The 260797-nt window shown below is 42.9% G+C and overlaps 1 protein-coding gene, 1 long non-coding RNA gene and 1 pseudogene across 2 annotated transcripts; 1 reads left to right on the plus strand and 2 right to left on the minus strand.

Annotated features, from left to right (window-relative positions):
* The first annotated feature begins 734 nt into the window (after positions 1-734).
* Positions 735-154196, plus strand: MIB1 (MIB E3 ubiquitin protein ligase 1). Its single transcript, XM_062201449.1, has 21 exons — positions 735-1022; positions 22577-22748; positions 26761-26890; positions 53611-53715; positions 58834-58900; positions 62537-62741; positions 68960-69143; positions 76550-76694; positions 78694-78827; positions 86045-86152; positions 93508-93705; positions 96582-96733; positions 124653-124785; positions 127890-127976; positions 132337-132498; positions 134242-134423; positions 137204-137396; positions 139747-139825; positions 145461-145574; positions 147533-147633; positions 150147-154196. The coding sequence occupies exons 1-21, from the start codon at positions 794-796 to the stop codon at positions 150285-150287; spliced, it is 3021 nt and encodes a 1006-aa protein (XP_062057433.1). The 5' UTR covers positions 735-793; the 3' UTR covers positions 150288-154196.
* LOC133766569 (uncharacterized) lies at positions 108879-110927 on the minus strand. Its single transcript, XR_009866725.1, has 3 exons — positions 110855-110927; positions 110216-110385; positions 108879-109108 (listed from the first exon to the last, which is right to left on the minus strand). It is a non-coding gene; the product is annotated as an uncharacterized LOC133766569 (long non-coding RNA).
* A 103331-nt stretch (positions 154197-257527) lies between the features above and the next one.
* Positions 257528-257794, minus strand: LOC133766570 (U6 snRNA-associated Sm-like protein LSm5; annotated as a pseudogene).
* Positions 257795-260797: the final 3003 nt, after the last annotated feature.

A 260797-nucleotide genomic window follows, 5' to 3' on the forward strand; every position in this document is an offset into this window, starting at 1 on the left:
GCCCTGGAAAGACGCTTAGGAATCGGTTTTCGTCTCCTTTCTTTCCCAGATCGCACGACTCTCCGAAACCCTTCCCACCTTATTATTGCTGAGGATCCCCCACCTCCCCACAGTCACTCAGAGAAGGTGCTGCTCCGGCCTTGGCTGCGGCAGTACCCGGATGTGGAGCCGCTCTCGCCCGGCGGGGACTCTGTGGCGGGGCGGAGCGCGGCGGCGTGCGCGGGGGCAGAGAGAAGGAGGCCCCTGGGCCCGGGCGCTGGCCGGACGCCGGGAGGTACCACCGCTGCCCACGGGGGAGGAGTCGGCGCCGGCGCTCGGGCGCCCACCCCGGAGCGAGGGGCCGGGGGAGGATAGAGGCCGGCAGTTCGGCTTGCTCCCCGCTGTCCTCGCCGTCCCCCCTGGGCCAGCCTCCCCCGGCCCTCTGCGCTCCCCGCGCTCCCGGCCGGGGGAGAGCGAGGTTTCTTGGCGGCCGTCGCTGTAGCCCGGCCGGGGAGCCCGGAGGAAGCGAGGGAGTCCCCGCCCACGGCCCCCTCCTCACTGCCCCTTAGCCGCCGCCGCCGCCCGTGAGCCGCCGCGGGCGGGCCTCCAGTCCGAGCGGGGGGCGCGGCGGCGGCGGCTGGGTGGCGGCTGTGTGCTCCGCCGGGACCGCGCCGCCGCCCCCGTGAGTTACCCCCACGTCCCCCGGGGCTCGCTGCCGCCCCCGCCGGCGCCGAGAGCCCGGCCTGGGCCCAACTCCCTCACGGGCCCCCCGGCGGCGGCAGCGGCAGCGGCGGAGCCCACCGCCCGGGCCCCGATGAGTAACTCCCGGAACAACCGGGTGATGGTGGAAGGCGTCGGGGCCCGGGTAGTGCGCGGCCCGGACTGGAAGTGGGGGAAGCAGGACGGCGGCGAGGGCCATGTGGGCACCGTCCGGAGCTTCGAGAGCCCGGAGGAGGTGGTGGTGGTGTGGGACAACGGCACCGCCGCCAACTATCGCTGCTCCGGGGCCTACGACCTGCGCATCCTGGACAGCGCGCCCACCGGTAAGCCGCGGCCGCCTGGCCTGGGCCTGCGCGCGCCGGGAAAGGGGCGAGGCTGCGGTGGGCTCGGGGCCTCCTGGGACCGGCCGGTGGTGGGACGCTTCACCGGCAGAGCCTTGCTGGAGTGAGCGAGAGGGCAAGGGCCAAAGGGGGATGTTAGCTTTCGTACTGGCGAACAGAAACTCAGAAAAAGGAGCCCCCTGTCCCCAAGGGAGATGACTGAAGCACCAGCACCAGGATGCTTTCAAGCCTGGGAGACACAAAGCGCCTGGGAGGACAACAGATTCAGTCCCTCTCCCTCTCCTCTAGGGGAGGGGTCCTGTCTAAAAAGCCATTGAAATTAATCAGCCACCAAGTGATAACTGTCCAAACGGACGCTTGCCTTGCCATATGGTGCTTAGCTACCCAGAGGCCCTAGTACCTTGGATCTGTAGAGATACTTGTATTTTTTTTTTTTCCTTTGCTGCCTGTGGTACAGAATGACTTGGAAATCAATAACTGAATGCTACTTAACATTCTGTGCAATGATTCTAATTCTGAATTGTTTATTTTTATATATTTAATATCAGTAGAGAAGTCTGAGTTCTTGAGCCATTTCTTTGTGTGACTTCTTCCAAGTGGAAGACAAGCATAGAGGCCACCTGGTACTCTTTTTGTTAACATCTCCTCTCAGTATAATGTCAGAGTCTTGTCCACTCAGCCAGGAATGAATCAGGGTTCTTGATTTAAGATTCACTGAGGGTCTGTTTGTCATTTACTAGGGAATTTTTTTAATGTAGACTAAAGGCTTATTTTAAGAAGGAGGGAGGGAGGGAAGGGGGAGAGAGAGAGAGAGAAAATCTCCCGAGAGAGAGAGAGAGAGAGAGAGAGAGAGAGAGAGAGAGAGAGAGAGAATGAGAATGAATCTATCTGCTGGTTCATTCCCTGAATGCTGGCAATAGCCAAGGATGAGGCAGCCTGGAATTCAGTCCAAACTGGGTCTCCTCCGTGTGTGGCAGGGACCTCAACCACCTGAGCCATCACCAGCTGCCTCCCAGCATGCACATTAGCAGGAAGCTGGAATCTGGAACTGAGTCGGGTGGGATTCAAACCCAGGCACTCTATTTTGCACTGGGCATCCCAAGTGATGTTTGACTGCTATTCCATGTGCTTGCCCCTCTAATTTGACCATTTTTACATAGATTCATCCTTGAAATTGTGTTTAGTAGAAAATGGTTCAAATTCTGGATACTTCTCAGAATTCCTAAATGAGCTGCTTCTGAGACATGATTCTTGAAAACTTTTTATTTCTTTATATGAAAAGCAGAGTGACAGAATATGACAGAGTGAGTTCTTTGATCTCTCCTTAAAAATCCCTTTAAGAGCTGGTACTGGGCCAAGCTGAAGGTGGGAGCCAGGAACACCATCTGGGTCTCTATGTGGGTGGCAGGGGTGTAAGTGCTTGAGCCATGATGTGCTGCCTCCCTGGGTGTGCATTTAGCAGGAGGCTTGATGGGAAGTGGAGGAGTTGGGACTTGAACCTGCCCTTCTGTATGAGATGCTGGTGTCCCAAGTGGCAACTTAACCCAGTGTGCTGTAACACCTGCCCCAGACATTATGATTGAGTCTGACAAAGCATAACAAATTTTGAAATGAGCTCACAGTTATTGTTAACAACAATAAAAAGGAAGTTAGCATAAGCCAACTCAGTTTTTTCAGCAGGTAGTTAATAAAATTATATATATTAGCTAGCTTTTTTTTTTTTTAATATTTTTTGACAGGCAGAGTGGACAATGAGAGAGAGAGACAGAGAGAAAGGTCTTCCTTTGCCGTTGGTTCACCCTCCAATGGCCGCTCACCCTCCAATGGCCGCCGCGGCCGGCTCACCGTGCTGATCCGAAGCCAGGAGCCAGGTGCTTCTCCTGGTCTCACATGGGGTGCAGGACCCAAGCACTTGGGCCATCCTCCACTGCACTCTCCCTGGCCACAGCAGAGAGCTGGCCTGGAAGAGGGGCAACCGGGACAGAATCCGGTGCCCCGACTGGGACTAGAACTTGGTGTGTCGGTGCCGCAAGGCGGAGGATTAGCCTATTGAGCCATGGCGCCGGCCAACTTTTTTTTTTTTTTTTTTTTTTTAATATTTATTTATTTACTTGAAAGTCAGAGAGAGAAGGAGAGAGAGATCTTCCATCTGCTGGTTCACTCCCCAAATGGCTGCAATGGCTGGAGCTGGGCGGATCCGAAGCAAGGAGCCAGGAGCTTCCTCTAGTCTCGCACACAGGTGCAGGGGCCCAAGGACTTGGGCTATCTTCTACTGCTTTTCCAGGCTACAGCAGAGAGCTGGATTGAAAGTGGAGGAGCCAGGACTTGAACCGGCTCCCATATGGAATGCTGGCACTGCAGGTGGCGGCCTTACCCACTAAGCCACAGCGCTGGCCCCATTAGCTAGCTTTTTAAACATTGAAGATGTTTGTGCATGGCCAAAAGAATATAAAGTTTCAGCAGTACAAAAAGAGACCACCATTGTTAACAATTTCTTGTGTATTCTGAGAGAATACTCTATACATTACCAGCACATAAATGAATGTACTGAAAATATAAATCCATCCTTCTTAAATATAAATGTTTATAAGCCATATTCATCTGCACTTTTCTTTCATTTAATAATTGTTCCACACATGGATTTTTACCTTATTCTTAAATAGTATTGCAGAGACGCAATGCAGTAATTTATTTAGCTAGTACTTTGTTGATGGGCATTTATATTGTTTCAGATGTTTTTATTTACAAAGATGCTGTGAATACATTCTTGTAGGTATATCCTTGTGTATATATACTGAGTACTTCTGAAGTAGGATTGCTTAATGGAAGTGTGTAGATTTATAGTGTTTTGATAGATATTGGCTCATTGCTCTTTTAAGACATTTTACCAACTTAACACTCCTAACAGCAGTGTATAAGGCATATGCCTACTTCTGCACACTCTTTAAAAATGTTTTATTATCATGTTTGCTTATGTTAAAGTCTGACCACAACTCAGTAATTAGGGGGAATTCTTTAATCAGTGATTGTAGGTTATGGGAAAATTTAAATACCTTCCTAGGGTAGTGGTAAAGTGTGATGGATCCTGTACTACAGTGATTTTTGAGGGGATTATTAATGTTGTCTGCATGTTCTGTAGTATGAAGTGTAACTGTCACATTAACAGTTTTATTATCTTAATATAAAAGCAGTGTTTTTCAGGGGCAGCTGTCTTAGAATCTTTGGTTAGTTTATAAGATAACTTAATATGTTAACCTATGTGTAATAGTTCCTTTTGTTCATCAGATTGTTTTAGTGAACTTTATTTTAAAAGTTTATTTATTTGAAAATCAATGAAGGAAAGAGGGGGTTAAAGCAACCACTTGCATCTGCTTGTTGGTTTGGTCCCTAAATGCCTGCCATAGTCAGGAATGGGCAAGAACCTGGAACTCCATTCGGGTCTCCCACAGAGATGGCAGAGACTCAGTAGTTGATCTAACATCTGCTGCCTCCTAGGATGTGCATTAGTGGGAAGCTGGATTGAAGGAAAGTAGCCAGGACATCAATCAGGCACTCTGATTTGGGATACAGGATGCAGGAATCCTAAGCAGTGATGTAATGTGCTGTGCCACACACCTTACCTAGCAAACATTTCACAAGGACTTTTAGAATAGCCAGCCCTCATAGGAGGTGTTTGTTGAAATTTATTTTAATTTCTAAGGTTTAATTTGTTGCAGTTTTTAGATTTTTTTTGGTATGGGATTGAATAACAAAAACAAACTCTTGGCTTTTTTGTCATGGCCCCAGGAGTATACTACTGCCAGTGGGTTTTTTTTTTAAACATTTAATCATTAGTGTCCATTGACATTTTATTACATTTTGCAAGACTTCAATATTTATTGTAGTTAGTACATATTTATTTTCATAATAGTTAAAATTTAAAAATTTAACTTTTCATTTTGAAATAATAAAAATGCAAAACTAGAAGAGCTCCCTTTTGCTCTTCATCAGTCTTCTTCACATGTTGATATCCTATACTGATCAAAATCAGAAGTCAGAAAATTAACACTAGTACTATGGCGTTAACTGCAGTTCTTACTAAAATTTCATCAACTTGCTCATTGATGTCCAGTCTGGGCTTGTGCCTTGGTCATTGTCTTACATGACTTTGACACTGACCAATAGTCTTGTAGACTGGTCCTCAGATTTGGTTTGTCTGATGTTTTCTCATGATTAAAGTCATGTTACATGTTTTGGGCAAAAGTACCATAGGAATGGTCATTTGCACTTATTGACTCATGTTGGGAAGTACATAAGACATACCCATATGTCTTACTAATAATGATATTTATTTGGCTACATCACTAGCAGTTTTGCCCTCTATTGCTTGTGTACAGTCAGTGCAATGCCAACATGAAAAGGGTGAATGATATTTTATGTCTTATTATGAAAATATTTTTGACTATATTGAGGCACATAAAAGGGTTTTGAGAACTTTCCTGAGAGTTTAAGTGCCACACTTTAAAAATCACTTCCATTGAGAGAATTTCTCATTGAACACAGAGAAGCTTGTATAATAATGTTTGCAGCAGTATTATATATAAAAGAAAATTGGAAAAAAAGCTTCATCAACAGGAGAATGGATATGTGAACTGTGTGAATTTGTACTGTGGAGTATTGTACAGAGGAGAAAGTTTTAAATTTTTTTTTATTTGAAAGGCAGCGATACACACACACACACACACACACCCAAAACATCTACTACCTGGTTCATTCTCCAAATGCCTATATCACCCAGAACAGAAGCCAGGAGCCAAGAGCTCAATCCAGGTCTCCCATGTGGGTGTCAGGGACCTAGCTAGAGACATCACCTGTTGCCTCCCAGGATGCATGTTGGCAGAAAGCTAGCATTGGGAGAGGGGCTGGTACTCGAATGCAGGCACATCTCAAGTGGTGTCTGTACCACTATGCCAAATGCCTGACCCGAAAGAGAAAAGTAATGTTAAGTACATAAAGTAGTTGTAAAATATACAAATAGTACTATTTATTATTCAGGGTAGGGTTTTTCAACCATGGCATTTTTGACAATTTAAATAGGATGGGATAATTCTTTATTGTAGGGGATGTCCTGTACATTGTAGGCCAGCATTCTGGGCCTCTACCTGTTAGAAGTAGTAGTACCCCAACCCCTTGTGATAGCCTACAGTATCTGTAGACATTGCTTAATGTCCCCTGGAGGGAGGGCAGAATTATGACTGCTTTAGACTCGTTGCTTTAGGGATATATACTATGTGGCAAAAGTATGCCAGAAAGGTAATGATACATACCAAGTTCAAGAGTTTGGGTATCTTTATTGTGAACAGTAGAGTGCGGTTGGTAAAAGTATACCAGGGGCTTTAACTATTTTTGTAATTTAAAAATATTTATTTATTTGAGAGGCAGAGTGAGCGAGTGAGCATACTCATCTGTTGGTTCACTCCCCAAATGTCTGTAGTGTCCACGGCTGTAACTCAGTCCGGGTCTCTGTATGAATAGTGGGTTACTAAATTACGTGAACCATCACCTGCCTCCCAAGGTGGAGTTAGAAGCTGAAGTCAGAAACTTGAGCTGGGAATGGAAACGAAGCAACACTGATGTGGAATCTGGGTCTTAACTGCTAGGGTCAGTGACCTTTTCTTATTTTGATAATGTTTTATGTCTTAAACTGAGCTGTGAATGCTTAGGTATTTGTTACAGTTCTTTGCATGTTTGATCTATTTTTTGGTTATTAAAAACAAAAAAGGCAGCCTTATGGTGTTTACCATGAAAACTGAGGTTGACTGTGTTTATATTCATTCTTTGTTTCCTGTTTATAGTATGTGGGCAGAACATTTATTGCAGTATGTTTGGGAATTAACATAAAATTCTTTGAAACTTTTCTTAGGGTTAAGGATTCTGAGAGTTAAGGTTGGATCATTTTGAATCTTTCTGATATGCTTTTATCATGTATAGGAGATTTTGCCTGGTAGTATATGTCTGCAATGTTTTGGCATATAAACTTTATTTTTTTTTTAAAGATTTATTTATTTATTTGAAAGAGTTACACAGAGAGAGGAGAGGTGCAGAGAGAGAGGTCTTCCATTTGCTGGCTTACTCCCCAGTTGGCTGCAACGGCCGGAATTGTGCCTATCTGAAGCTAGGAGCCAGGAGCCTCCTCTGGGTCTTCCCACGTGGGTGCAAGGGCCCAAGGACTCTGGTCATCCTCCACTGCTTTCCAAGGCCGTAGCAGAGAGCTGGATCAGAAATGGAGCAGCCGGGACTCGAACCGGTGCCCAAATGGGATGCCGCACTCCAGGTGGTGGCCTCACTTGCTATGCCACAGTGCCAGCTCCCTAAACTTTATTTATTTATTTATTTTTTCCATTCAAGAAAATTCATGATGTGTTTGAATTTATGGTCTAGGATAGTCAAAAATTACCAAGAGTAGCAGTGGGTATTTATTTGAATGATAAACTTTCTATATTGTATCCAGATATATTTGGGTGGTATGTAGTGAGTAAGAAGATTGTAGAAATATATGTTATTTAATTCATTTAGAGATAATTTTGTGAGGTCTAACTAAGTATGTATATGTAGTTGGCTTTGTGCCACTTAGGTACTGATTTTATAACGTTTGGGGGAGAAATATGTTTTCATTTGTGGTCACTTGACTATAGTGTTGTCCAAAGAATGAAGAATAGAGAAAATGAATTTGGATTTCCTATTAAAGCTACTTTTATTGTTCTCTGGATAACAAAGGTTAGAGGCATAGAAAAATCAGGCATACTTAAAACTGGCTTTTGATCATAGTTGGTCCAATATGTTTTGAGGACAGTTCCTTGTCCTTTTCTTCTATCCAGAGCGAATAATGTTGCTTGGGTTACATGTGGAAAAACTCTTTAGATGTTTTTATTCATTTGAAGGTTGAAAAGTGCTAGTTCTGAATTAGAAAAGAAAGAAAATGGATTAGTAATCCTGAGCTTTACCTTTTCTGAGGGCCCCCAATCTCTTCTTATCTCTTTCTAGAACAATAGAAAAGGGGATTGTCAGGAGGCATATATTGCCTATTTTATTTTAAAAATTTCTTGGGGCCAGCACTGTGGAGTAGCAGGTAAAGCAGCTGCCTACAGTGCCTGCATCCTATATGGACACCGATTTGTGTCTTAGCTGCTTCACTTGTGATCCAGCTCTCTGCTATGACTTGGGGAAGCAGTAGAAGATGGCCCAAATCCTTGGGCCCCTACACCTGCGTTGGGGACCCAGAAGAAGCTCCTGGCTTTGGATCAGTACATCTATGGCTGTTGTGGCCATCTGGAGAGTGAACCAGCAGATGGAAGACCTCTCTCTATGTCTCTCCTTCTTTCTCTGTGTAACTCTGACTTTCAAATAAATAAATAAAAAAAATTATTTTTAAAACTTCTGTAAAATTATCTTCCTTTTTTTCTCCATCTGCTAAAACTTTTTTTTTTTTTTTTTTTAAGAGTCAAGAGGGAGAGCAATGGGGAGAGTGAACATCTATTCTCTTGTTCTCTCCTCAAGTGTCTACAATAGCAGGCTGCAAGCTGGAAGCCAGGAAGGACCCAACTAATTGAGCCATCATCTTCTGCCTTCCAAGACGCACATTAGCAGGAAGCTGCAGTCAGGAGCAGAGCCCAGACATGAGCACTCCAGTGTAGGATGTGAATGTCCCAATAGGCAGCTTAACTACTGGGCCAGATGCTTGCCTTAAAACAGTGTTTTCAATGATGAAGAGTCTCTCCAGTTCTTAATATTGTAGATTGCAGCTTAGTTGAATTGAGAACCTCAAGAAATCAACTAGTAGACCCAGACCCTGTGTCAGTACTTCTCAGACTTTTAAAAGCATACACATCACTAGGGGATCTTTATTTTTTTATTTGAAAGGCAGGGTTACAGAGAAAGAGGAGAGACAGAGATCTTCCATTCGCTGGTTCACTCCCTAAATGGCTGTAACTGCTAGGGCTGAGACCAGGAACCTGGAACTCCATCTGGATCTCCCACTTGGATGCAGGGGCCCAAGCACTTGGGTCATCTTCCACTGCTTTCCCAGGCATATTTAGCAGGGAGTTAGATTGACAGTGGAGCAGCTGAGACTTGAGTTGCACCCATTTGGGATGCAGGTGTTGCAGGCAGTGACTTAACCCACTGCTCCACAGTGTTACCCCCCCCCCCCAGCCTTTTAAGATTTATTTATTTATTTGAAAGGCAGAGTTAGTGAGAGGAAGAAACCTGAGGATCTTTTAAAATGCAGATTTTGATTCAATAGGGCTGAGATTCTGCAAGAGTTTAAGCTTCCAGGTGATGGAGATTGAAGGTGTTATTATTGGCTCATGGACATACTTTGAGTAGCAGGGTAGTAAGTGACTATACTTGAGGTGCCCAGGCTCTTTGTTTTCTCCTTTCTTTTAGTAGATTCCAAGCATTGAACGTGTGTTAGTAATTCATGTCTGTGAAGTGGGACTGGCATTAGTTTTAAGGGTGTATATGAATGAAATAAAGGAGCGTGAAACTGCTTTCTAATATTTATATACATATATTTGCAGGTCTGATATCATCTTAATATATTTGTGGGGCTCTACACTTTACAGCCTTTCCCCTCTCCAGGAGCCAGGCACTTCTGCATTTCCCACGTGGGTCAGGGGCTCAAGGACCTGGGCCATCTGCTGCTGCTTTCCCAGGCCATAGCAGGGAGCTGGATCAGAAGTGGAGCAGTCAGGACTTGAACTGGTGTCCATATGGGATGCTGGCACTGCAGGCGGCGGCTTTACCCGGTACGCCACAGTGCCAGCCCCATAGTTTTTATTTTAAGTTATAGAAATTTCTCTTGTAAATAATATTACTAAATATCTCCACTGATTTTGAGAATCTTTGGTTTTTAGTAGAGTTTAACTTGTTCATATTTATGAGATAACATATGTTCTTACTGCTGTCCTAATATTCATGTGTATTTTTTTCCTCAGTGAGTTGGAAACTTTATCACCTTTTTTTCTGTTCTGCTAGAGGTTGCCTTTTAATATTTAATTAAGTGATTGAAAAATTGTGTAGAAAATCAAATGCCTTTTTTTTCTTTTCCCACATTTCTTACTTTTTTGGCTTTATAGAAATTATCAGGAAAATTTGTTCCAAGTTATTGTTTATGTTGTCCCCTTCCCCCAAAAAAATGATCTTTTTGTTTTAGGATTTGCCCTTAAAATTTCATTAAACTTCGCAGTATTAACAATTACTTGGATTTAAAGTTTTAGTGCTTTCTTATTATTATTTCTTAGCTTTAGTCTTTCCCTTCTGTTTGCATTTTTTTTGGGAGAAATCCTTCTTTTTAAAGAGAATAGATAATTTGAATTTTTGCAAGCCTAAAAATTGCTTTATTTTACTACACTTTCCCTTAAATACCCAAACCTGACTCATAATTAGGTTATGTGTTCATTTCTAGATTCAAAATCCCTTTCTGACAAAACTAGCTTTCTGTTCCATTAACTTCTACTATATTATATATATATATTTTTTAAAGATTTATTTATTTATTTGAAAGGCAGAGTTATAGAGAGGCAGAGGCAGAGAGAGAGAGGTCGTTCATCATCTACTGGTTCACTCCCCAGATGGCCGCAATGGCTGGAGCTGCATCCATCTGAAGCCAGGAGCTTTCTTGGGGTCTCCCACACAGGTACAGGGGCCCAGAGACTTGGACCATCTTTTACTGCTTTCCCAGGCCATAGCAGAGAGCTTGATTGGAAGTGGAGCAATTGGGACTCCAACCGGCGCCCATATGGGATGCTGGCACTGCAGGTGGCAGCTTTACCTGCTACGCCACAGCGCTGGCCCCATTCACTATATAATATTGAAGATCAGAAATGTTAATGCTTGGGGACCAGCACTGTGGTATAGCAGGTAAACCTGCTGCGTTAGCATCCAATATGGTGCTGGTTAAGAGTCCCAGCTGCTCCACTACTGATCCAGCTCCCTGCTAATGTACCTGGCAAAGCAGTGAAAGATGGCCCAAGTGTTTGGGCCCCTGTACCCATGTGGAAGACCCAAAAGAGGCTCCTGGCTCCTGGCCCTTGCTCCTGGCCCATGGCTTTGGATCAGCCTGACTCTGGCGTTTGCAGCCATTTGAGCCAGCCGATGGAATATCTTTTTCTCTGTTTCTTCCTCTCTATAACTCTGCCTTTCAAATAAATAAATCTTTAAAAGAAATGTTAATGCTGGTATATAGTATGACTTTTGATTGACCTAAAGTAACACTGTTGTTAGACATTAATGATATTCTGTGTGTGTGGATACAATATGTAACAGGTAGTTTAGCATATATAGCTATGTTTAGCTTCCTGTAAGAAAATAGATCAGTACTGTGAGAGAGTTTTTGCTTTTAAAGCAAATAATTTGAATTACATATGAGACTGTCAGATCCTCTAGCTTGTGTTGGTCAGCCTTTCCTGTCCAGGTAGTGTTGAGTCCTTGGTCTTATATTTTCTGTGTTCTAAACACATTCACTTAGAGTCCCAGTCATCTTTTTTTTTTCACTAGAGGGACTTTTAGAAAAGGTATTATTTACTTTTATGTATTTGAAAGAGAAAACATGAACTCTTCATCTGATGTTTCACTTTATAAATGTCCACAAGAGCCAGGAGCCAGGAGCCAGGAATTCCATCATAGTTTCCCATGTGAGTGGCTGGGACTCAAGTACTTGAGCCATCATCTGCTGCCTCCCAAGGTGCACATTAGCAGGAAACTGGATCTGAAGTGGAGGGGACTTCATTCCAGGCACTCCAGTAAGATATGCAGGCGTTCCAAGCTGTGGCTTAACCCACTGTACCACAATGCCTACCCCCATCCTACATTTTTTATTTTTTAAGGAAAATTTTATTAGAGAAAAATAGAAGGAGAGCTCCCATCCACTAGCTCAGGTCCAAGATTTCTGCAAAGCGATGAAGGGACTATACTGAGAATGGGCTGAAGTCAGGAACTCAGTTCAGGTTGTACTACATGAATGGCAGGATCCAACTACTTGAGCCATCACTGCTGCCTCCCACGGTCTGTCTGCATTTAGCAGGAAACATAAGGAGCTGGAGTCAGACATCAAACCCAGGCACTCTGATAAAGGATATGGGCATTGGGCATCGTAACGGATATCTTCCCTGCTAGGCTAAATGCCTGCCCATGCCAACCTCCATTTTTGACAAAGGATGTAACATTGTTATATTTATTCAGTTATCAGATGGTACTTTACTTTCAAATTAGTGAAATCTCACCTCATGTATGAAACTTTTTGTTTTATAAGGAAAAATGGCCCATTAATATTATGTTTGCATATGTGTGGTAAGGAACAATATAGTTTTTGGGATTTGGAACCTGTGGATACAGAGGGCTGACTTTTTAAATCTCATTTACTAGTTAAGTAAAAATATCAGGCTGGTGCTGTGGTGCAGCGGGTTAAAGCCTTGGCCTGAAGCACTGGCATCCCATGTGGGCACTGGTTCTAGTCCTGGATGTTCTCTTTCGATCCAACTCTCTGCTATGGGAAAGCAGTAGAGGATGGCTCAGGTCCTTGGGCCCCTGCACCCACGTGGGAGACCCGGAGGAGGCTCCTGGCTCTTGGCTTCGGATCCACACAGCTCCAGCTGTTGCGGCCATATGAGGAGTGAACCAGCAGATGAAGACCTCTCTCTGTCTTTGCCTCTCTAACTCTTTCAAATAAATAAAATAAATCTTTAAAAAAAAATCAATTGAAATTTAGCTGGTAATTTTCTTTTATGGTGCTAACAGTTCTTACAAGTTGAAAGATATTTTACTTTTGTATTGTGAACAAATGAATGAAAATCCATTGCTTTTAAAATTAAATAGATTTCTCTCTGTCTCTCTCACTATCCACTCTGCCTGTCAAAAAAAAATTAAATAGATATTATTTTAAGGATATGCATATGGAAGTTTATTGATAATACCCATCATTTGCATCATCAGAAACTATAAAATAATGGGAACATCTCCAGACATCCCACGTGAGTGGTAGGGATCCATGTAGTTGGGCCATCCTCTGCTGCTTTTTACCAGGTCATTAGCAGGGAGCTGGATTGGAAGTGAAGTAGCTAGGACTAGAACTGGTACCCATATGGGGTGCCAGTATTACAGGTGGCCCCTGAATTTGAGCCTTCCACCTACTAAATGTGTGACAATTTCTTCGTCTACAAAATAGGGGTAATACCTACTTTTTTTTCGTTGTTGAGAAGGTTTAAGAGACATAAAGCATAGAGTGTGGTAATAATAACTTATGGCAAATATTATTTTTCAGTAATCCTCTTTTCATTAATTTAGTATTTCTCAAGGGTAAGGAATGTGCACTATACCAGCTAGCTGGCAGGTCTCAAAGACCTTGTCTTCAATAGGAGTTTTGTTATAGTTGAGACAATTTCTAAACCAATTAGGTAGTTTGATGGTTCCTGGAGAATAGATAACTGTAGTTGGTTTGTGTTCTTTAATCTCTGTAATACTTTTTGTCACATTAGATTTGGGACTAAAGTTGATTGACTCAATAAATCAAAATTGAATTTCTTGGTTGAGTGACATCAATAGTTATGCCAGTATAAGGAATTATTTTTGAATAATGGCTAATGATTTGTAAATTCTTGTCAATGTTAGGTGAAGTCTTTTAATTTGGGCTAAAATTTGGAGGATTAGCTAGGCATCACACTAGTCTCTTAAGGTGTTTATTTTAAAAACATTAATGTATATAGCTTTAATATTTACTAATATTTAATATATCAAAGTAGATAAATCAGTAATACAGCAAATATCTACAAACCTATGTAGAAGCAAAAGATTACTGATATATTTGAACACCCTGAGTATTTTTTTTTTTTTAATTAATTTATTTGAAAGAGAGAGCGAGAGAGAGCGAGCGAGCTTCCCTCTACTGGTTCACTGCCCAGATGGCTGCAATAGCCAGGGCTGGGCCAGGCCAAAATCAGGAGCCAGGAGCTTTATCCAGGTCTCCCAAATGGATACAGAGGCCCTAAAACCTGGGCCATCTTTTGCTGTTTTCCCAGGTGTATTAACAGGGAGCTGGATGGGAAGTGGAATAGCTGGGACTTGAACTTGCGCCCATATAGGATGCTGGTGCTGCAGACAGCGATTTAACCCACTCTGCAGCACCAGCCCTACCCTGTGTACTTCTGCTTGCATTCTTTCCTTCTCTTAAGGTACCTATCAGAAATTAGTTTCTATCATTACCATGAATTTCTTTATATTAATGGATATTTTTCTGTGTCTGTGAGCAGCATTTAGTAGTTTGTTTGCAGTACTTTTAATTCTCCTGTAATTTTCTTTTAAAGATTTATTTATTTGAAAGACAAGAGTTAGAGAGAGAGAGAGGTCTTCCATCCAGTGGTTCACTCCTCAAATGACCATTTGGTGGGAGCTAAGCCGATTCAAAGCCAAGAGCCAGGAGATGCTTCCTGGTCTCCCACGTGGGTGCAGGGACCCAAGGACTTGGGCCATGCTCTGCTGCTTTCCCAGGCACATTAGTAGGGAGCTGGATCAGAAGTGGAGCAGCTGGGACTTGAACTGGTGCCCATATGGGATGCTGGGGTTTCAGGCTAGGAGTTTAACCCACTGTCTCATGGTGCCAGCCCCTATTGTTTACTTTTTAGTTTTGCTATTATAACAAAGTGCTAATATATATATATATATATAATTTATATCTTGTTCCATGTTGAGGTACTTCATATACTGAACTGCTTATAGTAAAAATTCTGATTCTCTAAGTTAGCTGCTTTCTACCTAGAAATGTAACATTTCACTTAAATCAGGATTTTGTAAATTTGAACTTTTTTTATTGTATTTTTTTTTTTTTTTAAGATTTTACTGATTTGAGTGGTAAAGTTATAGACACAGAGAGGGAGAGACAGAGAGACAGCTCTTCCATCTGCTGGTTCACTTCCCAAATGAATGTAATGGCCGAAGCTGGGCCAATCCCAAGACAGGAACCGGAAGCTTCTTCTGGGTCTCCCATGCAGGTACAGGGGCCCAAGCAAACACTTGGGCCATCTTCCACTGCTTTCCCAGGCCATAGCACAGAGCTGTATGGGAAGTGGAGCAGCTGGAACTCGAACCGGCATCAATATGGGATGCTGGCGCGACAGGCAGAGGCTTAGCTCACTACCCCATAGCGCTGGTCTCTGTTGTTTCTCTTAAGAGTTTGTGGTTGTTTATCTTGAGTAGCATGTTTTATAATTTTCATAAACTTTTCCAACAAAGGCTTCAGCTATGTGAATTCTGTAACTTACTGAACTTAGACAAAATGGCATTAACACATAGAGGAGATGGTCATTGGAGTATTAGGAGAATGAGTCAAAAGCTGTCATCCGGTGGTTCATTTAACAGTGGCAGATGTCTTCATAAAGCTTAGTGATAGAAAAGAACATTAGCTCTCTAGGCTAGCATGGTATTCCATAGGAAAGAAAAAAATAGTTATGGGTTTAGTTAGGGAATTAAATTTTATGAAATGAAAAATTTAAGTAATAACTCTTGCCAGGGCCAGTGGTTTTTTAATGCGAATGAATTGGGTGGATGTAATAATGGGAAACAAAAAAACCTGCCATAGAAAGGGATCAGTAGAATGCTTGCCTTGTTTTCATAATGCCTTTTCTCCTGAATTATGTTTTCTTTAAGTATCAGCTTTTGTTTTAAAGTCAATCACATTTTCATTAAAAATCTTTCACGCTCTTTTTGGTAGTGGAATGGGTTGCTTTGTTTACTTCTTCCAGTGTTAGTCCGTTTCACAGCTGTTCAGTAGCTTTCCTGGCATTTGAACTTGGGACTAAGAAAGGATTTGGATGTGCTCTTGTGTGCATTAATGGTCTTCCTGAAGTAGTCTTTAAAACCATGAATTACAGAAGTATTTTTTTTCTACCAGTTGTCATTGTATGTTTAGATGGGTTCTTTCAAAGAAAGGCTGTATATGCATTGTGAAGTCATGAATGTTATCATTGTACTTTGTGGAAAGTGAACTTAAATATAAGAAAATATATAAGTACAGCAATAGTTAAAACTGAGCTTTTTCTTTTTTGAGGGGGGGTTGAGATACATCTTCCTTACACCTTTCGTTAGCTCACTCTCATTTGAAAAGTCACACAGTTCAGGACAAACCTCTAAGTGTGAAGTGCATACTGATTTGTTTAGTGGATTCTACTTTTTTGTAGTAACAAACTGAAACTAGAGATTTATGGAACTTAACCATGTGTGGTCAGTTACTATCACTGGCGTTTGACATTAATTATATTTTTGGTCAGCTTTTCTGGTAAGACAGATGTGGGTATTAGCCTCTAACTTCAAGTATATATACTTAGGTAGGGTACATGTTTTCATAAGCATGATATAACTCAGTGTAGAGGTTAAAAGACGTAAACATTTTTGAGTAGCAATTAAATACTCTTACTAGTCAGATATCTAAGGTAATTTGAAAGTTGACTTCTGTACATATTTGTTTAGGGTCCTTCGTGTTTTTGTCTTTAATTTTAAGTGGCATATATGGCATATATAAAATTTCTGATGCTTTGTACATGGGATGCTGGTGCTGCAAGAGTTGGCTTAACATGCTATGCCACAGAACCAGCCCCTAGTTTAAATAGGCTGGCATTGTGTTGTAGTGGGTAAACCACTGCCTGTGATGCTGGCATCCCATATGGGCACCAGTTCAAGACCTGGCTACTCTGCTTCTGATCCTGCTCCCTGCTAATGCACCTGGGAAAGCAGTGGAAGATGGCCCAAGTGCTTGGGCCCCTGTACCCACATGGGAGACTTGAAAGAAGCTCCTGGCTGCTGGCTTTGGACTGGCCCAGCTCTGGCCATTGCAACCATTTGGGGAGTGAACCAGTGGATGGAAAATCTCTGTTTCTCCCTCTCTTTCTCTAAATTCTGCCTTTCAAATAAATAAATCTTCAAATTTTTTTTTTTTGTATTTACTGTTTACACACAACTGAGTATCTTTGGGTTTATCTTTTAAAATATTTGAAGGCCAGGGTCAAAATCTTTTAAAGCATTTAAAACCTTTTGCAAGTGTCTTTTATAGAGGTTGTGTCAGTTTATATTTTCCTCTCAGTGGTACCTTATTCTTTGTTGACACATCTTCAGTGTGCACTGAGATTATATTTTTAGGCCATGCAATTTTAGAAGATAAAATTGATTTTTATTTTTCACTTTCTGCTTATTAAAAACATTTTTCATTTATTAGAGAGTTAGAAAAGGAGAAGAGAAAAAGAGAAATCTCATCTGCTGGTTCACTCCTCAAATGCCTGAAATAGCTGGGATTGGGCTAGGAGGAAGCCAGAAGCCAAGAACTTGTTCTGTGTCTCCCATGTGAGTGGCAGGAACCCAGGTACCTGCTGCTTTTCAGAGTGTGTGTTAACAGAAAGCAGGAGTTGGGAACAGAAATAGAACTCAAACCTACGTGTTCTGACTTGGGATGTAGGGCCTTAACTGCTAGGTCAAACTTGTGCCCATTTATTTTCTAAGTTAATGGCATGTTTATAATAAAACTTTAAACACTTAAAACGCATGTAGAACAAAATGTGAAAGTGTTCCTCTCACCTGTGTTTCCCCAGTTGTTGTCTGCTGTTTAGTGTGGGTTTTCAGTTGATGCTATAGTTACACTCTGTACCTGTGTGCCTCACATGAGCATACATGTGACTTCGGAGGGTTGCTAATGCTTAGAAAGATGTCTCCCAAGGGGTTGCAGGGGTCCAAGCACTTGGGCCATCTTCCACGTCTTTCCCAGGTGCATTAGCAGAGTGCTAGATCAGAAGTGGAGCAGCAGGGAAAGGAACTGGCACCCATATGGGATGCCAGCACTGCATGGCTTTACTTGCTGTGCCATAGCACTGGCCCTTGTTTTTAATGTTAGTTTACATTCTATTTAAACCAGAATATAACGTCTTTTTGGGTCTCTAGTCAATAAGTTTGATGATTAATGCAATCAGGCTTAATTAGCCACATGTCAGCATCATTTCAAATAGGTGAAAACTGTGGCAGGTCACCTAGTGGTGTGTAGTGCTATTTCACGTGGCTGTTGTGTCTCAACTGATGCTGTTCTGCAGTGAAAAATAATTGAACTGAAAAGATAGATCCAGCCCCTGGGAAGCCATAAGCTTTGGGGACAAAAGCTGAGAATGGTGATGGAGAAGTAGGCAATTTGCTAAAATGGTAGTAACTCACACATGAATAATTGAATGTTCCCTAGGTGAAGTCTGAGAAATTGAGAACTTTTAGTTCTTTGGTTTTTGTATAAATATTGCAGAATTTACCTGTGATATGAGATGATTTTGACCACTAAGTTGTTTAAATAGATAACTAGTATATTTAAATTAAGTGCAGCATAATTCTGAATGTTTACAGTTTGCTTTTGAAGCCTTTTAGAATGTGTTTACCTATATATCACTTTAACCGCATGATGATGATTTCCGTAGGAATGGAAATGTTTTCTGAGTTTATAGATGAGAATAGTGGTTCTAGAGCAGTTTAGGTTGATTTTGAATGTTGTATAGCTGATGAGTTATAGAACTAGGTTCTTAAATCACATACCCTTGTGTTTATCATTTAAATATAGAAGTTTAAATATACAGTTCAGAAATCATGTCTGAACTTGCCATTTCCCGTCCTGACTAATTGATCTCTAAATCTCTAATTATATTTCATGTTCCTACTTAGTAAAGTTGCTCTTGGTTCATTGAACACATTCTGCTTTTCTGTTGTTTTTTTCTTAAAGTCTTTGAAAGGTCTGCTTGTCCATCATTTATTTATTTCTCTTTCTTTCTTTCTTAAAGATTTATTTATTTATTTGAAAGGTAGAATTATAGAGAGAGAGAAGGAGAGACAGAGAGAGATCTTCCATCCACTGGTTCACTCCTCAAGTGAACATAATGGCTAGAGCTGTGCCAGGCCGAAGCAGGAAGCAGGCAGACCTTCATCCAGGTCTTCCACATGGGTGCAGGGGTCCAGGGAGTTGGGCCATCTTCTGCTGCTTTCCCAGGTGCTTTAACAGGGAGCTGGATCAGAAGTGAAGCAGCTGGGACTTGAACTGGTACCCATGTATAATGGCAGCACTGTAGGCTGGGGCTTAACCTTCTAGGCCATGGTGCTGGCCCCCGTGTCCATCATTTCTGTGAAACTTTTCCTTGTTTTTTTTTTTTCTGATTTAGTTTCTTTTTTAAAATTTATTTAAGGGGGCTGGAGCTGTGGCGTACCAAGTAAAGCCGTGGCCTATAGGTGCCAGTTTGAAACCTGGCTATTCTACTTCCTAAGCAGCTCTCTACTATGTCCTAGAAAAGCAGTGGAAGATGGTTCAAGTCCTTGGGCCTCTGTACCCACGTGGGAGACTCAAAAAGAATCTTTTGGCTCCTGGCTTTGGATTGGCCCAGATTCAGTCATTGTGACCATTTGGGGAGTGAACCAGTGAATGGAGAACCTCTCTGTCTTTGCCTCTGCCTCTGTAAGTCTGCCTTTCAAATCTTTAACTCTTAGACCTATCAATGTGATCAGTTGTGAACTGAAATTGATCACTTGGACTAGTGAGATGGCATTGGTACATGTCACCTTTTTTTTTTTTTTTTTTGACAGGCAGAGTGGACAGCGAGAGAGAGAGAGAGAGAGAGATAAAGGTCTTCCTTTGCCTTTGGTTCACCCTCCAATGGCCGCTGCGGCTGGCACACCACGCTGATCCAATGGCAGGAGCCAGGTGCTTCTCCTGGTCTCCCATGGGGTGCAGGGCCCAAGCACTTGGGCCATTCTCCACTGCACTCCCGGGCCATAGCAGAGAGCTGGCCTGGAAGAAGGACAGCCAGGACAGAACCGGCGCCCCGACCGGGACTAGAACCCGGTGTGCCGGCGCCGCAAGGCGGAGGATTAGCCTGTTGAGCCACGGCGCCGGCCCCTTTACTCTATTTCTGTAATTTACGTCTACTGTTACCACCCTGATTTAAACTACCTTTATCTTACTTGGAGTGACATAGGCTTCTTATAACTTGACTCCCTTCTCTAGCCACTTCTGCTTTCTTCCTGTTTTCCACACTACAGCAAGAGTGATACTTGAAGGCAGCAGAGGGCATGCCCACAGTAAAAGTGTAGTTCTGAATTAATCAGTGTGCAGTGATGTCCACTATGGTCAAGCATTTGTATGGCAGGAGACTGCACATAAAACATGTTGGTGTTGAAGGATCATTCTCTTTTCTAGTCCACTGAGGATCCCAACTTTTCTCTCGTGATGTTCTTTCCTTTCTGCCTTGCCTCCTTTCTTTTTTTCCCATTAACCTTCTCACCTCAAATGGAGGCTTATGTTCAAGTTTGGCTCTTTGTTTAAAATCTGGTTACCTGAACCTGGAAAATGAATAATACAGGTCTTCTCTCTTCTGGTCAGGAAATAGCAATGATGGTATATTAGTTCTTAAAGAACTTGGTAGTATCTCTACTTATATACCCTAGTTCTTGCTTATATAGTGTATTCCTATTTGATTTTTAGAATGTCTTGCCTAACCTAAAGAACAGATTGCCTTTTTTTTTTTTTTTCCTTTTAAGATCTATTTTATTTAGGCAGAGTTACAGAGAGAGAGAGGGAGAGATAGAAAGGTCTTCCATCTGCTGGTTCACTCCCCAAATGGCCTCAACAGCCAGGGCTTGGCCAGGCTGAAACCATGAGCTTCTTCTGGGTCTCCCATAAGGGTACAGGGACCCAAATACTTGGGCCATTTATGCTACTTTCCCAGGTGCATTATCAGAGAGCTAGATGGGAAGTGGAGCAGGTGGGACACAAACCAGTGCCTATGTGGGATGCCAGCATTGCAGGTGGTGATGATTTAACCTGCTGTGCTACAGTGCCGGCTCCACATACTGCCTTTTCCAAAGTGGACTGAGATTCAAAAGAGGGAAAAGGGTTCCTTGCTTTTAAAATTAATTTATTTTAATGTTTTTTATATTTGTAGTATTATATATCTAAGTACTTAAATTAACATGACTTTAAAAAAAAAAGACTTTATTTTATTTATTTGAAAGGTAAAGAGACAGAGAGAGAGGTCTTCCATCTACTGGTTCACTTCCCAAATGGCCACACCGACTGGGGCTGGCCCAGGCTGAAGCCAGGAGCCAGGAGCTTCTAAGTCTCCCACATGGATGCAGGGCCCAAACACTTGGGCCATCCTCTACTGCTTTACCAGGCTCATTAGCAGGGAGCTGGATTGGAAGTGGAGCAGTCAGGACTTGAACTCGTGCCCAAATGGGATGCCGTCACTCCAGGCTGTCTTTAACCCACTGCACCACCACGCTGGCCCCTAAAATGACCTTTTCAAGGGCACAAATCATAATCATAACAGAATCATGATGGAATCATTTGAGTCCAGGGGAATGTCACTCTTGTATGTATAATATAGCTCTTGTTTGTATGTTAGCATTCAGCTTGACCATCCAGGATATGTTTACAAAGCAGTGACACTGATATTCATAAGCCACGCGTTATTTTAAAATATCTTAGCTTTAATATATGTAACAAGTTATATGAATATGACACAATAGTGAAGGAGCATTACCATCAATCCTATTACCTTAAAACAAAAGTTATTTTCATACTGTATAGTGGTATTTTTATAGTTCTAACATCTGTCTCATCCATGTTTGTAAGTGTTTTTATTTTATTTATTTTTAAAGATTTATTTATTTGAAAGTCAGAGTTACACAGAAAGAGAGGAGAGGCAGAGAGAGAGAGAGAGAGAGAGGTCTTCCATCCGATGGTTCACTCCCCAGTTGGTTGCAATGGACGGAGCTGTGCCGATCAGAGGCCAGGGGCTAGGAGCTTCTTATGGGTCTCCCACATGGGTGCAGGGGCCCAAGGACTTGGGCCATCTTCTACTGTGTAAGCATTTTTAAAAGAGGTCATCTTACCAAGTGTTTATTCTCAATTTTATTATTACTCAATTTTATTATTACTTAGTCTGTAAGGGGGAAAACCCACATCATAGTGTATTATTTTTCTTTCGGAAAATGTGCTTGCTAATCATTTTCTAACGTTTATTGTTTATGGGAAACTTTGTCAATATCTAGGGGTAAATGCTTAAGTTAATGTTGCCTGAGGCCATGAGGATAAAATTGACTTTTATTTTAAAGTTATTGTTTACCTGGAAAATAGATTGAAATTCTTCCAAAGATTCCTGAGTTTTTGCAGTCTGAATCAGCTACGTGGCGGTAAAGGTGTCTTCTTTCTGTGCGTTGAACCTAAATTTCAGTTTGTGGGTGAGAGCAAATAGAGTACTACTGAGCTGTATTCTTACTAATGAAAAAAGAGGGGAGAGAAAAGGTTGAGTTTATAATTTTGATTAATATGTTTCAGATCTGTTATTTTGAAACATTATGTGGTATATTTGAAATGTTTTTCCCTCTTTATTAAAATTTTTACAAAATGTTTTGTTCTTATTCCTTATCCCCACTCCCAGAGTAATATTCAAATAAATAATATATGTAATTAATGTAAGCACATATCTGTATTTTAATAGGCATCAAGCATGATGGAACCATGTGTGATACCTGCCGCCAGCAACCAATCATTGGCATTAGATGGAAATGTGCAGAATGTACAAATTATGATTTGTGCACAGTTTGTTATCATGGAGATAAACATCATTTAAGGCATCGCTTTTATAGAATTACTACACCAGGAAGTGAGCGGTAGGTGAAACAAATTTCTCTTCTGTGTTTGTGCTCAAGTTTTATACTACTTAGCCATAAAAATAGGATTAGGAAATTACCTATGACACGTGGTTTAGTATTAGGAAGTAGCTGATAATAGGCTAGAAATGGACTGAGCCTCTAGTAGAGTGAGATAAGAGCTGTGTGAAGATGGAACTGTATGAATTTTCCGAGATAATATGATCTGTTCTTTCTCTGGCTTAGATACTTGACATTGTGAAATGTTAGGGCAGCCCAAGAGAGGCTGATTGTTTTCTTTTCACTGTGCTTTCTGTTCTGTGAATTGCTACAAGTTGAACATGAGAGCCCATTGATTGAGGCAGTAGGTGTTTATTAAGACTACAGGACAGCTGCGATATTCGTGGAGATTTGAAGATAAATAGACGTGCAGTATTCTTTTTTTTTAAAAGATTTATTTATTTATTTGCAAGTCAGAGTTACACAGAGAGAGGAGAGGCAGAGAGAGAGAGAGAGAGAAAAAGAGAGAGGTCTTCCATCCAGTGGTTCACTCCCTAATTGGCCGCAACGGCTGGAGCTGCACTGATCCGAAGCCAGGAGCCAGGAGCTTCTTCCAGGTCTTCCACATGGGTGCAACGGCCCAAGGACTGGGCTTTCTTTTGCTGCTTTCCCAGGCCATAGCAGAGAGCTGGATTGGAAGTGGAGCAGCCAGGACTAGAACCAGCGCCCATATGGGATGCCGGCGCTTCAGGCCAGGGCTTTAATCCACTGCGCCACAGTGCAGGCCCCGACATGCAGTATTCTTAAGGTGTCCACAAGTAAAAGCAAATAATGGTCAATATGATATTTTATGCTATGGAAGTGCTAGGTATTAACTGTCGTAGGAACAATGAGAGAGGAGTATTGTAAAAGAGGTACAAAGTTTTAGGTGATGGCATCCTCTCATGTCAATATGTATAGGTGCAAGAATGCCACCTCTTAGGGAGATAGCTAGAAGTAGGAATAAATAGATTTTGAAGTCAGATTGTTCAATGCGAATCATGGTCCTGCCATTTATTAACTATATTATTTTAAGCAAGTTATTTATTTTAAAATGTTTATTTTCATCTACTTAAAGGCAGAGTGACAGAGGAGGGAGAGAGAGAGACAGAGAGAGAAACCTTCCATCCTTTGGTTCATTTTGTAAATGCCTACAACAGCCAGGGCTGGGCCAAGCTGAAACCAGGAGTCTGGAACTCCATCTGATCTCTCATGTGGATTGTAGTGGCCCAAGTACTTGACCCATCACCTGCTTTAGCAGGAAGCTGGATCAGAAGCACAGTAGGTGGGACTCAAATCAGCATTTAGTGTGGGATTTGGGTGTCCTGAGCAGCAGCATAATCCTCTGTGCCACAATGGTAAGCTCAAGTTACTTGATTTTTTTCCTTTGCTTATTGTAAAGTTAAGGAATATTAAAGGCATTTTAAAAATGAATAGAGGATAGAAGATGTCTCTCTCTCTCTCTCTCTTTCTCTTTCTCTCTCTCTCTCTCTAACTCTGCCTTTCAAATAATATATAAAGTTTTAAGAAAGCTAATATGGGACTGGCACTATGGCGTAGCAGGTGGAGCAGCTGCCTGCAGTGCTGGCATCCCATATGGGTGCCGGTTTAAGTCCTGGCTGCTTCACTTCCAATCCAGCTCTCTGCTATGGCCTGGGAAAGCAGTGGAAGATGGCCCAAGTCCTTGGGCCCCTGCACTTATGTGGGAGAACTGGAAAAAGCCTCTGGCTCCTGGCTTTGGATCAGTTCAGGTGCAGCCATTGGGGCCATCTGGGGAGTGAACCAGCTGGTAGAAGACCTCTCTTTCTCTCTCATATCTCTCTCTGCCTCTGCCTCTCTGTAACTCTGCCTTTCAAGTAAAAAATCTTTAAAAAAAAAAAAAAAAAAGAAAATTAATAGAACAATGAGATAAAGTTAGAAAACCCCAAAAACCCCAAACCTCTATTTAAAAAAAATTTATTGGGGCCAGTACTGTGGTGTAGTGGGTGGGGCTGCTGCCTGCAGTGCCAACATCCCATATGGGCTCTGGTTCAAGTCCCGGCTGCTCCACTTTGGTCTGGCTCTCTGCTATGCCTGAGAGTACTTGGGCTTCTGCACCCATGTAGGAAATCTGGAAGAAACTTCTGGCTCATGGCATTGGATCAGCCCAGCTCTGGCCATTGTGCCCATTTTGGGAGTGGACCAGCAGGTAGAGGACCTTATTTTCTCCCTTTGCCTCTCTGAAATTCTGCCTTTCAAATAGATAAATATTTAAAGAAAAATATATAGGAAAAATTAAAAAATATTTTGGTTGAAAGGCAGAGAGTTTTCCAGTTTGCTCAAATGCCCACCAAAGCCAGGAACCAAGTATCCCATTTGGATCTCCCATGTGGGTGGCAGGGACCCAAGTACTCAAGCTATCACTTGCTGCCTCCTAAGGTGCATATTATTAGGATCTATTTAGTGGACTCAAACCTTGCAGTCTGTTATAGGTGATGGTGTTCCAAGTGGCTGTTTAACTGCTGTGCCACATCCCTGTGATCCCCCCACCTCAACTCACCCTGAAACCTTTCTGAGTATGTGAATGAGGAGGGCGTACAACAGTGGTGGGAAATGTGTCTGGCCCACAGGCCATTTAAGGCCTGTGAAATCATTTGGTCTGCCCCTGCCCAGGTGGGACTTGAAGTTTAATAAATCTGTTGCAGGCTAATTTTTAAGTTGATAATTTTGTATGACTTGTGAATGATACTGTAAATATCCAAATGGCCCTTGGCAGTAAAAAGGTTCCCTGCTCTTGTCTTATACAAGTAAGAGGTAGATGGCTGAAATAGTTGAAATCTTTTTCAAGATCTGTAATCTGTACTTTGGAGAAACTGTAATATAGGTCAATTTCATGCCATACAAACAGACTTTACTGGCTTATATATAGTACTCTAAATTTTTTTAAAAGTTTATTTTATTTTTTATTTTTTTTTTTATTTGAAAGGTGGAGTTAGAGAGAGAGGGAGAGACAGAGTTCTTCCATCTAGTGGTCACAATGGCCAGGGTTGGGCCAGGCTGAAACTAGGAGCCAGGAGCTTCTTCCCGGTCTCCTACGAGGGTGCAGGGGCCCAAACACTTGGGCTGACCCCTGCTGCTTTCTCAGGCACATTAACAAGGAGCTGTATTGGAAGTGGAGCAGCTGGGACTCAAACTGGCATCCAGTTGGGATGCAGGTGCTGCCAGTGGCAGCTTTTCCACCTATATCACAATGCTGACCCCCTCTAAATTTTTGAATAATTGTTAGCTCACGGACCCCTTTTTTGCTAACCCTTTAGCAATCAGGTAATTCTACATACACAAAAAAGTTCATAGATTTTGAAAATGCATATACACTTAGAAGATTCCCAATGCTGGGCTTAATTTTTCTTGGAGGCAGTTGACTGAAGCAGAAAAACACTTGGCAATCTCTGAACAGAATATGCTGTTGAGTTGACTAAAATCCCTTCTGCTACCTCTTGTCGCCTAAACCTGAGGACAAGTGCTATTGGCTATTTGTCTTTGTAGGGCTGTCTTCCATAGGCCCTGATTGATATTACTTGACTGGCAGCTGCAAGGATTTGAGTTTGCCACCTCTAAAATAGTGAAGAGAATTGTTATGTGAAGAGGTTAGATTTGGTTTATGTAATGATTTCATTACTTTTTGACTTCTGTGACTTTGGGCAAATTACTTAACTTGTTTGAGACTCAGTCTCCTCCTTTGTACCTTTTTATTCAAGAGTGTTGCACATGCTACAACTGTGTAAGTGCTTTTACATATAATAAAAGCTCAAAGATTATTGTCATCATTATTACAATTGCTATTATCATCATCTTTGCCTGTGGAAAGTAAAAGGTGTTCCTGTATTGTGCTATTTTGGTATTAACTAGAACAAAGAAGAATCTTTTCTACTTTGGAAACAATCTTTTTATGATTTGTTTTTAAGGATAAATTAGTTTCCATTTTGATATAAATTTGAAATAATTTTACTTTTAGGGTTTTGTTAGAGTCTCGTAGAAAATCTAAGAAGATTACAGCAAGAGGAATCTTTGCAGGTGCCAGAGTGGTACGAGGAGTGGACTGGCAGTGGGAAGATCAAGATGGAGGAAATGGACGAAGGGGAAAGGTATAGCATTCTTCATTCCTTACGTTTTCTAGAATATTGTATGAGTGTGTTCAGGAGATTTTTATTGCTCTTGTAAATCATTTTCTTAACCCATTATTTTCCTATTTCAGTAACAGTTTTTGAAATCTTTGTTTTTTCCTTTTTTTTTTCCCCTGGGGCAAAAAGATTGCTCCTGTTCTTTTGTAAGCTTTGCTGTTCCTTGAGAGGGTTGGTTGTTGGCTCTACCTCTTTACCCTCTGGGTTGATCCAGGACATTGCCATTTTGTTGCCCAGAACGCCTTTCTGAACATTTTGCCAGTCCTCCCTAAATGGTTTCTTGTGCTCTGGCCTTTCCTGCTGTTAAAATTCATTTGAATTGACTTTTGTGTTTCATTTCCTCAAAGGTTGTTTTCAGGGTAGGCAGCTACTTGCTTGTCCACTTGCCTCCTGTTACCCCTCTTGGATTGCGTGGAAGGCTGTTGAGGGGTCATTTATAGCAGTTCGAAGGCTGTTGAGGGGTCATTTATAGCAGTTATTCTTATTTATGTATCTTTTCTTTTTGTTTGAGGCAAAGAAATGGGGAGAAAGAGGAGTGAAAGAGAGAAAGGCAAAGGGAAAAAGAAGCAGAGCTAGACATCCATAACAGCAGGGACAGGCCAAAGCCAGAAGACTGGAAGTCAGTCTGGGTCTCCTCATGGGTGGTAGGGTCCAAGGTACTAAAGCTGTCATTGGCTGACTCCTGTATGCCTTAGCAGGAAACCGGAATTGGAAGTGGGCCCAGGACTCCAACCGAGGCACTCTGATAGGAGATGTGGGTGTCTTAACTGCTGTACCAAATGCTTGCCCCCTGTTTTTAGTTTTTTGAGGAATCTCCATACTGTTTTCCACAGTGGCTGTACTAATTTATATTCACGTAGATAAATTTTCACCAGCACTTTTCACCATTTGTCTTTTTGATGATAGTCTGTCTAACTGGAGTGAAATTAGATTTTTGTATTGATGAGATTGTATTGATGAATGCATTGATTTGCATTTCCCTAATGATTAGTGATGCTGAGCATTTTTTCATGTACTTGTTGACCATTTGTGTGTCCTCCTGTGAGAAATGTCTGTTTAGGTCTACTGACCGTTTTTAAATTAGCTTTTTTTGTTTTTTTTGCTGTTGAATTCCTTATATATTCTGGATATTGTGTCAGATATATAGAGCTTACAAATATTTTCTCCCGTTCTGTAAGTTGTCTCTTTACTCTGCTGAGTGTTTCCTTGGCTGTGCAGAAGCTCTTTAGTTTGAAGCAATCCCATTTGTCTGTTTTTGCTTTTGGGTTCTGGTTGGGGAAAAAAAAAAAAAAAAGCTGCCCATTCTGGTGTCCTGAAGTGTGTCTCCATTGTTTTCGTTTAATAGTTTAAAAGTTTTGGGTCTTACATTTAGGTCATTAACCCATTTTGAGATGATTTTTGTACATGGGGAGAGATACAGTTCTAGTTTCATTCTTCTGCATGTAGATACCCAATTATCCAAGTACCATTTATTGAAAAGATTACCTTTCCTAATACATATTCTTAGCATCTTTGTCAAAGATCACTAGGCTACAGTTGTGGGTCTGTTTCCAGGATCTCTATTCTGTTACATCAGTCTGTGGATTTGTTTTTATGCTGATACCATACTGTTTTAATTATGGTACTTTTATAATGTATTTCAAAGTCAGGTATTCTTTTTGCTCAAGATTGTTTTGGCTATTTGGGAGTCTTTTGTGGTTTCATAAAATTTTAATAGTATTTTTTAAAAAGATTTATTTATTTATTTGAGAGAGTTACAGAGGGAGAGACAGAAAGAAAGGTCTTCCACCCAGTGGTTCACTTCCCAATTGGCTGCAACAGAAGGAGCTGTGCTGATCTGAAGCCAGGAGCCAGGAGCTTCTTCCAGGTTTCTCACATGGGTGCAGGGACCCAAGCCCTTGGGACATCTACTGCTTTCTCAGGACATAAGCAGAGTGCTGGATCAGAAGAAGAGCAGCTGGAATACGAACTGGCACCCATACGGGATGCTGGTGCTGCAGACAGAGGCTTAGCCTACTGTGCCACAATGCCGGCCCCTTTAATAATATTTTTTTTTTCTGATTCTGTGAAAAATGCCATTGGTATTTCTGATATGTTTGCATTGAGTCTCTAAATCAGTTTGGGTAGTAGGCACGGTTTAACATATTGATTGTTCCATTTCATGAGCATGGGATGTCTTTCCATTCATTTCTTTGTGTCTGTTCCATTTCTTTATGTCCTCTTCAGATTCAGTTTATTCCTGGGTGTTTTATTTACTCTTTTGGTAATGGTCAATAAAGGAGTTGTTTTCTTGATTTCTTTTTTAGATGATTTGCTATGGTGTATAATAACACTACTGATTTTTGTATGTTAACTTTATCTTGCAACTTTATTGGACTTGTTTATTCTAACAGCCTTTTGATGTGTTCTTGGAGGTTTTCTTTTTTTTCTTTCTTTCTTTTTTTATTTATTTATTTTTTATTTTTTTGACAGGCAGAGTGGATAGTGAGAGAGAGAGACAGAAAGGAAGGTCTTCCTTTTTGCCGTTGGTTCACCCTCCAATGGCCACTGTGGCCGGCGCATCGTGCTGATCCGAAGCCAGGAGCCAGGTGCTTCTCCTGGTCTCCCATGTGGGTGCAGGGCCCAAGGACTTGGGCCATCCTCCACTGCCTTCCAGGGCCATAGCAGAGAGCTGGCCTGGAAGAGGGGCAACTGGGATAGAATCCGGCGCCCCAACCGGGATTAGAACCCGGTGTGCCGGCGCCGCAAGGCGGAGGATTAGCCTGTTAAGCCACGGCGCCGGCTTTTTTTTTTTTTTTTTTTAAGATTTATTTATTTATTTGAAAGTTAGAGTTACACAGAGAGAGGAGAGGCGCAGAGAGAGAGAGCGAGAGAGAGGTCTTCCATCCAATGGTTCTCGCCAATTGGCCACAATGGCCAGAGCTGTGCCAATCTGAAGCCAGGAGCCAGGAGCTTCTTCTGGGTCTCCCACACGGGTGCAGGGGCCCAAGGACTTGGGCCATCTTCTGCTGCTTTCCCAGGCCATAGTAGAGAGCTGGATGGAAAGTGGAGCAAACGGGTCTTGAACTGGCACCCATATGGGATGCCGGCACTTCTGGCCAGAGCATTAACCCACTGTACCACAGCGCTGGCCCCTTTTTTCTTTTTTAAGATTTATTTATTTTAAGGTCGGAGTTTGTGAACTCAAGAGGCTTCCATAGCCTTGGCAGCTCATGACAAGAGCCTCGGGTGATTACTGACGTCATAAATAAGAGTGTCAGTTGTTAATTCAGCAACAGCAGTCACTGTGCACTTGCTCCCCATGTAGGATCTCTGTCCTTAATGTGTTGTACTATGAGAATTAACGGTAAAACTAGTCTTCAAACAGTACTTTACATTTTGTGTTTCTGTGTGGGTGCAAACTGTTGAAATCTTTACTTAACATATACTAAATTGACCGTCTGTATATAAAGATAATTGAAAATGAATCTTGATGTGAATGGGATGGGAGAGGGAGTAGGAGATGGGATGGTTTGTGGGTGGGAGGGTGGTTATGGGAAAAGAATGGCTAAAATCCAAAAGTTCTACTTTCTAAATTTATATTTATTAAATAAAAATTTCCTATAAAAAAAGATATATTTATTTTACTTGAAAGTTACAGTTACACACAGAGAGAGAAGGAAAGCCAGAGAGAGAGAGAGAGAGAGAGAGAGGTCTTCCATCCTCTGGTTCATTCTTCATATGGCTGCAACGGCTGGAGGTGTGCTGTTCCAGAGCCAGGAGCCTCTTCCAGGTCTCCCACGCGTGTGCAGGGGCCTAAGGCTTTGGGCCATCTTCTACTGCTTTCCCAGGCCATGGCAGAGAGCTGGATTGGAAATGGAGCAGCCAGGTCTTGAACCGGTGCCCATGTGGGATGCGGGCACTGCAGGCGGTGGCTTTACCCACTATGCCACAGCGCCGGCCCTGGAGGTTTTTTATACATAGGGTCATGTCATCAGCAAACAGCAACAGTTTGACGTCTCCTTTCTGATTTTGATGCCTTTTGTTTCTTATTTATTTATTTATTTGGAAAGAGTTACACAGAGAGGGATAAAGACAGACGGGGTTGGGGGTGGGGAGAGAGAGAGAGATCTTCCATCTGCTGGTTCACTCCCCAGATGGCTGGAGCAAGGAGCCAGGAGCTTCTTTACAGGTCTTCCACATGGGTGGCATGGGCCCAAGTACTCTGGCTGTCTTTCACTGCTTTGTCCAGGCCATTATCAGGGAACTGGATCTGAAATGGAGGAGCCAGGACACGAACTGTCACCCATGTAGAATACCGGTATCGCAGGCGGTGGCTTACCCTCTATGCTACAACACTGGCCTTGCCCTTTGCCTCTTTTTTGCCTAATTATTCTGGCTAGGACTACAATACTGTGATGAATAAAGATGGTGACAATGGGCATCTTTTTCTTGTTCCAAGTCTTAGAAAGCCTTCAGCTTTCCCTATCCAATATGATATTAAAAGTTGACTTATTATATATGGCCTTTATTGTGTTGGGAGGTGTTCCTTTCACATCTAGTTTGTTCAGAATTTTTAATCAGGAAAAACTGTTGAATTTTATATATATTTTTGTATTTATTGAGATAGTCATATGATTTTTATCCTTCATTTGGTATGTGGTCTATCATGTTTATTGATTTGTGTATATTGAACCATCCTTGCATCCCTGGATGGGTTCTACTTGATCATGGTGAATAATCTGAAAGATCATGCTGTTGGAGTTGATGCTACTATTTTGCTAAGGATTTTTGCATCTGAGTTTATCAAGGATATTTGACCTGTAGCTAGCTTGTTTGCTTCCTTCCTTCCTTCTTTGTTTCTTGTTTGGTCCTTGCCTAGTTTTATCAAGGTAATGGGGACCTCATAGAATAAATCACTTGTACAAGTGACTGAACAAGATGGCAAAATAGGGAGGGAACCTACTGCTGTAATCTATGGAAAGAGTTAAAAAAAACGTGGAGAGAGTACAATCTCAGGGAAGAGTTAGGGAGAAATCGGCAGAGGAAACTCCACACAAATTGAAAGGACACTGTGGATCTACAGGAAGGGTGTGGAGACGTGCAGCTCAGGACCCCAGCAGCCTCAGCACCAGCTTTGGAGAGTGAGGTGAGACCAGACTGCAGCAGCCCAAGCCACTGGCAATAAAGCTGAGAAAAGAATCTGGTGTGAATCTGGCTTGGAGCCCTGTGCCACCCTAGGGGAAAAAAAGGGAGACACATTTCTCTCTCCCCAGCCATCTGGTGTCAGCATCTCGTGGCTAGCCGAGAGGGGACAGGCACAATTTTGGACATAACGCAACAGCTGCGCCAGCTCGTGTCTGTGCACCCAGCAACCAGTGGAGAGGAGATGCCTGAGTCTGGCTGGGAGAATTGACAGGGGGCTGGGTGCTCGTGACTGTGGGAGCCTTGTGTGCTGGGACTGTGAAAACACTGCAGCAGCATGAGAGGGTGCAGGGTGTGGCTGGGTCTTTGGGTGGTCACTTTGGGTGGCTCCACACACTTTGATTACCTGGTGAGGTTCTGTGTTCACATCAAGGACTGCATGGGATCCTTTGTGTGGTTATTGTGGCAGAATGGATGAAAATTGTATCCACTGGGGCTAGTGCCCAGGCATTGGTCTCCTTTGAGGAGAGGAGGTAAGTGAAACTATGCCAACAGAGCAGATTAGTAATAGAGGACTTCAAAACCCCATTTTCAGCAATGGACAGATCAATCAGACAGAAAATCAGCAAGGAAACAATAGTTATTCGACACTATAGACCAAATGGACCTAACAGTTATCTACAGAACTTTTCATCCTGCAGTTGCAGAAAACACATTCTCACCAGTGCATGGAACTTTCTCTGGAGTAGACCACAGACCAGGCCATAAAGCAAGTCTCAGCAAATTAAAAAATCTCAGCAAATTAAAAAAAATCAAAATCATACCATACATCTCTGACCACAATGGAATGAAGCTGGAAATTAACAACTCAAGAATCTCTAGAACATACGCAAACACATGGAGATGTAACAACATGCTCATGTATGAACTGTGGGTCATAGAAGAAATCAAACGAGAAATAAAAAAACTATTGAGGAATAGTTTTCTTTTCTTTTCTCTTTTCTTTTCTCTTCTCTTTTCTTTTCTTTTCTTTAAATTTCTTTTTTGACAAGTAGAGTGGATAGTGAGAGAGAGAGACAGAGAGAAAGGTCTTCCTTTGCCGTTGGTTCACCCTCCAATGGCACCGCGGCCGGCGCGCTGCGGCTGGCGCACCACGCTGATCCGATGGCAGGAGCCAGGTGCTTCTCCTGGTCTCCCATGCGGGTGCAGGGCCCAAGCACTTGGGCCATCCTCCACTGCACTCCCTGACCACAGCAGAGAGCTGGCCTGGAAGAGGGGCAACTGGGACAGAATCCGGCGCCCTGACTGGGACTAGAACCCAGTGTGCTGGCGCCGCAAGGCGGAGGATTAGCCTATTGAAATAGTTTCTTTTCATACTATTTGTTGAACTCTTAGTATACAGTTAATCTTCTGTGTATAAAGTTAATTGAAAATAGATTTTTGGTAAAAAATAAGAATGGGAATAGGAGAAAGAGGAGAAAGCAACATGGGAGGGTATGGTGGGGAGAATCATTGTGTTCCTAAAGTTGTAGTTATGAAATGCATGAAGTTTGTATACCTTAAATAAAAGATTTCTGGGGAAAAACAAAACGAATGAGTTTGGAAGAATTTCTTTCCCTTCTATTTTTAAAAATTAGTTGGGGAATACTGGTATTAATTCCTTTGTAAATGTTTGATAGAATTTAATAGTGAAGTCGTCTGGTCCTGGGCTTTGATTCAAGACTTTTTAGTCCTAATTCAATCTTACTGCTTGTCAATAGTTTGCTTAAGCATTCTGTTTTTTTTATGATTCAGTCTGGTAAATTGTATATATGCAGAAATTTGCCCATTTCCTCTACATTATCAAATTTGTTGCCATATTATTGTTCATAGTGAGCTCTAACAGTCCTTTGTATTTCTGCGATGTCAGTTATAATGTCTCTGTTTTTTTCATGTTTGATTTTATGTTTGAATCTGTTTTTATTCTAGCTAGGGGTTTGTCAGTTTTGTTTGTCTTTTCAAAGAATTCTTTGATTCACTGATTTTTTTTTGTTCTCTTTTGTGTTCAAGTTTTATTTATTTATTTGTGTTAAAGATTTTTATTTATTTGAGAGATAGAGTTACAGAGAGAGAGAGAGAGAGACAGAGACGGAGAGACAGAGAGAAAGGTCTTTCATCTGCTGGTTCATTCCCTAAATGGTTGCAATGGCTGGGGCTGGGCTGATCTGAAGTCAGGAGCCAGGAGCTTCTTCTAGGTTTCCCACGCAAGTGCAGGGGCCCAAGAGCTTTGGCCATCTTCTGCCGTTTTCCCAGGCCATAAGCAGAGAGCTGGATCAGAAGAGGAGCAGCTAGGACATGAACTGGCATCCATATGGGAAGCTGGCTCTGCAGGCAGAGGCTTAGACTACTTCACTGGCCCCCGAGTTTTATTCTTCTACTAAATTTTGGGTTTATATGTTCTTGTTTTTCTGGTTCCTTGAGGTGCAGTGATAAGTTATTTATTTGAGATCTGATTTTTTTTATGCAGTCATTGATTGCTATAAACTTCTCTTAGTATACTGCTTTTCCTGTATCCCATAAATTTTGGTGTGTTGCATTTCCATCTTCATTCATTCCAGTAATTAAAAAAAATTCCTTAATTTCTTTCTTGATCCATTATTTGTTCAGCAGTAGGTTGCTTAAGTACCATATATGTTTTTGTAGTTTCCAGGGTTTTTGTTATTATTGATTTCTAGTTTCGTATTGTAGTCAGAAAAGGTATTCTGTATGGTTTCTATTTTAAAGATTTATTATATTTATTTGAAAGACCAAGACAGAGATGTCTTCCATTCACTGGTTCACTCCCCAAGTGGTGCAACAGCTGGAGCTGAGCCGATCTGAAGCCAGGAGCCAGGAGCTTCTTTTGAGTTTCTCCTGTGGGTGCAGGGGCCCAAGTACTTGGGCCATCTTCCACTGCCTTCCCAGTTGCATCAGCAGGGAGCTGGATTGGAAGTGGAGCAGCTGGGACTCGAACCAGCGCCCATATGGGATGGTGGTGCTACAGGCCAGAGCTTTAACCTGCTGTGCCACAACACTGGCCCCGATTTCTATTTTAAAAAGTTTGCTGGGACTGGCGCTGTGGCGCAGCGGGTTAAAGCCCTGGCCTGAAGTGCTGGCATCCCATATGGGGACCGGTTCGAGACCATGTTGCTCCACTTCCCATCCAGCTCTCTACTATGGCCTGGGAAAGCAGTAGAGGATGGCCCCTGCACCCACATGGGAGGCCTGGAAGAAGCTCCTGGCTCCTGGCTTCGGATCAGTGCAGCTCTGGCCATTGCGGCCAATTGGGGAGTGAACCATTGGATGGAAGACCTCTCTCTCTCTGCCTCTCCTCTCTCTGTGTAACTCTGACTTTCAAATAAATAAATCTGTCTTTAAAAAAAAAAAAGTTTGCTGAGAATTGATTTGTAACTTTATGTATGATATATCTTGGAGTAAAATATATTTTTTATTTATTTGCGAGGGAGAATGAGAGGGAGAAAAAGGGAGACTGACAGAGCTCCCATCTGCTTTACTCCCCCAGTTGCTCAAAGTGATGAGGGTTAGGCTGGGGCAGAAGTTAGAAGCTGGTAACTCAATCAAGACTCTATGTGGGTGGCAGAAATACAACCACCTGAGCCATCATTATCACTACTGCCTCCTAGAGTCTGTACCAGTAGGAATCTGGAATGAAGGAGCAGAGAATGGATTCCAGGCACTCCTGTGTGGGAAATAGGCACCCTAATAGGTGTCACAGTCTTTAGGCCACCTTGCCTTGATCCAGTTTTTAAAAGCATAAAGAACTCAAGTTTTAAAAAAGATTTATTTATTTATTTCAATGGTGGAATTACAGAGGCAGAGAGAAAGAGAGAGAGAGAGAGAGAGAGAGAGAGAGTTCTTCCATCTGATAGTTCACTCCCCAAATGGCTGCATCCAAAGTCAGGAACTAGGAGCTTCTTCTGGCTCTCCCATGTGAGTGCAGGGGCTCAAGGACTTGGGCCATCTTTCACTGCTTTCCCAGGCCATAGCAGAGAGCCAGATTGGAAGTGGAGCAACTGGAACTCTAAGCCGCGCCCATATGGCATGCTGGCACTGCAGGCAGTATCTTTACCTGCTTTGCTACAGTACCAGCCCCTTACCTTTATATTTAAAAAAATTTATTCTTTATCTATTTGAGAGACAGAGACAAACAGTGCCCGTCTGCTGGTTTACTCCTCAAATGCCCACAGCCAGGGCGGAGCCTAGGCCAGATCTGGGGATACAGTGCAGGTCTCCCCAATGGGTGGCAGGAGCCTCATTACTTGAAACAATTACTGCATCAAATGCCAACCCCCTGTATTCTAATTAGGGGAGAAAGTGAAACAAAACTATAAGTTCTTGTGAATGTGGTGTGGTCTGTGGACCAGCCACATTGTTGTCACTGACAGAAATATTAGACATGTGATAGGTAATCTTTCTCACAGCTTTTCTAAATCAGGATCTTCCTTTTAATAAGATCCATAGGCATGTGTTTTCACGTAAAAGCTTGAGAAGCACTGCTTTAAAAAGAAAGAACGGTGTCAGTTTGCACAACTTGCCATAGCTGGATGGATAGGTCACTAAAGGGACATACTTGGCAACCCAATGACAGTGAAAAGGTACCCCTTCGGGGGTGGGAGCCAAAACAACCTTATCTGCTAGCATAAATGTTCTGGCAAATGGCCTTGGGCTGGTGATAGCCCCTACTATCCTTCTCAGAGAGGTATTTTGTACAGCGAAAAGCCTCTACAACCATTTGTAGTAGTCCTGCATCACATATACAGACAGATGTACAAAATAAATGTGAAAGTTTAAAGAACGATAGTAGAACTGATGCTGTGGCACGGTAGGTTAAGCCTCCACCTGCAGTGCCAGCATCCTATATGGTTTCTGGTTCACATCCCGGCTGCCCCTCTTCTGATCCAGCCCTCTGCTTATGGCTTGGGAAAGCTGTAGATTGGCCCAGCTCTGGCTATTGCTGCCATTTGGGGAGTGAACCAGCAAATCGAAGACCTTTCTCTCTGCCTCTCCATCTTTCTGTAACTCTGCCTCTCAAATAAAGAAATAAATCTTGAAGAATAATAAAATGAATGCTTTTGTTCCAACTATACAGATGAAGAAATAGAATATCATGAGTATTTTTTAAAAAAAAAAACATTGAAATACAGTATACATACCAAGAAATACACCCAAGTGTATAAATAAATAAGTTTTTGGTCCTCTGATAACTCAAAATCAGCATTCAAATGAAGACCAGCACATTACTAGTACTCCAAGAGTACTCACTATTTTCCTTTCCTTTCCTTTCCCTTTCCCTTGCCCTTGCCCTTGCCCTTGCCCTTGCCCTGCCCGTGGGAAAGAAGGGTATATGTTATTTATATATTATGATTCAGTGAAGCAATATTTATAACTATACTGAATGGTATACCATACACACAATTTTTATATTCTCTGTTTATTGCCACAAATAAGAGAAAATGGTGCTGTTTGTCTTTTTGGGTCTGGCTTATTTCACTTTGCATATTCTCCAGTTGTATCCATTTTGTTCTAAATGTCATTCTTTTTTATGGCTGAATAGTATTACATTATGTATATATACCACCTTTTCTTTACCAGTCATAAATTGATTGACATCTAGGTTGATTCCAGATCTTAGTTGTTGTGAATTGAGCTGCTATAATAGATGTGGAAGTGCAGGTAATTCTTTCATGTGCTGATTTCATTTCCTTTGGTAATAGTCCAAAGAGTGGGATACCTGGGTCACAGTTTTCTGAGGAATCTTTGTACTGTTTTCCATATTGGTTGTCCAGTTTGCATTCTCACCAACAGTGTATTAGGCTCCCTTTGTGTTCACATGCTTGCCAGCATTTGTTATTTTTTAATTTTTGAATAATGGCCATTCTAGGGCCAGCATTGTGGCTCACTTGGTTAATCTTCCGCCTGCGATGCTGGCATCCCATATGGGCGCAGGTTGCCCTTCTTCCACTCCAGCTCTCTGCTGTGGCCTGGGAAGGCAGTGGAGGATGGCCCAAGTGCTTGGGTCCCTGCACCCACATGGGAGACCAGGAGGAAGCACCTGGCTCCTGGCCTCAGATCAGTGCAGCGCCAGCGGTAGCGGCCATTTGGGGAGTGAACCAACAGAAGGAAGACCTTTCTCTCTGTCTCTCTCTCTCAGTGTCTGTAATTCTACCTGTCAAATAAATAAATAAAAATCTAAAACAAACAAACAAAAAGAATAATAGCCATTCTAACTGGGGTGAGGTGATACCTTGTGGTGGTTTTTATTTGCTTTTCCCTGATGGCTAGTGATCCTGAGCATTTTCTCCTGTGTCTATTGGTCATTTGTATTTCATCCCTTGAAAGATGCCTGTTCATATCCTTTGGTTATTTCCTAATTGTATGTTTTACTGTTGTTGAGCTTCTTGAGCTCCTTATATAATCTGTTTATTCATTTATATTTTATCTGGTTATTCGTCTATTGGATGCATAGTTTGCAGATATTTTCTCCCATTTTGTCATTTGCTTCTTCACCTTCTTAATTATTTCCTTTGCTGTGTAGAAGCTTCTTAACTTGGTATAATTCTGTTTGTTCATTTTTGCTGTTATTGTTTGTTCTTCTGGGGCATTATCCAAGATAACTGTCCTTCCCTCAGGGGATGATTTTAGCTTATTTGTTAAAGATTAGTGTTTTGTAGATGCATGGGTTAATTTCTAGAGTTTCTATTCTGTTTCATTAGTCTACATGTCTGTTTTTATGCCATTCTAACCCTGTGGTACATATTGAAATTTGGTATTGTGATGCTTCTGGCTTTGTTTTTATTGTTTAAGATTGTGTTGCCTATTCTGGGTCTTTTGTCTAAGATTGTGTCTCTATATGAGTTTTAGAATTTTCTTCTAGGTCTGTGAAGAATGCTGTTGGTATTTTGATTGAGATTGCATTGAATCTGTAAATTGTTTTGGGTACTATTGACATTTTGGTGATGTTAACTCTTCTAAACAATGAATATGGAAGATATTTCCTTTTTTTATGTTTTCTGTTTTTAATAATGTTTCCTAATTTTCATTGTAGATTTTTTACTTCCTTGCTTAACTTTATCCCAATTTTTAAAATTTTTTTGTAGCTATTGTGAATGTGACTGATCTTGTAAGTTCTTTCTCAGCCAGAGTATTGTGAGTGTATAAGAATGCTATTGATTTTTTAGAAAAGATTTATTTATCTGAAAGGCAGAGTCACAGAGAGAGAAAAAAAGACCTCTTCCCAGTGATTCGCTTCCCAAGTGGCCACAATTGCTTGTGCTGGGCCAGTCAGAAGACAGGAGCCAGGTACCTCCTACAGATCTCCCCTGTGGGTGCAGGGACCCAAACATTTGGACCATCCTCCCCTGTCCTCCTAGGTCCACTAGCAGGTAATTGGATCAGAAGTGGAGCAGCTGGGACTTGAGCTGGTACCCATCCAGGATGTTTGCACTGCAGGTGGCAGCTTGACTTGCTACATCATAGTGCCAGCCCCAAGAATGCTATTGATTTTTGTGTGTTGATTGTATATCCTGACACTTTACCTAATTTTCTTATGACTTATATGATAGTCTCAGATGGAGTTATTTATGAATAAAGGATCATGTCATCTACAAACAAGGGTAATTTGACTTCCTCCTGTTCATTTCATATCCTTTCGATTTCTTTTTCTTGCCTAATAACTCTTGTTAAAACTTCCAGAACTATACTGAATAATAATGGTGAGAAAGGACATCCTTGTCTGGTTCCAGAGCATAGTGGAAATGCTTCCAGCCTTCCCCATTCAATATCATGCAGACTGTGGGTTTGTCATGTATTGCCTTAATTGTGTTGAGGTATGTTCCTTCTATATTCACATTTTTAAGGTTTCTTTAATCGTGAAAGGATATTGTATTAGATCAGATGCATTCTCTGCATCTATTGAAATAATCACATGGCTTTTATTCTTCATTTTGTTGATGTGATTTATTGTATTTATAGTTTTGTGTATGTTGAGCCATCTCTGTATACCTGTGGTAAATCCCAGTTTGTCTGGCTGGGTGATCTTTTTGATGTGTTGTTGGATTCGATTTGCTAGTGTCTTGTTGAGGATTTTTACATGTATGTTCATTAGGAACATTGGTTTATAGTTACCTTTTTTGGTTGTACCTTTCTCTGGTTTTGGAATTAGAGTAATGCTGGTCTTACAGAAAGAATTTGGAACGATTCTCTTTCTTTCAGTTGTTTTGAATAGTAAGAATTATTAGTTCTTAAATGTTTGGTAGAATCCTAGGCTGTAGACCCTGCCGCCATTACTGGAAGCCAGGTAGCCACATGGCCCAACCCTCGTTGTCAGCCCCATCCCCATCCTAATGGGATTCGCTGCTACTACTTCCCTGCCTGCCCCAGGCAAAATTTTAAAAGTACCTGTTCCTGAACACGTGGCTCTCTCTTTTTTCCCGTCTCCTGGTCTCTCTCTCTCCCCCTCTCCCTTTCTCTCCCTCTCTCCCTCTCTCCCTCTCTCTCAATCTTTGTTTTATACTCTCCTTCTCCCTCTTTTCCTTCTTCGCCCCTTCCCTCCGGTCCTTCGAGTTTTCCCCAATAAACTCTTTCCCTTAAAAAAAAAAAAAGAAAATTTGGTAGAATTCAACACTGAAACCACCAGTCCTGGTCTTGTCTTTGTTGGGAGGTTCTTTACTTATTCAGTCTCAGTCTTGATTATTGGGCTGGGTATTCAGGTTTCCTATGTCTTTAAGCCTCAATTTTGGTAAATTATTTGCGTCTAGTATCCAGGTCCATGCATCCATCCATTTCTTATAGATTTTTCAATTTGTTGGCATTTAGCTGTTCTTAATAGTTCTTAATGATTCTGCATTTCTGTGGTGTCAGTTGTAACATCTCCTTTTTTGTTTTTAATTTTATTAATTTGGGTGTTCCTCCTTTTTTTGTTTTGTTGAGTCAATTGTTTATCATTTTTGTTTATTTTTTTCAAAAAAACTGGCCCATTTCATTTGCACAGTTTTTTAATTTCTATTTTGTCTATTCTCTAATTTTTTTATTTTTATTTTTTATTTTTATTTATTTGACAGGTAGCATTATAGACAATGAGAGAGAGAGACAGAGAAAAGCCTTCCTTCCGTTGGCTCACTCCCCAAATGGCCGCCACGGCAGACGCCATGCTGATCCAAAGCCAGGAGCCAGGTGCTTCCTCCTGGTCTCCCATGTGGGTGCAGGGGCCCAAGCACCTGGGCCATCCTCCACTGCCCTCCCAGGCCATAGCAGAGAGCTGGACTGGAAGAGGAGCAACCAGGACTAGAACCCAGCGCCCATATGGTATGCCGGCACTGCAGGCAGAGGATTAACCAAGTGAGCCACGGTGCCGGCCCCTAATTTTTATTATTTCTTCTACTCATTTTGAATTTGGTTTATTCTTGTTTTTCTAGGTCCTGAGATACATTGTTGAATCATTTATTTGATAACTTTCCAATTTTTTCATAGGTACTTACTGCTGTAAACTTTCCTCTTAACACTACTTTTTTTTTTTTTTTTTTGACAGGCAGGGTGGATAGTGAGAGAGAGAGACAGAGAGAAAGGTCTTCCTTTTGCCGTTGGTTCACCCTCCAATGGCCGCCGCAGTAGGCGCTGCGACCTGCGCATCCCGCTGATCCGATGGCAGGAGCCAGGTGCTTCTCCTGGTCTCCCATGGGGTGCAGGGCCCAAGGACTTGGGCCATCCTCCACTGCACTCCCTGGCCACAGCAGAGAGCTGGCCTGGAAGAGGGGCAACCGGAACAGGATCGGTGCCCGACCGGGACTAGAACCTGGTGTGCCGGCGCCGCAAGGCGGAGGATTAGCCTAGTGAGCCGCGGCGCCGGCTTAACACTACTTTTGCTGCAACTCATCATTTTCATTCATTTCAAGGAATTTTTTTATTTCCGTTTTGATTTTTTTCTGTGACCCACTGTTCATTCAGGAACATGTTGTTCAGTTTTCATGTATTTGTATGTTTTCTGGAGGTTTCTTTTGTTGTTAATTTCTAGCTTCATTCCATTGTGATTAGAAAAGATACATGTTATTTCACTGTTTTTTAATTTGTTGATACTTGATTTTTTTAAAGAAGTTTTTAAGAGAGAGGGAGGGAGAAAGAGAGAGACAGAGATATTCCAACCACTGGTTCACTCTCCAAATGGCTGCAATGACCAGGGCTGAGCCAGCCTGAAGCCATGGGCCCAGAACTCCATACAGGTCTCCCATGTGGGTTGCAGAGGCCTAAGTACTTGGACATGTTCTGCTGCACTCTCAGGCACATGAGCAGAGAACTGAATGGGAAGTGGAGTAGCTGGGACTCAAACCAGCGCGCATATGCAATGCCAGTGTCACAGGCATCAGATTAACCTGTAGTACCACAACACCAACGCTGAGACTTTATGACCTAATATGTGGTCTATGCTAGAGAATGTTCTATGTATTGATGAAAAGAAAGTGTATTCTGTAGCTGTAGCCATTTGGGTTGTAGTGTAGATCAGCTCTGTTTCTTTTTTCTTTTTTTTTTTTAGATTTATTTATTTATTTATTCAAAAGTCAGAGTTAGAGAGAGAGAGAGAGAGAGGTCTTCCATCCTATGGATCACTCCTCAGTTGGCAGCAAACGCTAGAGCTGCGCTGATCCAAAGCCAGGAGCCAGGAGCTTCCTCCGGGTCTCCTACATGGGTGCGGGGCCAAGGACTTGGGCCATCTTCCACTGCTTTCCCAGGCCATAGCAGAGAGCTGGATTGGAAGTGGAGCAACCAGGACTTGAATCGGCGCCCAGGTGCCCATATGGGATGCCAGTGCTTCAGGCTAGGGCGTTAACCCACTGGGCCACAGCGCTGGCCCCAGCTCTGTTTTTTTGTTGATTTTTTGTTTGATCTGTCCATTGATGAAAGTGAGGCGTTGAAGTACTCCATTATTATTGTATGGAACTTATGTCTCTTTTTAGACCTATTAACATTTGTTTTATACATCTGGGTACCCTTATTTTGGGTACATATACATTTGCTGTATTCACATCTTGTTGAATTGATCTGTTAATCATTGCATAGTGACCTTCTTTTTGTCTATTAACAGTCTTTGTCTTAAAGTGTATTTTGTTTGATATGAGTATAGCAACTCCTGATCACTTTTGATTTCTATTTTCTTGGAATATTTTTTTCTGTTCTTTCACTTTAATCTGTGTAGCTTTATTGGTGAAGTGTATATCTTATATGCAGCATATAGACGGGACTTTTTTAAAAAAAATCTGTTCAGCTAGTCTGTATCTTTTAGTCCATTTACATTCAAGGTTATCATTGATAAGTAATGACTTGATCCTGCCATTTTTCCATAAATATACCTATTGTTTGTTTTGAACATCCTTTTTATTTTACTAGGAAGCTTTCTTCTGCCTTCATACCTTCACATTCTTTCATGGCATGGATTATCTCTTTTTGTGTATAGTACATTCTTAAGTATCATTTTTTAAAAAGACTTATTTATTTTTATTTGAAGGAGTTACACAGAGAGAGAAGGAGAGGCAAAAAGAGAGAGGTCTTCCATCTGCTGGTTCACTCCCCAGTTGGCCATGGTGGCCGGAGCTGCACCAATCCAAAGCCAGGAACCATGAGCTTCTTCCAGGTCTCCCACATGGGTGCAGGAGCCCAAGGAACTTGGGCCATCTTCTACTGCTTTCTCAGGCCATAGCAGAGAGAGGGATTGGAAGTGGAGCAGCCAGGACTTGAACTGGTGCCCATATGGGATACCAGCACTGCAGGTGGTGGCTTTACCTACTACACCGAAGCAGCAGCCCCAGCCTTAAGTATCATTTGTAAGGCTGGCTGGGTGGTGACAATTTTTTTTGACTTTTTGCTTGTCTTGGAAAGCCTTTATTTCACCTTCATTTCTAAATAAGAGCTTCACTGGGTAAAGTATTCTGGGTTGGCAGTTTTTTTCTTTTAGGACTTGGACTATGTTTCTCTGTTCTTTCTGGAGGGAAGGGACGAAGAGGGAAAAGGAGAGTAAGAGAGAAAGAGGAGAGAGGAGAAGAGGGGGGAGTGAGAGAGGAGAGAAGGCTAGAGAGAGTGGGCAGGAGAAAATAGAGGAGCCAAGAGAGCCACGTGTTCAGGAACAGGTCCTTTTTTTTTTTTTTTTTTTTTTGACAGGCAGAGTGGACAGTGAGAGAGAGAGAGACAGAGAGAAAGGTCTTCCTTCGCCGTTGGTTCACCTTCCAATGGCTGCCGCGGCCGGTGCGCTGCGGCCGGCGCACCGCGCTGATCCGATGGCAGGAGCCAGGTGCTTCTCCTGGTCTCCCATGGGGTGCAGGGCCCAAGCACTTGGGCCATCCTCCACTGCACTCCCTGGCCACAGCAGAGAGCTGGCCTGGAAGAGGAGCAACTGGGACAGAATCCAGCGCCCTGACCGGGACTAGAACCTGGTGTGCCGGCGCCGAAGGCGGAGGATTAGCCTAGTGAGCCGTGGCTCCAGCCTAGGAACAGGTCCTTTTAAAACTTTGCCCGAGGGCGGGCAGGGAAGCAGGAGCAGCAAATCCCATTAGGATGGGGGTGGAGCTTGACAACGCTGGTTGGGCCATGTGGCTACCTGGCTTTCAGCAATGGCGACAGGAGGTAGGGCCTAGGATGTAAATCAGGGTGTAGATCGCGCCATAGATAAAACTGCACCAGTTTCCTAACATTCCCTCCTTTTGTTTTTATAAAGCAGGAATTACATGGTATTACATTAGTCCTAAAAGTCCAGGAGGGGTAGAGAGACGATGATCTGTCTTTAGAGCTACTTCTTGCTGACATGGGGTACCGAGGTACTCTTCGCTGGCATGGGGCAATGTCTCAAGCCACTGTCTCCTGGGTGGGGAGTCAAGGATATCCCTCTAGCAGCATTTAGTTGACAGCCGGGTTGCTGGAGGCCTTCGTTCGTTCCATTATCACCTGCTGTAAACACTTAAACAGACACTGTAGTATAAAAGTCAGGGTGAGAACCATAGTAACCAATGATCTTAAGAGTAGCATTAACCAGGTAATGAGAGGATTTCATAGAGGAGAGGAAATGGAGGGGTGTCTCTGGACCCTTGTGAGGACAGTTTGATGGACATGGTTTAAAGCTGATCCCAGCCAAGACTGGGAGAAAGGCCACTCAACTTTTGTGAGTAGAGGGGTTTGTCTGTAGAGAAATGCTGGATAATCATACAACATTAAGTGTGGGAGAGGACCATCAGTACACACATGTTGGGAGTAGAGCCATTGATGTTAGAATAGAGGTTATGATTACAAAGGAATGAGGCCCAGGAGTGGGCTAAACAGGGTCTAGAACAAAGGATGGAGTCATTATTAGAGGAGCTAAGAATAGCACTAAGCTACAGATAAGTTTTTTGATTGAGAGGCAAATAGAACCTGACAGAAGGGGCTTCATAATAATCTGGTGGGTTTTGAGGCCTTGTGAATTATGAGGCTCAGACTTATTTATCTCTTCACATAGGGTACACCCAGAGGGAGGTGTGAACTTCCTTGGCAAGGCACCCTGTTGACTTCCATTATCTAGCTGGCCTGGGAGGAGAGCTGGCTAGGTAAAGGCAGGTGGCATCTTTAACAGGAAATTTACAGTTCTGCCTGGCATGTTACTGACCCTATTTGGCCGTCTCCTCTCAGCAGCAGTGGTCACCTTGGAAGCTGGGCTGAGTGAAGAGCTTTTCAGCTTAGAGCCAGTAAGATCTGTGGTTCTGACCTGGGCGTCCTTCGACTCCAGGGCAGGTCCATTTCCAGTGATCCAACTCTTGGCAGAGCTACCAGGGCTCTTCACAAGCTGACTTATGCTGAAGCCCAGGCTTACCACATTGAAAGCCACTGCAGTGGACTGGCCTGTTGGGTCTCCTTGAGGGCAGATCACTGTACAGAGCTACATTTAATAGGCCTGCCACCTATCTTTACATTGCTTCTGATGCCTAGCTTTTTCCTCCTGGTTTTTGTTAAAGCAGACCAGAGGATGCAAGTCAAGGGGGTGCTCAAGTCCCATCTCTAATTTTCGGTGGCCTAAACTAGAAGTCTATAGTTACAGGCATGTTATATAGTGGTTTATGTTGAGGCAAGCAGTGCCTGTCAGGAAAGCTATGTCCTTACTTTAAAACTTTCTTTCCCTTTGTTTGGTCTGAAAGGGAGGTTTTCCCTGTTTACTGTTTACTTTGCTGATGGCGAAGTAAATCTAGGTATGAAATTATAATTTAAGCTCTTATTTTGGCTATGCTATTACAGAAAATGTTAGCCATCCCTTTTATAAGATCTAAAGATTAAATGTGCATCTTTCTCCATTCTTTCTTGACCTGTTTCTATTGAGAAATCTGTCAGTCCGATGGGAATTCCTTTAAAGGTGAACTGCTGTTTTGTAAATTTTAGAATATTCTTTTTTTTTTTTTAAAGAGATTTATTTATTTGTAAGTCAGAGTTACAGAGAAGGAAAGAGAGAGAGAGAGAGAGAGAATCGATTTTTTGTCTGTTGGTTTACTCCCCAGATGGCTTCGATAGCTGGTACCAGGCAGGTCAAAGCCAGATGCCAGGAGCTTCTTCCAGGTGTCTCACTTGGGTAACAGGGGTTCAAGCACACTTGGGCCATCTTCTGCTGCATTTCCCAGGATATTAGCAGGGAGCTGGATTGGAAGTGGAGCTGTTGGGACATGAACTGTTGCCCAAATGGGATGCTGGCACTGCATACCACAACACTGGCCCCTTATGTTTTACTTTTGAAAGATTGACGTTAAGTAAATCTTTTTTTTTTTTTTTTTTTTTTTTTTTTTTTTTTTTTGACAGGCAGAGTTAGAGAGAGAAAGGTCTTCCTTTTTCTGTTGGTTGGAGAATGGCCGCTATGGCTGGTGGTTGTGGCCGGCGCGCTGTGCCGATCCAAAGCCAAGAGCCAGGTGCTTCTCCTGGTTTCCCATACGGGTGCAGGGCCCAAGCACCTGGGCCATCCTCCACTGCACTCACGGGCCACAGCAGAGAGCTGGACTGGAAGAGGAGCAACTGGGACAGAATCCGGCACCCCAACCGGGACTAGAACCCGGGGTGCGGGCGCCGCTGGTGGAGAATTAGCCTAGTGAGCCGTGGCGCCAGCCACAATAAATAAATCTTTAAAAAAACAAAACAACAACAACAAAAAAAACTCCCACAGTCACAAGATGCAGGGGGGTGCATGATCCATTCTGCTAGCTTCCCCATTCTTGGCCCCAGCAGCCTCTGGCATCTGGAGAACTCCTTGCTGTTCCTGACTCAGGATGGTGTTCAGCTCCATCTCCACCACAGCAAGTTGAGTATGGTGCTTTGAAAGCGGGGAGAAGAAGGAGGTAACATGACTTCCTTTTCCAGAGCAAAGTTTCCCAGAACCCTGCCAGCTGCTCATGGACTCAAATCCTGAGGACACCGCAGAATTCTATCTCTGTCAAAGCCACCATTCACAGGGGCCTAGAAGTCTCCTGTCAGGTTATCCTGACAGGATAGCGCTTTTCAGCTGGCAGCTGGCCATGTAGATTCAGGAGTGGCTAGCAGTCTAGCGGGTAGGGTATGTCTGTCCTCTCTCCTCCCTGCCCCATAGAGTCTCTGTTTTGTCTGTTCTCCACAGGAAATTTCTTTCAACATGTCCCCTAGGAACATGGGACTTCCTTTGTTTTTCTGATATCTCTGGCTGAGGTCCGTGTAGCTTTTTGCTGTTTAGCCATCTTGGATCCCTGTTATGAATATCCTTTTTTAAAGATTTATTTTTATTTATTTGAAAGAGTTACAGAGAAAGAGGTCTTCGATCTGCTGGTTCACTCTTCAGATGGCCACAATGACCGGAGCTGCGCCGATCTAAAGCCAGGAGCCAGGAGCTTCCTCTGGGTCTCCCACGTGGGTGCAGGGGCCCAAGGACTTGGGCCATCTTCTGCTGCTTTCCCAGGCTATAGCAGAGAGCTGCATTGGAAGAAGAGCAGCCGGGACTAGAATGGCGCCCATATGGGATACTGGCACTTCAGGCCAGGGCTTTAACCTGCTGCGCCACAGCCCCTCTTAGGAATATCTTTAAAATCCTTCTGTATGTACCCTGCCCCAGTTGCAAACTCCCTAATTAATAGCCATGCTGATTTTTATATTATTGTTCCCTTTTCTTTCTTCTTTTAAAAAAGATTTATTTTATTTATTTGAAAGGCAGAGTTACAAAGAGAGGGAAAGGGAGAGAGAGAGAGATAGATCTTCCATCTGCTAGTTCACTCCCCAAATGGCTACAGTGGCCAAGTCTGGGCTGGGCCAAAGCCAGGAGGTTTGTCTGGGCCTTCCATGTGGGTAGAGGGGCCAAAGGACTTCAGCCATCTTCTGCAGCTTTCCCAGGTGCACTAGCAGGAAGCTGGATCGGAAGTGGAGTGTGGGACAGGACTCAAACTGGTGCCCATATGGGATGCTGGTGTTACAGGTGGTGGCTTAACCTGCTATGCCACAATGCCAGTTTCTCTTCTTTTTAAGAAATACTTTATTTTAGTGAGTGAGTGAGTGTGCAAGAAAACTGCTCCTCTTCTGGTTCTTTCCCCAAATGCCTGTAATAACTGGGTCCAGGCCAAAGCTGGGGGCGTAGAATAATATCCAGGTCTCACATGTGGCTGCCAGGAAATCAGTTATTTCAGCATAAGTAATCATTGCTTTGTCCTAGGGTCTGCATTCAGAGGAAGTTCTTATCAAGAGTTGGAGGTGGGTTTATGTGTCTTTTTTAGGCAGTCCAGTGCACAAACCTGTTTTTGAGATCTGGGAACACAGAGCTCAACACAGGTCATCTGGCCACCAGAGGTAGGGCCAGGTGCTAGGTGTTGGGCAAGAATATGGTTCAAGGGGATGGGTTACTATGCGTTTTTTGATTCTGAGGTTACCATTGCCCACATGGGATTTTAGGGATTTTTTTGGATAGGAGACCTCAACTGATGAGATATTAGGTTGAGTAGGAATGCCATCACCATATAGTTCAGGTAAACCAAGTATCCTTGAGAATGTGGGTCAGGCTCTCTAGGGCAGTACATCCTTGGGTCAGTAAACATGGTATATTGTCAGTGGGGGGTCTTGGTGATAAGAGCTTATGTGGCCAGTGAAATCACGTGGTTACAGTCTGGATGGATCACCCTTCATGCCAGAACTTGTTGTTTGTTGATTTCTGTATGAAAACCATTCTAACAGGGGGTGAGGTAAAACCTCATTGTGGTTTTGATTTGCATTTCTCTGACATCTGGTGATCCTGAGCATTTTTTTCATGTGTCTGGCCATTTGGATTTCCTCTTTTGAAAAATATCTGTTTAAGTCCTTAGCCCGTTTCTTCACTGGGTTGTTTGTTTTGTTGCTGTTGAGTTTCTTGATCTCTTTATATATTCTGATTATTAATCCTTTATCATCAGCTGCATAGTTTGCAAATACTTTCTCCCATTCTGTCGGTTGCCTTTTCACTTTGCTGAGTGTTTCTTTTGCAGTGCTGAAGCTTCTCAATTTGATGTAATCCCATTTTTCAGTTTTGGCTTTGATTGCCTGTGCCTCTGAGGTCTTTTCCAAGAACTCTTTGTCTATGTCAATGTCTTGCAGTGTTTCCCGAATGTTCTCTAATAATTTGGTGGTATCAGGTCATAGATTTAGGTCTTTAACCTATTTTGAGTGGATTTTTGTGTAAGGTGTAGCTTCATACTTCTGCAGGTGGAGATTCAGTTTTCCTAGCACCATTTGTTGAAGAGACTGTCCTTGCTCCAGGGATTGATTTTAGCTCCTTTATCAAAGATAAGTTGCTTGTAGATGCATAGATTGATTTCTGATCTATTCTGTCTCACTGATTTATCTATCTGTTTTTGTACCAGTACCAAGCTGTTTTGATTACATACTACAATTGTTGTGTAGTATGTCTTAAAATCTGGTATTGTGATGCCTCTGGCTATGTTTTTATTGTATAAGATTGCTTTTTGCTATTTGACTTTCTTGTGTTTCCATATGAATTTCAGCATCATTTTTTCTATATCTGAGAAGAATGTCCTTGGTGTTTTGATTGGTACCTTAAGTATTTCTTAAGAACTTCTACCTGTGTTAGCTTTTTGTTTTGTTTTGTTTTACAGTTGCTTTTGAATATGTTAATCAAGTGTTCTGTATCCTATTTCTTTATTTAAAAAAACTTTATAGAAAATTTTAAAACATAACCAGAATAGAAAGAAAAGCATAAGAAAATGCCTTGCAGTCTTCACCCAACTTCAGCAATTATTAATTTTTTATTTTATTTTATTTTTATTTATTTTTATTTATTTTAATTTTTGACAGGCAGAGTGGACAGTGAGAGAGACAGAGAGAAAGGTCTTCCTTTTGCCGTTGGTTCACCCTCCAATGGCCGCCGCGGTAGCGCACTGCAGCCGGTGCACCGCGCTGATCCGATGGCAGGAGCCAGGTGCTTCTCCTGGTCTCCCATGGGGTGCAGGCCCCAAGCACTTGGGCCATCCTCCACTGCACTCCCTGGCCACAGCAGAGAGCTGGCCTGGAAGAGGGGCAACCGGGACAGGATCGGTGCCCCGACCGGGACTAGAACCTGGTGTGCCGGCGCCGCAAGGCGGAGGATTAGCCTAGTGAGCCGTGGCGCCGGCCGCAATTATTAATATTTTTTAAAAGATTTATTTATTATTTGAAAGCAGAGTGACAGAGAGACAGGGAGAGACACGCACACACACATGCACACACACACACACACTGGGGGGTGGGGAGGAGTAGGGGAGGGGAAGAGATCAATCTTCCCTTTGCTCATTCACTCCCCAAATACCCACAATAACCAGGCCTGAGCCAGGCCAAAGTCAGGAGCCAAGAATCCTATCTTGGTCTCCTACTTGGGTAGGAGGAACTGAAGACCTTGGGCCATCATTTCCTGCCTCTCAGGCACATTAGCAGGAAGTTGGATTGGAAATACACAGCAACTGAGACTTTAACTGTTTTGCTGGTATGGGAGACAGGTGTCTCAAATGGTGACTTAACCACCTATTTCCACCTATGAATGCCATAGCGCTTTCCTGACTCATTTGTTCTTTGAAATTGGCTGATTGATTCTTTATTATTCTTTTATTCGATCTTCTAATCCTTGAATTTCCTATGAACTATTTTCTAGATGTAGAGGATTGATTAGATTCATATTCAATTATATTTTGGCAAGTGTGCCTTGTAAGTGATGCTGTATATCTTCAGTTACATCCTATCAGGAGGCACATAAATTTTGATTATCTTATTACTGGTGATGTTAAGATTGATGAATGAGTTCAGGTAGTGTCATCAGACTGATCCTTTAGAGTTTCTCGCAACTTTTACCCAGTGATTTTGGCAGACATTCTATACCTACTACTTTTTCAGCATTAAAAATGTCAAATTACTGTAGCTATTTTTCTTAAGCCTTCCACTTCGTTTTTCCATCAATCATATATAACATCACATTAAAAGTAAAGGAATTTTGTTTAATGATTCAGAGCTTGACTAATAAACTTGCTTGTATCCTAAATTTATGTGGTTATAAAAATATTTTGAAATTTGGCTGGCGCCGCGACTCACTTGGCTAATTCTCCGCCTGCGGCACTGGCACCCCGGGTTCTAGTCCCAGTTGGGGTGCCAGATTCTGTCCCGGTTGCTCCTCTTCCAGTCCAGCTCTCTGCTGTGGCCTGTGAGTGCAGTGGAGGATGGCCCAAGTGCTTGGGCCCTGCACCCGCAGGGGAGACTAGGAGGAAGCACCTGGCTCCTGGCTTCTGATCGGCCAGCTGTAGCGGCCATTTGGAGGGTGAACCAATGGAAGGAAGACCTTTCTCTCTGTCTCTCTCTCTCACACTATCTAAATCTGCCTGTCAAAAAAAAAAAATCCTTTTGGAATCTATGCAGTTTTTTCAGAATACATGTTTTCCATGAACTTTTTGAAGATCTTGTATGTGTGTGTGTGTGTGTGTGTTAATCAAATGAGTTTAAGAGTCAGTCTGGCTGGGGCCAGCGCTATGGTATAGCAGGTAAAGCCACCGCCTGTGACATTGGCATCCCGTGAGTGCTGGTTTGAGTCCTGGCTGCTCTACTTCTGATCCATCTCCCTGCTAATATGCCTGGGAAAGCAGCGGAAGATGGCCCAAGTATTTGGGCCCTGCCACCATGTGGGAGACCCAGTGGGAGACCAGAAGAAGCTCCTGGCTTCAGCCTGGCCCAGCCCAGCCCTGGCCATTTTGGCTATTTGAGGAGTAAATCAGTGATTGGAAGACTTTCTCTCTCTCTCTCTTTCTCTTTGTAGCTCTTTTAAATAAATTACAATAAATCTTAAAAAATAAAAGGAAAAAAAAAGCATCAATCTGGATCAGGGACCTAAAAATCATGTCCCTGTTTCCTGTGTAGTGGTGCTAGTTTAGCTTCAGGGCTCTGCTTTTTGGGGAGCAACCAAGGGATACTGCTGAAGAAACAATGCAATTCAAATTTGCTGTGAACGTTGCTTCTGAGGCTCTTTAAGAACTTTCTGTTTGTCAGTTTTTAGCTCTTCAGAAGACTATTGTGAATCATTTTGAGTATTTGGTCAAACGTTATAAAGTTTGTTTTGAGTAATGAGCTTAAAAGAATATGCAGTTCTTAACTTTTTAGGAACACACATAGTACTGAAACAGTACTTTACACTTTGTGTTTCTGTGTGGGTGCAAACTGTTGAAATCTTCACTTAATATACACTAAATTGATCTTCTGTATATAAAGATAATTGAAAATGAATCTTGATGTGAATGGAATGGGAGGGCGAGCGGGAGATGGGAGGGAAGTTATGGGGGGAAAAAAGCCACTGTAATCCAGAAGCTGTACTTTGGAAATTTATATTTATTAAATAAATTTTTTTTTTTTTAAATTTTTGACAGGCAGAGTGGACAGTGAGAGAGAGACAGAGAGAAAGGTCTTCCTTTTGCCGTTGGTTCACCCTCCAATGGCCGCCGCGGTAGGCGCGCTGCGGCCGGCGCACCGCGCTGTTCCGATGGCAGGAGCCAGGTGCTTCTCCTGGTCTCCCATGGGGTGCAGGGCCCAAGGACTTGGGCCATCCTCCACTGCACTCCCTGGCCACAGCAGAGAGCTGGCCTGGAAGAGGGGCAACCGGGACAGGATCGGTGCCCCGACCAGGACTAGAACCCGGTGTGCCGGCGCCGCAAGGCGGAGGATTAGCCTGTTGAGCCACGGCGCCGGCCAAATAAAATTTTTTTAAAAAAGGAATACAGAAATTAAACATTTTGCATCAAGTTATTTCTTGATAATCTATTTGTACAATTTCTAAGTCTCTTGATTTAAGAATTTTACAGTGGGTTTAGAAATTACCTTATATTTCTCAAATAGTATGCCTTCAGTGATAATTTAATTATGTTAGAAATTATGTTAGGAGGGGCATGCATTTGGTGAATAAGTTTTTTTTTATGATCTTGTTTAACAAGCTAATAGGTGAAATAATTTTTAAGATTTAAACATAATTAAAAGAACTTCTTTCCTCCCCTTTAAACAAAATTCTTTTCTCAAAAATTTGTTAGGTAACAGAAATCCAAGACTGGAGTGCATCAAGCCCACACAGTGCAGCCTATGTTCTCTGGGATAATGGTGCTAAGAACCTTTATAGAGTTGGCTTTGAGGGCATGGTAAGTAGTGAAGACCCACAACAGATGAAAATATTGGATGGGTAATGAAAGGAAATAATAGCCCTATTGCGCTTTTTTAATGATTTCCTTTTGTCAAAATGCAGTCATCTGAATTACAATTGTATGATAGGAAGGAAATTTGTAAAGTGGGAATTTAATAAACTTGCAAGTTATTTTTTTTATTACGGTTTAAACTATTTAATAGTGAATATGATTTTACCCTCAGTTAATTTTTTGAGTACCTTACTATATACTGACTGTGTAGAGCTGATCTCTTATCATTGTAAATCTGAGGGATTTATTTACTGAAATCTACCAAAAAGACTATGCCTTGGAGCAAGTATGTGGAACAGTGTTTAAGTCACTGTAATACTTACATCCCAGATTGTAGTACCTGGTTAGAGTCCTAGCTACTCTGCTTCTGATCCAGCTTCCCAATAATATATACCCTGGGAGGCAGGAGATCATGGATCAAGTATTTGGGACTCTGCTACCCATGTGGGATACTCAGATGGAGTTTCTGGCTGGCCCATTCCTGCTAATTGTAGGCATTTGAGTAGTGAACTAGTAGATGGAAGATCTTTGTCTGTTTCTCTGCTTTTCAACTGAAAAATGAAAAAGAAAAAGACAACTCTTGTCATAGACCTGAAGAAGAGTATTACAATGAGATTTTATCACATATTTCTGTTCTGTGCTCTGAGAGCTTATAAAAATTACAGTAGGTATTAAAATTGTTTTTAAGGATATTTTGTTTTTTAAAGAATGTTTTAAAATTTATTTATTTGAAAGGCAGAGAGATGGAGAGAGAGATTTCCTTTTGTCAGAATGCAATCATCTGAATTATGATTCTGCTGGTTCATCTTCCTTCTGCTGGTTTACTCTCCATGTGACCACAGTAATTGGAGCAGGACCAGGCCAAAGCTACTGAGGAGCCCAGAACTCAATCTGGATCTCTCATGTAGGAGGGATACAAATACTTCAGCCATCACCTGCTTCCTCCCAGGTACACATTAGCAGGAAGCTGGAATTGGGAGCATACTTGGGACTCAAAACCAGACACTCTGATATGGGATGTAGGTGTCCCATTTGGTGGCTTAACCACTACACCAAATGCCTGCCCTGTGTTTTTTAAAATATAGTGTAGATAACTGAAAATGATTGGCCTAGCAACATCTATAATTACTTGAGTGTTTATAAGAATAATAGAGATTTATTCAATGGGTTACCTTATATTTCAGCTTTTCACGAATTATTACTTGAATATTGGCCTTGTTCTTTATTTATTTTAATTTTTTTAAAGATTTATTTTATTTATTTAAAAGACAGAGTTACAGAGAGAGGTAGAGACAGAGAGAGTGGTCTTCCATCCGCTGGTTCACTCCCCAGATGGCCCCGCAATGGCCGGAGCTGCGCCGATCTGAAGCCAGGAGCCAGGAGCTTCTTCCGGGTCTCCCACGTGGGTGCAGGGGCTCAAGGACTTGGGCCATCTTCTGCTGCTTTCCCAGGCCATAGCAGAGAGCTGGATCGGAATAGGAGAGCCGGGACTAGAACCGGTGCCCATATGGGATGCTGGCGCTTCAGGCTGGGGCTTTAACCTGCTGCACCACAGCACTGACCCCTCCCTGTTTTATTCATAGTGCTTAATTAATGCCAAAATATTAATTTCTCTCATATCCATTCAATCTTGAACACAATCCACATTAAAATAATTCTTTTTTTTTTAAAAAAGGTTCATTTATTTGAAAGGCAGAGTTATAGAAAGGCAGAGGCAGAGAGAGACATAGAGGTTTTCCATCTGCTGGTTCGCTCCCCAAATGAACATATGGCCAAAGCTGGGCCAATCCAAAGCCAGGAACCCAGGAGCAAGACCAGGTCTCCCACGTCAGTGCAGGGGCCCAAAGACTTGGGCTGTTTTCTGCTGCTTTCCCAGGCCATAGCAGAGAGCTGGTTCGAAAGTGGAGCAGCCAGGACTCGAACTCGTGCCCATATGGGATGCTGGCACTGCAGGCAGCAGCTTTACCCCCTGTGCCACAGTGCCAGCCTCACAAAGAATTCTTTAAATTTCATTTTTTATCACTTGTGTCCTCCATTAGGAAATGAGCAAATATCCCACTGTCACCATAATTCCATTTATATATTCAACTCAGCCATGTGAGTTTAAGCAAATACTTTCCTTGCCAATTTTTATCATTGTATTTAACACCAATCGTCAGTTTTTCATTATCTTCATGCCTGTGCCTGTTTTTCAAAAATGTTATTTATTTATTTGAGAGGCAGAGAGAGAGAGAGAGAGAGACAAAGACAGACAGATCTTCTATCTGCCTGTTCATTTCCCAAGTGCTTAAAATAGCCCGTGCTGGAACAAAGCCAAGAACTCAATTGCGGTCTCCGGTGTGGGAAACAGGAACCCAAATATTTGAGCTGTCACTGCTGCCTCCCAGGATCTGTATTAGGACGAAGCTGTAAACAGGCCATGGAGCTGGGACTCCAACCCAGGTACTCCATTGTGGGTCACGGACATCTTAACTGATGACTTAACTGCTAGGTTAAACACCTGATGCCCTGCCTGTTTTGTTTTGTTTTCTTACAGATTTACTTATTTCTTTTGAAAAGCAGAGTTAGAGAGAGGGAGAGTGGGAGAGATCTTCCATTTGATGTTTCACTCCCCAAAAGCCACAATGGCTAGGGCTGGATGGATCCAATGGCTGGAGCCAGGAGCTTCTTCTGGGTTGCCTGTGTGGCTGTAGTGGCCCAAGTACTTGTGCCATCTTCTGCTGCTTTTCTCAAGCACATTAGCAGGAAGCTGGATTAGAAGTAGAGCAGCCAGGACTCGAACTGGCCCTGTTTTTAAATTGTGAATTTTTGTAGCATCTGCTTCACATTCAAAGGCTTATGTGCTGTATATACTCTGATACTTAATGAGTAGTATATGTAGATTGATAGTTGAGTAATACTCTTTTATAGAGTTATGGTGTTATTTATTTAATAAGATTTCTGTTGATGGATGTTGGAGTTCCGCCATCCCCCTGCTTCCCCTGTGCTCCTGCTTCCTGCAGTGTTTTGTAAGCATCTTTGTGTAAATTTTGTCTTTGCACATTATGGCTATATTTTCATAGGACAGTTTCCTAGAGTAGAACTCCTGGGTTAAAATATCACATTAAAATGATTTGACCCCTCTGTGTTCTTGGTCAGAATTGAGTAACATTTGATGTTCTGATGGCAAAAGTAGCTATAAAAGAGTATGTATAGAAGCCTTTAGAGTTCGCTGACTTTGATCTTATTCCGATAGGGTCATAGTCAAAGTGGAGGTTCTCTCCTCCCTTCGGAGAAGGGTACCTCCTTCTTTGATGGCCCCGTTCTTAGCCCTGGCAACTCATGACTAGAGCCTAGGGAGATTACTGACGCCATGAACAGGAGTGTCAAATTGTTAAGTCAGCAACAGGAGTCACTGTGTACTTACACCCCATGTGGGATCTGTCCCTAATGTGTCGTCTAAAGCCAAGTGATGCTATGACTGGTACTGAAACAGTATTTTTATACTTTGCGTTTCTGTGTGGGCGCAGACTGATGAGGTCTTTGCTAATTATATACTGAAGTGATCTTCTGTATATAAAGAGAATTGGAAATGAAAAAAAAAAAAACAACCTGGTGTTAAAATGGAAATGGCATAGAAAATTAATTAATTTGAAAAAAAAATTATGTAGGATCTCTGTCTTTAATGTGCTGTACATTGCTATTTAATGCTATAATTAGTAATCCAATGGTAGTTTTTTCACTTTATGTTGCTATATGGGCAAAATGTTGAAATCTTTACCTAATATATACTAAACTGATCTTCTGTATACAAAGAGAATTGAAAATGAATCTTTACATGAATGGAAGGGGAAAGGGAGCGGGAAAGGGGAGGGTTGCGGGCGGGAGGGAAGTTATGGGAGGGGGGAAGCCATTGTAACCCATAAGCTATACTTTGGAAATTTATATTCATTAAATAAAAGTTTAATAAAAAAAAAAGAGTATGTATAAAGGAGCTCATTTCCCTAATTGATTAAGATATAGTGACCTCCTACTATAAATACCAGGTACCTTTAGGTAAATCTACCTTTAAATGTTCATAGTAACACCCAAAATTGTTGTTCTTAGTCCGTGTATTTTAGGTACTTTTTATTATATCACAAATACTTCTCCGTTCAGATAATTTGTTTTCTTAAAAAAGATAAGTTGAAAGGAATGTCAGTTAACCAATTTAGGGTAAAATAAGGCCTAAGTTTGATATAAATAGGAAAATTAACAAGGAATCAGAAGACTGGATTTGGTTCAATCCTTTTCACTTTGGACTTTTTTTTTTTTTTTTTCTTTTTTAAGGTTTATTTGTTTATTTGAAAGGCAGGGTTACAGAGAGGGAGTGCAGAGAGAGAGAAAGAAGTCTTCCACCTGCTGGTTGACTCCCCAAATGGCTTCAGTGGCTGGAGCTGGGCTGATCTGAAGCCAGGAGCCAGGAGCATCTGTGTGTCCCACATTCATACAGGGGCCCAAGCATTTGAACCATCTCCCACTGCTTTCCCAGGCCATAGCAGAGAGCTGTATAGGAAGTAGAGCAGCTGGGACTTGAACCAACGCCCATATGGGATGCTGGCACCACAGGTGGTGGCAGCCCCTACTTTGGACTATTGAGTTTTGGATTATTTCCTTTCCTTGTCTTCATTTTCCTTTTATACAAAATAAATTTGTATTTGCTTTATACTTATATATCTCATAAAGTCTATTTAAGAGATAAAATGAGTTGTTTTGTTTGTTTTTGGTAAAAGTGTCTGAAATGGAAGTATTATATACATTTTAAATGCTAGGTATTTACTGTAGTTCTTTTTAAAAGCATGTGTAAAGATTCATGTACATAATCCTGAACTTTAAAGCAAGCTAATGGTACCTAAAATACATCCTGTGTATCTAGAGTCAGGTTTATAGTTTTTGACTGGTGCTTTTGAAAGCCATGCTTATTGTGATTGGTAACCCAGATGACTGAAGTTGTGGGTATGTTCTGAATGAACATTTTGCCTGTTTCAGGTAATGCCCTGTATTTGAAGTTTTCATGGGTAATTTTTCTGGTTCTTTTCTTCTTAGTCTGATCTGAAGTGTGTCCAGGATGCCAAAGGAGGTTCTTTCTACAGAGATCACTGCCCTGTGCTTGGTGAGTTAGAAGATTAAAGAAAATTTCTGATTAATGGTGAAGTGTCAGTATAATGTTTAAATTGGATTAAAAATTAATTACCATTAAACTTACTTAGAGAAATATTTCTTTGGTTTTAAGCTGTTTGTTCCTTTTTTTGATTTATTTAGCATCAGAAGGGGTCTTAAACTCTTTAGAATTGATATACCATTTAGGTCTTAGTATATAATTGAAACCTTAGTTTTTTAACCATAAACTTACATCATTGAAAAATTTTGAATTGCAATACATCAATGTTGTATTCATCCACTTTTGAGAATAGAATTTGACAATTTAGTGATTATATAAATTCTTAGAATTTCTGTAAAATTACTTTCTTAATACAAGAACAGCTTCAAGTTAAGGTGACAATATAATTTCATGTATCATTAAAATAAAAATAGATCAATACTAAGTTCATTTTAAAATTTTTGTTGTTGGAATGAACATTTCTCAATATTTTCTGATTATATCTTTAGTTTTTGAACGCTTTATTTGCTAATGAGCCTTGTGTTTTCCACTTTCCAAGTCATTTTCCTTGTCTTTTTGGTAAAAACTACAATATTCTTGCAGCATACTTTAAATTTTTTTTTTTTTGACAGGCAGAGTGGACAGTGAGAGAGAGAGAGACAAAGAGAAAGGTCTTCCTTTAGCCGTTGGTTCACCTTCCAATGGCCCCCGTGGCCGGCGCACCACGCTGATCCGAAGCCAGGAGCCAGGTGCTTCTCCTGGTTTCCCATGCTGGTGCAGGGCCCAAGCACTTGGGCCATCCTCCACTGCACTCCCGGGCCACAGCAGAGAGCTGGCCTGGAAGAGGGGCAACCGGGACAGAATCCGGTGCCCCGACTGGGACTAGAACCCCGTGTGCTGGCGCTGCTAGGTCGAGGATTAGCCTGTTGAGCTACGGCGCCGGCCGCATACTTTAAATTTTTAAAAAATATTTATTTATTTTTTGTTTGAAAGGCAGAGTTACAGAGAGAGGGAGGGAGGGAGGGAAGAAGAGAGAGAGAGAGAGAATCTTCCATCCATCAGTTCACACCCCAAATGGCTGCAACAGCTGGAACTGAGCCAGTCTGAAACCAGGAGCCAGGAGCTTCTTCTGCGTCTCCCCTGTGGATGCAGAGGCCCAAGCACTTGGGCCATTTTCCACTGCTTTCCCAGGTGCATTAGCAGGGAACTGGATTGGAAGTGGAGCAGATGGGACTTGAACCTGTGCCCGAATGGGATGCCGGTGCTGCAGGTGGCAGCTTAACCTGTTATGCCACAGCACTGGCCCTGTTTTATTCTTTTTTCAAAGAACTATTTTATTTTACTGTTTTTATTATTATTATTAATTTATTTGACAGGTAGAGTTATAGACAGAGAGAGTGACAGAGAGAAAGGTCTTCCTTCCCTTGGTTTACCCCTCAAATGGCTGCTATGGTTGGAACTGCACTGATCTGAAGCCAGGAACCAGGTGCTTCTTCCTGGTCTCCCATGTGGGTGCAGGGGCCCAAGCACGTGGGCCATCCTCTACTGCCCTCCCGGTGAGCTGGACTGGAAGAGGAGCAACCGGAACTACAACCCGTCGCCCATATGGGATGCCGGTGCCGCAGGTGGAGGATTAACCGAGTGAGCCACGGCGCCGGCCCCTGGCCCTGTTTTATTAAGAAAAGTAGAATGTAGGAAAAAATACTCATTTTTCTGATGAGGTCATCCATTTCTCTTGTTTTCAGAAACTTTCTTGTTTTATGTCTTGCATTCATTAGAAAAATGTGGGATCAACATGCATTTTTTGGATCCTTCAGCCTAGTATTTGATGATCATGAATCATTTAACTCGGAACTAGTTTCTGAAAGTAATCTATGGAGTAGACTTTGGAATAGTTACAAATGGGGCTGGTGACGCTGAGGTCCCATGCTGATACAGGTTCGAAGCCTGGCTGCTACACTTCTTCTTTTTTTTTTTTTTATTTGACAGGCAGAGTCAGATAGTGAGAGAGACAGAGAGAAAGGTCTTCCCTCCACTGGTTCACCCCCCAAATGATCGCCATGGCCGGTGCACTGCGCCAGTCCGAAGCCAGGAGCCAGGTGCCTCTTCCTGGTCTCCCATGTGGGTGCAGGGGCTCAAGCACTTGGGCCATCCTCCACTGCCCTCCCAGGCCACAGCAGAGAGCTGGACCGGAAGAGGAGCAACTGGGACTAGAACCCGGCACCCATATGGTATGCCGGCACTGCAGGCGGAGGATTAACCAAGTGAGCCACGGCACCGGCCCCGCTGCTACACTTCTTATCCAGCTCTCTGCTAATGCATCTGGGAAAGGAGTGAAAGATGACCCAAGTGCTTGGGCCCCAGCACCCACATGAGAAACCAGAAAAGGCTCCGCCCTCCTGGCTTCAGCTTTAGCTTGGCCTAGCCCTGGCCACTGTGGCCATTTGGGGAATGAACCAGTGGAGGGAAGATCTCTGTCTCTCCCTCCGTCTCTCTCTCTCTCTCTCTCTCTAACTCTACCTTTCAAATACATAAAAAAAAAAAAAAAAAAAAAAAAAAAAAAAAAAAAAACTGAAATAAAATAGTTAAAGTACTCGTTAGGCAAAATTAATAATAAACATTTGGGGCTGGTGCTGTGGCATAGCAGTAAAGCCACCACCTAAAGGGCTGGGTACTGGTTCAAGTCCCGGCTGCTCCACTTATGATTCAGCTCTCCGTTATGGCCTGGGAAAGCAGTGGAAGATGGCTCAAGGCCTTGGGCCCCTGCATCCATGTTGGAGAACTGGAAGAAGTTTCTGGTTCCTGGCTTTGGATCAGTGTAGCTCTAGCCATTATAGCCATATGGGGTGTGAACCAGTGGATGGAAGACCCCCCACCCCTGCCTCTCTGTAACTCTGCCTTTCAAATGAAATAAATAAATCTTTCAAAATAAAGTAAACACTTATTAATAAATATTTGTGCTTTGGAGAAAAAATAACTGAAGGGTTTTTAAAAAAATTTTATTGACTTGAGCAGAATGATAGAAAGGAAAAGATGGGGGAGGGAGAGATGTTCCATCTTCTGGTTCACTCCCCAGATGACCCCAGTGGCTAGGGTTGGCCCAGGCCAACGCCAGGAACTTGGAACTTCATCTAGGTCTCCCACATGAGTGGCAGGAATTCACTTGAGTGACAGGATAGCACTTGGGCTATCATCTGCTGGTGCATCATCAGGTGCATTATCAGGAAGCTAGATCAAAAGCAGAGTAGCTGGGTCTTGAACTGGCACTTGAGTATTGGATATGGATGTCCTAGGCAATGGCTTAACCTGCTATACCATATCATCTGCTCTGTCCAGGTTAGTTATCGTGATTCTTGTGTAGTGTTGGTTAACAAGTCATTCAGGTAGAGAAATAAATATTTTCAATATCCAGAACTTTGTATTTTTACAGAGTTCAGTAGGCTTTTGATTCTTCTTAGTCTTTGTATAAAATCATTGTGTTATTTCAGTTGTCAAGTCTGATTTTTTTTAACTGTCAGTTCTACAGTTTGATATATAGTAAATTCTTAAAAGATTTTATGATTATACAATACCTAAATATTTAGAGAATATTCTTCTAAAAAATAATGCAGTTTCATGTTATTTCTTTTCTTTCCCTTGAAAATACAGGTGAGCAGAATGGCAACAGGAATCCTGGTGGATTGCAGATTGGTGACCTGGTGAATATAGATCTTGACCTAGAAATTGTACAGTCTTTGCAGCATGGTCATGGAGGATGGACTGATGGAATGTTTGAGACTTTAACTACAACTGGAACTGTTTGCGGCATTGATGAAGATCATGACATTGTAGTACAATATCCAAGTGGCAATAGGTTGGTGATATTTCTCAACTTCTGATAATTGTAAATAAAGTTAGTATATAGAGAAGAGAGTCTTAAATCTATGGTACTGTAACCATAGATTCATTAAAGGTAGCTCTTAAGACGGTAGAAACCTAGAGTACTTTGATAAGGTGGAAGGGAACAGATGGTAGGAATTTTGTGCATTATGTGTATATGTGAATTTATCTGGGTGTAGTTATGATACAATATTCTATACCCATTTTATTTTCCCTTCAGAAGTAGAATATGTTATGTGATTATTAAGTTTATGAATATCTAAGAATTTCTGTGTTCATAAAGGGCTATATGAATCTATCCTAAATGAGAGAAAGTGAAATTTCCTCTGGCCACTGTCTCCAGGGTGATCTCTTGATAACACAGCTCTCCTTTGCACTAAACGTGTACACATAAACTGTTATAAGTGATATAGAATTGTATGTGTTTTCTCACTGCAATAAAATGTTGGATGTAATATGATAGGTAGGTAAAGCAGAGTATTCTGAGAGAAAGAGCAGTCATTAAAATTTTTTTGTATTTAAAAAATTTAAAATAAAAATAAAAATTGTGCATATTTTTGGAGTATTTTCTGTGTGATGTTTTATTACAAATTGTATAACGCCCAATCAGGGTAAATATATTTATTCTTTCAAGTACTTAACATTTCCTTTTTTTAAAAAGATTTGTTTATTTATTTGAAAGGCAGAGTTACAGAAGACAGAGGCAGAGAGAGGGGGGGGGGAGAGAGAGCGGGAGAGAGGGGTCGGTCTTCCATCCACTGGTTCACTCCCCAAATGTCCTCAATGGCTGGAGCTGAGCCAATCTGAAGCTAGGAGCCAGGAGCTTCTTCCGGGTCTCCCAAGCAGATGCAGTGGCCCAAGGACTTGGGCCATCTTCCACTGCTTTCCCAGATCATAGTAGAGAGCTGGATTGGAAGTGGAGCAGCTGGGACTGGAACCGGTGCCCATATGAGATGCTAGCACTGCAGGCCACAGCAGTGGCCTATACCACAGCACCAGCCCCTAACATTTCTTTATAGTAAAAACATCCAGGGCTGGCATTGTGGCACAGCGGGTTAAAGCCCTGGCCTGAAGCGCCGGCATCCCATATGGGTGCCAGTTCTAGTCCCGGCTGCTCCACTTCTGATCTAGCTCTCTGCAGGAAAGCAGTGGAAGCTGGCCCAAGTCCTTGGGCTCCTGCACCTGTATGGGAGACCTGGAGGAAGCTCCTGGCTCCTGGCTTCAGATTGGCTCAGCTCTGGCCTTTGTGGCCATCTGGGGAGTGAACCAGCGGATAGAAGACCTCTCTCTGTCTCTACCTCTCTGTAAGTCTGTCTTTCAAATAAATAGAATAAATCTTAAAAAAAAAAAAAAATCCAAGATCTGTCTACTAGCCTTTTTTTTTGAGTAATCATCTCTAATGGGCCAATCAGAGAAAAACTTCAGAGAGAAAATTAATACTTGGAGTAGGTTTAGAAGGTGAGCTAGGTTTTTCCAGGACAGGGAAATAGTCAAGGCAGAGAAAGCAGCTTGAGTCAGTATTGCTGTGTTCAGGCACCAAAGTAAGTCTGGTGAATTTTGCAGTATTGACAGTGAGAAAGAGTACTGAGAATGGTTGATAAGGCTGAAAAGAAAACTTGTATATCTGATGTTTATTCTTAACTTCAGAGACACTACTCTATTTTTAGGGTTACTTGGTTACAGGAACTTAGTAAATATGTTTTCATATGGTGTGACCTCTCAGAGTTGTTTTTAATATGCTATTACCCATGTGAATTAAGAGGGTATAACATGCTAGTACAGTAGAAACTTAGCTGACAAAAGAACCCACCCTTTTTTTGATTTCTGGAGTTCAATTTGGTATTGGGGGAAGTGTGTTATATTGAGGCATCTGTTTGGTAGAGGATTAAGTAATCATTAAAATGACAGTTTGAAGATAGGAGAAGCATGGAAAAATACCTTTGTATAGTAAAGAAATCAGAATTCAGATTTGTTTTGATACAGTGGTTACAAATGTAAAATATTCATTCATAGCAAATTAAAACTAGATACTATTTTTAATCCATGAAATTGGCAATAGTAAGATGAAATGGTACTTTTTTTTGTAGAGTAGTTGACTCTGATTTATAAACAAATACTTTTTAAAAAGATTTATTTATTTATTTGGAAGGTAGAGTGCAGAGACAAAGGGAGAGAGAGAGAGAAAGAGAGAGAGAGAGAGAGAGAGATCTTCTATTCACTGGTTCATTGCCAAAATGGCTGCAATGTCCAGGGCTGGGTCAGGAGTCTGCAACTCCATCTGGATCTCCCACATGGGTGCAGGGGCCCAAGCACTTGGGCCATCTTTGGCTGCTTTCCAAGGAACATTAGCAGGAGCTTGCTTGGAAGTGGAGTAGCCGGGAATTGAACCAGTGCCCATATGGAATACAGGTGGTAAATTTGTTGTGCCCCAATGCCCCAGCAAATACATCTTTGATCAGGTAGTTCTAAGAATTTATAGTGAGGGCCAGCGCCGTGGCTCACTAGGCTAATCTTCCGCCTGTGGCGCCAGCACCCCTCGTTCTAGTCCCGGTTGGGGCACCGGGTACTAGTCCCAGTTGCTCCTCTTCCAGTCCAGCTCTTTGCTGTGGCCTGGGAGGGCAGTGGAGGATGGCCCAAGTGCTTGGGTCCCTGTACCCACATGGGAGACCGGGAGGAAGCAACCGGCTCCTGGCTTTGGATCGGCGTGCAGCGCCTGCCATGGCAGCCATTAGGGGGAGTGAACCAATGGAAGGAAGACCTTTCTCTCTCTCTCTCTCTCTCTCTCTCTCTCACTGTCTAACTCTGCCTGTCAAAAAATTAAAAAAAAAAAAAAGAATTTATAGTGAAATACTGATTCTGTGTGCACAATGATTCATATGTAGAAATGTTGTGTATAATACTATACATACTAGTGAAAAGTTGGAAGGACTTTAAATGCTAGTTCATAGGAGAATGGTTAAGTACATTAGTATATCTCCAGGCTATGGGCTGGGGTACTTTGTGGTTGTTAAATTTAAATACGTAGATCTATAGCTGTGACATTGAAAATTAAGTCTTCCACCATGCATTCTTTGAAAAAACAAGTCACATATTTTATAGAGAAAATAAATATTCTTTAATTCTGTCAATGTACTGAATGATATACATTGTATAACTCAGCATATTGATGGACGATCTGTAATGATACACAATAGAGCATTAATAGTGATTTCCAGTGGAGTAGTAAGGGTGATCCAGCTGTATCTGTGTGAAATTAGGATTCTCACTTTCACTTTCATTTTTCTGAAATGATTGAATTTTTAATAATGATTGTATATTATTTTTACAGCAGTTTTTTTTTTTTTAACTTTTATTTAATAAATACAAATTTCCAAAGTATAGCTTTTGGATTACAGTGGCTTTTTCCCTCCCATAACTTCCCTCCCACCTGCACCCCTACCATCTCCCGCTCCCTCCCCATTCCATTCACATCAAGATTCATTTTCAATTCTCTTTATATACAGAAGATTAATTTAATATATATTAAGTAAAGATTTCAACAGTTTGCACCCACACAGAAACACAAAGTGTAAAGTACTGTTTCAGTACTAGTTATAGCATTAATTCACATTGTACAACACATTAAGGACAGAGATCCTACATGGGGAGTAAGTGCACAGTGACTCCTGTTGTTGACTTAACAAATTGACACTCTTGTTTATGGCGTCAGTAATCTCCCTAGGCTCTAGTCATGAGCTGCCAAGGCTATGGAAGCCTTTTGAGTTCGCCAACTCTGATGTTATTTAGACAAGGTCATACTCAAAGTGGAAGTTCTCTCTTCCCTTCAGAGAAAGGTACCTCCATCTTTGATGGCCCGTTCTTTCCACTGGGATCTCACTCGCAGAGATCTTTCATTTAGGGTTTTTTGTTTTGTTTTGTTTTGTTTTGTTTTGCCAGAGTGTCTTGGCCTTCTATGCCTAAAATACTCTCATGGGCTCTTCAGCCAGATCCAAATGCCTTGAGGGCTGATTCTGAGGCCAGAGTGCTGTTTAGGACAACTGCTAATCTGTGAGTTTGGACAACAGTTTTTAAAAACATGCAATGGATAATATATCTAGACAAAACATAATAAAATATTAATGCTTGCATTAGGTTGCTGTGATTGTATCTGATTCTTCTCTCAAAATTGTATAATACAGTTATAAAAAAGAAATACAAATTGTTCAGAGAGTAATTGCAAGAGATTGCAATGTGTATGTTTTTTGTCCTTGCAGTGTTTAAGAATGTTGTGTAATGGGCTCTTGAGTCAGAGCCGAATGCCTTAAGGGCTGATTCTGAGGCCAGAGTGTTGTTTAGGACATCTGCCATTCTATGAGTCTGCTGTGTATCCCACTTCCCATGTTGGATCTTTCTCTCCCTTTTTGATTCTATCAGTTAGTATTAGCAGACACTAGTCTTGTTTGTGTGATCCATTTGACTCTTAGACCTATCAGAGTCATCAATTGTGAACTGAAATTGATCACTTGGACTAGTGAGATGACATTGGTACATGCCACCTTGATGGGATTGTATTGGAATCCCCTGGCACATTTCTAACTTTCTAACTCCACCATTTGGGGCAAGTCCGATTGAGCATGTCCCAAATTGTACATCTTCTCCCTCTCTTTTTCCCACTCTTATATTTAACAGGGATCACTTTTCAGTTAAAATTTAAACACCTAAGAATAATTGTGTGTTAATTACAGAGTTCAACCACTAGTACTAGAACAATAACAACAACAAAAAATACTAAAAAGGATAAAGTATTACATTGTACATCAAGACCCAGGACAAGAGCTGATCAGGTCCTTGTTTCTTATAGTGTCCATTTCACTTCAACAGGTTTCCCCTTTGGTGCTCAGTTAGTTGTCACCAATCAGGGAAACCAAATGATATGCCCTTAAGGCATTCGGACCTGGCTCAAGAGCCCATGAGAGTATTGTAGCATGGAAAGCCAAGACACCATGGAAAAGAAAAAAAAGAAGAAAGACCTAAATGAAAGATCTCTGTGAGTGAGATCCCAGTGGGAAGAACGGGGCCATCAAAGATGGAGGTACCTTTCTCCGAAGGGAGGAGAGAACTTCCACGTTGACTATGACCCTATCGGAATAAGATCAAAGTTGGCGAACTCTAAAGGCTTCCATAGCCTTGGCAACTCATGACTAGAGCCTAGGGAGATTACTGACGCCATAAACAAGAGTGTCAAATTGTTAAATCAGCAACAGGAGTCACTGTGTACTTACGTCTCATGTGGGATCTGTCCTTAATGTGTTGTCTAATGTGAATTGATGCTATAACTAGTACTGAAACAGTATTTTACACTTTGTGTTTCTGTGTGAGTGCAAACTGATGAAATCTTTACTAAGTATATACAGAATCGATCTTCTGTATATAAAGATAATTGGAAATGAAAAAAAAAACAACCTAGTGTTAAATCGGAAATGGCATAGAAAATTAATTAATTTTTTTTTTTTATACAGAAGATCAGTTTAGTATATATTAGGTAAAGATTTCAACATTTTGCCCATATAGCACCATAAAGTGAAAAAACTACCATTGGGTTACTAATTATAGCATTAAATAGCAATGTACAGCACATTAAAGACAGAGATCCTACATAGTTTTTTTTCAAATTAATTAATTTTCTATGCCATTTCCATTTTAACACCAGGTTGTTTTTTTTTCATTTCCAATTCTCTTTATATACAGAAGATCACTTCAGTATATAATTAGAAAATTAATTAATTTTTAAAAAATATCATGTAGAATCTCTGTCTTTAATGTGCTGTACACTGTTATTTAATGCTATAACTAGTACTCCAATAGTATTTTTTCACTTTTTGTTGCTATGTGGGGGCAAACTGTTGAAATCTTTGCTTAATATATATTAAACTGATCTTCTGTATATAAGGAGAATTGAAAATGAATCTTGATGTGAATGGAAGGGGAGAGGGAGCGGGAAAGGGGAGGGTTGCGGGTGGGAGGGAAGTTATGGGAGGGGGGAAGCCATTGTAATCCATAAGCTGTACTTTGGAAATTTGTATTCATTAAATGAAAGTTTAAAAAAAAAAAAAAGAATGTTGTGTAATGAGAAATGAAAACAGAGAAAGAAATAGAGTGTTGTATTAAAATTTAGTAAGCTTACCCATTTTGAGTTTTGCTTTGCTCTTATAGGTGGACATTTAATCCTGCAGTTCTCACTAAAGCAAACATTGTCCGAAGTGGAGATGCTGCTCAAGGTGCAGAAGGGGGTACCTCGCAGTTTCAAGTGGGTGACCTTGTACAAGTTTGTTATGATCTGGAAAGAATTAAACTTCTACAGAGAGGACATGGTGAATGGGCCGAAGCAATGCTTCCAGTAAGTATGTATAAAATAGTTTGACCAGGAATTATATTGTGCTTATGTAGTTTTTAAAAGTGAATTAATTTTAGAAGCTAAATTGGCATGAACCTTCTTAGAATTGTACTCTCAGAGGACAGCTAAGTATACTTGTGCCTTTTGTTTAGATAGAGAAAATTCATAAAGGGCTGTAGTTAATATTTTTTTTCATTTGAAAGGTTTATTTATTTATTTGAAAGTCAGAATTACACAGAGAGAGGAGAGGCAGAGAGAGGAAGAGAAGTCTTCCATCTGATGGTTCACTCCCCAACTGGCTGCAATGGCCGGAGCTGCACTAATCCGAAGCCAGGAACCAGGAGCCAGGAGCTTCTTCCGGGTCTCCCACATGGGCTCAGGGGCCCAAGGACTTGGGCCATCTTCTACTGCCTTCTGAGGCCACAGCAGAGAGCTGGATTGGAAGTGGAGCAGCATGTCTTGAACTGGCGCCCATATGGGATGCCGGTGCTTCAGGCCAGGGCGTTAACCCGCTGTGCCACAGCGCTGGCCCTGTAGTTAATATTTTTTGATAGAGTTGTTAGTGGGGAATGTGATAATGGTATATGGCAACAAAGGCTCTCCTGATGCTTAACCTCAGAATGAGATAGAATGTGCTTATCCAGTTTCCAGCGCTGCTGGATGACTATGACTTCCTGCTTTGGGGACCTGCAGATCAATATGTGCACCTTGTGAGGATGCTTTGTTCCCAGAGAGCTGTAGTTTCACTTTGTGTTTATTCGTCCAATGCAGTTTTTCATCATATGGTTAATAACAGATAATTTCGTGTATTCTTCCCTCTCTTCATCCATTCTACTCTTTGTCACTTCTGTACTGCCCTGTTTCCTCCTGCTACCCTGCATGCTGTCTTGTCCTGTGCCCTGAAAAGTCTTCCTTTTTGCCCCTTTTCCCTCTTGTCTCATCAAGTCCCAGCTCCCATCCTATTTGTCCCTCCATTTGTACCATTTAATGCTTCTGTTCTATGCTGTGTACTTCCACTCCTGTCCCTTTAGTATCCAATTAACCCTACTCTGCTGTGTTGGCTAATCCCTCTCTCCTGTCCAGTTTCACCTTTTCTTTCTACGCTGCCCCAGTTCCTGCCCTAGCTACTCCCTTCTCATCTTGTTCTGTCTCTGCTCCCTGTCCTTCTTGTCCACTTCCCCCATTAGTCCATCGTGTGTCTGTTGGGCTTCAGGGATCCAGTAGTGAACAAAATATAAAAGAAGAAATCCTTTGTGGTAGTGCTTTCATTCAAAGACACTTTGTAATTTGTTCAGCATTCATGTATGCAAATGTACACAGATACAAGTGTTGTGTTAGCAATATTGTAAGTAGGTGGTGGTATGGCATCCTTAATTTAAAGATGAGAAAATCAGAGCTGAACTGGTGGTCTGGTTACTAGCATCTGGCGCTGCTGTTGCTATAACCTGAGTTTGGCTCCTGATAAGACTTGAAGTAAAACTCTGCACTGGAATTTTGAACCCAAATCTGTTTGACTTTAGAGCCTAAGTACTATTTCTGCTGTATAAAACTGCTATAAAACTAAAACTTCTAGATAATTTCTAGAAGGGAATTCTGATATTCCGGTAGGTAGTATAGATTTTGAATCTTCTCAGATCCTCTTGATAAAACAAACTACTAGGTTAGTATATCCCCTTCCCTGCAACGAAGTCATAAATGTCTATAACAAAGCTAGAGAGAGTAGTCTGTTGAGCCTTAAAAATGTGAATGAGTTGAGATAAACCACTAACAGCTTCTGGGTCTACATCTGTCTGTGTGGCAGCAGAATGAATTAATGGTGCACTTCATAGACTTGAGAACAGGAGGACTCACTCCAAAATAGCCAACAAGTATTCCTGGACTAGTGTAGTTTAGTAATACTGTGACAGCTGAACCCAAGAGGAATATTGTGGAGTCCAGTTTGGGATGAAAGAAAATAGGTCCGTGTTAAAGTCTGTAGGGGACATAAGATTAAACTGGTGGCTGGATGCCTGAGCCTGATTTTGATGTATTTCATCTTCAGCTCCTGATTCCAATTTCCTGTTAATGTGAACTCAGGTAGGTAACATTGATGGCTCAAATAATTGCGAGACCTGGATTAAGTGCCTGTCTCCCAGCTTTGGCCCCAGGGCCCCTGATGACATTTGGGGAGTGAACCAGTGAGGGAGCTCTCTCTATGTGTCTTTGTCTCTCTGACCCTCAAATTAAAAAAAAAAAATAATGATAGAGGTAGAGGTTAAAGGTACATATGAATTGGACATATAAGGGAAATGAGACGATGTATTTTAAAAATTTTTAAAAATTATTTGAAACACAGGAAAAGAGGGAGGGAGAACACTCCTATCCACTAGTGTACTGCCCAAATGTATACAGTGGCTGGGGCTGGGCCATGGCTGTAGTGAGGAACCAGGAGCCAGGAACACAGTTCAGGTCTCACAAATAGATGGTAGGAACCTAATGATGTCAGCTGTCAATGTTGCCTCCTAGGGTTTTCATTACTAGGAAGCTGAGTCAGGAGTCAGAGCCAGGAATGGAACGCGGGTACTCCAGTATGACTTGCCAGGTATAAATGTATATACTCATATACGTTTATATGTAAAAATATCAGAGTAAACCTAACTATTAGGACAATACAGACTTTATATTTTAAAAAGCAAATGATGGAAGGATAGACTGAAATTAAAGAAAATGTTAGCTGTATAAAAAGAGAATAAGGATATAGGAAACAAAGGTACAGGAAAGATATCTTTAAATGTCTTGTTTTATAAGTTTGATTTGGAACTACACAAAAATTTTATATGATTGTAAAAAAAAAATCTAGAAGGGAACTCCTCCAAAAGAAGAAAGTAAAATGAAACAAAAGAAATTAAACTTTTTTTTTAAAAAGATTTATTTATTTGAAAGGCAGAGTTGCAGAGAGATAGAGAGAGAAAGAGATCTTCCATCTGCTAGTTCATTCTTTAAATGGCTGCAACCCCTGGCCAAAGCCAGGAGCCAGGAGCTCTATCCATGTCTCTGAGCAGGGGCCCAAATCTTCCCTGCTGCTCTCTCAGGCACTTTAGCAGGGAGCTCTATTAGAAGTGAAGCAGCGGGCACATGAACTGGTGTTTATTTGGGATGTCAGTGTCACAGGCAGCAGCTTAACCCTCCATGCCATAGCACTGACTCCCTAAATGTGTTTCTTATGGACATAACCATACAAGTAGAGAGAGGTAATTTTTAAACTCAGATATTTGTCTTTACAGTTAACTCCTTCTCCCCCTTATCTGTAGCTTCACTTTCTGCTGTTTCAGTTATCTGAAGTTAACTGTAGTCTGAAAATATTACTGCTGTGCAATGCGAAATTAAGATATTTTGAGATAGAGAAAGACCACACTCATTTGATTTTTATTATGGTATACTGTTGTTACCCATTTATTTTTCTTTCTTTCTTTTTTTTTTTTTTTTTTTTACAGGCAGAGTGGACAGTGAGAAAGAGACAGAGAGAAAGGTCTTCCTTTTGCCGTTGGTTCACCCTCTAATGGCCGCCGTGGTAGGCGCTGTGGCCTGCGCACCATGCTGATCCGATGGCAGGAGCCAGGTGCTTCTCCTGGTCTCCCATGGGGTGCAGGGCCCAAGCACTTGGGCCATCCTCCACTGCACTCCCTAGCCACAGCAGAGAGCTGGCCTGGAAGAGGGGCAACCGGGACAGGATCGGTGCCCCGACCGGGACTAGAACCCGGTGTGCCGGCGCCGCAAGGCGGAGGATTAGCCTAGTGAGCCGCGGCGCCGGCTTTTATTTCTTTTTTTTTTAAGATTTATTTATTTATTTATTTGAAAGTCAGAGTTACACAGAGAGAGGAGAGGCAGAGAGAGAGAGAGAAGTCTTCCCTCCACTGGTTCATTCCCCAAATGGCCACAGTGGCCGGAGCTGTGCTGATCCGAAGCCAGTAGACAGGAGCTTCTTCTGGGTCTCCCATGTGGGTGCAGGGGCCCAAGGACTTGGGCCATCTTCTACTGCTTTCCCAGGCCATAGCAGAGAGCTGGATGGGAAGAGGAGCAGCCGGGAGTCAAACCAGCACCCATATGTGATGCTGGCATTGCAGGCGGTGGCTTTACCTGCTAGTCCACGGTGCTGGCCCCTTGGACCATTTTACACTGCTTTTTCAGGTCCGTTAGCAGAGAACTGGATCAGAAATGGAGCAGTCAGAACTTGTACCAGCACACATATGGGATGCCGGCATTGCAGGTGGCAGCTTAACTCACTAAGCCACAGTGCTAGCCCTTACTGTATATCCTCTAAATGTATAACATTTAGAGGAATGTTCTCTAAAGAAATATGTGGAAAAGGGGTATTTGGTGATATTTCAGAATCTTAATGTATGTGATAATGTTGATACCATTTTGAGATTCTTGATTGTGGCAAAAAAGCAATTGTATGTTTTATTCTAATTACATTACCCCAGCAGCCTCAGAACCAAAATTGCCAGTGGGAAAAGGAGCTAGAGTTTTAATATAGAAGAGGTGAAGCAAAAACTCTGTACTCTTCATGTTGAATTGGAAGAATGAACTCATGATTTATTTTTATCTTTAAAAATATAGTAAGACAAAAATAATCAAACCCAAAAACTCTTATTTTCTACTTCTATCCATGGAACACTCTAGAAGTGGTCACCATTCTAATAACAGTAACAAACTTTAGTGCCCAGATTTATGGCTTTGAAATAGACTTTCCCTAAGTAGAAAACAGTCTCTTTGGAGAACTGGCTTATTTTATCTGTTTTGCAGGAAGTGAACCTCATCCCAGATAGCAGGGAAGCTATCAAATGCTTCCAGGCTTACGTTAAGCAGACTGGCAGCCATTTTGAAGGGTTTCTTACTTAACCAAATACAGAGGGCAGGTGAACCTATCAAGCTACGCCAATTAGAAAAATTCAGTACAGGCCGGCGCCGTGGCGTAACAGGCTAATCCTCCGCCTTGCGGCGCCGGCACACCGGGTTCTAGTCCCAGTCGGGGTGCCGGATTCTATCCCGGTTGCCCCTCTTCCAGGCCAGCTCTCTACTATGACCCGGGAAGGCAGTGGAGGATGGCCCAAGTCCTTGGGCCCTGCACCCGCATGGGAGACCAGGAGAAGCACCTGGCTCCTGGCTTCGGATCAGTGAGATGCACTGGCCGCAGCGGCCATTGGAGGGTGAACCAATGGCAAAAAGGAAGACCTTTCTCTCTGTCTCTCTCTCTCTCACTATCCACTCTGCCTGTCAAAAAAGAAAAATTCAGTACAAATAACACTGTTTCTTCAGTGAATAATTTGCAAAGGAAAAAATTGTATGGACTTTATTTAGATTTTGATTTAAACAAACTGAAAAGGTGGATTGTTTACAAGGCAGTTGAACATTTGAACACTGATATTTTATTATCTAGAATTGTTGATAACTTTGGGTGAGCTGATAATAAGTAGTATTATGGAAATGGTAAAGGGTTGTTTTGAGGTACATACTGAAATAATAATAATGGGGATGGAAAGTGGGTGCGGGATAGTTGAAACGAGCTTGGCTCAGTGACAGTTGAACTGGTAGCTGTTATAACTATTTGATGGGTACATGAGGATTCAATATACTCTTGTCTATTTTTGTGTACTTTTTATAAAGCATTTAGGAGGGAAAAACAAATCATGTACTCTAATAGAATTTGAGATGATAGTGGGAGATTCCACGTGAAAATGCCTAATGAGACATTAAAATCAACTGATACAGAGGTGAGGAAAAGGGATGAACAGGCTAGAGAAGTATGTTGTTTTGGAATTAAAAAGTGATAATTGTCTTAGTGGATAGGGTTTTTGAGAAAGAAGACTGAAAATTAAGGAATAAAATTTGGCGAAAATAAACAGATTAGGAATCAGAGAAAGAAAAAGACACCAGTCAGTGGAGAAAAGGGAAGTAATTGGCAGACAGGTGAGATTGTCATCCAGAAATCAAGGGAATAGTTTCAAGAAGTTGAGTTCAAGTGCTGTGTTAGGAAGTAGTCGGGTATTACTATTCTCACCAGTTTTCCAGTATTGTTATTTGCTCTTCTGTTGTACTTAAGAGAATGAGTGTGGATCTGTGTTTCAAATGGGGCTACTAGTACTTTTATTTCAGGATTCTGTTTTAGGTGAGTCAATATATATTGCTCTTGGAGCAATGTCTGCCACATGGTAAAAGCTGATGCTGCTGATTGTGCTCTGCACCTGGCTGCCCTTCTTATTCCATGCATTAATATGCATCATACAGGCTGGCACTGTGGTGTAGCAGGTAAAGCTGCTGCCTGCAATGCTGGTTCGAATCCCAGCTGCTGCACTTCCAATCCAGCTCTCTTTTCCTGTGGCCTGGGAGGGCAGTAGAAGATGGCTTAAGCCCTTGGGCCCCTATACCCACATGGGAGACTCGGAAGAAGCTCCTGGCTCCTGGCTTCGGATGGGTGCAGCTCCGGCTGTTGCAGCCAACTGGGGAGTGAACCAATGGATGGAAGACCACCCTCCCCTCCCGGCCCCCGCCTCTGCCTCTACTTCTCTCTCTGTGTAACTCTGACTTTCAAATAAATAAATAAATCTTTAAAACAAACAAACAAACAAAAAATCAGAGGCTGGCACTGTGACATAGTGGGTAATAATGCTGCCTGCAGTGCTGGCATCTCATATCGGCGCCAGTTCAAGTCCCAGCTGCTCCACTTCCTATCCAGCTCTCTGCTATGGCCTGGGAAAGCATAGAAGATGACCCAGATCCTTGGGCCCCTGCACTCACATGAGAGACCTGGAAGAAGCTCCTGTCTCCTCGCGGCGCAGCTCTGGCCATTGTGGCCATCTAGGGAGTGAACCAATGGATGGAAGACCTCTCTCTCTCTCTCTCGCTCTCTCTCTCTCTGCCTCTGCTTCTCTAACTCCCCCTTTCAAATAAATAAACCTTTTAAAAAAATCAGATTTTCTTTTTTTAGGCTATATTGATGATGGATGTAGGACTATTTGAGTTGTTTTCAAGATGTATCTTATAGGGTTAAAAAGTTGGGTTAAGTAGCAAAATATTTTAATAAATTTTTATGAAAAATTCTTATATGAAATAAATTCTCTTATGAAATAAATTTTATGAAATAAATTTTTTTATGAAATAAGTAGATAAATTCTCTTTTATGAAAAAGAGTTTTCCGTGAGTTATCTTTTGTATTTTTCCGGATGTATAGTGGTATTTATTTAAATATTTTAAAAGGATATTCTTTAAAATTTGTAACTAATAAATAACTCATTTGAATATGATTATCCTGTAAAAGTTTCTTCATTAGGAAAAAGTTAAATTAGTACTTCAAACATACGAAAATTGGAATTGATTTTATGGCATGTATTTTAGATTTGAAAATAAAAGTTTTTTTTTCCTATTTCAAGACTTTAGGCAAAGTTGGCCGAGTACAACAAATCTATTCAGACAGTGATTTAAAGGTGGAAGTTTGTGGAACATCTTGGACATATAATCCGGCAGCAGTTTCCAAGGTGGCATCTGCAGGATCAGCCATTAGCAATGCATCTGGTGGTATGTTTTGTATTGTATTAAAAGTGCTATGGTTTATATGAGAAACTTTGCAATAATTCTCCAGTTCTCTTATTTGGATAATGTTGACTTTCTCCTGGATATAGCGCCAGTTAAATTTTGAAAATCTTTATGAAAGGTTTTTCTTTCTTTCTTTCTTTCTTTCTTTCTTTCTTTCTTTCTTTCTTTCTTTCTTTCTTTCTTTCTTTCTTTCTTTCTTTCTTTTTCTTTCTTTCTTTCCTTCTTTCTTTCTTTCCTTCTTTCTTCCTTTCTTCCTTTCTTTTCTTTCTTTCTTTCTTTTTCTTTCCTCTCTTTCCTTCCTCTCTTTCCTTCCTCTCTTTCTTTCCTCTCTTTCTTTCCTCTCTTTCTTTCTTTCTTTCTTCCTTTCTTCCTTCCTTCCTTTCTTTCTTTCCTTCCTTCCTTCCTTCCTTCCTTCCTTCCTTCCTTCCTTCCTTCCTTCCTTCCTCTCTTTCCTCTCTTTCCTTTCCTTCCTCTCTTTCTTTCCTCTCTTTCTTTCCTCTCTTTCTTGCCAGACAATCTTCATTCTGGCTGAAGGACTCTCTGGAAAAGTTCCATAAGTATATCCTTTTTCTTGGATGCGTCAGAGGCTTCTCTATATTAAATCTGACATGCTTAAAATTGAACATTCTGCTCTTTAGTTACAACTTTTGTTTTCTGCCAAAGATCCATCACTTTCTAAATTTTTTTTTTTTTATTTCTGGAATTGTTGCTAGATAAGGGTTTTCTTCCTGAATATTTTTTACATATCAGCTATGTTTTTACCATTTAGTAAGAACTGCTATACATGCCATGGTTAGTGGAAAACCAGGTTAAAATGTGAATGTGCTGGGTACTTGGGTTGACTTATTCTCAAGATCTGTCTGTGCTCTAAGCTCAAATTTACATACTCAGTTCGTTTTATAGCATATTGCCAATCACTTTGTGTTCATTGTTGCCATCCAGGAAAGAAGACAGAACTGTAAGTGACAAGAAACAAAAGGAAAACATTAATGTGACCTTCAGTTTAATTTTTGTTCTGCTTTGTTTCCTCTGCTTATGTCTCTTCTTTCCTCCTGTAATTTGCTAGTGTGCTTCAAGTTTAAATCATGTAGTATTTATTTTTACCTTGAAGTTAGGTGATATCATAATAGGCTAGGTAAAAGTAAGACTAAAGAATGGTTAATATCCTACTTTCAAATAATGTAGACTTGGCCCACTTTGTGACCTCTCTTCTTTCTAGTTAAGTAGGAATTAAGGAGTAGAATGTGGTAACTTCCATATTGATAATATTTAGAAAAAAAATTTCATATATGGATTTGTGTATTCATCTCAGACTTGCTCTTGTTTTTTCCATACTGATTGGCAATTAACTGAAGTGCATTATTAGCATTTAGATGTTAATTTCCAACTTGAATTTGATAATTTCTCTAAAATATATCCCCAAATGTTACAGAGATTGTATTACTTTTGAATCATGATCATTGGTCTGTAGTATTGAGCTCCAGGAGTCACTGTTGTATGATTAAAGCATAAAAGGAATTGTTTTGTGGTAAAAAGTTATTTCCGAACAGTTCAAGGAAAATACATATTATGAATAACCTGTCTGGATTTCAAAACTTTTTTGTACAAAATAAGCTTATCCTTTTCCATGAATGTTTTTCAGTTCCCTTGTGCTCCCTTTGTATTGTGTTCATTCATAATCTTTAGTATAACTTGTAAATCTTAGATTATTAGTTTGCCATTCTCTACTTTTTCTGAAATTAAAACTTTGAATCATGAATTGGAGAAAACTTAGAATACTTACAAGATTGCATTTGATGCAGCTTGGTATAATAATGATATAGCTTGTTTGGGTAGTTATTTGAAGCATAGCTAATATAAAAATAGCAATGATGGAAATAATAAAGTAGGATAAGATTGTAGGAATATGGGTAATAATTGTCTTTTAGTAGTTAATGTTTGAAATCCTCCTATATTAGCCGCTTTATTTTATACTTTACAGAAAGACTGTCACAACTCCTGAAGAAATTATTTGAAACTCAAGAATCTGGTGACCTCAATGAAGAATTAGTTAAGGCAGCTGCTAATGGAGATGTTGCTAAAGTGGAAGATTTGCTAAAAAGACCAGATGTGGATGTGAGCATTTAAAAAATTATTTTGAAGCATACACAAAAATAGAATAGTGAAATGAACACTAGACTCAGCAGTTACTAAGATTTTTACCATATTTGTTTCCTTTATTCCTTTTTATTTGTTTTTCTGGAATATTTTAAAGTAGATACCAGATATTATCTCTAAAAAATAAATGATATTTACTTGTTTTATGCCATGACCTTTTAAATTTTGTGATTTACATAACTTAGGTTTGTAAGTGATTAGTGTCCTGTTGGGAAACTCAGTGAATTTTTTCCGTGTAAATTTGTTTGGTGATGTCTTATTTATTTAAATGTTTCAGTAAATTTATAAGTGATTTTTCTATATCTGTGTTCAGAGCATTTAAACTTTCCCCCCTTGTACCTATAAAAGTTGAGTATTTCACAGTTTAGAAGGCAGGTGAATTAGAAGTCATTTATTTTATAGCTTCTTATAGGTTGTACTGTAGTTTTGCCATTCACATAAGCCATACTTTAAATGGGCTGTTTTGTTTCTAGCTAAACTACTGTGCTTTGACTCTGCCTTGGGTACTTTGCTGGCACCAGTATTATGTCTGGTGCTCGCCCGAGATTATAGTTTAATTGGCAGTTTGAATCATTCTCACTGTGTTGTAAGGACTTCTGTTGCTACACCTTTTCATGTTTTAAGTATTCTAAGGAGTTCGAGAAAGACCAGACTGTAAGTGTAAGTTGTCTTATTCCTCTTATAAGCTCATGTGACATTTTTGCCTTATTGGAGAGCAGTCAGTTGCAGCACACAATAGTGATTTCTGTATTGGTTGTCAGATAAATCACAAATAATTTGTTTCAGATATTAATGTATCAAATGAAAACACCCTGCTGCCTTTATATTCAGCCAAGTTGATGCATATTTTATTTTTTTGATACACATTATATTATACTTAATTTTTTCATCTAATTACTAATGTAAAGTTATTTTAACACTGTCTTACTTGCTGAATATTTAAAGGGAAAAATGATTCTATGAGATTTTTTATGACAGCATCTGTTCCTTCTCATTTTCCCATTCTTTTTCTTCTCTCTCTCTCTCTTTTTTTTTTGACAGGCAGAGTTAGAGAGAGAGACAGAAAGAAAGGTCTTCTTTTTTTCTGTTGGTTCACCCCCAAAATGGCCGCTATGGCAGGCATGCTGTGGCCGGGCGCTGCACTGATCCAAAGCCAGGAGTCAAGTGCTTCCTCCTGGTCTCCCGTGTGGGTGCAGGGGCCCAAGCACTTAAGCCATCCTTCACTGCCTTCCTAGGCCACAGCAGAGAGCTGGACCGGAAGAGGAGCAACCGGGACTAGAACCTGGTGCCCAAATGGGATGCCGGCTCCGCAGGCGGAAGATTAACCAAGTGAGCCATGGCTCTGGCCCCTATTTTCCCATTTTTAAGACGCAACTAGTTTTAGCTGTGTTGGCTGTTGTTCTTTATGTTTACTTCCATATCTTCTGTTGTCATTTAATCCCCCCTTTATGCTTTTGTTTCAGGAGTTACCTTTTAAAAATTTATTTGAGAGAGGGAGAGCAGTTGAGAGAAGAGAGAGAGAGAGAGAGAGAGACTGACCAACAGAGGGAGCTTCCTTCACTCCCCAAATTTCTGCAGTGGCCCAGGCTGGACCACACTGAAGCCAAAACCTGGGAACTCCATGTGGATTCCCACGTAGGTGGCAAGGACCCACTACTTGAGCAGTCCTAAATTTGCTGCCTCCACGGGTGAGCATTAGCATGAAGCTGGAATTAGGAGCAGAGCTGGGAATTGGATTCTAATGGGGATGTGGGCCTCTTAACTGCTAGGCCCAATGCCAGCCCTCAGGATCACTTTTTGCTACCTCTCTGTGGAACGTGAAGACTTAGCTTTCTGTCACCACCTCTGGTCCACCCACACCAGAAACACATAACACTCTTTCCAGCTTCTTCATGTGGTTATATTGTGTTGTAATTTTGTTTTTGTGAGAATTCATTGTGTGTGTTGCTTAAATGACATTTGCATGTGCACTGGGGAGTATACTAGATGTAGTTTCCTATACAACGTTGTTTTTGCTGTAGTTCATAATTATCCTTTTAAAAAATTAGTATATAATTTCCATACAATGAAATACATGCGTCATGTTGACAGATGTCTACATACATAATCCACATCCCTACTATGTGTAACATTTCCTTCATTCCTAGAAGTTCATTTGTGGTCTTTGCAGTTTCTCGTATGCCCACAAATAATTTTTAAGTTTTTTCATTTGTTAGTAATCTATATTCTTAGAATTATTTCTTCTCAAACTGCTCTCTGTCTAATCTCCCAAGGCATTGGAGCATATCAGATGTGTATTCATTTTATCTTCTGGGAGTAATTTCCCTTTGTGCTTCCTGACATGCTTTATCTGGACAGTGCTCCCTCTACACTTGACAGCGTTTGAAAAGACTCCTCACTAATCACCCTGAGGGTTCTGTTTCTCTCTATTGTGTTGGATTTCTGGTTTTCTGTACCTCTATTTTTCATCATATTCTCTCTCTTTGGTGAAGTACAGTTTTTAGTAGCATAGTAAATAGACCTTTCTCAGTTAAGTTTTAGATAGGAATAGAATTCTAGATTAGTAGTGATTTTTTTTCATAAGCATAATTTCAGAATTGCTGTTGAGGAGACTTAATTCTCTCTGATTCTATGTGGAAGCTGTTTTCTTTTTCTTTTTCTTTTTTTTTGACAGGCAGAGTGGATAGTGAGAGAGAGAGAGACAGAGAGAAAGGTCTTCCTTTTTGCCATTGGTTCACCCTCCAATGGCCGCTGCGGCCAGTGCATCTCACTGATCCGAAGCCAGGAGCCAGGTGCTTCTCCTGGTCTCCCATGCGGGTGCAGGGCCCAAGGACTTGGGCCATCCTCCACTGCCTTCCGGGGCCATAGCAGAGAGCTGGCCTGGAAGAGGGACAACTGGGATAGAATCTGGCACCCCAACCGGGACTAGAACCCGGTGTGCCGGCGCCGCAAGGCGGAGGATTAGCCTGTTAAGCCATGGCGCTGGCCGTGGAAGCTGTTTTCTTCTGTTGAGCATGAGGATCTCTTGTTTTAATCAGTACTGTGAACTTGCAAAATGATGTGCCTTGATGTGGATCTGTTAGCTGTTTGATCTTTAGCATCTGGAAATATATCCTTCATTGGTGATTTCTTTTCGTCCATTTTCTCTGACCCTGGAATGGTTTTTGCTTTTGAAATTGTCATTATTCCATTACTTTTGAATTTCAAGGAGGGTTTTTTTTGTGTGTGTGTGTTTCTATGCACATTCTTTTTAGTGGTGTCATGTTGGTATTTAAAGGATTCAATATCAGCTCTTTTCCTTACTGTGTATATTAATGGTAAGGTTTTTTTTTTTTTTTGAAAAAAAAAGGCATTTCCTTACCCTGCTTAATTTTTGGCTCCTCTGATTTACTCTTTTCTGTTTGTCTTTGCTTTTCTTTTTCATGTCAGAAACCATTTATCAGATATCTGGTGATCCTTAGTTATCTATTTATCTATAAGAGTGGGCAGTAAACAGATAACACTCCAGCTTCTTCGTGTGGTTATATTGTGTTGTAATTTTTTTTTTTTGTGAGAATTAATTGTATGTGTTGATTAAATGACATTTGCACTTGAGCTGGGAGTATACTAGATGTAGTTTCCTATACAACTTTGTTTTTGCTGTAGTTCATAATTGTCCTTTTAAAAAAAATTAGTATATTAGTTTCTTCTATTCCACTTGGAATGGAAGCTTGTGTGTCTGTGAATGGGTTTGACAACTCTAGACTCTGCTTTTTGGTCATCTGGTTGGTTATTTCCTTGGGCTACTCCTGGCATCAGTCTTTAGGTCTTTTCTGATCTAGGGAGATCTCTTGATGCTATAAGATCTCTTATAGCATTGAGGCTATAAACTTGGTTGCCAGCCTTATGAATACTGATTAAGGGCAGAGGGCTTGGTGTCTCAGCATTCATCGTATAAATACACAACTTCAGTTTTTGGTCTTATACCCTGCCCTTAGTAATACCTGGTCTCTATAGCTTTTTAGAAAATAAATTTCAGCTTTCTTGTACTCCAACGGTAGAGCAGTAGTGTAGAGAAATCGAGGAATCTAAGTGCTTTATATTTTATTTTTTTAATGATGCATTTATTTATTTGAAGGAGTTACAGAGAGGGTTGGAGATGGAGAGAAAGAGAATGAGAGAATGGGAATCTTCTGCTGCCTAGTTCCCTCCCCAGATGGCTGCAGTGGCCAAGGCTGGGCCAGGCTGAAGCCAGGAGTTTCTGCTGGGTCTCCCACATGAGTGGCAGGGGCTCAAGCACTTGAGCCATCTTCCACTGCTTTTCCCAGGCTATTAGCAGGGAGCTGGATTGGAAGTGGAGCCACCAGGACACAAGTAGGTGGCAGCTTTATCTGCTATACCACAATGCCAGCCCCCTCTAAATGCTTTTTAAATAGACTTCCAACCAGTGCTTTCGTGTTGAGCACCTACCATCTCATTTATTTCCATATTCAGAAGTGTGCATTCATCTATTCTGAGCATTTTGAGGGTTTGTTGGTGAAAGGATTGCTGCTGGGTTTTTCTTGTGGCAGACTTAGGTCTACTTTCTGGGTCTGCGAAGTGGGTTGTACTTGTTCAACTGCTTCCCAGCTTCTAGTGTATATGAGTGTATATATGTCTGTGTGTTTGTATGAGCTTGTTATTGTGTATGTGTGTTCTGTTTTCTTTATAATTCTAATTATGCTTGAGGATTGAGGTTTAAAAGAAAGAAATCTTTTTTTTTATCTTTTATTTAATGAATATAAATTTCCAAAGTACAGCTTATGGATTACAATGGTTTCCCCCCACCCCATAACTTCCCTCCCTCCCACAACCCTCCCCTTTCCCGCTCCCTCTCCCCTTCCATTCTCATCAAGATTCATTTTCAATTCTCTTTATATATAGAAAATCAGTTTAGTATATATAAAGATTTCAACAGTTTGCCCTCACATAGCAACACAAAGTGAAAAAATACTGATGGAGTACTAGTTATAGCATTAAATAACAGTATGCAGCACATTAATGACAGAGATCCTGCATGATATTTTTTTAAAAAAAATTAATTTTCTATGTAATTTCCAATTTAACACCAAGGTTTTGTTTTGTTTTTTCATTTTCAATTATCTTTATATACAGGAGATCGATTCAGTATATACTAAGTAAAGATAAAAGAAAGAAATCTTTAATAAGATTTCAGGAGATAATGGAAATAAATGGTGTCTATCTTTTAATTAAATCAGGGTAGGGAATGTCCAGCCCACAGGCCATATAAGTCCTGCAGAATCATTTGGTCTGGCCTTTGCCAAAGCAGCTGCACGTGGGACTTGAAATTCAGTAAATCCATCACAGACTAATTTTTTAAAAAAGATTTATTGTATTTATTAGAAAGGCAGGGTTACAGAGAGGGAGAGGGAGAAATGGAGCTCTTCCATCTGCTGCTTCACTCCCCAAATGGCTGCAACTGCCAGGGCTGGGCAAGGCTGAAGCCAGGAGCCAGGAGCTTCTTTTGTCTCCCACATGGATGGCCAGGCATCCAAGGACTTAGACTATCTTCTGCTATTTTCCTAGGCACATTAGCAGGGAGCTGGATTGTGGCGTGAAGCAGCAAATGGAAGATTTCTCTCTCTGTCTTTTGCTCTCTCTCTTTCTTCTTTTCTTTCAAGTAAAGTAAATAAATAAACAAATCTTTTTAAAAAATGATGATTGGTAGCTCCCTTTACCTGAAGAGGACTTAATTAATTGACTTTGCATTATGGTGGTTGGATGTATGGAGCTTTTGGGGTGTTTCTGAATGCCATCATTTAAGAGTCTGTTCCTTATGGCTATTCAGTCGTTCAGGGCAAGAAGCTTCCTTTTTCCTTTGAGAGACAGAGTCCAGGTAGTTAATACCTTGTCTTTGAGCTCCTGGAGTACACCTTGAGTGTCAGCCCTCTGATATGCTTATATGTGTAGGCTTTGTGTCTGCTGGAGTTCCTAGGCTCTGTGGACAGTGACTTCTTCTTTTTCTATAGTCAATTATTACTTCTCTGTCTGTTTTCTTTCTTTCATAGATACGTAGCTTTTTCCTTTCCTCTGGGATTACTATTCCCTTTCTCTTTGTCTTTATGGGCTTTTTTCTTTTTTCTTTTCTTTTTTTTTTTTTTTTTACATTTTAGTTTATTTTACAGTTATTTTAATGTAGTATCAGGAGGCATAGGATATAAATATATGGCCATGCTGTCATCTTTAACCTCCTTTTGTGGTTTTATGGATGGGATAAATGGGGAAGAATTAAGGAATTGCACTTGGTTTTAGGTATGTCTATATGCATGCACATAACACCTGAAGTAAAGCAAAGGAGGGAAATTACTACTTTCTTGTATGTGGCCACCTTGCTAACTCATTTATGTTTTCTTCATGGTAGTTTGCCTGTAGCTGGTATTGAATATATATGTTGAATTAAATTTATTTATATGTAGTGACTAGTATCTTTATTCTAAAAATTTTCTATTCACCTTTCTGCTTTTTTCATTGAACCATGTTTTGTGAGATTTAATACTCCAAAAAGAAATATATAAAATTAACTTTCTTGGCTGGTGCCATGGCTCACTTGGCTAATCCTCTGCCTGCGGTGCCAGCACCCCGGGTTCTAGTCCTGGTTGGGGTGCCAGATTCTGTCCTGGTTGCTCCTTTTCCAGTCCAGCTCTCTGCTGTGGCCTGGGAGTGCAGTGGAGGATGGCCCAGGTCCTTGGGCTCTGCACCCGCCTGGGAGACCAGGAGGAAGCTCGTGTCTTCTGGCTTCGGATCGGCGCAGTGCGCCGGCCACAACACACCAGCCGTATCAGCCACTTGGGGGGTGAACCAACAGAAGGAAGACCTTTCTCTCTGTCTCTCTCTTTCTCACTATCTAACTCTGCCTGTCAAAAAAAAAAAAAAATTAACTTTCTTTCTTCTTTCAACTTTATAGATGGGATAAATTCTATCATAGGTCTTTGAATAATGAATTTTTTTTCTCAAAAAATGTGTTTGCCTTTTTTCTATAAATTAAAGAGCTATGGTATATGGAAAATCGACTTAAATTAGTCTCATAAATTGAAAAACTGACACAGAATATCATTTTCATAGAATCATTTGGTATACTAGTATATATTGATTCTTTCTGAATTGTGACATTTGTTCATCTTTTCTTTTTTATTCAGGTAAATGGGCAGTGTGCTGGCCATACAGCTATGCAAGCTGCTAGTCAAAATGGACATGTTGACATTTTGAAGTTGCTTTTGAAGCAAAATGTGGATGTAGAAGCTGAGGTAACTAAACTAAGCTTGAAAAATATTTTAAGTTAAATTTAATGTCCTGAAATATTTCTGTGTGAGATGCATTTTCATTTTTGAAAGTTAATGTTTACCTAATGTTTTTCTGATTGAAAATAAAATTTGACAGAAGATAGTGTGCCTCAATAGCCTAGGCAGGGCTCCTGGTTAAGATATGAGTTCAGTTTCCTGCTACTATGGTAGAACCACTCTGCTATTGGAAGCCCAGTTGGGTTCATCCAAGAATTATACTAAGGTAGTTGAGGAAAAGGGAATATGAAACTCCTGGGTCAAGGTGTTTCCTGATCCCTGTGTTTTTCTTCATTTTTGTTTTTGAATTAGCATTTGTTTACTCTTACTTATTCAACTTAGTGTGGGTCTTTGAAGAGTTTAGAGTGCACTTAACACTGTATGTGTATATATGTTATTAATACAGAGTATATTTTCAGAAGAGAAATTAATATTGAGAGACTCATTGAAGTCTCTTGGGAATCTATACATGTGGTGGAAATGATGGCTTACTTTGTCTTAGTTAACTGTCATCTCATTATTAAAAATAGTATCACTTTTGTGTTACTCTAGTATAACATTAGATAGCAGATTATTTAGATAGATAGCAAATGTAGATTATGCAGAGTGTTGCTGTTTTGTTTAAATGACACTGTCTTCTATGAGAGCTTAATAAAGACAGATTACTGAGTGTTAAATTCATGGCTCAGTCTATTTACTAATTTAAGAAATTTTAAAGATACTTGAAAAGGAAAGTCTTTTCTAGTTTTATGTTATTTTTACTTTTTTTCTCTAACTGTATTTTGAATTGTTGGATAGCTACTAAAAAGCCTGTGTTGGAATAAATAAGTCATCTTTGATGTTGAAATTTTCTGTTGGCCAGAAAGAATTTGAATTTTAAAAACATCTGAATTATATTTTATTACTTTGATGTTTTATGAATGATATGGTGTAGTTTGGTTTTGCTTTTACAGTAGTAATATTTTCAGTTTTATTTATTTATATATCTGAAAGGCAGAGTGAAAGAGAGAGAGAGATCATCCATCTGTTGGTTCCCTCACCAAATGACTACAATGGCCAGGGCTGAGCTGCTTCTGGGTCTCCCATGTGGGTCTAGGGGCCCAAGTACTTGGCAGGGAGCTTGATCAGAAGTGGAGCAGGCAGATATGAACCGTATCACAGGCAGAGGCTTAACTTCCTATGCCACAATGCTGACCCCAGTGTAGTATTTTACTTTTAAGTTACATTCTTTTTTTTTTTTTTCCTTTTTTCTTTTTTTTTGACAGGCAGAGTTAGACAGTGCGAGAGAGAGACAGAGAGAAAGGTCTTCCTTCTGTTGGTTCACCCCCCAAGTGGCTGCTATGGCCGGCACGCTGTGCCGATCTAAAGCCAGGAGCCAGGTGCTTCCTCCTGGTCTCCCATGAGGGTGCAGGGCCCAAGCACTTGGGCCATCCTCCACTGCCTTCCCAGGCCACAGCAGAGAGCTGAACTGGAAGAGGAGCAACCGGGACAGAATCCGGCGCCCTGACTGGGACTAGAACCCGGTGTGCCGGCGCTGCAGGCGGAGGATTAGCCTAGTTTACTGCGGTGCCGGCCTAACTTACATTCTTTTTTAAAAAAGATTTTATTTATTTGAAAGGTAGAGTTACAGTGGGGAGGGGGGTGTCTTTCATCTGCTGGTTTACTCTCCAAATGACTGGAATGGCTAGAGCTGTGTTGATCTGTAGCCAGGAGCCAGGAGCTTCCTCTGGGTCTCCGATGTGGGTGCAGGGGCCCAAGGACTTGGGCTATCTTCTACTACTTTCCAAGGCCTTAGCAGAGAGCTGGATTGGAAGTGGAGCAGCCAGGACTGGAACTTGCACCTATTATGGGATGCTGGCACTGCAGGCGGTAGCTTTATCTGCGATGCCAGAGAGCCAGCCTCTAAGTTACATTCTTATGGGTTGTGAATGTAGGGAGTAACTTTGTATTGTAAGGGGTTTTGTTTGTTTATTTTGATAATGAAATAAACACAACTAAATTTTAGTGTTTTGTAAGTGAAAGCAGTTACTTTATTTTGTTACTGTTTTAGTTTGATTTGAGGGAATGAAGTAAAATTCACTAAGTTGGATAGCTCTCATTTTTTATTTAGTGAATCCAGAAACTACAATAGCAGCAACTGCTAAAAAAAAAAAAAAAACAACAACTCAACATCCTTCTGTTTAAGCTAATAAGGGAAGACCACTGAAAAGCTACAGTTTTCCACCTCATTTATTAAAAAAAGGCTTCAGTTCTGATCAGAACTCAGTCACTCAGTATGGCCATATGGGACTGCATGTGTGTGTATCTAAAGATCTTCATTCACATAAGAGGCTCTGTAGGATGGTGGTGCAGATATAGAGTTGGGAATAAAATGGACACTGCTTTTCTTTTCTTTTTCCCTAAATTGAGCTAAAAATATAAGATAAATTATTAGCTGATTCTATAAACATTGTAAGATTGGGGATGGAATGAGGCTGAGTGAGTACTAGTGTCACAAATACTTGGGCCATCTTCTCCGGCTTTCCCAGGTGCATTAGCAGGGAGCTGAATCAAAAGCAGAGAAGCCAGGACTACTGTGTTAAAAATTACTAGTCTAAAAATCAGTAGTAACACTGCTTTGCAACTCTACATTTGTCATCTCTGTAATTTAACAGACTAATGCATTAAAAAATTGCTGCTTTATGGTTTTGGATAAAAAATGCACAAAGATATGATTTTGTGACATCAGTAAGTTAAAGATTTGGGAATGGAGATGTAAATAAGGTTTTTTTATGTTGAAGTTTAGCTGGTATAAATTCATAATAGAGTATTATCTAATTAGGAGCTTAAATGTAATCCTTTTGATAACATCAAATAAAATACTCAAGAATATACACAAAAGATTATGAGAAGGGAATTTAAATATTTCATTGTAGGACATCAGCTAAATATAAGAGACAGCAGTACAGGAAATGAGGGACAAAAAAGCTATAAAGCATATAGAAAACAAATAGGAAAATGACAGGAGTAAATCCCTTTTTACCATTAGTTACTTTAAATGTAAATAAATGGGTTAAACTACAGTTCAAAGACAGAGAATGGCAGAATGGATTAGAAAACATTATCGAGCTGTATGCCATCTTAGGAAACTTGCTTTAGAGTCAATGAAAACAAATACATTGAAACTGGAAGGATGGAAAAAGATTTGTCATGGAAATAGTAGCCAAAGGAGAACAGGGGTGACTTTTATAATTTCAGACTAAAAAATATACTTTAAATTAGAAGCTTACAAGATACAAAGAATGATGTTGCACTTATATTAGCAAAAGGTTCAGTACAGCAAAAAACAATTATGGGCTGGCGCCATGGCTCACTTGGCTAACCCTCCGCCTATGGCGCCGGCACCCTGGGTTCTAGTCCCGGTCGGGGCACCGGATTCTGTCCCGGTTGCTCCTCTTCCAGTTCAGCTCTCTGCTGTGGCCTGGGAAGGCAGTGGAGGATGGCCCAAGTGCTTGGGCCCTGCACCCTCATGGGAGACCAGGAAGAAGCACCTGGCTCCTGGCTTCAGATCGGCACAGCGCGCCGGCTGTAGCAACCATTTGGGGGGGTGAACCAACAGAAGGAAGACCTTTCTCTCTGTCTCTCTCTTACTGTCTAACTCTGCCTGTCCAAAAAAAAAAAAAAAAAAAAAAAAAAAAAAAAAAAAAATAAAATAAAAAAAAAACCCTACAATTATAAACCTTCATGCAATGTAAAAATTGTCAGAGTTGAATGGAGAAATAGACATTTCTGCACAAGTAGTTGAAGATTTCAGTACTCCACTGAATGAGTAGAGCAACTAGACAAAAAAACAAAGAAATAGAGGACCTGAACAACACAATAAGCCAACTACATCTAACAAACACATTAAAGAACACTCTGCAACAGCAGAATATACATTCTTCTCAAGTGCAGATAAAGTATTCTTTAAGATAGACTATATATTTGGCTGCAAATACTGGAGGCAGGGTACTTTATAAGGAAAAGAGCTAATTTAGCTCTTAGTTCCTTTTTTTAAAATTTATTTGAAAGACAGAGTTACAGAGAGAGATAGAGACAGAGAGACAGACAGAGAGAAAGAGAGAGAGAGAGAGAGTCTTCAATCTGCTGCTTCGCTCCCCAGTGGCCGCAATGGCTAGAGCTGTTCCAATCTGAAGCCAGGAGCCAGGAGCTTCTTCTGGGTCTCCCACATGGGTGCAGGGACCCAAAGATTTGGGCCGTCCTCCACTGCTTTCCTAGCCCATTAGCTCATTGTTCTTAATGCCCAACAGTATGACCTTGGCTTCTGGTGAGGGCCTTTCAGTGATCAGCATTATGTGGCAGGTGTGTATGTATGGCAGGGGAATAGAGGGACAAGTTAAGGAAGGGGTCTGGGTTTGGGGTTGTCATGATGACAGAGGGGAGACAAGGCTTACTGTTTTATAATAACCTGCTCTGGAACTAATTCAATACTGTGAGACCTCCATGAATCCCTTCATGAGAGCAGTGTCTCCATGACTTAATTTCTTTTCTTTTTCTTTTCTTTTCTTTTTTTTTTTTTTTTTTAAGATTTATTTATTTATTTGAAAGGGAGAGTTACAGAGAAGCAGAGGCAGAGGCAGAAAGAGAGGTCTTCCATTTGCTGGTTCACTCCCCAGATGGCTGCAACGGCTGGAGCTGCGCTGATCTGAAGCCAAGAGCCAGGAGCTTCTTCCTGGTCCCATGCGGGTATAGGGGCCCAAGGACCTGTGCCGTCTTCTACTGCTTTCCCAGTCCGTAGCAGAGACCTGGATTGGAAGTGGAGCAGCTAAGACTCTAACCAGAGCCCATATGAGATGCTGGCTCTGCAAGCGGCAGCTTTACCTGCTACACCGCAGCGCTGGCCCCAACAATTATTTTCTACCAGCCACCCCCCCCCTTTTTTTTTTAAAGATTTATTTATTTATTTGAAAGTCAGAGTTATACAGAGCAAGAGAGAGAGAGAGGTCTTTCATCCATTGGTTCACTCCCCAATTGGCTGCAGTGACCGGAGCTGCGCCGAGTCAGGAGCTTCTTCAGGGTCTCCCACGCGGGTGCAGGAGCCCAAGGACTTGGGCCATCTTTTGCTGCTTTCCCAGGCCATAGCAGCGAGCTGGATCGGAAGTGGAGCCGCAGGGACTAGAACCGGCGCCCTTATGGGATGCCAGCACTGCAGGCGGTGGCTTTATGTCACAGTCCAGGCCCCACCACTTTTTTTTAGTTAAAAATTTTTTTATTTATATAAAGTGTCCAAATTTCATGTATTTCATATCTATATCTATGTCTATAGATATATATGGATAGAGAGTAATGATAGTTCCCACCCTCTCTCCTCCTTTTCTTATTTTTTCTTTTAATTTTTACAATGACACACTTTCACTTTATTTTATAATCACAAGCTTAATCCTCCTCCAAATAAAGGATTCAAGAAGTAGCAAGTAGAAAAGCCACTATTCGTCAAGATTATAGACAAGGGCTATAAACTATAACCAAGTCTCAAAATGCAATTTTGCTCATATACATTATTTTTTGTGTGCTGTGTATATTAATTACCACATATCAGAGAAAACATGGTATTGTCTTTTTGGGACTGGCTTATTTCACTAAGCAAAATGGTTTCCTGTTGCATCTGTATTGTTGCAAAAGACAGGATTTCATTCTTTATTTATTTATTTATTTATTTATTTTTTATAGCTATCACCTCTTAAAGATCCACCTCCTCCGTGTGCTTTTATGTTGGGGCGTAAGCTTCCAGCACAAGAAACTTTGGGTGATAAACCACAGTAATCACAAATGCAGTCTCAATAAATTTAAAAACATAAATATACAAAGCATCTTCTCCAAACATTGTGGAATGAAGTTAGAAATCAGTAATGGTGGAGGGCCAGTGCTGTGGCATAGTAGGTAAAGCCACTGCCTGCTACTCAGGCATCTCATATGAGCACCGCTTTGAGTCCTGGCTGCTCCACTTTCGATCCAGCTTCCTGATAATGCACTGGGAAAGCAACAGAAGACAGCCCGAGTGCTTGGGCCCCTGCGCCCATGTGGGAGACCTAGCAGAAGCTCCTGGTTCCTGGCTTTGGTCTGGCCTAGCCCTGGCTGTTGCAGCTGTTTGGGGAGTGAACCAGCAGATGGAAGATATCTCTCTCTCTGTCTCCTCTGTTTCTCTCTCACTCTCCCTCTCTCTGTCTCTGTAACTCTGCTTTCAAATCAATTTAAAAAAAAAAAAAAATCAGTAACCAAAGCAAAAACAGAGGCAGACCTAGACAGAGATTTTTTTTTTTAAATGTAGTAGAGAGACATCAGAGAGAATTCTGTCTTTGGTGTGAGGAATAGATAGATTTGGGTAACAATAAAGTAGAGACAAAAGGGGCTAGTTTAGGCGAGTGAGTATGAAGGCCTGAACTAGTGGTATAGTTGGAGAATATAGAACAGATTGGAGCATAATTAAGGAATAAGGTTAGAATTTTGGAAGGGCATTTAGTACAGCTGTTAGGACACGCTTGGGATGCTTGCATCTGTATTAGAGTGTGTGGTTTGAGTCCTTGCTCCTTCACTTGGGAGGCAGCAAATGATGGCTCAAGTACTTGTATCCCTGCCACCCACAGGAGACCAGCATTGAGTTCTGGGTCCCTGCCTTCAGCCTGGGCCAGCTGTGGCTGTTAGGGGAATTTGGGGAATGAAGATGTTTCCTTTGTCTCTGTGTGACTGCCTTTCAAATAAAAGTGAAAATAAATAAATAAAATTTAAAAAAAAAAAAAGCTGTAGAATTTGGTGACTGTGTAACAGAGGACTCAAAAAGAGTTAGTAGATGAGTATGAGTTAGGGATAATGATGTTGTTGACCATATCACCTGTGGTTCCATCAGCTAAGAGGGAATATTGGAACAAGATCAGATTTTGGAGAATTGGGAGGAAGAATAGGGGAGAGAAAAATAGAGTCAAGATCAGTGTTAGCTTTAGTATGAGTCCCTTTAAAATTCTTTGAGATAACCTTGTGAAGGTCTTCTGTAACCTTGTCCCTTAAAATTCTCATTTGTTATCTGTAACAAATTCAGGGGGCCAGAGTAATGATTTAACTACATGTAGTTTATATGATATAACTATTAGTCTAGTAAATATAGCTATTGGTCTGATAATATATTGGTCTAGGCTTATCATTTATCTTTGGAGTTAATCACTGTTCTGGTTACTTTGTTGGCTCTACTTTGTTTATTTTTCAAATTAATCTTATTCTTGGTATATTACTATAGTTTTGTTTTTTCTTCTAAAATATTCACTAATTCAAATTTAAATACTAATGTTTAGGATAAAGATGGAGATAGAGCAGTTCACCATGCAGCCTTTGGAGATGAAGGTGCTGTTATAGAAGTACTACACCGAGGCAGTGCTGATTTGAATGCCCGCAACAAGCGCCGACAGACACCACTTCATATTGCTGTTAATAAAGGTCATCTTCAAGTAGTGAAGACTTTATTGGACTTTGGTTGTCATCCCAGTCTCCAGGTAAAATCTTTATGTATATTTTGCAAGTATTGCTAGGTTCCCATTAAAGGGGAGCACTAAGTTCTATCCTAAGCACACCAAAGATAAAGAATGTTACAAAATTGGCACCTATTTCTTCTTAGAAAACCTTCTTTTTTCTAGAAAGTGTCAGTAGATTTGGTCCAGAGTAGGGGGTGGAGTGGCATGGAAGTGGGGTTTCCTATCAAAAATACTAGTTTATAAATGCATTTGATTTAACCCTATTGATCATGACAGTGAGTTTTGGCAGCTTAAAGAAGTATAACAGACTGTATTTCATAAAAGTTACTTCATAGCTATCTAAATTATTTTAATTATAGCTTAATGTATCTTTGGGTCTTGGTCTAGTCATCAGTCTTGGTAGTTTTTCTGGTTTGGCAAATATATAGGGTTTTAGAATGATTTACAATAGGACATAATTTTTGAAACAAAGATCATCACATAAGAATTCTCATAGTCTTCTTAGCCACAGTGTTAGCCACCAGATGAGTTAAGCCATTTATTTAAGGGTAGTGTAATCTGTGTCCATCATTTATAGTTTGCTTACTAAACAGCTTGTCTTTTGTCTACCTGTCAAAATTCAAAATTGGTATGGATATGTAAAGATTTCATAGCAAAATAAAATAGCACAAGAACATAGTTTGCTAACTTTCAGGTCCTATTTTTAGACTGTTATCTATTATGATCATCTTTAACAGAATAGGCTTGAAATAGCATGTTATTTTTAAATAAAGACATTACCTGAAACACTGTTCGAATACTTAAAAAAAAAATTGTATTAAAGAGAAAGCTAATGATTAAAACAAAAAGTGGATTAGAACTTTAAGCAGTCTGTAGTTTGGATAATTCATAGTAACCAGGAATTGGATTGGATAGATCTCAGAGATAAAACAAAAAAATAACAAGATAATAAGAGTGAGGGTTTGAGAAGAACTGTAAGAATAGATTTTGCTAAGCTGGATAATTATTAGGAACCAGTGTTTCTCACGTATAACCATTTTGGAACTGACAGGGTCTAGTGTGTGACATTATTATTGAGTGTCATGCTTGGAGAATGGGAGAATTGGGGTATTAATCTGTCAGTGGAGAGGGAATTTATACCTTTTGATCTTTTTGTCTAAAATGAGAGTCAAGGTTATGTGTTGAGAGTGTAGAATGATTGAGAAGAATGAGAAAGGTTTGGAATAACTACTTTGAGGACCCGAGGCACAACAGACCAGGAACCTGTAGAAGGGTATTCCAGTAATGTCAAGAGCCCCTTTCAAGGTGAACATACACTTCTTTTGGTTATTTTGTTTTAAAAACATATTTATTTATTTGAAAGGCATAATTGTAGAGAGAAAGGGAGAAATAGATCTTAACATCCCCTGGTTCACTCCCCGAGTGGCCACAAAGGCTAGAGTTGGGCTAGACTGAAGCCAGAAGTCTGGAGCTTCTTCTAGTTCTCCCACATGGATGGCATGGGCCCACGCACTTTGGCCATCTTCTGCTTTTCCAGGTTCATTAGCAGGGAGCTGGATTTGTAGTGGCACAGCCAGAACTCATGTGGGATACTGGAGCCACAGGTGGTAACTTAACCTATTATGCCACAACACCAGCCCCAAAGATAAAAGTCTTTAATGCTATCAGATTAACAGGAATTTGAAAGGTGGATGATTGGGTTGACCTGAGGTTAGGAATTCCTTCTGTTGGTGAATGGATATATACCTATGATTGGCATACATTTTCTGTAACAAGACAATATTATAAATTTTCATATATCACAGCTGTCCAGCTCTGCCTTTATAGAGTGAACCAGCCATAGATAGTACATAAATGAATGGTGTGTCTGTGTTCCACTGAAAACTTAATTTACAAAAACAGGTGGCAGACTGATTTGGCAAGTGTGCAATATGCCTCAGGACAGGTTATCTCAGACTTTACTGACAGTAACATCTATGAAACTATGAATTCAGTGAAGTCTACATTACTCATTTATGCAAATGGCTGGTGAGTAGGAACTTACTGCTCAATCGTTAATGTAAAAAATAGCTTCAAAAAAAGTAGTCCGAAAATACTAAATTTTCACTTCAATTTGTTTTTACTTTGATCTAATTAGCCACTTTTCTGCCCTTTGAAAACATATAGGTTGATGGTTCTCTAACTTTGTAATATATTCATCTGGGGAGCTCTGAGATACTATTGGTACTTGGCTCTCACCTCTAGAAATTTAGTCGATCTGGAGAACAGCCTGAGCATAAGGACTTTTAAGAGCTCCCCAGTGGAGTCTAATGTACAGCTAAGTTGAAAATCACTTTTAATTTATTGTTGTTATGAGGCCTGAGCCTGGTGTAGGTTTGGATGGAATTTCAGTGTACAATCATTAGTGGTAGAAATAAGGTGTAGCAAGCCATTTAAAATTCATTACATCTTTTTGGCAGCTTTTTCACCTTATTAATTTTTTTATTAGGTGAATTATATTTCAAGTTAACATTTATTTTCTTATTTGGAAAACTACAACATGTTTATTGTGTTTTCCATCTAGATTTGAATATGCCTGTTTAATGTGGCTAGTGTGTCTTACCTGCATTTTCTTAGGAAGGGTTTTAACAACTTTATGGAAAGCATATTATGAAAAAGCCATGCATGGATTTCAGAATTCTTTGTGCCCAAATAAACTTAAGTTTTAGTTCCTTTTTTCTGTGAACTTTTTGAATTATGCTCCTATTTAATCCAGAGCAAGATCTTTTGTTAATTATTGTTGGATTTGGCCTCTGTTTATTTTTTTCTGTTGAGTAATTCAGTTTTGCTATGAGATGTGGTGATTACTTTAAGAAGAACTAATGAATGTCTCTTTAAACTTAACAACAACAAAAAAGGATTCTGAAGGTGATACCCCTCTTCATGATGCAATAAGTAAGAAACGTGATGATATTCTGGCAGTTCTTTTGGAAGCTGGAGCAGATGTTACCATTACAAACAATAATGGATTTAATGCTCTACACCATGCTGCTCTAAGAGGAAATCCCAGGTAAAAAGGTCATCTTTTGCTATTTTTTGTGTACTTTAAAAATATTTTCCTATTACTGGCTCTCTTTTTTGCTGAAACAGGTGAGGAAGTGATTTTAGTTTATTTTAATATTTTAAGCCATTTTAAACGTTTGTGGACATTATACCTTCATTTAGTGGATTAGTTTTATATGAGAGTTTTGGGAGTTGTTAAAGTAATACAAGTATTATAAAATGATTACTTAAATGTTAAATGTAGATACAAATCTTTAAAGGTTTAATTAGAATGTTTTCCGTTTAGAGATTTATGTTTCTTCAGGCTCATTCTCAAGATGTCCTCCTATGTTATACATCTTCATGGTAATTGCTTTTAAAACTTATTACTAAATAAATACTGTTACCTAGTTCATTATTAATTCTGTAATTAGTTATGTAAACTCCTAGTGTAGATGTCCTCCAATCATTGTTAAAATAATAGGTGTTCCACTGAAAAATGTGTTTGCTGCTTAAAGTTTGAGAACTTTTAGAGAGTCACATTATATTCATAGATGGTCTCCAGAGGCCCACAAAAAAAGGAAAATGCTTAGCTTTGCTTAACCTTGAGATTTCTGTGTACCCATTTTTTTTGGAACAAATATTCAATCACACTTACATATCTGAAGAAAATGTTTACTTTGATGTTTGTTTATTTTTTAAAGATTTATTTATGAGAAAAGCAGAACGACAGAAGAGACAGGGAAAGAGAGCTCTTACTTCTCATTCAGCAATAAATGGCTGCAACAGCAGGGGTTGGGCCAGGCTGAACCATGAGGTGGGAACTCCATCTGGTCTCCTATATGGGTGACAGAGGCCCAAGAATGCTGGCCCCATTTTTGATGTTTGTTTTGATAGTTGTATCTATCCTATCTATCCTGATCTCTTATTACTTGCATTGTTTCCTTTTTTTTTTTTTTTGGTGTCAGAATCACCACTAGAGGGCAATCAGAGAAAAACAAAAGATGTTATCACTGTTGCTTGTTAGTACCCATAGCAGTGGGTATATAAAATAGAATACAATATATGGCCTTGTTTAAGATCATGTCTTGATTTTTTCAAGTTAAAAATATTTGAATATTTCATACTTTTATATTGTGAAGGAGATGGAATAGTATTACATGTTCCATGCCTTTCAAACAGTGATAAGGTTAGCCCATACCACATGCCATGCCTCTGCTTAGTGTTTTCTGCATGCATTACCTCACTCACTCCCTGCAGCAGTTCTATGAGGCAAGTGTTAATATACTCATTTCATAGATGAAGAATATGAGGCTTATAGTAATGAATTTATTTGTTCAAGACCACATATTTGATTAGTGGAGCAGCCAGAATTTTAAAAAGGGCTGTATGACTTTAGAATCATAACTGTCAAACCACTTTATACTACTTTTTTCTGTGTGGTCTCTATATGAGCTAAGTCATGTATGTGGACAGAGAGTGATTTAATCAAGAGTGATTATTAGTGCATCATTCCCCTTGCTGCTTCATTGGTAGAGCTATCTTTGACTGCTCTCTCACTAGTTCTCAGCTTGCAGTTAGTTCAAAGATTCTATTCTACCAATTTTTCTAGTTTACTCCATTATCCCTACTCCCAGTGTTACTGACCAAACTGACTACCCACCACTTTTGCCTAGACTATTATAGTTTTTTTTTTTTTTTTAAGATTTATTTATTTATTTGAAAGAGTTACAGAAAGAGGAAAAGGGAGAAAGAGAGAGAGATCTTCCATCTGATGGTTCATTCTGCAAATGGCAGCAATGCCCAGGGCTGGGCCAGGCCGAAGCTAAGAGCCAGGAGCTTCTTCCGGGTCTGCCATGTGGATGCAGGGGCCCAGCTACTTGAGTCATCTTGTGCTGCTTTTCCATGCACGTTAGCAGGGAACTGGATCGAAAGTGGAGCAGCCAGGACTCGAATTGGTGCCTATATGGAATGCCAGTGTTGCAGGCATTGGTTTAACCCACTGTGCCAAAATGCCAGCCCCTAAGTTATACTTTTAAATCATGATGTTTAAGATAAACTAGAAATTGAGGTATTTTGGTACAGTTATCTTTAATGTTTTGGATTGTTGCATTTTTACTGGGAGTAGACATGGTATATTCAATAATTTTAAGGCTACTCAAGGAGGAGAAAAATTGCTTCTTCTGTTTCTTTTATTCTTTATAAATCTTGAGGAAGCTTCTGAAAATCTCAGAGCAAATGGGATTTATTCCTGGTGTGCAGGGATGGTTCAACATATGCAAGTCAATAAATGATTCATCACATTAATAAAGTGAAGAATAAAAACCATATGATTATCTCAATAGATGCAGAGAAAGCATTTGATAAAATATAACATCTTTTCATGATAAAAACCTTGAGCTAATTTGGTATAGAAGAAACATACCTCAACACAGTCAAGGCAATATATGACAAATCCACAGTCAGTATCATATTGAATGGGTAAAAACTGAAAGCATTTGCACTAAGATCCAGAACAGGACAAGGATGCTCACTCTCATCATTACAGTTCAGTATAGTTCTGGAAGTTTTAGCCAGAGCCATTAGAGAAGAAAAAGAACTAAAAAGGATACAAGTGGGAAAGGAGAAGCCATATTATTCTGTATGCAGATGACATGATCCTGTACATAGGGCAACTAAAGGGTACACTAAGGAATTATTACAACTTATAAGGGAGTTTGGCAAAGTTGCAGGATATAAAATCAACACTCAAAAATCAGTAACCTTTGTATACACAAACAATGCCGTGGCTGAGAAAGAACTTCTGAGATCAGTCCCATTCATAGTAACTACAAAAAAAATTGAATACCTTGGGATTAATTTAATGAAGGATATGAAAGATCTCTACAGTGAAAATTACAAAATGTTAAGGGAAAAAAAAAGAAGACACCAAAAAATGAAAAATCTTCCATATTCTTGGATTGGAAGAATTAATATCAAAATGTTCATACTACCGAAAGCAATTTACAGATTCAGTGCAATCCCAATCAAAATACCAAAGACTTTCTTCTCAGATCTGGAAAAAATGACCCTAAAATTCATCTGGAATCACAAGAGACCCTGCATAGCTAAAGCAATCCAAAACAATAAAAATAAAGCTGGAAACATCAGAATACCTGATTTCAACACATATTACAGGGAGTTGGAGCTGTGGTCTAGTAAGTTAAACCTCTGCCTGTAGCGCCAGCATCCCATATGGGCACCAGTTGTGTCCTAGCTGCTGCTCTTCCGATCCAGCTCTCTACTAATGGCCTGGGAAGGCAGTGGATGATGGCCCAAATGCCTGGGCCCCTGCACTTACGTGGGAGACCCAGAAGAGGCTTCTGGCTCCTGGCTTCAGACTGGCCCAGCTCTGGCTGTTGTGGCCATTTGGGATTGAACCAGTGAATGGAAGACCTCTCTCTCCCTCTGTCTCTCCTTCTCTCTGTATCTCTGTCTCTCAAATAAATAAATAAATAAATAAATCTTAACAAAATATTACAGGGAAGTTATAATCAAAACAGCTTGGTACTGGCACAAGAATTGACTCAATGACCATTGTAGCAGACTAGAGATCCCAGAAATCAATCCATGTATCTGCAACCAACTAATATTTCACCCCTAGGCCATAATCAGTCTCTGCAGAAAGAACAGTCTCTTCAACAAATGGTGTTGAGAAAATTGGATCTCTGCATACAAAAGTATTAAACAAGATCCCTACCTTAAACCCTGTACAAAAACCAAGTCACAATGGAGCAGGGATCTAAATCTGAGACCTGAAGCCATCAAACTACTAGAGGGAAACACTGCAAGACATTTGCATAGGGAGAGATTTCTTGAATAAGACCCTAGCAGCACAGGCAATTAAAACAAAAATAGACAAATAGGATTACATCAAGCTAAGAAGCTTCTTCACAGCAAAGGAAACACTCAGCAAAGTAAAGAGGCAGTCTACAGGATGAGAGAAAATATTTGCAAACTATACAGCTGTAAAAAGATTAATATCCAGAATGTATAAGGAGCTCAAGAAACTCAGTAACAGCAAAACAAGCAGTCAAGTTAAGAAATGGGCAAAGGATATGGTCAGGAATTTTTCAAAGTATGAAATATGGGCTGGCGCTTCGGCACTCCGGGTTCTAGTCCCAGTTGGGGCGTCGGGGTCTGTCCTGGTTGCTCCTCTTCCAGTCCAGTTCTCTGCTGTGGCCCAGGAAGGCAGTGGAGGATGGCCCAAGTGCTTGGGCCCTGCACCTGCATGGAAGACCAGGAAGAAGCATCTGGCTCCTGTCTTCGCATCGGCGCAGCACGCGGGCCGTAGCAGCTATTTGGGGGATGAACCAACGGAAGGGAGACCTTTCTCTCTCTCCCTCTCTCCTTCTCTCTCACTATTTAACTCTGCCTGTCAAAAAAAAAAAAAAAAAGTGGCCAACAGACACATGGAAAGATGCTCAGCATCACTAGACATCAAGGAAATACAGATAAAAACCACAATGAGATTTCACCTCTCACCAGTTAGAATGCCTGTCATCCAGAAATCAAAAAATAATAAATCTTGGCAAGGATATGGGGAAAAAGGTACCCTAATACACAGTTGGTGTGAATGTAAACTAGTACAACTATTATGGAAGACAGTATGGAGATTCCTAAGAAATCTGAATGTAGACCTACCATATGATCCAGCCATTCCACTCTTGGGAATTTACCCAAAGGAAATGAAATCAGCACATGAAAGAGTTTTCTGTACCCCCCACATTTATAGCAGCTTTAATTCATAATGGCTAAGATGTGAAACCAACCCAGATGTTCATCAGCTGATGACTTGATACGGTATATATACATGATGGAGTACTTACTACTCAGCCATAAAAAGGAATGAAATTTTCCTTTCAACAAAATAGACACAACTGGAGACCATTACGCTTAGTGAAATAAGCCAGTCCCCAAAAGACAGATATCATATATTTCCCCTATTTGTAGTAACTAATACATAAAGTGCAAAAAAAGGTAATGGATTTGAGCAAAATTGACATTTTGAAATTTGGTCATTGTTTATAGCCCTTGTCTATACTCTTGATGACCAGTGATTTTTGTGCTATTACTTGTTGAATTCATTATTTATTGGGGGGTTAAACTTGTGATTATAAAGAAAATTGAAAGGTCATTGTAAAAATTAAAAGAAAAATAAGAAGGGGAGAAAGTAGGAATAAGAGAGGGAGGGTAGGGATGGAAGTATCCTTATACACTTAAATACATGAAATTTATTCCCTTTTTATTACTAAAAATAAATAAGACTTTTTAAAACTCTTGAAATAAGAAAGAAAATCTATAACAGTGACTCCTCCAACCAGATAATTGGTATTACCTGACATTAGTAAAAAAGGGAAAAATGCCTGTATTCTACAACAAAGTAGTATATCATTTAAGCTACATGAGTTCTTTTTTTTTTTTTTTTTTTTTTTTTTTTTGGACAGGCAGAGTGGACAGTGAGAGAGAGAGGGAGACAGAGAGAAAGGTCTTCCTTTGCCGTTGGTTCACCCTCCAATGGCTGCCGCGGCCGGCGCACTGCGGCTGGTGCACCGCGCTGATCTGAAGGCAGGAGCCAGGTACTTATCCTGGTCTCCCATGGGGTGCAGGGCCCAAACACTTGGGCCATCCTCCACTGCCTTCCCGGGCCATAGCAGAGAGCTGGCCTGGAAGGGGGGCAACCGGGACAGAATCCGGTACCCCGACCGGGACTAGAACCCTGTGTGCTGGTGCCGCTAGGCGGAGGACTAGCCTGTTGAGCCATGGTGCCGGCCGACATGAGTTCTTTATACCTAATACCTTAAAATATATTAGGTAGTTGGGATTAAAGATTGGTAGATTGTGTGATTTTCATTGGGAGGCTATTAGAAGAGGATACAATTTCTTTTATCAATTATAATTGAAAGTTGGGGTGCTTTGAGTTCTTTTTTCCTTCCACATCTTTCATTCTTAGAGTTCACTTTCCTTTACTGACCAGTGATGTCAAAAGATAGGAGTAGACATTTTTAGTGCCCCTGGAATTAGAAAAACAGTAAATCACTTCAGCCTTCATACTTACTTAAAAAAAAAACAGACATAAGGAAATAATTATTTCCAGAACCTGATGAGCTTACCATTTTTGGATAAAATATAAAATATGATTAACAGATGTAACAGTTTTTTCCCATTTCTCAGTTTATATATTTTAATAACTCCTTTACCTTAAATTGTAACATTTCAGCTTCTTCTTGTGATCTGTGTTTTATGCCCCAGTTATCCTTGTTTAGTATAATTACTCTAACTGTTGGGCTTCATGTATAGGCAATTTTAATTTAAATTGATTGTACTTTAATTAATGTAATTCTTACCTACTTTTGAAGTTACTTCTTTTATTAGAATGTATATATATATTTCTGTAATAAATTATTGGGAATATATTCTAATGCCATCACAAATATTTATTTAAAATTATTTCCATGTATTTTATTTAAAAATATGGAAAAGTTTCCAAAATTTGTATGTACATGTTATAAATGTAGAAATTTAAGTACCATCGTAGACCCTGACCTTGCTTTTAGTTAGCAATAATAGTTTTTTAGCAATAGATCAATAACACAGTAGAATTAATAATTATTGAATGTGTTCTGCTAAAAGAAAAAATTATTTTTTTCCAGTCTTCAAAATATGTCTTGATGGCCTATATTTTTTAGGAATGTACTTTGAAATCTCAATTTCAAATGTCCAGATCAGCACAGATTCTGGATTTCAAAGCTGATCTTGACGTTTCCTCATAGTATGACAGTAATTGAGACAAAGAGAAAAAGAGTTACAAAGCTGTTTGCTTTATTGTAGAATATAAGATTTCATGATGAGGTCCTGGCTTCATAAAGTTCTTAGTATTACAAAATAGCAGTTACTACATGCTTCAATGTATAGTTCTTTTGTTTTTAAGACATTTTAACTAGGAATGGTATTGTTTATATATTCTTATGTTTGATATTTATTGGCATGTTTTCCTCTGTTGTCTAGCCTTATCATCTTCATTTTTTGTATGTAGGTAAAGTTTCAGGTTTATTTCAAGAGGAGAGATTATTTCGTCTGATAAAAATGAAAGCAAATTTTTTTTGGATTAGCATTAATCAGCATGTTACTTATGTACTATCTCTGTGAGGACCCTGTATTTTACCTGCCTTTAAGTTTTTAGAGTTTCCTCACAGGCATGAAAATAATTCACTCAGCAGTTCTCTGCAGAGCCAGCAAATTCAATTGGTAGGTTTTTTGAGGGTACTGATTGCCACATTATAAAGTTACTTTATATAGCATTACTTATGCATTTTTATTTAATACAAACTGAATATGAGGAGTGACAGTAAAATATAAGTGAACCCTGTGATGTGATGTAGTTGTTCTGTTTTTAGGTTATTAGATAACTTCATAGGCATTTCTATTATTTATTTATTCTTAGAAAGACACATGGTAACCTCAAGGAATATGTAAGTAACTGATAGTTTTCCCTCAAGAATATTATGATACCTTCAGCTTTTTAAATTCTGAAATTTTCATATGGTCTGGTAAATGAGACTGTGTTGGATACAGGAATATTTGATCATCTGGACTATATCTTGTTTAATGTTTTTCTTTCTCCATAACTCTGAACATGCTGAATCGATATACACAAAAAATAGCTGAGAGTCTATTAAATGGTAGGGGATTTATAATATGTCCATTTTCTCTAAAATGTGCTTATACATCTACTGTCAAATATTATGTGCCTTGTAACACGTAAGTGTATTTAATGTGACCGACTGAGGTGTAATTAAGAAGTACAAAGACTGGTTTTTGAGTGAAGTGATAAGATTTATTTACACATGGTACCTCCTTTTGCTCACAGTCTTTAAGTGGGTGATTTCATTTTGAAATAGAGCAATGGTCAGGAGTTGAGAATTGCCTTCAGTAACCCTTCATTAATTGCTGAAATATTTGCCTCTATTTAAAAAAGGACATTAAATCATTTATAATTTTATTGCAGTCATTATGAAGGTTAGATGGATATTAGATCACTTGTCATTTTCCCCTTGCTTGAGTTTGTCTCCACTGAGAGGGAGAAGGAGAGGGAAAGAGTGAGAGTGAGAGAGAATTTTATGTATATGTATTTGTAAAGGACAAAGAAGACAAGAGTGAAGAGATTGATTAGAATGTAAATATTAGAGGAGATCTTCATTTTACAGCTGAGCAAACAGAATGGAGTGGTGAAGTAGCTTCATGAGAAAAGAGAGTAAAAATGCTTATAGCATTTTTTTCTTCCTTTTGTGAGGATTAAATGCTTTGGGTTCTAGGTCAGAGGATTAAGTAATTACTACACAATACATTCGATATTATCTTCTTTTTCTCCTTACCTGATAACATTAATGTAAATAGCGGTAAAATTAAGGACTAATTATATGAGAGATGGTGATGTGACATTCCTAGAGTATTGTTTTATGTAATGCTACAGCTTTCTAAAACCTGAAGTATGTGTGTGTCCATGTGACTCTCACAGTGTCATTCTCAAAATGTTTTCAAGTGGGTTTTAGGTGGAATTTGCAGTTTATTTTCTTCTTTTGAAGGAAGGTTATTTATTAATTTATTATGATGAAGTGCAGCCTACATTATTATCATTTTATTTCTGAAAGATAAGAAATTTAATACCAAGAGACAATAAATCAGCAAAATTATTTTATTTGAAACCCTTAAGTCTTACACACGGTTCATAAAGCTTTTTGTAAACAACTTTAACCCCTAGAACTCTTCTAAGTAGAACTAATAATAACAAATTATTTTATGTTAATCGCATTCTGAATAATTTAAGTAAGTTGAAATTAGTTGATATGTGATTGACATTCATGAATGAAAATGTTGGCTGTCCTGTAGTAATCAATGCATAGCTACAGCTGGTTGAAGGGGACCAAATCCATTGAAGAGGCGATTTGGTTCCATTTTACCAGCTCTAGCAAAGCATTGTAGTGCTGTTAGTTTGGAATCCAAAATAGTTAAATGCTTTTCATTTGTGAAATTATAGTTCTGGACCTTAAATAAGCATTAGAAATTCTTGCTACCAGTGCTTCAGTCAATGAATGTGAAATTTCTGTTTTGAAGGCACTTTTCCTGTGATTTCCTATTCTTAGGGTTCAGAAGTCTTCCTTTTAAGATGTTGTTAAAGCATTAAGGAATTATCATTGTACATCTTTATTTTCAACATCTTTGCTTATTCTTAAGTGTAGACAATAACTTTTTGCAAAACCAACAGTATTTAGAAGAACAAATAGACCTTATGTATTTCAGAGTAATGTTTTCTATTACTAGGCAGTAAACCAGATGACTTCAGTGCTTAAGCTAATGGGTTGATGAAGAGTACTGCTAATAACACATTTCTACCACCATGCTTTTTTTTTTTTTTTAGTGTTATAGTTGAGGGTGAATAGCAAGTTGTTGACATGGAGGAATATAAGTGGCCTTAAGAAAGTACCACTGCCCTTTGCTTTATAAATAGATCACATGTGTATTCAGTGAATCGCTTGGACTTGTGTTGAAATGAACTGTGCATGCCTTGTTATTTTTCTTTGTTTTTGCTTATGTAAGGCTATTGGTCTTTGGTCTGTTAAGACCTTCTAAAGGTCTGTTTCTTTGACTAAATCCTCTGTAGTTTTGGGTGCAGTTTCTCTAGTTATTTTTTCATTAACAATTTAATAAAACTGATTTGTGATGGTTACTTATAATCCATAAATCTGAATATTAAAATCTACCATATGACTAATACTTTAAAAATATGTACAGATTTTCCTGATCTGTATCTATTGATTTCAGTATCCGGGAAGGGATGTCTTCTGAAATACTTCTATAAAAAGTTTGTTTGTCTTAAGGTGTGTCCTTACAGTATAATATAAAGAGTATCTATGAAATATGCTTTGTACTTACTATTTGGAATTAAACTGGGCCAACACTAATTCAGGCAATATGGAAACTCTTCTTAATTCAGTACATTCTGCATCTGTTGGTTAGTAAGTATCATGCTCTTGGTAAAATTAATGTAACTGCAATTCTTTCTGTCATTTATTCTAATAGAAGTGAAACAGGTGTTAAATGGCCTGAACTTAAGTACTGAAGATAGCAACAACACTGGCTTCTATTTTTAATAGTTATATGGGAGCTGTTTAGCAGATCCAGTTGCTCAAGTGTGCTTTTGGATGGCAGTTCAGTTTCATTTACTGGCCATATCAGGGCAAGGAGAGGCCATGGTGAAAAAAATAGTACAGCATTTGATAATGTCAGCATCTGTTATCCTGTCAGGGAGACAGTTGAAATGTTTGAGTTACACCAGTGTCAGCAGATGCCCAGAGTTTAACATGTACTCAGTTAAAAATGAACAGCTGATCTAAGTGATAGATGTGACATTTTAGAGTGATTGAAAATGCTCTTAGATACGTTAAGTTACACTTGTAAGCATGAGACTCACTGTGTAATTTTACTTTTTAAATGAATAGCCTGACATTTTATTTTGTTAGGATTATATACTCTTAATATAACAAGAAGATTCTTAATCATGCACTTTTTGTACTTTCCAGTAAACATGCAGTGACATACATCTATCCTTGTAATCTGCTGATAAAATAAAATAAACATCTTTCTATAACTGTCTTATTAAACAAAAAATTATAGTTAAACTAAGTCGCCTATATTTCAATTTCTAACATAAGAAATTTAAAATATTATGTTTTCTTTATGTGTATAAATATTCCAGTTGAAATAACTTTTAGTAAGAAAAGGTTACTATGTATGAATTTTTTCCTTTGTTTCTCTAACTTTGTCATGTTTTAATTGCTTAAAAGCAGTATCACTTATTGCTATGAGTTTAATTATTTGTGATTTTAATAAATATGCAAAGTAAACCACATAAAATAGAAAACATATTTTGGAATCTTTAACAAGCTGTATATAGTGATCTGTTATGTTTATTAAAAATGAATTATTGCATAGTACCAATAAAAATGGTTACTCTATCTGTATAAATTAGTTCTTTACTACAGTGTTTTGATCTTACTTGATCCGTTTGGAAAAAGAAAATTCAAAGATAATATAGATAATAAGCTAACTCTTTCTAAATATTTGACAGTTTTTTACCAATATACCCTATTGACTTATAACCATGTTCCAGAATTTTGTCATTTTTCATGTTTAAATGTTTTAATTTTAAGTATTAATAGCATTTAAAGCAAAGATTGGATTAAGAATCTGATAAACCTGAGAACAAGGGCCACTTTTATTTTTTATGTAAAATTACTTAAAAGATAGTCTTTTTGGATGATGAATATGCCTGTAGGTGTCCAGTTACAAAACCTAAAACACCAGAAGTTTTGCTTTAGGAAATTCTCTAATATCAATAGATTACAAATTTATAAAAATCTGAAAAATATTTGTTAAAATGTGAATGAAGTCAGCTTTTGTTGTATCTTAATTTTCATAACAAATCAGTCAGCCCTCTGAATGTGATAAATTAAGATCAAATTTTGGAGACAGAAAATAGGTCATGTGTTTTCCCTTATTCTGTTGTACTAGTAATACTGGTTTCCTTTTGTAGTCAGACGTTGTCATGTAAGTGTTTAATTTAAAAATCTAAAATGAAGAATGTTTTGAAGTTAAGTGTTTTGAGAGGAGTTCCATGAGAATTTGAAATCTACCAAAATAAAATTTTTCCTTCACAAAATATTAACTCTTAGGTATAGCTAGTTTCCATCTCTCAGTAGTAGGTACATTTATTTTTGGTGTTAGTATTGCCAAAGGTCATTTATTTGATAGTAGGTTAATTTACCATATGAAGGTCATTCATGTAGAAAGAAGCAGTGACTTCTTTTAGCTGCAGTTTAGTTCTCTCTTGATGCTTTATTACCTACCAAAAATACATACTTCTTTACATTCCATAGCATTGTATGTTCATATGGGTACATAAAGAAGTATGTACTCTGAGTAGGTATTACTAAGTTGTTAGCTGTAAGAACAAAGTATTTTATTTTCTCATTTGTTAGTAAAACATTCAGCTTACTGATGTAGATCACTGGTAGATCATTTGTAGAGATCAATTTATCAAAGACTAAACTTTATAAAAAATTTACCTGGTCATGGCATTGATACCATTTATGGTTCCTTGTTCTCGGTGACATAGACATTCTTAAACATTTGACCAGTTATCTGTTGAACTTTGTCCTGATTTGGTTCTTTTTGCAAGAGATTCATAGAATTAGTGGAGTTTTTCAGAAATTGCTAAGATCAGCGTGGTATTTCTTCATAGTCTTCAGAACAAGTTTCTTCTTTTCTTTTGGGGGAGGGGTAGGGGAGAGTTTGCTTCTAGGGCCTACAAGTAGATAGTAATTAATTCAGTTCAGATTCTTTTTATAAACTATGTATCTTATTCAAAACTTAACTAATTATAACCAACATATACCTCTGGTATTGACTGTAACATTGAAATAATGAGGTTAAAAAAATCTTTTCAGAGTATAGAGGAGTGAATTTTTAGAGATGGTGATTTTTTGCTAGGTTTTAAAAAAAGTCATAAATGAGAAATCATGATCATTTGAAAACTTCTTTTTTGTACCCTTGTCTTTATTAGTTACCTGAATTTTGGTGGTTCTGCTTGTGTTGAATACAAATTTTAAAAGATGCTTAAATACCTAATTTTGATTAGTTATTTTGATTTTTCAAGAAGTTTAATATAAACGATAACTTACCAGAACAGCCAACTTTTCCAAAGTCTCAAAAGAACTGACAGATTTTAGCCTCGGAGCACCTAGGTTTTAGCTTGATTATTTAGCATGAGAAGAAATTATACTTGGTGATGATATTAAAAGGATAGTTTAAAAGAAAACCTCAAGAATTTTTCAGATTTGACCAAGGAGATTTAAAAAGGGCAAGGGTAGTAGAATTTCTGCAGCCTGTGACAAAAGGCTGGTGCAGCTTGTAGAGAACAAATCAAAAGGTAGCAGTAGATAGCCCAGTACTCTAACAGTTTCAGCAATGCAGCATTAGAATTACACTTTGCACATTCTGATTTTTTTGTGTGACCAATTAATAGTAAGCATTAAAAATGATCTACCAACTTTTTTGGTTGACTAAACCTTGAAATAGACAGTTAATCATTTTTAAAAGGTAGTCTATTTTGGAAGCAGGATGTGATTTACCCGGATTGCAAATTATCATTTAATCTGAAACAGTAAAAACTAAACCTTTAATAATGTCAGTGATAGTAATGGATTTGCACATTTTTTACATCGAGTTATCTGCCATGATATTTGGACATTTCTTTTTACACTACCTAAGCTCTTAACTTGAACTGTGAAATTAGGCTATGCCCAGATAGAATTTAGTTTAATGATAAGAACATGTATCAAGTCAGTAATAAGTAAGCATGCAGAAAGTCATAAGCGTCCTTAAAAGTATAGGCCTTGTGATGCTCTGTTACCTGTAAGCCTAGTGTTGTGCAGCATTTGCAGCAGGAAGAGAGGCAATGACCTACAGAGTCACAGCAGCCGCAGCCATCTCATCTTGTTCCTCACTCGATTCGCTGATTCAGCACTTCTTTTCATGAGCCCGGTGAACTTAAGGAGATGTATCGTGAATACAGAGCCTCACCTTTTAAGATAAATTTGAAAAACAAACGAGGAAGCCTAATTTTTCCTTTCCCTCACCTTCCCATTAAAAAACAACCAGCTCCTGTACTGTTGAATCAGCATAGGCCATTTGATTTGGAATGTCATTTACCAGTATTGCACAGAAATGTAGAGAAAGTTAAGCAACCAAGAAAGGTTGCTACAATGACCAAGAAAATAAATCTAGCTTATTTGTCAGATGAAATGCTTCAGAATAGGGGAAAAAGTTGCAGAGGAAGTTAATTTCACAGTCTTCAAAAAAGACAACAAAACACCTCCCCCATCCCCCTCAAGTTACTGTAAACATTCCCCCTGTTTTCGTTTGCCCACCAGAATACATTTGGGTTCTTCTCACTTCTCAGGAAATATTCTGCATCTTTTCTTGCTTTGAGATTTTTTGTTTGTTTGTTTTTAGTTTCCAGGATTAAATGGTAGAACAGTAGTGAAGCTACCTTGTCATGTCCAGAGGTCAAGTCTGCAAGCGAGGTCAGGACTTCCACATGGTCACTACAGAGACCAACTTATATTCTTCCCTCAGTGACCACAGGCTAAACTGTTACAGCTTTATAGGCAGCTAAGCATTTGAAACATGCACTCCCAGGCAAACAGGCTCTCTTGTGCCTCTCTCTTCCCTGACCATATTTAGTCAACCATAGCAAAAAATAGTCTCTCAGCTGTCGATTGTCGATCTAAAAGCTGAGGAAGCTTCTATCTTGCTTTCTGCCTATTGATTGTTCATCCTGCAGTCCAAACACTGCTTTGCCATTTGTCCTGCCTTTTTTTTTTTTTTTTTTTTTTTTTTTTTTTTTTTTTTTTGAGGACTGCCAAATAAAGCGGTCTCTCATGTTTCCACTTACATTTCCCAGATTTTCACTGGGCTTGCGCTGAGACGAGGAAAGCCTGATGCAGCTGTCACTATACTTAGAAGCACTGCAGAGAAAAAAGGAAAGAGAGTGAAAATTGTCCTGGCTAGTAACAAGACAATCTTTAGATAGATATGGAACAAGTAAAAATCCCCTGCTGCCAAAATACATTTTAGAACCTGATTTTTGGTTGGTAAGAAGTGTTATGGAATGTGATACGTAACATAGCTGAAGGCCTGAGGGATTTTTATAGGGTGCTGTTACAGCTAGTTATTGTTGTAAATGCTTTTTAAATTTATTGAATAGTATTTGAATGGAAAATATGTAGAAATGGTATGTTACCTGTATATTGATGGTGGAGAGGGATCACCAAGGAAGAAGAAAGTAGTGTGTAAATGTAATCTTGGAAATGCTACTTAAAACAATTTGATGTCAGTTTTGGTTAATTTTTTGTAGTGCATAGGTGAAAAACAGGGTTCAGAATATTTTTGAGTAGTTGAATGCCTTTTTTACTGAAGCTAATTATATGTTGTGTAGAAATATTAAGATACATTTTATTATGAATTCTATTTTATGTTCAAATGTGAAGAAATTTATTGTTTCCTTTCAGCATTGCCATGGCTCTCTGATTTTCTGAAGTGGCATTCAAAAGTGGTTATTGCATTCTTTGCCACAGACTAGAAGAATCACTAACCTTTCTATAACTTTGATAAGTAGTGTATGTCTCAAAGGGAAAATATTCTTATTCTAAATTTTAATAGCATATTCACAACAACTTTTAATATGAAAATTTTTTTAACCATAGAGAAAAGAATACTAAAAATTAAAAAAATCTATGGAGGTATAATTTAAGATCTCACAAACCTAAAAATGCCCACGAGAAATCAACTAAAGCTTGATCTTAATTCAAATATATTATTTCATCTATTCATGAAGTTAAGAAACAAACAAAGAAAACCATTATCAGTTTCCTGAGCTCATTCTCCTATAGGAAAAAATTGTCCTTGACTTTTTTTAATGTTTAATGCTCTACCAGTTTAATTATTTTGGATAGCTTGTTTAAAACAGTGACTTTAGGAATGCTTCTGTAGATATTTGGCAATTTTAAAGAGCCATCTTTCCTAAATATTGAAAAATATTTACACACATTTCGAGAAATTGACACGTTTCAGGATGTAAAATAGGTTAATTTTCAGGTTTCTAAATTATCCTATTTTTGTTAACCATTTTGTTAACAGTGAGGGTTTTTTGTTTGCTTGTGGTTTTTAGCAAGCACTCATACGATGTATTACATACCAGGTACTTTATCCTATTTTTGTTAACCATTTTGTTAACAGTGAGGTTTTTTTTGTTAGCTTGTGGTTTTTAGCAAACACTCATATAATGTATTACGTACCAGGCACTCTTGTAAGCCCTTTAAATATTAATGTCACTTAATTTTTACTCACCCCCATGTGAGGAAGGGAACTGAGGCATAGAAGTTAAGTACCTACTCAAGTCACTGGTCATTTTGGCTAGGGTCAAAATTTGAGCTCAGGTAGTTTGTGCCATGTTGCTGCTCTGATTTGCAATAATGAAATGAAGTAGGGAGTTACTACTCCTGGAGACTCAGCCAGACACAACAAGTAGAATATGTTGCTGTTCTTGCCTTAGTGTATTCTGAAAGATGATTGTTCATTCCTTCTATTCAACAAAAGATTCATTCCTTCTATTTAACAAAACTTTGAACTCTTTATGCCAGCTGGCAAAGTATAATTTTTTATACAAAATGTGTTCACCTTGTGTAATAACCTGCTTTTAGCATACCCCAGAGAACTTCTCTTGCTATTGGTGAACTTTCCTCATAATGACCTTTATGGATTCTGGGCCAACCTGCTTTACCAATTGGAAGGGGGGAATTGTTCATTAATTTAGCCAACATTTATTGAATGTCTAGTATGTGTTACAGTGTTCTGTTTTTTATTTTTTAAGCATTAAATAATACTAATAAGTAAGGCCTCTACAGTGTAGCTCCTGTGATTTGTTTGGAAAAAATTGCCTGTCTCTGAAGAAAGATTCCAAAGCACAGCAGGCCCTAAATATTGATCCAGTGCCATTTGAGTACTGCATACCAACGTGGACAGCTGCTTGTCCCCTCTACTTCTTAGAATTCATTTGTTCATCATTCAGCAAACGTTTGAGTAGTACCATGTGCCAGGGATTATGCTAGGCACCACTATTAGTTGTTCCAGAACTTAATGCTTCTTTGGCACGATTCACAAATGCCTGCTTAACTGGTAGTAAGACCTTATCTTTGAAACATCCATGTCCTTAGCCTCTTGAAAAACAACTAGATTGAGGAGTAAAGAGAATTATTTGAGCATTAGGGGAAAAGTTACCACATCTCTTATACTATGCTCCACAGGTGAGAACATGTTGGCTTAAAATTACTTATTTATTGAGCTAGAAACACCCTTTTCCCAGTAACTCTGTGGACCTCCAGTCCTACAGCATGACAAGTCTTCTCTGAATTAACCACAGTGCTGTATGAGACAGCGTGTAGCCAGCCTTCGAGCTAATAGTGTATGTTCCTAAGATTGCCTATGCCAAGGAAAGGAAGGAGATAGGCTCCTGGGAACTGCTGTCATTGACCATAGGGTAAGGGGATCTTTTGCTTAAGTTTCCATTAGTCCCCCTTGTTGGCTGGGCCCAGCGATGGGCAGGCTCTCTGTTTGTGGCCCTGTTCTACTTGTTTTTGTATGTTTTTTGAGGGGTTGGCAATTTCTTTTCTTATTTTTATTTTGTGGCCAATTGGGGAGTGAACCATCAGATGGAAGACCTCTCTCTCTCTCTCTCTCTCTCTGCCTCTCCTCTCTTTCTGTATAACTCTGACTTTCAAATAAATAAATAAATCTTTAAAATAAAAAGATTTACTTATTATTTAAAGGCAGAGTTCCAGAGAGCTGGTTGACTCCTCAAATGGTCTCAACAGCCAGGGCTGGGCCAGTAGTCTGGATCTCCATTTGGGTTTCCTATGTGGGTGGCAGGGGTCCAAGTACCTGGGCCATCTTCTGCTGCTTTTCCAGGCCCATTAGTAGGGAGTGGGATTGGAAATGAAGCAATTGAGTCATAAAGGACTCAACTAGTGCTCATACAAAGATGCCAGTGTTGCAGCCAGCTGCTTAACCTGTTTTGCCACAATGTCTGTTTTGGCAATTTCTAATTAATATAGCAAGCTATAGATCTTTTTTTTTAAACTTTTATTTAATGAATATAAATTTCCAAAGTACAGCTTATGGATTACAATGGCTCCCCCCCCCCATAACTTCCCTCCCACCCGCAATCCTCCCCTTTCCTGCTCCCTCTCCCCTTCCATTCACATCAAGATTCATTTTCAATTCTCCTTATATACAGAAGATCAGTTTAGTATATATTAAGTAAATATTTCAACATTTTGCACCCACATAGCAATACAAAGTGAAAAATACTGTTGAAGTACTAGTTATAGCATCAAATCACAATGTACAGCACATTAAGGACAGAGATCTTACATGATATTTTTAAAAAATTGATTAATTTTCTATGCAATGTCCAATTTAAAACCAAGTTTTTTTTTTTCATTTTCAATTATCTTTATATACCGAAGATCAATTCAGTATATACTGAGTAAAGATTTCGGCCGTGGCTTAACAGGCTAATCCTCCGCCTTGCGGCGCCGGCACACCGGGTTCTAGTCCCGGTTGGGGTGCCGCATTCTATCCCAGTTGCCCCTCTTCAAGGCCAGCTCTCTGCTATGGCCCGGGAGTGCAGTGGAGGATGGCCCAAGTGCTTGGGCCCTGCACCCGCATGGGAGACCAGGAGAAGCACCTGGCTTCTGGCTTCAGATCAGCACGATGCACCAGCCGCAGTGGCCATTGGAGGGTGGACCAATGGCAAAAAGGAAGACCTTTCTCTCTCTCTCTCTCTCTTATTATCCACTCTGCCTGTCCAAAAAAAAAAAAAAAAAAAAAAAAAAAAAAAGATTTCATCAGTTTGCACCCAAGCTATAGATCTTAAAAATTAATCTACCTCGAATCGCCATTGAAGAATTCCAAATTATTGTGTTGAAACTCTATCCTCAGAGAGGAGTATTTTTTTACTCCTTAAGTCTGGGCTGTGCAAAATGACTTCCAGAGAGCCTAGTACAGAGAAGAGGGCTGGGGAGTAACTTGACAGTGCAGCAGCCTGAAAGCCACCACTGCCTCAGCCAAGAGTTAGAAGCCATGCGATGGTCTGTGCCCTTGTATGATGTGTTGAGATGACGCTTTAATCTGTGGGTTTCCTCTCACAAACCATACCCTCTGTGAAATCATGAGGAAGACATGAGACAGATTCCAACCTGGAATAGTCTACCAAAGATTCAATTAGTACTTCTCAAAAGTGTCAGTTATCAAAAACGGGGAAGTCCGGAGCCTAAGGAGGCATGATAATGACATGTAATGTATTCAGAGAAAGAACGCTACATAAAACTAAGGAAATCTCAGAGGGTGGACTTTAGTTAATAACAACCTATCATTGTTAGCTCCTTAGTTGTAACTGATGTACACTGTTAATAGGTATGTGAGGTATATGGGAATGCTGTCCTATCATTGCAATTTTTTGTTAATCTAAAATTGTTCCAAAATAAAAAGTTTATTTTAAAACAACAGGATCTGGTGTTGGGGCTTAGCAGGTTAAGCTGCTGCCAATGTTGCCAGCATCCCATATGGGCACCAGTTCCAGTCCTGGCTGCTGTTACTTCCTATGCAGCTCCCTGCTAATGTGCCTGGGAAAGCAGTGCAAGATGACCCAACTATTTAGGCCTCTACTACCCACGTGGGAGACCTGGAAGAAGCTCCTGGCTCCCAGCTTTGGTCTGGTCCAACCCTGGCCATTTTGGCCAATTGGAAGATTCTTTCTTTCTTTGTCTCTCTCTCCCCCTCTCTCCCCCCCTCCCCCTCTCTCTCCCTCTCCCTTCCTCTCTCTCCCTCTCTCTCCCTCTTTCTCTGTAACTATAACTTTCAAATAAACAAAATTTTTTTTTTTTGACAGGCAGAGTGGACAGTGAGAGAGAGAGAGACAAAGAGAAAGGTCTTCCTTTTTGCCGTTGGTTCACCCTCCAATGGCCGCCGCGGTTGGCGCGCTGCGGCCAGCGCACCGCGCTGATCCGATGGCAGGAGCCAGGTGCTTCTCCTGGTCTCCCATGTGGGTGCAGGGTCCAAGCACTTGGGCCATCCTCCACTGCACTCCCAGGCCATAGCAGAGAGCTGGCCTGGAAGGGGGGCAACCGGGACAGAATCCGGCGCCCCGACCGGGACTAGAACCCAGTGTGCCGGTGCCGCAAGGCAGAGGATTAGCCTAGTGAGCCGCGGCGCTGGCCTCAAATAAACAAAATTTTAAAAAAGCAACACAAAATTGAATCCAACCCTTCCTGACAGTTGACAGTTGAACTTGCCATTTTTAAATTTTTAAAAATTTTTTTAGAGAACTCCAATCCACTGGTTTACTTTGCAAATGCCCACCATATCCTTTCCCTTTGCACTGGCCAAAACTAGCTAGGAGACAGGAACTCAGTCCAGGTCTTTCACATGGTTGGCAGGGACCCAACAACTGGAGCCATCACCTGCTGCCTCGCAGGGCCTGCATTGGCAGGATGTGGGAGTCAGGACAGGTGCTCTAGTGTGGGATTTGGGTGTCCTAACCACTAGGTCAGACACTTGCCTCATTAATTTTGACATGCATTAATTCTGATTTGAGACTGTGTGTGATATTCTCCACAGTTTAGAGTTATTTTGCTATAATTGATTTCAAGAAAATATTAAGTATATTTTAATAGTATATTTTAAAGCAAGACATAGTTTAGAATAATTTTTTTCAACATCAGTCTTATTTAAAGATTTACTTTAAAAAAGGCATTTCTTGAATGTTGGTAATTTTGAATCTGTGAAAATTGTGCAGTAGTCAGATTTGTGTAACGTAGAGGATGGATTTAGAAGGGGAGCTGTTAAAAAGGTACAGAGGAAGGAAGGCCTTTCCAAAGAGTGTTGGCAGCCTTGGGTAGGGGAGGGTTTTAGTTTTAAAAGGGAACGTCAACACAACAAATGGAACGTGAGAGGAAGAAGAGGGAGTCTAGAATGATGCCTCCATGTCTGACTAGGATGGCTGATTAAGTGGTAAACAGGGGTAACAGAGATTAAGAGGACCCTAGGAAGAGCGGAAGGGGAGAGGGATTTGGACTATGTAGGTAATAGGTCAGTAATCTAGAGAGTATTTATAATACTATTATATTGAAAAGTTTCAGACTCTGTACTAATACGTTTCTGCTTAGAGTATCTCCTTTAATTCTTACAATAACCTTATGGCATTTTATAGATATTTTGATGTAAATTTTGGTGCCACTTATGATTTATGACCATTTGTTGCAGTTAGAGATACAAGGCAGGGATATTATGGGTGAGAATATATAGTTAAGGTTTCATAAGCCTAGGATTTTAGCCTCAGCTTAGTAAGTCCAGAAGTAATTGGACTTGAGATGACTAACAGTAATTAAACTTACAAGAAGTTGATATATGTCAGAATGCTAAATTCCTGTTACAGAAAGAAATGTCATTGCTAAAGTGAATTGTAGAACTCATAGTACCTGATAAGATTTTTTTTCCCTGCTAGGAGAACAAACAAATCTGTAAGAAGCAAAATTAAGATTGGAAATTGACTTATGAGCAAGACAATTTGAATGATATTAATGGATAGTGTCATCAACCTGTGGTAGTTCTACATGATGATGTACTGTAATGGAGATAACATTCCATTGTGGGGAAACTTAGGGTATCAGGATTGCCTGTCTGGAGACTCTCTGCTGACAATTCTGAGGGTACACCGTCAAATTCTTGTTCTTATTCTTTCTCTAGGCTTCACATAAACCATTTTCTCTTTTTCATAACCAATTATTATTTTCCAGACAAACATAACTTTCATCTTTTTAAAATTATAATTCTATCCTGGTAATTTAACTTTTAGCCCAATTGGACTTCTGGATATCTGCTACAAATTGGTTTTCCTAGTTATTACCTATGTTTTGTATATTTAATTGACTGTTAGCTGATGTGTGCATTATCACTTGTCAGTGTAACACTTTCAGTAAGAAATCAGAAAATACTATACCTATTTAAAATACCTTGTTAATATTGTAATAATTTAGTTATCAGTATGAGACACTTGCGTTAAATAATGCCACATATCTTTCATTTTTTTAAGTATTTATTTTTATTTGAAAGGCACACTTAGAGGGAGAGAGAGAGAGAGAGAGAGAGACCTTCCATATTCTGGTTCGCTCCCCAATGATTGTAACAGCCAGGGCTGAGCCAGGCCAAAGCCAGGAGCCAGGAGCTTCTTCTGGGTCTCCCACATGGGTGCAGCGGCCCAAGCACTTGAACCATCTTCCGCTGCTTCTTAGGCACATAAGCAGGGAGCTGGATTGGAAGTGGAGCAGCAGGGACTTGAACTGGTGCCCATTTAGGATGCTGGTGTTGTAGGGAGCAACTTTATCCACTTCGCCACAATGCTGGCCCCTCAATTTTTATTTTATAATATATAATATAATATATATTTTATAATATATTCTTATTTGCTCAGTATTGTGGGAGGAACAAAGATGATGCATTCATTCCTTGGTACCGTGGAGAATTGGTTCAAGACTTCCCATGAATACCAAAATCAGCACATGCTCAAGTCCTTTACATAAAATGATGTGGTATTTGCATATGTCCTACAAAAATCCTTCCAAATACTTTAAATCATCCGATTGAAATGTAAATAATTGTTAGGGTCCTTTGTATAGGAAGTGATGAGGAGGGAAAAAAATCCCATACATGGGGCCAGGTGTTTTGCCTTGCATTTAAGATGCCATTTGGGATAGCTGCATCTCATAATGGAGTGCCTGTGTTCAAGTCCCAGCCCTGGTTTCAGACTCCAGCTTCCTGATAATGCACACTCTCCGATGCAGCAGGTGATGGCTCAAGTAGTTGTATTCCTGCCACCCATGTGGGAGACCCAGATTCAGCTGTAGGCTCCTGGCTTTGGCCTGGCTCAGCCCAGCTGTTTTAAGCAGATGGGAGATCTCTGTCTCTTTGCCTTTGAAATAAATGTTATTTTTAAAAAGTTAGTACATGTTCAGTATGATGCAATTCTGTTTTTAATATTTTTGATCTGTGCTTGAGTGAATCCACAGAGGTAGAATCCAAAGATATGGCCTGCTGACTACATTTTAATTGTGGTTATATTTAAGTGTAGTTAGCAATGTTTGTGTAAGTGGGATTAATTAACAGATTTGTTTTGAAATGAAAACTTTCTTCCTGAAACACTGAGCTCCGCATCTTAATTTTAGGCTTTGCTTTATTTGGTAGAATATGATCTTGAAGGGACTCTGTAGTCATGAGTTGCTGTCTTTTTCTTGTTCTGACAGTTCAGTTACAAATATTCTAAGAGAAGGAAAAGTAAAAAATCTCCAAGTTGAAAGCAGAGGCAACAGACTTCCAAGAGTACATATCTATTACTGGTTCAGTATGTTAGTAGTTTTCTGTGCCATTGACTCAGGTACTCCAGCTTCTCCTGACTTGTTCACTTAGGAAATGCGAGACCAGAACAGCGAACTATGGCTCCATCTCCACAGCATATGCTCAGATGCTCAGGATAGGAATTGTTCCCCTTGCCTTTTCCTTCCTATGTACTGGTGGTGCACAATGCAAGAATGTTCTTTTGAAACTAGAAAGAGAGGGAATACCTGAATCCACAAGCCAATTTCTAAGGCATTTCTATTCAATAAAATGTTTTAAATTAAACTAATAATTGTATATAGTTAAGTGAAATACTGCTACAAAGCTTGTAATGAAAGATCACTGGCTTCTGCTTGTTCCCACTTTCCCCCTTTGTCCTTCCCACCAATAACTGGCAGCTTACCCTGTGCTTTCTTACTTACCAATTATAAACATTATCTGGTGGCATCATGTTTTAGTAAATAAAGATTTAAAACTATTAACACCCTCTGTTACTGCTATTCCTCTCAACATAGTTATCTCACAGCTTTTGTTTAAATCAGTAACAGGTGTTTGCATTTTAAATGATTACCTTCCATTTTTAATAAAATTTGGCCCACATGATTTAATATTTATATCTAATAAACTTTCTTTTTTAATAGAAAACTTTTATTTAATAAATATAAATTTCAAAAGTATAACTTTTGGATTTTAGCGGTTCTTCCCCCACATAACCACCCTCCCATCCGCAAACCATCCCATCTCTTACTCCCTCTTCCATACTATTCTTCATTAAGATTGATTTTTAATTATCTTTATATACAGAAGATCAACTGTATACTAAGTAAAGATTTCAAGAGTTTGCACCCACACAGGCACACAAAGTACTGTTTGAAGACTAGTTTTACCGTTAATTCTGATAATACAGCACATTAAAGACAGAGGTCCTACATGGGAAGCAAGTGCACAGTGACTGCTGTTGTTGATTTAACAATTGACACTCGCCGGCGCCGCGGCTCACTAGGCTAATCCTCCACCTTGCGGCGCCGGCACACCGGGTTCTAGTCCCGGTCGGGGCGCCGGTTCTGTCCCGGCTGTCCTTCTTCCAGGCCAGCTCTCTGCTGTGGCCAGGGAGTGCAGTGGAGGATGGCCCAAGTGCTTGGGCCCTGCACCCCATGGGAGACCAGGAGAAGCACCTGGCTCCTGGCTTTGGATCAGCGCGGTGCGCCGGCCGCAGCATGCCTACTGCGGCGGCCATTGGAGGGTGAACCAATGGCAAAAGGAAGACCTTTCTATCTGTCTCTCTCTCACTGTCCACTCTGCCTGTAAAAAAAAAAAAAACAAAACAAAAAAACAATTGACACTCTTATTTATGATGTCAGTAATCACTCGAGGCTCTTGTCATGAGCTGCCAAGGCTATGGAAGCTTCTGGAGTTCACAGACTCCGACCTTATTTAGACAAGGCCATAGTCAAAGTGGAAGTTCTCTCCTCCCTTCAGAGAAAGGTACCTCCTTCTTTGATGACCTCTTCTTTCCACCGGGATCTCACTCACAGAGATCTTTCATGTAGGTCATTTTTTGTCACAGTGCATGAGATACTCTCATGGGCTTTTTAGCCAGATCTGAATGGCTTAAGGGCTGATTCTGAGGCCAGGGTGTCTAATAAACTTTCTAAAAGAAGTATGAAGCCCCTATAATTCTGTTTCTCACATGGTCAAATGTGTAGGGTAATAGATAATGTATGACATTAGCATCGTGATTAGCTAAACATTTAGTAATAATGTGGTACCAGTACTTTCTCCCCATTAAGAGCCTGAGTCAAAATCTACATATTCTCCGGCATTCTATTTTTTAATGATTTTATTTATTTATTTATTTATTTGAGAGAGTTAGAGAGGAAGAGAGAAAAGTATTTCCTCAGCTGGTTCACTCTTCAGATGGCCTCAACGGCTGGAGCTAAGCCAATCCGAAGTCAGGAGCCAGGAGCTTCTTCTGGGCTCCCACATGGGTGTAGGAGCCCAAACATTTGGGCCATTTTCCATTGCTTTTCCAGGCCACACCAGAGAAATGGATTGGAAGAGGAGCAGCTGGGATTCGAACTGCACCATATGGTATTCTGGCACCACAGGTGGAGGCTTAGCCCACTATGCCATAGTGCCAGCCAGTATTTTATTTTAATCCACTGAGTAAGGAGAATTAGAATCCGTAATAATTACTGAGGGGCCGGTGCCCACAGATCACTAGGCTAATCCTCTGCCTGTGGCGCCGGCACCCTGGGTTCTAGTCCTGGTCGGGGTGCCGGATTCTGTCCTGGTTGCTCCTCTTCCATTCCAGCTCTCTACTGTGGCCCAGGAGTGCAGTGGAGGATGACCCAGGTCCTTGGGCCCTGTACCCGCATGGGAGACCAGGAGGAAGCACCTGGCTCCTGGATTCAGATTGGCGCAGCACGCTGGCCGTAGCGGCCACTTTGGGGGTGAACCAACGGAAAAAGGAAGACTTCTCTCTGTCTCTCTCTGTCTCACTGTCTAACGCTGCCTGTCCAAAGGAAAAAAAAAAAATTACTGAGAAACTAAAGCAAGAAAGCTGTGTGAGGTCCATGAATGGGAATTAGGGGTTTGTAGACTTACTGAAAGTTGTAAGTCAAGGTTTTGATGTGCATTTCTCTTGAGGAATCTATAGCTTTCAGTAGATTTCCAAAGAAGTTTATCACTTCCCAGACAGAGATTGGAACTCAGTAAAAGCCACTGATTAAAAAGGAGCAGGGGGCCGGTGCCATGGCTCACTTGGTTAATCCTCTGTCTGCGGCACTGGCATCCCATATGAGTACCGGGTTCTAGTCCTGGTTGCTCCTCTTCCGGTCCAGCTCTCTGCTGTGGCCTCAGAGGACAGTGGAGGATGGCCCAAGTGCTTGGGCCCCTGCACCCACATGGGATACCTGGAAGAAGCTCCTAGCTCCTGACTTCTGATCAGCCCAGCTCTAGCCGTTGCAGCCATTTGGGGAGTGAACTAGCAGATAGAAGACCTTTCTGTGTGTGTGTGTCTCCCTCTGTAACTCTGCCTCTCAAATAAATTAAATCTTAAAAAAAAAAAAAAAAGCTTGAAGTTGTGGCTATCTTTTTTTAATTTCAGTTTTTTAAACACATAAATATTGTACATATTTTGGGGATACCAGGTGATGTTTCAAAACCGTTTACATTGTATACTGTCCAGATAAGGTAAACTTAACTATCTGCTAAGAGTTTAACAGGGTTTTTTTTTTTTTTTTAATTTGTGAAAACATTTAAAATCCTTTCTTCCAGTTTTTAAATAGTACATTATCAATATATATATAGTCATGCTACTGTGCAATGAATTCCAGAAGTTTTCCTATTTAAGTACCCATTAACCTTTCCCCATCTCTTTCTCTCCCTCATATAATACTTTAAAAAAAAAGATTTTTTTTTATTTATTTGAAAGGCAGAATTACAGAGAGGCAGAGGCAGAGAGAGAGAAAGAGAGGTCTCATTTGCTGGTTCATTCTCCAGATGGCCGCAACAGCTAGAGCTGGGCTGATCCGAAGTCAGGAGCCAGGATCTACTTCTGGGTCTCCCACCTGGGTGCAGGGGCCCAAGGACTTGAGAGCTGGGCTGATCCGAAGCCAAGAGCCTGGAGCTGCTTCTGGGTCTCCCACGTGGGTGCAGGAAGCCTAAGGACTTGGGCCATCCTCCACTGCTTTCCCAGGCCATAGCAGAGAGCTGCATCAGAAGTAAAGCAGCCCTCACTTACCTGTACGTTTCTCTCATTGAATAAAATCCTTAAAAACTTAGCAACAATAACAAAAAGTTTGTGTGTGTGTGTGTGTGTGTATAACAGTGGTCATTGTTTAGACTCATGCATCACATTAGTGCTCTGTGTGCCAAGTCCAGTAATACTCTGAACAGTTACTTTAAGTCTCAGTCTTTCAGAATATTAGTAGATGAATATATTAAGAAAGTTTTTTCAAAATTGCATTTTTTTTTTTTTGACAGGCAGAGTGGACAGTGAGAGAGAGAGACAGAGAAAGGTCTTCCTTTTTTCCATTGGTTCACCCTCCAATGGCTGCTGCGGCCGGCGCACCGCGCTAATCTGAAGCCAGGAGCCAGGTGCTTCTCCTGGTCTCCCATGGGGTGCAGGGCCCAAGCACTTGGGCCATCCTCCACTACACTCCCAGGCCACAGCAGAGAGCTGGCCTGGAAGAGGGGCAACCGGGACAGAATCGGGCACCCCGACCAGGACTAGAACCCGGTGTGCCGGCGCCGAAGGTGGAGGATTAGCCTATTGAGCCGCAGCACCGGCCTCAAAATTGCATTGCTTTCTACATAAAATTTTTCAGATGAGCAAACTTACTGTTGTATTATAGTTTTTTTCAAGATGTGCTTATTTATTTCAAAGGCAGAGTTAATGGAAAGAGAAGGAGAGACACTGAGAGAAAGAGATTTTCCATAAGCTGGTTCACTCCCCAAATGCCCACAACAGGCTGAGGTTAGGCCATGCTGAAGCCGAGAGCACAGAACTCCATCTGGGTTTCCCAAATGGGTGGCAGGGACCCACACACTCAGGCCATCATCCGCTGCTTTCCCAGGCACATTAGCAAAGAGTTGGATCAGAAGTGGAGCAGCTGAACTGGAACTAGCACCCATAAGGGAGGCTGGCACTGCATGTCAAAGCTCAACCCACTGTGCTATAGCATATGCCACAGGACATGATTTTCTTTAAAAAGGAATGTCTTCTTTTGATTTCAGAAGGTTTTTTTTTGAATATTTTTTTCTAAAGATAATGAATGTCTAATTATATAGATATAATTTGATATTATAATTAACAATGTGAATTTCACTTTCAGTGCAATGCGTGTTTTGCTCTCTAAATTACCCAGACCATGGATCGTGGATGAGAAGAAAGATGATGGTTATACTGCCTTGCATCTGGCTGCTCTGAACAATCATGTAGAAGTGGCTGAACTGTTGGTACACCAGGTAGGAAAAGCAGTTTGCTCGTTTGTTTTTTAAACACAGTTTTGAGCTATTGCTATTTGTTTATCATTTCATCAGCTGCCTGTTAGTTGATCACAATAAAACTTTATGATGATGAAAAATCAGATATAATGCATATTCAGTCTTTTGCCTAACACTGATTCTTGAACATACAGTTCAGGAGTGTGTGTCTGTGTGTGTGTATATAAATAGTAAATTGTAGATCTGATTACCAGATTGTAATGTATACATGTCAAAAACAACAGAACTTTAAAGAAATAGTTCAGAAGTTGATACTTTCCCCCCTGCCATTTTAAGTCTGCTATTAAAATTGCTGCTGTTTTTGTTAATTACAATTTTTTTTTTCAAATCTAAATGACTTACGTTACATCAATATTATATTGCCTTGGTTCTTATTAGTGCTGTATTGTAAGTCTTGAAATCAGGTAGAGTAAACCTCCCAACTTCGTTCTGTTTTCTCAAAATTACTTTAAAATCTAGGTCTTTGGCATTTCTAACTAAGTTAATTTCCATTGAATCAGCTTAGTTTCGATTAGAGAGTCTATTAGGAGTTTGCTCTTATACATATTAAACTTGTTTTTAAATAGCTTTTTTGAGATGATATTGTAAATTGTTTTGTTCTTACACTTTCTCAGTTTCCAATTGAATATTGTTAGTGTATATAAATACAGTTATTTTTCATGTATCTTGTCACTTTGCTTAAACTGACTTATCAGCCTAACAACATCTTTGTAGGGTCCCTTAGTATTTTCTACATAGGTGATAGTACAGATCAAATGAATATAGAGAATGCAGAAGGATAGTCACACATATGTGGGGAATTGATTTTTATATTGTCTTGCCAAAGTCATTTAGTGGGGAAAGGAATAGTTTCTCATAAGTAGTGTTGAAACAAGTGGATTACCAGATGCCAAAAAGCAAGCAAAAGCACCAGAACCCGAGAAACTTGAACTTTTACCTAACACATTATACAGAAATGAAATTGGTTGTACACTTGAACATAAAAGCCTGAAGTATCAAACGTTCAGGGAAAATAGGAGTAGATCTTCTGCATTGGAGATATACAAAAGCTTTTATAGTCATAAAAGAAAAAATTACTAAGGCTTGTGAAAAATTAAACTTCTGTTTATCAAAAGATATTGGTAAGAAAATGAACAGGAAAGCCGAACTAAACAAAGGATATATATTTAAGAAAGGACTGGTATCCAAAACATGTAAAGAGCCTCCACTTAATAGTAAAAGGACAAATTACTATCTAAAAAGAGGCAAAAGTATCAACATCCACTTTGCCAAAGGAAGCACACAGTTAGCAAATAAACAAATGAAAATATCACTGGTTATTAAGGAAACATAATTATAAGCAGAGTAAGATATGATCACCCACAAGAACGGCCAAAATTAAAAAGACCAATACAACCAAGTGTTGATTAGGATGTGGAACAATTGGAATTCACATAACGTTGCTGGTGTTTTAAAAGCAGCCACTTTGCAAAACAATGGGGCGGTTCAAAGTTAAACATGTATTCACTGTATAATCCAGCAGTCCCACTTCTGGGGATGTACCCAGAACTGAAGGCACACTTCCACACAAGTACTTGTACTAAATGGTTATAATAGCTTTCTTTATAATATCCTCACAATAGAAGCAAATCTAAACGGTGGAGAAACTAGGAAAATTAAAGAAAATCCTCTGCTCTTCACTGTTATATGAGAACACACTCATCAGAAAATAAGGTGAAATCAAGTACCACAGGGCGATGCTCAAAGAAATATAAATATTGTAATGAAAACAAATCTGAAACTCCTGTCTTCTGGACTATGCATAGCATTCCTGAATTTTCATTTCTACCTCCCAAACAAGGGCACAGGAGGACATCAGAGTTGTAATCAGATGGCAAAAATGGTTCTAAGAGTAAACAAAATGATGGAAGTTTATCCTTTGAATCTTTAGCTCTTCACTTAATTCCATTTTTAGAAATTATGCCAGTCATTGTGCTAGAACTTTGGCGTGTTACATTAAGCCCATCCCATAGGTTTATTGTCAACGTTTTGGAGATGATGGAATAGGCATGAGATGGTATAATGCTTGCTTAAATTCTTGTAACTTATAAATGATAGGGCTTAGGCCAAGTCCCCTGACTTTAAGTTCAGTTGTTTTGCTTCTCAGTCCCTTTCTCTTTCAGCTCTTTGGCTGTCCTAGGAACCTGGGCAGGACTTCCTGTTCTCCCTTTAATGATCTTTTTATGTACTAATTAAGTGTTACCTTCTCATCTCAAGCAAAGTGTTTTCAGGAATGAGGAAGAGTTCAGTGATGTAGCAAGAGGAAGTGAATTTATCAGGTCTTTAAAGTTAATCTGAATCCATTATGAAAACTTAATAAGGGACTGGTGCTGTGGTGTAAGGGTAAAGCCACCACCTGCAGTGCCGGCATTCCCGTATGCTGGTTCGAGACTTGGCTGCTCCACTTCCAATCCAGCTCTCTCTGCTATGGCCTGGGAAAGCAGAAGATTTTTGCCCAAGTCCTTGGGCCCCTGCACCCGCGTGGGATACCTGGAAGAGGCTCCTGGCTTTGGATCGGCACAGTTGCGGCCAATTGGGGAGTGAACCAGCGGATGAAAGACCAATCTCTCTCTCTCTCTCTCTCTCTCTCTCTCTGCCTCTCCTTCTCTCTCTGTATAACTTTGACTTTCAAATAAATAAATAAATCTTAAAAAAAAAAAAAGAAAACTTAATAAAACAGCTACGTATTTGTAGTTCAGGAAGTTAATTATCTTCATTATTTTATGGTGGAGATGGAAAGAGACACGTTTGAGTTTGGTACTGTATTTTGTCTTTCAACTGTAGTTCAATAGAATCACTGTAATAAAAATAATTTTTAAAAACTTGCTGTTTTGCTGTTCTATTTTAGAAGAATTTATTGCTCTTTTTTTCTATATTAACAACAACTATTAACATATGAAAATAATGTTATAACAGCTGGATGAAAGAGAGTGGTCAACAGTGTTCTTTAGTCTTTATAAATAGTTACAGTTTTAGTGTTCATTGTTATCAAATTTCACCATTTAAAATGTATTCTTCTTGTTCAGGGTAACGCGAACTTGGATATCCAGAATGTGAACCAGCAGACTGCCCTCCACCTTGCTGTTGAACGACAACACACCCAAATTGTTAGGGTAAAGTACTTAGTAACATACATTGAGCTTACTCTTTTATTTTAACCAGACAGTTTTTGAACTTCTTGAAAATTGAAATGAAACAATGTGAGATTTCTCAAAAGGTTTAGTTAGATTATATATATAATTTTAGGCTAATATTTTACATCACTTGGGCAAAGAGTTTTGATTTCAATAGCAAAATTCTTTTTATAAAAAAGATTTATTTATTTATTTATTTATTTGAGAGGTAGAGTTACAGACAGTGAGAGGGGGAGACAGAGAGAAAGGTCTTCCTTCCGTTGGTTTACTCCCCAAATGGCTGCAACGGCCTTAGCTGCGCTGATAAAAAGCCAGGAGCCAGGTGCTTCTTCCCAGTCTCCCATGTGGATGCAGGGGCCCAAGCACTTGGGCCATCTTCTACTGCTTTCCCAGGCCATAGCAGAGAGCTAGACTGGAAGAGGAGCAGCAGGACTAGAACTGGTGCCCATTTGGGATGCTGGTGCCGCAGGTGGAGGATTAACCTACTGTGCCACGGCGCCAGCTCCTAATAGCAAAATTCTTTTTTTTTTTTTTTTTAACTTTTATTTAATGAATATAAATTTCCGGTGTACAGCTTATGGATTACAGTGGCTCCCCCCCCCCCCCCCCCGCAACCCTCCCCTCTCCCGCTCCCTCTCCCCTTCCATTCACATCAAGATTCATTTTCAATTCTCTTTATATGCAGAAGATCAATTTAGTATATATTAAGTAAAGATTTCAACAGTTTGTACCCACATAGAAACACAAAGTGAAACATACTGTTTGAGTACTAGTTATAGCATTAAATCACAATGTATAGCACATTAAGGACAGAGATCCCACATGAAGAGCAAGTGCACAGTGACTCCTGTTGTTGACCCAACAAATTGACACTCTAGTTTATGGTGCCAGTAACCACCCTAGGCTATGAAATTATAATTTAAGCTCTTATTTTGGCTATGCTATTACAGAAAAATGTTAGCCACCTCTTTTATAAGGTCTAAAGATTAAATTGTGCGTCCTACAGATTCCTTCATAATAGAATTAGTTTCCTGCCTTGAAGAGAATAGAGAAATGAAAGAACAAGTTGGGCTTAGAATAGAGAAATGAGGGAGCAAGTCCTAGATCGCTTGCTGACAATAGCAGTATCACATGTATACTTAGCAAACAGTTTCAGCCATTCGATAACAACTTAAGAAAACATTTACCAGAAGGTCCAATGCCTTCTGTAAATTTTAAGAATCATGTATTTGGAAACACCTCTTAAATATCTAACATGGTGTAGTTTGTTTAACCAGTAAACTTAAGCACAACCATCTAAAATGTTTTTAGTTTCTTTCTACCAACAAGTGTAAAACATATGATACAGAGATTCAGGTCACATGAATTAAAACGTATCTTTGATTAATTTTAGCAGCTTAAATTTATGGACAATCTTATCGATAAGCCAATTAAAATAAAACTCTTAATAAAATTTCCCCATGTGGACATACAATATGTACACACATATAACATAACATAATAGACCAATATAGCAATTTTAATAATAGCTTTTAAATTATTTAACTCTTTTTTGTAGATTGCCAATTGATTTGAATTGCTTTTTGTTTTTAGTAACCTCAGTTAACCATACTTTCTCTCAGTTGGTACTTTTAATACATTATTGGCTTCATCTGTTTACAGAGCCATCCCAAAGTACTGAATACAATAGAAGTGGCTGGAAAAAGTCCATAGGAACCTATAGGAGGACAGCTAAACACAGAATCAACAACGCCTAATAGCAAAATTCTTAAAAGTCTGATATTTAAAGTCTTTTTTTTTTTTTGACAGGCAGAGTGGACAGTGAGAGAGAGAGAGACAAAGAGAAAGGTCTTCCTTTTGCCGTTGGTTCACCCTCCAATGGCCGCCGCGGTAGCGCGCTGCGGCCGGCGCACCGCGCTGTTCTGATGGCAGGAGCCAGGAACTTATCCTGGTCTCCCATGGGGTGCAGAGCCCAAACACTTGGGCCATCCTCCACTGCACTCCCTGGCCACAGCAGAGAGCTGGCCTGGAAGAGGGGCAACCGGGACAGGATCGGTGCCCCGACCGGGACTAGAACCCGGTGTGCCGGCGCCGCAAGGCGGAGGATTAGCCTGTTGAGCCACGGCGCCGGCCCTATTTAAAGTCTTTATAGCTTTGTTGTCAGATTTGTAAATTTGCAGAATGTTAAATGAGAAAATTTCAAAATAACATAAAAATTAGTTTTAAAAATTATATTCCCTTTTGATTTGTAAATTGATAATAAACTACAAATTAAAAGCTTTGGCTGGGATGGGTGTTTGGCATAGCAGTTAAGTTGCCACTTGGGACACCCTCATTCTATCAGGAGTTCCTAGGTTTCAGTCCCAGCTCTGCTTCTGGGAAGCAAGAAGTGATGGCTTCAACTACGTAGATCCCTGCCACCTACATAGGAGACCTGAATTCAGTTCCTGGCTCCTTGCTTTTGCCTGATCCAGTTCTGGCTATTGTGGGCATTTAGGGAATGAACTAGTAGATGAGAGCTCTCTGTCTCTCTGCCTTTCAAGTAAATAAAAGTAAAATAAAATCTTTGGCTGGACATTTGCTGCTGCAAATTCAAAAAATGCTGAAATACGTATTTTACTAACCTGGTGTTTCAAAAAAAAATATTTGAAAGAATACTGGTTTAAATATTTTTGTAGAGTAACAGTTCCTAAAGTTTGGAGGCTGAACCACCATCATCAGCATCACCTGGGAACTTGGCAGAAAAGTTAAGGCTTATGTCCCACCTCAGACCAACTGTATCAGAACCTCAAGGGGTGGGAACCAGCAATCCCTGGGGTAACAAGCCCTCCAAGTAGTTCTGCTGCTTGTTCAAATTTGAGAAATACTGCCCTAAGGTGACTTTTTCTGTAATCTTTTTGGAATGGAGGGGGAAAAAATGTAATTTGCCAAGACAGGTAAGATTTTATGCTTGAGATTGATTTCATAGATAGTGGTTTGCAAGAGCTCTTTGATAGTATTTGGAGAAAGGATTAGGAAAATTGCTAAAGCTCCAAAAGTAAAGTCTTAAATAAACTTCCATCTACTGCTTAAGTTATCTGTTGAAATATGTCAGTTATGCATTTTATCTAAGAAGTTGTGGTTTAGTAAATGCTGTTCACATTTGTTATTTGAAATTCCTCTTAACCAAATATTCTTTTCTTTTTTTTAGATTTATTTATTTGAAAGTTAGAGTTACACAGAGAGAGGAGAGGCAGAGAGAGAGTCAGAGAGGTCTTCCATCCACTGGTTTACTCCCCAGTTGGCTGCAACAGCCAGAGCTGTGCCGATTCGAAGCCAGGAGCCAGGAGCTTCTTCCAGGTCTCCCACATGGGTGCGGGGGCCCAAGGACTTGGGCCATCCTCTGCTGCTTTCCCAGGCCATAGCAGAGAGCTGGATGGGAAGTGGAGCAGCTGTCTCTCCACCAGTGCCCATATGGGCTGCTGGCACTTCAGGCCAGGGCGTTAACCCACTACGCCATAGCACTGGCTCCCCAAATGTTCTTAATTTATCCTCTGTGCTATTTGGGCTTTCTTTTTCTTTTTCTTTCTTTCTTTCTTTTCTTTTTTTTTTTTTTTTGACAGGCAGAGTTAGACAGAGAGAGAGAGACAGAGAGAAAGGTCTTGCTTTTTCCGTTGGTTCAACCCCCAAGTGTCTGCTGTGGCCAGCGTGCTTCGCTGATCTGAAGCCAGGAGCCAGGTGTTTCCTCCTGGTCTCCCATGCGGGTGCAGGGCCCAAGGACCTGGGCCATCCTCCACTGCACTCCCGGGCCACAGCAGAGAGCTGGACTGGAAGAGGAGCAACTGGGACAGAACTGGCACCCCAACCGGGTCTAGAACCTGGGGTGCCAACACCGCAGGTGGAGGATTATCCTAGTGAGCCACGGCGCCGGCCATGGGCTTTCTTTATGACCATAAATTTGGAAAAAAAAAAAAAAAAAAAAGAAAGAGAAGGAATCAATAGTAACTTTTGCTTGTTTATTTAAATAGAAGAATTTTGAACATTATGATCTGGTCCTCATAGAAGTACTTAACTATATCAACTCACATACCTAAAATTTTCATCAAGGAAATGGATTAAGCAGCATATTGACTCTCATTTCCTTTTTTTTCCCCTAATTCAAAACATTTGAATAACCAGAAACACTTTCCTCTTTGTAAGGAGCCACAGAGTGTAAAATAGAAAACAAAGTTGTAAAAACCTGTAGTTTTAATGACAATTTCTTTAGAAAGTCAAGGACTCTCCCATGGATACTTTACATATGTTGTAATTTCTTATAAGTGTGGACACTTTAACAAAATGAGACGTCTTTCTCTTTTAGCTTTTGGTGCGTGCAGGTGCCAAGCTAGACATTCAGGATAAGGATGGGGACACTCCTTTGCATGAAGCTCTGAGGCATCACACTTTGTCTCAGCTACGTCAGCTTCAAGATATGCAAGATGTAGGGAAGGTGGATGCTGCCTGGGAACCATCGAAAAATACAGTGAGTAAAGATAATGTCTCATCCAGTAAGAGTAGAAGTATCTTTTAATCCAGGACCTTATTCTGTTAATACAATCTATATCAGATAAAATATTTTATCAGAGCTACATACTTAGAAATTTAGTCAATGAACTAAATACTAGCCAATACTTAATGATATTGCTCCACATTCTTACAAAACTTGTTCAGTCTTTTTTTTTTTTAATTCACCCATTCAAATAGGTATGTAGTGGTATTTTTCTTGGGGTTTGAATTTGCATTTCTCTAGTTAACTATTAATATTGAGCATCTTTTCATTTGCTTTCCTTTCGTTACATATATATGATAAAGTATCTGCTCAGATCTTTTGTTCATTATTTTGTTGAGCTGTTTGTTTTCTTACTGAGCTTGGAGAATTGTTTCTATAATCTGAATACAAATTCTTTATCAGCTATGTGATACACATGTTTTTCTCCCAGCCTGTGGCTTGTCTTTTCATTATTTCAACAGTGTTTTTGGAATAACAGAAGTTCTTAATTTTGATGAAGGCTAATGTATTAGTTTTTTTCTTTGAGCTTTTGTGGTTTTTTGTGTCCTATCTCAGAGATCCTTGCCAGACTCAAGGTTGTCTATAAGGTTTTTTCCTTACAGTTTATATTTGAAGTTCATAAAGTTTTAGCTCTTATAGTTAAGTCTGTGATTCATTTTCAGTTGATTTTATGACATAGGTATCAAAGTTCATTTTCTTGTTTGTGGATATCCAGTTGTTCCACAACCATGTGTTAAAGAGAGTCTTTCACTGAGTTACTTGGAGTGCCTTTATCCAGAATCAGTTAACTGTATATGTAAAGGTCTTTTTCTGGATCTTTTATTTTATTCTGTTCTGTGTTTGTAACTATGTGATGCCAGCAGCATTGTCTTGATTACTGTAGCTTTATAATAAATGCTGGAATGAGGTTATATAAATCCTCCAATCTTCTTTTATTTTCAAATTATTTGTTCTAAGTCCTTCACATTTTCTCTTGAATTTTAGAATCATTTTTCTAGTGTAAAGAGTTTCTGAGACCAAAATGTTTGAGAATACTGCCTTATTTTATGACTACAGGTAAATTCTCTTGACCCCTGTATTCTTCCCTTTTTCTCATTTTAAAATGGCAAAAAAAAAAAAAAAAAAAAGGATATTTATCTCCATAGATTGATATACATAGAGTGAAAGTGCTTAAAAAATACTTGGCCCATTATAAGTGCTCAACAGATATTAGCAGTTATTGTGACTACTGTTTGAGCCATTAGGTCAGATGATATTATCGGAACCTAATTTGTCCTATTCTCTATTTCTTGGTTCATTTCACAGGTATTGGCTTTTTCCTCAGTTGTTTCTCCCCTTATTGTTTCAAGTTGATTACTAGCTAATCCAGGGCTAAATGGAGAAAAAGTTGTTTTTAAAATATCTCTATTAGGAATTCTACTCTTGAATTTTATTGTCCTTAATTGACCTTGGGTTATATGTTCATTCCTGAACTAGTTACATAAGTAAGGTAGGTATCTGACTTGTTTGAGTCACCTTTGATCAACCCCTAGAACTTGAGAATGGGTCAGTTCTTATATTGAATGACTAAAAAATTAGGGGTGTTGTTACTGTAAGGGAGAATTGTTATTATAACTGAAACTCATTAATGTCTGCCACATGGACACACACACACGGTGGTAAGAATTGATTGCAGATTCCTAAAGGGAAAATCATAACTTTTTCATTTGATTTCAGTTAATAATGGGACTTGGTACTCAAGGCGCAGAGAAGAAGAGTGCAGCATCTATTGCCTGTTTCTTGGCAGCCAATGGCGCTGATCTCAGTATTCGAAATAAGAAGGGTCAGTCCCCCCTTGATCTCTGTCCTGATCCAAGTCTTTGCAAAGCACTGGCAAAGTGTCATAAGGAAAAAGTCAGGTTTGTATTTTTTTTAATCAAAAACCTTAATTTTCTATATGTAAGATATCATGTGGATTCATAATGGAGGACTTGCCTACTTGAAAATGTCTTCTTTTGTTCTTTTTTTTTTTAAAGATTTATTTATTTATTTGAAAGTCAGAGTTAAACAGAGAGGAGACGCAGAGAGAGAAAGAGAGAGAGAGAGAGGTCTTCCATCTGCTGGTTCACTCCCCAGTTGGCTGCAACGGCCGGAGCTGCGCCAATCTGAAGCCAGGAACCAGGAGCTTCCTCCAGGTCTCCCATGCGGGTGCAGGGGCCCAAGAACTTGGGCCATCTTCTGCTGCTTTCCCAGGCCATAGCAGAGAGCTGGATCAGAAGTGGAGCAGCCAGGACTCGAACTTGTGCCCATATGGGATGCCGGCGCTTCAGGCCAGGGCATTAACCCGCTGTGCCACAGCGCCAGCCCCTGTTCTTCCTTATCTTTATGTTGACCAGTTTTCCCTTGAAAATTTTCTTATGTGCACGCTGTCTTCTTATTTCAGTTGTGTTCCCCATATTATTTTCTAATCCAATCTATTCTAGTTGTATTCCTATGTCTTAGAGGAATTTATTAGTAGGAAAATCTTACTGATAGAATTGCTGTGGTTATTATTGTATATGTTTAAATGTTAATAGACTGTTCCTAAGAGAGAAAGTTTACTAACCATGAACAGCATATACCTCACACAAATGCTGTTGTGATTCTGGCACCCTGCACTCCAGCACATGACAGACACTCGATAAGTTTCAGTGAAGGATTGAGAAAATGAACAATGAGTGAGTCAACTTCTGGTGGAGTTTTCTCTGAAGATGATCATTTTAGCTTTGTCTATTTTTTCTGAAAGTAAAATATGTCAAAGATTTTATGTATTATTTATGATATAATTAATTTACTTAGAAGATTTTATAGTCATAGAAAAAGATATATATTTTATTAACTTTCATCCAAACAATATTGTGCAACTATTACTGTACTTCTGCCTGGTTCTTGTCACTGAATATTTTGGTAACTGTCTCTTGACTTTTATGTTTGCTTGCCTCTTTTACAATTTATGTGTAGGGATAAAATGGCAGCTCTTTAGAAACTATATAGACAGTTGTGTTGTAAGCAAAATTAATATAATGATGTATATAGATTTCCTTAAGTATATCCTTAAGGAACATAAAATCCTATTAGGGTGCTGGCCTTGTGGTGTTATTGGGTTAGTCTGCCACCTGTGATGCTGGCATCCCATATAGGTGGCAGCTTGAGTCCTGGCTGCTCCATTTCCAATCCAGCTCCTTGCTAATGTGCCTTGGGAAGCAGCAGAAGATGGCCCAAGCACTTGGGCCCCTGCACTCATGTGGCAGACCTGGAAGAAATTCCTGCCTCTTGGCTTCAGCTTGGCTCAGCCCTGGCTATTGCAGCCACTTGGAGAGTGAACCAGTGGATGGAAGACGTCTGTTTGTGTGTCTTCCCATATCTCTCTCTAATTCTGACTTCTAAATAAATAATCTTTTCAAAATTACAAAAAAGACAGAATGCATGTATAAATACATAGATTTTAGGCACTATGATTACTACAGTAATAACCTTTAACAATGGAGTCTAAGAACTTTGTGTGTGTGTATGTATGTGTGTTCGTGAGTCTCTAAAGATTGGTAGAAATGGTGCCCTTTTCTGTAGCAGTAATTGCTCATACAAATGTTTTTCTGTGTCTTATATCTCTATATCTTTATCTTGATATAGATAATTATTAAGATTTATTTATTTGAAAAGTGGTGTGACAGAGAAGAGAAAGATCTTCCATGTGCTTGTTTACTCCCAAATGGCCACAACAGTTGGGCCAAAGCCAGTACTTTGAAACTCCACTCCCGGTCTCCCACTTGGATGCCAAGGATTTAAGTACTTGAACCATCATCTGCTGCTTCCCAGACATATTAGCAGAAGACTGGATCAGAATCAGAGTAGTCGGGACCTGAACTGGCATTCTAATAGAAGATGTGGGTATTGCAAATCATGGCTTAACCCACTGTGGCATAATGCTTGCTGCTCATGTATCTATATATAGATGGCATTCTGTCATTCTGTAATAGAATTTTGTTATGGACCCATGTAAACGGAGATCAGAAAAGACCTGATGGGGCTGGCACTGTGGTGTATGTAGTAGGTTAAGCACCCGCCTGCAGTGCTGGCATCCCATATGGGTGCCAGGTCAAGTCCCAGCTGCTCCACTTCCAGTCCAGCTCCCTGCTGATGGCTTGGGAAAGTAGTAAAAGATGGCCCAAATGCTTGGGCCACAGCACTCTCGTGGGAGACCCAGAAGAAACTCCTGGCTCCTGGCTTCAGATGGGCCCAGCTCTGTCTGTTGTGGCCATTTAGCGAATGAACCAGTGGATGGAAGACCTTTCTGTCTGTCTCTCCCTCTCTCTGTAACTATGCCTCTCAAGTAAATAAATAAATCGTTAAAAAAAAAAGTCCTGATGTGACATTTTCCAAAGAATCCTATTTGTTACAGACTCTGATGCTTCATTCTTTGTTTACTTAGGATAAATAGCCTGGTTGCTACTTAGAACTTTTCTTCTATTTCTAGGTCACCTGCTGCTGGGTCTATACAGATAGAACAAGTTAAATTTTGTCTATATTATTTTTTACTAGTGTCTTGGTTTCTTTATTAGAATATTTGCCCTTCCATTGGGTGAGACTTTGTCCAGCTGATAAATGAATTTGTAATAAAAATATTCTGATTGGTTTGATTTGGAATATTTTCTCTTATTAGCGGTCAAGTGGGTTCTCGGAGTCCTTCTATGATTAGTAATGATTCTGAAACCTTAGAAGAATGTATGGTATGTTCAGATATGAAGAGAGATACTCTTTTTGGCCCATGTGGGCATATTGCAACCTGTTCTTTATGTTCTCCACGAGTCAAAAAATGCCTCATCTGTAAAGAACAAGTTCAATCCAGGACAAAGGTAATATATTTTAATAAAATATTTTATCATTTTGTCCTTTGACACTATAGTTAATGATAAATAAGATTATGTGATTTTCTTATGTCTTGTTCATCCAATGATTTAGACACAGATATCTATAAATTTTATAAATATATATATAAATGTATGTATACATTTATCAGGAAATCAATTTAGAATTTCTGAATTTAATGCTGACTCACAGTCTTGTCTTAGTGTGTTATTTTGCCAAATTCATTATTATATGATTTTAACTGTACTGGTTTTATTCTCTGAAATTTTGTTTAGCCCCTATGTGTGTCATTTATGTCTAAGCTGTAGGGGTTAAAAATAAAAAGTATTTAGTGTTTTGTTTTTAGAGCACCCTGTAACTTAGAGATATATTTAATTCTACTTTGTGTTGTGTACTGTGAAATTTTCAATCCTGTAGAAAGTACAACAATGAACATATCCACCTAACATCTGTCAGGGGCTTGCAGAGCCTTTGACTATGAAGAAATAGTGACCCCAAGTGGTCAAAGGATAATGAACATCTTCACAGAAGAAAAACAAATTCGAGTGTTTGGAGGGAAGGATAATAATGGGTTGCTTATCAATTGGAGAAATGGAGTTAGCATAAACTATTGCTTTTGAGCTATCAAAAATAAGTTTAAAGAGAGTGATAACAAAGAAAGTAGGAAATGGCCATTCTCTAAACGCTACACGAGAAGCATGGAGGCCATGCTGACTATATGTACAAGCCCATACTTTAACAGTGTGCTTTCATTTGGGAAAAGTTACGGTTACAGAGGGTTTTTGTTTTGTTTTGTTTTTAGTAACAGGGAAAGGTGGCGTAAGGTAAGTAAGTGTTATTAGATGATCATGGCTATATTATTTTAAACTCTTTAATAACAATTCAGATGCACAAACATAAATACCTTGAAATTATTTTGAAAATCAGCACAATTGTATAGAGAAGAGAATTATGTATTGGGCACTGATTATATGTTACACATTGAATTAGACACTTTTACACATATGATTTGCATTTTTTTTTTTTTTAAAAAAAGTTTGTCTGGAAGACAGTGATAGGAGATTTTTGTATCCACTGATTCACTCCCCAAATGGCCACAACAGCAGGGGTTGGGACAGCAAGAAGACAGCAGCCAGCAACTCCACCCACATCTTCCACGTGGGCAGCAGGAACTCAAGTACTTGGGCCATCTCTGCTGTTTTCCCAGGTGCATGAGCAGGGAGCTAGATCAGAAGCAGAGTAGCTGGGACTCAAACTGGCACTCTAATACAGGATACTGGCATCACAGGTGGCTTCAACCACTGCACCATGTCACTGGCCCCTATGATTTACTGTTTATTCCCCTGTGAAGAAGGAGTGTTATTTATGGTTCATATTTAGAAAGAAGAAAACAGACAAACAAAGAAGGTTGTGACTCAGTATTTTTAGGTACTGTGTTAGTGTTAGAGGGAGATTTTGAATCCAGGAGTCTGTGGGTCACAACCAATCATATTTTACTGCAACCACTCTGACTGCAGAGTTGAGAAAGTTGATGAAGAGAAAGCAGGCAATGTTTGGTTGTTAGGGTAATGTTTAAGTGAGTGGTGGTTATCATTTTTGAACAGGAATATTGAATGACACTGGAGATAGCTAAATGTGACCATGTGTTAGAAAGGAGAAGAAGAGGTGGCAGTTGGATGAGAAGCCAGTGGTGGAGGGGTGGGGTAAAGGAAGCCAAAGCCAAGTTTGAACAGTTACATGCTCAGAACTCGGTTGAAGGAGAAATGAAGAAGAGATCAAACTGAGGGCAATTAAGAATAGATTGTGGAAGACTTAGGGCTCTAGCCACAGGGAGAAGGAATAGCTTAAAGGTGTGGGCCTCAGCCAGAATGGGATTGGCTACATCTTAGAAAATAGCTTTTAGGAAGGATTTCTTGAGTGTGGGTCAACAGTGAAATCCTTCTTATAGTTTAGCAACTCAACTCGATTTTTATTCAGATTAGAAAATTATCTTCTCATTTATTTTTATGTTTCTTTATTTGTCTATTGCCCTTTTCATTCCCTCTCAAAAGTAGTTTTTGATAGAGGGCAGGGAGAGAATATTGGAGTCTATCCCAGTCTTGCTGGCCTCAGGGGAAATGGCTTTTTTCTGTATGATTCTTTAGGACAGGAGATGAATGTGGAACTAGTGCCTGTTAAACAAGAATATATAATGATGTGAATGTGGAGAGCCAGAAAAGAGGGGAGGACAGAGATGTGTGAGTTAAAGCTCAGTGCCTAGAGGGTGTCCTTAGAGAGGAAGTCTGGTTTGTTGGATCTCTCTGTGTATACTCACTGTGCTGTGACCTCTTTCTGCAGATCGAAGAATGTGTGGTGTGCTCTGACAAGAAAGCAGCTGTGCTTTTCCAACCTTGTGGACACATGTGTGCTTGTGAAAGTGAGTAGCCTCTACAGATTTCCTCAGTGTTGTTACAAAAACAAAAAGCGAAACAGAATTAGTATGTTTGAAGTTGTTGTTGTTGTTGTTTTTGTTTTTTGGGTAATTAAGGAACAGAAATTGGATAGTCCTCTAGGAGCTTCCATTTTTTATCTCTATAGCTAGTTGTCAGCCATTTCTCTCTGAGCTTCTGAGCACTCATGAGGATGGAATATACAATGTTCTACCAGCTTGGATTTTTATTTCTTTTGTATTAGCACAAAGTGAATTATCTTCACACATTATAGAAATTTATTTCCACAAATTAATATTGAGGCTTTTTTTTCTTTTACATACAAGATTGGCATACCTGCATTTGTCTTCACATTAATATTGCTTTTGTACACTTTCCTCACTCCTGAAGAGCTCACAGCAGCCATGTGGGGCTATAATTTTTGGCCTTCCTTAACCTTTATGTCAAGAGAGCTTATGGAAATATTTTCTTTCTTTCTTTTTTTAAAAATTTATTTTATATATTTTGAAAGGCAGAGTTACAGCCCTGCACTGTGGCTCGCTTGGCTAATCCTCCACCTGTGGCACCAGTACCCCTGGTTCTAGTCCCATATGGGCGCCGGATTCTGTCCTGGTTGCTCTTCTTCCAGCCCAATTCTGCTGTGGCCCGGGAAGGCAGTGGAGGATGGCCCAAGTGCTTGGGCCCTGCACCCGCATGGGAGACCAGGAGGAAGCACCTGGCTCCTGGCTTTGGATTGGTGCAACATGCCAGCTGTAGCAGCCATTTGTGGGGTGAACCAACGGAAGGAAGACCTTTCTCTCTCTCTCTCTCTCTCTCTCTCTCTCTCACTCACTGTCTAACTCAGCTTGTCAAAAAAAAAAAGGCAGAGTTACAGCATGGGCGGGGGAGGAGGAAGATTTATATTTATTTATTTGAGAGTTACAGATAGAGGGAGAGACAGAGAGGTCTTCCATCCTCTGGTTCACTATCCTGGCATTGCTAGGATAGACCAAAGCCAGGAGCCAGGAGCTTCATCCAGGTCTCCCATGTGGGTGCAGGGGTCCAAGCACTTGGACCATCCTCTGCTGCTTTCCCAGGTCATTAACAGGGAGCTGGATTGGAAGTGGAGCAACTGGGACTCGAACTAGTGCCCACATAGGATGCCAGCACTTCAGGTAGAGGCTTAACCTAACATACTACGCCACAGTGCCGGCTCAACACTGAATTTTTTTTTTTTTTTAAATTGTATTTATTTATTTGAAAGGCAAAGTTACAGGAAGAGAAAGGGAGAAACAGGGAAAGGTCTTCCATCCGCTGGTTCACTCCCCAAATGGCCTCAACGGCTGGAGCTGGGCGAATCCTAAGCCAGGAGCTTCTTCTGGGTCTCCCACACAGGTGCAGGAGCCCAAGCACTTGGGCCATTTTCCACTGCTTTCCCAGGCACATAAGCAGGAAGGTGGAGCTGGAAGAGCAGCAGCCCAGATATGAACCAGCACCCATATGGGATGCCCATTTTCCCAGTATGCCACAGTGCCGGCCCCAATATGAAGTTTTAATAGTTAAAAAATTTTATAAAGTTGTGGTTATATCAGCTACCTGCTGATGCACCTGGGAGGCTGTGGAGGATCACCCAAGTACTTGAGTCCCAACCTCCCACATGGGAAGCCGGCTGTTGAAAGCAGATAGAAGATCCCTCTCTATCTTTCTCTCTCTCTCTCTCTCCCTCCCTTCTCTCTGTCACTCTACCTTTTAAATAAATAGTAAATAAATATTTTAAATAGTTGTGGTTGTATGTTGAGATAATTAAATCAGTTCTTTAAACGTAAGAGAAAAGTCAGCCTTAAATTGAAGACAAATCCCATGGCACTGTGGCATATAGCTGGTAAAGCCATCGCCTGCAGTGCCGGCATCCCATATGGGCACCGGTTCGAGGCCCGGCTGCACCACTTCTGATCCAGCTCTCTGCCATGGCCTGGGAAAGCAGTGGAAGATGGCCCACGACCTTGGGCCCCTGCACCCACGTGGGAGACCCAGAAGCTGCTCCTGGCTCCTGGCTTGTCCAGCCATTGCGGCCGTCTGGGGAGTGAACCAGCGGATGGAAGACTTCTCTCTCTGCCTCTCTATAATTCTGTCTTTCAAATAGGTAAATGAATCTTAAAAAAAAAAAAAAAAAAAAAGAAGATGACGACAAATCCCAGACCAAATTTCTACTAGCATTGTCTCTTATCTAGTGCATTTTGCATGAGCAGGTTTCAGACTCATTTATGTTTAGGCTTTGGTATGAGATCAGCCTTTGTAATGATTTTCCATCCAAGACTGTAGTATCAGTGGTTTGGTGCTTTGTTAAAGTTTAGTGTTTTGACATAAGTTATCCCTGGATAGCTTACTGTGGATTTTGTTATTTTTCCTGTTTTTGAAGTGAACAACAAAGCGAAAGACATTACATAAATAGAGATGTAGAGCATACTGTCAGAAAAAATGCTTATGAGAAAGATTATGTTGAATTACTCTGTGTGAGTGTATAATTCAAAGTTTAGATGTAAGATGATAATAACAGCTCAAAACATACAGTTGTATATAGATATTTCTTCTTGGAATGGTAAAGCATTCTACTAAAAATATAGCTTATCGGCCGGCGCCGTGGCTCAACAGGCTAATCCTCCGCCTTGCGGCGCCGGCACACCGGGTTCTAGTCCCGGTCGGGGCGCTGGATTCCGTCCCGGTTGCCCCTCTTCCAGGCCAGCTCTCTGCTGTGGTCAGGGAGAGTGCAGTGGAGGATGGCCCAAGTGCTTGGGCCCTGCACCCCATGGGAGACCAGGAGAAGCACCTGGCTCCTGGCTTTGGATCAGCGCGGTGCGCTGGTCTCAGTGCGCCGCCGCGGCGGCCATTGGAGGGTGAACCAACGGCAAAAAGGAAGACCTTTCTGTCTGTCTCTCTCTCTCTCACTGTCCACTCTGCCTGTCCAAAAAAAAAAAAAAAAAAAAAAAAAAATATATATATATATATATATATAGAGAGAGAGAGAGAGAGAGAGTATCGCTTTTCCAATTTAACTATTACAAAGTCTTTATGAACATTTTTTTATTTTCCTGAATGCTACATTAAAAAAAAAAAACACTAGATAATTTACCTGTTACATTTCCTGAGTTTGATAAAATAAAGAAGAGAATTTTCCAGCATTTTTAAGGAAGTTTAGAAATAAGCCATTTGCAGTAGAAACTATTATTAGAAGATAACGTAGGCAAACTTGTAATTCTAGTATCAGTTAAATTTGTTGAGGGTATTTATTATTCTCAAGCTATAAGATCTTAAAAAACTTACTGTGCTACTTATTTTTAAAAATCAATTCATGGGCGGCCGGCGCCACGGCTCACTAGGCTAATCCTCCGCCTGCAGCGCTGGCACCCCGGGTTCTAGTCCCGGTTGGGGTGCCAGATTCTGACCCAGTTGCTCCTCTTCCAGTCCAGCTCTCTGCTGTGGCCTGGGGAAGGTAGTGGAGGATGGCCCAAGTGCTTGGACCCTGCACCCGCATGGGAGACCAGGAAGAAGCACCTGGCTCCTGGCTTCGGATCGGCGCAACACACTGGCCGTAGCAGCCATTTGTGGGGTGAACCAACGGAAGGAAGACCTTTCTCTCTGTCTCTCTCTCTCTCTCACTGTCTAACTCTGCCTGTCAAAAAAAATAAAAAAATTAAAAAAAAATCAATTCATGGGTTTGGTGCTGTGGTGTAGCAAATGAAGCTGCCTCCTGCAGTGCTGGCATTCCATATGGGCACCATTTCGAGTCCCGGCTGCTCCACTTCCGATCCAGCTCTCTGCTATGGCCTGGGAAAGCAGTAGAAGATGGCCCAAGTCCTTGGGGCCCTGAACTCACATGGGAGACCCGGGGGAAGCTCCTGGCTTCTGGCTTCGGATTGCTGCAGCTACAGCAATTGTGGCCAATTGGGGAATGAACCAGTGGATGAAGACCCCTCTCTCTCTCTCTCTCTCTCTCTCTCTCTCTCTCTCTCTCTCTGCCTCTCTGCCTCTCTGCCTCTCCTCTCTTTCTGTATAACTCTGACTTTCAAATAGATAAATTAAAAAAAAAAGTAAGCAAATGAAATTCCGGGCATCTTCCATTAAAAAAAATCAATTCACAATTTATTCAATTGTATTAGAAAGTATCATTGTTGGGCCGGCACCGTGGCTTAACAGGCTAATCCTTCGCCTTGCGGCGCCGGCACACCGGGTTCTAGTCCCGGTTGGGGCACTGGATTCTATCCTGGTTGCCCCTCTTCCAGACCAGCTCTCTGCTATGGCCTGGGAAGGCAGTGGAGGATGGCCCAAGTCCTTGGGCCCCTGCACCCGCATGGGAGACCAGGAGAAGCACCTGGCTCCTGGCTTCGGATCAGCACGATGCGCCGGCCACAGTGGCCATTGGAGGGTGAACCAACGGCAAAAAGGAAGACCTTTTTCTCTGTCTCTCTCTCTCACTATCCACTCTGCCTGTCAAAAAAAAAAAAGTATCAGGCCGGCGCCGTGGCTCAACAGGCTAATCCTCCGCCTTGCGGCGCTGGCACACCGGGTTCTAGTCCCGGTCGGGGCACCGATCCTGTCCCGGTTGCCCCTCTTCCAGGCCAGCTCTCTGCTGTGGCCAGGGAGAGCAGTGGAGGATGGTCCAAGTGTTTGGGCTCTGCACCCCATGGGAGACCAGGATAAGCACCTGGCTCCTGCCATCGGAACAGCGCGGTGTGCCGGCCGCAGCGCGCTACCGCGGCGGCCATTGGAGGGTGAACCAACGGCAAAAGGAAGACCTTTCTCTCTGTCTCTCTCTCACTGTCCACTCTGCCTGTCAAAAATTAAAAAAAAAAAAAAAAAGTATCATTGTTTTCATTATGACAGGACCTTTATTCTAGAAGCTATCAATGGAGAGTAACTGTTTATTAGGTTGATAACATTTTTTTTAACTTTTATTTAGTAAATATAAATTTCCAAAGTACAGTTTATGGATTACAATGGCTTTTCCCCCCATAACTTCCCTCCCACTCACACCCCTCCCATCTCCCACTCCCTCTCCCATTCCATTCATATCAAGATTCATTTTCAATTATCTTTATATACAGAAGATCAAATTAGTATATATTAAGTAAAGATTTCAACAGTTTGCACCCACACGGAAACACAAGTGTAAAATACTGTTTCAGTACTAGTTATAGCATTAGCTCACATTGGACAACACATTAAGGACAGATCCCACATGAGGAGTAAGTACACAGTGACTCCTGTTGTTGACTTAACAATTTGACACTCTTGTTTATGGCGTCAGTAATCTCCCTAGGCTCTTGTCATGAGTTGCCAAGGCTATGGAAGCCTTTTGAGTTCACCAACTTCGATCTTATTCATACAGGGTCTTAAATCAAAGTGGAAGTTCTCTCCTCCCTTCAGAGAAAGTTACCTCCTTCTTTGATGGCCCCATTCTTTCCACTGGGATCTCACTCGCAGAGATCTTTCATTTACATCTTCTTTTTTTTTTTTTGGGGGGGGGGTGTTGATAACATTTTAAGGAGATTGAATTGTGTACTGATAAAGCTCATTTAAGATTTCTTTCAGAGTGACGTTTAAGTCCTAGAAATTAGCAGAGTTTTCTGTGGTTCTGTTTTCCAGACTGTGCTAGCCTGATGAAAAAGTGTGTGCAGTGCCGCGCAGTAGTGGAGCGAAGAGTGCCTTTCATCATGTGCTGTGGAGGGAAGAGTGCGGAAGATGCTAATGATGACATCTGTGAGTGGACTTTCTGAAGCATTTTCTAGTTTGCTTTCTTATTAGGATGTGCACAGACATCTCTTATTTATATTGTACTATTGCCTTGTAAAACATAAGACATATGAGTTGGATCAAAGGAGTAGGTATAGTTTTCTGGTGTCTTTGTTAAATTTTAAAAATCCTGAAATTATATTTCTCTGGTTTATTGGTATGAATGTACAACTTTAAACCCTAGTGCTTTAAAAAATGTTTAATTTTCTTTATTTGAAAGGCAGAGAGAGAAAGAAAGAGACAGAACCAGACAAGGTCTTCCATCTTCTGGTTCACCTCCCATATGCTGGCAACAGCCAGCCCTGGGCCAGGCTAAAGCCAAGAGTCCAGAGCTCAGTCTGTGTCTTCATATGGGTGGTAGGACTCAATTGCTTGAGCCATCACCTGCGGTCTCCCAAGGTATGCATTAGCAGGAAGCTGGAATCGAAAGTGGAGCTAGGAATCCAACCCAGGCACTCAGACATGGGAGTGTGTTAGCTTCTGTGCCAAACGCCTGCCCTTAACCATTGGTCTTTTGAGAAAAATCTATACATGGTATAAAGAATAGTGTTGTATTCTTGCTGAAAGAAAATTAGCTCTTTATTTATTTATTTATTTTTTTAAGATTTACATGTTTATTTGAAAGAGTTAGAGAGGGAGAGACAGAGAGAGAGAGAGAGATGTTCCATCCATTGATTCACTCCCCAATGTCCCCATTAGCTGGAGCAGGCCAGGCTGAAGCCAGGAGCCAGGAGCTTCTTCCAGGTCTCACACGTGGGTGCAGGAGCCCAAGCGCTTGAGCCACCTTCCACTGCTTTCCCAGGCCATTAGCAGGGAGCTGGATCAGAAGTGAGGCAGTTGTGACTCAGTTGAGCCCATATGGAATGCTGGCTCTGCAGGGAGACGCTTAACCTAGTATGCCACAGTACTGGCCCCTGGATGGTTTATTTTAATTTCTTTGTTCTGTGAAGTGTTTTGTGAACAGATGAGGAAGAACAACATTGTGGCCACTTTTTTTTTAAATTTCTTTTTTTCTTTGAAAGACAAAGTAACAAGAGAAAGAGGGAGAGAAAAGGGAAATCTTCTGTCTACTGGTTCACTCCCCAAATGGCTGCAACAGCCAGGTCTGGGCCAGGCAAAAGCCAGGAGCCAGGAACTCCACTGAAGTCTCCCATCTAGGTGCCAGGGGTACCAGTAGATGAGGCACCTTCTGCTGCCTTCCCAGGCACAGTAAGAAGCTGGATTGGAAGTGGAATAGCTGGGACTCAGCCTACTCCCCGATATGGGATGCAGGTGGTGACTTAACTCATTGCACCATGAGGACGTCTTCATTGTAGTAAGTTTTACCCAAGGCTTTTGTTTTTATCACAAGAAGACCAGAAGAAAAATCCCAGGGACAGATTGACTGGAATGAAAGACCAACAATCTGGCAGCAGGAAAAGGAAAATCGAAGGTTTCCCTGTGTGTTGGCAGACTACTTACTGATCATGGCCTTTCTTGAGTTCCTCATCTCGGATCAGTAACATTTAGTTCCTAAAGAAACGAAGCTATGTTTTTGTGTGTCCTCATAAAAATAATCTTCAGAAACTTTTAAAGATAATTATTGTTGCCAGAATTTACCAAAACCCTGTGTTGGTTCATATGATAGGGGAACAGGAAAAAATAAAAAGGATAAAACATATTTGTGAACTTGGTAAAGGAAACCCAGAAGTTTGTGTGTGGATTGTTGTTGGGCTGAGTTAAACACTTGTATAAGTAGAATTAATGTGCAAACCTGTTTTCTTTTGGGAGGTTATAAATGAAAGAATATAACATGAATGTTACTGTTTATCTGTTCAAGTGTGAAAAAATTTTAGGCTTAACGCTTTTAGTAAACAAAACAGTAATAGTTTTAGAAATATTATGTCAAAACAATGATAACTGGAAAGTTGTTATTTCTGTTCCAGCAAGTGGGAATATTCCAGTGTTACAGAAGGACAAGGACAATACCAACGTCAATGCAGATGTGCAGAAGTTGCAGCAGCAATTACAGGACATCAAGGAGCAGGTAGTAATTTCTTCATGTTAAACAGTTTTCGGGATGGCAGTTAATATTTTTGTATAAAACTAGTGTTAAAAAAAACCAAACTAGTGTTTTCTGTTGTGGCATGGTTTATATTTTTGTATCCCTGTGTTATTTGAATTTTTGGAGTAATATCTGAGTAGACAGTTTAATGATAGTTTTGTCCAAAACAAAAGTACAAATAACTAATTATATAAAAAATGCTCCACATGTATTAATGTTCAGGAAATGAAAAATTAAGTCCATAATTAGGTGATTTTTCACACCTACTGGACTGAAGAAATGTTAGAGAGTTGTCAGTATCAAGTGTTAGGCAGAATATGTAGCAGTTGTTAAGTTGTACATTTCTAACAAATCTAAATTAGCAAAAGCACTTAGGAGAAAAATTTTTTGTTGTCTCATGAAACTAAATAGGATATAATTGAGAAATAAAAACCTGTGAGAAATCACACAGATGTTAAAAGTCAAGGGTAATGGTTTTCTTGGCTGGGGAAGTCTGGGAAGGGGCAGAGGGAAGTTTCTGTAGTACTGTTGCTCCACTTCCTGGTCCGAGTACTACCAATTACAAGAGTTTGATCGATTTGTGAACTTCTACTAAACTTTATATGATCATGCATATTTCCATAGAAATATGATCTATTAAAAAGGAAAAGTGTATTTGTACATACACACCCTATAAAAAAAGAATAACAGAAAGATAAAAATAAATTCAGAAGAGTGGTTATCAGTGAGGAGTGGAAGAGAAGCCTGGGAGGATTTTAATATTCTGAAGCTGTGATTATTCTGATTATCTCTGTCCTTGTCCTATAAGACAGGTAGAAAGATAAAGCTGATTTTTGAAACACATCTGTGATAAACATTTTAGCTCCTAATTGTGAATTAAAATTGTTCTTAAATAACAAAATTTAGTGAGCCCTGTTATAGATCTTAAAAGAGTAATTCTGCTCTAATTTTATCCAAAGTTTAGCAGTCTAGAGAAGCTTATCCTTCCTTAAATAATCATTAACCCATATGTAATCATTACAGTTTCTAAGTAGTTGTAATAAAACTCCTTTTCGGGGGTGGGATTTTAGCACAGAGGTTAAAACACTGCTTGAAATGCCCACATCCTATATTGGAGTGCCTGGTTAGAGTCCTGGCTCCACTTCTGATTACAGCTTTCTGCTAATGAGCACCATGGGAGACAGCAGGTGATGCCTCAAGTGCATGGTTTCCTGTCACCCAAGTAGACCTGGATTGAGTTCTACGCTCCTAACTTCAGCTTGGTTCAGCCCTGTGTCTTGCAGGCATTTGGGGAGTGAATCAACAGATGACAGATATATTTCCCTGTCTCTTGGTCTTTCAAATAAAATGGGGAAAAAATACTACATTTTCTGAAGAATAATGGGATATCTTATAGGGACCTCTTTCTTCAAGATTATAAAGAAAACATCTTGACACAGACTGCACAGATATGTTTACTTTTGGAAATGAGAATTAGGCCGGCGCCGTGGCTCAATAGGCTAATCCTCCACCTGCGGCGCCAGCACACCGGGTTCTAGTCCTGGTCGGGGTGCCAGATTCTGTCCCAGTTGCCCCTCTTCCAGTCCAGCTCTCTGCTGTGGCCCAGGAGTGCAGTGGAGGATGGCCCAGGTCCTTGGGCCCTGCACTCGCATGGGAGACCAGCAGAAGCACCTGGCTCCTGGCTTCGGATTATCGCGGTGCGCCAGCCACAGCGCGCCAGCCGCAGCGGCCATTAGAGGGTGAACCAATGGAAAAAGGAAGACTTTTCTTTCTCTCTCTCTCTCTTTCTCACTGTCCACTCTACCAGTCAAAAATAAAAAATTGGAAATGAGAATTAAATGGACCACTCAAAAATTTAATGGAAAGAAACAAAGCATTTATTTATTTAGTTAGTTACCTGTGAGACAGAGAGGATGAGACAGAAAGAGAACCAGCTCCCATGTGCTGCTTAAGCCTGGTGCTGAATGGCCATGGATGGGTATCCTAACTGGTGGCTTAACTGCTAGGTCAAATGCCTAAAGACACTGAAAAGGTGGTTTGGCTCTTTAAAGAGCAAGAACTCTGGGAACTTGTGACCCAAGTTCATTTTACATCATGCCTTGAGGAAAGCTGTAAATTCTACTAAGCCTCAGTCTCCTCATTTCTAAAGTGGGAGTGACAATAAGACTGAGATTGTATAGCCTTAGCGTAGTGCCTGGCAAGAGTTCTTAGCTACATCTCTGCCCTGCTCTGGCTGCCCAGATGTGTCCAATACATTGTGTTCTTTTCATGCAAGAGCTGTCAGGGACTGTTGGGGAATCTGATTCAGGCTGAATAGGACTGTTTTCTTAACAAAGATGATATTTTAAATTGTTTTTTAAAAAAGCAACAAGAGATTGACTAGAACAAAAGAAAATTGATGTTACAGAATTGCCACATGTTATACTTTTGGAATATAAAATGTCTTAGCATTTTTTACATTATTTTTATTTTTTATTTGTTACCTCACATTACAGACAATGTGCCCTGTGTGTTTGGATCGTCTGAAGAATATGATTTTCCTCTGTGGCCATGGAACATGCCAGCTCTGTGGAGACCGCATGAGTGAATGTCCCATATGTCGCAAGGCTATTGAACGAAGGATTCTTTTATACTAACTGAGAAACACAGCGTGTTTTGTTAACTAAGAAGTATCTGGTCATGAGATCTCAGTAAGCTAGTTGGAAGTTGTAATGAATTAATTTCTGGTATCATAGTTTCTTTACTAGAGTGTAATTAGACTGCAAATATATGAACAAAACTACAAAGCAGTATTTTGAAAGGGTGTGGGGTTTTTTTTGTTTTTGCTTTTGTTTTCCTTTTAAATTTGAAACATCTAATCCATGTAATTCATAGGTAATTTGCTTTTGACTTCTAAGGGGAAAATCCTTTAAGGATATCCTGGGGTGTTTTTTATTGTATTTTCTCTTATAGTTTATAAATTTGTTAAGACCTCAAAAGACATAATTCCTTGTGATCAGTCAGCTATTAGTATATCATGATTTTACTCAGTGAATTGATACAGATAACTCTAAAAAGTCATTCATGAAATGAAAGGGGCAAGTCAAATTATTATGTAAAATATGTGAAGTGCTAAAATTGTGGGACAAGTTCCAGATAGTTAAAGGGATGTTGAAGGGAAATTCTTTTTTTAATATAATAGGAAAATATCCAAATGTTTGTTTCTGAATTCTTAGAGTAAATGGAAGCATAGAATAATAAGAAAATAATGACTTTGTATTTGGTTTATTTTGTAGATTTAAAAGGAAAATAGTTTAACTTGAATTAAATTACTAGTTTCAAAATGACTATTAGACATGTTAAAAGGAAAAATAAGCAATCATAGTGGAGAATTGAAGGAGAAAAAATAAAAGAGTACTTGTTAACTGTCCATTATTAGTTGCATTTCTCATATTAATTTAGATACTGTTTGCTTCAGCCAGCCTTTTAAAAAAAAACACCTGTGAAAAGTGTAGTCCAGTTTTCCCCGTGATTGCTTATCTGGCCTTGACTGACCAATAAGATGATGTTGCCCTGTTTGGGCCTCTGAGATTCTGATTAGCTTGGTGATATATTGTCCAGAGACAGCAATCTATCTGTATCTGTATCTATTAATTCTGACAGTGTTACAGATTTTACCTTTGTCAAAAAGCCTTATTTCCATTCTTTCTCAGATAGGAAGTCTGACTATACCTGCAGATGAAGACATTATACTGCCAACAATATCCAAGACATAGTAGACAAACTAATAATAAATACTTATTTAGAAAGAGTGCCAGGGTATCTGCAAAAAATATGTCTGATTATCTGTGGATTTTTTATTTTACACAGTTTGACTCTGTAGCATCTCATCTTTTTTTTTTTTTTCTTTTCTGAATGAATTATCTTATCGTATCTGGGGTAACTGTACACATAAATGTTTTTGGATTCCTTGCTGCTAGATTATAAAAATATCCGCTGTTTACAATAGTGTCTAGTGTATATTGTTCATTAGCTTATTTCCCATGTGCACTTATTTCGTATATTTTTTGTGGCTTTCCCCCTGGCTAGCAATTTCAGCTTTTCTACAACAACTCAGTTAAAAGTACAAAGTGTCTGGCATTCATAGCTCTGTCTTTCTGGCTGTTGAACTACTGCTGTCTTCCCAGTCCTGGTGAAAGCAGTGGTGAGCTTGGCCAGCTGGTTTTGTGGTCTCGGCTTCCTATCTATGTTTAGCTGAGTAATTGTTATCATCATTTAGAACAGTAACCTCTTCAGAAATTTCGGATTTGAAACTACTTTTTGACTCCGTTATCTAATAAGGGGCCACTGAGGCTTTTTAAAAACTGTATTTTGAACTTATAAAAAGATAGAACATATGAGTAATGTTATTCACATAAAGAGACAAACCCACTATCTTCTTGCAGATTTGAAAAAAAAAAGGTGTCAAGATTTTCCTTTTTTTCCCATGCCATTGGCCACCCCATCTGCTTTTCAGGACATTGGCTGGTATGGAGGGCACCTGGCTGACTGATGCAGATCTTTGGCCAATCAGTGAACTGTGAGGCCCACAGCTTATCAGAGTAGGCCATTTTCAAATTCTTCTGAGCTGTAGTGTTAGAACTTATGTTCCTAAAAGGTAATATCATCTTCTAGACTAGTTTAAACATTTTCTCTGTATGGAAAATGTAATAACTTTATACTATAGAAGTCATAAAGTCACTATCACTTTAGTGCTAAGTAATTGTGGATTTTCTATTTTTTATCATTTTCAAATGTATTTTATGAATAGGAAATGTTTATCTATTCATGTTTTCAAGCACCTAAAATTATTTTAAGTTTATTAGGGCTTATGAGAGAGAATTTGATTATATCTGATCTTAGCTAAAAGTCCAAGAAGCAATGAGAGAATAAGATCAAGACCTCATTAAAGTGGTTTTCCTCCAACTCTCTGAAATTGCTACCTCTTATTCTATATCTTGTCAGTACTTTGACAGGTGTGTTTTCTCCTCATTAACTAAATCGCTTTATCCCGTGCCTCAAAAAGATCTTTACTTTTCCTGAAATTATTAAATAAATAAACAAATAAATGCAACCAACCAACCTTCTTTCAAAAAAGTATTCATTGGGCTTCAGGAGCTAGGTGTACAGCGCTGAAAATGGCCAGCATCTCAGCACACTCAGGATCTATTGGGCGGTGGTTGCGTATTTGGGATATTGTATAGTCAGAAGGAAAGCTCCGAAGGTACTAATAGGATTTCTTCCCAATGTTTCTGAAGAGTTGTCATTGTCAATGAGTCGAATTTGGATTCCTTTTCTGTACCCCCTCACCCTACCATGTTTTCTCCCTTATATTCTAAGAATGTCAGTTTTATTACTCAAAACACACACACACAACTTACCAGATGGTGCTATTCCAATTATGTTTGCTCACATAATTTGACATTCTTATTGCTCATTTTATATATATACATACATATATATATATAGTTAATTTTGTTGGGAGCAAGAAGGTTTTTCAAGAGAAGATAATTTTGTATTAGTGTAGGAATATTATATTAGACGTGTAGTTTAGCTGGCTGATTATGCTTAAGATATTTGTAATTTTAAATATTGCAGGTTGACTAGCTACTGAGGCATAAAATTAGTAGATAATGTTGGAAATCACTTTCTTAAATTTATATTTTTGATGATTTTAGTCTGTAAGATTTTCATGTATTGAACTGCATGCTGCTTAAGATTTGTCCAGTTCAGATTTCCAAGCTTGCTAGTTGATTTTCTGTGGTAGAAACATGCTATCCAGCAGTGTATTGCTGAGTTGTTGTTCTTTGTTCTGAATTATGGACTCTTTTTGGACTAGGAATTATTCAAATTTATGGACTAAGAGAATTAGGGATAGGGAAAGGTTGGGTCAGGACAGTGGGATTGTTCCGACAAGTAAGAAGGAGAAAAGTCAGTGTTTGAATATGGAGATAGAAGAGGATCATGTGGATTTCTTCTGAGCATCAGTGGAGAGGGTAAATTTAAACCACATAATAAAAAGGGTCTTTCAACCTATCAGTTTGTAGTTTAAATGACAGTTGCTCTGTAATTTATAGACTTTATTATAGCTTGCTTTTTTTTTTTTAATCCAAAAAGGAAAAGCACTTATCCTCTTAGGATGTCTAAGATGTTTTATAGTAATACTTTGTGTAAAAAATTGCATTTTGAAATATGGGTTGTTTTGCATTATTTTGTTGTGGTAAAGTCATATAAAAGTTACCATCTGAACTATTCCTAAGTGTCTAGTTTGGTAGTGGTAAGTACATTTATATGGTGTGAAGCATCTCCAGAACTTTATCTTGTGAAACTGAAACTCCATACCCATTTATAACTACACTCCCCCATTATCCTCAGTAGGATAGAATTTGAGCTAAATGTAAATCAAGAAACAGCCAAATCACTTAGCAGTTTGTTTATGTTTGCAAGATCCAAAGTCATGGCAAACAGCAGGTTCCTAAAATTTGGGGGAAAGACAGCATTTCTTACCCTCTGCTCATAATGATAACTGAATAGGTTTTAAATGTCCTTAGTTGGAGAGGTTAGTTATTTCACTTTGAGCCAGAGGGGAAAAACACATTTTAAGTACCGGAATTAGGTTAGCTTTGAATTTGTACTAAATTGGGATGGCAATAGATTTTCACAAAGTAAGTGTGCCTTGCTGTTGAAAATGTCAATTGTCTTAAGTCTCCTTATAAAAGTTTCAAAATGTCTTTCTTTCAAAAAAGCAAACTAATTTCACTTACTGAAATATTATGATAGGAATGCTTACTGATATTACTTGATAATCATATATATCCTTGGAACTTTAACATATATATAAACCTATAGCAGTATTAATAATTACAGTTGTACTTCTTTAAAACATTAAATTTGAGGAAACTGTTTAATGCTGTCTCATGTGTACATTGCTTTACTCTAGTGAGGGGGAAGTCTTTCAGATTGAGCCTCAGTTTACTGACAGCTGGTCAGTAGTGGGTAAAACTACAGTATAAAAAATAGGAACTAGACCATGGAGCTGATGAATTAAAATTGTAAGTTGCTACATTGGCATTTTCTACCTCCTTCTTGGTCAGAGTGTTACTTTTTCCAGTACTTATTCTTATTTGTGAGTAAAGAGGAGATTGGATCCAGAGATTGAAATTGAGAATTTTGTTTTGTTGAGAATTTAAGCAGTAGGTACAAGAGAAGTGACTTGTCATATTAATTTGGTGCCTAAATCCATAACTACAAGTTAAATTGACATGTACTAAATGCCTGAGGAAGATAATATTGGTGAATATTTTACTTTCCCTGTATAGTCTACTAGGTTTTGTTTCATAAACACAACTTCTTTCCTCCAAAAAGCAAAATGGTCTTGTAATTTTTTTATAAAATAAACAAATATGTGCCATTTTGTCTGAGATATATAATTTCAGGAAGCTATTGAAAGTTCTGACTCAGGGCTTTTTAACAGTTCAAGCAATTGTTAATTATATTTTAGAAATTCCATCCACTTAATTCTTCAGTGCCTTGAAAGAATTATTAACTTGGCAACACTATTAAAACTTCACAGAAGGCGGTCAGTAGTGCACGTGTGTTATAACGATGTACACTTTCATAAGTCATATTGCTCAGCTGTGTAAGAGTGAAACTGCGTGTGTACTGGGTTTGGGTAATTCTTTAAAGGAAATCTCCTAGATTTGCACTTGATACTCATTTTAAAGAATTGATTATTTATGGCCATGACACTGTTACCAGAAAAGTAATTCTATGTTAAGCCATTATGCAGAGTCATCTATAAGTAGCATCTGGGAAGAGAAGATGGAGCTTACAGTTTGCTATTTTAGAATGAAAGGATCTGTTTGGGAAACACAGATTGTCTTCCCCTCAAAGGAAAAATAAAAGACTTCTATTCAGCTCATTCCGTTTTTTAAAAAAAAATATTTTTAAAGGAAACCATGAATTGCATGTTATTCTTAATGCTGGTCTTGTAGACTAAATGTGGAAAATTGTTTTTCTCTTAGTTCAGTATGCTTGTGTTATTCTAAATGCATTGTATTCAGTGGAAGAGAGCAGTTAATAATTGGACCCTTAGCAGTGTTTTCCTTTGCATTTTTCCCAGTTTTTTAGCTTTCAATGTTGTATTAAATTTAAAGTCTTATTTGTGAATATAGTTTCTATATGGCAAATGATTCTTAATAGTTTTTGTTAAAAAATGTTTAGTAGGAGCTAAGTTTTTAAAAATAAATGCAAACCTGTACCATTAATAAAATCGAAAGTATTATATCATACGATGCTTTTCTCTGATCTTTTGAAAACTGTTCTTTATAGTAGTATACTTGGGTTTTGATTCTTAAGGCATTTGAGAACAAATTGTAGCACATCAAAAAATCTGTTTGTGTTGGAAAGGAAATTACTGTGTCTTTGAGAAACAAGGACATCTATCTCCAACTCAATGTCAGACCTAAATATTCCCATCCAGAAGGCTGTCCTGGCAGTTGTTTACATTTAGGTCCCTCTATCCAAAGGGCCAAAGAAGGTTTTTGTATTTTAACACCTCACACTCTTTGAAGATTAAGATGTATTGTGAAATTACCAAAAGTCTGAATGGGATAGATTTGATAGTAAATCAACCAGTCAGGAAGACTCAACTTTTTCTGTGAAAACTTTCTTTCCTTTCACAACACAGATCTAGATTTCAATTTCAAGAGGCAACCACTTCAAGGCAATGATTTATTTTACTTTTAAAGTGTTTTGTGGCTGTCTGAGTAACTGACCTGGGGACTATTTCATTTTTCAAGCACTTATTTGTGAAGTTATTAAGGCTGTCTATTCCAGTTCAGAAGATTAGGTCTCTTTTGGATGTTTAAGAGAAAAACCATCTGAAATAAAATCTTTTGTTTATTTGAAAAAAGCATATGTACTCCAACTTTAAAATTGTGAATTTATTTTGGATAACCTCCAAATAACTGTATTTTTAAATTTCTGTTGCTGTATAATTAGATATTCCATGGCAGTATTTTTTATTAAATTGGAACTGTATAGGTTTTTAAAATAAAGACATTTTAGAAAGTCTGCTTTATACTTTTTTTAACCATTGACAGATATTCACCCTTCACAGAGGATGAAATTCTTTGATATTCTTAGAGTGCAGCATTTCCCAAACTCAGGGACATGAAACCTCTTACATGGTGCATTGCAGAGCAGTGATCGTTTATAAGATACAATGAACACATGGATCAAAATAGAACACTCAGAACTCTCTCAGATGAATTAATTTCTGAAGAATGATAATTTGGCCAGTGGTTTCTCCATTTATAGCAAAACTAGTTGATAAACTTATTTTTATTTTGTTGAAAAGAAAAAGTTAAACATGGGCTGGCATTGTGGTGTAGTGTGTTAAGCCCCTACCTGCAATGCCGGCATCCCATTTGGGCACCGGTTTGTGTTCCAGCTGCTCCACTTCTGATCTAGTTCTTGCTGATGTGCCTGGGAAAGCAGTGGAGAATGGCACAAGTGCTTGGGCCCCTGCAGCCATATGGGAGACCCAGATGAGGCTCCTGGTTCCTGGCTTTGGCCAGGCCCAGCACTGGCCATAACAGCCATCTGTGGTTTGAACCAGCAAATGGAAGATATTTCTCTCTCTGTGTCAATCTTTCTAAATATATAAATAAATCTTAAAAAAAAAAAAAAGCAATATCTTGATCAGAACATTGACAGTTTGGGAAGTGCTTTTAAAGGAGAGATTAACCCTAATTTAATAGGGAACTAGAGAAACAACCAGAGAGCCTTTGCCTGTTGACTGTGGTCATAGGGTCAACCACTGCTCCAGAAATTGTAGACACTGGCAAGCAGATACAGAGAATCCTAGTGAAGACCAGAGGAAAACTCCTGAATGCTTCTGGCAAGGGGAGGAGAATAAAGAGCAGTATTTCAACACAAACTGAGCGAATTAGACAGCTAGCCTTTACACTTCTTATCCTTTCTTTGTGTTTGGAGCTTACCAGCTAGCTCCTGTTTTTCCATGCTTTTCTCTCTCTCTTTATTTTTAAGATTTATTTGAAAGGCAGAGTGACAGATTGAGATCTTCTATCTGCTGGATCTCTCCCCAAATGGCTGCAATGGCCGGACCTGGTCTAGGCTGAAGCCAAGAGCCCAGAACTCCCATCTGGGTTTCCCACGTGGATAGCAGCAGCCCAGGCACCTGAACCATCAGTTGCTTTTCCAGGTGCATTGGCAGGGAGCTGGATCAAAAGAGGAGTAGCTGGGACTTGGACCAACACTGTAATGTGGGATGCCCATGTCATAAGCAGCAGCTTAACCCGCTATTGACAATGCCAGCTTCTCTCTTTATTTTTAATTAGTTTTATTAGAGAGAGAGAGAGAGATCTTCCATCTGCTGATTCATACCACAAATGCCTGCAATAGCCAGGATGGGGAGCCAGAACTCAGAATAATCTGAGTCTCCCACAGGGATAGCAGGTGCTCAGATACTTGATCCATCACTGCTGCCTCACAGGTCATGCATTAGCAGAAAGTTCGATCAGAAGCAGAGCTGCCAGAACTCAAATCCAGGCACTGTGATACAGATTGCAGACTTCCCAAGTGACAAGTGCTGTACCAAGAGCCGGCCCCTCTTCCAGTTCTGTATGTTAGAAAATAGAGTTACCCCATTGTGCTGTGGAACACCAGAATTTGTTACTTCTGTCTAATTGTTTCATTATTTGTTCTTATCTCCCTCTATCCCCTTTCTTCCAGAGGACAGAAGCAGAGAAAACACTTGCTAATGCGTTGTTACCCGAAACCAGATAAAGACATTCCAAGAAAGGAAGCTACCTACGGACGTCCTCCGTGAACATCAGTGTAAAAGTCCTCAACAAATTATAAGTATAAAGTTGAATCTAGCAATGTATAAAAAGATGTATGCAGCATGACCAAGTAGGTTTTATTCCAGGTATGTGAGGCTGGTTCAATCCTTAAGTCAGTCAATGTAGCCCGTTGTATCAACAGGCTAAAGAAGAAAACTCACCTGACCATATGAACAGAAGACAAACACTTGACAAAATCCCCATTTTGGGGGACCCGTGCTGTGGCGTAGTGGGTAAAGCCGCTGCCTGCAACACTGGCATCCCATATGGGTGCCCTCCCTGCTGCCCCACTTCTGACCTAGCTTCCTGCTATGGCCTGGGAAAGCAATAGAAGATGGCCCAAGTGCTTGGGCCCCCACACCCACATGGGAGAACAAGAAGAAGCTCCTGGCTCCTGACTCCTGCCTGGCCCAGCCACAGCTGTTGCAGCCATCTAAGGAGTAAACCAGTGGAGGGAAGGTCATTCTCTGTTTCTTTCTCTAATTCTGCCTTTCAGATAAATAAATGTTAAATAAATCTTAGAAACCTCATTCATGATAAAGCATTCAGCAAATGAAGATTAGGAGAGAATCTCATCATCTTCAGGGCCTGGCACTGTGGCTTAGCAGGTAAAGCCACTGCCTGCAGTGCTGGCATCCCATATGGGCACCAGTTCGAGTCTCAGCTGCTCCACTTCCTATCCAGCTCTCTCTATGGCCTGGGAAACAGTGGACAATAGCCCAAGTCCTTGGGCCCCTGCACCTGCATGAGAGACCTGGAAGAACCTCCTGGCTCCTGGCTCCGAATCGGTGCAACTCTGGCTGTTGTGGCCAATTGAGGAGTGAACAGTGGATGAAGAGCCCCTCACCCCACCCCACTTCTCTTTCTCTCTGTGTGTGACTCTGACTTTCAAATAAATAAGTCAATCTTTAAAAAAACTCCAAAAATCCTACAGGTAGCATTTTTTAAAAAGATTTATTTATTTGAATGGCAGAGTTGCAGCAGAAAGAGAGAGCTGTCCACTGGTTCACTCCCCAAATGAGAGAGAGAGAGCGCTTCTGTCCACTGGTTCACTCCCCAAATGCCTGCAACAGCCAGAGCTTGGTTAATCTGAAGTCAGGAGCCAGGAGCTTCTTCTTGGTCTTCCATTTGGATACAGGGGCCCAAGGACTTGAACCATCTTCTACTGCTTTCCTACGCACATTAGCAGAGATCTGGATCAGAAGTGGAGCACTCAGGTCTCGAACTGGTGCCCATATGGGATGCCAGCACTGCAGGTGGTGGCTTTACCTGCTATGCCACAGCGCTGGCCCCCAGCTATCATCATCTTGATGCTGAGGACCTGGATGTATTCCCTTAAGACTGGGAACAAAGCAAGGTTGTCCCCTGTCACTACTCTTCTTCATTTTACTGCAGTCCTAGCTGATGCAGTAAGAAAAATATATTACTCTGTGTTGCATTACTATAATGAAACACCTGCAGCAGGCTACTTTTGAAGAAAAGAGGTTTATGCAGATCCGTTTCGGAGGCTGAAAGACGTGGGGCGTGGCTCTCATGAGGACTCCATGGTGGGTGGTGTCACAGTGTTGGGATACTGCTTCGGCGGTTGTGGCCATCTGGGGAATAAACCAGCAGCTGAAAGACACCTCTCTCTCTCTCTCTTTCTCTCTCTGCCTCTGTCTCTATCTGTAACTCTGCCTTTCAAATAAATAAATCTTTTTTTTAAAAAATAAATAAATCTTTTTTTAAAAAAAAAAAAAAAAAAGCAAGGGCTAGCGTGTGGCACAGTGTAAAAGGAAGCCTCTGCTTGTGACATTGGCGTCCCAAATAGGTGCTGATTCCAGTCCCGGCTACTCCACTTCTAATGCCTTTAAGGAACTGAAAAGCTGAGTCACGGATTGGTAGAAAATATTTTGCAGACTATTCTTTTGTTTTAAAGATTTATTTATTTGAAAGGCGGAGTTACAGAGGCAGAGAAAGTCTTTTCATCTGCTGGTTCACTCCCCAAATGGCCGCAACAGTCAGAGCTGGGCCGATCCAAAGCCAGGAGCCAGGAGCTTCTTCTGGGTCTCCCATGCAGGTGCAGGGGCCCAAGGACTTGGGCCATCTTCCACTGCTTTCCAAGGCCATAGCAGAGAGCTGGATAGGAAGTGGAGCCTCGAGCCGGTGCCCATATGGGATGCTGGTACTGCAGGCGGCACCACCAGAGCACCGACCCCACAAACTACTTTTGATAAAGGATGTGAATCCAAAATATTTGAAGAAGTCTTAAAACTGAATAATAAGAAAATAAATAACTGCGTTTTAAAAATGGGCCAAAGAGCTGAACAGACACCTCACTAAAGACAGGAGACAAATAAGCAAATGAAAAGATGCTCCACATCATATGTCTTGGAATTGCAATTTACAACAGACTTGAGGGGCTGATCCTGTGGCGTAGTGGGTAAAGCCACTGCCTGCTGTGCTGGCATCCCATATGGGCACCGGTTTGAGTCCCAGCTGCTCCACTTCTGATCCAGCTCTCTATTTGGCCTGGAAAAGCAGTGGAAGATGGCCCAAGTCCTTGGGCCCCTGCACCTGCATGGGAGACCTGGAAGAAGTTCCTGGCTCCTGGCTTCAGATCAGCGCAGCTCTGGCCATTGCAGCCAATTGGGAAGTGAACCAACGGATGGAAGACACACACTCTCTCTCTCTTTCTCTCTGCCTCTCCTCTCTTTGTGTAACTCTTTCAAATAAATAAATAAATCTTTTTTTTTAAAAAAAAAGACTAGAACAACATAAGATACCGCCACCCATCTAGTGGAACGGCTAAAACCCAAAAACCTGACATTACCAAATGCCTACAAGGAAGTGCAGTTGTAGAATCTCATTCATTGCTGGTAGTAGGGCAAAATGGTCCGGCCACTTTAGAAGACAGCTGGAAAACTAACCATAGTATCACCGTATTTACAATTTGACCAAATAAGTTGAAAACTTAACAGTTCACATAAAAACCTGCACATGAAGTTTGATTCCTAATTGCCTCAAGCTGAAAACAACCCTGTTGTTACTCAATAGCTGAATGGTTAAACAACCTGTAGTGAATCTTTACAATGGAAGATCATTCATAAATAAAAAGAAGTGACACTGTCTCTCCAGTTTGGTTCAGTGTCTACTAACCCTGCTGCCCTCCTCTGGGAAGAAGGGGAGAAAGAATGAAGAGGCATGGCCCAGGCCCCTGGAACCACGGGGGCCAGGTATATGGGGTCCCACAGCGTCCTCCTCTCCTCTCTGCCCGGAACATCCCTGCTCAAGACGTCCGGCCTCCTGGGAGCTGAAGACTTCTTAGGCCAGACATGGGCAGTCCTGAGCCCCAGGCTGGGAAACGGGAGTGGTCTCCTTCCAGGCCCAGTGGAGTGTTGACTTCCAGGTAGGAGCCGGGGCATTCCCTCTGCAGTGGGGAGGGAAGGGACAGGGGAGCCCAGGGCGGGCTAGCAGCTGCCCTGGGGAAAGGCCCCTCCCCCCAGCCTCTCTGGAATTCTCTTTGCTGCAGGAGAACCAGACTTCTTGAGTGAGGAGTTTTCCATTCTGCGAGTGGATGTTAGAGACATCAAACAGGCTCTCCATGGAGGGAACTGCTGGTTCAAGAAAACTCTCTCCCTCCCTCCCTCCCTCCCTCCTCTCTCCACCCTCTCTGATGGTCTATCTAGTGGTGGGAACTAACTGTCTAATGAGTATCATGATACTGAGTAAATACATCATCATGTTTAATGGCGTCAATATAAACATTTATGTAGCACCTACTGTGTGCCATGCAGGGCACGTTATGCACATCTGATTCAAGCTGTGAGTTTCACTTCAGGCAGGAGTGCAGGGAAGCCCAGCCAGCCAATGTGTACCATCTCATGCGTCAGCAGTCGTGCTAGGATCCAAAACCTGTGTTCTTTTTCTCTCCCTCTGTCCTTCCTCCATTCCTTCTTCCTTGTATCTTTAAAAAGGCACAACTCCAAAACCCACACTCCTGACATTATGCACCTGCTGCCCTTGACGACGGCTCTGAAGTGTCAGGAAAGAGGCTGATGGGAGAAACAACAGTAAGCAGGGTTTCGGGTTGGGAAGTGAGTAACCCACACCACCTTTCTGCTCCTTGAAGATCCGGTCTTTACTGGGTGCACCAACCTGTCTCTCCCACAAGAGGTCAGTAGAACCCTCTTAGTGAATTCCAGCCCTGCGTCTGCCCTGACCGCTCCAGGACTTGGCAGTGCGGACAGGTCGGTGATTCCTGGGACATTCACAGGTTCTCTTCGCCACCACCCTGCTGTATTCAGGCACCGTCCATCCCCACGCTGGCCGCCGTGTGGAAGGAGCCGAGTTCCAACTTAGTCCTTATTTCCACAGGGTTACAAATCGCTGTCCGTAGCATGCGGTTGCAAATGTGTTCCGTAAAATGCTATATCCTGCAATTGTTGTATGTCAGGCAGGCCTTAGAGCAAGAGGTGATGGATCTAAGGTGAGCCACCTGCTGCACACATATAGAGTGCCACCTGTGTGCCAGCGGTGTGGCCTCGGAGCCCTGGCCCTGGGTGGACTGGCACGTGGCGTCTCTGCCGGAGATATGAACACCAGGGACTCCATGGCCCTGCCCAGCTACTGAGCTGCTGTGCGCATTCAGGAAGGGGCTCTGGATTGAGGGGAGCCTCCCTCTTTTTTTTTTAAGATTTATTTTTTTTTTTGAAAGAGTTACACAGGAGAGGAGAGACAGAGAGAGAGAGAGGCGTCTATTCACTGGTTCACTCCCTAATTGGCAACAATGGCTGGAGCTGTGCCGATCTGAAGCCAGGAGCTAGGAGCTTCTTCCAGGTCTCCCACACGGGTGCAGGGGCCCAAGGACTTGGGCCGTCTTCTGCTGCTATCCCAGGCCATAGCGGAGAGCTGGATTGGAAGTGGAGCAGCTGGGACTTGAACTGGCGCCCATATGGGATGCCGGCACTGCAGGTGGCAGCTTTACCTGCTACACCACAGCGGCGGCTTTATCCGCTAAGCCACAGTGCCGGCCGAGGGGAGACTCCCTCTTAAGGAGAATAACAGAAATTGACAGGTGACAATGGTAGGTACCAAAGCAATTTTATTTAGAATGAGCAAATAAACCACAACTAGAAAAATGATGGCAAACCTCGGCAAGTCCAGGTGAAAACGTATTTTTAAGAATGAACTCCTAGGTCGAGCTGGTGCCTTGACCTGGTATGCTTTGATTGTCTTTCTCTGTGTCAGCACTTTTCTGAAATTGTGTTTTTAGTGGAGAAAGTGGAGAGTTTGGCTGTTGCTGCAGCGACTTGTGGGTGCTGGAGAATTTCTTGTTGGCTGCGCCCGGAGGCGTGACTCCCTGTCGCACAGCTGCCCTCTCTCCCAGCAAATATGGAAACTGCGTAGTCACGCTGTGTGTAGTTGCCTTCAAAAGGAAAAAAATAAAGCGCGCTCATAACTGGGTGGGCTGCAGTACCACTGAGCACGTCCAGGACAGAATCTCCATCTGGACTAGGGGTTGGTGGCGTATCCCTACAGACCAGTTCAAACCTTTGTCCTCCACAGCGGAGCAACGGATGCCATAGACACCAGCACATTGGGGTACCCTTACCTCTCTCTGTCACAACACTGGGCAAGGAGAGTGCTCCTAGCAGGATGACTCGGCAGCTCCGAGCTACAGAAATGTATCCAACTAAACCCCAAATAAACAGACCCTTAGTACATCCTCATCCAAAAGCTGCCCCTGGAATCAGGAACAAGTAGGGAAAAGAGAACGAGAGTAGGGGTGACCATTCGGTCCAGTGGGCCACCTGAGGCTCGGGATGCCCACAAACCATGCTGGGGTGTCTGCGATGGAGTCCTGCCTCCACTCCCCATCCAGCTTCCCGCTGATGCACACCTACCTGGGAGGCAGCAGGTGATGGGTCCCTGCCATCCATGTGGGAGACTCAGATGGAGTGCCTGGCTCCTGACTTCCACTTGACCCTCTCCCTCTCCTCTCTCTCTTCTCTCTTTCTCTCTCTCTCTCTCTCTCTCTGAATTTCAAATAAAAAATAACAAAAGAAGAAAACGTGAATAGAAAATGATCTGAATTGGCTGCAGTCAAAATACATTCATGCTTGCTTACTGTGGCCATGCGAACTCTGTGGGACCCTTCTCTGGCCTTGGTGGGGCGCTGTGAAACCGAGAGGCCCTGCCACTTCAGCTTCATCAGTGTTTGTGCCAAGCCGCTGTGCACGTCCCCGGAGAGCGAGCTCACCCCACAGCTTCTGAGGCCGCTTGCAGGAAGAACCCGAGGACAGCAGACATGAGTACAAGCCCACGGCACACACATGGTGTGCACCTGCTGGCAGGGCCTTCTCCCCCGGTACTACATCTGTGCTGTGGACAAAATGCGTTGTCTTTTGTTATGAGTCACTGCGTCCCTAAGAAAGGTCAAGGGACATCCATAAAGCAAGGCTGGATGTTCAGCTGGGACCCGGGAGGACACAGCCTTCTTGGGTCGAGATGTCCACTTTCACCAGGGCTCGGGGACTAGCGAAGCTTTGCTCATTCTTTCCCCATGGCCCTGGGCTTCCCCATCCCGCACGCATCCCACATCCCCAGCCCAGCCCTGAAGCCTTCCCAGCAATGCCTCAGCCTGCGAGCTCCCCACTCTCTAAACCCCTGCAAGTTTTAACAGATGATTCCTGCGACAAATATTTGCCAAATATTCTGGACTAGCCTGTGGTTAAGTTAAATCATAGGGAATTGCTTACAAAGTATTTTGTGGGAGTCAGTCTCTGTTAAGTCAGATTATAAACAAATGGGTGACAGGGACCAGAATTCCTCGTGGGCCTATCCCAGTCCTGGGCACATCAGCCCTGAGTAAATGCTTGTTTGATTGATGCAGTTATGTCTCCTCTCTGAAGACCAAACCTCCTGGCAGCTTCTTCCTAAGCAGACGGGAGATCCTGGACTGGGTGGAGAAGGTGGGGTCGTCTCCTGCAATGCCGGCATCTCCTACGGGAGTGTCGGTTCGAGTCCCGGATTCTCCGCTTCTGATCCTGCATTCCTGCTAATGAGCCACCCACATGGAGTTCTGGGCTCCTGGCTGCAGCCTGGCCCAGCCTTGGCAGCTGGAGCTGCTTTGGAAAGGAACCAGTAGATAGAAGACCTCTCTCTGTCTCTTCCTCTCCATAGCTCTGCGTTTCAAATACAGAAAATAAATACTTAGAAAACTACCAACGGAGGTCCCCAAACCTTGCCCACGAGTCACTTGGTCACTATGCAGCCCATATTTGAAGCAACTTTTCCTGCTGGAGGTTTTACTGTAGAACATGACACTGGTCTACATCTACTTGCTGACTGACAAATTGTTTTCTTTATTGAGGTTTGAGGCTACTTGGGGCTAGATCGAAGTTGGTGTCTAAGATTTATTTAGCCGGCGCCACGACTCAATAGGCTAATCCTCCACCTTGCGGCGCTGGCACACCAGATTCTAGTCCTGGTCGGGGCTCTGGATTCTGTCCTGGTAGTCCCTCTTCCAGGCCAGCTCTCTACTGTGGCCAGGGAGTGCAGTGGAGAATGGCCCAAGTGCTTGGGACCTGTACCTACATGGGAGACCAGGAGAAGCACCTGGCTCCTGCCATCGGATCAACGCGGTGCGCCAGCCGCGGCGGCCATTGGAGGGTGAACCAACGGCAAAGGAAGACCTTTCTCTCTGTCTCTCTCTCTCTCACTGTCCACTCTGCCTGTCAAAAAAAAAAAAAGATTTATTTATTTATCTGAGAGAGTTACACAGAGAGAGGAAGACAGAGAAAGACAGCTTCCATTTCGGGGTTCACTCCCCAGATTGCTGCAATGGCTGGAGCTGAACTGATCTGGAGCTGGGAGCTTCTTCCGTGTCTCCCAAGTGGGTGCAAGGGCCTAAGGAGTTGGACCATCTTTTACTGCTTTCCCAGGTGCATTGGCAGGGAGCTGGATTTAAAGTAGAGCAGCTGAGACTCGAACCCGCACCCCTGTGGGATGCTGGCACTGAGGCAGAGGCTTTACCCTCTACTCCGCAGTGTCAGCTCCTGAAGTCAGGGTCTAACAGCCTTCTGCTGTGGGGTTCGTCCCACCTTCCCCTGTCCTCCGTCTGTCCTGGCAGGGGACCGCGTGGGGAAGAGGGAGAGCAGAGCCAATTCCCCAGCCTGGCCTTGGTACTGACTGTGCCCTCCTGGCTGAGTGGGACCTTGGCCAAGCAACACCATCTCCTCCAGCCTGCCTTCCTCCTCTGGAAGCAGAGAACTCACCGCAGACCACGTGCTGTGGGGCTATCAGGGTGAGGGTTCTGGAAGGCAGAGGGAGGCCTGGCCCAGTAGTCTTGAACAGTGCATAGGTTTTGCTTGTGTTTTGTAGGTAAAGAAAGATAAGGGGTGGGCGCTGTGGTGCCACAAGTTAAGCCACCACTTGTAACATCCAGATCCCATATGAGAGTGACTACTCCCAGTCCCAGCCACTCCACCACCGATCCAGCTCCCTGCTAATGTGTCCTGGTAGGCAGTGGACGATGGCCCAAATACTCAGGCCCCTGCCTCCCACATGGGACACCCAGATGGAGTTCCAGGCTCCTGGCTTTGGCCTGACCCTGTCCTGGCCATTACAGACAATTGAGAAGCAAACCAGTGGATGGACAATCTCTCTCTCTCTCTCTCCCTTTCAAGCAGATGAGAATAAATGAAAAATAAACATGTGAAAAAGAAAGACAAAATATCTACAACCCTTTGTGTCCTGTTTATGCAGGCTCCCTTCTCTGGAGCCCAAGTCCCGTCGGTTTCCTTGGGCCAGCGACCCCCCGCAGCAACACAGACGTTGGCCTGTGCCCCAAGCCCCAGAGCTGCTCAGCTGCCTCCCCGCTCCCTGAACTCTGCGGGCTTCAGGGACCAGGCAGGAGGTGGCGCTGGGAGGAAGGGGCCCTGTGGGTGTCTTTTCCATGACGGAAGAGTGGCCTTTGAGGGGAACTGGAGACTCTCAGGAAGTTTCCTTCCTGCCCACACAGCAGCCAGGGCTCAGCTTTCTCTCTCTCTCTCTCTCTCTCTCACACACACACACACACACACAAGCATTATCTGATTTTTCAAAACTTCAAAAAATCTTTGCTAATTTAGTTTACTTAGTGAGCTTGGGAGACTCTGCTGTTTGCCTCTAGGGGGCTCCCAGAAGGTCTTCTCTGGGTCCTTACCCGCATCGGAAACTAGTGAGGATGCTTCCGCTGAGGCTAGCGGGGTGCCCTCACTTGGCCTCAGCTTCCTCGTCTGTAAGATGGGCACGTTAGCTGACCTGAGAAGGCAGCTTTGAGTAGCGGTCTCCATCTCACAGGCTGCCCTGCCCTTCTCGTGCCCAGGCCCCACCCTTTCCTCCCTTCCCTAAATCCAACCCATCAGCAACCCCGTGGACTCTACCAGGAAGATCTGTCTCATTGCCCCCACTGCTCACTCTCCCTCGAGTTGGACAGTGACCTGTTCCAGATGTGAATCAGTCTGCACCCCTCCTCTGCCCAGGACTCCTCCCCCCTACCAGACTTTGCAATTCAGAGGAAAAAACAAACAAATCTTTGCATGCCCTACACATCAAGCCTGTCTCCCCAGTCCCTCACCACTCCCTGCCTGGTTCCTCCTTTCTCTCTTGAACATGCCAAGCACTTTCCTACCCCAGGGCCTTTGCATAGGCTGTCCCGTACCCTGGGATGCCCTTCGCATGGACACTTCATTTCTTTCAGGCGCCTGCTGCAGTGTCTCTTCCCGGCGAGGCCTTGTCCAAGGACAGCACACACAACAGCCAGTCCCATCCCTACCTACTCCCAGCTGCTCCCCTGCCTTATTTTCTAGTTTGCTCTTTCTCGTCCCCGACTAGAACATAAATTCTATGTGGACAGGGGATTTGTCTCTCTTGTTCACTATTGTATTCTCAGTGCTCAGAACAATGTCTGGCACATCAGACCAGGCATTCATTAAATGTGCGTTGAAAGATTGGATTAGGGAAAGAAAAAAACCCTGAGATGTCTGAAATTCCCTTCATAAACTAAAGGAAGCATAAATGCAAGTTGTTGCCAATGCAGCAAGGGTTAACTCGCATCACCTGATGGCCGATGCTGGCCAGCCACTGTGGTAAGGGTTTACCCAGCGCCGCTCTGAGTCCTCCCACAGCAACGCGAGAGACGCTGGTTATGATTGCTTTTTTTAACCCATTGAAACATTATTATTTTTTTAACGGAGGGAGAGAGAGCGCGTGTGTGCTCCACTCTGCTGATTCATTCCCCAAATAGCGTAAGAGCTGAGGCTGGACGGGGCCCAGGCAAGGCTGGGAGCTGGGAACGCAATGCAGGTCTCTCAGGTGAGCGGCAGGAACCCAGGTACTATTTTGGGCCGTGATGCGGACCAGCAGGAAGCTGGAGTCAGCAGTCAGAGTCGGCAAGGAAACCCAGGCATCCTCCTGTGGGATGGCGGGCATCCCAACGGCTAGGCCGAATCTCTTAGTATTATCATTTTTAGTAAAAGAAATGATTATCTTAGTAACAGGTACCAGTGAGAAAGAGGGAAAATAGAGTTATCGGTTGGATAAAATGTTACAAACTCACTTGTCATCTTACAAAAAAACACCTTGGCATTGTGGTGTCCGCTTTGTGTCCCCCAAGCCAGCTGCTGCGAACTGGCCGCCCTGTGTCTGAGGACGGGACCCCGCCATGTACAGCGACGGGTCCCTGGCACTGCATGTCTCCCCCTCCTGACCTCCTCGTAACCTTGTTGCTGGCGACACAGGCCAGCCGGGGGAAGCCCACTGGCAGCCCTGGGCCCTGGCCTGCTCCGTCCAGTACCGGAGGGACCTTCTCGCCACCCCCCCAGCCCTCCCCTGTGTTTTCCCGCAGGAGGAGATACACTGTCAGGAAGGGAGTGTCCACGATCGGGTCCGCTGAACCATCCGTTGCGGTGCTGAACCCTGAACCTTGTAAGCTACTTGACAACCTTGAGGGACAATGGGCCACGCATGCTCTTGCGGATTTCTTCCCGCAAAGCTGAGGACCCTGGAAAAAACACCTTTGAGATCGGACTGTTCTCTTGAGTGACGCGTGGGCGTCGGCTCTGATGACAGCAGATTAATGCCGCACTTGGTGAGCCGAAGGCAGGAGTCTCACCAGGCAGCGGCACCTCTTCCCGAAACAGGGTCCACCATCACAGACCAGAGACCCCCGCTGGCTGTGAGAAAGATTCTGGAAAAGACCTGCAGGCAGCAGGCAAGCCCCTTTTGTTCAAAAGAGCCAGAAAGGCGGCATGCTGCCTCATCCTCACTTGTGAATTAAATAAGAAAGCGAGAAAGGCAAAGAGGAAAAGAGCGACAAAGAGAAGCTTTCATTTCTTTTCCCTTCTTCATCTTTATTAACCCCCAAACATTGTTTCATTTCAAACTCTGTGCTTGCTATTGTTTTCACTGGCCAAGAGAAAACAATGATAAAATGGTATGTCTTTCCAGAATTCTTTCGGATCATCAGAAACAGGAAAGTGTCCTAATTTCCCGTGAACTGCCAGCATCAGCATAACATCTTAGTACCATGCAGTGCCATTCTGTTATGCATTTCCTTGGCCTCTCACTCAAATATTATTCTAAAAAGACATTCAGAAGGCTTCGGGTGCCAAGTAGGTGCTGCCTGGACGTTCTGTGATGAAGATAAACAGCTTTCTAAGTGCATGTACTGAGTTTAAGAAACATAACACCACGGCACGTAAAATCCCGTGCCAGATCTCACACAGCCGCCAAATCACATCCGCCCCATCTCTCTGGATGATCCTTCCCCAAAATCCAGACCTGGCACCCTGCCCTGAACATCGGCCAACTGGACATTAGCAGCCCAGGACAGAGAGGGAAATCCAGCCATGTTCCCCTATAAATCTCGGCTGCAGCCAAACCGTGATTGCCTGTGTGTTTGTGGGCAGTGGAGGAAGGGGGCCGTGGAGTGCAAGTGGAATTTGCACATAAACTCAAACCTTATTTTAGACAATCAGAGACAACACTGTTCGCCAAGTCTCTGCTTTTGAACACGGCCGCGAGGGGCTAGTAGGGAATGGCGCTAATACTCGGGGTCATTCCAGTCTTAGCAGTTGACTTTGTGGGTGAGAGGTGGAATGGTCAAAATGCGGGTACCCAGATAGAGCCGGAGAAGCGGAAAGGGCTGAGCAGCTGCCGGGTGATTGGGAGGTAGCCGTAGACCGGCCCTGGGGTTCACGTCTACTGTGTAAAGGGGGCGAGCCGGTTGCAGGGAATACATTCTTATGCAGAGGTTCAAATGAATGTTTAAGTGCTCCAGGTTAAATATCTTAATCCTTAAGTAAGAAACTGTATATCTGAAAGTCAGATACTATATACACACATGTAAGTAAGTGCCCGGAATAGGGGCCAGCCGAACACACACCAAGAGCTAACAGGAGTTAAATCTGCAAAGGCAACAAAGCTGGAGGTCTGCATGACGGGAGTGAGGGTGGTGGGGGCAAGAGGAGTGCTTTAAAGAGCTTTTTTGTTTAAAATTTCAAATGAGAATATGTTCCTGTAAGAATCCATTATGGAAGTGGAGTCTCAGGTGCCAGCGCTGTGGCGTGACAGGTAAGGCAGCTGCCTGCGGCACCGGCATCTCATATGGGCACCGGTTCATGACCCGGCTGCTCTATTTCCAATCCTGCTTCCTGCTAATGTGCCTGGGGAAGCAGTAGAGGATGGCCTGAGTGCTTGGGCCCCTGCATCCACCTGGGAGACCCAGAAGAAGCTCCTGGCTCCTGGCTTCAGCCCTGGCCATTGCAGCCATTTGGCGAGTGAACAATAGGTAGAAGATACCTCTCTCTGCCTCTCTCTCTCTCTCTCTGTAACCTTGTCTTTCAAATAAATAAAATGAATCTTTAAAAAAAATGAAGTTTCTTGAGTTGAAGCTTCTAGAAGGCAGGGGTACTCCTGTATCCTCATCAACATGTATTTGCTGACCTAGCCTGGAAGCACTCTTTAGAAGCTTCTTTTTTTTGTAATTATATTTGCCTAGCCCGGGTAATGCTATTTGCTGAGGATAAATCATTTGCCATGTCATTTGTGATTTGACATTTATACAGTTCTGACAACAGTACTGTAAAGTGACTTCCGGTTTCAATAGTCTTGACAGGTGCATAGGATTGCCTCTTTTCTGTAAGTAAAGAACTGTGACAAAAAATAAAAAGTACATTTTTGAGGTCTTTTTTTTTTATTTCATTTTATTTGAAAGTGGGGTAGGCTGGGGGGAAAGAGAGAGTGATAGAGGGAGAGATCTTCCCTCTGTTGGTTCCTCCAAATGCCCCCAACAGTCAAGGCTGGGCCAGGCCAAAGCCAGGAGCCGGGTCCCTTACGGGGGTGACAGGGACCCAGCTATGTGAGCCGCCAGCTGCTGCCTCCCAGGTGTGCTGGACGGGTACAGAGGAGTTGGGGGTTGAAGCAGGCACTCTGATGGGGCTCTGAGGGTCCCAGGCTGCAGCTTAACCCCTGCACCGAACGCCTGTCCCCTTTCTGAGGTCTTGAAACAACAGCAAATAGTGGAGGGTAGAGACTGCTTGCTTTTAGGTTTTTCCTGATGTGTGTTTTTCGGATGCGACTCACAAATGAATGCTGTAGTGTCTGACAAGATCTCCCTAAACACTTGCATCTTTGAGTAAAATGTCACCCGCAGGTCTGGGGACAGTTGAGAAGGGGAGTGGGCTTGGCCCTTCCTCCACTGCCTTCCCAGAGAGCTCCCCTGTGAGCCCCTGAGGCTCCTCCTCCAGGCATGGACTCAGGGCTGTACTGGGGGGGAGGGGGCAGGGCACAGGGAAGTGACTGCGGGGGGGCGGGGGGAACTCAGAGAGATCCTGTCAAATTTTGAGCGGGGTCAATTGTCACGTCTCATCTCTTGAGCACGTGGGTGTCGCGTCTCCTCTCTTCTACCCAGCTCTAACCTCAGAAATTCCAAAACCGGCAGACAAACGACTCCGAGTCGGAGGGAACTGAGGTGATGCGTTTCCCCCTGCACCATATTTTCTTTCTGTTATGAATTAGGGTTTGGGAGACCCTGCCCGTCATTGCAATATACAGAAGAGATCATGCCACTCAGATGACTTCGGTTCCCCCGTGGCGACCCAGGAGAGAGCGGAGAGCGGCTCTGACAGGTACAGTATAACTCATCAGGCTGAACGTAGCTGGCTGAGGTTAGCCTCAGTTCAGACGTGTCAGGGCTGTCAGAGGCCAGTGCTGAAATCTGTAAGACGTTCCAGGCTGCAAACCCGGCGGGGCGGCGGAGGGTCCCGGAGGGAATTCCAGCTCGCACACGGGTCTGGAGTGTCTCGAGCCTCGGCCCGACCCTTGATCGCCCTCGGAGTTCGCTTTGTGTGGGTCTGGCAGGCTCCCTGAACCCGCCCGGCTTCTGTCCTTTGGCTCCTGAAGTCAGTCCCTCGCACCTCTGGGACAGTTCATCACCGGGCAGGGAGAGGCCAGGGGCACCTCGGCGGACCGGCGAGTGAGCCAGAGTGCCCACGCAGGGTGCGCGCACAGAACAGCACAGAACGTGGGGCATTTCCTGTCGTTGGACACGGCACACGCGCCGTGAAGGCGAACACGCTTTCTGAAATGTGGCTTCTATCTGTGTCCCGATCACCCCAAGGTGAGTAGGAGAATGAAACAGCCGCCCAAGACGCAGAATGAAATCCCGCGGTGGAAAGGCATGGGGTTCAGAACTGGGGACTTGGGGTGCCCCGCTTAGCCTGTTGGCGCCCTGGCCTTCCGAGCGGTGCTGGCTCCTCCACAAGCTTGCAGGGAGCAGCGAGTGAGGGGACATGGGTGATGGCCTTCCTGTGTTAGTGGTCCAAGTTCCCACTTCAGGCGCGCGGCTTCGCTATTGGAGGGTTGCCCTGAGGGTGTTAATGCGGGTGAGAAGACAGAAAAATCCAGAAGAAAAAAAGAAGCTCCTACCTGTGCAATGGGGGGAGGGAGGGGAGGTGTAGAGGGAGCTGCGGTTCCCTGGAATAAGGCTTGAGGAAAAGCTCTTATCCTTCAAAAAGAAAGAGAAATCCTACGGTGTGACATGATGGTTTTATTTCCTGCCCCTGTAATCTTGGCTTTCCCACAGTTGTTTCATGTCTAGCAAACACCCAGTTCCTATCACGTCCCTTAGAGTCTGTGTCGCGTGACGCCACGTTTCTACTTTATTTCTGTAAGTCCAAATCTAATCTCTTTCTGTGTTCCTCTTTCTGTTTCTCTGTCTCATTATCCACCCCCCACCACCACCACATTGTTGTGCTTTTATGCTTGTTTATCCAAAAGTCAAATTTAAGATTCCAAAGTCCTGCTTCCAGGCCGGCCCCTGAGAACCGGCTGCGAACTCAGCAGAGGTCAGGAGATAGGAAGGGCGAAGTGGAAGGAATTTGCACAGATCTCCGCTTGTTTTATTTTCCATGGAGTTGCCTTGTGCTAGGGCTGTGAATGCAGTCTGTTACACAGAGCCCCGCCAAGCGAGCGCTGGGTTGCTTTGGTTATTTATGCTTAGGCTGTCATACATTTCACTGTTTAGGATAACTATGGCCCCCTTTTCCGGTGAATGTACTCTTTCAGCAATACCTACCAGCTGCAGAGGACATGTGAACCATGCACAAAATAAAAACCATTTGCTCGACTTTTGAAAGTAAGTTACGGGGCCTGCATTGTGGCGGGGTCCGCCACCCCTGCAGTGCTGGCATCCCCTTGAGTGCTGGGTCGAGATCTGGCTGCTCTGCTTCCCATGCAGGTCCCTGCTAATGCAGCACGGAAGCCAGTGGATAATGGCCCACGTGCTTCGGCCCTGCCATCCATGTGGGAGACCTAGACGAAGTTCTAGGCTCCTGGCTCCTGGCTTTGGCCTGGTCCAGGCCTGGCTGTTGCAGCCTTTTTTCTTAAGATGTATTTATTTACTTGAAAGGCAGAGTTACAGAGAGAGAGAGAGATAGAGGGATCTTCCATCCGCTGGTTCACTCCCCAGATGGCTGCAGTGATTGAAGCTGAGCTGACCCGAAGCCGGGAGCCAGGAGCGTCTTCCAGGTCTCCCACATGTGTGCAGGGGCCCAAGGACCTGGGCCATCTTCTACTGCTTTCCCAGGCCATAGCAGAGAGCTGGATCGGAAGTGGAGCGGCTGGGACTCACATCCACGTCCATATGGGATGCCAGCACTGCAAGCGGCTGTATCTACTAAAGCCACAGCGCCGGCCCCTGTTGCAGGCTTTTAGGGAGTGAACAAGTTGATGGAAGATCTCTGTCATTCTGCCTGTTGAATAAGTAGATCTCTCTTTTCTAAAAAAGTAAATTTATTCTGTCTTTGTCCCCAACCCAAACTGCAGACTCCACCTCCAGCTCTGACATTGCCCTCCTCTGTGTCCTGGAAGGCACTGCTTCTTCCGCTCGAATCCCACCATTTTACAAAGTCCCAACTCAAGTTCCTTCTCTCTGAAGCCGTCTAAGACCCAAGCAACTCATGGAGCTCTTGGTACACTATCTGGCACATATAAACACTCCAAAAAATCTTGACTGCTACTCTATAGCTGAGCATTGCAAAAGATTCACAGCTCATTCACCATGGCACTTGCTAGCTCACAAATCAATTTTCCGTGTCATTTACCCCTAGAAAATCTCATTTGCTTGGTAAGAGGTAGAATCCCTTCTTTTGATGTTTTTCTTTTTTTAAAAAAATTTTATTTATTTGAATGACAGGGTGACACATAGAGAGAGGGCTTCCATCTGCTGGTTCTCTCTCCACATGGCTATAATAGCTGGGGCTGGGCCAGGCCAAAGCCCGAAGGCAGGATCTCCAACCAGGTCTTCCACATGGGTGACAGGAGCCCAAGTCCTTGGGCCCTCATCCACTGCTTTCCGGGTGCAGTAACAGCTGGATCAGAAGCACAGAGTAGTTGGGACTCAAACTAGGCACTCAGATGTGGGATGTAGGTTTCCCAAGCAGTGGCTTAATCCACTGTGCTACAAGGCCCACCCCTCCTCTCCATATGATTTCAGTGTGGGAGCAGGGTTCCTAAGCACTGTTGTTGTTTTTTAAATACTCGTGTTGCGGAGGCATGCCCATGATGTGGCACAGAAGGATAAGCTGATACCTGTAGCACCACCATCCCATGTGAGTGCTGTTTTGAGTCCCATTTGTTCTGCTTTGGATCCAGCTCCCTGCCTGGGAAAAGCAGTGGAAGATGGCCCAAGTGCTTAAGCCCCTGCTACACACGTGGAGACCCGGATGAAGCTCCTGGCTCCTGGTATTGACCTGGCCTAGTGCTGGCCGTTGCAGCCATCTAGGGAGTGAGCCAATGGATGCAAGACCTCTCTCTCTCTCTCTCTCTCTCTCTCTCTCTGTGTAACTCTTTCAAAATAAATCTAAAAAAGAAAAAAGAGAGAGAGAGAGAGACAGAGAAATGGCTTCAGAAACAGGTGATTCTTGATTACAGTAACACCTACATGGTACTTGCTCTGTGCTGGGCATTTGACATATATTGACTCATTTAATTCTCCCAATCATCCTATGGGATATTTTATTTATTTATTTTAAGATTTATTTTATTTATTTGAAAGGCAGAGTTACAGAGAAAGAGAGAGAAAGGTCTTCCATCTGATGGTTCACTCCCCAAATAGCTACAATGGTCAGGGCTGGGCCAGGCTAAAGCTAGGAGCCAGGAAACTCCATCCAGGTCTCCCATGTGGGTACAGGGACCCATTCACTTGAGCCATCTTCCGCTGCTTTCCCAGGCACATTAGCAGGGAGCTGGATTGGAAGTGGAGCAGCCGGGACTCTAAGTGGGCCTGTATTGGGTGCCGATATCATGGGTAGCAGTTTACCCTGCTGTGCTGCAAGATTGGTCCCATAAAAATTCCTTCTATATATAAAAAAAAATTGCAAATAATATGAACCCCAGGGTTGTTGTAGAGATGTAGACTTATGGTACAGTGATGGAAAAACACTCTGCAAATATAAAATGCCATGTGATTATTCAAGGGAAATTGCTCGTATACAGCGTGTGCTGGATATAACTCAAAAGTCAGGTCATCCTAAATCCTAGCCTCCCTAGAGATGACCTTGCTTCCTCTTTACCTCCTGGGTCGGAAGAGCTTGAGTTCTTTTGCAAACTCATCAGAAGGTCCAAGTCCCGGAGCGTCACAGGGGCCAGGTGTTTTCCAGAGAACAGTGGAAATTCCCAGCTGTAAAGCCTTCTTCCACTGCTGCTCTGCCAAACTCGAGGTCGCTGACCTTTCGGAAGGCATTTTTAGGGCTCTGACTTTGCCCTCATTGGCACATCCATCAGGGGGCAGGAGCGGGGAGAAGTGGGGAACTTTATTGTCAACCCCGTGTCAGAGGTTACCGTGAGAACGTACATTCTAATGATGTAGGAAATGACCCACTGTGTACCTGACCTGTAAGAGAATCCATTTGGGTAATTAAATTTTATCCAAAAACTGGGGGGTCTTGGGGGACAGGGAGCTTTCCAATGGAATCACTTGACTTAATTTAAATTTTCAAAGTTGTACATAAGTGGACAACATGATGTTTTGATATACGCACGCGTGGGTGAATAGTTAATATAGTAAAGATGATTCATACGGAATATCCATCGCCTCATATAGTTTCCTTTTTAAAAGGTCATCAAATTTTAGACCTGAAAATTCCTTCGACTGCAACGGGGTCTTTTTTCAGTTGACGAAACTGAGACCCCGGGAAAAAGTCCAGGACCAAGGGCTGCGAATCAATCTCTCTCACTGCCTCCCCAGACCCAAGGTCCTCCCTGGGTGTGGCGGCTGAGACCCAAGGCCCTAGGTGAACAGAGGTGTTTTTCACTGGGGCAGTGGCCGCCGCCGCCTATGGGGGTCGCTGTGCACTTTGGTTTGGCGAGATTGGAATGGATGGTGCCCCGGGGTGTGCTGGTGCGAAATCAGGGCCGGCCCAGCGAAATCAGACCTGAGCTTATTTGAAAAACCCCACGTCTCCCTCGTCTTTCAGATGTCTGGACCCTCCCCTCCGTTATGCTGCCGGTAGAAAGAAAACCAGAGCTGGCCGGCCCATGTGTCCTTAACATCAGGGCCCCTTGGGAGTTCTCCTGTGTTTGCAGATGTAAATGCTAAAGGTCACCAGAGTTTAATGAACTCTCCCCTCCAGTCACTTCCTCACCCACAGGGACCCAGGCTGGTTCTAAAGAGAGGCCTCCGGAAAAGCAAGAGGAGTAACCTGCACCCAGCCGCCCACCCCACCGCCCCCCACCCCAGGACCAGCGAGTGCCCATGGGATCTGGAGGGACCTCTTTCCCTGTGGTTGCTAAGGCCGGGCGGCCTGCAGGCCTGTTAGCAGGGGAGGACAGTTTAAACAGGCCTTATCGCTGTGTATTCAATCAAGGTTTATGAGGGCTGATAAAGATGTCACCTAGTTGCTCGTGTGTTCCTGAAAACTCTATTCCCTGGTGGGGTGGGAATGCAAAGGTGTTTGCCTCCATTTTTTGAAACACAATTTTTGGGATTGAGTTTCTGTTAAAGATGGCACTTTGGGACAACCCCATCTATACGGCCTCACCCATTTACCCATCTGTGCCTGCAAAAGGGGGTGGGGGCAGTGCCACAGGGCGGGTCCCCTCTTTGGCCTCGCTGCCCACACAGCACCGTCTGTGATATCACGCACTATCATAACCGCTTATTGAGTACTGCAGCACCCATCCCTGCTTTGGCTCGGGCAGCCAGACGCCGTCGTGCGCCCTTTTATATTGCCGGATCTTTGCTTTAGTCTTTTATTTTAATAAGAGATTTCCAACTACATGTGCTTGACATGATCCCTTCTTCCGTGAGTTTTTCCTTGTCTAGTAAAAGGAAAAAACAAAATAGCCCCTCTTTCCCTTTATTCAGTCCCAGTGTATTTATGATTGGAGCTGCAGGGGACACAAGCTAGCATAAGACACAGCCCCTGAGGGCTTCTGGGTCCTGTGAGCTTCCTGTGGCTTTTTTCTTTTTTAAGATTTATTTATTTATTTGAAAGTTAGAGTTACACAGAAAAGGAGAGGCGGGGCAGGGGGCGGTATTCCATCCACTGGTTCACTCCCTAATTGGCTGCAATAGCTGGAGCTGCTCGGATCCAAAGCCAGGAGCCAGAAGTCAGGAGCCGCCTCTGGGTCTTCCCATGTGGGTGCAGGGGCCCAAGCACTTGGGCCATCTTCTACTGCTGTCCCAGGCCATGGCAGAGAGCTGGATGAGAAGACCCAGGAGTAGCTGGGTCTCGAACCGGCACCAAAAAATATGGGATGTCGGCACTGTGGGTGGCAGCTTAATCCACTGCACCACAGCGCCAGCCCCTCCTGTTTCTTTCTAATGAGACCTAAAGTTGACCGGCAGCCTGTGCTCAGAGTCTGCGCTCAGTTATTGCAGTTCTGTTGACCATTACCTAGGCAGGGTTGCAGAATGCTGGGTAAGCCGTGTTTTAGCTTTTCAGGTCCCCTCACCCCAATTCAAAATGTACCTTTGCTTGTTGACCTCTGCTAGTTCCAACACTTTCTGATGAGCCTAGTGGACCAGTTGGAGGTTGGTTTGCTAGCAGGTTACATACAGACGCTTCCTGCATTCTCAGATGTTCTGAATATTCCTGGTGTCTGTAGACAGCTCGGTGAAAGTCTGGGGTGGGCGTTTGGTGGCGGGTGTTTGGTGCAGTGGTTAAGTCGCCCTTTAGGATGCCTGCATTCCATATTGGAATGTTTAGGGTTGAGGCCTGGCTTCTCCACTTCTGATCCAGCTTCCTGCTAGTGTGCACACTGGGAAGCAGCAGATCATGGCTCAAGTACTTGCGTTCCCATGTGGGAGACCAGCATGGAGTCCTTGGCTCCTGACTTCGGCCTGGACCAGCCCTGGGCTGTTGTGGCCATTTGGGGAGTAAACTTGTGGATGGAAGACCTCTCTCTTTGTCTTTCCCCCTCTTTGCATCTTTCAAATAAAATGGAAATAATTTAAAGATTTTTTCAATGTAAGTCTTTAGGGATCAAATTACTTATTCATTCACTATTATTTAATTCTCTTTAATAGTTTTTTTAAGCTTATGGACAGACATAAGTTCTCCTCTCCACCACAGGGGGTCAGGCTCTGTATAGGGAATTTTCTGCTCACCCTATCCCACAATGCAGTTCTTGGAGGCCCTGGAGGGAATGGGCGGACTGTGGGAAGGGACGGGGCAGGGAGGAGAGAAGCTGAGAATTCAAAGGGCACATGGGCATGGGAGGCAGGGAAAAGTTAGGAAACAGGAACCTCTCAGGTTCGACCCCTGGCAGAGAGACCTCCCATTGAATGGAGGGGCACACCTGACTTTTTGTGTCAAGTGATGGCCAAATTCTACAAAGTCCTTGTGTCAAATCTGGTCACCATCTTAGGTAGCATCTCCCCAGAAGCAGGTTCTGAAACAATAACGCGTGTGCAAGTAGCTTATTTGGGAACACAGTTTTAGAAGCATCAGCAAGAAGGTGGAGAAGAGATACAGGAATGAGAAGGAAACAGGGCTGCTTTCTTTTTTCCTTTTTTTTTCCCTTAAGATGTATGTATTTTTGCTGTGGCGCAGCGGGTTAACATCCTAGCCTGAAGCACTGGCATCCCATATAGACTCTGGTTCGAGACCCGGCTGCTCCACTTCAAATCCAGCTCTCTGCTATGGCCTGGGAAAGCAGTAGAAGATGGCCCAAGTCCTTGGGCCCCTGAACCTACATAGGAGATCTGGAGGAAGCTCCTGGCTTTGGATCGGCTCAGCTCCGGCCTTTGCAGCCAACTGGGGAGTGAACCAGCAGATGGAAGACCTCTCTCTCTTTCTCTCTCTGCCTCTCCTCTCTCTGTGTAACTCTGACGTTCAAATAAATAAATAAATCTTAAAAAAAAAAGATGTATGTATTTATTTGAAAGGCAGAGTTACAGAGAGAGTGAGGGAGTGAGTGAGATTTTCCATCCTCTGGTTCACTCCCCAGTTGGCCGCAACAGCTGGAGCCAGGCTGGTATGAAGCCAGGAGCCAGGAGCCCAAGAACTTGGACCATCTTCTGCTGCTTTCCCAGGTGCATCAGCAGGGGACTGGATCAGAAGTGGAGCAGCTGGAACTTGAACCGGCGCCCATATAGGATGCTGGCTTTACCCAGTACTCCACAGCGCCAGCCCCAGGCTACTCCTGCTGGCACCTGGGCTTTCTGACCACTGGTGGGCTCTCAGGAAGGATGAAGACCCAGCCTGAGAATCCCCCCACGAGGAGTGAGGCAGCTAGTTTGTCCTCATCATTGGCTGACAGCTGTTCCCAGGGGGTATCACCTTTTGGCATGTTTGACCTGCCCTGTGAGCAGGTGTTGTAGAATGCATGAGAACACAGGGGACTGTGGGTGGGGTACTGATTGCACCTGTGGCCCTCATGTAAGCTTCTATTGAGAGCTTTCAAATGCACTTGTTTTTGCTTATTCATGTTATTTAACATTTTACTGGTAATCAATTCCAAGATACCCACCACCCCCATACCTTTATCACATCTAGAATTAGAACACTTCTTAAAACGCACAGAAGAGCTTTCCATTGCTCTTGGCCAGCTGGTGGTTGTGACAGTTTTCCTTGTCTGTGCATGAATGACCTTGGATATCATTCTTGGTAGGTGGCAAGACTGGTCAGTGCAGCTTCTCCATGTTCCCAGTCAAAAAGGTATTGGAGAGCCATTTGAAGAATATTGTACTCATTGTCTTTAAACAAACAAAACCCCTAACTCTTCTGGCACTAGAATTAAAACTTGGAGAATGGGTGTCAGCATTTGGGAAGAAAATTCTGGAGATAACAAAAGAGCAATCATTTTTTTAGGTAGAACCATATCAAATTGCTGTTCTTTGATCAAAACGAGTTGAATAAGCAATTTCATTTGGTTCCACTTATAAGCATACATGAGTCTGAATTAAAAAGTAACATAGAAGCTGGCGCCATGGCTTAACAGGCTAATCCTCCGCCTTGCGGCGCCGGCACACCGGGTTCTAGTCCCGGTCGGGGCACCGGTCCTGTCTTGGTTGCCCCTCTTCCAGGCCAGCTCTCTGCTGTGGCCAGGGAGTGCAGTGGAGGATGGCCCAAGTGCTTGGTCCCTGCACCCCATGGGAGACCAGGAGAAGCACCTGGCTCCGGCCGCAGCACACCTACCGCGGCGGCCATTGGAGGGTGAACCAACGGCAAAAGGAAGACCTTTCTCTCTGTCTCTCTCTCACTGTCCACTCTGCCTGTAAAAAACAAACAAACAAACAAAAAAACTAAAAAAGTAACAGAATAGTTGGATTCTGAATACAACACAGTTTGAGGAATACCTCAACCCATTCGTTTTACTGATATTTTCCTTTTTATGTATGAGAAGAAGAATATTAAAAACCCTTCCAAGTCTAAAAGCACTTGCAAAACATAATAATAAATCGTACGTGATAAGAGAGCATTGTGTCATTAATTGGCAATGCTTATTAGTAACTGGATATGATGGGACATCTTAACAATCAGAGAGTGTCTCAGATCTGGGGAAATGCATTTCCCTTCATGGACCTCGAAGGCAGAAGGGAGTGATGCTGATTCTTGAGTCAGGGCATATTCTCACAGCACTGGACCACTCTCTTATTATCTAATTCTTTTCTTTTGTCTGCATTTTCTACTTCTGTTGTCTTATGCACCAATATCAATATGTAAACTTTTTTTTTTTTTAAGATTCATTTGTTTGTGTGAAAGAGTTACACAGAGAGTAACAGAGAGACAGGGAGAAAGACAGACATCTTCCATCCCCTGGCCCACTCTCCAGAGGGCTGCAACAGCCAAGGCTGGGCTAGGCTAAAAGCTTCTTCCACGGCTCCCACATGGGTGGTAGGAACCCAAACACTTGGACTATCTTTTGCTGCTTTCCCCAAGCCATTAGCAGGGAGCTGGAAAGGAAGTAGAGCAGCCAGGACTTGAACCAGTGCCCGTATGGGATGCTGGTGTCCCAGGTGGTGGCCGAACCTCCTAGGCCATGACACTGGCCCTGTAACCCTTGGTTTTTATTTTTAGTTTGAAAGAGAGAAGGAGAGAGCGAGCGAGCTCATCTACTGGTTCACTCTCCAATGTCTCAGGCAAGACTGGGCCTAGGCTGGAGCCAGGGGCCAGGGCCTTAGTCCCAGTCTCCCACACGGATGGCAGGGCCCCAGTCACTTGAGCCATCACTGCTGCCTGCCAGGGTCTGCGTTGGCAGGAAGTCAGAGTCTGCACCCGGAGGTGGGTATCAGTCCCAGGTACTCTAATGTAGGATGCGGGTGTCACAACCACTGGGTCAAACATCCACCTCCCGCCTTGTTGGCTTTAGACATTGTAAATATCTGCTTCACTGGCTCTTTCACTTAACTTTGTCTACAGTATCTCTGGTTTGAAAGAAAACCATAATTCTTATGCGAGTGGTTTTTGTCGCTGTCGCCTGATAGCTCATGCTTTTTGCAGTTTTGTTTAAGGAACCCCAGTGGTTGTCTGCTGTTGACTTCAGACGCGGGTACCTTTCTTGCTGCAGTTTGCAACCCATCTCCAATCCACTTTTGTTGTGCTGTTGGGAGGGGATTGAGTTTTGTTTTTCTCCAAGTAGCAAGCTTGTTTTCTCCAGGCATCACTAAGCGATCAGACTCGGCACCAGCGACCTGGGGTGCCACCTGTCTCGGGCACGTTCCCACACAGGCATGGGCTGTCTCTGACGTCTCCTATTCCCAGGGTCAGTTCGGTCATGACCACATGACCACATTGCCTTCACGTGATGACTTTTAACTGTGTCTTATGCTAGGGTAAGTCTCCCTCTTCAGCCTTTTCTAAAGCCAATGAGCTATTTTGGGTGAATCCTTCTGCCATATAAATTTAAGAATAAGCTTATTGAATTGCAAAAGAAATCCAGTCGGAATCGCCCTGATTTTTTAAAAAAATAAGTTTGGGGGAGAATTCGAGCAGTTCATCCAAGAGCACAGGATATAGCCCCAGTAAGTCAGCTCATTTTGTGTATCTTTTATCAGAGTGTAAATTGTTTTCCAGGGGCCGGCACTGTGACGTAGAAGGTGAAGCCTCCACCCGCAGTGCCAGCGATGCAGGCCTTGGTGTAACCCGCTGCACCGCTGTGCCGGCCCCTGCAGACCACAGGCCTGAGAAGAGATCTGGCCCTCAAGGTCTCTGTTTCCCAGTTTCTGGAGTAGAAAAATGGTCCTGATTTGTGTAAATTGCTCTTTTATTCTGTAACTTTGCTGAGCTCGCTGACTGGTGCTAATGGTTTGCCTGATTATTCTGTTAATCTCGCTACATAGTTGATCTTAACAGCGGCACATAATTCAATTTTTCTACCTCTCCTTTTAGTCTTACCCATCTTACTAACTTTTTTCTTTTCTTGTAGGGTTGACCAGGATGTCCACTGCAACATTCAACAGAAATAGTGACAGGGGTGTCCTTATCTTGTTCTTATCTTAAAGAGAACGCATCTAAACTTTTTTTCTTTGGTATGATGTTTACTGAAGGCTTTGTTATATTACCTTTATAAACTAGGATAAGTATCTTCTATTGCTAGCTTGCTAGGGAATTTTAAAATCATAATTTTGTCTGAAACATTTTCTTCATTATTTGACATTGTGTAATTCACCTCTTGATGCCTACTAGTGAGATGCATTAATCTGATAGATTTTCTTATATGGAGCCATCTTTGATTTTTTGAGAGAAATCTTATTTGATTGAGATTCAATTATCTATTGTTTTATTTGAGATTTTTACACCTAAGTTCATAAGTGAAAGTGGCCTGTCATTTTCTTTTCTTATCGTATTCTTATCTGATATCGAAATCAAGATTATAGGTGTCATAAAATGAACTGGGAAGTTGTAACTCTTTTTCCACTTTTTCTGGTACAACTTGGATAATTTAAGAATTAATGGTGCTGTGGAAGTTTGGTAGACTTCATCTGTAAATTGTTCACGGTAAGTTTTATACGGGAAGATTTGGATGACTTTGGATTTCTTTCTTTCTTTTTTTTTTTTAAAGATTTATTTATTTGAAAAGCAGAGTTACAGAGAAAGATAGAGCCAGAGAGAGAGAGAGAGAGGGGTCTTCCATCTGCTGGTTCACTCCCCAAATGATTGCAACTGCCAAACCTGAGCTGATCCAAAGCCAAGAGCCAGGAGGGTCTTCTGGGTCTTCCGCTTACTTGCAAGGGCCCAAGGACTTGGACCATCTTCCACTGCTTTCCCAGGCCATAGCAGAGAGCTGGATCGGAAGTGGAGCAGCCAGGACTTGAACTGGCTCCCATATGAGATGCTGGCACTGCAGGCTGGGGGCTTTAACTCGCTGTGCCACAGCGCCAGCCCCATGCTTTTTCAATTTATTTAGCATTTACCGGTCTATTTAAATTTTCTAGTACCAATTTCATCATTTCCCTTCTAGTAATCTATTCATTTCATTTTGGCCATAAAATATATTAGTGTGTTGTTGTTAATAATATTCTTGTTGTTTGCCACCCAGTTATGTCTACAGCAATCTATTCTTTTTGGTTATGGATTTTATTCATTTGGAATATTCTTTTTTCTTTATTAATCTTCCAAGAGGTTTGCTATATTGTTAGTCACATGACGAAGGTTCTCCTATTTTTGCTCTCTGCGTTGTTGATTTCTGCCTTCATCTTCATTATAAGTTCCTTTCTTCTTGCTTTTTTGGATTTTCCCTGTTACATTTTCTCCAATTTTTTAGTTGAATTCTCTCACTTCTTTTCTAGACTTTCTTGCTTCATGATACATTTACTAAAGAATGTATATCTCCCTCTAGCGCTGCGTTAGCTGTGCCCTCCCAATTTCAGCACTTTAGTGCTTTGTTATCATTTTATCCTAAATATTACGGGTTTTTTAAAAGAGTTATTTATTTCTGGAGCAGAGTGAGAGGGAGACACAGAGACAGAAATCTTCCATTCGCTGGTCCATTCTCCAGATGTCTGCCTCAGCGAGGGCTCTCTCCAGTGGGTGGCGGGACCCCGAGCACGCGCGCTGTCATCAGTTGCCTTTCCAGGTGCATTAACCGGAAGCTGGACTGGAAGCAGTGTAGTTGGTACCGGAACCAGGCCCCTGACAAGGAATGTGGGCATCCCAAATGGTGGCTGAACTTGTCTGGCTGCAATGCTCACTCTTAATTTTATGTCAAGTTATTTAAAATGGTGCTTAGTTGCAAAACATAGTATTATTATTTTTTATACTTATTATTGCGTCTTTATTTATTTATTTTTTCTTAAAGATTTATTTTATTTATTTGAAAGACAGAGTTACAGAGAGAGGTAGAGATGGAGAGAAAGGTCTTCCATCTGCTGGTTCACTCCCCAGATAACCGCAACAGCCGGAACTGTGCCGATCTGAAGCCAGGAGCCAGGAGCTTCTTCCGGGGCTGCCACATGGGTGCAGGGACCCACGGACTTGGGCCATCTTCTACTACTTTCCCAGGCCATAGCAGAGAGCCGTATCGGAAGTGGAGCAGCCGGGACTAGAACCAGCACCTATATGGGATGTCGATGCTTCACGCCAGAGCTTTAACCCGCTGTGCCACAGCGCCGGCCCCCATAACATAGTATTATTTTTGCAACATATCTTTTCATTTCAGTACATTTTGAAAAGTATTTTTAAGTAACTGTTTAATTTCTAATTCCATTTCAAATATTTTCATTTAAAATATTTCATTTCAAAAATTTCATATTTCAAATATTATTAAATTTCAGAATTTATGGAGACTACTTTTACGGTTTAATAAATAGGCTTGCTTTGGCTTAGCGGGTAAGGCTGCCACCTGCAGTGCCGGCATCCCATATGGGCGTCAGTTTGAGACCCAGCTGCTCCACTTCTGATCCAGCTCTCTGCTATGGCCTAGGAAAGCAATGGAAGATGGCCCAAGTCCTTGGGCCCCTGCACCCGCATAGGAGACCGGAAGAAGCTCCTGGCATAGGTCTGGCTGCTGCAGCCAATTGTGAAGTGAACCACTGGATAGAAGACCTCTCTCTCTCTCTCTCTCTCTCTGCCTCTTTTTCTCTCTGCCTTTTTTTCTCTCTCTGTGTAACTCTGACTTTCAAATAAAGAAATAAATCCTAAAAGAAAAAAGGCTTGCTTTGTAAATGTATCACAAGTGCATGAAAATAATGTTTTCATGTTTGTTAAATGCAGAGTTCTACATATGGTTATAATATTCGAAATCCACTTTTATTTTCTCTTTGTTTCATCTGTTAATTTCTGAGAATGACCTGTTAAAATTTCCAATTATGGGGCCTGCATTGTAGCATGGCAGGTGACGCGGCCATCTGCAATGCTGGCATCTCACGTGGGTGCCAGTTTGAGTCCCAGCCGCTCTGCTTTGGATCCAGCTTCCTGCTAATGGCCTGGGAAAAGCAATGGAAGATGGCCCAAATGCTTGGGCCCCTGCACCCATGTGGGAGACCCAGATGAAGCTCATGGTTCCTGGCTTCAGCCTGGCCCAGCTCTGCCCTTTGTGGCCATCTGGGGAGTGAACCAGCGGATAGAAGATCTCTCTGTCTCTTCCTGTCTCTATGTAACTGATTTTCAAAATAAATAAATAAATCTAAAAAAACAAATTCTGACAAATTTTGTGTTCTTTCATTTCAAGTATTTCTCTTGTGACCCCTCATTTTTTTAAATCTTAATTTTAATTTTTAAAAAAGATTTATTTATTTATTTGAAAGGCAGAGTCACAGAGAAGCAGAGAGAGAGAGGGGCCTTCCATCCACTGATTCATTCCCCAAATGACCGCAATGGCCAGAGCTGCGCTGATCTGAAGCCAGAAGCCTGGAGCCAGAAGCCAGGGAACTTCTTCCTGGTCTCCCATGCAGGTGCAGGGGCACAAGCACTTGGGCCATCTTTGCTTTCCCAGGCCATAGCAGGCACTGCAGGCAATGGCTTTACCTGCTGCGCCACAGTAAAGGCCCCTAAAATCTTATTTTAAAAATCTACCCTTGAAGTCTCTATATTTTAATTGATAATTTAATTTCAAAAAAATCCAGGATATTTATCTTGTGATTTTATTCACATGTTCTTTTCTTTTCATTAAAAAAAGATGCTCTTTCCGGGCCTCTTATTGTTGGATATGGACATGCTTTCTGCCCTTCCAATCTTCTAATTTTTAAATACATTGTAAAGCATGTCTCTTTCCCGTTGCTTACCGAAGAGTTCCTCTACTGCATCTTGCTAATTCTTTCTTCTGTGTGTCGTGTTCCTTATTTTACTTCTTATGTACTTTAAACTCAACTGATCTACTTTTTTCCCTACGACTTTTGTTTCTTATTTTTTGGCCCTAATAGAACCCATTCTTTGTCTCTGGATCCGTGACGTGTTTCCTGAAGATTCCTTGTGCGTCCCATTTGATTTGCGGAGGTGGTCTCTGTGGTTCAGCCTCCTGCTTTAGGCTAGGGAAGCTCTCCCGTACTCGGGAGTTCCGTGTGCCCAGCGAATGGAGAGCTGGCCCGGCGGGTCCCGGGTCTGGGCAGGGGGGACAGGCCCAGCGCGCCCTGCGAGCCTTAGGGAGAGGGCAGTGGTAGAGAACCAGGCGCCCGACGTGACTTGAGTCATTCCTTTTCCTGGAGCGAGCTCTGCCAGACAACTCTGCTTCAGGAATTCCTCTTTGAACTCTTGGAAGGAAGCAGCCCTGGGAGAAGGCAGTTTCCTTAGCTGGTGTGGAGTGGCTGTGCGTGTGTGTGTGCGTGTGTGTGCGTGTGTGTGTGTCTAGGTCTGCGCTATCAGCAGGACTGTTGTGCTGCTCCGACGGCACAGGCTCCGTCTCGCGTGGGACGGGCTGGGCCGTTCATTTCTCTGGAGACGACATAAACAAAATATAAATGCCATAATTTGGATGAGGCTATGTATAATTACATGCTATATGTGTATGTGGACACATACAAATAAAATGAGCTGATAGTGTTTTCTTCGTCTGTGGCTGATTGGTAACTCTTGTCTGCTTTGTTTATGTATGTTTTTTTTTTTTTTTTTTGACAGGCAGAGTGGACAGTGAGAGAGAGACAGAGAGAAAGGTCTTCCTTTGCCGCTGGTTCACCCTCCAATGGCCGCCGCGGTAGCGCGCTGCGGCCGGCGCACCGCGCTGTTCCGATGGCAGGAGCCAGGTGCTTATCCTGGTCTCCCATGGGGTGCAGAGCCCAAACACTTGGGCTATCCTCCACTGCACTCCCTGGCCACAGCAGAGAGCTGGCCTGGAAGAGGGGCAACCGGGACAGGATCGGTGCCCCGACCGGGACTAGAACCCGGTGTGCCGGCGCCGCAAGGTGGAGGATTAGCCTGTTGAGCCACGGCGCTGGCCCTATGTATGTTTTTATTATTGATTTACAAAATTTCTTCGTATGTGAAAAATATTCTTATATATCCCACATATTCGCTTTCAGGGAGTTGTCTTCTGTAACTTCATTTATGCTATTTCCTGGATAAATAGCATCCTTAATTTTTATATAGACAAATATGGTCTTTTAGTTTCCATGTATGGCCCCTGAGTTTTACATTCCTACGTAATTTTAGTAATACAAATAGCAAGCCCTCTGACACACAGGCTAATAAAGATTTTGAACACAGTTGTTATGGGGTTTTTACATTTCAAAAGTTCACATTTGCCTATTTGCACAAATTATAATCCTATAAAGTTAGTACTCTTCCTCTCCTCCATTGTCAATCTCTGAGATAATTGATGTAATACTTCTTGCAAATGTTATGCTTGTAGGTTCTATCTCCCAAATCATCAATCTGCCAATTGTTTTTTTTTTTTAAAGATATATTTATTTATTTGAAGTCAGAGTTACACAGAGAGGAGAGGCAGAGAGAGAGCGCGAGGTCTTCCATCTGGTGGTTCACTCCCCAGTTGGCTGCAATAGCCGGAGCTGTGCTGATCTGAAGCCCGGAGCTTCTTCCAGGTCTCCCACGTGGGTGCAGGGGCCCAAGGACTTGAGCCATCTTCCACTGCTTTTCCAGGTCATAGCAGAGAACTGGATCAGAAATGGAGAAGCCAGGTCTTGAACCAGCGCCCATGTGGGATGCCTGCACTTCAGGCCAGGGTGTTAACCCACTGTGCCACAGCACCGGCCCCTGCCAGTTGTTTTAAAAAAGAAAATGTAGTACTCGTCCATCCAGACAATATTTTTGAATTAATTTATTATCTTTCCTAGGTAAGTTATATTCTGTGATATGAATGAGGTACTATTTATTTATCTCCTACTGAAAGCTGTGCTAATTTTTTGTGACTGTAAACAATATTGCAACAAATATCCTAGACTCAGTTGAAATGCAGTCTAGGAACTGTTTGAAGAATATACAGCAACTTCATATGTCATAAAGGTAATACTTCAATTAACTGGGGAAAAAGTGATTTAACAAAATGTTTGTCACAGCCAACAATTTCCACGTGGGACAACAATTTACATTCCTTTACTATATAAGGTACAGAAATAAGCTGCAGATAGAATAAGACTTCAATGTAAAAATATAGAAATATTAGGAGAAAATTTAGTAGACTATATTTACTTTCAGAGTTGGAAAAATTATTTTTAGAAACTTTGAAGACCTGGGAATCATAAAAGAAAAAATGACATATATAAATTTATAAAAATCTAATGTTTTATGTCTCCATATGGCACAGAAAACCCAAAGTTTTTCTGCATATTGTCTTAGGGACAAATAAATGTTGAGGTCCTGGATTTTGTCTGGTGTGGACTGGTGAAAACTTACTGTTACAAAGTCTGCAAAACCGTATCTGTGCATAACTACACCTAACGATATATTGATATCCATGCAACTGTATCTGGTTTGTTGTAATGGGATTTTGTTCTAATGATTGTGTCTCTCAAAATTCTCCCTCTAAAACCTGGAAATGTAACAGACCGAAGACAGTAATCCTTTACTGGAAACTATTGTAAGGAAGAGTTACAGAGTTGATACCACTCTGAGTTCTAAAATGTTATGTAGGTGGGGTGGGCGTTTTGTGCAGTAGTTAAGACACGGCCTGGGGCATGACCTCCCGGATCAGAGTGTGTCGATTTGAAGGTGGCACCACTTCCAGTTCCAGCTTCCCACTAATGTAGACCTCAGGAGGCAGCTGTTGATGGCTCGAATAGTTGGGTTCCTGCCACCCAGGAGGGCAACCCGGACTGAGTTCCTGGCTCCTGGCTTTGGCCTGACCCCACCACAGCTGTTGTGGGTGTGTGGGGAGTGAACCAGTGGATGGGAGATCTTTGTCTGACTCTCTCTGCCTTTCAAATGATATAAATAAATTTGCGTGCGTGCGTGTGTGTGTGTGCATGTGTGTGTGTGTGTGTTTTAAAGTTTCTTTGAGAGGGCATTTTGGAAATTTCTTTTAGTAAGTGATAGAGGTGGTAGAGATAGCTGAAGAAAATTTAAGCATAATTAGAGTTCTTTGGTTTGGTTTTAGGTAGCAAAAAGTTTAACTGGCTAACATGGGAATATACAACTGGATCTTTCTTTAAAAAAGTTGACTTTGCTAATGAACACCAGGTTTTTCCTTTGTTCTGGGTAATGAGTTGTAAAGGGATCACGGAAAGTATTGATTTGCCCACTGGCACAATAAAGGAGCACGCTGTCACTCTTCTAAATCTTTAGGAAGACATTTATTGACCTAATCACCAAAATTAGTGGTTATAAATTAGGATGTTTCCTCCGAAGGTAGGTTTATAGCCAGAATCTCATTTAATGAAGGAGGAACCTTAAAGATGATCTTCTTTTAGCCCAACCTCTTATCTATAAAATGAGAGCCCTGGGGCCACAGGAATCCGTGAAGGAAGTTCTCTGAGTTTAGGAAGAACAAAGCCTAAGCCAGACCCTCGCCGGTGTCTTAAGCATTCTTGGGAGTGAACCAGAGCTGTCAACAATGGCAGAGAAAGACTGGACCCAAGGCACTCTCTCCAAGACACTCAAGTTGGGAATGTGAAATATCACCCTCCCATTCTATATTCAGGGGCAGTAGCTGCTTCTGGACACGTTCTGGTGCTTTCCTGGGAAGTGCACGGAAAACAGGTGTCTGCTCAGTGACGTCCTGACCATGAAGGGCCCCAGCTTCTGTGTATGTGGGTAGTCGCTGAGTGAGGAGGTAGGCGCAGGGAGAAGTGACTTAGGCAGCATCCTGTTCGTGTTGAATTCATGATGAATCCATCACAAACGAATCACTGAATTGCCTACTGACTTTCAGTAATATGATTATCTTACTACAATGAATTCAGGTTCTGATTCGAAGTAAATTGTGATTTATTCACAACTAAGTTCAAAAGACATAAGTTGGAGGCAAGTGGACACATCTATAATTATTTTTTAAAGCTTTAGGGGGCTGACGCCATGGCTCACTTGGTTAATCCTCCGTCTGCAGCGCCAGCACCCTATATGGACGCTGGGTTCTAGTCCCGGTTGCTCCTCTTCCAGTCCAGCTCTCTGCTGTGGCCCAGGAAGGCAGTGGAGGATGACCCAAGTGCTTGGGCGCCTGCACCCGCATAGGAGACCAGGAACAAGCACCTGGCTCCTGGCTTCGGATTGGCGCAGTGCTGGCCGTGGTGGCCATTTGGGGTTGAACCAATGAAAGGAAGACCTTTCTCTCTGTCTCTCTCTCTCTCACTGTCTATAACTCTACCTGTCAAATAAAAAAAAGTTTTATTTATTTGAAGGGAAGTGTGACAGAAAGAGAAAGAGAGAGATCTTTCATCTGCTGGTCCATCCCCCAAACGGCCTCCACAACCGTGTGGACTGGTCCAGGATGAAGCCAGGAGCCCAGAGCTCCAGTTGAGTCTTCTGCATGGGTGGCAGGGGGCCATACTCTGCTGGGTCATACTCTGCTGCCTTCCCAGGCACATTAGCAGGGAGCCGGATTGAAAGCAGAGCTCCTAAGACTTAACCTGAGCTCTGATATGGGATACCAGTTGCAGGCAGCAGGTCAACTTATGAGTCACAATGCCAGTCCCACGTGGGTACTTCTAGAAAAACAGTCTTGGTTGTGAAGTCTGCTGGGGGGATAATTAGGGAGAAGTATGGCTATATTTGCATAGGGCCTAGGAGAAAAAAAGTAGGATGCACCTTGTGTTTCCTACAAATTGCTCTGTTCTGTTTCAATGGTTTCCTTATTGGTCTCTCTATTAGTGTCATCACTCCTCTCTATGTTACTTCCAGTAGAATCTTTCACACAGTACAAATCCCATTCTACTGTAGTTTGAGCTTCTATAATCTGAAAATCCAAAAGCTCAGATGCTCCAAAATCCGAACCTTTTCAAGCACCAACATCAAGCCGCAAGTGGAAAACGTCACACCATAAAACTGGTTCATGCACAAAATTGTTTAAGATATTGTATAAAATTAACTTCAGACCATTTGTACAGGGCATATATGAAACATAAATGAATTTATTGTTTAGAATTGGCTCCCAACCCCAAGATATTTCATTACATACATGCAAATGTTATTTTTTAAAGACTTATTTTATTTATTTGAAAGGCAGAGTTGCAGAAAGAGAGAGAGGGAGAGACAGAGAGAGAGGTCTTCTATCTACTTTAGGTTCACTCCCCTAAATGTCCACAATGGCCAGGGCTGGGCCAGGTCAATGGCCAGAGTGGGGCCAGGTCAACGCTGGGAGTCAGGAGCTTCATCAGAGTCTCCCACATGGGTGCAGGGGTCCAAGTGCTTGGGCCATCTTCTGATGCTTTCCCAGGCCACAGCAGAGAGCCAGATTGGAAATGGAGCAGATGGGTCTCCAACTGGGCCCATATGGGATGCTGGCGCTTCAGGCCAAGGTGTTAACCTGATGAGCTGCAGCCCTGGTCCTTGCAAATATTCTAAAATTCAAATAATCGCAAATTGGAAACACTTCTGTCACAAGCATTTTGGATAAAGAATAGTCAATCTGTATTTTCTTTGTTTGAACCCTCCAGGGCCTCCCAGTTGCCTTCAGGATAAAGTTTAAAACTAAAAATTCTTAGCCTGGGGGCCAGCATTGTGATGCAGTGGATAAGCCACCATCTGGCCACCTGTGACACCAGCTGCTCTGCTTCCAATCCCTGGGAAAGCAGTGGAAGATGGCCCAAATGCTTGGGCCCCTGTATACACATGGAAGGCCTGGAGGAAGATCCAGGCTCCTGCCTTCCACCTGGCCCAGCCCAGGCTGTTGGGACCATTTGAGGAGTGAACAGTGGATGGAAGATCTCCACCCTCTGCCTCCCCCTCCATCTCTCTTCCTTCCTCTGTAACTCTGCCTTTCGAATAAATAAATAAATCTTTTAAAAACAAATTCTTGGCTTGGTTGTCAAGAGCTACCCTCTAGTGCCAGTGTTGTGGCACAGGGGTTAAGCTGCCACCTGCAATGATGGCATCCCATATGAGTGCCAGTTGTGTCCTGGTTGCTCTACTTACAATCCAGCTCCTGCTAATGTGCCTAGGAAAGCAGCCGAAAATGGCCCAAGTGCTTGGGTCCCTGCCATCCATGGGGGAGATCCAGATGAAGCTCCTGGCTTCTAGCATCTGCCTAACCCAACCCTTGGACCATCCTCTGCTGCTTTTCCAGGTGGATCGGAAGTGGAGCAGCCAGGACTTGAACCAGTGCTCATATGGGATATGGTCACTGCGGCAGGGCCCCAATTACAGTTTCTTAAAAAAAAAAAAAAAAGTTTATTTATTTATTCTTGTCTATTTGAAAAAGAGAGAGAGGTTTTTCCATCCTTTGGTTCACTCCCCAAATACCCATTACAGCCAGGGTGAGGCCAGGCCACGAAGCCAGGAGCCCAGAATTCCATCTTGGTTTCCTATATGGGTGGTAAAGGGGCCTAAAGTCTTGATCCATCATCTACTGTCTATCAAGATACGATGTGGGGGGGGGGGCGGTGCTGTGGCATAGCAGATGAAAGCGCCACCTGCAGTGCCGGCATCCCATATGGGCGCCGGTTCGAGTCCCGGCTGCCCCACTTCTGATCCAGCTCTCTGCTATAGCCTGGGAAAGCAGTAAACAATGGCCCAAGTCCTTGGGCCCCTGTGCCTGCATGGGAGACCTGGAAGAAGCTCCTGGCTCCTGGCTTCAGATTGGTGCAGCTCCGGCTGTCTCTCTGCCTCTCCTCCTCTCTCTATGTAACTCTGATTTTCAGATAAATAAATACATCCTTAAAAAAAAAAAAGTGATGATGGCAGGAAGCTGGATTGGAAGAGGAGGTGCCAGGACCCAAAACGGCACTGTTTGGGATGCAGGAATCCTGAGTGACAGCTTAAGCCTCCGTGCCACAACATCCGCCCTGGGATTGCACTCTTTATCTTTGGCATCCACATAAGTGGATCCTCCAAGGGGAATTGGTGCACTTCTCCAGGCCATCAGCTTAGACGCCCTTCCTGCCTTCCTGTCTTTCTCTCCTTTCCAGTTTCCTGATCTCTCCTGAAGGTTCCAGGGGAAAGACTTCCCTGAGAGGAGCAGTACTCATTGCTTTGCTCTTACATCCTGTGGTCAGATGTACACTGATTTTTGCTTCAAGAATCATGATCTTCCTACCCACAGCCTCCTGAAACCACTGGGCTTCGTTATAATGGCTCTGGGGACATTTGATTTTTCCTTGACTATGCTTCCTGTTTTCTGGAGAGAGGCTGAATTATACCAGGTGTTAGGAACCCAATACTAAATGAAGGAAAATATAATACGGTGAAGTACATTGGTTAAACATCAACATGTCCCTTGTTCCTAGGCCTTTCTCCCGCAATTTACTTATTTGAGAGGCAGAGGGTTGGTGGGGGAGTGCTCTCATCCACTGGCTCGCTCCCCAAACATCTGCAAAGGCTCCAGGCCAGTTCAGGAGCTGGACACTCAGACCAGGTCTCCCACGTGGGTGGCGGGAACCCAACTACTTGAGCCATCACTGCTGCCGCTCAGAGATGCGTTAGCCGGAAACTGGAGTCAGGAGAATTGAACCCAGGTGCTGTGATACGGGGATGCAGGTAACTTAACCCTAGGCCAAAGACTGCTCTTGTTTCTTAAGATGAAAAGAAAAGGCGATTCGTTCTTGGACTCGAAATGATTGTTACTGTTGATTTTGCCTTTCTTGCTTGAATTGTGCATAATGTTAATCTTGTTGAGCTGAATTTTAGAATTTCCCAAAAGCTTCTGGATTCAGGTCTACTGAAACAAAATATTTCAATCCATTCTCCCTCCATGAAAATGGGACCAAGACCTGCCTGTGAGAGCAAACAGGAGCGCTCCCTGCCCGGAGCAGCACGCAGGAGAAAGCAGAGGGGCCTCCTTCCGGCCCCCTGGGGTTTCACGGCTGGGTGGGGGAGGGTGGGGCAGAGGCCAAGACACAGCGCTTCCTGGCGTGCCAGCCCCCCCTGCAGCGTCCCGTGAGCACTTTCCCTTCCTGCCACGAAGGCCGCATTCTTTCACAATTCCACAGCTGCACACATTAATTTATTTTTCCTGAATCTGTCTCGTCCAAAAAATTCCAGGGCCAGGCCCCTCACTCTTTCCAAGCCAACCTTTCACCCTCGTATTTCCCAGGGATGTTCTTAAGGAAGTGAGACATCAGGTATGCTTCGTGCCAGCTGACTCAATTGACCCGGGATGGGTTGCAGGCAGCTCTCCTGGGAGGCCTGGCTTCGCGGGCACTCCGTGTTCTTGTCAGGAAGCTGTGAGACGGCCTGTTTCGTCTCGCAGAGAATCAGACGTTGGTCTGATTCGTGGGCAGCTGGGTGCACGCCAGCCTCGGGGGCTCTATGCTCTCTGTGGGGGCTTGGCAGGGTGTTTCTGGGTGTCCGTGCGCCATGGTTAATGGCATTACTGTGGGAGTGGGGTGCTTAAAAAGTGACTTTGCCTCTTCTTGTCCTCTCACTTTCACACGTTTCCTGCTCTTCGGCTTTCTACCGTGGTATGACACAGTGTGAAGACTCTCGCCAGATGTGGCGCCCTGCTCTTGAACTTCCAACTTCCAGAACCATGATGAGTGTAGATAATCTGCTCAATATAAATTACCCAGTCGCAGGTATTCTGTTACAGCAGCAGAAACTGGACGCAGTCGTGCCACTCTTGTGGTCTCCTGGCTTGGTCTGAAGACCGCTCCCAGCAGATGACCTTGGAGTTCTTGTTTTCTTTGTTTCCGCCAGTTCCTTTGCCATTATGTACTGACAGTGATAATGAGAATGGCCAGGGGAGAACTGAGAGGCATGAAGTGTAGTGTGGATTCTTCAGAGACGCCTGTGTTTACAATCTGCCCTGCAGCTTACTCCTTATGTGACCTTGGGGGAGTGGCTTAACCTCTATGGGCCCTAGTTTCTCATCTGTGAGCAGGGATATTGGTCTGTTCATAGGTAGTTGTGAATTAGAAGTGAGTTAATGGGGAATTGGTTCTGTGGCGTAGCGGGTAAAGCCACCGCCTGCAGTACTGGGATCCCATATGGACGCGGGTTCGAGTCCTGGCTGCTCCACTTCCGATCCAGCTCTCTGCTATGGCCTAGGAAAGCAGTAGAAGATGACCCAAGTCCTTGGGCCCCTGCACCTGTGTGGGAGACCCAGAAGAAGCTCCTGGCTCCTGGCTTCAGATAGACTCACTCCCCAGTCGACCATTTGGGGAGTGAATCAGCTTATGGAAGACTTTATCTTTCTCTCTTTCTCTCCTTCCTTCCCTCCTTCTCTCCCTCCCTCCCTCTGCCTTTCTGTAACTCTACCTTTCAAATAAATAATCTTTTAAGAAAAACAAAAAAAAATTGAAAAAAATAATGAAAGAAGTGAGTTAATGGATACAAAATTCTTGAAACTTTGTATGTCACCTGTTATTGTTATTGGCAGTATACTTGCCACTCATTGAATACTTCCCAAGCATCAGGTGCTACTCTGAGCAGCTCACATAGTTTATTTTAATTTAAATCTCCATACCAACTTTGAGAAAAGTTTATTCATTTATTTATTTGAAAAGCAGAGAGATGGAGAGGGGGGAAGATAGAAAGAGAAAGCTATCTTCCAGCCATTCGTTTGCCTTCCAAATGCTAGCCAACAGCTGAGGCTGGGCCAGCCTGTAACCACAAACCCAGAACTCAATCCAAGTCTCCCACATGGATGACAGAGACCCAAGTTCATGAACCATCACCTGCAGCCCCATAGGTTGCTTGTTAGCAGGAAGCTGGAACCAGAGGCGGAACCAGGACTTTAACCCAGGCACACTGACACTGGTTGCAGGCGTCCCCAGCAGCATCTTAACCACTGTGCCAAACACCTGCTCCTATTCCAACCTGGTAGAATGAGTATCCTTATACCCATTTAATAGGTAAGGACACTAAGGCTCAGTAACTCAGGTCATGCCCGCGACTCAAACCCAGGGCCACCTGCATCTGAAGACTTGCTCTTAACCGGCTTGCTAATACTTCTTCTCATTAATGAGACTAATCACAAATACAGTGCAGTAGTTCTTGTGGCTAGCATACTGTGTTATAACAATCATTGAAGTGTAAAACCGAGAAGCATATGCAGGAACTTAGAGTCCTCTAGCTGAGGAAACACTCACATAAACGTCACACACCCAACAGCCCGAACTCTACCTTCTGCTCATCACAAAACACTTGAAAATTCTGGATTAAAATATAACAGAAATATTTAAAATTTATATAACTGAGCTCATAAGAATGTAAGGAAACTCCCCAAGTTCTACAAGATGAGAACACTGGAAACCACAGGGATATACGTTTGAACTGATGTTGGGTTGCTTTGGGGACAGAAAGTTGGTGGGCTCCCCAACCTGGGAGCATAACTTCTGGGCAATATCCAAGGGAAGAAGGGTGTCTGAGCCCTGTGTGCCTGGGACACTTAATAGCCACACCCTCAATGAAAAGCTGGAATCTAGGAGGGGAAACTAAGCCTCTGGCAAAGTAAGACAACATGGGAATTTGTCCTGGGGTGTGGGTGGATAAGAAGTGTCTGCCAGAATCCATAGCAATGGGTCACTCATACGATCTAGAATTTTAGTAGGTACTACCCATGTGGTCCCAGAATACCCAAAGCCAGCTCACTGATACAAAAACTGGGCTGCAATGATATCAAGGTGGGGGCGGGGAGGGAGCTACAGAAGCAGGTGCAGAACTGGCCTGGAGGTTGACACTGACAATGCAGGCTGCACTGAGTTCACACAGATCAAGCCCCACAGAACCTGAACGCACAAGCCTAAATCTCACAACACACACACACACACACAGAGTGTACCACAGCGGGCATCAGCCCACACAGTGGTTGTCAGGAGGCACAGAGCAGTGCCAGTCTGAAGACGAGGGCCTGAAGGATCTGGAGTTGGCCAGGGCAGTCTTGTCATGAATGGGACAAGGAGGTAGGTCTTTCTCCACTGTGCTCAACATGGCGGGTGGTTATGATCAGTAAGACGTCAAAGTTTTGTTTAGGGTTTAGTGAGACTTAAGACTGAAATATTACATAACTGAGGCCAAGTTTTGTTGTTGTTTCAGATTTATTTATCTGAAAGCTAGAGCAACAGAGAGAGGGAGAGCCATGGAGATCTTCCACCCACTGGCTCACTCCTCAAATGCCTGCACTAACAGCCAATTCTGGGCCAGGCTGAAGCCAGGAGCCAGGAGTGGCAGAAACCCAAGTACTTGAGCCACTTCTGCTGCCCTCCTGGGAGCATTAGCAGAGAGCTGGATCCGAGTGGAGCAGCTGGAGCTGGGGCCAGTGCTCCCACATGCGATTCCAGCATCACAAGCCTTGGTTTAACCCACAGCATCACAAGGGCAGCCCCCCGAGGGCAGCTTTTGAGGGACTTTGAATGTCTTACGGTGGATGGGCAGGTGGCATGATGAAAGAAGTCTTTCCAGAATGTTTAGAGATGCTTAGGAAATGGGAGAGAGAGTTGGGAAGGAGCACCAGGGCCAGAGGCTGGGGGGACAGTGGCATGCAGGGAAAAGACCTGGATGCAGGAATAGCTCTGCGTGGAGCTCGGTTGGAGGCAAGTGTGTAGATCCCCTCACTTCACCCAGAAGCTGTGAGCTGTGTGCTGCCAGACCAGAGCTCTCCTGAATGGTGCCTCAGAGGGCCAGCAGCAGAGAACAGGTTGCTTATTCCACACAGTGTGGCATCGCATAAGCCTTCATTTGAGGAAATCATGTTGTAGCATTGAGAAAAATAGGAGAGCTTTTTAAAATAGGTATTTCTTAAAGCTATTTTTTAAAGAAGATTTTGTTTAAAATTTTTAAGGGAGAGAGAGAGAGAGAGAAAAAATTTCCATTTGTTGGTTCATTCCCCAGAGAGCTGCAACGGCCAGCACTGGGCCAGAGTGAAGCCAGGAGCCAGGATCTTCATCCGGGTCTCCCACATGGGTGGTAGAGGCCCAAACACTTGAGCCATCTTCCACTGCTTTTCCCAGGCTCTCAGCAGGGAGCTGCATTGGAAGTGGAGCAGCCTGGACTTGAACCAGCGCCCACATGGGATGCCAGCATGGCAGGCGGTGGCCCCACTGTTGGTTTTTAGAGCAGTTGTTGCAGACTCGTAGTAAAACTGGTAAAACTGAGAGGAAGGCACAGAGTGTTCCCTGGTCTCTCCTGCCTCCCCTGGCACAGCCTCCCTGGGATCAACATCCCCCATGGGAGTGGCACATTTGTTACAACCCATGATACTTATGGAATAGCTCAGCTTAAAAAAAGCTATTTCATTTTATTTTTTAAAGCAAAAGAGTGAGCTAAAGCCTCAGGCCAAGGTCTCTGAGGCGAGAGGGTATTGGGATGGTGCAGTTGCCTGTGTGACCACCTTCCTTTGGGAGGACCGTGGTCCCTGTTGGTCAGCCCCGACAGAGGACTCTGTCCAGCCCAGGGTCAGCTTTGCAAGGTCATCTTCACGCCTGTCAGGGCCCCCACAACCATGCCAATATCTAAAGGAAAGCCCCAGGCGTGGCGACGTCCATCCAACCGCCCGGGGCAGATTGGCATCGAAACTGGGACTCTATTTATCCCACATATATCAATTGGAGTACAGAGATTTGTGTTCGAAAAGGCACATTGACAGGTGAGAAAGGGTCCCTTTGTCTGGATGAACCATCTCTTTTCCCTTCTGCAATATCCACCGTGCAGGCAGGGGAGGACCCAAGAGGCTGGCCCCCAGTGGAACAAAGCTGGAGAAGGATTTGCATGCGTTTCATGTCTGCTGTGCTAATCCAGCTTTGTGAGGTCGCCGGCAGAGGACGGAAAATGAGCAGTCCGATTATAAAGTAGGGATGTGGGGGAATCGCACCCCCCCCCCCCAGGTTGGGTCGAAACTGCTAGAAGATGCAAATTGATAAATAAACACTAAAACAATGAAGCTCTGCTAATCCTCTGACAAAGGACAAATTGCTAATCTAACCTCCCCCGCCGGGAAGGCTGCCGCTAGAGGAACAAAGGCAGCTTTTATAGCCTGTGTTTTATTTGTAAACTGGCAGCACTGGTCAGTTAAATGGATTTACTCTCACCTGCCGGGGAGGGGAGGCAGGTAATCCTTTCTTTCTCCAAACGTCTCAGGGAGATGGTCACCTGATCGGACCAGGAAAGACCTTTGGATGTGCCAAATCTGAGCCACTGTAGAAGAACTGCCAAGCTGCCCATCAACAACAGGCCCAGTGTGCGAAGGGCTGGAAGCCTTGGCTTTCCCTGCATCGCTCCCCAGCCTCCCCTATCCGGGCCTTCCCTGGGGAAAAGGGGGCTGCCAGCACTGCTGGACGCTAGGATTCTCTGACAAGGCGTCTGTCACCCAGGCTCCTTGCTAGGACTCTGCCTCCCCCCACCTCCCCCTGAAGGGCTGGCACCCCAGCTTAAGGTGTCAGATATTCCAAGTGACCCGGCTAGGACAGAGTCTGGCCCAAGGGGAACCCAGCAGAGGCTAATGACCTGGGGCCATCACTGATAAGTCCCAGTCCCCAGTAGCCTCTGGCCCCCTTTCTCCTCCTCGGTCACTCCACTTCCTCCACCTCAAATGTCAGGGTGTTCTGGTTCAGGTGAAGTGTGGCTCCCTCAAGGGAGGATGTGGCTGTTTTTTTCTGGAGTAACTGGCTCTCTTAAAGACACACCCCGCTTTGATTTCACACACAGCAATCTTGCTCTTGGTGGTGCACAGCCCTGGTCTCTTTAAGGTACTAGAATATTCCAACGTGTCCTCTTAGTGCCAGGCCTAAGAACCAGGGAGGGCCATTGAGATTGCTACTGAAGCCCCAGCCCATGGCCACAGAAAGGGGTGATCTCAATGTAGACTCTGAACTGAGCGAAAACAAGTGGAAGCCAGCCCTGCCTGGGCCTTCACGAGGAGACTGGCGTGGTGCGCATGGTCCCGCCCGCTGCACCAGCTGCTGCAGCTGGGGTCATAAAGAAGCAGGGGTCGCCATTGCTCTGCCACACCACCCTTGATTGTCAGGCCCAGGACACAGCTCTGGGCTTCTGGTCACTTCCCTGCTGTGTTAAGACTCATGAAAATTTTTCTGTCTGTGTAGATACAGCTGCCTCTTTCCAGGTCCCCAACTCCAAGGCTACTACCTGGGACTTTGAAAGGCAGAGCTACAGAGAGGCAGAGGCAGAGAGAGAGAGAGAGAGAGAGAGAGAGAGAGAGAGAGAGAGAGAAGTCTTCCATCTGCTGGTTTGCTCCCCAGATGGCCGCAATGGCCAGAGCTGTGCTGATCCAAAACCAGGAGCCAGGACTTTCTTCCGGGTCTCCCATGTGGGTACAGGGGCCCAAGGACTTGGGTCATCCTCTACTGCCTTTCCAGGCCATAGCAGAGAACTTGATCTGAAATGGAGAAGCTGGGACTAGAACCAACGCCCTCATAGGATGCCGGCACTACAGGCAGCTGCTTTGCTCGTCATGCCACAGTGCCACCCCCCTATTGGCTTCCTGGAAGTACTTATATCTCCTTTTTTAAAAAAATAGAATTTATTTATTTATCTGAAGGACAGTGAGGGAAAAAGAGAGAGAGCAAGAGAGGAACTTACCATCCTCTGTTTTGCTCCCCAGATGCCCACAACAGCTGGGGATGGGCCAAGCTGAAGCCAAGAGCCTAAAACTCAATCCAGGTCACTCACATGGGTCGGTGAAGACAGGAAGGGACCCAAGAACTTGAGCCATCTTTGCTGCGTCCTATGACGTGCATTAGTGGGAAGCTTGAATCAGAAACAAAGGCAGGACTCAATCCCAGGTACATGGATATGGGATGTAGGCATCTTGACTACTAGGCCAAAGCTTACCCCAAATTAAGTTTCCCTTTTGAGTTTCCCTCTGTAGCTTTTCTGACCTGATAATTGCAGTGTAGATGCTCCTTCACCTACCAGAGGATTCCATCATGATGAATCCTTGGTAAATTTTAAACATCGTGAAGTTGGGGCTGACGCTGTGGCACAGGGACGCTGTGGCACAGGGGGCAAAGCTCCCACCTGTGGAATCCGGCATCCCACATGGGTGTCAGTTTGAGTTCCAGCTGCTCCACTTCTGATCCAGCTCCCTGCTAATGGACTGGGAAAGCAGTAGCAAATGGCCCAACTCTTTGGGCCTCTGCGCCAAGTGGGAGGTCTGGAAGACGCTCTTGGCTCCGGGCTTCAGATCCACTCAGTTCCAGCCATTGTGGCCATTTGGGGAGTGAACCAGTGGATAGAAGATCTCTCTCTCCCTCTCTCTCTCTCCTCTCTCTGATTCTCTTTCTCTCTCTCTGTAACTCTTTCCAATAAATAAATAAATCTTAAAAAAAAAAAGTCTAAAATGCATTGACACTGTCTACCTAACTTATCAAACATCCAAGCTCAGCTCAGCCTGCCTTCAATGTGCTCAGAACACTTACAGTGACCTACACCCAGGCAAAATCATCTAACACAGATCCTATTTCACCATAAAATGTCGTATATATCATGTAATTTGCTGACTATAGGGACTGAAAGTGAAAAATAGTGGTTAGGGCGAGCGTTGTGGCACAGCAAGTTAAACCGCCACTTGTGTGATGGCAGCATCCCATGTGGGCGCTGCTTTGAGTGTGGGCTGCTCCACTTCCGATCTGGCTCTCTACTAACATGTCTGGGAAAGCAGTGCATGGTGGCCCAAAGACTTGGGTCCCTGCCACTCATGTGAGAGGCCCAGAAGAAGCTCCTGGCTCCCAGCTTTGGCCTGGCCCAGTCCAGGCCTTTGCAACCAGATGGGGAGTGAACCAATGGATGGAAGATTGATCTTCGCCCCCATCCCACTGTCACTCTGGCTTTCAAGTAAATAAACTAAATCTTAAAAAGAAAAGAAAAGAAAACCACAGTGGTTGAATGGGTGTGCTGTCACAGTTGTAGAGCTGCATGATTGGTAAGCCATTGTAACCCCGGGGACTGGCTGCTCCTCCATGGCCCTGAGCCTGCTTGTCCAGGTCTTCCCTCATGTCACGGTGCAGTCTCCATGTCAGTGGCAGGACAGGCAGGCTGACCCCCGCCCTCTGACTTCCTGACGCCCTGGCCTCCTGGACCCCTCACTCCTCTGTGCTTCTCCCTGGCCTTGCTCCTCCCTCTGGGAAGTCCTTACTCACTCAGCTTCTTCTCACTGTCTATATCCCGTTCTTTCCCTCCGTAATATCTCAGTCTTCACTTAGCTTAAATTTGCGTGCATTTGCTGATGCCCTGTTCCAAAGTGAACTCCATGGTGAAGACCAGGTCTGCGTTGCTCAGGCGCTGTACTACTGCCTACCTAGCACAGTGCTTGGCAAATAGTAGGTGCTCAATGAAGATTTATTAAATGAGTGAATGGATGGATGAATGCATGATTACAAAATACTAGGCAGGATGGTAAGCAAATTCTATCTTATTTAACTCTCATTTTGATCTTAGAAAGCAAGTATTACGGTCATTTTCCAGATGAGGAAACTGAAGTGTAGAGAAGTTAAGGGACTTGTCTAAGGTCACCAGTGGTGTCAGTACTGAGATCAGAACCCAGATGTGTCTGGCCCCAGGCCCTGGCCTCTCAGCTCTTGCAGGTGGAGTTGCATTCCTCCAACATTGTTCTCATCCTCTGGGTTTCTTACTCAAGAACTCCAGTTCCCTATTACCCATTGTATCTGTAGACTTTGCCTGACCTTCAGGGCTAGAAACTGCCTCATTACTCTTTAACACAGAATGTAAACTTCAGATAAGCAAATTTAGAACAGTGTAAGTATAGTGAGTTTCTATTTTCTTCGTGTTTGCTTAGGCAGCCAAGCATGCAGGTTCCAGATCATTCAGTCTGGATTTGAATTCTGTCTTTACCTGCCTGTGATCCTCCCTCTTTTGTCTTTATTTGAATTTGAGAGGCTCTGGAAAACTGTAAGGTAACTTAGTAATTTTATGCAAAAGCGTTACTAACTTAAGAATGCAATGCAAATTGAGTGAAAGACCCCTTTAGATAACTGCTACTTCTTAACCCTTTCTTCTCTCCTAATTCTTTGTTTGGAGGCTGATTTTACTTTTTAATTGTTATGTAATTATAGTTCGGAATTGATGTGGGATCACTAGGGAAATGCAAATCGAAACCAAAATAAATACTACTTCAAGGTCCATTAGCAACAACAACAGAAAATAGCAAGTGTTGGTGAAAAATGGTCCAGGCACTCTGGGAATGCATGGTGGTTCCTCAAAAACTTAAACACAGGATGATCACATGACCCAGCAGCTTGAGTGTGTTCTTAAAAGCACAGAGTCTCTTTACACATTCATGTCCATAAGCAGCAGTATTTTTTAAGATTTATTTATTTATTTGAGAGGTAGAGTTACAGAGAGCAAGAGAGAGAGAGAGAGACAGAGAGACAGAGGAAATGGTTTTCCATCAGCTGGTTCACTCCTCAAATGGCTGCCAACAGCCAGAGCTGGGCCAATCCAAAGCCAGGAGCCAGGAGCCAGGAGCCTCCTCCGGGTCTCCCATGTGGATGGTTGCAGGGGCCCAAGTACTTTGGTCATCTTCTGCTGCTTTCCCAGGCCGTTTGCAGGGAGCAGTATCAGAAGTGGAGCAGCTGGGAATCAAACCTGCGCCCATAAGAGGTGCTGGCACCGCAGGTAGAGGCTTAGTACACTATGCCACAGCGTGGTCCCCAAGCAGCAGTATTCAGAACACGTGAGCGGTGTAAACACCCCAAATGTCCACCAGCAGATGAGTGCATAAACAAACTGTGATGTGTGCATGCAAGGGAAGATCATTTAGCCTTAAAAGGAAATGAAACTGTGATAGGTACCAGGCCACGTTTGAACCCTGAAAGCATGCCAGTTACAAAAGGACAGGCATTGATTCCACTTATATGACATACCCAGAAGAGGCACATTCATAGACAAAGTAGCCTAACGGTTACCAGGGACTGAGGGGCGGGGAGGGGGCAGGCAGTTCTCATTTACTGAGTTCAGAGTTTGAACCAGTTCTGGAGACCAACAGCACAATAGTCACACAATAATGTGAGTGTATGTGAGGCCCCTGAACGTGTACTTAAAAATGGTTAAACTGGGGCAGGCATGTGAGACAGTGGTGAGGAAGCCGTCTCGGACGCCTGCATCCTATATTGGAATCCCTGGACTCGTGTCCCAGCTCCATTCCCGATTCTAGCTGATAGCCCAGTCTTACTGGTGAGTATGCAAGAGGATTCATGGTGAAGGAGGTGTAGAAAATGTTTTGTAACTTCTATGCATACTATCTCTTCCTTTCTATATGTTGTAGAAACTTTTATTTAAATGAATTTAAGTATGTTTGGGGGCAGGCAGTTAACCAAGCAGTCAGATGCCCTGTCCCACATCAGAGTACCTGTGTTTGGTTCCTGGCTCTAGCTCCTGACTCTAGCTTCCTGCTAATACAGACCCTAGGAGGCAGCAGGGATGGCTCAAGTCACTGGGTTCCTGTTACCTACATGGAAGACCCAGACAGAGTCCCTGGATCTTGGCTTCAGCCCTAGCTGTGGGTCATGCAGGCATTTGGGGAGTGAACCAGCAGATAGAAACTCAAATTAATGAATGTATGCATATACAAACATATATAATAGAGCATTATTATATCTCACAGGTTGCACATTATTAATAAACAAAAAAATTACATATCCCAGGGGTAGCCAAACAGTTTTTTTTTCTTTTTAAGCTGATGGGACAAATGATAAAAAAAACTGTCAGACACCATTACATTAGACAAAGGCATTCTTCTGATTCAGCTCTCTGCTATGGCCTGGGAAAGCAGTAGAAGATGGCCCCAAGCCCTTGGGCCTCTGCACTCATGTGGGAGACCCGGAAGAAGCTCTTGGCTCCTGGCTTCAGATTGACCCAGCTCTGGCCGTTTCTGCCATTTGGGGAGTGAACCAGCAGATGGAAGGCCCCCCCCGCCTCCGTCTTTGTCTATAACTCTGCCTCTGAAATAAAAAAATAAATATTTAAAAAAAACTTTATAATAATAAAAAAAGAAAGGGAAATCCTGTTTTTAATGCTTTATGTATGTTTGAAAGGTTGAATTAAAGGGGCTGGAAAAAGTAGGCACTTGATACTTTTTTTGCTGCTAGAATTTCTTTACTGTGAGAGCAATGAATTGTAAATTATATAGTGATCCAACTCAAGTGGGGGTTATTGAAATTGATTTTTAATAAGAATAAAAATCTGTGAAGGGGGAGGAAATGGACCAATGTGACCCATGGGCTTCTCCACCTGGCTGTGTGTCCTTTCAACAAGTGGGGCTGGCTACCTCAGGCAACAGGTGCTCCCACGGAAGTGTCTCTGCACATGGTTTCTGGGTTTGCTGCCACATTTCTGCCTCCTCTATACCTCCTTGCTCTGACCTTGGCAAATTAGAATCCCTACTATCTCCTCCCAGCTTCAACTCTGATGGTCCCCTGGCTACAAAGCATGGTTGCCAGATAAAATACAGGATGCCAGAGAAATGTCAATTTTCATTAAATAATGAATGATAATTTAGTGTAAATAGGATCCAAATACTGAATGGAACATTGTGATACTAGAAAGTTATTGGTTGCTATCTGAACTTTATTTACTTATGTTTTTAAAGTTTATCTATTTACTTGAGAGGCAGAGTTACAGACAGACAGAGGGAGAGACAGAGAGAGAGGTCTTCCATCCACTGGTTTACTCCCCAAATGGCTGCAATGGCCAGAGTTGGGCCGATCTGAGCCGATCTGAAGCCAGGAGCCAGGAACTTCTTCTGGATTTTCCACATGGGTGCAGGGGCCCAAGGACTTGGGCCATCTTCTACTGCTTTCCTAGGCCATCATCAGGAAGCTGGATCAGAAATGGACTCGAACTGGCATTCATATAAAATGCTGGTGCTGCAGGTGGCAGCTTTAGCTGCTACGCCACAACACTGGCCCCCTTCTGAAGTTTTTCCTTTCTGTTTATGCTGAAAAGCTCCTTGAATGTTGTTTAATGAATTATGCATATATGTGTGCATTTTGGAATTGATAATTTTAATTGTTTTCTCAATGGGACTCGAGCTAAACAATCTGTGGACAAGACTGGTCCCATTGGAAATGCGGATCAGCTCGACAGTGTGGTATTATTTCATAATCCCAGGTCACAAAGAACCAAGCCATTAGCTTCTATTTAGATTTATATTATTGAAGTCTGATCCTATTCATAATCTCTTCTGAACCTGAAGTAGATTCATGTAGTTAACTCCAGAATTTCAAATGGGAAACAGATTTATTTATTTATTTGAAAGACAGAGTTACAGAGAGAGAGAGAGAGAGAGAGAGAGAGAGATCTCCAATCCACTTGTTTACTCTCAAAATGGCTGCAATGGCCAGGTCTGGGCTAGGCTGAAATCATTAACCTGGAACTCCATCTGGGTCTCTCACACATGTGGCAGAAACCCGAGTACTTGGGACATCTTCTGCTGCCTTCCCAGGTGTATTAGCAGGGAGCTGGATCAGAAGTGAAGCAGCCAGTCCCGGAACCTATGCTCATATGGGATGCTAGCATTACTGGTGGCAGCTTAACCCCCTATGCCACAATGCTTGCCCTGGTTTATTGCTATTTTTTTAAAAAAGATTTATTTATTTATTCGAAAGGAAGATTTAGATGGAAAGAGAGAGAGGTCTTCCATCCACTGGTTCACTCCCTAAGTGGCCACAATGACCAGGGCTGGGCCAAACCAAAGTCAGGAGCCAGTAGCTTCTTCTGGGTCTCCCACATGGGTGCAGGGGCCCAAGGACTTGGGCCATCTTCTGCTGTTTTCCCAGGCCATAGCAGAGAGCTGGATCAGAAGTGGAGCAGCTGAGACTCGAACTGGTGCCCATAGGGGATGGCGGCGCTGCAGCCTGCAGTTTTAACCTGCTGAGCCACAGTGCTGGCCCCTATTGCTATTTTTTAAAGTAGTGCACTATTCATCAACACTCCCAGGACAACTCAACTGCTGGAACAGGGTGCCGCATGTGAAGTCCAGTAGCTTGTAGAAGAATAGGAACAATCTCTCCCAGGGATTATCTGTAGAATGAGTACAGAGTTGGGTGGGGGAACCTCCCCCTGACCCACACACACACTAGGTCCACAGGTATTATAGCAGGAGCCCAGAGAACCTGGTGGAAGGCAAAGGCCTTGCAAATGGACTCATCTCACACCACATCCTGGCTATGCCACTGACCAACAGTTTAAGTTTGGATAGAACATCTGACTTCTCAACCTCATTTTCTTTTCTTTCTTTCCTTTCTCTCTCTCTCTCTTTCTCTTTCTTTCTTTCTTAAGATTTATTTATTTGAAAGGCAGAGTTACACAGAGAAAGGAGACACACACACACACACACACACAGAGGTCTTCCATTTGCTGGTTCACTCCCCAATTGGCTACAAAAGCCCAAGCTGTGCTGATCTGAAGCCAGGAGCTTCTTCTGGGTCTCCCACTTGGACACAGGGGCCCAGGGACTTGGGCCACCTTCCACTGCTTTTCTAGGTCATAGCAGAGAGCTGGATCAGAAGTGGAGCAGCCAGGACTTGAACTGGCACCCATACGGATGCCAGCACTTGTAGGTGGTAGCTTTACCGGCTATGCCACAGCGCTGGCCCCTCAACCTCAGTTTCTTCATCTGTAAAACAGGAATGACTAACTCCCTTACCCCCTCACTGGGCTGTGGTGAAAATTAGGTGAGACAGAATGTATGGAAACTCTGAATACAGTCCTGAACACACAGTGGGCCTGTCAGTTAAGCTCAGTCAGTTGTAAACAAAAAAAACCCTGCATTTCTCGCTTATAAAACAAGGGAGTGTATTGCTTCATGCGGTAGAAAACCCGGAGGGCAGCCTTCAGGGTTGTTTTCGCCTCGTTGCCCGGTGGAGCCGCTGAGGCCTCTGGGACACTGGCCCCGTCCCAGGTGCCGCCCTTCCTTCTTGCAAGGTGAAGGCGCCTGCTGTGCAGGACTGCACCCTTGCTCAGCCATGCCAGTGTGTCTGCTCCAACGTACAGGAAACATCTTAGGCTTCCTTCTGATTAAACGGTGTTTGATCACGTGTTGTTGTCTCCTGAACCAGTGACTGGGAAATGCCACGTGTTGATTGGGTCAAGTCTGCACTGGATGCCAATTCCTGAGCCAATCATCGCAGCCCGGGGGAATAGAGTAACTGACTGGCTCGCATGAATCAGGGTTTGCAAACTGAGCTCTGGTGGTAAATCCTACCCACACTTTATGCCTAGGAGGACGTGGGTTTCACGTTAGCAAGACAACCATAGGCCTCCTGCACAGGTGCCCAGTAGATGTTATAGCTTTGCCCAGGGGTTAAGACATTGCATCCCACATCAGAGAGCGGGGGGTTGATTCTTGGCTACGTACCTAATTCCAGATTCCTACCAGTGTAAGCCTTGGGAGGCAGAGCTGATGGCTCAACTAATTGGGTACCTTCCACCCATGTGGGGGTTTTTACTGAGTTCTTGGCTTCTAACTCTGGCCTTGTCTCAGTCCTGGCTGTTGCAGGCATTTTGAGCAATGAACTAGTGGATGAGAGTGTATGCTTTCTCAAGTAAAAACTGAATGAATGAATGAATTAATGCATAAATAAAATATATTGCTGCTGTTCTTATCAATAACAAAAATCCACATCCTGGAGAATAAATTTCCTCAAAGCAGATTCGGAGTATTTGCCCCTTGCTATGGTCTGAATGTCCTTCCCAAATTATTAGGTTGGAACCGAATATCCATTGCAATGAAATTAAGAGGTGGGGTCTCCAGTAATGGGATTAAGGCCCCTGGATTTCAAAGAGGCGCCGGCGAGTTCCTGCACCCTTCCTGTGCGTGAAGACTCCCAGAGGGCGCCCTCTCAGAAGCAGAACAGCCCTCACCCAACACTGAGTCTCCTGACCATGATCTTGGATTTCCCAGCCTTCAGAACTTGAGCAATACATTTCTATAGTTTACAAATTACCCAGTCTAAGGGATTTTGCTACAGCATCCTAAAGGAACTAAGATACCCCCTTTAAAGATTAACTAAGGTCTTTGAGTTCTAAGAAACATTACGTTGCTTCAGTCAAATCTCTCCCCTTGTCCTAGACACACATTCTTCAAGTGCTTCTTCAATGAGTTGTCAGTGAGGTTTTAGGTCATAGTTGGCCTAGATCCAAAGCTCTCCTTTGGCTGAAGGTGGTGATAGTGATGATGGCCTCCTCATCCATCTGAAGTCAGAAAAAGCTGGGAGACACTTACCAGCCATCAGATACTTGGCCCTGCCCCCAGCCCGCTCTTGGCTCCGTTACTGCTGTGTATCATCTCCATGTTATGCACATTAGACGAGAGGCATATCTGGGGCTTTGCAAGGAGATGGGCAGGAAGCAAAACCACACGCAGACACTGCAGCCGATGAATACCCTGCAGATGTGCACCTGCTGCCTGGCACGGCTGAGCGTGGGGCGGGAGGAGGAATGGAGTGGAGATGACGTCAACATCTCCCACCTGAAAGTGAGAACACTGCCAGCAGGGACAAAAAAGGTCCACTGGCTTGGGATTCTTTTCTTTCTTTGTTTCTTTTTTTAAAACAAGAGAACAAATCCATTTTTACTTATTTCCTTTTCAATAGTTTAAATCCTTGAGAGGTACAGCCCCGTACAGATTCTGTGTCCAATGGCCTTCCCGGGAACATTGCTTTGGAATTTGGCACGAACCGTGCCACTTGTTTCCCTGAGCGCCAGTCTCCTTTTCCCACGGGGCTCTGCTTTTGTTGGGTCGGCCGCCAGGAGTCACTGTCCTGTTTTTTTTTTTTGTGAAGGGACTTCAAAAATTTTGAGGGAAAAATGGAACGAAAGGTGAGCTTATTTTGGTGCAAAACTTTTGGGAATTTACGCATAACATTTTCGTGAAATGCCTTTTCTATGAACTTTTTGAAGTGCCCTCGTGTTTACATTTATGCAATTATTTATATATGTATTTATATATAATTACATAAATGTAATTATTTATGTCCCTGTATTTGGATTTAAAAAAAAATTTTTTTTGACAGGCAGAGTGGACAGTGAGAGAGAGAGACAGAAAGAAAGGCCTTCCTTTACCGTTGGTTCACCCTCCAATGGCCGCTGCAGCCGGCGCACCGTGATGATCCGAAGGCAGGAGCCAGGTGCATCTCCTGGTCTCCCATGCAGGTGCAAGGTCCAAGGACTTGGGCCATCCTCCACTGCCCTCCCTGGTCACAGCAGAGAGCTGGCCTGGAAGAGGGGCAACCGGGATAGAATCTGGCGCCCCAACTGGGACTAGAACCTGGTGTACCGGCACCGCAGGCGGAGGATTAGCCTATTGAGCCGTGGCACCAGCCTGTGTTTGGATTTAACACTGGCATTTTATTGTTTTCCATCTGTTTCCTCAGTTTCCCAACTCATGCCTTCTTTTGGGTTACTTGAATATTGTCTGGTGTTCCATTTTATCTATTGTGAATTTTTTAAAAAGATTTATTTATTTATTTGAAAGTCAGAGTTACACAGAGAGAGAAGGAGAGGGAGAGGGAGAGGGAGAGAGAGAGAAAGAGAGAAAGGTCTTATATCCGCTGGTTCACTCCCCAGATAGCCACAATGGCTGGGGCTGTGCCGATCCGAAGCCTGGAGCCAGGAAACTCGGGTCTTCCACGCCGGTGCAAGAGCCCAAGGATTTGGCCATCTTCCACTGCTATCCTAGGCTATAACAGAGAGCTGGATCAGAAGTGGAGCAGCCGGGACTTGAACTGGTACCCGTATGGGATGCCGGCACCACAGGCAGCAGCCTTACCTGCTACACCACTGCGCCGGCCCCATTATGATTTTTTAAAAAAATGATATCCTTTGTATAACGTGTTGGTGATTGCTGTATAGATTACAGAATACATCCTTATCTTGCCGTCAGATTTCACCACTTCGGCTGGCATGTAGGAGCCTCATGGCCACACAGGGCCCTTTAGCTCTCTGCCCTTCACTTTGTATGTGAGTGCAACTGGGTGTGATGGGTTTCAGCCATCAAGTATATTTTTAAGGGCTTGAGAAAAAAATAAATCATCTCGTTTAGCCTCCATTTACCATTTCTGTCACTCTTCCTTAATTCCTGATGTTCCAAGTTCCTTCTGATGTCATTTGCTTTCTGTCAAGAATGTACCAAGAATGTACTTACCACTGGCAACGAATTCTCTTTCCTTGGCTCTGAGAGAGTTTTTATTTAACCTGCACCTCTGAAGTACATTGTTGCTGGATATGGAATTCTGGGTTTCAGTATTGAAAAAGTGCTATCCCACCTTTCTCCAGCCTCCCCAATGTCTTCTGATGAGACAGCCACAGTTATCCAAGTTCAGGTGGTCCTTTAAGTAACATGTTGTCTTTCTCTGATTGCTATGGATATTTGCTTTTTGCCTTCAGTTGTTAGCTTGAATAGAATTTTGGGAGGTATTTGGGAGGATTTTGGGGGTTTATCCTGCTTGGGGTTAGCTGAGCTTTTAGGTATTTTAGGTTTTAGGTATTTCACTAAAATTGGGAAATTTCCAGTCATAATTTCTTTTTTTTTTTTTCTGTACTGTATTCATTTCTCTCTGCTCCCAGGACTGTGATGACACAAATGTTGGGTCTTTTGGTCGTTGAGGCTTGTTCAACCCTACCCCTCACCTATTTTTGTTCTTTTTCTTGTTCAGACTGGGGGATTGTTTCTGCTCTATCTTCAGGCCCACTGACTCTGGTCATCTCTGTTTCGCCCTGGAGCCTATCAGTGTGTTTAAAAATTGTCTTTATTGGGGGCCGGCACTGTGGCGCAGCGGGTTAATACCCTGGCCTGAAGCGCCAGCATCCCATATGGGCATCGGTTCAAGTCCCGGATGCTCCACTTCCAATCCAGCTCTCTGCTGTGGCCTGGGAAAGCAGTAGAAGATGGCACAAGTCCTTGGGCCCCTGTACCCATCCAGCTCTCTGCTGTGGCCTGGGAAAGCAGTAGAAGATGGCCCAAGTCCTTGGGTCCCTGCACCCATGTGGGAGACCCAGAAGAAGCTCCTGGCTCCTGGCTTTGTATTGGCGCAGTTCTGGCCATTGTGGCCAACTGGGGAGTGAACCATCAGATGGAAGACCTCTCTGCCTCCCCTCTCTCTGTGTAACTCTGACTTTCCAATAAATAAATAAATAAATATTAAAAAGAAAAAAGAAAAATTGCCTTTATTGTATTTTTCAGTTCTCCCTCTCTCTCTCTCTCTCTCTCTCTCTCTCTCTTTTTTTTTTTTAAAGATTTATTTATTTATTTGACAGAGGCAGAGAGAGAGAGTCTTCCATCTGCTGGTTCACTCCCCAGCAATGGCTGGGGCTGGGCCGATCTGAAGCCAGGAGCCAGGAGCTTCTTCCTGGTCTCCCATGCGGGTGCAGGAGCCCAAGGACTCGGGTCATTTTCTACTGCTTTCCCAGGCCATAGCAGAGAGATGGATCAGAAGTGGAGCAGCTGGGGCTCAAACTGGTGCCCATAGGGGATGCCAGCACTGCAGGCGGCTTTACCCGCTGAACCTCCCATTTCTTGGAGGTTTCTATTTCTTCATGGGGACTATCATTCCACTCATTGAAAGAGTTCACCGTACTTGTTGGAGCATTTCTCTAACAGCTGCTTTAAAGTCTTTGTCAGGTAATTCCAACATCTGCGTCCCTCAGGATGCAAGCTGAAGTGTTCCGAATTCTTCATATGGAGAACAACTTTATATTGTATTCTGGACGATTCTGAATATTGTGTCTCTGTCTAAAGTCCTTTGGAAAATGCTTGGTTTTCGGTTTAATGGTCCGATGTAGGCTTCAAGTTCCAATTTGCTTCTGTGGGTTGTGGTTTTAACCTCAGCTCCACTTTTAGTCTTCCAATGCTCTTCCAATTTAGCCTGCATGTGCGCCACCTGGTGGCCAGTGTGGGAGGCGGGTGATGGGCCATTCCGTATGTAACAGTTTTATCTCAAAGCTTTTGACATAAGTTTAGGGACAGATTCATGAATGTGTCACTTATGGGTGAGCCCAGGGACTGAGAAACAATTTTATCAGGTCACTCTCCTGAGCAGCTTCCTTTCTACAGTGTCCCTCGTATTTCCTGGTTCCCGGGCTGCCCTTTGCAAGTTCTCTGGCCGGAAGAAACAAAAAAGAAAGCAGGATTTTCCTCCCTTGTTTTGAGCTTTAGGGGACCCTGTCTGTTCCTTTAACCGGAACCAGAGGGTGTCTGCTGAGCACCTGTCTGTTCATGAAGCTGCCCCTTCCCACGTTTCATGCTGCCTTCTACGTAACTGGGCAGGCAGAGCTGAAACTATGGGAACCCCACTGCCATCTCAATGATGATTGCTGGTCTTTCCTCCCAATCCATCTGCGGCTTTGCGTGCAGCGTTCCTCAAACCACTGCTCCATGTGGGGGCCGTGTTCATGTCATCTTGTCATGAGCCTGCAGATCCCTGGGGAAGAGCCCTCCGCTGAACTCAGGTCCTGTATAATTCCCAGTTGGGCCACTTCAAATGTGGCCCTCGTCTCTGTCCCCTCTTCTCGGACCACCTTGCATCTGGGTCACTGCACAGCTGTACACTGGTTCTGCTCTCACTGATCTGTCTTCTTGCGGACAGCTCTTCTGTTTGCCTGGAGTGGGGCAGGGGCAGATCCTCCCAAAAGAAGAGCCTCCTGGGCTCTCCTGGCCCCAGTGTAGTCACTCAGACATGCTCTCCCGGGCCTAGACTTCCTCTTCACCTGATGAGATCATCTCTGCTCCTCATACCCCATTCCTGAAACAGCTCCACCCCATCAGGCCTTCCCAGGATGTTCCCGCAGAAGCGCTCACCCCTTGCTGTGCCTGGCACCTGTGAGAACCAGAGAGGGGGAGGGAGTTTGGTGCAGCAGTTAGGACATGGCTTGGGACACCTGCATGCCATATGGTTTGGGTCCCAGCTCTGCTCTCAATTCCAGCTTCCTGCTGATGGATACCCTGGGAGGCAGCAGGTGGTGGCTCAAGTAGTTGCCGCTCACACAGGAGACCCAGATTGGGTTCTCAGCTCCTGGTTTTGGCCTGGCCCAGCCTTGGCTGTTGCTGGCATTTGGGGAATGAATGAATAGATAAGAGACCTCTATCTCTTCTTTTCAAAGCAATTACCTAATTAAAGCCATTAAAAAGACCAACTGATTGTTAACCATTCACTAAAGCTGATGGCATTGCTGGGTCCTCTGGGTTTCTCAAGCTTTGACCATAAGTGTATTATTGTGGTCACAAAACTCCACAAAAGGGGCTGGCATTGTGGCGTAGTGGGTAAAACCACTGCCTGTGATGCCAGCATCCCTTACGGGCACCGGTTCGAGTCCCAGCTGTTTCACTTCTAATCCAGCTCCCTGCTAATGCATCTGGGAAAGCAGCAAGAAGATGGCCCAAGTGCTTGGGCTCCTGCACCCACGTGGGAGACCTGAAAGACGCTCCTGGCTCTTGGCTTTGGCCTGGCCGAGCCCCAGCCATGGCTGCCATATGGGAGAGTTAACCAGCAGGTGGAAGTCCTCTATCTCTGTCTCTGTCTGTCTGTCTCTCTCTCTGTAAATCTGTCAAATAAATAAAATAAATCTTAAAAAATAAAATCCACTCAAATTGTCTGTTTTCATGACTGTCTATGCTACTGGACTGGGAACATGTTGAGTGAAAAACCCAATGAGTAACTTGGAGTAGACCCTGGCTGGGCATTCAGACAACAAATGAATATATAGCAGGTGGAGGCCAAGGGACCAGCTCCATGAGGTTAGAGATGTGGAAGAAAGGGGCTGCAATGTAGATATTAAAAGACTTCAAGAGAGTTTGCAAGATGGAATAAGATTATCAGTTTCTAAGCTGAAACCAAGTCATTTTTTCTAGGTCAAGCTATTGACACCTTTTTGAAGGCAGTGTGACTGTTTTCTTATCTGAAGGAGTAGGAGGTGCCAGGGAAATACAATGTATGTGTACAATGGGTAGAATCCAAAACCCCAGGAGCTGAGCAAGCGCCTCCGCTGATGTGGGAAGCTGTGCCATCTTGCCAAACTTGAATTCAATGCCTAGCTCATTACTTGTAGCTGAGGGAACTTGGGGACATCAATTAATCCCTTTGGATCTCAATTTTTTTTTATTCAGATAAAGGGACAGAATATTTCCTACTTCCTAGCATTATTTTAAGGATTGAATGAGTTAATTCGTATTTTTGGTTTATAGTGAAGGGCCCAACAAATAGCAAGTAGTAGCATTTTATTCTCTGGTGATTTGGGAATGGCTCAGTGGAGTAGACAAAGAGGCACGTGTGTATCTCAGCTGCCTTCTTTCCTGTCTCTCGTTCCTCCGAGAAGAGTGCCATTGGAGTCCAAGTCCTGAGGCCCAGGGATGGACCAGCTGTCCCTTGGTCCAGCTGGACTGACCACTCCTGTACTCCAACGGCCACAGAGCTGATGAGGGGCCTGCACCTCCCCTCTGTGTGGAGGAACACTCCATTTCTTATCCACATGTCCCTGACTCCTGAAATAATAGGGCAACAGTTTAACATGCAACACCTGGACAACACCTATTTGCCAAGGACATTCTAAAAATATACTGTTGGGATTAAAAAAAAAAAAAACACAGCACCTGCTGGTGCTAATGTTCTCTGGCAGTGCTACCTTCTAAACTCACGTCAGTAGAAACAGTCAGACCTTGCGATGTCCACTAAAGGTATGCAAAACCTTCAGCCACAAAGATTACTAGCTTATGTTCTTGATATTCTTATTATTACTGTTCCTTCTATATTTCTTAGTGGAGTCCCATTGTTCCCCACTTGGTAGTAACTATGTTCTCTAATAACTGTCAAAGATACCAAGTAGCTCAAGAGAACTAGCAAAGCAAAGCAACCGGTATCCCTGAAGACGGTCTCATTGTGTGTGTCTGTCCACACTCACTCCTCCCTCTGGGCACATAAGTAGAACTTCCTTTTGCCAGCATTGTGTGTGGCTAACACTTCTGTTTCAATAGGAGAGGAAAGAAGGATGGCAGGAAGGAAAGAAATCAACACTAAGCCCCTCCATGTGCAAGCCATTCTCTACATCCTCTCAGTGAAGTCATGAAAAATTCCTACAAGGAAAGTCTTATTGTCATTCTGTTGGGTCAGTACACAGAGGCTCCCGCAGGTGAAATGATTCTCTCAGGTTCCCTCATCCAACTAGAGGCAAAGCTGAGACTTAAAGCTAAGCCAGCGCGTTCGAAAACCAACACTCGGCTCAGCTCCCAGGAATGTTTGTTTTCAATAGAAGCACACAGCTGTTTCATTCTCACCTCCTTCTCATTTCTCCTCAACAACCCTTCCACACCTCTGTCTCCTCCACCCTTTCCCCTTCTACAGGCTTCTCTGTGATGGTCCCCAGCGTGGTCACTCCCGCACTACCAGGCAGAGCGCATCCACACAAATGAATGGTGGACAGACCTGATGGTACGTTCCCTCCATCGACCCGAATGCACATCGAAGAGCGTGTGTGTGTGTGTGTGTAGAGAGGCAGACGTAACAGACGCACGCACTCTATTTCAAATTAGCAAGTCAGCCATGAGTTAGATCTCCACGCAGCGGCATTTTTAGATGGCCAGACACACAGATTACCAAAGCACAGATTAACAGGGTCTGACTGCGCTGCACTTTAAAGCTCTCGGCTTCTCTGGCTGGTGTGTACATGGGAACCTTCTGTAGAAAATGCACAGCGAGACGTGTGGGTCCCTATCAGACACGGCCAGGGCACGTGGTTGGTACCAGCGTGCACCTGTGCTCTCAGATCCTGGGGACTCGGCCTGTTGCCCTTCCCCTTCCCAGCCCCAGCTTGGGATGGGTTCCCGGCATTTAAGGAAAATAAAATCTTGACCAATAGGGCCTGGGAATTAGAATTCTTCATTCAAATTTTCATGATGAATTAAACAGTGGCAAAATACTTTTTCTCAGCCCGTTGTGTGGCCTCAACCAGTCATAGTGTTCCTCCCAAGAGTGTGAAATTGGTATTTTTCTTTTGGTTGTCTTTTTCTTTTATTCGAAAAAAAAAAAATCTTTTTTCTCCTCTGGCCTAGACATCTGTGTGGAGAGGTGGCTCGAGATTGTCCCCGTGATCACTGTCATGGATGTTTGCTCATCGCTGGGTGGCCGCTGTGACAGTCTCAGCTTCACCAGTGAGGGCAAGGGAACACGCACTGCCCCCATCCACATTCACCATTATATGTATTTGTGGTTTTTCCTAAGATTTATTTATTTATTTGAAAGAGAGAGAGAGAGAGAGAGAGAGAGCGAGCGAGAGCGCTCTTCCATCCACTGGTTCAGCAGCAAACAAAGCCAGGAGCTTCATCTGGGTCTCCTATGTGGGTGGCAGTGGCCAATGCACTTGGGCCATCTTCCACTGTTTTTCCCAGTCCATGAGCAGGGAGCTGCATCAGAAGTGGAGCTGCTGGGAGTCAAACTGGTGCCCATATGGGATGCTGGCATCACAGGCGGTGCTTCACCAGCTACGCCACAATGCAGTCCCCAGATAGGTGTAGCTTTGGTTAATCGTTCCTATGTGCCAAGTAGTTTTCAGAATGTTAATTAAATAAGCATTTTAATAAGCCACCACCTGCAGTGCCGGCATCCCATATGGGTGCCGGTTCGGTTTGAGTCCTGGCTGCTCTGCTTCTGATCCAGCTCTCTGCTATGGCCTGGGAAAGTAGTAGAAGATGGCCCAAGTCCTTGGGCCCCTGCACCCATGTGGGAGACCGGGAAGAAGCTCCTGGCTCCTGGCTTCGGATTGGCCATTGCGGCCAGCTGGGAGTGAATCAGTGGATGGAAGACCTCTCTCTCTTTTTCTCTCTCTCTCTGCTTCTCCTTCTTTCTCTGTGAAACTCTAACTTTCAAATAAATAAATAAATCTTTGAAAAAAAAGTGTCTTCCTGATTGATGAAAAAATAACTCAGAAGGAACATCTACCTCTTTTAGAGGATTAGACAGCATATTATGTAATAGGCAGGGCATTAGATAGTGAATAACAAAAATAACATGAAAAGAGAAACATTTTCTTGTTTTAAAAATTTATTTTTTGAAAATTTTGAAGTTTAATTTTTGAAATAGATATTTTCTTAAAATTTTTTATTATTTTTAAAATTTATTTGAGAGGCAGAGAGACAGAGAAAGAGACAAACAGAGGGAAAGACAGCTCTGGTCCGCTGTTTCACTCCCAAATGCTCGAAATGCCCAGGAGCTGAGATCCAGGAGTCAGGAACGTAATCCAGGTGTCCCACATGGATGGCAGAGACCCAGCGCGTGGAGCCGTCACTGCTACCTCGCAGGGGCTGCACTGCCCGAAGCAGGAGGCAGGAGCTGAAGCCGGGACTCCAACCCCGGCACTCCGGGGTGGGATGTGGGTCTGTTCACTCCTGCGCTAACTGCCCACTTCCTCTTCTTACAAGGACATCAGTCCTGTAGGCTGAGGGCCCATCGGCTGAGGGTTCTGTAGGCTGAGGCTTTAGGGACCCTGAAGGCCCTAGCCCCAAACCCACTTTGCAAATCAGGGCTTCGTGCATGACTTTCTGGGGGACAGAATTCAGGGTGCAGAGGTAACAGGAGTCTAGAGAAACTCTGGTCACAGACGTCGTGGGAGTCACATTCACTCATTAAGATTTAGAATGTGTTTTCTAAAGTAAAAAAGAAACAGATAAAACTTATTTTACCCAATTTAACTGACATGTGGCTATTTTAGCATATAGTCAATAAGAAACTATTGAGCTATTTTACGTTTTTTATACTCTATCACACCTTTGAAATCCAAGGTAGATTTTTTTTTTAAAGATTTATTTATTTATTTATTTGAAAGAGTTACAGAGAGAGAGAGAGAGAGAGAGAGAGAGAGAGAGAGAGATGGCTGCAGTGGATGGAGCTGCACGGATCTGAAGCCAGGAGGGTTCCGGGTCTCCCACGTGGGTACAGGGGCCCAAGGACTTGGGCCATCTTCTACTGCTTTCCTAGGCCATTGCAGAGAGCTGGATCGGAAGTGGAGCAGCTGGGTCTCGAACCAGCACCCATATGGGATGCCAGCACTGCAGGCGGCGGCCTTATCTGCCAAGCCAAAGCGACAGCCCCCAGGCAGATCTTGCCCTTAGAGCACATCTCCGTTTGGACTAGCCACATGTTCTTGTTCAGCTGCCACATGGGGCCCGTGGCTGCCACATTGGCCAGCATGGGTCTAGAGTTAATTCCTTCTACGTCCTGCATAGGAGGGCACACACATCTGAGGCCGATCCTCGAAAGGCTCTGTGATGACTGCAGCAGACCCACTGTCACCAGCTTCACGCGGTGGTTACAGATCTTCTCCCGTTTGTCCACACAGCCTGCTGCCTTTTCCTCCTGTCTGCTCCACGCTGAGATGCTCCCCAGACCTTCCAGGCCTGAGTCGGCTTCGGGGCTTTGGCTCTGCCTTTTTTCCCTTCTTGCAAGTCTCTCCTCTAGATGCCTGCATGATTGGCTTTCCCACATGCTGCAGATCTGTGACCAAACCATGCAAAGGCCTTCCCTGGGCACGTGGCTTAAATGTCAGCAGCCCCACCCTGCCCCCCCGCCCCGCCCCGTGTATTTTACTGGTTGATCCTGTTTATAGTCTGTATGTCCCACTGGGACACGCACCTCATGAAGGCACATCTTGTCCATGGCTGTGTCTCCAGCACCCGGCATAGCGCATAGAATTGGAAGATCCTCTGTAGATGCAGCGTCCTGGATGGAGAGGCGGCGGAACGGTGTCATGGGTACAGGATGACTGGAGTTGGGATCCCGTGCCCTGGCACCCACCCACCATCATTTCTGGGGAAATGCCTCAAGCAGTGTGTCACGAGGAGAAAGGGCGGGGCTGTGGTCTCCGTCCTCAGGGCAGCCTGCAGCGCAGACCATGTTTGGAGAATTAAGAACAGAAGTGGCGCCCCCACCTACTGGGAAGGGTTCCAGCATTTTAAAAAAGGAAGTGATGAGTTGAAAAGAGCCAACCTATAAACTGCTGGCAAATGCACTGAGCAAAAGGCTCATTGATCTTGTGAATTGACTTCAAAGATGCTGCCAATATTATCTTTCTTAACCAGTGCATTTGCTCCCCACAAATTCTCAGTTCTCCACCCTGAACAGTGTGATGGGTAATTTTGTGCATTCTAGCTTGGTGTCTAGGTGTTGCTGTGAAGTTGTTTTTTTTAAGATATGATTAACATTTAAATCAGTGCACTGTGAGCGAGGTAGGTTACCCTCCACCATGGGGACAGCCTCCTCCGGCCAGCTGAGGGCCTTACAATGTTGGGTCTGCAGCAGAAGAAAGGATCCTGTGTCCACACGGAGGCGCCCTAAAGACCACATCCTCACCTGCTGCTGGAAGTCCCTGCCTGTCCCCCAGTCCTGCAGATTTCACGCTTACCAGCCCCCAACGTTGCTTGAGCCAGGTCCTTAAAATAGCTCCATATACACATGTGAACTGTTGGCTCTGGCCTCCGCAGAGTCTCATGAACACTCACGGAGCTCCTGGAACCTCCAGGTACGTATAAATCAGCTGGGGATGTGCTAAACGGCCGAGCGAGTCAGTGGTTCTGGGGTGGGACTGAGACTCCGCATCTCTGGGTTTCCTGGTGAGGCTGATGCTGAGGTCTGTGGATGCCACTGTGAGTGGCACGAGCATCTCCCTCAGATTCTCAGAGAGTCTGGGCCTCCTAAAAGTAGCAGAGGCAAGCCCTGGCAGAACCTTCTAGAATGTAGAGAATCCATAGTTAGTTACTTCCTTCCTCTGAGGCAGGGTCAGCAAACTTTCTGAAAAGGGCTTGATAGTAAATGTTTCAGGCTATGAGTCATTTGGATTTTTTCAAAGCTCCTTAATCTTGCTGTTGTAGCCAGAAGGCGATCAAGACAATGTACAAACTAATGAGGATGGCCGTGTTCCAATAAAACTTTAATTATAAAAATGAGAGGTGGGCTGGTTTTGGCCTATGGACTGCAGTCTGCCAACCACAGGTTTATAAAATCCTTGGAACTGGGTTCTTATAATCTTGCCAGCTTTAAGACCTTGTGCATAAATGGCATTTGATAGATGCTTTTAAAAAAAGATTTATTTATTTTGAAAGAATATATATATGTGTGTGTGTGTATATATATATATATATATATATATATATATATATATAGAGAGAGAGAGAGAGAGAGAGAGAGAGAGATGCCACAAAAACTAGTGCTGACCAGGCCAAAGCCATGAGCCAGGAGTTTCATTGAGGTCTCTCACATGGGTAGCAGGTGCCCAAACACTTGGACCATCTTCTGCTGCTTTTCCCAGGCCCTTAGCAGGAAGCTTGATTAGAAGTGGAGCAGCTTGGATCTGACCAGTGCCCATAGGGGATGCTGACATCTCAGGCAGCGGCTTAATGCAATATGACAAAATGCTGGCCCCTAATAGATGCTTGGTGGATGAAATGAATATGTTAAAGGAGGTTATTAAGATTTGACTACAGATAATCTGCAAAGTGCTGATTCTCCGTTTATAAGGAAATATCTTTCATTGTCTTTTCAGTTTTTTGCTTCAGATGGTGAAATAAGAATGTGCCATAATTTTTGTATCAGTGAACTTTCTGGTACCTGCTCGATACATTCTGGGTCTTCTTCCTTAGGTCAGAGATGTGTAGAAAGGATTCATAAGAAAATTCACAGGGGCAGGGTTATGGCACAGTGGGTTAAGCCACTGCTTGTGACACGGTCATTCCTTATCAGGGTACTAGTTTGAGTCCTGGCTGCTCCGCTTTCAATCCCGCTTCCTGCTAATGCAACCAGGAAGGCAGAGGAAGAAGGTCCAAATATTTGGGCCTCTGCCACCTATGTGGGAGACCAGGATGGAGTTTCTGGCTCCTGGCTTCGACCTGACTGATACCTGGCTATTGTTGGCATTTGGGGAGTGAACAATGGACAAAGAATCTCTGTCTCTCTCTGTGTCTTTCCCTCTGCCTGTCATTCTGCCTGCTGAATAAGTAAACAAATCTTAAAAAAAAATCAATATATTATATGGAACTGTGTTTTGGAAATATTGAGTCCAGAAAATGAAAAACTAACAATGCAATTATAGCTAATGCAGGCAAACTAATTCTTAATTTTTTGTGAAATGTTTTACATATAAAAATGTATAACATGATATATGCAATATAAAAATTAACATGATGACTATCAATGCTAGTGTTTTTTTTTTTTTTTTGACAAGCAGAGTGGACAGTGAGAGAGAGAGAGAGAGAGAGAGAGAGAAAGGTCTTCCCTTTCCGTTGGTTCACCCTCCAATGGCCGCTGCAGCTGGTGCACTGTGGCCATTGCACTGCGCTGATCCGAAGCCAGAAGCCAGGTGCCTCTCCTGGTCTCCCATGTGGGTACAGGGCCCAAGGACCTGGGCCATCCTCCACTGCCTTTCTGGGCCACAGCAGAGAGCTGGACTGGAAGAGGAGCAACAGGGACAGAATCCAGCGCCCGGACCGGGACTAGAACCCTGTGTACTGGCGCCACAGGCGGAGGATTAGCCCACTGAGCCGCGGCGCCGGCCGCTATTGGTTCTTATATGTTAAAAGTGATTTCAATAAAAATGCATTTCATTTTATATACAACACATTCTCATCTCAGAAAATGGAATTTAAAAAATCAACATAATCCCACATGCTGGGATCAATGAAAACTGGAGTTTGCAGTGGAATCGGAAAGCCCCATTTGTTGATGTTATTGAGTGAGAAGATGGTATTAGGAGGCCGAGGTGGCAGGTTGACCAGTTGATCAGTGCTTATAGCACCTGGGCTCACCTTGTTAGGCTATGCTGTTACGGGTTGTGCTCTCTTTGCCCCACCCACTGTCCCACCTGACACTACAAGGAGTGAGTGTATGGGCTCACGGCTCTTAAGGCCTTCTTTACACATGACTGTTCCATAGTCAGGTACAGTAGGCCTCATGCCAGCTCCAGGGCAGTGATTTTCACTATAGAGCACCAAGTTTCATTTTCACACTTAGCTAATCTGAAACACTACTTTCCAAGAGCAAAGCAATTTGATCTCTATGGTTGCTTCCATCTCTGCATATAAACTCCACATAAAATTGTCTCCCTCCTTATCCAAATATACCATTTCCACATATCAGGTGATGGCTGCTGATGGATAAGACCTATTGGTAAATGTTTATAAAGTACTTGGCTAATCAAAATGAGAGCTAAATAACCCTTTGATAAGGCAGGCTGTGGCAAGCACTGATAAACAGCCTTATTGGCCCTCAAGCTTCTGTGAGGTCTCTCCTTGGCTGCACTCAAACAACACATATGGCCAGTGTGTTCCCAGTGCTCCTACCAATCGGCTGTTCCCTGGGGACTGAGCACTATGGGAACCGTGCAGGACCCAGAGAGTGCACAGCCTTGCCTCCCATCCTCAAACTGATCTCACTGTAATGGGTGATCTTGGGCGTGGTCTGTTCTTACTGGCTTTTCAGATAGGCATAAGGCAATATATACTTTGTAGGAAATCGTAACTGTGAATGTTCAAAAGAACTACTGATTCAACAGATACTTGTATACTCATGTTCAAAGCAGCGTAATTCATAGGAGTCCAAAGGCAACAGCTATCCAATGTCCATCAACAGATGAATGGGTAAACAAGATATACTAGACATATACCATGGCGTATTAAACAGCCTTAAAGAGGAAGGACAGGGGCTGACACCATGGCATAATGAGTAAGCCTCTGCCTGTGGCACTGGCATTGTATATGGGCACCAGTTCAAGTCCTGGCTGTTCCTCTTCTGACCCAGCTCCCAGCTAATGTGCCTGGGGAAGTGGTGGAAGATAGCCCAAGTCCTTGGGCCCCTGCACCCATGGTCTAGAAAAAGCTCCTGGAAGAAGGAGAAAGACCTGGAAGAAGCTTCTGGCTCTTAGCTTCAGCTTGGTCCAGCCCCAGGTGTTGTGGCCATTTGGGGAGTGAACTAGTGGATGGAGGACCTCTCTCTTTCTCTGTAACTCTGCTTTTCAAATAAATAAAATAAATCTTTAAAAAAAATCTTTGTGGGTGCAGTCTGTTGAAATCTTTACTTGGTATATACTAAGTTGATCTTCTGTATATAAAGATAATTGAAAATGAAACGTGATGAAGAATGGGATGGGAGAGGGTGTGGGAGATGGGATGGTTGCAGGTGGGAGGGAGGTTATGGGGGGAAAAGCTGCTATATATAAGTTGTACTTTGGAAATTTATATTTATTAAATAAAAGTTGAAAAGAAAAAATACAGGAAGAGACATCACGATTTGTGTTACAACATTGTTGACTCTAGAAAAGACGATAATCAAAAAGCTATTTCTTAATATGGAAGCATATCAGTGATAATAAACATACATAAACCTTGAAAAAAAATCTAAAAAAAAAAAAAAAGAAGGAGGACAATCTGATTCGTGCAACAGCATGGATGAATGTGGAAAACCTTTTGCTAAGCGAAATAAACCAGACACAGAGAGGCAGATACCGTTCGATCCCACTTACACTGGTATTCAGCATAGTCAAATTCACAGAGAAAGGAAGTAGAACAGCAGTTGTCGGGGGCAGAGGGAGGTGAGAGTGTGGAGTTACTGCCGAATTGGGAAGATGAAGGTGTTCTGGGGACGGATGGTAGTGGTGGCTGCACTGCATTGTGCTGGTACTCAATGCTGCTGACTCTATACTTAAAAGTAGCTAAGTAAAGCATGTCATATGTGTATATTTATTTTACCACAATAAAAAAGTACACACACATACATTTTAAAAATTTTAAAAATTTATCTGCAAGAAAGAGGGACCGAGAGAAATCTTCCATCTTGGTTCACTCCCCAAATGTCCACATCAGCTGGGGCTAGGCCAGGCCTAAGCCAGAAGCTCAGTCTATCCCTTGTGGGTGGCAGGGACCCAAATATGTGAGCCATCATGTGCTGCCTCTCAGGGTGCACATCAGCAGGAAGCTGGACTTGGAGGCAGAGCTGGGACTCGAACTCGGGCACCGTGAAAGGGGATGTGGGCGGCCCATGCAGCGTTTTAACTGCTGCACCAAACACTCGCGCCATTTGCTGTTCTGACTTCCATGCAAAGTTACAGAAGCCACAGACTGCGTCATCGATCTGAGGCTCAGTTCCCCTTTGCCTCTTGGTGATTCGTATGAACTTCTGGGCCTTTTTGGCCAAATGTGCAGGAGCGAAGTCAAGGGCAGTTACTCTGACCTCACTTCACCTGTGGCCAGAGAAGGGCAGCTAACGCCAGGTGCTGATGGAACAGGGAGAGCAGGAGAGGGGCTCTGAGGACCTGGGCTGGGGAGAAAGCCCTTCAGGGTCATAGGGAAGACATGAACGGACGATGGAAGGAAGCCACGAGCTGGGAGGCACGGCTGGCACAGGAGACCCTGGGAAGGGGAAGACGTGGTCCCTTCAGAATGAGTGAGGGAAGCTTCACTGGGAGTCCTGGATGCACAAGGAGGTGAGGAGGTGATTGGAGAAGCCTCGAGGGAGTTGGCCCGGAGCAGAGCTGGAAGTGGCCACCCCTGGGAGCAGTGCACTCTGTCTTCCTATTTATTAGTTCCTCTTGACTTTAATGTATTTTCTTTTAACAACTGGGCCCTCTGTTTCCTACAGATGAGTAGGAAAATGTGTGTCTGCTTTTGTTGTTCCAGAAGCCTCTGGAAATTCAATCTATCCTAATGGCTGTAGTGAAAGTTACCTCTTTGGTTGCCAAATGGCTTGGGTAGGAACCTGGGTTTACAGTCTGCTCTCTCTGGGAGCAACACCAGACATGCAGGCAATGTGGGCTCCTGGCAGGGCACTGTGCAAAGTGCAGGGAAGCACCTGGCACAGGGCCTGGGATGCGCTGCTATGGGTGGCAGGCAGAGAAGGGGAAAAATCTGACCTCCCAGCCTCCCAGCCTGCTTTTCCTGGGGGTCTCTGGCTAGAAGGACTTCATGCCAGACCTGCGCTGCATGCCCTGTATCCAAGCAACTTCTGAGAATTCTATCTGTCCTTCTGGCCTTTTAGCTGGCAGGTAAAAATGAATTGTATTTAAAACTGTTTTGCTTGGATCACAACCAACCCAAGAGGGCAGTATTAAAGACATGATAGGTATTTCATAGAATAGAAAATATATGTGGCCAACATACATTTAACGAGCTACCTGGTTCAATCAGTGATCAGAGAAATATAAATCAAGTCCACCATGACACATAATTTGCAATGAGTTCAACTGGCAAAAATCAAAAAACCTGACCATACCAAATGCCAAGGAGTTTGGGAACATAAAGGGTATTTTATGTGGGCTGATGGGAGGGTAATTTGGGATAGCCATGTTGAAGAGTAGATTGACATTGTTTCCTAGAAGTCAACATTTCTGATTCTGATGACTGAGCAGTACCCCTCCACTTGCATCACCACCATCACAGTCATAACAGCAGGCATTGTAAGAATGATCAAACAGTTGTTGTTGATCACAACAGCAAAAAACTGGAAACATCAGGAGAGTGAGTGAATAAATATTATCCATCAATCCAAGGGTACGTGCCAAACGATACATACAACAAGGTAAATGGATCGGAGCATATGGTAAGCAAAGAAAGGAGTCCCAAAAGATTACAGTCAGTAGGGCACTCTTTTTTATAATTGAAAACAGCTAAAATAAGAGTGTACACTTTCAAATATACACACAGACTCAATGTGAATGCCCATGGGGTTCTGGGGGGAGGGAGGCAGGCCAGGATGGGGCCATCAGTTGGATGAGGACTACTGCCTGGGTCCTTACTTTTGTTTCGATTGGGGGATTTGAGAGCTCTTTATTACATTATTTAAAGTAGTTAACCCGAGAGCAGCCATTCAGTCTAGCACGTCCCATGTGGGAGTGCCTGGGTTTGATGCCCGGCTCTGGCTCCTGACTCCACTTCCTGCCAGTGAAGACCCTAGGAGGCAGCCACAATGGTTCAAGTAATTGGGTTCCTGCGACCCATGTGGGAGACCGGGATTATGGCACTGGCCCTTGTGGGCATTTGGGGAGTGAACCAGCAGATGGGAGTTCTCTCTGTCTCTCTACCTCTCAAATAAATAATTTTTAAACATAACTAACCAAGGGCCAGTACTGTGGTGCAGTGGGTTAAAGCTCACATGGGCAACAGTTCAAGTCCCGGCTGCTCCATTTCAGATCCAGCTCTGCTATGGCCCGGGAAAGCAGTGGAAGATGGCTCAAGTCCTTGGGCCCCTGCACCCATGTGAGAGACCTGGAAGAAGCTCCTGGCTTCGGAGGATCAGTACAACTCCAGCGGTTGTGGCCATCTGGGGAGTGAATCAGCAGATGGAAGACCTCTCTCTCTTTCTCTGCCTCTACCTCTCTGTAACTATGCCTTTCAAATAAATAAATAAATCTTAAAAAAAAAAAAGTATCGTTAACTTGAAAAATACACATATTTACATTATGGTAGCCAAATTGATTCCATAGTGGCACCTATTTCCAGGCCCACCTCCAGTATGTCACAGTGGGTGTCACTAGCTAGGAAACCACCGTTTTATAGCTTCCTCTGTTTTCCCTGAGCTGGCCCAGGGGGTGGAATGGTTCCCGGACCAGGAGCCAGGAGAAGGGCAGTGCTCACCTCCTGACCTTCAACCTCTCCCCTCTGGGTCCCGATTACTCACAGGCAGAAGTATGGTGCTTCCCCTTGGCGCTGCAAGGCCCTTGCGTCCCCTCTGCCTCTCCCATTTCCCCTGCAGCGGGAAACTGTGAATCTGGCCCTCACAGCACTTGAAAGTGGCAAGGGCGCCTCTTCCATCTACTGTGGGGGATGCTCTGTGTTTTATGAAGACCACTTTAGGATGACGGTGCAAATACAAGTCCGCCCAGACTTAAAAATACAGCCACTTAATAGTGGCTCTGGGGAAATGCCAACATATAATGTTACCATGTCAACAAATGCCTGTTGTCACTCATTCTGAGTTGTGACATTGCTCCTGTTGGATTCAGACTTCCCCAGCTTTGGTTTCAAAGTGACAACTTTCCATCCAATTCTTACTGATCTGTGTTGGGCTGCGTTTGCAGCCTTTGATCAGTGTCAGCATGGTCCATTCACCACACTCAGCACAGAGTTATGCCTGGCATGAGAGTCTTCTTTTAATGAGATTTCGGTTAAACATCCTAAGTGCCACCTTATTTTTCTTTTTCTAAATGCTATCTAACCACCGACCAGTGGCTCCCACTCAGCGGACTCCATAGGAATCCTGTGAAGTCCTGGGCGTCGTGGTCTGCATCCACTAGGCATGACCAGGAGGCCCTGTACCTGGGGACAGTCCACACTGGGACAGTTGAGGCTTTGCTCTCGTTCTGTCCTTTCAGCAGAGGGTGACTGGAAAATGGAGTGCATGATCTGTTTTCCTGCTGGAGCACAAAATAACACACACAGCCAAGAAGCAGCTGCATATGCCACTCTGCACCTGCACCACGTCACCCTCGACAGGGTGGACACACGGGCCACCGGGCTGTGCAGTGGCTCTGCTCAGGGGCTTCTTGGACCACTGGCCAGCTCTGGCCTGTTTGCTCCAGTTTCTGCCCCGTTGCATTGCACAGTGAGCCGCAGTGGAGAGCCAGGACAAACCAGAGCCACTTCTCTAAGCCTGCAGGCCTGTGGTGTAGATGGTGTGAGATAAGAGCTTGTAAGGGGACCCAAATTCTGTCTGCAGCTGGCTCAGACCCTCAGTTTCTTTAGCTGTAAAACAGAGCCTGATTGATCTGATCTTAGGTCTGATGAGGATTTCAGCTCAGGGGGCGGTGGCCTGAGAACGCTCAGGGGCACAGAAGAGCAATGAGTATTCTTTGTCATTAAACATCATCTTTCAGCGATGAGCGTAGAAAACAGACATGATGTTGGAATCATCTCTGTGAGAAGCAACCATCTGGGAGGGTGTTAGGAATGTCAGCTTGCTAGGATCCTTATCTTTTATGTGTAATATTCCAATATGCAAAGTTGCGAGGATATATTATAAAATGGAATGCTTAGTTTGCCCTTGCACTATAAAGATTTTGCTTAATCCACAAAAACAGACTAGGAGACAGGCAACAAAATTTACCCATTTTACAGATAATATGCACATACAGAAGTCAACAAATGTAAGATCATTAATAACAACCACAATTTACATTTAGTGTTTCTTGAAATCCAGGGAGCAAACTTAAGCAGCTTTACACATATTATTTCGTTTATTTCTCTGAATCCCATTGGGTGAGTAGTATTGTCCCTGTGTTCTACAGGAGAGGACTGGGATGGAAAGCAGTTAAATAATGTACATACCCAAGGTGGGTACGAAACTAAGAGAAGATTGGGGCTGGGATTTGAAGTAGATTAAAATACAAGGTAAAACGAGAGCTGCCACACAGTTAAACATCAGGAAACCCAATTCTCTTCTGAGGTGAAACAAGTTCATATGGCAAAAGCACTATGCAACTGAGTATTTTGGGTCTGAGGGAGCTACTCTACAGCACACAGGGACTGATTGTAAAGTAAAACATCATTTCCCGTGGGAGCAGTGTTGTCATAAACGGCCTTGTTCTTGGCCAAGAATTTCACATCCAACAAATCAAACCAATGACCAACAATACAGTGGAGAAGCAGAACCAAAAATCAAACTTATAGACCAAAGTCAGAGGGTCTTAGTGCTCACAGAGACCTTGTACATTGCACACTAAGCAGCTTTGAAACGGCTGTTAAGGTGGGGAACCCCTTCTTCAGTAATATCATTAGCCCCATCCATACAACAGAAGGAGATACCCCTGGACAAGGGCGGGTAATCTTCATAAATCTACACTGGGGGTGCCTTGAATATCTCTCAAGGAATCCCCCAAAATGGGGAGAGGTGAGGCAGCACTGGGGGAATTGCCGCCAGGGGTAAGGGGATCTTCACACCTGTTCCCTTTGCAGTGATTGGATTCTTATCTTTTTTTAAAAGCTTATTTATTTGGCCGGCGCCGTGGCTTAACAGGCTAATCTTCAGCCTTGCGGCGCCGGCACACCAGGTTCTAGTCCTGGTTGGGGCGCCGGATTCTGTCCCGGTTGCCCCTCTTCCAGGCCAGCTCTCTGCTATGGCCCAGGAAGGCAGTGGAGGATGGCCCAAGTCCTTGGGCCCGGCACCCGCATGGGAGACCAGGAGAAGCACCTGGCTCCTGGCTTCGGATCAGCTCAATGTGCCGGCCGCAGCGGCCATTGGAGGGTGAACCAACAGCAAAAAGGAAGACCTTTCTCTCTGTCTCTCTCTCTCTCTCACTGTCCACTCTGCCTGTCAAAAAAAAAAAAAAAAAAGCTTATTTATTTATGCATATTTGTTTGAAAGGAAGAGAAAGAGAGAGATGAGAGAGAGAGAGATGAGAGAGAGAGAGAGATAGAGATCTTCCATTTGCTGATTCACTCCCAAATGCCTGCATCAGTCAGGGCTGGGTTAGGCCAAAGCCAAGAACCTGGACCAACATCGGGGTTTCCAACGTGGGTAGCAGGGACCCAAGTACTTGGGCTGTCAACTGCTGCCCCCCCAAGAGGGGTTGAATATTTAAACAACACCACACATGAAAATATCAAATGAGGCTCTCTTGCCTCCTTTCCTACCTGCCCTCGGTGGGACTGGCATGGACTTCGAACCGCTGGCAGCGTCCTCTCTCCTCTTTTCCAGCTGTGCACTGCAACCACAGTGGTTAACTTCCCGAGGCCTTTGCTTTCTCATCTGGAAAATGAAAATATGCAGCACACGTGGTTGGGCAGATTAAAGGAGCCCGCCTACCACAACGGAACTATAATGGTAGTCGCAAATGTGAGCCAGTTTTATAATTTAAAGTTGACTTTATTAGATGATCTTTTTTTAAAAAAAGAGAAACGGGTGAACTTAACTTTAATACACTATTTTATTTAACTCATTTGTGTCTGACATATTATCCTTTCAACATGTAATCAATATAAAAATTATGACCAAGATAGTCTACATTCTTTTCCTCATACGAAGTCATTGAAACCATCTGTGTGTTTTACGTTGACTGGCACCTCTCAATTCAGACCAGCCTCATCTCAAATGCTCAGTGGCCCCTTGGGGCTGAAGGCCACAGCACGGGCCTACAGGATGCTGGATGTCCTGCCTGGATTTCTCTGCTCACCCAGTGACTGCTGCTGTCACTGGTTTTTCTACCGCTGCCAGTGCTATGAAGCCTCCCCTTTTGATGTTGAATTCTTGCTCCTGTATCTGAAGATGGGGCCCACTGGCCATGTCTATTGGAAGGCCTCATCTCTACTCCCCCCCATCCTCATTCTTTGCTCCCCCAAAGCCTTTCTCCATTAGAGATATTTTATTTGTCTCTCCTCATGGAGTCCAAGTTCTTGAAGAGTTATGACTGGCTTTGGGGTCTTTATAACCCTGGGGCATAATTCATTGCCTGGCACGTGGGAAGAGCCCAACACGTGTCACTGGAATGGATCCAAGGTTGGAGGGGCAGCCTGCATACTCACTGCTGTGTGCAAGGGCTGTTGTTTGTTCCTTTCCTTTTGTTATTCTTAAATACGGGGTGGCACAGCCAGCTCCCTGTTCCCTCTCTAGCTGCCTCTCAAGGTCGTTTTACTCCAGCTGGGCCTTGCTACAGAAAGTGGCGATAAGAAAAGCAAATGTGTTCGTTAAACACTGGGCCCCGGGGGGAAGTCACGAAATGGAAGCAAGAGCACCCAGATACACAGACGGTACCTTTCATGCCGTCTCTTCCTTAGATGCTGTGAGCCTATGTGAGATGGGGTGAGAAACCACTCATCGCCTTGTCTTTTGGGGGTTGGCGGCACAGTGGCAGAGGCGTGGTCCAGGGCAGGACAGCGCCAGGGGAGCTGGCAGGCCATTCACTGTGGACTCTTTCTGCTGGGGACATGGGGCTAGGACCCGCACCAGAGGGGCCCCTTCCCAGGGCCGCTGGGGACTGCTTAAAAAACAGTGATACGAGGCCGGCGTCGTGGCTTAACAGGTTAATCCTCCACCTTGTGGCGCCGGCACACCGGGTTCTAGTCCCGGTCGGGGCGCCGGAGTCTATCCCGGTTGCCCCTCTTCCAGGCCAGCTCTCTGCTATGGCCTGGGAAGGCAGTGGAGGATGGCCCAGGTGCTTGGGCCTGGCACCCGCTTGGGAGGCCAGGAGGAAGCACCTGGCTCCTGGCTTCGGATCAGCTCAATGTGCCGGTGGCAGGGGCCATTGGAGGGTGAACCAACAGCAAAAAGGAAGACCTTTCTCTCTGTCTCTCTCTCTCACTATCCACTCTGCCTGTCCAAAACAAAACAAAACAAAACAAAAAACCAACCCCCCCCCCCCAAAAAAAAAAACCACCACCACCACCACCAACAAAACAAAAACAAAAGCAAAACAGTGAAACGAGATCTTTTGCTCTCTCGGTCACTGTTTGGCCTAATTCCCAGTGTCCCTTCTTCCTCTGGTTTCTATCTCCGAGATGCCAGCCGGGGATGGGAAGGGACACTGAGGCACGGTTTTACCCAGGGCTCATTTCTCACCTTCCGGCAGAGCTGTGAGTCCAGCGTGGCCAAGCCCAGACCCGGCGCATCCGTGTCTCCTGCAGCTTTAAGGCAGTGCCGAGTCGCTGTGTTTGATGTGTCTTCACTTTAACACAAAGCACACCAGGGCTGGTTAATGATCATGAACTGTCATGGCAGCCACTCTGCTGAGGTGACATTGATGGATGGGGCCAGCGGGGGTGGGGGCAGAAGGTTTATTTAAGCCAAGGCTGATAATAGAGGGGCCTTGTGAGTCCCGGGGCAGCAGGGCAGTAATGGGATAAAGAGAGGAGGCGAGTGCCCTCGGCACTGCCCTCGGCAGGCCCAGCCTGGCTCTCCCTCTCTTCGCCTCCACCAAATAAAAGCATTCCTCCAAGGTTCAGCTCTCTTTTCAATGTGCTTGTGGAAGGGGGAGAGGAGCCCGCCTCTGTAGCCCACCTTGTCATCTTTCCACGTGTGGCCTCACGGATCTAGCCACTCGTGTCTGCCTTCCTTAGCCAACTGAAAAAGCCATCCTTAAAGACCTCGCACGGGGATGGCTCTGAATGAGGGTGAGCTCCGTCCTCCGGATTCGCTTACTCCTTTCGGGATTACCACTGGCATGGCGTGGGGGAGTGCTTGTATCTAGCAAAACATCTACGCAAATAACAATTCAGTACACAATTTCCACATGCACGTTTCCTCCTGGATTTGTTAATTACCGCTCCACCTAGCGTCACGACTTTGGACAACTTCCGGCTTTCTTTACTGTCACGACAGCACCCTCGCTTGTCGACGCCGTGCCAGCACTGGGGGCCAAACCACTTCCGCAGGCGAGTGAGTCCCCAACACCGGAAGCCAGAGCTCCCCACGGCCTGAGGGGTGGCTGGGCCGCTCGGATTTGCATGAAACCAGTTGTCGCGTCAGCCGCGCAGGTACCCAAATGTTTCCTTCCAGTAAGCTCTCCGGAAAATGCTGTGACCCCAGACCCCCGCTTCAGCTGGAGATGCCACGGGACCTTTGATGTTCCAGGGCTGGGGACATCAGGGCTCTGAGGGTTCTGTAGCGTGTGCGTGAACGCCCCGTGGGGACTGCTGCTTGGCTCCCTGCTTACTGAATTCAGCAGCTCGTGGGCCCTACTCGTGGCTGGACAGCATAAACACCGGGTTTTGGTAAATAAACTCAGGCTATCGCACAACTGTCCAACATGCACTTAAGCCGAGACTGGCAGCTCGCTCCGGAGGACGGAGAGTCTTCCCCGGGCTTTTGGGTGGGGAGGCTCCGAGGTTCCAAGATAAACAAATCTGTCGGTGAGAGTGACCAGAGTGTTAGGTCAGTCCCAGGGTCAGTTAGAGGTCACCCCGCTGGGAGCTTTGTGTTTATCCTGGGGGAAAAGCAGGAGGGGCCGCCCTGGAGGGTTGGGTCTCCGCTGGGAAAACTTCCCCGGCCTGCTCCTCCGTGAGCCGGCACGCACCCGGTTCTCAGTAGCCCAGGAAGGGGCTGGGTGCAGGCCTGTGGTTTCGATGGGAGTGGATGAACAACTTGCTTTGGAACCCAGGATGTGCAGGGTGGGCTCTCTTGCCCCGTAGGACCAGGCAGGCACGTCCAGGGCCTGGATTACTGCATTTTACCAATTTTCCTGGAGAATTCTTTCTCAGATTTACCTGCTTGGGGGCCATCTGGGGCTGATTCTAAACTTGCTTTACTCCTGTGCTTTCTTCTTTAAAGATTCAGAGAGGGGAAAATGGGGGTACCTGTAATGGCCCTCCTCAACTGATTTTTAAAAAATTAAGGGTCAGCATCTCCCATGGGCCCTTCTTTTAGCTGTCTCCCAATTCTCTCTCATTTGGAGGGTGGGCCGAGGCAAAAAGCTGCGACATCACAGGAACAGTTAACCACAAAACATGCATAAAGGTGCGTCTAATGTGCAGAAATATACATAAATACAATGAAAAGGATTGCAATCATATTCAGTATCTATAAGCAAAACAGAATCAAAGTAGGAATCAATACCAAAAGGATAACAGTGTACTCTCCAAATGGTTGGAAGACAAATAAAAGAACAGTGTTTTTTAAGTCTCAAGGGAAATAGAATACCTTGAACTGACTGAAAATGAAAGTACAGCATGTTAAGATTTGTGGGATATAGCTAAAGCAGTGCTAAGAGGGAAATTTATAGCAGAAAATGCTTATATTAGAAAAGAGACTTAGTCCAGGGGCCGACGCTGTAGGGTAGTACATAAAGACGCTGCCTGCAGTGCTGGCATCCCATATGGGCGCTGGTTCGAGTCCCAGCTGCACCACATCCAATCCAGCTCTCTGCTATGGCTTGGGAAAGCAGTAGAGGATGGCCTAAGTCCTTGGGTCCCTGCGCCCACGTGGGAGACCTGGAGGAGGCTCCTGGCTCCTGGCTGCGGATTGCCGCAGCTCTGGCTGTTGCGGCCATTTGGGGAGTGAACCAGCAGATAGATGGAAGACCTCTCTCTCTGCCTATGCCTCCCTGTAACTCTGCCTTTCAAATAAATAAATAAATCGAAAGAAAAAAGAAAAGAGACATAGTCCTGAAAAAGAAGAGAAAGCAGGCCCGTGACAGTAAGGAAAAAGTTAATGAAGCAGAATGAGCAGAAATCACCATGATTGAAACCAGAAACACATTAGAGAAAAATCAGTGAAATGTAGACTGGTTCTTTAAAAAGATCGATAAAATTGACAAATCTCTAATAGGAGAAACAAAGAGACAAATTACCACTCTTAGGCATAAAACAAGAGCTGTTACTACATATCCTGAAACCACAGAAGGAACAATGAAGAAATATTGCAAACAATTCTATACCTATGAATTTAGATCTGTGGCAGCTAAGATTAAAATGGACCGATTTCTCAGTAAACATAAACTACTACAACTCACCCAATATGGAGTAGATAATTAATTTAAATAGCCATACTATTATCAAGGAAATAGAATTCATAATGAATCCCTCCACAGAAAAGATATCTTTAAGTGAAAATAGTTTCACCAGAGAATTCTATCAAATGTTTAAACAAGACTTATCATCAGTTCCTCACGATTTTCCCCCCAGAAAATAGAAGAGGAAATACTGTTCAATTCATTTTATGGAGGTAGGATTACCCTGATTCCCCAAACCAGACAAGGACAGACAAAAAACTTAAACTACAGAACAATATATCTTATGAATACAAGTTCAAAAAATTAACAGAATATTAGCAAATATAGTTTAGTAATAGATGAAAATTATCACACATCATGACTAAGTGATGAAATATACTATCTCTGGTGATGGAAGCTAATGAACTAAGGAAGAAAAGGGGCCAGTGCTGTGACACAGCAGGTTAATGCCCTGGCCTGAAGCGTTGGCATCCCATATGGACGCCGGTTCAAGACCTGGCCGCTTCTATTCTGATCCAGCTCTCTGCTATGGCCTGGGATAGCAGTAGAAGATGGCCCAAATCCTTGGGCCCCTGCACCCATGTGGGAGACCTGGAAGAAGCTCCTGGCTCCGGGCTTCGGATTGGTGCAGCTTCAGCCGTTGCGGCCATCTGGGGAGTGAACAGAAGACCTCTCTCTCTGTCTCTACCTCTCTCTGTAACTCTGTCTTTCAAATAAATAAAATAAATCTTTAAAAAAAAAATGAAGAAAAAAGCCACATGATTATATCAACCCATTAGATCAGTGGACCCACTTAACAAATTCTAACCCCTATTCATGATTAAAAAAAAAAAAAAACTCAGAAAATACAGGAAATAGGAACAGAGGAAAGCTTCTTCAGGTTGACAGAGAATAGCTATAAAATACCTACAGTGAACACTGCTTGACAATGGAAGATTGAGCAGAGAAAGTGGGCTGCCTGCTGTCACCATTCGCATTCAGTGTGGTGCTAGAAGGTTACACAGTGCCATCTGGAAAAAGAAGGAAATGAAAAAGCATACAGATGAAAAAGAAAAAATAAAACTGTTTCTATTTGCCGATATTATTGTCTATATAGAATATCCCAAGAAATCTAAGAAAAAAAACCCCAAACCTTCTGGGACTAAGAAATCAGTTCACAAGGTTACAGGATACAAGATGAGTACAACTAAGTCAGTTATATTTCTAGTAACAAAACATGGAAATAGTAATAAAAATACTGTGTCATATAATAACTCCAAATAAAGGAGAGAAATACTTAGGTTATCTAAATCTGACAGAATATCTACAGAACTTGAATATTGATAGAAAACGCTGATAAGAACTCAAAAACCACACAAGAACAGGAACAACCAAAAAACCTACAAATAATTCAATTGAGAATTGAGCAAATGAACCAAATAGACATTTCTTAAAAGAAGAAATACAAATGATCAACAAATGTATGGGAAAATATTCAGTATCAGTAGCCATCAGGGAAATGCAAATCAAAACCACAATGAGATGCTACCTGACTCCAGTTAGATTGACTTTATCAAAAATATAAAAATAACAAATGCTGATGAGGGCGTGAGCAAAAGAAACTGTGGTGGGAATGCAAATTTATGCAGTCACTATAGAGAACAGCTTGGTGATTCCTCAAGAAACTAAAAATAGATCATAGATCTACTATATGATCCAGCTATCCCACTTCATTTCCAAAGGAAATGAAAACACTACGCTGAAAAGATGCCTGCACTCGAATGTTCACTGAAGCTTTACTTACAATAGCCAACATATGGAATCAACCTAGGCCTCCACTAATGGATGCATAGGGGAAATGTGGTAGCTAATGAAATATTATACAGTCATAAAAATAATGAAATTGTGACATTTGCAGCAAAATGGGTGGAACTGGAGGTCATTATGTTAAGTGAAATCAGCCAGACAGAGAAAGACAGATACTGTATGTTCTCTCTCATATGTGGAAGTTTAAAAAGAGTTGATCTGGGGGTTGGCATTATGGCTCAGTGGGTTAAAGCTGTGGCCTGCAGCGCCGGCATACCGTATTGGCACCAGTTTGAGTCTCGGACGCTCCACTTCTGATCCAGCTCCCTGCTAATGTATTTGGGAAAGCAGCAGAAGATGGCCCAAGTACTTGGGCCCCTGCACCCACTTGGGAGACCTGGAAGAAGCTCCTGGCTCTTAGCTTTGGGTTGGCCCAGCCCTGGCTGTTGTGACTATTTAGGGAGTAAACCAGTGGATGGAAGATCTCTCTCTCTCTCCCTCTCCCTCTCCCTCTCCCTCTCTCTAACTCTACTTTTCAAATAAATAAATATATTAATCGTTCTATTAAAAAAGAAAGAGTTGATCCTAACTTAGTGTAGTGAGTACTAGAGACTGGGAAAGGTGGGAGTAAAGGAGAATGGAGGGGGATTGGATAGCAGGAGCCAAAACACAGTTAGATACAAGTAGCAAACTCCAGTGTTCTACAACACAGTGAGGTGATTCTAGTTCACAATAATATGTGAAGAACTGGAAGAGAGGAGCTGATAGCCTCCAAATATGAAGAAAAGATAATGAAGTAGAGATACTATTTACTTGGTTTGATCAATTTATGCCATACACATGTGTTGAAATATTGCAAAAATATGTACATATGCACGTTCATAAAATTTTAAAAAATTAAAAAAACTAAAAAAGGAAATGCTGACAAATGAAATCAGGTAAGACCTTAATAAATGGAGATATCTATTACACTGTGGACTGGAAAGAGTCATTATTATAAATGTCAATTTCCTCCAAATTGAAATACAGGTTTAATTCAATTCCCATAAAAGTTCCAGAAAGATTAATTATTCTAACACTTACATGGGAAAGTCAGGGAACTAAAATAGCTGAAATAATTTTGAGAAAGAAGAACAAAGTAACAACATCAATTTACCTGATTTTAAGACATCACATAGCTATAGAAGCTAAAATTGTGTGCTATCAGCAGAGAGATAGGTACATAGATTAAGGAACAGAGTAAAGAAACCAGAAATAGACTCACACAAATATACCCAAATAATTTTTAACAAATGCGTAAAAGCAATTCAATGAAGGAAAGATAGCCTTTTATAAACAGCTGGAGCAATTGAACATCCATAGGCAAAGAACAAATAAAAGCACCTCAACTTAAGTCTCATATCTTAAATAAAAATTAAGTCAAACTTGATTATGGACTCAAAAAATAAAAATGATAAAGTAAACATCCAGGACTAGGCAAAGAAACATGATCTATTTTTAGAACTGATAAACAATAATTCATTAGAATTAAAAGCTTTCACTCCCTGAAAGACCTTGTGAATCAGATGAAAGAATAACTTGGCAATCAAGACAAAATATTTGCAAACCATGTGGCTGGCAAAGGAATAGTATCTAGAATATATAAAGAACCCTCAAAATGTAATAATACAAACACCAAATGATCCAATTAGAAAAAGGGCAAAAGGCAAGGAGAAGTCATTTCAGTGAAGAGGATACACAAATGGTAAATAAACACATTAAAAGATGTCCAATGTCATCAGTCATTAGGGAAATAATTAAAATCACAATTAGATTTCACCACAGACCCATCAGAATGACCAGGTACAAAGTTGTGAGAACATCATTTTTGCTGATGAAGACATGCAGAAGGCCAGCAGACATGGCTGGTGGGAACGTAAGACGGTTCAGCCCCTCTGGTACACAGTTGGTCAGTTTCTTAGATGACAGAGTGTGCAACTATGATTTAGCTCACCCATTAGACTTCTGGCATTTGTCTCTGAGAAATAAAAACATGGCTACACAAAACTTATCTTTAGCATTATTCTTGCTAGTAAGATTGAAAACAACCTAGGAAATCTTTCAACATAGTGGTTGAACTATGGTATATCCATTGCATGGAATACCACTCAGCAATAAAGAGAAACTGAGGACTGATATACACAGCATTTTGGATGGACTTCAAGGGTAGCATGCTGGGTGAACAAAAAGGCAATTTCAAAAGGTTCTACTCTATGATTTCCTTTATTATTGAAATAACAAAAGTATAGATATGAACAAAAGGATAGTAATTTCCAGGCATTAAGGAGTTGAGGTGTGCAGGGGAAGTGACTGTGACTCCAAAAGGGTAAACAGGAGTTATCCTCACAGTGATGAAGCTGAGCTATACCTTCACTGCCATGCCGTCCACAGGCTGATTGGATGCTGTGCAGTTTTGTAAGATTTTGCGTTTGGGGGCTATGCCATTTTGATTATAATTGTACTTAGATATCTGGAGAATTGGTTCTAGGATGCCCTGCAGATACTAAATCCATGAATGATTAAATATCTTTTTCTAAAAAGATTTATCTCATTTATTTGAAAGGCAGAGTTAGAGAGAGAGAGAGAGAGAGAGAGAGAGGTGTCTTCTATCCGCTGGTCCACTCCCTAGATGGCAGCAATGGCTGGGGCTGGGCCAGGTCAAAATCAGGAGCCTAGAACTCCATCTGGGTCTTCCACGTGGGTACAGGGGCCCAAGCACTTGGGCCATCTTCTGCTTTTTTCCCAGGCCCATTGGCAGGGAGCTGGATTGGAAGTGGCACAGCTGGGACTTGAATCAGTGTCTATATGGGATACCAGTGTTTCAGGTGGTAGCTTTATCTACTATGCCACAAAGCCAGTTCCTGTTCAAATATCTTATTTGTATAAAACCTATACAATCTTTCCGTATGCTTTAAATAATCTCTAGATGACTTATTTTACCTAAAGTAAATGCTATATAAATGGTTTTTTAAAAAAAGATTTATTTATTTGCTTGAAAGGCAGAGTTACAGAGGCAGAGGCAGAGAGAGAGGGGTCTTCCATCTGCTGGTTCACTCCCCAGATGGCTACAATGGCCGGAGCTGTGCTGATCCTCAGCCAGGAGCCAGGAGCTTCTTCCGGGTCTCCTATGTAGTTGCAGGGGCCCAAGCGTTTGGGCCATCTTTTATTGCTTTCCCAGGCCACAGCAGAGAGCTGGATTGGAAGTGGAGCAGCCGGGACTTGAACCAGTGCCCATATGGGATGCCAGCACACTAGGCGGCTGCTTTACCTGCCACGCAACAGTGCAGGCCCCAATAGTTTTTATATTGTTTTATTTAAACAATAATGACAAGAAAAATGTAAACCTTTAGCACAAATGAATTTTTTTCCAAATATTTTGTTTTTTATTTTTAAGATTGATTTATTTACTTGAAAGGAAGAGAGAGAGAGAGAGAGAAATCCTCCCTTTACTGGTTCACTCCTTAAATGGCCACAACAGCCCAGGCTGGATCAGGCCAAAGTCAGAAGCTCAGAACTCCATCTAGGTCACCCAAATGGGTAACAGAGTCTCAAACACTTGAGCCATCCTCCACTGCTTTCCCAGGTGCAATAGAAGGGAGCTGGGTAGAAAGGGGAGTAGCCAGGACTACAACTGTCACTCCTTTATGGGATGCAGGTGTTCCAAGTGGCAGCTTAACTTGCTGTATCTCAACACTCATCCCTGAATATATTCTTTAATTTAAAAAATTATTCAAACATAAAGATAATAGAAACTTTTCTCTCAACTTCCCAAACAGAAATGGATCTGCCAAGATCTAATACCCAGGATTCTTAATGGGCGATTCCTGCAATAGTCCAAGCCCTGGTGATTGCATGATATATTTTGGAGATTTTATATATATATATATTCTTATGGATATGGAATCTACAGCTTTCGAGAAATTCTCTAAGTCTATGACTTGAAAAATATAGGAATATATAGGAAAATATAGGACTACCTGTTTTGGTGACTGAAGGAACCAGAGAAGTAGAAAGAACTAGAACTGTGTGTTAAAGAGCCTGTCCAGAGGAAGGGTGTGGAGCTGGCTCTCACCTGCATTGATCCCATCATTCCAGGGCTGATACAAAAACCGCCTGTCCCAAGAGAGGTTGGCTTTGCTCAGCTTCTCACCTCTAAGCTCAGCTGGAAGGCATCCAATCTCTGAACTTCTGGCATCTTTGTTTGCTCCTCTTAAGCCACTTACCACTTTCTATATATACAAGAGTCCAGGCTTCACCTCTCTTCCCCTCATATCATTAGGGGTTCACTCTAAGTAGTCAACCTATAGCCATTTGTTGAGTGAGTGATGGTACCGATCAAATCGTCAGTGGGTCCTCACAGGCTTGGTGGCTGGGCAAGCAGAGCCTGCCTGGAGAGACTACAGCTTCTTTTCTTTTCACTGTGCCAGAAGACTATGTCAGGTGTTGGCCATTGACCGGCTGGGCAGTCCTTCTACAGGGACTGAATTCCTGGTCAACAAGAAGTCAGCAACCGTTGAATCTCGTGGATGGAGTTCAGCTGTGGAACAGAAAAGTGACCCTTCCTTGTCCTAGTTGTCTTACCTAGAAGATACTTTAAAAAATCCCAGTAGCCTCCTCGACTTCACCTTCTCCTGGGCTAAGTTTATTCTTTTGAGGGAGGATGGGAGTGGAGAGAGGGACTCAAGGATTCCTTGGTTGAGTGGAATTTGCCATAACCTCCCCCCAGCACTGCCTCCAGCCGCTGTCTTGCATTCTTGGCTTTTGAAGAGGGGAGGCAACCCCCTCTTATCTGGGATTGCCTTCTTAAACAAACGCAGTGGTGTGGAGGTATTGTCCTTTGGAAACTTGGCCTGAGACACTTCACCAAGTGTCTGCAAACATTTAGACACGCAAAACTACCCACTGTTAACCCAGAGCCCATTGTCTGTGATGGGGCTGCTCTTCCCAGAAAGTGGCTTGCGGTGGGGGGTGGAAGTGGTGAGAGTCAGCTCAAGGGAATCCCTCAGCTGGTGCTCTGCTCTGGGGAATTGTGCTGCTGTTTGTTTAAACAACCTGAGTGTAATTGGGATTGTTTGAGATGCCCAAGATGTTTGGGAAAGCTGGGGGAAGGGAGGTGGCTTGCTGGGGGAGAGTGTCACCAGCAGGGATGGTGACGGGTGGCTGGCCGGGTGGTTGTCAGCCTCCTGATTGCAGAGCCAGAGGGCAGGATGTGGGCACCGCAGGACCTCAGCTAATAGCTCAGGCCACATGGCTCATCAGCTATGAAATCTATCACATGAGGGGTGGCTCAGGAAATGAGGAATATTTAATTTAAAACCAATGACTCCTTTTCAGCTGTAAGCATCCAAAGACAGCACCAATGCACACGTAACATGTTTGCAGGCTCTTTAGGTCTTCTGGTCCCCAAATCCCATGAAATAGTTGTCATGTGCAAGCCGGGCTTCAGCAAGGACAGGTGAGAGAGCTGGGCAGGAATTCCCTCCAGTGCTTGCATCACTCCTCAGGAAGCTATGGGGGCTGACAGGGTGAAGTCAACAGGCCAAAGGGAAAAGTAAGGCGAGTTTTATTGTGGAGATGATACCCTTTCATTTGACTGAGAGGGAAAGGACAGAGGGTGTTTAAAAAAAATGAGAAGAATTTGGGAATAATAGAAAGAATCTTGGCAATGCTGGGCCTGGCCAATCCCTGGCCTGTGGTCAGGGCTCAGGCAACCAACATCTCAGTCACCTGAGGCCTGGGGCAGGGGGGGGGGATGGGGACGGGACACAAGCACAAGAAAGGATTAGAAAACTGGGGGGCTTCTCTCATGTGGCAGACCCCAGCTTGTGTCATTTAGTCACCCACAAACCATGTGCAGCTCAGGGCTGACTGCTGGTACCAAGGCCCAGGGAGTGAAATAGTTGAACCTGAAATTTGAATAAAGATCCTTCTGTTTTCAAAACCCTTCCTCTTTCTATTAAAACGTATTCAAAGTACTCTCTCCCTCCCTAAGAAAGAATGGAAATGGAGAATTCTGCTCTGTGCAGGTTGAAAAATAAACAACCTCTTTTGATACACTAATAACAGGCCTTCAGCTGACTAAACAAGTCATTAAAGAAAGAATAGAAATGTCAACCTGACAGGTTTCCTGATTGTGGATGTATGTTAGGTTATTTGAGGGTTGAGTGATTGTCATCTTTTTTTGTTGTTGTTGTTTTTAAGATTTTATTTATTTATTTGAGAGGTAGAGTTATGAACAGTGAGAGGCAGAGAGAAAGAGGTCTTCCATCCACTGGTTCACTCCCCAAATGGCCACAACAGCCAGAGCTGGACCAATCTGAATCCAGGAGCCTGGAGCTTCTTCTGGGTCTCCCTCGTGGGTACAGGGGCCCAAGCACTTGGACTATCTTTTATTGCTTTCCCAGGCCATCTGCAGGGAGCTAGATAGGAAGCAAAGCCTGTGGGATGCCAGGAGCATATGGGATGGGCTCTTTCACTTAGTTAAAATAAGGTCATAGTCAAGGATCTTGCAACAGATTTAGTGGAACAATACTGGACAAAGTAGTTGCCCTTTCAGTCATAGCGTGATTCTCTCTGTAACATAAAAACAGGTTTGCAAAAGTTTAAAAACATTCACAACAGTGCTTTGATGAGGCTTTAAAACACTGCTTGCACAGAAAAGGACTTTCTATACTTCCTGGACAGTTGGTCCTGCATGGGTTTTTAGGTCCTGCATGCTACTTCTGTGGTCTAGCTGGTGGGTCTTGTTTCATGGGCACAGTGAACCACGGAGCAAACAGTGGTGTCACAGACAGCACACAACAGTCACTGTGTTTATGCCATTTGGCAACTTCATTCTTTAAGGCTCTGATGACTTCTTAAGGTGAGAGCCAAGGGGCCTTTCAAAATCAGACCGTGACTACACTTGTTTCAGTGGGAGCGGGTTTTGTTTCAGTGGGAGCGAGTGTCTTCTTCCACCACTCCAGGTCTTTGACACCGGAAGGCTGCCTGGCTCCAAACACTTCCAAATGAAAGGTCTCAGCTAAGGAAAGGGAATGTTTACAATATGGATAAAGTAAACTTGGCAAGACTGCCAGTACAGTATTGGAGAATCAGTGTCTTTTTTACCTCTGCAGTTCTTGGGGACATCAGAGGGGCTGTCACACTGCAGATCTTGTTGGGGTGGACACTGCTAGCCTGCATCATGCTACAAAGATCACATGGACTCTGGGAACGAACACCTTGTTGACCAAGCTTGGGATCAGAGCCAGTGATGCGTAAGTCCCTTTTTCCCCCATCCTTGTCAAACTTTTATGCGAATCCATTTTTAAGTAATAACTTTTTCTGTTGCTTTGGATTCAGCTGTTTTTGCTGAAGTACATCTAGATTGTTAAAAGCTGGGAAAGTTGTTCTTTTATTGGATGAAGGCACCTTCTACACTGTTTTTAGGTCGCTACCCCCACCCGTCTCCCCAGATTCTAGACGCGAAGTGCTTATAAGGTTTACATTTTACTGGTTTTAATGATGGTGATTACAGGGAACAAATACGTTGGTAAAGAGAGTGCTTTCCCGTTCATTTGTTTAGAAGTGAAAACAATGTGACTACTCATAAGTTTCTATTTGTTTTAGGCTGGTTAGCTCAGCTGTTTGAAGAAGGGACAGCACTTGTGGACAGAGACTTACAGTTAGCATCATGGTATAAATATGTTTCAGAGTGAAAGACTGGAGAGACATGATGTCCCCAGCTCAGGGAGAATAATCACCACGTTAATGGATTCAAATTCTGTTGCATAGAATAATCTGAGGTTCAGTTAAATAAGGCTCTGCCTTTTTTTTTTTTTTAAGGATTTATTTATTTATTTGAAAGGCAGAGTTACAGAGAGAGAGAGAGAGAGGGAGAGAGAGAGTTCCTCCCTCCACTGGTTCACTCCCCAAATGGCTGCTGGGCTGATCTGAAGTCAGGAGCCAAGAGCTTCCTCTTGGTCTCCCACGTGGGGGCAGGGGCCCAAGTTCTTGGGCCATCTTCTGCTATCTTGCCAGATGCATCAGCAGGGAGCTGGATCAGAAGTGGAGCAGCTGGGACTTGAACCAGTGCCTACGTGGGATGCTGAATTTACCAGCTATGCCACAGAGCCGGTCCCTCTACCTGTTTTACAATAATCAGTGTGTGTAAATATACTGAATCAAGAGCACTTAGATATTCAGCTGGAGCATCTGGGTAGATGGTACTGTTAGTTCCTGTGTAAAGGCCCTGGGATGAGTTTATTTGTCATATATTTATTTCCTGTTTTGATCATTTCCAAAATGACTAAGATAGGAAAAGAGAGAGAGCAGGTTGTATATGCACTGTGTCTATCAGAATCAGTGCTCAGATTCACACTTTGGAGTCAGCATTCATAGGTTCAAATCCCGGTTCATCCACTTCCTACCTGTGTGATCTTGAGCATGTGGCTTTATCTTTCTGTGTTTCAGGATCCTAATACCGAAAATTGGTAGAGTTCAGGAACAAGTAAGATCATCCACGTAAACTCAGGAGCAGAACACAAGCGGATGCTCAATGAATGACAGTATTTGTGTGAGCAGCCATGGTTGCCATAGCAATGCTTCTCCCAGAGCAGCAGGCAGTCTACAGAGGCACGGGCAGGTGTGGGTGATGTGGAAGCGCAGCCAGAGGGAATGTGTGGCTGTGATTTCCCAGACTGTGAGAAATGGAGGCAAGAAAGCTTTGGTTTACAAAACTCCCTTGAGTCTCCAGGCAGGCTTTGTGGCGGAAGAGGCCGTGTGGCATCTTGGGAAACACGGTGGGGCGGGAATGAATGAGACTGAGGATGGGATCCTGGAGCTGTGACTTCCCAGTGTTGGAACTTGGAGCAAGTTCTCTGAGTCTGTACGTCTTCCGTGGTAAAATGGGGGATTAAAAATTCCTAGATGACAGGGTTGTTGTGATGATAAATAGTGTAATCACGTGAAAGTGTCCCACTTGGATGGATATGCAGGAAATGTTTGTTGTCCAAATAGAATTTGACTTTTTGCTGAATGATGAATCATTGAAGGCAACAGTCCTCTGAGCCCCAGGCCAGGAATAGCCTTTGAGATCACCGTGAGGGAGCAGCCTCAGCAGCCAGGGGTCACTCCCAGGGTGGCCACAGACCTTTCACCTTTGGTCCTTGTGCTTTGGTCTTGAGTCAGGAACCTCGGACTCACGTCCTTCTGGCCCAGCGCTTTCTGGGGCGCATTGTTCTGAGAGACCTTGTACTGTTTGTTCATCTAATCTGTTAGCAAAAAGGCAAACTGCACAGCCTTCACTTGGGCCCCTGGCTCTGTCCTGCCTCAGGCGCCTGGGGGCTGCCTTGCCCTTGATCCTTGTTGGCCTCGGGGAGGCCCCTGGGCAGGGGCTGTGGCAGGTGTGTGGGAGGTGTCTTAAGTGCTTCTGCCTCTTCAGGCCTGTTTGGACTTGTTTGCTTGTTCTCTGACAACCAGGATCGACCCAAGAGAGGCCTTGGGACCCTTTGTTAATGGAGAAGCCACCTCCTACAAAAGTTCTAGACTATTCTAGCTCCTCTTCCCATCTCCATCCCTTGGGGATATCCTGGACATGAGGCAGCTGACCCAGTGTACCCTTGACAAGCTCTGCAACCAGGATATGAGTCACCAAATTGCAAATGACCTGAGAGTCAGAGCTAGGCAGCTGCAGCCACCCATCACCCCACCCCTCCTCTGCACCTTTAACATCCCCTTCACCTACTCAACCCAGTCCTTCTTATTTATTTATTTATTTTTTTGACAGGCAGAGTGGACGGTGAGAGAGAGAGACAGAGAGAAAGGTCTTCCTTTTGCCGTTGGTTCACCTTCCAATGGCCGCTGCGGCCGGCGCATCGCGCTATTCCGAAGCCAGGAGCCAGGTGCTTCTCCTGGTCTCCCATGGGGTGCAGGGCCCAAGCACTTGGGCCATCCTCCACTGCACTCCCTGGTCACAGCAGAGAGCTGGCCTGGAAGAGGGGCAACCAGGACAGAATCCGGTGCCCCGACCAGGACTAGAACCCGGTGTGCCAGTGCCGCGAAGGTGGAGGATTAGCCTGTTGAGCTTCTTAAAATGTATGCCTTTGAATGAGAGCCTACAGAGAGAACACTATGAGAAGTCCTTATCACTTTCATGCTACAGCTGCAAGTATCTGAGGTTCAAACAGGTGTGTTTGAGTCCTTTCCATTGTGTACCTGCTAGGTGGAGAAAACAGAGTCCAATGCCACTCTCTGACCATGCATGGCCTACCACTGACTCCCCCAGAGGCCTCCTCCCCACTAGCACTCCCCAACAGAATGGCAGCTTGCAAAGAGTCCCAGGTAGTCAGCCTTCTACCTGCAGACAGTCCACCACCCTTTCCTCCCCATCCTGAGAATACCCTGAAGGCCCTGGGCCTCTGGGTGGCCCTGTCTTCTACCTAGAAGGCTGTTATCTCTAAATCCCATTTTTCCCTCATGTCTCAGCCTAAGTACTGCCCCTCCAGGATACCATCCTGTCCACCCAGCCCCAGCAGCTCTTCCTGTGGGCTCTGCTGGCATTCTGTCCCCACTCACAGGAGAGCTGCCCAGGAATAATCTTTTGTGTACATGAAGTCTTCAAAATATCATGGAAAATGTGCGTTATGAGAAAACTATGTATGCATTTTGAAATAAACATATTTTTAAATTTCATATTCCATAAACCCTCATAGTTGAGCTTTAGTTAATTAATTAATTAATTTGAAAGGCAGAGAGACAGACCGAGAGGGACCTCGTACCTGCTGGTTCACTTCCCAAAAGCCCGCAATAGCTAGCACCGAGCCAAGGCTGAAACCAAGAGTTGAGAACTCAACCCGTGTCTCCCACATGGTGGCAGGGACTCAAGTATGTGAGCTATCACCTGTGGCCTCCCAAAATGAGCATTAGCAGGAAGCTAGAATTGGTGTAGAAGAGCTGTCAGTGGAACCTAGGCAATTTGATACGGGATACAGATACCCCAAGGAGTGACTCAACTGCTGTGCCAAATGCCCACCCTCTGTTTTTTTTTTTTTTTTTTTTTTCTGTTTAATTTGTGTCTTCCTGTTTCTATCTCCACCCCATACTCATATTCCACCTGGACTGTAGGGGCCCTGCCAGGCTTCCAGAATGGGCCTGGCTCATGTCTGTGGCAGAGAGTTTTTATCCTTGGGGAGAAGCCAAGGCTACACCCCTTTACTTGCTGACTTTACAATGTCCTACTTCAACTTGGTGAGGTGGCAGTGACTCACTGCTAATGATCCCGATTATTTACACTCTTACTTTCTTATTTCACATTAATTAGGAGATGGCTCTCTGTGAGATTCTCTGTGGGACTGGCTTGCTGGAGAGACGAAGTGTTAGAATCGCTAAGTTGCATCAGTAACAGAAGGAAAGTATGCGATCTCAAGGCAAACGTTTAGAAAGAGGCTGCATGGGGCTGCCCGTAATAGAGGCCTGGCACATGCCCACGGAGCCCAGGCTGACCACGTGCTGACAATGTGCAGGACTGTGAGTTTGTGAGTTTTCTCCGATTGTTCGTGAGTGTTCATGCTATTAAAATGACATGAATAATTATTAATGTTAATTTATAATTAATTAAGAAAATTAAATGTCTTTGACATCATTAGACACACACATGTTTGTGTGTTCCTGTGTGTGTGTGTGTGTGAATGCACGTGTGTTTTCTCTGCTTTTATTTTTGCTGCATAGAGTCGGAAAGACCTAGCTGGGTTCAGATCCCAGCTCTACTACTCGCCAGCTCAGGGTCCGTGGGCACATCTCTCAATCTCCTGGAGCCCGGTTCTCATCTGTAAGTGTGAGCAGCACACACTTCGTGAAGGGGTGTTGAGAGGCGTAACAGAGATAAGGTGTGCAACCCAGACCAGCAGCTCAGCATCCTCAGGAAGAAATGCAGAATCACAGGCCCCATGCCAGATCCGCCCAACCAGGCTGCCTTTCACAAGATCCCCTGACAATCTGCATGTGCACTAACACTGAAGAATTCCTGGCCTCAAGGAACCACCCGCCGGTATATGGATCTATGTGGAGAGGAGGATCCCAGCAGCACCTTGGATTTCTAGAGTCCTTCCTGACCTTTCTGAAGCAGCTTTGGTCTCTGAGTGCTGTTCCTGGTTGGAATTGGGACTTGATGTTTAGTGAGATGGCCATTAGGACTTGGCAGATGGAAAGCGAGGTGGCGCAGGGTGTAGGGATGGCAGAGGGAGGAGGGAAGGCTGTAGACTTTGTTGGCAGAAGGTAGACGTTGGAAGGGCAAGGAGGATATGAGAAAGACATGGGGAACTTCGTGTGTGGAAAGAGTTTGTTGAAGGCTTTAGGGGCGTAGAGGTGATATAGGGAGAAGTGAGCCAATTTACATAGAATTTGCTAGAGCAAAAACTTTCTTAAAAGCCACAACAGCTTTATCCTTCAGACTTGATCCAAGTATACTGTGTTCACCTGTAGAGCAGACAGTAATAAAGCAAAACCTCCTTTTGGTTTAGAACAATGAATGTTGGTGCTGGAAGGGAATTTTAGAGGTCATCATTCGTCTGGTCTGTTTGATCCTTGAAGCCCAGCTAGTGAAGTCTTTTCTCATTTGCCACTTACAGTGTGATTTAGGCTAAGTGACCTTCTCTCACTACGCCTTTTTAACTTGGCTGTGAAACAGAAAAATAAAACAACAGAGTACATAGGTTGTTATGAGGAAGGCAATGCATGGAAAGTACCTAGCATAGGGCCTGACCCCAATTAAGTAATAACACAAAATATTGTCACACAGTTAATGACATCCAGGAGATGGAGAAGGGGCCCATTTTCCCCCATACTACTACTACTATTAATAAAGATTAAGATAGTGAATTTTTAAAAAGATTTTATTTTTGTTTATGCGAAAGGCAGAGTTACAGAGAAAGAGAGAGAGAGGGAGATACAGAGAGATCTTCCATCTGCTGGTTCACTCCCTAAATGGCTGCAATGGCCAGCACTGGGCCCGGCAGAAACCATGAATCTAGAACTCCGTCCAGGTCTTCCACATCAGTGCAGGGTCCCAAGCATTTGGGCCATCTTACACTTCTTTCCCAGGCCATTAGCAGGAACAACCAGGACTAGAACCAGTGGCATATGGGATGCTGGCATCGCAGGCGGTAGCTTAACTCACCTTGCCACAATGCCAGGCCCATATAGTAAGTTTGAGATGCAAACAGTTGCACACATTTTCTCTTGTTCCCAATCTGGATAATGTTGATAACTTACCATTCGTCATAATAATAATTATAATGTGACCAACCATAGCTGACATTACTTGGGTGCGTATTATATGCCAAGCATCACATAATACACTTCACTTGGATTATCTCATTGGATTTTTCAAATACATATGACATGCATAATACTATCCTGTGTTTACAGATGGAGAAACCAGGACCTAGAAAGATTAGGTCATTGGCCCAGTGCTTGTAAGTGGGCCTAAGGGTTTGGATCCAGACTGACTGGCTCCATCCCATTCTCTTAACCACTGCATTAGCTTCCATGCTAAAAAAACCAAAGAACAAAATGCTGTTTCCATTGTGTAAAAATATGTGCTGTGTGCTTTCTGGCCTGATTCCCTGATATATTTTAAATACATGACCACAGGATGAAGAAGAGTTGCTTGCAAACAGAAGAAAGAAAGAGAGGAAATCTGTTAACCCCCTGGGTGCTAGGCCAGGGTTCATCATATGCAGGAACTCAAGAACTCTCTGTAGAGTGACCTACAAACTCACAGAGGGCACAACTGAGGCTCAAAAAGGCTGAGTCATCCATCCAGTTTACAAGCTGGTTGAGGGGAGGAACTGGGCTTTGAGTCTGAAATTGAAGCCCACACTAGCTCAGAAAAGAAAAAAGAAGACCTGGATTCATGACTTAAATTTTGACCTGTCCCAATTTCCCAAAGTCCCTACAGCCTGGTTCTGTTTCCACACTCCTCTTCCACAAAGTCTTCAAACAGGAAGGGTGCATAAGCTCCCTTCTAGAAGTATCTTAATTTCGACTTGGGGCTCACTGCTTCCCAATGAGAATTTCAAGTAGCTTACAACACTCAACTGCACAGAAGAGGATGGACAATCCAGGTGGAGAGAGAAGTCTAGACTAGGGATAATGGTGATTGCCAAAATATGTGCCAAAGGGCTTTAAATCAGGGGAGTTAGGCTACTTGGCATTTTAAATTGAGCTGGAATATTTATTACTCCTAGAGGGACCAGAGGCAGAAAGAAACAAAGCTAACTTCTGGTATGATCCCTCACAAATCTGCGGGTCATGTGAATTACCACTGAAAATGGGAGATATTTTAAGCCGTGGTCAGGCCTTTGAGCCAGAGTTTCGGTTGAGTGACAGGCGCTTCCTTAGCCTATCTGGTAGGCCCCAGACGAGCCAAGGGGTTGCCTGAGGATTCTAAGGCCTGGTGTTGGGTAGTATCTGTGAGGTGCTTAGGGTATTGTCTCTGTAGTACCAGTGGTATATAATATTTCACCAAATGGCATTCCTTCAATATGGTGCTGTCTTTTTCACACATCATTCCACGGAAGGGAAGCACAACTCTCCCCAGTAGGCAAAAAGCTTCCATCCCCAGGAACATGGAACACCCGAGTTCTGGGCAAAGGGGCCCGAGTTGTTTCTCTCATTTATGGCTATCAGAAAAATAAGGCGGGAATCAGCCTACATCACCTGGACCCCACCTTGTGTCAACAGCTCTCACAAACACAGAGGCCACCTTTTACACCGCCTGGTACTGTACACGGGAACCAGCTCACACGCTCCCCAGAAAGGCAAACAAGTGCGGGCCCTGTTCCGATGGCAGGCCGATAACGCCTGCCCTCCAGCCAGGGCGCCATTGTTCTTGCTCCGTGCGCCTTCCCCGGTTCACTCCAAGCAGCTCTGATAAGTCTGTGCTCTGGACAGACTTGTGTTTGAGTTGGGGTTGTCAAACCCATTACTCAATGGAGGATGTGGACTCGTTTTGGGAAGGGCAAACTCTGGTCTTCGGGAGTGGGAGAGAATAAACGTGATTTATGATTAACTAAGTGACTGCACCCCAGCGTTTGGTCTCTCTGACCACCGCCTGAGTCACAGCTCCTTTGTGGGGTTGTGTGTCTCCATCGAAGTGAGTGGCGAGTGACCACAGAAAGTCTGTCAAGGAATGAGCATGTCCTAGGCATTACAGCAGCCCTGGGGAGGGCAGGGTCCTTTGGTTTTCCAGGGACCCAGTTAATACAGAGCCTCCCCAATAGCTGTACCTGGGTTGTATCCTGTGTGGTTGGTGATGCTGGGAAACTTATTTAGAGAACCATACGAAGGGTAGGCATTTGGCCTAGAAGTCAAGTCACTGCTTGGTACTCTGCATCCCATATTGCAGTGGCTGGGTTCGATCTCTGGCTCTTCTCCCCATTCCAGCATACACTGGGAGGCAGCCTATGATGGCGCAAGTACTTGAGGTTCTGCCTCCCGTGTGGCAAATGCAGACTGGGCTCCCAACTCTTGGTTTTGACATAGGCCATCCCCGGATGTTGCAAGCATTTGGGGAATAAACCAGCAGATGAGAGCTCTGTCTGTCTCTGTATCTCCGCCTTTCAACTAAAGGAAATGAATGAATAACAAACCTTTTAAAAAGCGAGTGAAAGTAACATTCTGCTTAACTGTCTCCGCAATCAAAACTTTGGGCTCCTTTATGAGCTTTGGTGTGTCAGTGAAGAAGAGATAAGAAATACCAGTAGCAATTGGTATTTGGGCCAGGGAGGCAGGGAGCAGGCAGTGGCATGGTGGACATGGGAGCCCCACTACCCTGGGATTCTCTCGTGCTTCCTTCTGCTTTGGCCCACAGAGGATGCTAACTTCTCAAGAGCTGACTTTCGGCTGGCGCCGTGGTTTAACAGGCTAATCCTCCGCCTTGTGGCACTGGCACACTGGGTTCTAGTCCCGGTTGGGGCACCGGATTCTATCCCGGTTGCCCCTCTTCCAGGCCAGCTCCCTGCTATGGCCCGGGAAGGCAGTGGAGGATGGCCCAAGTCCTTGGGCCCTGCACCCGCATGGGAGACCGGGAGAAGCGCCTGGCTCCTGGCTTCGGATCAGTGTGATGTGCCGGCCGCAGCGGCCATTGGAGGGTGAACCAACGGCAAAAAGGAAGACCTTTTTCTCTGTCTCTCTCTCTCACTATCCACTCTGCCTGTCCAAAAAAAAAAAAAAAAAAAAGCTGACTTTCCTCTGGAACTGGCAGGAGGGCTACTTCGGATACTAAAGCATTACCCCAGAAGGAGCTCTATCATGATTTCATGTGGTGCTCAGCACAACTGCCTGAAGACGACATATGAAACATTTCTGTCATTTTTTAAAGGTTTGTTTATTTATTTATTAAGATTTATTTATTTGACAGAGTTACAGGGAGAGGCACACATACACACACATACGGGGCGGGGAGGGGTCTTCCATCCGCTTGTTCACTCCCCAAATGGCTGCAACGGCCGGGGTTGAGCCAATCTGAAGCCAGGAGCCAGGAGCTTCCTCTGGATCTCCCATGTGGGTGCAGGGGCCCAAGGACTTGGGCCATCTTCCGCTACTTTCCAAGGCCATAGCAGAGAGCTGGATTGGAAGTGGAGCAGCTGGAACTTGAACTGGAGCCCATATGGGATGCTGGTACTGCAGGCTGGGGCTTTAACCTGTTGTGCCACAGCACCAGCCCTATTTATTTATTCGAAAGGCAGAGTGACAGAGAGAGGGAGAGTCAGAGAGAGACCTCTTCCTTCTGTTGGTTCACTCCCCAAATCCTCACAACAGCCAGGGCTGTCCAGATAAAGGCAGGATCCTGAAACTCCATCCAGATCTCCCATATGGGTGGCAGGAACCCAAGAACTTGGACCATCATCTGCTGCCTCCCAGGCTCATTAGAAGGAAGTTGGGGCCGGAGCCGTGGCTCAATAGGCTAATCCTCCGCCTTGCGGTGGTGGCACACCGGGTTCTAGTCCCGGTTGGGGCGCTGGATTCTATCCCGGTTGCCCCTCTTCCAGTCCAGTTCTCTGCTGTGGCCTGGGAGTGCACTGGAAGATGGCCCAAATCCTTGGGCCCTGCACCCACATGGGAGACCAGGAGAAGCACCTGACTCCTGCTTTCGGATCAGTGCGGTGCGCCGGCCGCAGCGGCCATTGGAGAGCGAATCAACGGCAAAAAGGAAGACCTTTCTCTCTGTTTCTCTCTCTCACTGTCCAGTCTGCCTGTCAAAAAAAAAAAAAAAAAAAAAAAAGAAGAAGAAGGAAGTTGGGTCAGAAATGTAGAGTAATTCAGACTTGAAATATGCACTTCAATATGGGATATGGGTGTCTTTTTTTTTTAAAAAAGATTTATTTATTTATTTATTTGCAAGTCAGAGTTACACAAAGAGAGAAGGAGAGGTAAAGAGAGAGAGAGAGAGACAGAGGTCTTCCATCTGCTGGTTCACTCCCCAATTGGCCGCAACAGCCAGAGATGCGCTGATCTGAAGCCAGGAGCCAGAGCTTCCTCCAGGTCTCTCAAGTGGGTGCAGGAGCCAAGGACTTGAGCCGTCTTCTACTGCTTTCCCAGGCCATAGCAGAGAGCTAGATCGGAAGTGGAGTGGCCGGAACTTGAACTGGCACCCATGTGGGATGCCGGCACTGCAAGTGGTAGCTTTATCCGCTTAGCCACAACGCCAGCCTCAAGGGATATGGATGTCTTAAAATTTTTTTCCTTTACCATTTAAGAAATTAAATAGGCTTTTTTTTTTTTTTAAAAAAAAAAGACAACTTTATTTTTTAATTTTTAAGATTTATTTATTTATTTGGAAGTCAGAGTTACAAGAGAGAGGAGAGGCTGAGAGAGAGAGAGAGAGTCTCTTCACTCCCCAATTGGCTGCAATGGCCAGAGATGTGCCCATCTGAAGCCAGGAGCCAGGAGCTTCTTCTGGGTCTCCCATGCCGGTGCAGGGGCCCAAGCACTTGGGCCATCTTCTACTGCTATCCCAGGACATAACAGAGAGCTGGATCAGAAGTGGAGCAGCCGGTCTTGAACTGGCGCCCATATGGGATGCTGGCGCTTCAGGCCAGGGCATTAACCTGCTGTGCCACAGCGCTGACCCCCCTTTATTGTTTTAGTTTTCAAAAAACAAACTCTTTTCTTCTTTTTCCAAAATAATCATGATTAACTTACAAGATGGTATACAATGTATCTTCAAAGAATTTCCCTTTAACGGGAAACTTAGCTTTATGGGATCTAAACTTTAAAAAGTTAAAAAAAAACAAAAAAAACAAAAAAACCCCATATTGTTGCCACCATAAGACAACACAGAATCTAGCATAAGCCAAGGAAATCTGCTTACACTTCAGGCCCTGCTCCTCCTGGGACTAACATTGTTATATTATTTCCATTTAGCAAACTCTGATCTAATTTAGCGATCCTTCTTCCTTCTGGTGTGATTTCAAAATTCAGTGATATCTTCTAATACCATATTGACAAAGTCATAGAAGCCAAGAAGGGTGCCTTATCATTCTTCATCACAATGTGAATTCTGGATCCTATACATTTATTTATAAGCTCTAGCGGCAGCAGCTGCGATGGGTTGGTAGTAGCGTTAGCTGCCATGGCTACACCGGAAGTGACCTGCAGGCTTTTTTTTTTTTTTTTTCTTCCCTAAATTAAAAATCTCTGCTAGGAAACATCCTGTGTGTGGCAACCATCAGCCTTATTCTCCAACTGGAGTCTCCCAGGAAAAAATTGCTGGAATGAACATGTTCTGCTACAGCATATGTATGTGTGTGTGTGTTGTTTGTGTGTAACTTTCTTCCAAGTTCAAGTTCTAAAATGGAATTCAGACACCTTTGGCCTTCAAACACTATCACAAGTTAATTTCCCATGATAGCCTTTGTAATTTTACTTGAAGTGTAACCCGTATTCAAAGCATCATCATTTGCCAAAATGTCATTTACAATATTAACATTTTTCATTGCAATTGTGCACATGATATTTAGAAACATTATTAAATAGATTTTATGAGCTAGCACAGGGACCTAATTTCCATTCATTACATTATTTAAATTACAAAAGGTGTTATAGGTTCCAAGAAGCTAACTTAACACATTTTAAGAATACTGGCCAATTGTTGATGGACGTTTGTCATGGATGTTCTGAGAAGTAGTTTCTCAGGACTAACATTCCTTATTACAAATTTCTCTGATATGTTATCAGGCTAGAGTGTGCCAGAAAATTCATGTTAAAAGATGGGCAATGGGAAAACATATCAAATGAAAAAAAAAAAAAAAGGAAGATTCCAAATGTTCTCAAGTCTTGTTCCTGATTACTTGAAAGCGGTCTCTTGTGTTTTGGTCTCCTGGTACCCTCTCTTGCAATCTACCACAGATTTCAGCAGCTCTTCCAGTCCTTATCTGGTCTGCGGTCCCGAGGCCTCTGAAAGTGAAGAGAAGAGAGATCATCCCGAGGAAGCGTGTGCGGTGAGGAGCCGCGGTGGGGCCAGGAACTCAGGAGCCCTCTTGCCTCTTCGCTGTCTGGTTTCCACACTGCTCTGCGCTCACTCCCCCAGTCCTTAGTACCAGCTGTGTATCAAAATCAGACTATCAGCCGACGGAGATTTTTCTGTTTCTTGGCACCTGTCAACACTGTCATTGTCTTGTCTTTTGCTGTGTAGCCTGAACTTCAAGACTAGATATCAAATTTATGCAGTTGTTCACATCTGACTTGAACAAATAAATAAAGCCTTGAGTTATTACATGGCCAGCTAACTTTAGACCTGGATCCATCTTCCCATCAAAATTTTCCCTTCTGCTTTCTTGGTTAACCCCTCCTCCATGGAGATCACTGTCTTCCTTTCATTGTTGCAAGCAGTTTTTACTCTTACACGTGGGCCAAGAGCTTATTAATTAGGCACTGGTCTATAGGCCCCGATGGGAGCGTGTTTGGACTCAGCGCGTGGAGACTTTGCACTCTCGTTGATTCGTGACAGGGCTGGAGGCCAAGGGTTCAGTGGTGCTGCTGCTTTGCTGTGGAGGAGCCTGAGCCTGGGAACGGGAGCATGCCTGCCTTTTGGCTCGGCTGAGTGTTCCCAGTGTGTTTGTAAATCTTTTGAGCACCATAAGCAGCCAAGCTCACTATATAGCTCAAGCCCAAACCTGGAAATCAGCCACTCTTAAGTTCTAATTCTAGTATTCTGCATCCAAGCTGGAGTGTACCCATTTATAAAATGGCTATTAATATCACTTCCTTCCCAAAGTTGCCACTTAGGCATTTCCATATTGAATTCTCTTCAGGGACTCTTCCTGTGTGGAGTAACTTTACTTTCTTCTGACAAATCTGGCATTTCAGAGTCTTCACAGACTGACTCCAATCATTAATTTTTGGGCTTTATTTTCATAATCTTCTAAAAACGAGATTTATCATTATTATTTGAAAGGCAGGGTTACAGAGAGAGGAAGGGGGAGAGAGAGAGATCTTCCATCTGCTGGTTCATTTCCCAAATGACCTCTACAGCTAAGGCTGGGCCGGGCTGAAACTAGGAGTCTGAACTCCATCTGGGTTTCCCACATGGGTGGCAGGGGTCCATACTTGGATCTTCCACTGCTTTCTCAGGCCATCAGCAAGGAGCTGGATTGGAAGAGGAGCAGCTGGGACACAAACCTGTGCCCATATGGGATGTGGGTGCTGTAGGAGCGTGCTTAACCCACTACGCCACAGCACCGGCCCCTGCAAATTGTGTTTCAACTTGGTTTGCATCCCCAAGATGTCTCATTATATATACAAACATTCCAAAAATCTAAAAAGGTCTGAAATCGGAAACATTTCTTGTCCCAAGCATTTTGGATAAGGGAGAGTCAAGTTGTATTTCTTGAAATGACTCTTTTTTTCTAGCTCAAAATCTTGCCTTTCTGGATGTGTGGCCCTTCTGATGTGTTGTCCAGGAAGTGTCTTCTGGAGCTACAGGCTCTCCTGGAGGATCAGGAAAAGGCATGGGTTCAGAGAAGGTGTAAAATAAGTTTAAAAATGGCTGATATTAAAGTAGGTAGAGTGTCTGAGAGCAACTTCATTGCAACTGCAACCCCTGTGCCCTGACCCATAGCATTAGTTTTTCATTCTGGCCTCAGTTATGGTTGCTAGCACATCAGCTTGACAAGGCGCATCAACTGTAGACGTCTATCCATGTGCAAAACTATTCTTTGTAAGATTGAATAAAATAGTAAGCTTTCAAAATAATTCAAATGCCTATCAACAAAGCTCTAGCTAAACAGATCATGGTACAGACATACAATGGAATACCATGCAACTGTTAAGAAAAACAAGGGCGGGGCTGGTGCTGTGGCACAGCGGGTTAATGCCCTGGCCTGAAGTGCTGGCATCCCATATGGGCGCCAGTTCAAGACTCGGCTGCTCCACTTCCAATCCAGCTCTCTGCTATGGCCTGGGAATGCAGTAGAAGATGGCCCAAGTCCTTGGGCCTCTGTACCCGCGTGGGAGACCCGGAGGAAGCTCCTGGCTCCTGGCTTCGGATCGGGGCAGCTCTGGCCGTTGTGGCCAATTGGGGAGTGAACCAGCGGATGGAGGACCTCTCTCTCCCTCTGCCTCTCCTCTCTCTGTGTA

This window comes from Lepus europaeus, chromosome 9 (assembly GCF_033115175.1).
Source record: "Lepus europaeus isolate LE1 chromosome 9, mLepTim1.pri, whole genome shotgun sequence".
Classification (NCBI taxonomy): Eukaryota; Metazoa; Chordata; class Mammalia; order Lagomorpha; family Leporidae; genus Lepus; species Lepus europaeus.

What these genes read in the sequence shown, in the direction of transcription:
- MIB1 (XM_062201449.1), top strand. Translation starts at nt 794, where the DNA reads ATGAGTAACTCCCGGAACAACCGGGTGATGGTGGAAGGCGTCGGGGCC. An exon ending in GTTGTCATCCCAGTCTCCAG is followed by an intron (nt 93,706 to 96,581) that starts GTAAAATCTTTA and finishes ACAACAAAAAAG; the next exon opens with GATTCTGAAGGTGATACCCC. An exon ending in TACAGGACATCAAGGAGCAG is followed by an intron (nt 147,634 to 150,146) that starts GTAGTAATTTCT and finishes CTCACATTACAG; the next exon opens with ACAATGTGCCCTGTGTGTTT.